This window comes from Mustela nivalis (assembly GCF_964662115.1).
Source record: "Mustela nivalis genome assembly, chromosome: 10".
NCBI classification, from domain to species: domain Eukaryota; kingdom Metazoa; phylum Chordata; class Mammalia; order Carnivora; family Mustelidae; genus Mustela; species Mustela nivalis.
Window position 1 is genome coordinate 69,702,636 of NC_139029.1, and position 288,358 is coordinate 69,990,993.

The 288,358-nt window shown below is 39.4% G+C and overlaps 3 protein-coding genes and 1 long non-coding RNA gene across 4 annotated transcripts in view; 2 read left to right on the top strand and 2 right to left on the bottom strand.

Moving 5' to 3' along the window:
• Positions 1 to 8,571: 8,571 nt before the first annotated feature.
• Positions 8,572 to 208,165, bottom strand: ZNHIT6 (zinc finger HIT-type containing 6). Its single transcript, XM_082688214.1, has 14 exons — positions 207,321 to 208,165; positions 205,846 to 205,911; positions 205,634 to 205,740; positions 205,463 to 205,548; positions 196,206 to 196,309; positions 176,162 to 176,230; positions 175,321 to 175,401; positions 173,813 to 173,890; positions 153,895 to 154,019; positions 147,739 to 149,907; positions 137,787 to 137,911; positions 13,205 to 13,331; positions 11,650 to 11,799; positions 8,572 to 8,824 (listed from the first exon to the last, which is right to left on the bottom strand). Exons 1-10 carry the CDS (start codon positions 207,980 to 207,982, stop codon positions 149,867 to 149,869), a joined length of 1,419 nt encoding a protein of 472 aa, XP_082544340.1. The 5' UTR covers positions 207,983 to 208,165; the 3' UTR covers positions 8,572 to 8,824; positions 11,650 to 11,799; positions 13,205 to 13,331; positions 137,787 to 137,911; positions 147,739 to 149,866.
• CCN1 (cellular communication network factor 1) lies at positions 92,399 to 95,394 on the top strand. The gene is made up of 5 exons (XM_082688215.1): positions 92,399 to 92,734; positions 93,046 to 93,259; positions 93,610 to 93,966; positions 94,088 to 94,299; positions 94,429 to 95,394. The coding sequence occupies exons 1-5, from the start codon at positions 92,672 to 92,674 to the stop codon at positions 94,729 to 94,731; spliced, it is 1,149 nt and encodes a 382-aa protein (XP_082544341.1). The 5' UTR covers positions 92,399 to 92,671; the 3' UTR covers positions 94,732 to 95,394.
• A 260-nt stretch (positions 208,166 to 208,425) lies between the features above and the next one.
• LOC309843385 lies at positions 208,426 to 210,468 on the top strand. The gene is made up of 2 exons (XR_014300109.1): positions 208,426 to 208,524; positions 210,270 to 210,468. It is a non-coding gene; the product is annotated as an uncharacterized lncRNA (long non-coding RNA).
• Positions 210,469 to 228,978: 18,510 nt separating this feature from the next.
• Positions 228,979 to 288,358, bottom strand: part of COL24A1 (collagen type XXIV alpha 1 chain) — a gene marked incomplete at its 5' end in the record, with an annotated part of 325,357 nt that continues 265,977 nt past the window's right edge. Inside the window, 13 exons of the mRNA XM_082688569.1 lie at positions 228,979 to 229,824; positions 232,886 to 233,101; positions 236,066 to 236,175; positions 245,150 to 245,318; positions 245,938 to 246,003; positions 257,333 to 257,359; positions 257,463 to 257,498; positions 267,775 to 267,810; positions 272,051 to 272,104; positions 276,059 to 276,121; positions 276,691 to 276,744; positions 276,839 to 276,946; positions 278,535 to 278,642. Of these exons, the coding sequence (XP_082544695.1) occupies positions 229,678 to 229,824; positions 232,886 to 233,101; positions 236,066 to 236,175; positions 245,150 to 245,318; positions 245,938 to 246,003; positions 257,333 to 257,359; positions 257,463 to 257,498; positions 267,775 to 267,810; positions 272,051 to 272,104; positions 276,059 to 276,121; positions 276,691 to 276,744; positions 276,839 to 276,946; positions 278,535 to 278,642 (1,194 nt within the window). The 3' untranslated portion in view covers positions 228,979 to 229,677. The remainder of the gene's footprint in view (positions 229,825 to 232,885; positions 233,102 to 236,065; positions 236,176 to 245,149; positions 245,319 to 245,937; positions 246,004 to 257,332; positions 257,360 to 257,462; positions 257,499 to 267,774; positions 267,811 to 272,050; positions 272,105 to 276,058; positions 276,122 to 276,690; positions 276,745 to 276,838; positions 276,947 to 278,534; positions 278,643 to 288,358) is intronic.

The following is a 288,358-nucleotide window of genomic DNA, read 5'->3' on the forward strand; positions in this document are numbered from 1 at the left end:
TATGGATGCCCATTAACCACTTTTGTTCAATATAGTATTAGAAGTCCTAGCCTCAGCAATCAAACAACAAAAAGAAATAAAAAGCATTCAAATTGGCAAAAAAGAAGTCAAACTCTCACTCTTCACACTTTATGTGGTTATAAATACCAAAATACTCCATCCCCAAATTGCTAGAACTCATACAGGAATACAACAATGTGGTAGGGTATAAAATCAACACACAGAAATCAGTTGCATTTCTATACACTAACAAGGAGATGAAAGAGAAATTAAGGAATTGATTGCATTTACGCACAAGAAACTATAAGATACCTAGGAATAAACCTAACCAAAGAGGTAAAGGATCTGTACTCTAAAAACTATAGAACACTTATGAAAGAAATTGAGGAAGACACAAAGAAATGGAAAAATATTCCATGCTCACGGATTAAAAGAATAAATATTGTTAAAATGACTATGCTACCCTGAGCACTCTAAGCATTCAATGAAATCCCTACCAATATACCACTGGCATTCTTCAGAGAGCTGGAACAAATAATCCTAGAATTTGTATGGAACCAGAAAAGACTCTGAATAGCCAGAGGAATGTTGGAAAAGAAAACCAAAGCATCACAATACCAGACCAAAAGCTATATTACAAAGCTGTAATTGTCAAGACAGTATGGTACTGGCACAAAAACAGACACACAGATCAAAGGAACGAATAGAGAATCTAGAAATGGACACTCAACTCTATCGTCAACTACTCTTTGACAAGGCAGGAAAGAATATCCAATGGAGAAAGGACAGTCTCTTCGATGAAAGGTACTGGGAAAATGGGACGGCCCCATGTGGAAGAATGAAACTGGACCATTTTCTTACACTATACACAAAGATAAACTCAAAAGACATGAAAGACCTAAATGTGAGATAGGAATCCATCAAATCCTAGAGAAGAACACAGCTTCAACCTCAGCTGCAGCAACTGCTTGGTAGACATGTCTCCTGAGTCTAGGGAAACAAAAGCAAAAATGAACTATTGGGACTTCATCAAGATAAAAAGCTTTTGCACAGCAAAGGAAACTGTTGACAAAACCAAAAGATAACTGATAGAATGGGAGACGATATTTGCAATGACATATCAGATAAAGGGCTAGTATCCAAAATGTATAAAGAACTTATCAAACTCAACACCCAAAGGACAAATAACCCAATCAAGAAATGGGTAGAAGACATGAGCAGACATTTCTCTAAAGAAGATAGAACAATAGCTAAAAGATACATGAAAAAATGTTCCACATCACTTGGCATCAGGAAAATACTATTAAAAATCACAATGAGACACCACCTTACACCGGTCAGAATGGCTAAAATTAACAAGTCAGGAAATAACATACGTTGATGAGAATGTTGAGAAAGGGGAACCCTCTTACACTGTCAGTGGAAATGCAAGCTGATACAGCTACTCTGGAAAACAGTATGGAGTTTCCTCAAGAAGTTAAAAATTGAGCTACCAGGTATTTACCCCAAAGATACAAATATATTGCTGTGAAGGGGCACCTGCACCCCAGTGTTTATAGCAGGAATGTCCACGATAGCCAAAGTGCAAAAAGAGCTGAGATGTCCATCGATGGATGAATGGATAAAGACGTGATATATATATATATATCTCCATACACAATGGAATATTACTCAGCCATCAGAAAGGATGAATACTTAGCACTTATATTGACATGGATGGAACTGGAGGGTATTATGCTAAGTGGAATAAGTCAATCAGAGAAAGACAATGATCATATGGTTTCACTCCTCCATGGAATATAAGAAACAGTGCAGAGGACTGTAGGGGACAGGAGGGAAAACTGAATGGGAAGTCATCAGGGAGGGAGAAAAACCATGAGAGACTTAACTATAGGAAACAAACAGGGTTGCTGGAGGGAAGGTGAATGGGGTGGTGGGGTAATTGGGTGATGGGCATTAAGGAGGACATGTGATGTGATGTGATAAGCACTGGGTGTTATATGCAACTGATGAATTATTGAGCACTACATCTGAAACTAATGATAAAAAATTTTAAAAAGAAAGCAACATTAATACTTTAAGTATACAAATGGACATGTTTTCACAGACAGCATCAGTAAGACAGTTAAAGTCAATGAACTTTGAAAACAAATTATTATGAGGCCATGTTTATACAAGCATGTCTGAATGGCTGGAGTTCAAGTATTTATTTTTATCTACTTTATTCAGATTAAACTGAATTTATAAAAGATAATGAGCCTCATTCTAATATCTGCCTCACTAGTGTCTTATTGACACAGCTGAAACCCTCCAAAAAGTGGTGAGTTCTTTCAGCTAGAAAATATTAATGATTTGTTTTCTGCAAATTTCACAATATATTAAAAGAATATCTCTGGGAAAGAGGCATGAGAAAGGTAACATCTATAGTGAAGAAATCACACTGCTATCAGTCTTGCTTTCTGGCAAGCCAATGTGGATCTGAGGTTCTGGCCAAAGGCTCACTTACACAGGGTGCCTCCAATAGATAGACAACTTACTTTACTACAAAGCATAAAAAATGTGGCTTTCTGGAGATAAGAATGAAAATCCACTGGATTGAGAGCTGTCATCTATACTTTAAAATATTAGAAATAAAATGTTCTCTCTTTTTTTTAAACATTTATTTATTTGACAGAGAGAGACATGCAAGAAAGGGAACACAAGCAGGGCAAGTAGGAGAGGGAGAAGCAGGCTTCCTGCTGAGCAGGGAGCCCAACACGGGGCTTGGTCCCAGGACCCTGGGATCATAACCTGAGCTGAAGACAGATGCTTTACGACTGAGCCATCCAGGCACCCTAGAAATAAAATGCTCTTAAACCAAGAAGATCCTCAAAGAGATGCTTTAGTATGGGGATGCCCAGTAGAGTTTTCAAAACACACATGAAATATCTACAAAACTGAAAGCTCCCCCCCACCAAATCAAAAGGCTCAAGGAGAATTGTCCCGACAGAATTCAGCTCTTATAAGTCAATCAGGACTTGAATAATACAGTTGCAATGCAGAGAGTTAGAATCCTCCTGTGAAGCATTTTCGCTAAGCATTGGTTAGGATTTTATTATAGGCTACTGTGATATTTTTGTCTTTAAAATTTCAGCCGGAGTGTATATTTATTCACCTATTCAACCAACAAGTGCCTACTGGATGCCAGAATTGGGGATGTAAAATGAATATGCTATGTGGCTCCTGAACTTCCTGAATCTGGCAAGAAGTAAAAAGCACATCAAGTATATCAATGCTGTTCAAAAATTTAGAGCGATGTCAGGAAAGACATTCATCTCCCTTTGGGGGAGCTTCATCAAAAGGAACAAATAGAAAGGCAGTCCAGGCAATAGAAATGACATTTATGAAGGTGTGGGGACAGAAAGAAAGGCACTTTGGGATCATGGAAAAACAACTCAAAATGAGAGGATGGATGGGAGAGGTTGCCTGGCTGATTCCATCGAGATAGCATGTTACTCTTGATATCAGAGTTCAAGTCCCACCTTGAGCATAGAGCTTACTTAAAAAAAAGAAGAGTCGATGGGGATGAAGAGCTAGGTCAGGTGACCAATGGAGAAAGAATCTTTGATGGAAATTAAAAGCAAGGAAATGATCAGAACTAAATTTAAGGACAACACTCCAGGGTAGTATGATATAATGTTCCTAAAACAATTGGACGTTTAATTGACCAAGGTAAGTTTCCAGAGAAGTTACGTCTTTGTCCAAAGAAGACACACTGACCTCTTTCAAATGAATGGCTTGGTCCTTTTCTCAGCAGTTGTTGTCCTTGAAGATAGGACCACCAACTGAGGGAAGGTGAAGAAGTCTTTACTCTCAGAGAGCCCACCTGGACATTACTGAGAGAGTACTTGAGAACCCATGGCCATTATCCTTCAATCAAATGCATGTTACATAGGGTATTTCAAGCTTTACCGTCAGTAATCAATGCAGAGCCCAGGAAAGGGCAGTAGGCAATCGGAACTACATATCTACATATCATAGCAATCATGAAATAACCGACCCAGAAAGCAATTTAATATAACTTTATAATTGTTTATATATTATATATATTAATAAAATTTATATATAATATAAATTTTATAATTTAATAGTCCTTCATCCTCAGATGTCAACTTTTGTCATAATTATTCTCCCAATCAGCAATTTTCTTTCAACATAATCAATATTTTCCTTGTTTCAATATAATCTTGTTTTTCCAAATGGATTTGTTATTTTTTAAATAAATTTCACTTACTTAATTTTTGAAGTGGTGGCACATTCACATAGTCCAAGTATCAAGAAATACAGAAAGATATATATGTATCAATGTCTTCTTTCCACTCCTGCCCTCTATTTGCCAAGTTCCCAAAACAAGTAACCAACATTATTAGTTTCTCATTCAGTCTCAAGAGTTTTAGAAAGTATACACAAGCCAGTACAAGGATAGATACTTTTCAGTTTTTTCCACCCCAATGGTACACTATTTTGACTGGTTTTTACCCCTATCTAAAAGTAAATCTTGGAGATTGTATTAATCAGCTTGAGCTGCCATACCAAAACCCCATAGATTAGATGGTTTAAACAACAGAAATTTATTTTTTCACATTTCTGCAGACTGGAAATCTGAAGTCAGGGTGCCAGCCGTGGTTGGGTTCTGGTGAGAGCTCTCTTCCTGGCTTGCCGAGGGTTCCTTCTCACAGTGTCCTCACTAGGCAGAAAGAGACAGTAGTTCTTCCAGTGTCTCTTATTATAAGAGCAGGGATCCCACCTTCATGACCATATCTAACCCTAGTTAGTCCCCAGATACCATAGCATTGGGGATTAAGTCTTCAACATAAGAAATTGCATTGGGGGACACAAACATTCAGTTTATAACAGAGATCTTTCCATACAAGCATATCTTTCCATATAAGCATATAAAGAACCTCTCTAGTTTATTTTTTTTATAGCTGCACAGTATGCTACTATTACAACATACATCTTTAATATTGCAACTGGGAAAAATAAAGCTGTCCTTAATAATTCTTTATTAATAGGATCTGCAGAAATACAGTAAGATGACATGAGCCCTAGAGACTGGGATGATATTTCTGATGAGTTCACATCTAAACTGGAATTATATGCTGATGACTGTTGGAGATGTATCAAAACTTAAATAATATGCTTAATGCACATTTGTTAGCCCATCAGTAGATCCTCAAAACTTTAGCTTTCAGAACACCTGGGTGGCTCAGTGGGTTAAGCCTCTGCCTTCGGCTCAGGTCGTGATCCCAGAGTCCCGGGATCGAGCCCCACATCGGGCTTTCTGCTCAGCAGGGAGCCTGCTTCCCTTCCTCTTTCTCTGCCTGCCTCTCTGCCTACTTGTGATCTCTGTCTGTCAAATAAATAAATAAAATCTTTTTTTTTTTTTTTTTTTTTTTTTTTTTTTTTAATAAATAAAATCTTAAAAAAAAAAAAAACTTTAGCTTTCTAAATCAAATATGGTTGAAATGTTATCCTCATATGAAGTTATTCACTTGAAGGTGCAAATTACATCAATGAAACACATAGCTATGAAATGTATTTTTTAAGGTCAATGCTTATAGTCAACGCTCAGCTTACATCTGACCGTTACCTAACTATACAGGTTATATAGGCCATTCTAAACATGTTAGTGTATAATTTGGTTTTGAGAAAGGTATTTGTGTAGAAGATTTAGTGATCTTTATGAATAAAGTTCAAGTCATTATTCAGTTCAGAAGAGGGAAAGAATCAAGAATGAGGAAGAGAAAAAACAAAAGTATGGCCACAAAATACTTCTGGACAACCTTACTAAAAGCAGAATAATAGACTGAGTGCTATTCCAGCAGCCTGAACTATCCCAGCCTGAAGAAAGAGAAGGCAGAAGGGAGAGACAGTGAACAGAAGGTAGGTGAACAGAACAACATGTTCTTAAAAGTATAGCTTAAATTGGAATCACGGATAAAAGAGCAAGGAATCAAAGAGGGAACCAAGGTTTCAAGCCTAGGGGAGTGGGTAGAAAAAGTGACACTGTTGGCTGAGATAGAGTAGAAGGTATTTAGGATGGGGTGAGAGCTTATTTTATATACCTTATGTTTGGGGGCTAATGAGATCATTATCAGCAGACATTTAACACATTGAAGGGAAGAGAGAGATTTGGGATTTTTTCAAGAAGGACTTATGAGCGGGGTGCCTGGGTGGCTCAGTGGGTTAAAGTCTCTACCTTTGGCTCAGGTCATGGTCTCAGGGTCCTGGGATCAAGCCCCGCATCGGACTCTCCACACAGCGGGGAACCTGCTTCCCCCTCTCTCACTGCCTGCCTCTCTGTCTACTTGTGATCTCTGTCAAATAAATAAATAAAATCTTAAAAAAAAAAAAAAAAAGAAAAAAGAAGAAGAAGTACTTATGAGAACAAGAGAGAAGGGGTGTAGTGAGAAGGAACCAGGACAGAATGATGGAGACCACTCACATTCAGAGGTAGAAGGAAACAGATGGGCATTAAAAGAGAGAGAAGAGTAGTCAGAGAAACAGAAGGTGAACCAAGGCAGTGAGTTGCAACACCAAAAGAGGAGGGAAAAGTCAAATGTGCCATGTGCTGGACGAAGGGTCAACAAAGATATGGACACCCCTCTCCCCAAATATGTTAGGAGACATCAGATTTTAAGACATTAAGTAATGAGTTGAATAGTGAGAAAGTAAACTAAAAAAATGCATTACATTGATAATCTTTTGAGATGATTGTGAAGATAGGAAAACAATGTTATTTCATATTTTTATTCCACTTTAAAAACATAGAGTACTTCCACATATATTCCCTCTTTTGATGATATCATTAGGGGATAGAACTGTAGGTAGATATGTGGAGAAAGATGCAGTGGAGAGAGGTGATCCAAGATGTAAATAGAAGTTGTAGTATTGTATGGTGTTAGTTTCTTAGGGAGGTGAGAGAGGAAAGAATTTAGTGCTGAAAAGAGTAATGGGTAATGATGTGGGAAACAAAGGCAGAAGGAAATGTAGATCAAATTAAATGTCCATGTAACCTGCAGCCCATTGACAAATACTTGAGGCAGCAGAGTATAATGTCTTAATGTTAATTCTTTGCTAGAGGGAAAAACCATCTTAGTTTGACAATAGTAAGGCCTCCTGCATCCTGTGTCTTCTTTAGCGCATGAAAACCTTTTGGAACTTCCTTTATCTTTGATTCTCCAGCCCCAAAGTATATAATCAGCTGTCCTTCATATGCCTGGGGGCAGTGGGGGAGCAAGGAAGCGGGGGGGGGGGGGGGGGGGGGGCGTGGGGTAGCAGCAGCTCTTTCTGCCCACAGGTCCTGTCCCTGTGCTTTAATGAAACCACCACTGAGCACTGAAGTCATCTCAAGAATTCTTTCGTGGGGCAGCTGGGTGGCTCAGTGGGTTAAAGCCTCTGCCTTTGGCTCAGGTCATGACCCCAGAGTCCTGGGATCGAGCCCCACATTGGGCTCTCTGCTCAGGAGGGAGCCTGCTTCTCTCTCTCTCTCTCTGCCTGCCTCTCTGCCTACTTGTGATCTCTGTCTGTCAAATAAATAAAATTTTTTAAAAAAAGATTTCTTTCTTGGCTGTGGGCTCCAGGCCCCACCAAACCTCACCTGTATATTCCAAAAACTATATCAGGTAAGAGACAACATTAAGTAAAAATAGTTAAGAAAGATTTTTGATTAAAAAGACCTGAAAGTGGGGCCCCTGGGTGGCTCAGTGGGTTGAAGCCACTCTCTGCTCAGTGGGGAGCCTGTTTCCCCCTCTCTCTCTGCCTGCCTCTCTGCCTACTTGTGATCTCTGATTGTCAAACAAATAAATAAAATCTTTAAAAATAAATAAAAATAAAAAGACCAGAAAGTAATCAAGGTAACCTTGAACTGAGGGCCCAGCTGACAAGAGAAATATGAAACAAGTGGGGGAAATGCTGATGTTGGCATAAAAAGTCAAAACACTGGATCTGCACCCAGTCACAAGCTCTCCAGATCTCTAATATAATACCATGTCCTCCCACAAATGTAACAGTGAGAGGACACTGAAGTACTGGGACCAAGAGCAAACAGCTCAATGTCTTTTTTTTTTTTTTTTTTTTTTATTTATTTATTTGAGGAAGACAGGCAGGGGAGGGGTAGAGGGAGAGGAACTTCAAGCAGACCCCACTGAGCATGGAGCCAACATGGGGCTCAGTCCCAGGACCCTGAGATCATGACCTGAGCCAAAATCAAGAGTTAGACGCTTAAATGACTGAGTCATCCAGGCACCCCGACAGTTCAATGTCTTAAGTAACTCCAGCAGAGATTTTAAGAGAAGTTCCTCCACTTCAGAACTCAATTTAGAAGTCTGCTTTAAATTCCCACCCCAGCCCACTCCACAGGAAGCAAAAGCATTAAGCAAGCTGTTAGAGGAGTAAATTCCCCCAGGACTTTCTCATGCAACAGGATGTCGTTCTGCGTCAGCCTCCAGTCACCCTTTTTAGAGAGTTCTGCTTTTTGTAAGACAGTACCCAAGTGTTTACAAGTCTCTCTATTAAAAGGCACGCATGTTAAGAAATAAATTTAAGTTTTTACTCTATAGCTAATACATTGGGATATTACCCCATCTTCCTGGCTTGGTGTCTGGTTGGGGAAGGAGTATGCAACCTCTGCTGATCCAGTGTAAGTCATTCTTGAGACTGTTTATAGGATGGAGCCAAAGGGGAAGAAATCTTCTTTCTTTGATGGTAGAAGGGCTGCTAGGATGAGATGAGAGACCAAAGCAACTAGAAGCCATGCTCCCCATGGCATGGAGAAAACTATCTGCAAAGAGAACCAGAAACACGGGTCAGAAATAGAGAGTATAAGCCTGAAAAGTGTTCCTGATGCTGACTTCATCATCTCCAGCCCCAGTTCCCTACACTTGGGTTTGGGTTACACCAGCCCATAAATTCTCCTTTTTGTGTGGGCAAGTTGGGATTTTGCCACTTGCAACCCAAAGTACCCCAACTTGTACACAGAATACTTTATACATCCACGGTGTTCAATACGTAGATATTGATTATCTGATTGCTTCAGTATTCCTGATTTTTCTGTACCTTTTGCATTTTTTGTGTGTCCTACAACTTCATTCTCAGTGAGGCTTGATCAGAGGTAAGGCTGCAGTTTTCCAGTAATAACTGGGAGCCCCAGTTCTCCGAAGTTGACCAAGGCCATTTAATATGTCTGTGTTTCAGTTTCCTAATCTGGAATATATGGCAAATAATAATAGCAGCTCGTTATTTCACACCTACTTTAATCCAAGTACTGGCCTAATGCTTAATATGCATTATCCTAGTTCCTAACAGCAACTTTGTGACATCTGCAGAATGCTCCTCATTTTATAGATGGCGAAGCTGAGATGCCATGAGCTTAAATGAACTGACCAAGGTCATACAGCTTGAGTGACAGAATTCTGACTCATACCCAGGTTTGCCTGAGCCTGTGCTCTTTCCAGTGTCCTGTGATGCCCTACTTATTCAAAAAGCTTTTGTGTGTATAGTAAGATAATGCAGGTACAATTGCTCTAAAAATAAAAAGAGATCAAAAATCATTCTCCAGTTGACAATAAAAAATGTGGAAGTGAGCCCAAGTATTAAGGAGGAAGATTTAGGTTTAGAACATTCTGACTACCCCAATTATGGCATTAAAACAGTAACTGAAAAATAAATGATGGATCTCATATAAACAAAAAATTTTTATGAAAAGAGAAAGTACAGCCAAGATTCTGTTCCATTTCTGAAGCCTCAATAAAATTCCAAAAGACATAAGTAAGTAAGCATTGCTAAGCTAGAGAGAGACCTTTCTAATTTTTTTAATTGAACCATTGATATGGAGGCCCTGGCATTTCCTCTGTGGCCCTGTTAACGAAGTTTCTTATAAAATATTAACATTTTCACATACAGACCTGGATGGCGCTATTAGTGGCATTTAAAATGAACAAACCTATAGTCATGCTGTCTACATACCATTGAAGTACACGCAAACCCTATTTTTAGTAGAAGTTTACCTGGAAAAAGGTTAAGACCAAGCCTATGTGTTAAATGATGTTTCATAGCAAAACATTTGTGTTCCTCAAGCCATAACTATTTTTTAAAAATTTTTAAATATTTTTATTTATTTATTTGACGGAGAGAGACAGCGAGAGGGGAAACACAAGCAGGGGGAGTGGGAGAGGGAGAAGCAGGCTTCCCACTGAGGAGGGAGCCCGATGTGGGACCAACCCCAGGACCCTGGGATCAGGACCTGAGCCACCCAGGCGCCCCTTAAAGCTTCTATTTTGTAGTAATTTTCAGTTTAGAACATTTTCATAAAGCAACTAATTAATAAAAATATCAAAATGTACTAATACTCATTTACTCTGAAGCCAACTATTGAAATGTACTACTGTAAACAAAATGAAAAACCCGAAGCAGTGTAGAAGCCCAACAAAGTAGCAAGATAACTATTTTAAATTTTAAATAATTAATATGTTTAATTTAAATTTTAAGTAATTAATATTAAATAAATAATAAATTTATTATTTTAAAATAATATCAGACATTGTTATAATTTTGAACAAATGTAGCACAGCTCTTCAATAATGAAATTTAAGTATTTTCTTTTTAAAACTCTAACATTCCAAGAACATCAGCTCATTAGGTAGACACTTTAAAAAAGTGGATTTATACTTCGAACTCCATGATTTATTGACTATAACAATTGAGTTAAACACCTGCCCCAAATGCCAGACCTGATGCTGCCTTCTGCAACATCCCTTTTGGAACTCGACATCTCTCCACTGTTGTTTTCAGAGACATCTTTTTAAAATGGGAAATTGATTGATGAAATCTTAGCCATGAATAAGTGCTAATGCATACGATAAATTAAAATGCTGTCATTTTGTAGAAAGGTTTACTGGCTAACTGTGTTATTTCTCCTAGTAACTCAAAGTCTTGTGTTTAATTTACAGAATGAAATGCAGAAATCAGTTATTCAGCTCTGAGTATGACAAAACCGCTTCTCAAAGTTACACTTTGGGAGGCAACCAGACGGAATTATTCACTGACTTAAAACACAGAGTGTCATAACCAAGAGTTTTTCCACTTCAAAATGTATCAAGCAATGTTCAAACTATGAGGAAGCATTTTTGTATTGTCTGGTCAGTGCCGTGTGCAAATTAATATCTGCATAACAATTCAGACTCACCCTTCCAAAAAGGATTTCATACATATAAAGGAGTGCTAGTATTTATGGGATGGACGTTTACCAGAATTGCTCTTAAAGGCTACATAATAAAAGTGCATTAACGTTGTCCAAATTAATTAACCATAGATACTGAAATGGATTCAGCTAATGGATTCTGCCTCTCCAGAGAGTGCCTCTTTTAATCATAAAACAAAAGTGAAAAACATGCTTTTCCTCCCTTTTTTCATAACATGTAGCCATCTGACCAAGAGCGGGAGGGGGGTTGGGACTGCTCGCACCATCCCTGAGCCAGCACGCGGGAGCGGTCATCTAGTGATCAGACACTCTGGCTTCTCCTCTCCAAGCGCAAACAGACTGGCTCAGCATCTGTCACGTCCTGCTCCCCTTTGAAACAGGAAACCAGTCTAGAGTTTCACGCTTACCTTCTGCCTTGCATTACCAAACCGGCAGTCTTGCCAGATCCTTGAAAATGCCCGTTATATATGAAGGTCATGAAGGTTTTGAGGGATTGGTAAACAGGACGGGATTTATGTTTGGGACAGGGCATCCGCGATCTGGTGTCTATTGGAAGGCTGTAAGAGAGAGATGAAAGAAGCACATAAGAGTGGAAGACACACAAAGTCATGTGGCCCATCTCATGCCAGTGGGCGGAATCACATCCCCAAGCACAGCTGAACCACTAAGCGGTCTTGTAACGAGATAACTAGTTACCCAAAGGCAAATAACGGGGAGCTTCAAAGATCTAGGATGTGGACTCACAAATGACAGTGGTTCAACTTGCTTTTCAATCAGACAAGCCCCCATTTTCCCAATGTTTCCCACACCATGTCCTGCTTTGGCCCTCATTAGCAGTTCCAGCAGAGGGCAGGCCGGGGAAAGGAGAAGAGACATAAGTCAGAGCAAATGATCTAGAGTCTTCTAAACATGTTAAGGTAAATTTTCTCAATTACTAAGAGCAACAACGGTCCTTTTGTGGTTGTTTTTGTCTTTGCTGCTATCTGTCTGTCTATGTAAGGTATGATCAGTTTCCGGATCTCCTCTCTCAAGGAATTTATGGTCTGGTTTGGGAAGGCAAAATGAAGACACATGACATAGTGAGAAAGCCATGCTCTAAAAGCCGCCCCAAGCTAACTCAAGTAAAGTCATGATTTCAAGAGAAGGAAGATCTTTGTGTGCTGAAGCTGGTGATAACATACACAGATTGAAGGTATAAACCAAAGTAAACCATTAGTGCAGAGAAGTGAGAATCAATGTCTGCGCAGATGCAATTGTTGAAAATTCCCTGAACAGGCTTGGGTGACAGCCCCATAGAGAGGACTTGTAGGCATCCTGTTTGGTTTGTGTGGGACAGGTCTCCTCGGAGCTCAGCACCAGGCTTTCTGCAGTGATTGGCCAAAGTGAGGGGACTGGTTGGCATGTAGGATGGGTTGGCATTCCTGGAGGAAAAATATTCAGTATCTTTCCATATCATTCATTAAGGTCTGTGTGACAGTACCATGAGCAACTCGCTGTGGGGAGGTCTCCATCAGATAAACAGGGCTGCAAAATTCATAGCCAAAGAATGTGGACTGGAGAGGCACTCCCAGCTCCAGCTGCTACCTGAACACCCAGGACTGGCTGGGAACCAAGGAGACATGCTGAAACCAGGAGCCTCGGCGACGAATGGCCATGTTACAGCCTCTTAATCCTGAAATGAAAAGTAATTGCTCCTGGCTTAAAGAATAAAGGAAAAACAAGATCAGCCTTGGCTGAACGACATTTTTTCCCCCAAAAAACAACCATGCTGTAGACCAGGTTCTAAAACCTGACTGGTATTTAAAAATGTGAAGAAATGGATGTTTTCTGTCAATATAATTTAAATCCATCTAGAAGTACTGATATATAAGAACACTTGAATGCAAATACATTTTGATTAACATGATTAAATCAAATGTGTTTACTTTCAGCTCTAAGGGATGACATCTAAAATTAACTTACCTAAATATAATTTTAGAAAGTCAGTCTTCAAAATAGCTGCTTCTTTCTTTCTTTTTTCTTTTTTGAAGGATTTTCTACTGAAAAGTCTCAGCAGAAGCTACCAGGGCTCCTTTATGTACAGCTGAAGCTGCAAATGGAGAAATATGGAAGGAGGGGGAGGGGAAAGGCATTTCAATACTTGTAGTACATTCCCGGGATGAAATTATCTTCTCTATAGAAAAAAGAATTCATAAAAATTCATAAAGGAACTGCTGCAAGTCTAAATTATTGTTAGAAGGATCTAAAGATGACTTTAACTCATGACTGAGTAAGTAATATTCTTATTTTTTACTTGTTTACCTCTCAAGGGGCTACAAAATGACAAATGTCAGATTTTCTGTATATAGAATTTTCATTTCCTTGAGAGCATGAAGGCAACAAGAAAGAGTAAAACCACAGCAAGCATGAGAACACATGAATTTTGCCTTTCAAGTTTCAATTTCTAAATATATGTATTAATTTAAAACATTTGTGGCAGACTCACAATGATATAGAGAAAACTAATTAAAATATTTCTTGCTTCCTAGAGCCATATAAAATTGCCTACATAAAAAGCCATTTCATATGGTTTCACCTAATATCATAAGCCCTCGCAGGAGGATCATCAACCAATAATAACCAGTAAGGAAGGAAACCCAGTATGTCTCCCTGAAATCATTCTATGCAAATACTAATATTAAAAAACGAATATGACACATGTTATCTTCCTGCCGGTGCTAACACTGAGGACATTCCTCACAGAAAAACCACGGCTGCTCACAGTCATTATTCACAGCATGCGTTTCTGCCTCATTAATTCAAAACAAAACAAAACAAAATAATCCTTCTACCAGATGTTTTTTTGGATACCACCGGTTTTTAAATTTCATTTAACCTGCATCACAACACTGACAACTGTGTCCACTTACACGTGAGCTCTAGCCGGTGGACATCTGCAAGGCCAGTCACAGACCCAATAACTTGACACACCGTCCTCACAAGCATGAGAGCATTTTTTAAAATGAAAGGTGTCACACAGCTCATGAGGTAAAACAGCCGTGAACAACACCGAGAATGCCAAGAATATCCACAGTCGATGAATTGTGCTCTCTATGAGAATATGACACACAGCCAGTGACCCTGAAAGCCACAATATTTCCAGAGATGAAGGACTATGGTATTTGGGAACACTTTGGATAAAAAAATAAAAAAATTTTTTTTTTTTCAAAAAGGCAGTCCTTTTTATATCAGTACTCTGTCATTCTATGCCAGGAAAGGGTACCAAGTATGAAGATGGCCCCAATTTGCTTTTTATGCTCAGCGTGATTCAGATATGAGCAGGGTTTCTAGCCCCATCATAAAGAAACCTCCGACAAGCTTTCTATTCTTACAAAACAGGAGAATGCCCAAAGAAAATATGAATTTAAAGTCCAATGCAAACATATATGTTAAAGGGGATACATAGTCGTTGCAAATGTTGAGGGGATTAGGAAGTGTATGGAATGTTGTTCACAGCAGTTTTAACCCTGATATGTCACCAGTAGATTCAAGGCAGTTTCGGTTTTCTATGTAAAAAAATTAAAATTACAAAAGTGTAATCTCTCATGTCAAATATTATTAAATCATCAATGACACATTTTCTTTAAACCCCCTTACTCTGATATCAGACGACCTTGGGAGGAAGCAAAGGTCTTTCTTTGCCTAGAGATTTCAATTACAGACTCACTTGTTAGTATTTGCATTTTGCTTTCTGGAATTACTGACAATTCAAATATAATTTTAAAATCCCCCCTGGGTGAACTAAGCCCCCCCAAGTGCCTGACAACTTGCTTTCTGAAAAAGAAATCTATCTCTTCAAATTATACCTCATAAGACGTGAAGCTTAATGAGATTTTAAAATACAGACTTAAAGCGGGTTTATCCTCCTCATGCCCTGGCTAGTATTCATCCTCCCCTTGAAACATCCTGCTCTCCGGATTTCCTAGTGTGAATTTTGAAGAAATTCCAAGGAATAGCCACTAGGACAGCAAAGGTGACTTTCCTGAAGGATTGCATCACCCAACCCAGCAGGTAGGAGCTGAAAAGGACTCCACATACTTCCCAGGTGATTCATGGGATACACGCGAAATCTGAGAGGCAATGAGGAGATAGCCCTTGTGAGGTGTTTGGCAGTGATAAAAGGAAACGTTTATTGAATGCTTACCAAAAACAGAAAAATATCAAGTATTAGAATTCTACTTGGCCCATGATCTAACCAAGGTAAGAGATTAAAGGCATTTATTTAAGGTCCTAGAAATGGACCAGGCCTCAGATTTCCTGATTCCCAGAAAACTGCAAAGTTTCCTGAGAACTTAGCTCTATAATTAAGAGTGACACTCATTCAATAACAAGCAAGGAAAAACAAATTTCTATTGATCCACAGATCTACCATTTCCAGTACTCCTCATTTTTCATGTTGATCTGAGTTTCCATCTGGTATCACTTCCTTCACCCTGAAGACTTTTTTTTTTAAGGATTTTATTTATTTATTTGACAGACAGAGATCACAGGTAGGCAGAGAGGCAGGCAGAGAGAGAGGGGGAAGCAGGCTCCCTGCTGAACAGAGAGCCTGACGTGGGACTCGATCCCAGGACCCTGAGATCATGACCTGAGCCAAAGGTAGAGGCTTTAACCCACTGAGCCACCCAGACACCCCTTAAAGTCTTTTTTTTTTTTTGAAATTTTATTTTTTATTTTTTTATAAACATATAATGTATTTTTATTACCCCTTAAAGTCTTAATGTCTTCAAGTACATGTGTACTATTGACAAATTCTCTCAGCTTTTGTTTATGTGGCAGTTTTTCTTTTTCATTCTTTCTGTCTTTCTTCCTCTCTCCCTTCTTTCGTCTTTGCCCTTGCTCTCATTATTCTTATTCCCTTCATCTTTGAAGGATCCTTTCACTGGGTTTCTAATTCCAGGTTAACAGGTTTTCTTTCTTTCCGCACTTTAAAGATGTTTATTGCATTGTCTTTTGGCTTGCGGAGAAGTCAATTGATAGCTTCCCTAAGGTCTTGTGCAGAATGAGCTTTTTCCCCTCTGGCTGCTAGTAAGATGCTTCTCTTGGGTCCCTGGTTTTCAGATATTTGACTACGATGCTCGTAAAAGTGGTTTTTGTCCTTCTTGTCTTGCTTATAGTTTCCTGAGCTTATGAAACTCATGGGTTAATATTTTTCATCAAATTTGGATTTTTTCCCAGCTATTTTTCCTGAAATATATATATATATATATATATATATATATATGAATAAATGAATATATATATATTCATTTATTTATCCCAGTCACGTTCTCCTCTTCTTCTGGGACTCCAGTTCACAAATGTCAGGCCACCTCATACTACCCTCCAAGTCAATGAGACTTCATTTTTTTCTAGCCTTTCTTCTCTGTGCATGCTTCAGTTTGCATAGTTTCCATGAGCCTTTGTGTTACAAGTTGTTTTCTTCTGTAGAATGCAATTTACTGTTAAGTAAATTGTGACCTTTATTTTTCATTTCAGATATTTTATTTTTCAATTCTAGACTTTCTAGGAGGGTTTCTTTCATTGTTTCCAGTTCTTGACTGAGAACTTTCCTTTTCTCATCCAAATCCTTATTTTCTTGTAAATCTTCAAACACATTTGTAAGAACTGTGTTAAAGTTCTTGCTTGTTAATTCCAATATCTCTGTCATCTCTGGATATGTGTAGTCCCTGAAGATGATACTGAAAGAGGGCGCCTGGGTGGCTCAGTGGGTTAAGCCGCTGCCTTCGGCTCAGGTCATGATCTCAGGGTCCTGGGATCGAGTCCCACATCGGGCTCTCTGCTCAGCAGGGAGCCTGCTTCCCTCTCTCTCTCTCTCTCTCTGCCAGCCTCTCTACCTACCTGTGATCTCTCTCTGTCAAATAAATAAATAAAATCTTAAAAAAAAAAAAAAAAAGATGATACTGAAAGATACATAAGACCCAAGTGACAGCAAAACCACTACTTCTGTCTGAGACCCCACATGCCCAACTGCGGGAATTCCGAATCCCTTCCTGTCCCCTGAGAGAGTGAGGAGTCAAATGTCCTCTTCACTGCTGCTTGCTTGTCCCTGCACTTGTTCGCTGCCTCCTTCCAGATCCCTCATGGCTTAGTCCCAGGGGGAGGCAGTTTTACACATCAGGACCTCTCTGAGATGTTGTTCTCTGGATACCACCATTGCTCCTACCACCCCCACTGCCATCTTGTCTTCAGTGCTGCAGCTGCTGGCCCAGGGCTGTTCCAGGCCAGGCAGCTTTCCATCACTGCTCAGGCTGGCATGAAAGAGCCTGTCTTGCTGCTTCTCCTCTGCGTGTTCCAAATGATGGTCCTGCCTCTCCTGCTTCCTCTTGCCTCTCTCTGCCGAGCTCTGGGGAAGCCCCGGAGGAGCTGGCTCCCGCCTGCCCTTGTTCCCTGTTTGGTCTGTTTCTCCTCCAGCCAGATTTTCTCATCATCTGCAGCTACTGGTCAGAGGATGGATTTCCCCCTGGTGGTGGCTCTTGTGGAACAAAGATTTGCTAAATTGCTAAGCATTTACTAAGAACTTGTTTTGTGTATAGAATTCTATGGCTTATCAAGAGAAGTGAAAAGAACTAAACAAAGACACAAATTAATAATTTAAAGCCAAATATTGTGTTTTGATGAGAGTCTTCTGTTTTAAAAAGTGGAAATCCACTGAACGCTATAGATGTTCTTTAGTCTGTCTGTAAGTTTCATCAATTGATTTGACAAATATGTACTGAGAACATGAAATACACCAGGTTCTAGTCCCAGTACCAAGAATATAAGATAGACTAGATACCTGATCTCCAGAGTTTAGAATAAACAAATAATACCAGTTACTAGTAAGTACAATATCAGATAGTGCTAAGTAATCTGGAGAAAATAAAGCAGGATAATGGGATAGAAACTAATGAGAGGAAAAATATTGGATAGGGAGTTGAAGGACGGTCTCTGAGAAAGTGACATCTGGGTTGAATGACGTAAAGTTCTAGGGAAAAAGGACAGCCAGGTAGGGGACAGCAAATTTATAGGAATGTAATGACCTATGTAGCGAATGACAGGATATGAGTTTAGACAGACTAAACAGCCCAAGTCAGGTAGTGCTTTCAAAGCTATGGTTAGGAGTTTGGATTTTATTCCAAATAAAGTGGGAAAGACTAAGAAATTTCAACAGGGAACGACATTCTGTGATCACATTGTGAAAATATCAATTTGATGCTGTGTGGGGACTGATTGGAAGGTTACAGGAGTAGAAGACCCAAGAAACACTAAAAGTTAGTGTAACCTAAGTAAAAAATGATAGTTCTATAATTCCATGAAATAAATGTGTACTCTATTAGATATCACTATCTAATAGCCCATGATGAGCTGATAGCCCATCATGCAAGATATTGGATCTACTATGTGACAAAAGTAGATGACAAGGTCAATGGCCTCGAAGACCTTTCTATAATTTAATGGAGCTATCAGGTACAATTAAAGAGAACAAAGAATGATACCTTGTTGGGGCAATAAAAAATTGGCAGAGGTTAGCAGACTCTTGACAACAGTCTCTGGCTAGAGTCAAACCTCTGGGTCATCCTACCCTAAATCATCACAGTGTTACAGAAGAACCAAAGAAACCACCATCCAAACCTCGAATCATACTTACACGACCAAGCAAATTATAAGCAAATATAACCATAACTGTCAACATTTACTGAGTGCTTAGAATGTTCCAGGCATGGTGCTAATGTCTACATGAGTCATTTGATTCCACCAGAATAGGATTATAATAGTAATTAGAATCCCCATTTGCTGGATTTTAAAAAACATGGCTGTTGGACATGGTAACTTGCCTAATGTTACAACAGAGCTACAAGATTTAGAGCCCTGCCTAAAATCCTAATCAGTCTGACCCCAAATCAAGCTTATAAAAATGAGGCCACTGTTTCCCAAAGTTGCCTGATATTAGGAACTAGCTGTGGCTGTTGTTAGAGAGACCTATACCCATCCCCCACTTCATGTCAGTCCACCAAATCAGAATCTCCAGGAAGGAGTCTGGGAAGCTGTCATTTTTAACAATGGCCTTCAAATGACTCTTAATATCTTATGGTTCTTATTCTAATTTTCCAATTATATAGCCTACATTGGAATAGGCCGTACCCAACATAATGAATAAATGAACTACATAAAACAAAGGAAGAATCAAAACCGGTGGCATGTATCAGAGACTCCTTGGGAGAAGTAAGTTTTCGGCAAGATTTTGAAAGGAATGCTAAATAAAAGAAAGAAAGCATTGCAAGGAAGAAGGGCATAAGACAGACAAAAAGGAGAGAATTGGGTGTGTGGTACACTGATAAGAATTGATGTCCCAGGAAGAGGGGGTGACTTGATTCAGCACACACCTTGTCACTCATTTCTGTTTTCGAGAATTCAAGCAGGCTTAGAGTATCTGTAGGTTGCCAAAGCTGCCTAGATCAACGGCCTGACCTTGGCCAATGTTGTCCTAGAAAGGCAATCCTTGAATCAAAGCCCCATTATCATTCTGCTGGGTTAAAAGGTCAGAAAGAATCCTGTTTTTCAGAATTATTTTTTTAAAAACTAAGCATACTTGGGGCGCCTGGGTGGCTCAGTGGGTTGAAAGCCTCTGCCTTCGGCTCGGGTCATGACCTCAGGGTCCTGGGATCGAGCCCCACGTCGGGCTCTCTGCTCAGCGGGGAGCCTTCCTCCTCTTCTCTCTCTCTGCCTGCCTCTCTGCCTACTTGTGATCTCTGTCAAATAAATAAATTAAAAAAAAAAAAAACTAAGCATACTTACTTGACTTCCTACAATAGACAAATGATCCCAGAAGACAACCTTATTTGGAATATAGTAATAATTCTTCTCTTATTGATTCACAGTTTTTTGGTTTTTTTTTTTTTAAGACTTCATTTATTTGACAGAGAGAGAGCAGAAGCTGAGGGGAGGGGCAGAGGGAGAGGGACAAGCGGACGCTCCACTGAGCAGGAAGTCCGATATGAGACTCGATCCCAGGAGCCTGGGTTCATAACTGAGCTGAGGGCAGATGCTTGACTGACTGAGCCACCCAGGCGTACCAATTCAGAGACATTAAGTACAATTCCAGCTAGGTGCCATAGACAAGATGTCCTAAATTCTCCTACAGCATTACTTTTAACAGGCTGCAACTCAATCAACGGATGCTCATCAAATGCTGAAATACACTGGACTCCATGAGCAGCAATGGGGAGAACAATAAGTAAAATGTGGCTCTTAATCACGAGAGTTGAGAGCCCAGCGGGAGAAGACAGATGACCAAATATGTAATTCCATTACAAGGCCTACAAGGGAGGTTTGTACAAATGGTCAGGCACTCCACAGAAGGAGCACTGGTGCTGACTGGGGTGGGGGGGGGTGGTGAGGGAAGGTGAAGGGCCTTGCTTGCTGGGTTTTGGAGGATTCACAGGGTTTTGAAAGAAAAAGATGGAGAAAGTTCTGGAGTACTGGAAGAAGGACACAGAGGTCAGTATGAAAGGGTAAACATGCAGTCATGGAGGAGTTATACACTGCAACCCACAATTTTTTTTTTAGTCTGCAGAGTATTTTCTTTTTTAAAATTACTTGTCAGTATTTAAAATGGGAAGCATTTGTATACAAACCTTTATTTTTGACTTATTGAAAATGCAAAGATATAGGGGCATGTGAGTGGCTCAGTTGGTTAAGGGTCTGCCTTCGGCTCAGATCATGATCTCAGGGTCCTGGGATTGAGTCCCACACTGGGCTTCCTGCCCAGTGTGGAGTCTGCCTCTTTCTGCTTCTCTGCTACTCTTTCCACTCATTCTCTCTCTCAAAAAAAAAAAAAAAAAAAGAAGAAGAAGAAGAGAAAAGAAAAGAAATGCAAAGATTTAGCAACACTGGGCCCACGTTCAATTGCTCCTGAGGGATAGTTACACCCTTTGGAGGGAGACCCTTCTCCCCAGCCCATCCCAGACCCCAATCCCTCTATTCTTTTATTTCCAGCCCTGCCCATGGGCATTTGTGGTTGTGACCCCTGGCAGAGAACAGGCTATGAGGTGGCAGGAGAAAACTTTGAATGAAAATGTGGTGTGACAAGTTTGGAGCCTTGCTTGCCAAGTGTTTTCAGACTTTACCATGTGGGTGAGGGAGAGGGTGAAGCAGGGCAGGAATATGGTTAAGAGCTGATTTTTAGGAGATGGTCCTTGGCAGATGGTTTAGAGGGCCTTTAGACTGAATATGGAAACTACTTAGGAAACCACCACAATCCTTCAGGAAAGAGGTGATAAAGACTTACAGTAGGAGAGTGGTGATGGGGACGGAGGCAAGGGGCAGAGGCATAAAAGGAGCAGAGATGTAAAAAGTTCCCAAATTGGTTTTGCTGTTTTTTGGGGGGCATGGGAGAGAGAGAGAAAGAGAGAGCTTACACAAATTGGGGGGTGGGGTGAGGAGGGGCAGAGGGAGAGGGAGAGAGAGAAAATCCTAAGCAGGTTCCATGCACATTGTGAAGTCTGACAGCCAGCTTGATCTCAACACACTGAGATCGTGACCTGAGCTGAAACCAAGAGTCAGATGTTTAACTGACTAAGCCACCCAGGCAATCCTCAAATTGTTTAAATAAAAATACTTGGGGCGCCTGGGTGGCTCAGTGGGTTAAGGCCTCTGCTTTCAGCTCGGGTCATGATCCCAGGGTCCTGGGATCGAGCCCCACATGGGGCTTTCTGCTCAGCAGGGAGCCTGCTTCCTCCTCTCTCTCTCTGCCTCTCTGCCTACTTGTGATCTCTGTCTGTCAAATAAATAAATAAATCTTTAAAAAAAAATGCTTAAACATCTACAAAAGTTGAAAGATTAGTACAATAAATACCAACCTCTACCCAGATTCAACCTCAACTTAACAACAGTTACCATTTTGACATATTTGCGTTATTTTTATACACACACACACACATGCAGGTGTGTGTATTTTGAAAGAAAGTTTTGGATATTATGACACTTTATACCTAAATATTCACACTCAAATATACATTTCCTAAAAATAAGAGTAAGAATTTTCTTATATACCACCACAATGCCATTATCACATCTAAGAAAACATTAGTTTCTTAATACAACATACTATGTCCTTTAGCATATAGCTCATATGGAAATTTTCTCCAATTGTCCCCAAGATGTTTAGCTGTTTTTATCAAGCCAAGGGTCAATCAAGGTTCATATATTGAATTTGGTCGTTGTGTCTCCTTAGTCTCTTATTTATTTATTTTTTAAACAACTTTTTTTTTTTTTTTTTTTTTTTTTTACATATGACAGAGATCACAAGTAGGCAGAGAGGCAGGCGAAGAGAGGAAGGGAAGCAGGCTCCCTGCTGAGCAGAGAGCCTGATGCAGGGCTCGATCTCAGGAGCCCGGGATCATGACCTGAGCCGAAGGCAGAGGGTTTAACCCACTGAGCCACCCAAGCGCCACACCTTGGTCTCTTAATCTAGAATAGCTCTTCCTATTCTTTTCCCCCCATGATAATGACTTTTGGAAGAACACAAAAAAGTTGTCTGATAAAATATCTCACATTAGGGATTCCTCTGCAGGTTTCCTTATAATTTGGTTGTTCTGTGATTCCCTGTAATTCCTATATATTTGAAGTTAGGTCTAAAGGTTTAAATAGATTCAATTTAACACTTTTGGCAAGAAGAGTTCATAAATGATTTTGTAAATTTCACCTGCATCATGTCAGAAGGAACATAACTCAAGGTTATCCCATATAATTGCTATAGTCAAACTAGTGACTCCCAGATTTCTCCTTTGCCACCAGTAAGTCGCCGCGTGATGACACTTTGTCACTGTGAATATCCTGTTCTGCAGTACTCTTTCACCGGTGATGGTTCTTGCTTGAATCAATTATTTCACTGGGAGTTACAAAATAATGACTTTCAAATATTATCATTCCTTCTTCAGCAGTGTTTTCTAAAACCAAGTTTTCCCTTATCAACTAGGATGGTATACAATTCCTCCTAAAAAGGCAAGGTAAATATTTAGTTCTTTCCCTTTTACTATCAATTTCACAGTAAGGATTTGTTACTTCTAATGATGCAAATGATTCTTTTTCTTCTTCCCACTTTTTTTGGGGGGGTATCGCTGTAGATTCATGGATTTTTAAATATTCAGTGTTTTGCAATCTATTTGTTTCAAATTGTCCAAATCTGTCTATCGGAAACCCTTTAAAACTAGCTCTTGGGTCCTTTTAACATGCCCTCATAAATCACTGAGCACGTCCTTGGTTTTAGGCGTAACAAGATATCCTAAGCTCCACCTTGTAGTTTCCCTGATCAACTACTAGAATCAGCTATTTCTCCAAAGATCATTATTCTCCTTAGTAGGTAATGATGAGTAGAAACCAAAATGTGGATTTTAGATGTGTTTTTGCCCAAAGGATACCTTTGCTTCTATATTCATATAGTAGACAGAGCTAGGATGGATAGGTACATACACACACCTATATATTTTTTAATTCATAAGTCCATATTGATATTTTAAATTAAAATTTTAAATTCAAATAATAAACTATAATATTACAAGTGTTTTCCTATTTGATGTTTTAAAGTACAAATGAACAGAAGTGAATAAGGGGCTGGATGTCTGAGGCAAGAGAAAGAAAGGACAAGAAGGACTCTCTAAGTTCTTAGACTGAGAATCTGTGTCTGGATGGCTGGCACAGCGCTGTCATATTACTAAGATAGGAAGTTAAGAAAAAAATAGAAGAATTCCTGGGGTATGGGTGAGGGATGAGAAATCAGTTATATATAGTTCAGTGTTTTATTATAGTAGTCATAGAATTAAATAATCTATTTAGGGACTGACACACACAGGTAGGTCAGTAACAAGGATTTTACATAGGTGTAGAAATGTAAGCTATACTCAAAGTATTGGACAAGGGGCACCTGGGTGGCTCAGTCAGTTAAGTGTTGAGCATCTGCTCTTGGTTTTGGGTCATGATCTCATGGGTCATGGGACCAAGCCCTGCGTTGGGATCCATGTTCAATGCAGAATCTGGAATCTGGAAGAGTCTAAGAGAATCTGCTTGGGATCCTCTCTCTCCTCTCCCTCCGCCCCTCCCCCACTTGAGTGTACCCTCTGTTGTGCCCAAATTCCAAGACCCCCCAAAGACGACCACCAGAGTCCAGAGTCAAAGCCAAACAGCAAGGGTGGTTTATTACGAGTTCGAACCCGGACCTCTGCGCACTCATTGCCGGTGATGCTAAGAGGTCCTGAGCTCAGGATCACAGCACTTTTTATACACTATTTTTGGGGAGGCAGGGACTTAGCATACATCATAGTATCTTGTAACAAATCCCTACATACTGCGGGAAAATCAAACAGCAACTCTATAATATGACTGGCGCGCTATAGAGCGGGAAAAGGCTGGGAACAGATTGTTGGTTAGGTCAAAGGGCTAGGGTATGTGTCACCTCAGGATTGGCCGGGGTCTCCCTATCAAGCCGCGGGGTGCCAGATGGTTATTATCTCCTGTACCCAAGGCTGGGTGGGGGGTCCGGGAGCAGTCACTTTGTCACATCCAATTCTGGGTGGGGGTTTCTCTGGCGCCAGATGGCTGTTATCTCTCGGCCCAGAGCCGGGTGGGGGTCCGGGAGCGGCCACTCTGCTAGGTTCGATTCTGGGCGGGGGTTGTGTGGTTACAGAGTGCCTATAGAAAGTTTGCTGGTAATTTTCCCTCTCCTCATGGGTTAGCAAGCGAAGGTACAGAAGCAGAAATAGCGGTTATGGTTATAATTTAGGCATCTCATCTCTCTCCCAAATAGATAAATATGTCTTTATAAAAAACCCAAAACACAAAGTATTACTCAATATTAATCTAATATTAGGTATTCTTCAAACATCTGTGAAATCTCTGCACCTCAGGACATGGATGAAGTTTGATACCCAAGTATGACTTTTTAGGGCAAGCTCAAGCAGAGGAGGAAAGAAATAAAAACATAAAGGTAAAGAAATTCTCAGAAAAAAGGAGAAATACTTAAAACAACCCTAGATTTAAAATATCTTGCTGATGGCCACTTTCTCCCTGTACCCTCACACGGTTGTTCATTCTTTCATCTGTGATTGTGTGTCCTAATCTCTTCTTATAAGAACACTGGTCACATTGGAGTAGAGCCTACATGACCTCATTTTACCTTGGTTTAAAGGCCCTACCTCCCAATATAGTCACATTATGAAGTACTGGGGATTTGGACATCAAAATATTAATTTTAAGAGGACACAATCCAGCCCAGAACACATAGGACAGAAAAAGCTGTGTGCTAGAATAAAGATTCAAGCTTGAGAAAGTTAGTGATTCTTCTCTAAGGCTAGGTCTCATTTCCGACTGGCCAAAGACAGTTTGGTAGCATGATTACTCCACAACAGTGTGAGCAAGTTTGAGATGATGATTACATGATGAACCACACATTCATCCACACTTCTATGGTCAATGATGAATATACAGAGAAAATTGGAGACAGAAGAATATATCCACCCTGTTTCCACCACGATTTTCTAGGCTTCGAACTTGAGTCATAATTATGCTTAGCTTTGCTCTCTGCTGGGGGGGGTGGGGTGGCATTTAATCATTGCTTTTTCCTCTCTTTCAGGACAAGAAGCTCCGTGCCAGCTGACTCATCCAATACCAGCCTTAACTGTCACAAATGATATGGGAGCGGCAGATTTCATCTATCTTAGAATAGGGAAAATTAAAGAGGAAGTCAAGGTTTGTTTTGTGTGTGTGTGTGTGTGTTGTGTGTGTGTGTGTGTGTGTGTGTGTGTGTTGTTTTGTTTTAGATTGTATTTATGTATTTGAGAGAGAGAGAGTGAGAAAGCACAAGAAGGGGGAGGGAGGGTCAGAAGGAACGCGGGCTCCCTGCGGGACTCCATCCTGGGACTCCAGGATCCTGACCTGAGCCAAAGGAAGTGGCTTAACCAACTGAGCCACCCAGGCACCCTATTTATTTGTTTTTCAAGGATGCTGTAAGAATGGCACTTTTACAGATGGAAAAAACAAAGGCAAAAGGAGGAGCTGGTGAATGACTTGATGACTTGCTCAGAGACTTGCTCAACTAGTAAGGACATAGCCTTTTGACTCCTACCCCAGTGATCTCTCTACTTCACCACAAAGTAAGTAGCTCTTTAGCTCTGGTTTAATTTTTTCTGTTTTAAAACATTCTTGGAAGTATTGCTTATGAATGATTTGAAATGCCGAAGAACATTCTGGATAGTTGTTAAGAATGCAGACTGGTCAAACAAGCCTGTGTTTGACTCTCAGCTTTATCATTCACTACTCTATAGCCTTGAGCAGGTTGTCTAGCTTCTTAAAGCTTCAATTTCCTCGTGGAATGGGGATAATAATAGCACCTACCTCGCAGAATGGCCCTGAGGACTTGAACCCATTTACCAAAATAACAGTAGTGTTAGGCACATGGTAAGTGTTAATAAGAGATGCTATTATTCATTAGAATTCCCTAACATCTATCAGAATTCAAAATTTCCATTCTTGTTTCCTAGGCAAAAAAGAAAGAAAAAAATAAATAAGTAAACAAACGAATATCGTTGTTACATGTTTCCATTTCACAGCCAAGAGGATGTTTACTACCATGCCTTGGAATCAAGCAGTTGAGCACCAGGGCAAAAAAAAAAAACAAGCATCAACATTTGAGTCCAGTTTCACAACTTTGGAGATAAAAAATCACAGCCTAAGGAGAAAACCAAGAAACTCCAAGGCAGCAGAGTAAGAGACAAGGAAGTTCTGAGACAGAAGAGCGAGCCTGGGGGAAAAAACAAAGGGTGCTATCACGTCTACAAGCTCAAAGAAAGCACTGGTACAAGCCAAGAGTGACAGAGACCACTTTCCAGATCAAAGAATGGAATTAAGATGCCTAGAAAGTAAAAGTCATCTTCAGCAAGAAAGACTTGTTGTTTTTCAGAGCCCAGGATCTCTTAATGTGAACAGTGTGAAGAGCTTTCTTCTCATGAAGAGTCACATGGGGAACTGACCTTTAAAACTCAATAGGACCCTCAGTGGTGACTCCCATAAATCACAGCTAGTCCCAGAGCCCACACACTTGAACAGATTGCTATGTTAATTTTCTTTAATCTGTAATTTTTTCCCCAAAAGTTGGGTTCCAGGGCTCTGCTGGGAAGTCTGTCAGTCAAAAATTAATGCAGTGCTACTACTATTTTCAAGTATCTGTGCACTAGGGAAAAATCTAGTCTCAAAGTAATAGAGCATTTTAAAAATAGATCAGTAGCCCAAGAGATACCTACTAAAAAGGCTATTTATTTTTGTCAGTCTTTATTGCCTCAAAGGCCAAAGCAAGACCCAGAAATAAAAGCACAAAATGGATTTATCTACAATGCACATAAAGAAGAAAGAGCCAGAGGAACTCTTTTGGAACAGATGTCTACAGTTTCTCTGCTTAAAATGAAGGAGAGAGGCACTTTCATTCATGTGGTCACTAACATAGCAACCTGTTCTTGGCTTTGCTGAAATAGTCACTGATGAGCTAGATCCATTTGTACTTTTTGTTCACTCTTTTCAGTTCTTGTTTAAGAGCTAATTTCAGTTCTTGTTTAAGAGCTGCACTGGGAACATTCAACAAGGCAATTTGGTAGTATTATAAAAAAATATTTAATATGATTATCTTTGACCCAATAATTTCACATTTAGGAAATTTTCCTATAGAAATTATAACTAAAATGTTTGAAACTATAGATATGAGAGAATTGGGGCATCCAGCTGGCTCAGTCGGTAGAACATTTGACTCTTGATCTCAAGATCATGAGTTCAAGTCCTACATTAGGAGTAGAGCTTACTTAGATATGAGGAAATCTACTATCCCATTGTCTAACATACTGTGAACTGAAAGCAATCTAAATGCCCTTTAATATGGACTGGCTAAATAAATAATGATTTGGCTCTATGCACATCCTGGAGTCAGACCACTTGAGTTGAGCTTCCATTTCACTACAACTTATTAGTTGTGGTCTTCTTTATTTATCTTCTATTGCTGCCACAATAAATTGACACCATTTTAGAAGTGTAAAACAACACAAATTTATCCTCTTACAGTTGGATAGGTCAGAGTTCTGGTATGGGTCTCACTGGGCTAAAACCAATGTGTTGGCAGTGCTGGTGTCCTTCTTGTAGAGACTAGGAGGGAATCCCTTTCCTTGTTCATGCAGGTATTGGCAAAATTCAGTCCCACCCATGTCGTTGCAGTACTGAGGTCTCTGTTTCCTTGCTTGCTGTTAGCTGAGGCCTGCCCTTAGCTCCAAGAGTCTTCTCACCAGTCTTTGTACATATATGCCTACATCTTAAAAACAGCAACAGAATTTGGTATCTTCATGCTGCCATCTCTCCAACCCCACTCCTCTGTCATCACATCTCTCTCTAACTCAACCAAGAAAGGTTTCACTTTTAGGGACTCAAGTGATTTAACTGGGCCCACCAGACCATCCAGATGAACCTCCCCATCTAAAGATCTTATCCTTAACCCCATCTGCAAAGTCCATTTTTCCATGGAAAGCAACACATTCCAGGTTCCAGGGATTTAGACATAGACATCTTTGAGGGCCATTATTTTACCTATCACACTTCGTTAAGCCTTAGATTCCTCATCTCCAAAATGAAGTCTCTTCTATCTGTGGTTCTTGTAAATACAGAGGAGACAGACTCTTGGCACACAGTAATCTCTCAGCAAATGTTAGCTATCACCACCACAGCTATGTAGCCATTAAAAAGAGAGAGAGAGAGAGACTGACACAGAAAGATGCTCAAAAGATATACTTGAAAATAGTCAGCAATAGAAAAGTGTGTATAATGTAACCACCCTTTTAAAGAACAAAAAAAGGAAAAAAGATAAGCACTTGTTAGTCGTACTTGTATAAGGAGGAAAAATGGATGGATACCAAAAGAAGTTTACAAAAGGGATACCAACTATGTCTGCAATACTTTCTTTCCAACAAAAATAGAACATCTGAGACATATAGGACAGGATATTTGCCTTTTTTTTTTTTTTTTTTAAAGTAATCTCTATGCCCAGCATGGGGCTTGAACTTACAACCTCAAGATCAAGAGTTGCATGTTCCACTGACTGAGCCAGCTAGGCACCCTAGGATATTTATTTGCCTTTTAGGTTCTGGCTTGTTACAGTCTGTACATTTCAGTGTATGTAAAATGCTTAAAAGTTTTTTTAAAGAACTGCGTGGAGAAGTCAGAAAATAGTGATGCTGTCCTGACAGTACATGCATTTTGGGTTCTAGAAAAAAAATCTAAGTAAACATAAAATTAGGACAGACAGAAGAGAATGTATTTCCAATTTCTGTCCATCAGTTCAGGTTAATGCCTATTAAATACTCATAATAGGTTATGGGTGATATGGTTTGAAAATGCCCAAAATATGTATGAAAGTATTTAAGAAGACTTAAGCAAAAACATGTATATAAGTTTAATACAGTTCATTAATGTTGTCAAGAAACAAAGAATTGGGATAGTGAGAAATTTAATCTTTGTAGAGTAATTTAATCTTGAGACAGATTCTAAAGGAGAGGCTCAGAAATTTCTTTCTTTTCTTTCTTTCTTTTTTTTCTTTTGAGAGAACATGTACATGTGCACAAGAGTGGAGTGGGAGAGGGGCAAAGGGAGAAGGAGAGAGAGAATCTTAAGCAGTCTCTATGCCCAGGATGGTCCAGCATGGGGCTCGATCTCATGACCTTGAGATCATGACCTGAGCCAAAACAAGAGTCAGACACTTAACCACCTGAGCCACCCAGGTGCCCCCAGAACTTTTTCTAAGAAGGAACAATTCAAATAGGAAACTGGACTATGACGAGTCACCAAGAAGTGGCCTTGTCAGCAGACTGTGGGGAGGAGGAGTAGATTAAGGTGACTAGAGCAGAATTTCCTTCTCCAAATTCTGAAGAGTTATGAAAACAGAAACTGGTATTTACATGAACACATGCACAGAAAAAGGTCAACAGACCATTAAATAGAAGATGTAGGCTACCAGCAAAACGGATTTGACATCACAGATTTACATCGACTGTGACAATCATCTTCCCTACATTTGCTGGCTCCATGAAGCCATGGTAAAAATATAAAGTGTGAAGCTGATATTTGTGAACTGCTTTGAAAAAGGAAAGGGAAATGCTGATGGAGATCATGAGTTAGCCTCCCTTCATTCTCTGTTGGAAGTGTTAGAATTATCTCTCTAGGGCTAGATATAATTCTTGAATAGATTAACATGGACAAACATCCTCCCCTCCCCAAAAGGACAATCTATTTTGAAAATGTCCTATTTAATGTTATCAAAGTATTCTAATGTTGGGCTAATTTCACCTTTCTTCCTTCAAATGGAGTTAAAGGCTCAACCTAATTTCTGTTGGGGGTAGTTGGTCCAGATTCATGGCTTCCGGCACAGAAGGCGCCCTATCTGGTCAACCGCCAGGTCCTGCTGCCCCTGCCTCCTCATCACTGCTCACATCCTGATTCCCACTGCTGTTGTTCCAGATGTGGCTTCATCTCTGTTGGCCCAAATACTGGGGCAACTTCCCCAGAGTGAATACTCTCTCTCTCTTTCTTTCCCTCTCTCTGACAACCTGAACAGATTCTTGCCATGCTTGAAGTTGGTCTCACAGTGTGTTGCCTCACACTGATGCCTCCGTGAGCTGTGAGTTGGGTCACAAGCCACGTATTACTGATAGTAAAACCCCAAAGTTTCCAATGACGCAGTTGTCTTAGCCTTGTGTCCAGAATGCCTTCCTCATCGCTCAGTCGCTAGCTCAATTGCCTGGCAGACTCCTGTCCCTGCAGGTCTCAGCTCAGATGTGTTCTCCTGAGTGACTCCATAGTCTTGACTTCCCCAGCTGGCTCACATCCTTCTCCTAAAGCCTTGCTGGGCTTTGTGTAGACTTCCGTAGACTTCCATGGACTTCCACATAGGACTTACCATGTTGATTGCAATTACTTATCAAGCTCCTTGAGGACAGGGACTACGTCTTGGTCCCTGTGTCTGTGCTTAGTCCCTAGTTTTTTTACTTGTTTGTTTTAAGATTTATTTATTTACTTGAGAGAGCACAAGAGTGCAAGTGGGGGGAGGGGCAGAGAGAGAGGGAGAGAAAGAATCTCAAGCAGACTCCCCACTGAGCACAGAGCCTGACTCAGGGCTCCATCTCACCACCCTGAGATCATGACCCGAGCTGAAATCAAGAGTCGGAGGCTCAACCAGCTGAGCCACCTAAGTGCCCCTAGTTTTTTGTGTTTTTTGTTTGTTTGTTTGCTTGTTTTTTTAACATAGTCAGTGAATAGCAGCTTCTAGTACATTTTAGGCACACAGTGAACATTAATGGATGTTGAATGAAAAAATTAGTACTACTACTGATATGAGGTAAAGAGTTTCCCCCAGTTAATTAGATCAGGACTCCCCCCTCCCTCATTCCTGCTATACGTGGCAGCAGAGAAAAACCTTTCTCCCTAATTATGTCAAAAGCCCTGTACCATGATTCTTTGCATTTTGAGAGTAAAGGCTGAAAGAAATTTTTATCCTTTATAACATTAAAGGCCTTGATTATTGGCAAAGAGAAGACACTAGATTCATTAGAAGCAATTCTTTCTCTGTTCCTGTAACTAATTACAGATGAGTAATTTAAAAAAATTAGTATCCATAAAGATCAGCCGCAAACCAATAAGGATGATGAGTTGAATCATAAGAATTCCATGCTATTTTTATTTCCCCACACATACTCAGTACATTTATTCTAAGTGGAAAAGTACAAATATTGGGATAAAAACATTTAAACTACAGAAACAAATTCCAAATGCTAATCCTGCCTAAAGGGCAGAATTTAATTCTGTGCTAAGCTACTGTATGTAGGATTAAGAGGCGTGGTTAACCAAACATTTGAGAACAAGCAATTACCGCTGAATCTCTCTATCACATATTTGTTTCACACATAATTTATACAGTAAGCCCACAGTCAGGAAAAATAAAATGCTGTTTGCAACATTTTTTCCAGCCACAAATTTTTCGGGCATCTTGTCCAGCACCCCCAACCCCACCAATCAGAGATTATTTACTCCTATGGCCTTAGGTTGCATGTCAGCGGGATATTTTTCTCTCTGATATGTAGACAAAGAAATACCATCTCTAACTTGTTATTCTTGACTGTGCCCCTCCAGCCCAGCTTGGGCATCTGAATGCAAAGAGGCATGGTGCCTGTAGCAGGTTTATGGAATACTTGAGATTGGAACGGACATGCAAGGGAACACTTTTACTGACTCATTTATTTGTTCATGCAACAAACATTTATGTGACAACCTGTGTACCCAGAATCGTGCTGAGCTCTCGGCATACAAGTGAACAAGACAGAATCCCCACCCTTGATGAACTCACAGTGTCACAGCAGACAATTAACCCAACAATTACAACGGGGGGGTGGGGTGGGGGGGTGGTACTCAGTGTTACAGGGGCTCTGACTGGGATGGACAGGGAGGGCTGGAAGTGGCATCTAAGCTGCATCTCAAAGGACCTAAAGGGCCCAGACAGCTGAAGGAGGGCAGGGAAGTGGAAGATTCACAACCTGGGGAAGAGCTGGGACAAGATTCCTAGGGAACGTGGAAGAAAATGAGGCAGGATGATATTCATTGATGGGAGGGCAGATATTGGCAAGGATATGGGGTCTGAGACTCAGCTACAAATGTTCTATGCTGACAACACAAGCAGCTGTTTCTGGGGCCCTCATGCCCCTCCCCACCTAGGGCACTCACCAGATAGAGGACAGCGGAGAGTTCAAATACATTTGAGAGAAACATTAGATCTCTGTGCAGCGGTATCCTGGCTGAACTGACTCTGGTGTTCACACTTACTTTAGCATTTTGCACAAAGTGGGGCGACAGGTGCCATGGCACCGTAACTTTGTAACTCTGGCCCCAGCTCTGGTTGTCAGTCCATATTTGGCAAGAGCATGACCCAGGGCAAGGGATTTCACCTCATTGTGCCTCGGTGACCCGTCTTTACAAAAACTTGCAGCAGGACCTGAGTGAGTGTATGTTCCGTGGAGCTCGGTACAAAACAAATGCCCGGTAAGTATTAGCTATAATTATTCTACTCCACACCTGGGAAATGCCAAGGAAGCACGTTCGTCAGTTATTGTAATAAGCAGCTTGTCATTTACAGGACTGGGCTCAGAAGCGACGCTGCTGTTGGTTAATGTCTTTGGCACTAAAGGAGATTAGAAAAGTTAACCCTGGGAACACAAGGACTCACCTTTGGCTGCCTTTCAAAAGTTGCTGGAATTTTTTGTTTATCACCATTCATTGAACATTCATTATCCCCCACACTTACTGAATGTCCACTGAATGTCAGGCCTGGGCCTGCGAGGATACCTGAGTGGGCCTGAAAATCTACTATTCATTCAATACATGCTTAGCAAGTGTCCTGAAAGTGCAGATCACTGGTGACTAGGATAAAACGATGACCTGGGCTCTCCCGCATCAGGAAGAAGCAGATGTCATAATAAAGAAGCCTCGCTTCCATGCGTTACCCCCGAGTGTCTGGGAGGTGAGAGGATGCAATCGTGGTTCTGAGCTGGAGGGCCCAGGGAAAACTTCATGGAGGTGGAAGCACTAGAACAGGATCTTGGAAAGTATTTCTGGACTGTTATACTTAACCCTTGTTTTAAAATGGAAGAGGTCCCACGGCTGTTTCTAAAGACGCTTCTTGGTGGAAAGGCTATTTTATCTTATTGACTTAGTAAAGATTTCATTTATTTATTTAATTGACACAGAGAGAGAGAGAGAGAGCGCAAGAGAAGAAACCCAAGCAGGGGGAGGGGGAGAGGGAGAGGGAGACGCGAGAAGCAGGCTTCCCGCCACGCAGGGAGCCTGATGCAGGGCTCGAAGCCAGGACCCTGGGATCATGACCCAAGCCTAAGGCAGATACTTAGCCATTGAGCCACCCAGGCGCCCCTTGAAAGGCTCTTTTTAAAGGAAATAGCCAACACAAGGGGATAGTTTCTACTAAAAACTTCCATCTGGCTGTAAGATAAAACTACTACCAAGCTGAGCAAGGGTACAGCTGTTGCTTCAAAAATTAACCACCTCCCGGGGTGCCTGGGTGGCTCAGTGGGTTAAAGCTGCTGCCTTCAGCTCAGGTCCTGATCCCAGAGTCCTGGGATCGAGCCCCGAATGGGGCTCTCTGCTCCGCAGGGAGCCTGCTTCCCTTCCTCTCTCTCTGCCTGCCTCTCTGCCTGCTTGTGATCTCTGTCTGCCAAATAAATAAATAATCTTAAAAAAAAAAAATTAACCACTTCCCATGACATTATCGAGCCCCAATGTCTTCTTGCCTGCAGCGCAGTTTCAATTCCATTTCTCCCTGGATGCTCCTTCTTTCCCACAAGCCGCTGGGACTCATGTTTGCAGGACATTCTGAAATCCTGTTCCCAATTATTGGTTGTGTAATTTATTGATAAAGTAAAGCCAAATATGAGTAAGAAGGAAAGCCTAATTAGAAATGAAGCACTCAATGTCCCCAAAAGGAAAATTCCAGGGCTTCAAAAATAGAAAATCAGTGATGCATAGTTTGAGGGCTTTGTCACCAAAGAAATAATCCCAGTACTTAATAAACCAAAAAAATGGATTAAACAGATGGGGCAAAGTTATCAGTGGCAGTGAATTGGCACCTACAGAGAAACAGAGTGATTTAGAACCAAAATGACTCTGGCATACATGAAAGAATATCTATTTGGGTCCTGAAATGAACATTATAAAAAGTCTGTATGAAAAGGAATATAAAATCAGCCATGAAGAGAGAACATAACAGGGTATGGGCTCATACAGAAATGCTAATGCTGGAGCTACTTTTTTACAAGATTGATTAGCCAATTGAGTTAAAGAGTTGATTTGTATGACTTTCTTTTTTATTTATTCTTTATTTTTTGATTGAACTGACTTCTTGAGTGGATCAACCAAAACAGTAACTTTTAGTAGAGTGTGGGTGCAGCTTTATTCTAATGAATTTGCCCTTAAACAGAAAACCTATTCTCACGACAGAAAAACCACCATAACAGCATGTGTCTGCTTATTTTCTGCCTACACCTACCTGAATGTGTCTCTGCTTTTTCTTTTTTAAAGAATTTTTATTTATTAATTTGAACCAGAGAGAGAGAGAGCACAAGCAGGTGGAGGGAAAAAGAGAAGCAGGCTTCCCACTGAGCAGGGAGCCGGATGCGGGGCTCGATCCCCGGATCCTGGGATCATGACCCGAGCCGAAGGCAGATGCTCATGCCACTGAGCCACCCAGGCGCCCCTTGAACATGTTTCTAATCAGCTGAGTACCTACACTACTCACAGGGCCTGTATTTTTCCTTGTAGGAGAAATGGCAAAGCCTCAGTATATTTCAAAGTCTTTGAAAATTATAGGACGAAAATTATAGACACTCAGTGTTTAGTGTCTGTGAATTTTTGGATGGTCCTTACCAGATCACTTAGCCTCCATGTTTTTTTTTTTTTTTTCTTTTCTTTTCTTTTCTCTTTTCTTTTTCTTTCCTTCCTTCCTTCCTTCTTAGATTTGTTTATTTATTTATTTGAGAGTACAAGCAAACAGGGAGGGGAGAAACAGAGCCAGGGCTGGGAGGAGCAGAGTGAGAGGGAGAAGCAGATCCCCATTGAGCAGAGAGCCCAATGTGGGGCTGGATCCCAGGACCCCGGGATCATGACCTGAGCCGAAAGCAGATGCTTAACATACTGAGCCACACAGGCGCTCCAGCCTCCAAATTTTCTAATTATTGTATTACACAACTAAAAGAATGATTCTCTCTCTCTCTCTTTTCTCATACACACACACCCTATAGCCTTGAGCGCAGAGACAATAGGCAGATCAGGGGGCTCTTAAATCAATCAGCAGAGAGAACAGAGAACTGGAGGCATGTGGAACACACAGCTTCTGAGAGGTGGCGAAACAAGGTGCTATTAATGCCCCATCTTCCAACCACTGATGTGAATGAGGGGCCTTTCCCAGCCAGAGAATAATTTTAGGAAATGAGCTTCCTGGTGAGCTCACAGCTTAATACTGCTTGTATCACCATCTTGAGTCAGCAGTTGATAATACTGTGCAGAATAAACTAATTTTAGTCATCTGTGGGATCCTTGTAAGCGCTCCATAGTGACTTTAGAAAGTCAGTGTGAACTTGGCTATCTCTGCTTCATTTCCTGCTCTCAATAACCCACTAAGGGGTATTTTTAGATGACAATATCTTACAGGATTTGTCTAGATGTGTTTCTCTGCTGGAGAGCTGGCAGTTGAAAGTTCTGCCACAGGGGTACCTGGGTGGCTCAGTGGGTTGAGTGTTTGCCTTTGGCTCAGGTGGTCCTGGGATTGAGCTCCACATCAGGCTCCTTGCTCCTCGGGGAGCCTGTGTCTCCCTCTCCTCTGCCCCCCACACTGCCTGCTTGGGCTCTCTATCTTTCTGCCCAATAAATAAATAAAATCTTAAAAAAAGAAAGTTGCCACAGATTCCGAAGTCAAGAGGCCTTCTGGGTAAATGACCCAGGAAAATGATTAGCAAATATGGCAACGAAGGACATGGAAATCTCAGAGTCTTCTACATGCTGGAGCGAAAAGAACTGCCTTCCTTACTCTCATCTTAGCAACATTTTCCGGGAGCCTCAGCCCACAGCCGCATGGAGAGAAGAGATGAAGAGAGAAAAATGCTTAGCCCGAGGCTAATACGATTTCCTTCACTATCATACTATACATTCGGAATGTGAAATGATCCCTCAGCTTCTTAATCATCCTGGTCTGTGCCGCACCTCTGGGCTCTGAGTCACTTCTCATTGGCAGTCAATCGCATGCTGAATATAGAACACCTCTAATGCGTTCCGCATCTCATGGGTCACTGAGAAAGAATAGAGCCTGAGGACAAACTCCATGCAGATCACCCAGATCCAGGTGTGTGAGCCTAGCCTGTAACACTCAAGAACTCATTCTTCAGGGAGAATTGTAAGAGGTTGCACGAGGGTTTTGTATTTCTGAGAAAGATGCCGGTTTGGCTGTAGTTATGAAGGAATGTGGAAAGCCAGAGGAGGGGCCGAGTTGGAACAAAGGGGGTAAGGAGAATTGAAGGCAAACGGGACCCCTGATGTTGGTTGTAAATAGCCTGCCAGCCAGAAAGAATGTGAAGGGACCCCGCGAATGTGAAGGTGGAAGCTGCTTTTTGATTTTTGCTTTTTTATTCTTTTTTTTTTTTTTTAATTTGACAGACAGAGATCACAAGTAGACAGAGAGGCAGGCAGAGAGAGGAGGAGGGGAAGCAGGCTCCCTGCTGAGCAGAGAGCCCAATGTGGGGCTCCATCCCAGGACCCTGGGATCATGACCCGAGTCGAAGGCAGCGGCTTTAACCCACTGAGCCACCCAGGCGCCCCATGGTTTTTGCTTTTGATTCTTGAAAACACCTTCATCCCTGGAACATCTGATATCAAGTTGTCCTGGTTTAAAAAGAGAATCAGTCAGCTTCCAACGAAGTGTAGGAGAAGCCTAAGGAGGAGAGGGGGAAGGAGGGCAGAGAGAGAGGCAGAGTTGGAAATTATTAATAGGGAAAAAGAGGAAAACGGTGTGTCCTGTAATTATTTGTGTAAGAAAGGCAGCTAATAAGAGCTCCAGTGTAGAATTTCTGGTTCTTGAATTCATTAAAAGTGACTCTGAGGCTCTTGGATTTGGGGGGGCCAAGACTTTGCTATAGGAAACTTCATTTAAACTCCCCTTTCCAAAGAAAACACACATCATCCCAAGATATACAATCTATGTGTCGCTTCGTTGTGCTGCTGGAAACTCAGCCCCACTGAATGATCCTTCTTTCCCGAGAATCCCAGTGTCCTCATTTACCCCTCGAAAGGCTAGTCTGATGGACTCCAGTTAGCAAAGCAAGTCTTTCAGAGCAGAGAGGCAGCTGCTGCGGGCTGGCCCACCTGCTCCCGAGGGCTGTGCAGCCGTCTCTGCAAAGGAGGCACGCAGGCAGAGCTTCCCACAGGATCCTAAGAAACCAGCCTTTTGAGGAACGTTGTGTTAAGGAATGTCTGGAATGTTTCTGGTCCTGAGAGTTCCTATACGGTCCATGCTGAAGAACGGGCAGAGAGGTATTAACCATGTTCAGCAAGACCAATTCAGATCAGAGACAGATCAGTGGTGGGGGCGGGGGTGGAAACATTAAGAGGAAGGATCAGACTCTGTCTTCTCAACCGTTACATGCAGTTTCAGAATTTCTTTCCGGATTCCAGCTGTATCATACGACCACCTACTATCCTCCCAGGCGAATGAGAGGGTAGGTGCTAAATAGGCTATCAATTTTCAGCAAGAAAAGTAGCAACTGTCTGCAATTTTTTCATACCCCTTTAGCTTAGTATATGAATGAATGAACTTGTTAAAATCTAAGTGTAACTGCACCTTTGATTTTATGTTATGAACAACAGTTATTCATGGAATCGGGAAGTTTTCTTTCTAAATATATTTTAAAGGCTTTAAATACATTTAAAGGTTTAAAGATTCCATTTATAGGTAGGTGTCTGTATGAATGTACACACAGATGCATATATATGAAAATACATTTTGCCTGAATGCCTTTTTTGTTTCTTAGGACTGTAAACTTGCTAAGGCTGAAGGCATTGCTTTAATAAAGATATTTAGCATTTAAAATCATATTTAGTGTCTAGGGCACCACGGTCATTTATTTTTTCACTTTTTATTTTGAGTATTCTCCACCACAGGATTTCTCCCAAGCTTTTTGTCTGCATGGCACAGTAAGAAATACATTTAAACTTTGATTCAGTACATTCACGTGTATATGTCTATATGCTATTTATATACACATGTGAGTATGCAAAAATGCTTATATATACGTGTGTCTATGTTTGTGTGTGTGTGTGTGTATACGTACATATATACATATACACACACACACCCCCCACACCAAAATTTCATGAAATATAACCTGCCCTTACAAAGTATGATATATTTCTGCTATCTTCTGTTTCTTCATTTTTATAAAATATCAGTCATGACTCATTTTATTAATTTCTCTACCCGCTAATGGGTCCTAACCTGGAATCTGAGAAACATTGTTCTACCTGGCCCCTCAAATAATTTCATAATTCTATTAAAGAAAATACAGTGTTACAGCGCAATAATATGGGCATCTATTTGAAATGATTTAAGGAAACAAGTAAGTGCTCATAAAAGGACTGTATCTTTGACTTAAGGTAATTATGATCATTATTACATTATCACATTCTGGATAATATTACCTTTTTAAAAATGAGAATAGTCACATAATCCCTTTCTTCTTTTTGAATAAGATTTTTTACGAACTTGCACACTTAGAGATTAAACTATCTCTTTTCTTTAGGATTCCCACCCCTCGCCACTCCCCCACCTTTTTCTTAAAGAAAAGATAGTGATATTTAAGATAATACAAAATTAAGAGTAAAAGTCTAGCTTTTACCATAGCAGACTTCTATGAGCTCATTTTAGAATTATATATATATTTAAATATTTTTGTAGATATATATATTTAAATATTTTCTTTCTTTGGAAGAGAGAGAGAGAGCATGAGCGGGGTGGAGGGAAGAAGAGTAGAGGGAGAGGGAGAAGCTGACTCCCCACTGAGCAGGGATCAGGGACACCGTGTGGGGCTTGATCCCAGGACCCTGAGACCATGACCTGAGCCAAAGGCAAACACTTAACCGACTGAGCCACCCAGATGCCCTCATTATAGAATAATAAAAAGACCCTATGCAGCATGAGGATAAATACAGACTCTGGTTCTGGGCCCTTTATAATTCCTTAGAATTAAACTGTAAATTCAACTTTCGAACATTAAATCAGACATTAATTACCAGAAAAGGATAATTCTTAAAGAAACTTTGTGGTGACTCTACCCATGAATATGGAGATGCACTCTCAAGTGTGAGTAATGATCTTCTACTTGTCAATAAAATTGTCATTAAAATTTGAAAGAGGCTACATATTCCCCTTTGACATATCAGGGTTGTACACTGGGATTTTTGTATTAGGTGAGTTAAAATGGATCCTCCTTATACTTCTTCTTGTTGATGCCTCTAGAGTTCACAAATGGGTGTTGAGAGAGAGGTATGTTAAAACCCCAAATACCACGGTGTGATTCCCTGGGCATTAAGACAGGCAGACTCTTTGGATAAGAGTCACCCTTGGAGAATTGCTGGAAACAATTCTCCACCCTTGGAGAATTGGTGGAAACACTATACAAACTTCTTCCCTGCCCAGAGCAGAGAATTTTGACTACAGAACTCTCCACGTGACCTCCCGGCCCCCACCCTCCGCCTGGCTTTTTTCAAAGGCCTCCCCTGGCTCACCCACCACACCAACCCTAAATGTCTATTGACTTCTGCCTCCTTCTAGACTCATGGGCGGAAGGCAGACAGGGGTGTCATCCTAGCCACTGCTGCATCTCCAAACTAGCACAATGAACTGATCCATGGGGCACTCCATAACAGTGGAGTGAGGTAAAAAAGAGAGGAATAACTGCATTTTGAATTAATCACCCACTTTACCCTACAGCCCCTTTCCAGAGTCAGCCTTCTCTATACACCCAGCCTCCTGTGAAGCAAGTGACAAGCACTCTTCAGGGGAGCCCCATCTCCAAATCCAGCAGGCAGCTCACTTCCAGGGGGCGTCCTGACCCCTCCAGCTAAAATAAGGAGGAAGTTACTATTTTATAGAGAAGTTGCTAGGGATGGTACTGTCTGAGGCATATACAGTTGACCCTTGAACCACATAGAGATAAGGGGCACTGACCATCCTCATGGTTGAAAATCCACATATAATGTTTGATTCCCCACATCCCTTAACTACTGACAATCTCCTGCTGATTGTGGCCTTACTGATAACATAGATGAACACATTTTGTATATTATATGTTTTACATACTGTATTCTTACAATAAAGTAAGCTAGAGAAAAGAAAATGTTAAGAAAATCTTAAGAGGGGGCACCTGGGTGGCTCAGTGGGTTAAGCCTCTGCCTTCAGCTCAGGTCATGGTCTCAGGGTCCTGGGATGGAGCCCCGAGTCGGGCTCTCTGCTCAGCAGGGAGTCTGCTTCCCCCTCTCTCTCCGCCTGCCTCTCTGCCTCCTTGTGATCTCTGTCTGTCAAATAAACAAATAAAATCTTTTAGAAAAAATTGTAAGAGAGAATACATTTATAGTCATACATTGTATCTATCAAAAAAAATCTGTGTGTATAAGTGAACCTGCACATTTCAAACCTGTGTTGTTCAAAGGTCAACTGTAAAAGGCTTTCCATGAGGATTTATTCAATGAAGGATCCAGTTCCAAGACACGAATTACCCTCCTTTTGATACAGTTAGGAAGGGTTCCTGAACCAGGTGAACACAAGTGGTATTCACAGTCACTCTCCTATGAGTCTGCACCATAGGAAACTGTCATTTTGGTAGGTCAAAGACAAGCAAATATCATCATCCTATAGTTCGACCTATTACAGGTCCCCTCATTGCTAGAAACAAGTCAAGGCTGAATCCTGCTGATAAGAAGGAAGCCTGAATGGCATACCAGGGCCTCAGCAGACTTTGGGGACAGCTAAGGGCAGAAGTGGACATGAATCCCCAGGACTTCCCAGGTCAGTCCTTCCCAAGTATATTCTAAGGCTCTTTAGCCCCACAAGACTCTTTGTGGGGCAAGAAGAAAAGGACTGATTTAGGAAATGTTACAAATGGTATTCCTTTCCTCACATTTCCAAATTTGTGTAAAACTATCAGAGTAGCATAGCAAAATATTGGAATGATTCCACGATACAGTGATTTACCCATGTTTCATCCAGGACATTCCAAATTTATTTGACTAGCAAAACGTTACTTGAATGGAACGCCTAATATCCATGCTAACCGTGTGTGATTAGCAGGACTATTTCTGCTCCATAATCCCGGTACCTCAAGCCTTCCCCAACTCTGTCTCCTTTAAGGCCTGAATGCCCTACAGAGTCCACATGGACAGAGATCCATTTCAGCTTCTCGCATTTCTGAACAACGGGGAAAAGGCAGAGGCTCAGGATACCCCACTTGGTAAAACATAAATTGCTTTCTCCTGATTTATGCCGGTCTCCAATGCCATCAACCCAACGTTTACGTATTTTAGCGACTGATGTTAACAGAGACTTGGAGAATAATAATGCCTTCCATTTGTCATATAGCTACCATGTATCTTTTGCACTGTATGTACTTCACATTTTCAATATCTTTTGTATGTACAGTTACCCTGCTTGTGACAAGCTGACGAAGTAGGTATTTTTGCTCCTTCATTTTACAGACAATCCATAATGCCTCAAAGATGTTAAATTGTGCTGCCTGGGATTTAATGACACCAAGTCCTATGCTCCCTCCACCACATTAATAAGTCTCGACATTTCTATAGAGCCTACTATGAGCCAGGCACCAAGTTTTAACTCATTTCACTCATAATAAGCCAGGGAAGGTGCTGTTGAGGTCGCGGTTTTATACCTGAGCAAACAGGATGAAGGAGTTAACCAGCCTGCCTGGGTCACACAGGAAGCAAGAGGCGGGCCTGGGATTCAGACCAAGGCTGATTATTGATTGGTTCTGCGGTTAAAAAAAAAAAAAAAAAGCCATTTAACCACATTTAACCCAGGACTTTCCAAACTTGCTTGACCAGGGAATCCTTTGTAAGTCCTACCTGTTCTGACTGTTGACAATTTGGGGAAACACGGTTTGGGAATCACAGGTCTGCCTTCTTCCAGCTGACCCAGGCCCTCTCGCCTCTCCCAATCCAGAGTCCACGCCCTTCACCACTGTGCTCTACCGGCTTCTTAAAGACACCAGGGTCTCGGTCGGCACACCTCACTAACCAAATCTCCTGGCCGTAGAGGCTAGATGTCAAAAACTGTCCCTCTGCACTCTTGAGTCTCTCAAAAAGCCTTGTAATGTGACCAAAGCAATACAGCTACATTTGTAAAGGTTAATGTGAAATTAATTATTTTAGAATGGAAAGTGAATTTTACCTCCAATGTCCATACAGGGAAAAAACAGTCTTTTCTGCTTTGAGCAACTAAAAGTTGTTGTCTCTAGGGATGTGAAGTTAAAATAACATGAATATCAAGTAATTGATATTCAAATGTGAATATCAAATAATTCTATGAAGGTTGTGTAAGAGCTGAGTTCGTTGCATCACCTTCAATTTCACCACTGTTGGGATGAAGAAAATATAATGTTTATTGGGTATTTATTTGGGGCCAGGCATTCTGCCATGTGCTTTCCATAGATTATCTTATTTTGCAACAACTTTAGGAGATAAGTACCAACATTATTCTCATCCTACAGAAGCAAAACCCAAGGCACAGGGAGTTTAAGCACGTAGGCCAAGATCACACAAGTATCTAGCAAGTGGCAGAGCCAGGATATGAAATAGAGAACCTAGTGTTTAAATGTCCCTAGCCATTTTAGACATTAACTTGGGGGTGCACAGGGCAGAGCCAAGTAGGAACCCCCAGGTTCTAACAAAGTGATCATTTGCTTTTCGCAAGGCCTACATTAAAAGGTACATAACATCTACTAAAACCCTGGGAAAACTTCAAAATCTGTCGACTGGAAATAGGATTCCAGTGGGGGGAACCCTAAAACCTTTCATTGCTCCAAGATGATATGTTGGTTTGGCAGATCTGGCTCATCTTAAAAGGAAGTTTTTTTGGAAGGTATAACTGAGTAATATGGCATTAAAGAAACATGACTCGAGTTCTCATGCTTATAAAATCATAGTTGTTGTCTCTAGGTTTGCTGAAGACTGTCTTGTAATCCCTTTCTAAGTTGGAGGAAACCAATACTGTACAGATGTAGATACATTCTGCACTTTTCTTCCCTTTTGCAAAGAAACTCACAGGGGGTTAAGTATATTTAGTTACTCAGAGCACTCAAAACGAGGATTGCTTTTCTCTATAAGGACATAAGAGGAAAAAGTCATTTTCTATTCTAAAATCATTTATTTTATATTAACCTTGACAAACATGCCCCCTTGATTTGGTTATTTGATAATGCTTTTAGAGAGAATTGAGACTGCTTTAAGTGTTGAAAATCTAAAATAACTAGGGACTCACGCAGTTTATTGTTTTTTAAAAACAACTGTAGAGGGATTTTCAAGATGTAAAGAGACGAAAACGGAAGGTAGAAATGGTCATTCAGTGAGGCACAGAGGCAGCCTTGAGAATGTGCACTTAAGGAAAAATCCCTAAATCAAAAAATCGCAGAATAAATAAGCTTGGGAGTCAGTACCGCAGAGGGTTAAGAAAAAGGCTCAGATTCCAACAGCCTAGGGTTCACTCATTAAGTATGCGACCTGTGCAAGGCATCTCTCCTCCCTGTATTTAGTTCTTTCCTATTTAAATGAGGTTGTTAACAAGACCTATCTCATAAGGTTGTTTGCTGTGAAAATTAAGTTAGATAATTTATAAAATGTCCCCAGGGCAATGTCTGGTAATTGCTCAAGAACTGTTAGCTATTAAAAGCAGAAAATGTCATTATTATTACTGCACCCACGAATGGGCATGAAGAAGGTAAGAAGTTAAAACAAAACAAGGATAATCATAGGTCTACCACAGCAAACCTAAATGACAGAATTGATGTATTGTAGGTGGTCACTAAAAACTGAACCAACGAATCAATCAGTGAATGTATCAACGAATAGCGTCACAGGAAGCGAAGCTTAACTTTTAGAAAAGTGAAATTCTTTGCCTTCTGCAGGCCCGTTGCTCTGCTCTCCTCTATCCATCAGAGAAGCTATCCACATAATTCAGAATAGCCTTCCTATTCCCATGCAGCATTTCCGTTTCAGTGCAGTAAATTTTCCACTTTCTCCGAAACTAGAGTAAAATATACACTGGGGACACAGTGAACTTATAAACAAATCCTTGAAGCGACCTCAACCTCATGACAGGAGAAAAGATGGCCAAAGATGAAGTTATATTTAACACACCTTTCGTTTGTCTCAATAGTCCGATCTGAAACAGATGAAGGTCGTGTGAAGATATATATATTTTAATTGTTGTTGTGTTTTGCAAAAGGAGAGCTATGAAAGAAAAGGGGGTGTGCTGAGCGAGGGAGTGGGAAGGGAAGACCAGGGTTTGGGTTATTTTCCTGTCACTAGGGGAGGTATCATTATCCTGTTTTCCCTCAATTCAGTTATGTACCTTTAGAAATTACTACCGGCTTCTCTCCAATTCTGAACCAGGAGCAAAATCACAAACACATTCGACAACAATATGTTCCTCTTGCGTAAATGTCTCTTCTAAGCCACATACATAATTAAAATCCTGTTGACTCAGGAATAACATCTCAGAACTGAATGTCCAAACTCTGTAGCTTGCTTCCTTTTCTAACCAGACAGCACAGCTGCCAATAGCTTCTGGGCCCTCTGCCTCTTTTCTCCATGTATAATTATCATACATTATATAGCATATACTTGATTTGTCAAAGCCTGCCAGAAAAGGTTCCTGGGACTACTCATCTGAACTCTGTTGTGTATACATGTGACTGAAAACACAGTGTACCAAAGAAAAAGGAAAAAAAGGAGGTGGGATGACAGTGGACATGCAATGTTTTTTCTCCCATGGAAAGGAGACGAAAGGAATTTTATATTTTATAAAGATATATCTATATGGCTGTAAAGCAAAATTAACTTAAAGTGGAAGAACATTTTAAAAATTAATGATGCCAGGGCACCTGGGTGGCTCGGTGGGTTAAGCATCTGCCTTGGGCTCAGGTCATGATCTCAGGGTCTTGGAACTGAGTTCTGTGTCAGGCTCCTTGCTCATGGGGGAGCTTGCTTCTCCCTCTCTCTCTGCCACTGTCTCTCCCTGGACTCATGCTCTCTCTCTCTCTCAAAATAAATAAAAATCTTCAAAAAAAAAATCAGTGATGCCATATCATATCAAAATCCTTAGTTTCCAATATTTGAAATGTGGAAATAGACTTTAAAAGGTCTTCAAAATATATATGAGGCATAAAATAAAGCACTTTGGCTTTCCTTCACCTTTGGGCAACACCAGATTTAAACCAGACATGAAAATCTATCCTATTTTTAAAAACCTCTAGAGGAAGAGGTTGCACAATGTTTCTTAGTAAGTTGTTCCAATATTCCTCCCAGTCGTAAAACTTACATTCTAACCTAAATCCCTCACGTTCTGGTTTCAGTCCACTTCCTTTTGGTCTGCCTAAGTTGGGTTGAAGAACAGTCGCTCACTTACCAAACCAACATTATGAGAACATTCCCAGTGCTGTGTAATTTTTTCAGCAATGGAAATTAAACACACAGCCCACAGTTGGCTGGATCTCTTCTATTCCTTCAAAAATATTTAGATATGATATTGGCTCTTTTTCAGTTTTCTGAAAGTTCTCTGTTCTTCACAAATTTTCAGAAAAGCCTGTCCCTCTTTTATAGGCTTTATGCAATTATTCTTAACGCATATCTATATTATATTTATATAAGTTCTAAGTAATTGCAGATTTTAGTATATCTAGCTAATTAAATTTTTTTTTTGTACTACATAGATCCCTACTTGTGCTCAGTACTCTGTAATTTATTTTAGAACTTATTTTAGAAAAACAGTGATCATCAAACTTCAGTACGCTTTAGAAAACTAGGGAAGGTTCTTAAAGATAAGATGCCCCAGTCTTGGCCCAGACTCAGTAAATTATAATCTTTAGGGCCTAACATCTTTCAGTTGCTCGCATTTAAAAGTTTTAATTTGGTTTAGTCAACAAGAGAATTTTTTTTTAAGTTATCAAGCCCATTATTAAAATAGGAAAAAACAAACAAAACAAAAACCACAAAAAATAACTGTGTTCTCTTTCCTTTTGATAAAGCCAGTTTTGCTTTTGCACTTAAAACTGAAACAGTCAAATATTTGGTGCTGCACTGAACGTTGATATCACACTCCCCATTAGCTGGAAAATCAAAACCAAACCCAATTTATGCCTACAAGTTTCCAACACTGGAACTAAATGCACTAGCAAAAGGCTATTGATGTATATAATACTTTATCATTTGAAAATGTGGCAGTTATGTCTAATACAGACTACCACTGTCTACAAGTATATAATGTATTCAGCGTAAAAGGGAATAACTCTCTCAAAATTTGAGCTGGGTTCTGTGGAGATGTGCTTATAGAAGGTATCCTGAACAGCCAGGTAAAGAAAGAACTGATTACTGTATATAAAACAACATGGAAATAGAATTATCAGCATAACAGGGAGAACTAAATAGGAGTTGGCAGGTTCTGTGTGACAGGGCAAGTATCTTGTCTGGGAAATTTTTAAGTGAATCAGGGTAGGTCTGTGCTTGGATCCTAAACCATATGGTGGGATTATTATCATTATTATTAGTGTTGGCTTGCCATAAAAGAGGAACACTGGGGGCTTGACTCTGTGATTTGCTCAGGTGGGCTTAGTTTTATTTCTCTGACATTCCTTTTTTTTTTTTTTCCTTTTAAGATTTATTTACTTATTTGAGAGAGAGAGAGACAGCACATGAACACAAGCAGGGACAGGGAGAGGGGCGGGGGAGGGGTAGGCAGAGGGAGATGCCAGCTCCCCTCCCAGCAGGGAGCCGACCCAGGACTTGGTCATGATCTGAGTAGAAGGCAGCTGCCCAACCGACTGAGTCACCCAGGTGCGCCTCTCTGACATTCTTAAGCATCCGTATTGGATTACCCAGGAGGCTGCCTAAGACAGTTTGTGCTCTGCATTTTCCCATAAGCACATGGGCAAGAGGGGAAAAAATAATAAACCCCTCAAAGCTACTAAAGCAACCACAGAAATGCAGATCAAAAAGAAAAAGGGCTCAGAAATTGAAGCAAAAGGAAAGAAGTGAAAGCGGTAAAAGGATAATGGCCCTATGCCAAGAGATACTCAAAGACAATTCAGGTATTCAAAAGAGGCACCTCGGGGCGCCTGGGTGGCTCAGTGGGTTAAGCCGCTGCCTTCGGCTCAGGTCATGATCTCAGGGTCCTGGGATCGAGTCCCGCATCGGGCTCTCTGCTCAGCGGGGAGCCTGCTTCCTTCTCTCTCTCTCTCTCTGCCTGCCTCTCAGTGTACTTGTGATTTCTCTCTGTCAAATAAATAAATAAAATCTTTAAAAAAAAAAAAACAAAACAAAAGAGGCACCTCTTGCGATGAAAGCTTTTAATATATTTGCTGAGCAACATTCAAATATACAGTATTAATATGGTCACCATGCTGTACATTATATATGCAAATGTCAAATCATTATGTTGTACACCTGGAACAAATGTTATATGTCAACTATATCTCAGCTACAAGGAAAAAGATTTAAAAAGAGGTATGCATTTGTATCGATCTGTCTGGGAATGTATGCTCACGCTTAACCCTGTTTCTCTTTGGATTCAGCATCATGGTCCTGTTCTAGTTCTTTTCCAAATGTTCAAATTCTTCTTTCTCTGGTTCCTGTTTTCTTTTCAATGAATTGTTTATATGTTGGTTTTCTCTAGAGTCTAAGCTCTTTAATTTTCTTCCTTTCCCTCTATAGCCCCTTCGTTTAAAAATCTTATCTGCATGCATGGATTTGACTATCACCTGAATGAACATGACTCTAAAATGACATCTTTCATCCCCTCTCGTTCCTAAAGTGAAATTATGAATGTCTCCATCTGGAGCTGGTTTCAACGGGTCTCAAATCAAACGTGCCAGCTTTATTTCCACGCTTGCGGTGTCTCCTGTAAAATGTTCCAGATCACGATTTCAGCATGTGTGGGGGTGGAGGGTATCCCCCCTGCTGCCAAGCAATTCTTAGGACAGCAGCTGGGCACCTTACCATCTGACTCAAGTGCGAGGCTAACTACCCAGAGACAGCATCAGATTCCACAAGTTAAGTGCTCAGTCCTACGAAACTGGCCTCCCTCCATCCCCCACTTCAGATGTGAGTTGCAAGTCCAGGTTACCTGTGCTTCTGACCAACCAGCTATGGTTTGGAAGTTCCCTTGACCCCCACCTTGGACTTCAGATTACAATTGCAAGTCTGGATTGTTGTCTGTACTTCCGGCCAACTGGCTCTAAATCAGAGGTTCCCACAACCTCCTCCTTGGGTTCCATTAATTTGCTAGCACGGCTTACAGAATGCAGAGAAACATTTCATTTACTAAATTAAAGGTTTACTATAAAAGAATATAGGAACAGCCAGATGGAAGAGATGGGCAAGGTATGAGTAAAGGGTGAGAAGATTCCAGGCCCTCTCCTGGTGTGGACTCTTCTGGATGCCCAAGTGTTCACCAACCCAGAAGCTCTTCAAACCCTCCCCTCTTTGGTTTTTTTGTGGAGGCTTCATTACATATCACAACTGATTCAATCACTGGCCATTGGTGACTTATTCAATCTCTGGGGTTCCCCTTCCCCAGAGGTTAGGGGTAGGACTGAAAGTTCCAAGCTTCTAATCACAAGATTGATTCTCCTCACAACCAGCCCCCGACCTTAGGTGACTCTGAAAAGTCATTTCTTTTTCTATTTTTTTTCTTAAGATTTTATCTGAGAGAGACAGAGACACAGAGCATGTGTGAGAGGGGTGGGGTGGGCTGGGGCTGGGGTGGGGGTGGGGGTTTGGGTGGGGAGGCAGAGAATCTCCAGCCCACTCCCAGCTAAGCACAGGCCTGAATCAGGGCTCAATCTCATGACTCCTGAGTTCATGACCTGAGTGGAGAACAAGAATCAGATGCTTATGACTGAGCCACCCAGGTGCCCCCAAAGTCACTTCATTAACATAACAATAGACCCCTTTGTCTCTCTCAACACAGGAAATCCCAAAGGTCTGGAGAGCTAATAGTCAGGAATCCTGCAAACTTACTATAGGAAGGAAAAAAGAAAAAAATATATATATATGGTTATTTAGATCACCAAATTTAGATTTTCTGACAAAGTATACTATCATTTCCCACATCTCTTATTTCCATTAATAGTACAATCTTCAGTCATGACTACTTCTCAGTCTTGATGCTCTCCACGTGTGAGCAAGTCCTGTTGACAGCATCTCTCAGGTAAGACCTAGGTCACATTAACTCTCACTGGTTCACTCCTAGATTGACCCTTCATTAACTATTGTCTAGACTCTTCTTCGAAAGAGTGAATTTGGTGTCACATTTTGATTCATCCTCTCTCTCTTTCTCTCATCCGTTTTGAAATCCTTATGGACTTCTTCACTGCCTATCAAACTTGGTTCAACTCTACTTCAATAAAAATAGTCAAGTGTACTAGCATAGTGCGGGAGCAGTGCTTTGTGTCATTTTCTTATTTCTCTAGGAAGCTTATAAAGTGAGTCTTTGTTTCTGAAGTAGAATGTTAGTTACAATTATGGAATGCTAAAATATTTCTATCAATTGTGAATATACCATGTGAAATATCACACTACATAGATAGATAGATAGATAGATAGATAGATCGATCAACTATAAGGTTTTCCTTGATTTCAAAAACAGTAAAATGACCAAAATATGTGAACCTTTGAAAAAAAAAAAAAAAAGGAAATATCATTCTAGTTTGTACTTATCCAATGCTCTTTCCAGTATACTGTGGTCCCCTTTTCTTTGGCCTAGGCTTCAACTTTCTAGTCTAACTGCCCACTTTTCTCTTGATGTTCCTTAACGTTTATCCACTCCTGTACCTTGACCTTCATTTCTCATGTACCAAGAACTGCATTCTTCCTTACTTCACATGTCCAAGCAGTCTGGCTCAAAGAGTCTCTCCTTATTAACTCTTTTCTGATCCCCTAAATGAAAATAGCCTCTTATTCTTCTGAACTATCATACATTTTTCACTCTCATATGAAGCTACCCTTTGTACGTTGTGATTGGCTGTCTATACTTTATCTCTCCACTAGAATATATAAATGTCTTTGAGATCCAGATTGTAATTCATGTATCTTTAAACAATTACCCTCAGGGACACCTGGGTGGCTCAATTGGTTCAGCCTACGACTCTTGATTTCAGTTTAGGTCATGATCTCAGGGTCTTGGGATTGAGTCCTGCATTGGGCTCTGTGCTCAGCACAGAGTCTGCTTGTCTCTCTCCTCCCCCCAGACCCCCGCTTGTGCTCTTTTTCTCTAATAAATAAAATCTTTAAAAATAAGTAAGTAAATAAATAAATAAACAGATAAAATAGACAATTACTCTCAAAGTCACCCTCCTGCTCCCCCCTATAAAACCCAGCAACTTCTTGCATATAATAGGTTCTTAGAAAATATTTATCAATTGGATGTCTAATCGGAGCACATTTAGTGATTTTTTTTCCTTTATCATTCATTATGACCAAATGAAGACTGATGGTCCCCAAGCATTTTGACACTGCTTAGCCAAGAATTAAGGTGCAGCACTTCAAGAAAAGTTAATTCTCCTGCCATAATCAAGTCATAACCTGACAGGCCCACACAGCTGCTCTTTTTTTAAGTGATAGCCTTTTTATTTCTCCAAGATTAAAACTTTTTAATTTTTTAAATTTTTATTTTTTTAAGAAGGAGGCTCTTTATAAGTTAGGCTAAACCAACTTTCCCTTTAAAATTAAAATCTTTTGGGACACCTGGATGGCTTAGTCAGTTAAGTGGCTCAGGTCATGATCCCAGGGTGCTGTATTTGAGCCCCATGTAGGGTTCCCCGATCAGCGGGGAATCTGCTTGTCCCTCTGCCTCACCCCCTGCTTGTTTTCTCTCTTTAATAAACAAATAAAACCTTAAAATTATATATATATATATAGTTTTCCAAAGCAAAAAAACAAAACAAAACAAAAACAAACAAACAAAAAAAAAAAAACAGAAGAAATGCCCTGTGTGCTAACGTGTAAATTTTTTGTTATTTTATTCTTGCCTTTGTTTGGAGGGGACATTGTTGTGGGAAGCCTAAATATTTCTTGGTCTTGGCTCTTGCCTTGGCCAGGCCAAGGAAGTGTTACAGGAAAAAAGCAAAAGTAAGGCACATGCATTTGTTTACGTTCCTCATTGTTATAGCCTCAAAAATGGGTAAATGATTGTGCAGAGATGTGTGCTTGTTCATGTTATATGGGTTATAGCAGAATCCTATGACCACCCACTACTCTCTCTCTTAAAACTCCTCATTTCAGTGGTAAAGCTTGCAAAAAAAACTTTAAACACATTTTATTATTTAGCTCCCCAAACAAATACTGGATATAGGCATTTTTAAAATATTTATTTATTTATTTATTTATTTATTTGAGAACGAGCGAGACTGTGCATGTGCCCGTGTGCACATGGACAAGGGGGTAGAGGGAGAGACAGAGACTCTCAAATAGACTCTGTACTGAGTTGGGCTGGAGGCAGGGCTTGACCCCACGACCCATGAGATCACAATCTGAGCCAAAACCAAGAGTCCAATGCCCAACTGAGCCACCCATGTAGGTATTAAGATACACATTATAGGAATGGATCAACTGAGACTCAGAATTTTTAAAGAATGCTTTTGCCCAAGGTCATATAGCCAATAATGGTAGAGGCTGGGCTGAATGCAGATCTCCTCACTCTGGGGCCTGCACATTGTCCATAATTCTACAAAAGAGTTCAAATGAGAAACTAGTGTTTTTGTTTTAAATTTTTTAAGGTATTACTTATTCACTTGACAGAGAGAGAGCATGCAAGCAGGAAGAGCGGCAGGCAGAGGGAGAGGGAGGAGCAGGCTCCCAGGACCCTGGGATCATGACCTGTGCCGAAGGCAGATGTTTCACCAACTGAGCCACCCAACTGAGCCCCAAAACTGGTGTTTTTAAACATGAGACTACTTACAGGAGAGTCTGACAAATTGCTGGTATGTCCTGACCTTTGAAAAGACCCCAAGAATGAATAATCCTAAGAGTCCGTGAGACCTGCAGGAATCTGTGTGATTTTAAAATGTTACCTCCACCCAAATCTGCTTAGATTCTGAGGAAATCAGAATTCTCTACCCTCTCAGATCTTCTAAGTTCTCCTGTTTTCAGCTATCTGGCTTGGAATTTCTGACACAAGTAAACGGGCAGTTTGTGTCACCTTGTAGCTTAATTTCTGAAAATCTTTCAACATCACAAGTCCAGGTAAATGGTGATAAGATGTGAGAATCCAAGCGCACGATCAATGGCTTTCCAGTCTTATAAAGGAAACAGTTCTCCATCTATCCCTACACTCAACCAACATACTGATTTATGAAAAGTCACCCACAAGCAAGGAGAAAATGATGGCACCAATACTCAGGCCCACCTTGTCTAAGGCCAAAGTACACTTGCATGACCCTAGTTGTCTTTCATTCCCCTTTTACCATGATTAGTTCACTTACTAGGCTAATAAATGCAAAAGATGAAATGGGGAAGCACGGGTTTTCAGACTGCACCAAGAAAATCTTTGAAACAAACTGACATTGGTTGACTAACACTGGGTAATTTCACAAAAATGTATGAAATAAGTTAATCTTTGTTAGGACCTTGAGAAATGGGTATACCTTGAAGCTCAGCAACATTAAACAACTCCCCCAAGGTCACACAGCTAGAAAGTGGTGAAGTTGGGATCCAAACTCTCTTTCTCCTTCGGAGTCCATGTTGTTAATGATTCTACTACACTGCTTCTCAGATCTATTTTTATGTGATATTAGGATAGAGATGAAGTCCAATTTAATACTTCACCAGATCATCTTCACAAGGAGCCAGTCAATGTGGTAACAAAAGACATAGAACAATCCAGACCACACTCCCTCCAGTCCCCCATTTCCATTTCCTTCCTCTTCTCTGGAATTACTCCTTTTTTTTTTTTTTTTTTTTTTTTTAAAGATTTTGTTTATTTATTTGAGAGAGAGAGAGAGGAGGCAGAGGGAGAGGAAGAAGCAGGCTCTTCTGAGATCCAGAAGCTGGGGCCAGCATCCCACCCAATGTGGGAATTGATCCAGGACCCAGGGTCATGACCTGGGCTAAAGGTGGCTGCTTAACTGACTAAGCCACCCAGGCGCCCCCTTTTTGGAATTACTCCTAAATTCTTAGTCACAACAGGGACGCCTGGGTGTCTTAGTTGGTTAAATATCTGCCTTCAGCTCAGGTCATGATCTCAGGGTTGTGGAATCGAGTCACGTGTCGGGCTCTCTGCCTAGTGAGGAGCCTTCTCCCTCTGGCCCTGCTCATGCTCTCTCTTTTTCTGACAAATAAATAAATAAATCTTAAAAAAAAAATTCATAGTCACAATGTATACGCATGCCTAACACGTTGAACCTTAACAACAACAAAACAACAACAGCTCAGACATTCTATTATTTTGAAGACAACAACAATATCTGAAGGGTATTCTGAGAGCTAGCTCAGTGACAGGTTTCTCCCAGATTAATGAGGCAGATTTGCTCACCGTGCACACAAGAAACAAGGAACTGCCTCTAAGCCTGTCTTCTATCGATTCCTGTGGCTCTGAGAGATTCACCAACACCAAAAAGTTGATCACTTCAAGAAAACATACCCACAACAGCATGCAATCCCGTTTTCTAGTAATTCCCAGACTGGTTTAGGCAAGTTGAGAGGACACTAAAGAAAGGAGAAGCTTGGTACTTCTTCTGGTCATGGTGAAACCAGATGACAGAGGGTACAGTTGTTCTGTCTGGGCGCTGGAATGCCATCTTAGCCCAAGAGTACTTGTTTAATTATTTGAGCATTTCGATGGGTTGTAACCACATACATCCATAAAAGTGCAGTTGAAAATGGAAAAATAAATACAATACTACTGATGAGAAGGGTAAGTCTCATAAACTTAACGTGATTAAGGTGAAGATGGGAAAACAGTGGCCAAGTCAAAAGCGGAGAAACCCTGGCCTCTGTTGGATAATAGCTGGACCTGAGCCAGTACTCCAGGTGTCCGGTGGTGAAAGGAAGGAATGCAGGAGCACCCACCAAATTCTAGAAAAACACGATGAAAGACTATTTCTAAAAACCAAGATGTATTTAGGGATCTTATAGCATTTTGAGCTCTTTGGTACTGGGATGTTGCTTACAACAGACAAATCTCTTATTTGAGCCTTGCAGATTTGTACCTATTTCCAGAAATGCATTAGGTACAGATGTACACAGAGGACCAACTGTACCTCGTTGTTTTGTCTCCATGCCCATTCATTTAGATGAAACAAACGCACTGGATGTCAGAGTGATGAAGACTGCAGAACACGCAAACAAAACGAAGAGGACCTGAGATCCAGAAGCCGGGGCCAGCATCCAGATTTCCAACCAGGAAGAGCCCCAGGAGAACGCATCTGCAGACCAGCCCCCAGCAGAGGCACGGGCATGCGCAGTACGAACCGTTCGACAGACAAAGCCTTTGGGGTTGCTGCCTGCTTATAGCCCATGTGGAGCAATGAAACTAGACCCATGAATTGCACTGAAGTTCACATTCTAAAGAGCAGCTAAATAAACCACCTCAGAGCACCATGTCCTCGGAGAACCATGTCCTCTGACTGCCCCAGGAATTTCTGGAGCTGGGATGAACAACGCCAGTGTAGGGCCCGTTGTGTCAGCAGTGACAGCTCTTTCCTCAGTCACACGCCCAGCGGCTTTCTGTCACATGCGGTTTTAGCGACCAGCCCTTCCTATCTTCATCAGACTGCCTTCCTCTGCCCTGAATAAACGGAAGAGGACATTTCTCCCACCCACGCATCAGGGCCTACAAGACTCAACTCACATTTTGCCAGCCTCACGATGGAACACGACTTCTTTCAACCACCTGGGCACAGAAGCTGACTATCAGGAAACTGCCTTTGGCCTCCACACATTGCCACACTATTTACACAGCTGATGGAGGTTTGCCCTGTTGAAGAATTTGGCTCTGGAGGATGCCCCTTAGAATTCCTAAAGGGCCCATTCACCCAGGCACACCCGCACAGATGCCTGTGGAGATAGGAACAGTGGGGTTCATTTTCTAACTTCCTCTGTACACACTATAATTCTACACGTTTTTTAAAAGTGGGGGGTCGGAGAAGAGCTAGGGGAGCTACAAAACCCAACATTATATGAAATATTTTCAAAAAATATTTTAAGTAAAGTCAACAACCCCCCTCGCCTGCCACTCAAACATTCCTCTGCTTCATTCAGCAGCCCAGACTCTGTCCTTCACGTTCTCGGGCCTGAAGCAGGACTTCCAACGGAAAAGGAACCCTTTCCAAGGCAGAGAAAGGGAGCTCCAAAAGTGAACCAACTCTCAAGACTGAGAGGAGAGAAGCAGCAAAGGAGAGGCCTTCACATTCTTTTCTTTGAATAATTTAAAATCCTTCTATCAGCAAGGGAAAAGAAAACATCAGACGTGATTTTAGCATGACAATAAGACAAAGCAGATGTGATCAAGCAGAGGGAGTAATTTCCTGGAGCCCTTCTTGCTTTTCTAGAGGTAAGGGTCAATTTTCATTCTGTCGATTAGTAAAATACATTACAAATGACAGTAAGTGATTAATTTCTACAACTCACTACTAACTGTGATCACAGTGGCAGTCGAATCCTGCCAGCCATGGGGCCTGCTTCTCCTAACTGTGAATGACCTCTTTCACTAGGAAAATTGGTCAGGAAACAACTCTGCTTTCGGGAAAGAGGCATGTGTGAGACATAAATGTATATCCAAAATGTTCCCTCTCTTAATTTCCTTCCCTTGCTGCTAATTTTCAATTAGCAATTAGTCTCAATAATGAATATTTCTACAGTGCTCAAGTAAACTTCATCTAAATCAGCTCAACCTAAAGAAGAAGAAAAGGCAACTGATCCACCCACATATGTCCCACGTCTTTCCTTTGGGGGAGACAAAAGTGTAATCTCAAATTGAAGGGCTTACGTTTGGGTGCCAAACTCCGAGGTGGACTCTTGACATGCTCAATGGATACACGACTTAGGACAATTTACTTTCATCTCAGCGTCCTTATTTGTGAAATGGGAATAATTAGTAGTTCCTAACTTCTGGGGTTTGTGTGCAAATCAAATATAATACACCTTGAGCAGTCACTGAAACTAAGTAAGGAGTCCACAGAAATCCAGGATTACCATCCCTGGCTCTCCCACCTCTAAAAGGTCAGGTTCAAGCAAAGACAGAAGGCCAACACCGCTAATTAGAGACCAGAAAAGTCATGGGATTCTCAACTTGTAGTGGAGCAGAAACAGATGGAAGTCAATGTGATGAGGGAGCAGGAGGCTGGCTGAGGACAAAGCAAAAGCTGGCCCTTGCACCCCCTCTTCACCCTTTCCCCTCCATAAGTGTAGCATCCCTCAGGCAGCCCTGACTGCCAAGAACAATAAGCAAATAGTTAACTTGCAGAGCTCACAATTCTGCTAGACAGGAGTCTCCCTTGGCTTACAAATGTCCTAAATCTCACTAACAAAGACTAATGATAGCAGGATTGTGACACCCCACCAAAAAGTCTCCCAACTATCTTAATGTTAATGGCTGGTCTAAAGACAACATTGATCCAGCAGCAAAGGCAAGGCCTCCAGCAGGCCTGGAACATCCTGGCACCTTGTAGGCCCTCTTTAGCATATGAAAACTCCATTGAAACCTCTCTTCCCCTCACCTTCCCCCAGCCTCGGTACATAACCTGCCATCCCTCACAACCCGGGGCAGCAGCTCTTCCTGCCCACGGGTCCTGTCCCCGTGCTTTAATAAACCACCATTTTGCACCAAAGATGTCTCAAGAATTCTTTCTTGGTCATCGGCTCCAGACCTCAGCCCACCAAACCTCACCTAGGTTCTAGAACTTCATCAAATGTAGCCATTCTTTTATTAAAAATCTAAACGTGGGGCGCTTGGGAGGCTCAGTCCATTAAGTGCCCGACTCTTGATTTAGGGTTGGGATGTGAGATCGAGTCCCATGTGAGCCCCTCCTGAGCCTCCTTCGGGCTCCCAGCTCAGTGCAGAGTCTGCCTGAGATCCCCCCGCCCCCGTCCACACGTGCTCTCTCTCTCAAATAAATAATAAATAAATTTATCAAAAGTCTGAACGGGATATTATACTTGTGATTATTTACAGGCTAATGATTTGCAAGAGGTGGAGAGAAAACCTACATGATGGTAGGAAGAGCTTTATTTAAGAAATTAAGAACTTAGACAAAAGCAATTTAAAAATGGTGAATTCACAAAAGAAAAAAAAAGCCTACAGAAGAAAAGCTTAATGAGTAAGCAACAAACTAACTTCATGTTCATCTAATTTCCATAATAATACTGGTGTTTAGGGACAGAAATAACCTCATATTATAGGTTTTCTGGGGGCAGGAAGGAAGTTTGTACTATAAATTGCCAGGTACTCTGGCAACTGAGTTGGCCCCAGAGTGAAACTCAGTCTCTGTCTTCACCCATCTCAAAAGGTCTAGCTTAAACTCTTTCCCATCCCCTCAAAAGAGAAGTTTGGCTTTGTGATTAAGAAAAAAGCAGCCACGGGGTGCCTGGGTGGCTCAGTGGGTTGAGCCTCTGCCTTTGGCTCAGGTCATGATCCCAGGGTCCTGGGATCAAGCCCCACATTGGGCTCTCTGCTCAGCGGGGAGCCTGCTTCCCCCCTCTCTGCCTGCCTCTCTGCCTACTTGTGTTCTTTGTCTGTCAAATAAATAAATAAAATCTTTAAAAAGAAAAGAAAAAAGCATCCCGGGTACTGGAACCGATTAATAGCTAAGCAATTTTAGTTTATGTAACCTTGCTGGGCCTCAGTGTCCTTATCTGCAAAATGGGACTACTGACAGTACCTATCGCAGGGGGTATGTGAACATTCAGTGTGAAAATGTGCTTTGGGGTTAAAGGTCACCCACCATGAAGTAGAGGCAGGCAGAGCCCACTCCAAACGTTCATTTTACAGATAAGAAGATCTAGAGATGTGAGATCTAGCTCTAGGTCACACAGTGAGTTCATTTCAAGGCCTGATTCAATCAGGTGGCTCAGTTGGTTAAGTGTCTGTCTACCTTTGGCTCTGGTCACGATCAGGGAGTCCCAGGATGGAGTCCTGCATTGGGCTCCCTGCTCAGCAGGGAGTCTGCTTCTCCCTGTGCCCTTCACCCCACTTGTGCTCTCTCACTCAGATAAATAAATAAAATCTTAAAACAAACAACAAAAACAAAGCCTGGATTGGAGCCTAAATTCTGGTTCCTAATTCAGGATTTTTACACCAAACACGCTTCTGCCTTCATGGAGTTTTGCAAATATTCTCCCACATTGATTTTGCCTTTTTCTGAACATCAACTGCATTTTCAAGCAGTACTATCAGGATAGCACTTGAATACGCTCAGGTGACAAATCTGTTCCCTCAACCACATCGTAAGTTCTTGGAAGTGACAGCAGAGGTTTCAAATGTCTTCCAGATGTCCAAAGGTGTGTCTGCTCAAGTGCCAGGCACATAATACCATTAGCTGATTGACAGAGTGGTTTCTTTAGAAAGAGGTTTTTCTCAGAGTAAAATGTTACTGTGAGAAAAATGCTGACCACTTGTTAGGTCTGCAGAAGATTAGCTCAGAGGAAATGGGCTTCGAACATGCCCAAAGAGACACATAAAAGATCCACTGCAAGGGAATTTTAACATAGGATAATGGAACAAAGAAGGCAGAGGGTTCTCTCCTCATGTAAATGTTTTAAAAATAGATAGTGTATTTTTAGACAAAAATAGGTTAACACAGGCCATTGGATACTAATGTGTAAACCTCAAATGTTGTAGAGTTACTGCAAAGACTCTTCCGGGGTGTCTGAGTGGCTTCGGAGGTTGAACATCTGACTTTGGCTCAGGTCATCATTTTGGGGTCTTGGGATAGGACTCTGCGCTCAGTGGGAGCCTGCTTGTCCCTCTGTCCTCTGCCTCCCACTGTTTAGAGCGCTCTTTAATAAACAAACAAACAAAAATCTTAAAAAAAAAATCTGCAAATGATTTGGACATCAGATTTTGTAGAGTAAATATAATGTCTTAAACTTCTATATAGTATTTCCCCTCAAAAGCATGTGTAGTCTATTTTGGTTTAATAAAATAAAAATTCTTTTTTTTCTTTAAGATTTTATTTATTTATTTGACAGTCAGAGATCACAAGTTGGCAGAGAGGCAGGCAGAGAGAGAAAGAGGTGGGGAAGGCAGGCTCCCCATTGAGCAGAGAGCCCGATGTGGGGCTTGATCCCAGGACCCCGGGATCATGACCCGACTGAAGGGAGAGGCTTTAACCCACTGACCCACCCTGGTGCCCCTAAAATACAAATTCTTTACAGGTATTGTGGATTTGGTTGCAACTTCTGTCCATTATACATATTTTTAATTAATCAATGAAACAGTGACTAACATTTATTGAACATTTACAGTGTGGCAAGCAGAGTGCTAACCATGTTATAGAAATTATGTTGTTTGCCTCTATAAGCACCCAGAAGGAAGTACAATTGTTATCACTGTTTTATACAAGAAACAGATTTGTAGAGTTTAAGTAACTCACCCTTTGATTTTACTGTAAATAATGGTGCTGGAATTGGACTCCAAAGCTTGTGGTTTTACCCATTGTTAGGCCACTATCTAACTGTTGGGTGTAAAACATTACACTTAACTTCCGTTCATGTAGGAGGTGGGTGTCTATCCATGAAATCTGATGTTTTAAAAAAGATTCTCATATCTGCAAAGGTCGGTAACAGCACAAAATGGAAGTTAAAAGTGGCTCCAGAATATTTAGTTTCTATGAATTTAGGTAAGCCAGGTGCTTAGAATAAAGGGATTCAACCAGTTGATATCTAGAGACAGCTCCAAGCAAGAAATTCCTATCCTTCTATAATTCAACTCAGCATTTCCTAAAATAGATTCTCTATAACTCTGGTGCCAAGGGACACTCCATATAAAAGGTTTTCACAGTCCAACAGTTTGAGAGACACCATAAACTAAAGAACCATCCATACACAAAAGAGAATATCTTTTGGAAACACACAATTACACCTTCACATATTAAAAGCTCTGAGAAGTTCTGCAGAGCACTGGATTACACAAAATTAAATGTGTTCTCTTCTTTTTTTTTTTTTTTTTTTTAATTTATTTGTCAGAGAGAGAGAGAGCATGAACACAGGCAGACAGAATGGCAGGCAGAGGCAGAGGGAGAAGCAGACTCCCTGCTGAGCAAGGAGCCCGATGTGGGACTCGATCCCAGGATGCTGGGATCATGACCTGAGCCGAAGGCAGCTGCTTAACCAACTGAGCCACCCAGGCGTCCCAAATGTGTTCTCTTCTTATAGCACTTCTCAACAAGGAAACCTTTTTCATTCTGTATAACCCAGACTACCCTAAAACATTTGGGCATCAATCTCCTCTGTACATAATGTTAGTTCCAAGACCATTCATAGGTTATAACCTAACTTTGGGAGTTAAAACATTTCTGAATTAATGAGATAGGCTATAATAGGTGACCTTCTGAATCTTCCTCAAACTGTTATTCTGTAGTAGTGTTGGCTCCCAGAAAGCTATTTCCTCTAAGCACCATATGGCTCAGTAATTTTTGTTTGTTTCTCTTCAAGCATGGAGTAAAATTTTTATAATGACACTCTGACAATTATGTTCTTCTGTTCTTCAAAATCTATTCTAGTCTAATGGTTCTCAAATCAACCACCATCAGAATCACCTGGAGAGTGTGTTAAAACAAGGATTGCTGAATCCATCTCAGAGTTTCTCATTCAGTAGATGTGGAATAAAGCTAAAGAATTATAATTGCAGGACTAACAAGTTCCCAGGTGTGACCAGCGTTGCTGCTCTGGGGCCTGTGCTACTCATCTAGACCTCTTCTGTTAGATTTAGACCTTGAAGTAGAACATGAAAGATGTTTGGTCCCTGCTTCCATCATCAAGACCTGTTATTTTTTTCTCTTGCTTCTGTAAGTTGGACTCTCGAATTTAGTCAAGTATCGACGGCATTTTCTTTGTACTTCACATTTTCTACTTGCAAGTTTCCAAAGCTTTAGGAATCAAAGATGAAGAAAGGAGTCAGGAAAACAGAGAAGGCTTTGATTAAGCTTTAATAGAAGAAGATATTAATATATTTAAGAGCTAAATCTCTTATTTCTCATTTAATTACATGGATTAAATTTCAGTAGCGTGAACTTTTTCTGGTCTCCTTGGAGGAAAGCCTAAGTTGTGTTTTGTATAAATATAGACAAGTTTTACATTATAGGCACTTGGGCTGGGCCTCCATTCACTGGCACCTGCAAACCTTTATTTCTAGACCTTTAATTTCTATAATAGAAGTTTTTATGATGCCAAAGAAGCTTTAGAGTCAAGGAGCCCTTTAAAATAATGGTGATTATATATGTAGCTACCGAATCACAAAATTGGCTCTGCCTGGTGTAATAGAGGTTTTAGTCAAAAATTGCAAGTCAAATTACTGTCAGTTGGATCCTATTTACATATTTACATATTCTAATTTTAGATGTGCCCAGCTGACACTGTTTTCTAACTCTTCTGTGTAAGTTTCTGATTCTTTTGCCTCTTCCTGCTCTACTGGCCTGTCAAGGAAGAAAGGACAGACACCAATCTTTACTGCACATCTCCTAAGGTCTACCTCATTTCATCTATTTCAAACCTCTGACGAAGAGTTGATCCCAAGAACAGCTGAGGCACCCCAGAAAGGGACCAGTCACCAGGATAAGTGGCAACATTAGGACACAGGCCAGCGAAACCCAAACAGAGCCCCCTCTCCCTTCACCGCACCTCCCCAACTTCACCAGCTTCAAATCCCTAGTGATCCCTTGATGGACTACAGGAGATCCCTCTTTAAAGGGCAACCATAGAGGAGAATTAGTCGGTGTTGGGATGAATTCTGCATAACCTATATGTCTTAAAATGATCATTTTCACATAGGGATCACCTTAGAGGTGGAAACGCCTGAAAGGGAAATTAAGAGAGAGAGGCTAGGGGGGTGGTGCTAACTAATGAATAAGATGAAATCAAAACGTTGTAGTCAGAAGGATTCAAAATGTTACAGCTTTACAGAATGTCGTTTAATAAGCCCAGAAAATACCCCAAGGGTGTAATAAAAAAGGTAGAATGTAAAAGTTCTACATGAGTATGTTTTCATTAATCTGAGGCTTAAGGAGGCACAGGCAGCATGGCTAGCTAGAGTGCAAACACCACCATCAACAACTCATGAATGCTGCCTTGGTTTATACAAAGCCCTTCATGGCAGGGTTCTTGATGAAAGGGACAACCCATCCACCCTGGCTAGGAAACTACCCAGGCTCTGAAACCCTGTGCAAACAAAATTCTCCGGAGTAAACTGAGCTCTGCCCACGGCACATTCTTTAGGGCTTAGTATACGTGTAAACTGAGTTCCCCTCTATTATCCTCACTATGCCAGGAAGGATTTCATGAATGTATGACCTTAGGTTTTAAAAGGAGACCACAGAAGTTGACAGTGACCTCAACTACCTGTGAATGTCAGCCTTTCAGTGAAAAGAATGTTATTGATGAATCCAGGCAAGGACACAGGACTGCCCCGCAGCTCTGAAACGAATGTTAATAGTTCCTGGAGCGTGAGAGATACCGCAGTTGGGCTGTTCATGAAACCTCTGGGAAACTGTCTGTTAGAAATTAATACGGTTTGTCAATAGAGCTCTAGTACTCTGGGATCTGCTGGCTTTCTGGGGATGATTTTCTAGATTACATCAGTAACCTTATGCCAACAGAAACCTAGCTTCTTATGAGCAAACTTAGACACCACTGTTCTGCATAAACTGGTACCAACTACTTGGTCATTCCGTGTCAGACGTTGAATTTCTAGGTCAGAAACATGGACCAACATTTATGACATTTACATCAACAAGAGTCAAATGACATTCCTACTTTCCTTCTTTCCTTTGTGTAATATTTATTGACTACCTAATCCTATGAAACATGCTACTTGATACAAAGATAAGACACGGTCTGTTCCTTCAAAGGACTCAGTCTAATCTACAAAATACATGTGAAATGCACATGATGATATGTCAAGACAGATGTTATAACAGAAGCCAGAGTATCGTGGAGACCAGAAGGTAGCAGCCTAGTTCATCAAGCTTCACAGAGGTGACATTTCAGTTGGGCATGAACGGATGACTAGGAATTTGCCTAGTGGAGAAAGGGTGATAGAAAATTCTTTAGGCAGAGAGAAAATCACATGCAGAGATATGGCAGTGAGATGGGCCACAGGATGCCAGGGAATGAAAAGAATTTCTATGGGGTTGCAGCCTAGAGTCTGAGGGAATCAGGGGAGAAACAGCAGAAAAGTCGAGACCTTCTTCACTGGGACGAGGATGTGATGTGATCATGGGAAATTGAAGGCAGGTCCGCAGGGCTGCTGATGCACAAATTCACTAGAATGGTGGAGGGTGAGTGGGATAAAATCCCAAGGGAATGACTAGTCCAATGTAGCCAATCCAAACATATCTAGACACGCCTTTGCTGACAGAAGGTCCAAGCATAGTGATGGACTATACCAGTTTAAGCCATGATTTCTCGTGAAAGAGTCACTGTTACTGTTTCTTTCGTGGATCAGGAGAGATAGAAAGCCATCTCCTTTCCTTTTAAAAGGATACTATACACTGTAGGATACTATTCTACACATACTACTAGACCATTTTTCCCCCATGCCCAAATCTCACCTCTTCACACACTACTGCCAGAGTCATCTTCCTAAAACACAACTAAAAACTTGGCTTCTCATGGTTATAGAATCTGAAATTCAAATTCTTTGCAGTCCTAGCTTTTCCTCATACAACATACCTTTCCATACCTTTCCCATCAGAAAAGGGAGCTCATTTCTCTCCCCTTGAATCTGAGATGGCATTTGAAACCAAGAGATTGCTGCAGAGGGAATGGTTCTGAAGTTAGGTCAGGAAAGGCCACACAGCTTCCTCCTGGTTCTGATGAGATGTTTGCTGAACCTCCATAGAAGACGTCCCAACACCCTGAAACTGTGGTTCTGGAAACACCATGTGTACAGGCTCCAGTAGACAGTCCCAAGTCCCAGCTGAGCCTACACTTCCAGCCACTCCCATCAAGGTGCCAGACATAGAATACAGTCTTCTTGGTGACCCTCTCAAGCCGCCTATCTGCCAGGTAAGTACCAATGAGTAAATTCAATCATCTCAGAAGGTGCAGAAAAATCTCCCAGCTAAGTCCTGTCCAAATTCCCAACTCACAGAATCTATGAGATGTAGTTTAATAGATTCTGTTTTTCTGTTTGTTTTTAAGTTTTTATTTAAATTCCAGTTAGTTAACATATGGCGTAATATGAGTTTTAAGTGTAATGGGAACGGTCTTAAGTTACTAAGAGTTAGAGTCATTTGGTACACAGTAGTAAATACCAGAAAAGCCAGGGAATAAATCCTGACCCTTACTTTTATTCTGCAAGCTGATTCGTCTTCTGAAAGAGTAATAATCCTTGGCCAATTCAAGATGAAAGCTTCTAGAGTCTCCTGGAAACACTTAGGATGAGAACCCATGAGTGACTTAGGTCCAAACTGTGAACATAAGGCCAGAAGCCATTGAGGGCCCAGAGGCTACCAGCAAAAGGCTGTGTTGCTGATCTGACCAGTAGAAGGGACTCCACCATAGCTCTACAGAAGCTCACTTCACTTTATTGAAACAAAAATTGAAGGGTGGAGGTAGGAGACGATTCTTTGAGCTCAGCAGGTGGTAGAGACTAGATGATTAATAAATACCCATTGTATGAATTGACTGAATCCAGGTGTTGGCAGCTATACTGGGGGGACTGTTTACCAAGAGGCAATGGGCAGCTGAGGCATCACAGGTCTCCCTACTGACCTGTAATTGGAAATATGATACCAATCTGGGCTCTTTTTTGGAGGCATTTGAGTCAGAGGCTCACAGGATGCAGAGCTGGGGCCAGCCTACTGGATGCTCTGTAAAGGGACAGTCCAAGGATTCTGGCTGGGAGTTGTGTGTCTTGTCCTTATCACGAAACCCTGGCCTCTGTACCTGTCAGGAGCATCTTCACTTGAAGGTTACACTTGTTGCTCACACAGTACTTCTATTTCTCTTCCCACCATACTGTGGAACTCATTAGCTAAGTGTTAACACCCACAGGCCCCCTGTTCATAATACTTTTCAACCATTATTCTGAGCACCAAATGAAACATTCCTCTTTTCTGAGCTTACAATAGCTTCTTTTTCCTAAAGACCGTATTTAAGATCTCTCACACTGATTTAAACCTATTAATGCCTGAAGGAGAGGTCTTCTCCAGACCCATGTATAGGCCCTCATAGTTATCCTGAAAAGGAAATGGTGAGAGTCCTGATCTCTGACGCAGGTTTCTTATACTAGAAGAGATCAGAATCATGTCTTGTATTTTCAGGAGTCCTAGAGTATTATTTAAGGAATACTTTTGAAGTCGTAATTCTGGATGAGAATGTGTTTTAAGCCAGATTTTTTACATAAGTCAGATTTTGGGGTGGTTTTCAGAGAGCTGGAAGTTTTATTAGCCAAATACTTTATTTTCATTAAATCGACAACAAATCACATAATTTTCAAGATCATAACTGCATATTTCCCTTGCACAAGTATGAGAAATCCTAGTCTCTTGGAGAAATCTCAACTTTCCCTTTTTTTTTTTAAGAATAAAGTCAGAGATTTGTTAACTGCAACTGAATGTTAAAAGGACCTTTCACTCATGGATTCAGGCTAAGAAAGCCTTGACTCAAAACGAATGGAGAAATTGGTTTTAGGGCCAGACAGAATCAATTGTTTTGGGTCAATTTTGGCTTGGAGAGCCTAATGAAGACTGATCTCACAACAGGAGCTGGCATTAGTGTACGGTCAGTCATCATTAACCCCTGCAGTAGCCCAAACTGCCTGTCTTAAGTGAAGACACTCTGTTTTCACACGCACTTGTCAGTATTCTCGACTAATGGCATACGCGCTAATTAATCTATTAGCAGACTGATGCATGTTGATTAACATGTATATTACTATTTAAATATTTAAGAGGGATTGCTAAACCACTTTTAAAAATGTGATATTATGCTCAATTATGCAGTCATTTGAAGCTAAATTTTTAAAATCAAGCAGTGTGTTTTTTTAATGTCTTATCTGCCTCCTGTACCCCAAGTTCCCTTGCGGGCAGGCTCTGGGTATGATTCATGTCTGAAAGTGTCTTGGTGCCTGGCACAGTGCCTTCCACACCAGAGTGAAGTAAATAGTTTTGAAATGAATAAAAAGAAGCCTCTTTGAGTAGGAAAGGGTAGATTCCACCTGAACGTACAGACTGATTCCCTGACAGCTATGCAGTTTGAACGGAATATTTGTACAGCACTGTACAGTTCAAAAGAATCTCCACACACTTATATTGTCTTTAAACCAAGTGCCAATAAGCTCATTTTACTGTTGAGGAAATTGACCTTTAGAGAGATTCTAGTACTCATGGCAAGATTTCCGATTCTCTAGTTTATGAAATTAGAAAAGAACTCCGCCCCCATCCCAAATACAATCATCTGTCAAAATTCATTCAAAGATGTCTGTCTCTTTATCCTGTTTTAACCTACCCACCTCATTATTGTCAAATAATGGTATATATATATAGTATTACATATACAAGGAGAGGACGCTGGACAGCATATCTAAAATCAGTTTTCTTCACCTGCAGCCTGATACTCCCATACCCCATTCTCGCGGAACACCCACAGTGGCTGATGGAATCTGATGGGGCTGATCCTACCTACCCCGTGAGTAGAGCATGTGCATAAAATTTGGTGCTTGGCTTCGCAAGTAATTAATCATCAAGTACAAGGTAGGGAGACAATAAAAAAATCTACGTTAGGTTGTAAAATCCAAAGATCTAGTCCAGAAGAAAGCAGAAATGCAGTCCTCTTCATCAGAATGCTTAGACTTTCCTTGCAATATTAAGAATATGACAGTAAAATAAAATTCTCCAAAATGTGACCTATTTTGACATGTTTTAAAGTATTACTTAAATACACTTGTCATCAAGATGATTTAAAGGCAGTCAGCTCCCAGGGGAGAGAAATACACTCTCCACCCCCCACCCCCTGCAGTTCCACAAGTGGGGTGTGAGTGGCAGGTGAAGCAGAAGGCACGAGCAGGCTGGGGAGGGTTGCCTCCTCCTTCTGTGAATCAAAGCCAAAAAAGGTTCCTCACTGCTGCTGGTTCTTTGATCTCTTGCTCCCTATTTTTAGAACTCTTCTGTCCAATATCCTCTGCCCCACTGCCATGACCTTTTATGACACACTTCTCCTTGTGGTTATTTTGGGGATCATATTCCTTTCCCAAAGTATTACTACAGCTAGAATTAATGTATGAGGTAGATCAGCACAAGTCCTTGCTTGAAAAAGCACCCAAAGCACATGTTCCCACAGAAGGGTGAAGAGCTGGTGTACAAAGGACAGATACATCATCCATATTTTTAGTCATCAAAGCATTCTAGAAGGACTGCTTCATGGAGTAGATACCATGACCTCACAAGATAGCATTATCTAGGTACAGAATCTGGGCATATGGGTTTAGAAAGTGTCCAGCACAGCTAATGGGTTATAAATGACTGTGCATGCGTGCATGTGTGTGTGTGTGTGTTTTGTTTAAGGAATAGAGAAAGAGGAGACAGTCATAAAAAATATATATAGGATTTGTCACCACAGGTTTCTTCTTCAGATTTTACAGCTCCTGAAATCTATAAACCATGTATAAGAGTCAACTCCCACAATGAGGCAAGGACAGAAATCAAGCGTGCTCTGACTGCTCAATATCCCTTGGAAAAGTATTTCTACACAGAATTTTTAGAAAGAGAACAAAAGTTGTCTCATTGGAAATAAGGATGACACATAGATCCAGCCCCCCCCCCAGTGAAGACAGAGTGTTTTTTGTGTTCATCACTATATTTCCTGTGTCAAATACGGTGTTAGAGAGCTGTATTAATTAGATAATTTGATACAACGACAGCTAAATTTATTGAGCACTTAGTATATAGCTTTGGGACAAATACTGTTCTTCAAATCTGCGTAAGTTAAATCACTGAATGCTACAATAAACCTATGAGGATGTGCTTGTATTGTCCCCATTTGAGAGATGAGGATACTTAAATGTAAACAGGTTAGATAGCCCATCTCACGCCAAATAGCTCTTAAGTGAAAGAGCCAAATTTAACACCACGCACTTCATGATCTAAAACTAATGTCTGGAGAGCAAAGAAATGGGTTTTCTGCTTCTGCTGCATCCACGAGGGGTTTGAAGAGCTAACTTTATTCAGTTTGGCTGAAATCTGTCCCCTCAAAATTCAAATGCTGATGTCCTAACCTCCAGTACTCATAAAATGACTATATTTAGAAATATAAAGAAGTAATTAAAGAAGTAATTAATGTAAAATGAGGTCATTAGGGTGGGCCACAATCCAGTATGTCTGGTGTCCTTATAAGAAGAAATTTGGACACAGGCATGTACAAAGTAAAGATCATATGAAGGGATAGGGAGATGGCCTCTGCAAGCCAAGGGAAGATGTCTCAGAGGAAACAAACCCTGGCAGCACATTGATCTTGGACTTCAGCCTCCAGGACTGTAAGATAATAAACTTCTGTCGTTTAACCAACTAATCTATGATCTTTCATTATCACAGTCCTAGCAAACTAATACATTCAGTGTTAAAGTGCCAAATGGGAGGCAAAGAAAATGCATTTAGACCAAATTAGTCAAAGCAAATAAAACCAATACAAAACAGAGAGTTGATAATTGATCAATTATGTAACTTTTGTAAATTCAAATGGGGGTGGGAGGTGCTGTCAGGATATTCCTTCTGATAGCCAAGATAGTTCCATTATCAGAGGATTCCTGATGAATACAGAGGCTGAAAGATATGATACCAATTATAGTTTGTTGGCTGCATATGGTTTCTATGTGTATAGACTTTCTTGCTCTCAAGTATTTCTGTGTTCAGAGCAACCCACTTACCAGAAACTTCACATTTTAAAGTTTTTAGTATCAAGGTTATACTAAGAAATTAGAATATATAAATCCCTCATAATCCCATTATCCATAGATAAATGCTATTAACACAAATATATATGATCTTCAATAGTGAGAGCTTGATGCATATAAAATTTTTTATCCTACTTTTGTTCAATTGACATGGGTTTGAGAGTTCTTCCCCCAAGTCATCAAGTAGTTTTCAAAAAACATGATCTTAATGACTGCCTAATATTTCTTCTAAGATATTATACTATGATTTATTAAACATAATACTCAATGCTGGCAAGGAGACTGTGAAGCAAATGTGATAACCACTACCCTATGGAAACACTTGGCAAGGATACTGTGAAGCAGACATTCTCTCAAACTGTTGGTGAAAGTAGAAAACATGACCTGCAAAGCAGTTTGCTATCATATATCAATATTATCAGAATAATTCACACCCACTGCTCCAGCAATGAAAAGCAAAAGAAAAGCATTTATGTGTAAACCATCATTTTCTCAGTGTAGTGATCCTGACCAGCTTCTTTTTCAAAAAATTTTTTTAAAAAATTTATTTATTTGACAGAGAGAGACACACAGCAAGAAATGAACACAAGCAGGGGAGTGGGAGAGGGAGAAGCAAGCTTCCTGCTGAACAGGGAGCCCAATGGGGGCTCAATCCCAGGACCCTGGGATCATGGCCTGAGCTGAAGGCAGTTGCTTAACCAACTGAGCCACCCAGACACCCCTGACCAGGTTCTTTTAAATTGCATCCCTGATTTTTAATTTTGTACTAGTACTAGTAGAGACCTCAGTGATATTCTAGATCATTCAGTACAGACACAGTAGAGTCACATCTTAGTAGAATGGTACTTTATATTTGCCTTAGAAAAGTATAAGGCCTTCCATTGGTCACACTTATCTGCATGTAATTTAACTACTTGCCAAAACAAAGTCCCATTATTGAAAGAAAGACAACAAATAGAGAAACTTAACAACATAACATATATAGTACTCAGCTTCCAAAAGCAAATTACTAGACAAGACAAGAAGCAGGAAAGTGTGATTTAGAATCCAGAGAAAAATTAATCAATAGAAACAGACCTAAAGATGACAGAGATAATGATACCAGAAGATAATAACTATTACAGCTATGTGCAAGTATTTAAAGGAAAACATAAATATAACAAGAAGTAGAAGATGTTTTTTAAAAGAATCAAACAGAACTTCTAGGGTTGAAGAATATACTATCTGAAGTGAAAATTTCACTGATGAGGTTAATAACAAACAAGACACTGCAGAAGACAAAAAGATAGGGAATTTGAGGGCATAGCAATTTAGAATATATCCAAAATTAGGCACAGAGAAAAAAAAGACTACAAAAAGGAAAAAAAAAAAAAAAAGAATAGAAACTTCAGCAACCAGTGTAATAGCTATGAAATTGAAGTCCTAGGAAAGGAGTAGGAGAACAGAAAAATATGTGAAGGCATTATATAGTGAAAAATTTCTTCAATTTGACAAAAACTATCAATCCACAGATCCCAGAAATTTTATGACTCTCAAGCAGGATAAAAACAAACAAACAAAATAAATAGCACCAAGGCACATGATTACCAAATTGTTGAAAACCAATGATAAATAGAAAATATTAAAACAAGCCAGAGGAAAAGACTAATTACCTAGAGGCAACAAAAAAGAATGACAGCTGACTTCTTTTTAGAAACATGCAAACCAAAAGGCAATGGAATAAAAGGTTTAAAGTGCCAAAGGAGAAAGGTGAAGCAAAGTATTTTCCAAAAATTAAGGCAAAATAAAAACTGTCCTAGATAAACAAAATCAGAGATAATTTATCATCATCATACCTGAGCTACAAAATTATGTTCAAGGAAGTTTCTCCAGCAAAAGGAAAATCTTATCAGATGGAAATTTGGATCTACAGAAAGGAAAAATGAGTGTCGGAAATGATAAACATCGGAGAAAATATGAAGCACTTTTCTTTTCATTTTAAAATTTCTTTAAAAGACAGTCAACTGAAGCAAAAAGAATTACCAGGCAATGGGGAGTTTAAAACATATATAGAAGTAAAGTGTGTAATACAGTAGCACAAAAATCAGAAAGGGAAATGGAATTATACTGTTGTAAGGTTCTAAGTTATGCATGAAAGCATGTAATAGTATTTGAAGAAAGACTGTGATAAGTTTAACTGTATATTGCAGACCCTACAGCAATCATTTAAAAAAATGAATAGCACTAGAATGACTTTTACTTCAGAACTATACAGAAAAGGTTAAAAAGGGTAAGTCTTAACTGCCTTGGGGAAACAAAGAATCAATTCTGACTTTTTGAATACTGTTTATAAAAACCCTGTCAAACTACTACCCAAGAAATATCTTTAACTTACTTCTCAATAATTTTAGTTTACAAGCATTATTTTTTCTATTGTTTCTATATCTCTCAATGGAAAAATAAAAAAATAATGAGTATCTTGAACATAAAATCAACTGACATTTTAGAACATGTATGTTCTTTGTACAATAAAATTTGTATTATGCTATTTTGTATTGTTAAGAATTACTTTACTTTTCCTCACAGAACTTTAACAAAAAGATAATGATTCTATTTCAGGGAATGTATGACAATGGTTTATACATAGACTAGTGTGTAACTGCCTGGATTCCAATCTCAGCTTTACCAATTATGAGACATGTGACCTTGAGCATATTACTGAATAACTCTGTATTTTAGTTTCCTGTGATGTAAGGAAAATAGTGCCCATCTTACAGAGTTGTTATAAAGATCAAATGACTTATTTTATTGAAAGCACTTAGAAAAATACCAGAAGACAGTAAGCATGGTAAGAGTGCTATCTATTATTACCCACAAAAATTAGTAGAATGTAGATAAAGAACTAAGATTTAAAGAGATAATTAATTTAGGAGATTTTGTAAAGAAAACTACTTGAGAACTGGGAAAGCAAGTTTTAGTTCTACTCTGTCATTATCTGTGTGCCCACAGACATGATGCTAAACTTCTTTGGCCCTTATTCATGCACCTGTTTAGTCCTTCCTTCCTCATTTCCTGTTGTCATCTCTGGATACAAATATTTACTGAAAACCTAGTACATTATACTGTGTTAAGTAAGTACCAAGGTAGTTATTGTCTCATGGTTTGAAAGTCACATAAACAGACAATTGAAATAGTACAATATAGTAAGTATGATGATGGAGATATCAGAATTCCCTTCCACTTCAGAAAGCTTGTGGATCTGTGGGCGCATGGATGATTCAACACTTATTACCACCCCTAGGAAAGTCCATTTAGAATGTAGACCTTTATGAGTGCTGTTGCAATTTTGGCCATGGTTCTGTCATTGATGATGCTAGCTCATGGAATTAAACTTTATTAGAGATTTGATGAGTATGTAAGTGATTCCTCTCTGGCTTTCCTTTAAAAAGAATTTGTAAATGGAATCAAGGGTCAGCCTATTTGGCAGCATTTCTTCTAATTCCTCTAAATAATGAAGATTTAATTGACTACACGTTTTAATCCTCAGGCAAGAAGCTACTTTTAAGATAACATCAGAGCAGCTGATTCCTACAATTTCCAGTTTGAGTCCTTTTAATCCCTAATAATCCCTTTGGTTCAGAGTAAAACAGAAGGCCAAAATATATATATAATGGCTTTTTTTTTTAAAGCCAATATGAAAAGTTTTAAAGCAATAATTTCATTGTATTAACAAATCATAATTAAAATAAATATGGAACTGATTTAGAAACTATCATAAAATTATAGCTGATTATTCCTTCTATTTTCTGCATCAGCTGCAGTTTGGTTTATATCACTTTCATAATAAAGAAGATCTTATTAAAAAAATAAAACCGATTTCCTTCTTAAAGGGAAAAAAAGAAACTATCATAAATACTGAGGCTGTCTAAAGATAAACTAATGCAGAGTATTTTAACGGTTTCCCCACAAAGATCAGTCACCTCTGTTTTATTTAAAATATACTTTAAATAAGAAGCATAGGGTGGGGGATGGGTGAAACAGATGATAGGGACTAAAGATGATGAGCACTGAACAACGTATAGAATTGCTGAATCACTATATTTGTACACCTGAAATTAATACAACACTGTATGTTAATTATACTGAAGTTAAAATAAAAAACCTAATAAAATGTAAAAAGTCATTTAAAAAACTGAAGAAAGGGATGCCTGCCTGGCTTGGTAAAGAGCATGCAACTCTTGATCTTGGGGTCATGAGTTCACGCCCCACATTGGGTGTACAGCTTACTTCTAAAAAAAGAGAGATATTAGGGGCACCTGGGTGGCTCAGTGGGTTAAAGCCTCTGCTTTTGGCTCAGGTCATGATCCTAGGGTCCTCTCTGCCTATCTCTCTGCCTACTTGTGATCTCTGTCTGTCAAATAAATAAATAGTCTTTATCAAAAACAGAGAGAGAGAGAGAGAGAGAGATTGATTTAAAACAAAACAAAACAAAAAACAAGAAGAAAGCATATTTCTGTTATGTGTTAAACTGTGCCCCCACCCCCAAAGGATATGTTAAAATGCTAACTCCTGGTACCTATGAATGTGACCCCATTTGATGTAGGGTGCTTGCAGATTGCTATGAACTGAATGTTTAAATGTTTATGTCCCTCAACCCCACAAATTCATGTTGAAGCCTAAATTGCCAATGTGTGTAATATAGGGAAATGGGGCTTCTGGGATGTAATTAAGTCATGAGGGTGGAGCCCTTATGAATGGGATAAGTGCTTTTATAAGAAGCGACATGAGAGGGACAAATACCTTTCTGCTCTCTTTGCTGTGTCGAAGACCGTTATCTGTAAACCAGGACTAGTGCTCTCACCAGACACTGGGTCTCTTGGGACCTTGACCTTGGACTTCTAAGCCTCCAGAACTGTGAGAAATAAATGTTTGTTTTTTAAAGCTACCCAGTCTATGATATTCTGGTACAGCACCCCAAACTAAGACACAGATGTAATCAAGTTAAGAAGAGATTATACTGGATTGGGATGGATTAGGGTCCATCAATGGGCTAAAGGCACCACTAATCCAATGACTGATGCCTTTATAAGAAGAAGAAATTTGGACACAGAGGCATAGACAAAGCAGGGAAAAGGCCATGTGAAGATGAAAACAGAAACTGGAGGGAGGCATCTAAAGCCAAGGAATACTAGAAGCAAGGAAGAGTCTGTGGAAGCAGCATGGCATTGCTGACACCTGGAGTTTGGACTCTGAGCCTCCAGAACTCTGAGAGAATACATTTCTGCTATTCTAAGCCATCCAGTTTGTGATACTTTGTTATAGCAGCCAATAAAGTTTCTTCAGCAAAATTCCAGTTGTAGGATTTCCATTTTCTGTTAAAATGGAGAAACAATGACCATAGTTACTTTCCCACCTGCAACAAATAATAAAACCAGACAAAACATAGGAAACATTTTGTAGACATAGAATATCAAACAGTAGTCTAGTGACTGCTTTGAGAGGGAAAATAAAAGAGATGAGACCTGCAATTACCCCAGCTCATGGCTCGAAAAGAATATCCAGGCTGCAGCACAGGCCGGGGGACCCTGTCAGAGGCCAGCAGTCTCCCTGAGCAGATCTGACAGAGGCAGGTGTCTAGAGAAGCCAAAGTATCTAGAGAAAATAGGGCCGAGTACTGGACAGGGAAGAGCTTCCCAGAAAGGATCTGATAAGCACAGCCTTTGTGTCATCGACTAAGTACTGAATGAATGGTGCATTCCGGTGAGGAATTACCCAAGGCTGGGGAAAGAACTGCCTAAAGGGAGTGGAGGGAACAATTCTTGGAACACACATAGGACTGGAAATAGTTTGTGTTTCTACCAGCCAGAGTGAAAAACTTCTGAAGTCAGGGCACAGCAGTTGAAGTCCACTGAAAGGTTTAGCCTCAGTCGTGGGGGCAGCTTAGACTAAATGCTGCTCTGGTCCCTAATAAAGCTTAAAAACAAGAATTTGAATGAATTCAATTGTTTCTAACTAACCCTACCATGTTCCAGAGTAAAACCTAAGAATAATTTTAGGAAATATATTTAGCACCCAAGAAGATAAAATTCACAATGCCTGATATCCCATCAAAAATTTCCAGGCTTTCAAATGAGTAAGGAAATATGATCTGTATTGAGGAGAAAAATCACTCAGTAGAAACAGGCCCAGGAATGACAAATATGATAGAATTCATAGAAAAGGGCATTAAAAGAGTTATTATAACTATATTCCATATACTCGAAAAGTCAGGTCATAAAAAGATTAACTGCTGTGTTAAAGGAGTTATTTTAAAGACCCAAATCAAACTTCCAGATTTGAAAGTAGAAGTCTGAGATGAAAAATACAATAAATGTAAAAAATATATAATAAATTTGATTAACAGCAGATTATATGTCTATCGTAAAAGAAAAGATTAATGAACTTGAGATATAACGTTAAAAATTATCCAGAATAAAACACACAGAGGAAAAAAAAGACTAAAAGTAAAATAAACAGAGACCAGTGAGCTGGTAAAAAGGTCAAGTGACCTAATATGGAGTCTTCTAAATGCAGAGAAGGATTGTGATGTGAGACCAAAAAATATTTGAGGAAATAATGGCTGAAAATTTTTTCCAAATTGGATGAAATTTATAAACCCACAGATACAAGAATCTCAAGCACAAGAAACAAGGAAACTACACAAGGCACATCATAATCTAATTGCTTAAAACTGATGATAAGGAGAAAATTCTTAAAAGCTGCCACTGAAATGATATATTACACAGGGAAGAATAAAGATAAGAATGTCAGAAGACTTCTCATCAGAAACAACACAAGCCAGAGCAGTGAGACATCTTTAACTGGAAGAAAACACTGGCAACATAGAAGTCCAATATCCAGTAAAAATAACTTTCAAATATGAAGGTAAAATACATAAATGAGTACATGAAAGAGCTGGCAAAAACTGAGTAAGGTCAGTCGGCTAGTTAACAGTACTGTACTCGTGTCAATTTCCTGGTTTTATCGTACTACAGTTATACGATGCCACCACTGGGGAAAGTTGAGTAAAAGGTTCACGGGACTGACTCTAATACTTTTTTTTTTTTTTGCAACTTCCTGGAGTCCACATTATATCAAAATAAAAAAGTTTTAAAAAGTAAAATGTAACAAATTCTTAATTAGATACACAAAAGCTGAGAGAATTCATCACCAGCACACTTGCACAAGAAACATTAAAAGAAGTGCTTCAGGGAGAAGTACCTTTGTACTGTTTAAGGTGCTTAAATTGCATGTGAAACAGTATAAAATCACTTGAAGGTAGTCTGTGATAAATTTAAAATGTATATTGTAAAGCCTAAAGCAACCGCTGAAATTAAACAACAAAGAGTTACAGCCCATAAGCCAATAAAAGGAGTAGGATAGAATTATTTTTAAAAAATTCAGTCTGAAAAAGGAAGAAAAATGGCAAAGAGGAATAAAGAATCAATGGGACAAATAGAAAACAGCAAGATGACAGATTAACCCTAACTGTATCAATAATCACATTAAGTGGGAGTGGTTTAAACACCTCAATTTAAAGATAGAGACTGCCACATTGGATAAACAAGCAAAACAAGAAACCCCCTTTAAATGTAAAGACACCCACAGATTAAAAGTAAGAGATGAAAAAATATAACATGCTAAACTAATCAAAAGAAACCTGGAGTTGGAAGTAGATTTCAGAGCAATTCCTACTACTACTAATGTAGTAGGAATAAAGAGAATGTATTAAGAGTTCTCCAGGGAAACCAACAGAACCAATAGGAAATATAAATATAAATATACACACAAACATATATATACACATACATATATATGTGTGTATATATAAAATAGATACATACATATAATACAAACATATATATATACACATATATAATACGTACAGACAGATAAATAATATAAAGAAAAATAGAGAAAGAGAAGTTTAGGGGCTCCTGGGTGGCTCAGTCAGTTAAGCGTTTAACTCTTGATTTTGGCTCAGGTCAGGGTCTTGGGATTGTGAGATGCACTCCAAGCTGGGCGTGGAGCCCGCTTAAGATTTTCTCTGTCCCTCTCCCTTTGCTCCTTCCCCTCTCAAAAAAATTAGTTTAGTATAAGAAATTGGCTCCCAGGAGTATGGAGGCTGACAAGCCCCTCGATTTTCAGCCGGCAAGCTGGAGACCCCCAGGAGAGCTGATGGTATAGTCCCAGGCCCAAGGTCAGCAGGTTCAAGACCCGGGAAGAACAGATGTTCCAGTTCAAGTCCAAAGACAGGAAGAACACTGAGGTTCCCAGCTCAAATGCACTCACGTGGGAGGAATTTCCTCTTACTCAGTTTTTGGTTCTATTTAGACCTTCAGCTAATTGGATGACACCCTGCCCCACCACGGGAAGAGCAATCCACTTTACCCAGTCTACCAATTCAAATGTTAATTTTATCAAAAAACACCTTCACAGACACACCCAGAATAAGGTTGACCAAATATCTGGGTACTTCATGGCATAGTCAAGTGGACACATAAAATTAACTATCATAGAAGGACATTTCATAATTATAGAGGGGCCAATTTATCAAGAGAATTTAGCAAACTTACATATTTATGCACCTAATAACAGATGTTTAAAATATATCAAGCAAAACCTGACAAAATGAAAGGAAAAATAGAAAAAATCTATCACTGCAGTTGGAGGTTTCAATACCCCGCTTTTATTTATCCAAAGATTAGGTAGACAAAAATCAGTGGGAATATAGAACACTTGAACATCATGATCACACAACTTAACCTAACTGACTTTTACGGAACACTCTCCTCAGGTATTCTTTTCAAGGTAGACCATATTCTGGGGCATAAAATAAGTCTCAATGAATGTAAAAGAATTCAAGTCATACACAGTTTCTTTTTCTGACCACAGCTTTTTAAAAAGATTTTATTTATTTTTTTGATGGAGACACAGCAGGAGAGGGAACATAAGCAGGACGAGTGGGAGAGGGAGAAGGAGGCTTCCCAAGGAGCCAGGACCCGGTTGCGGGGCTCGATCCCAGGACCCTGGGATCATGACCTGAGCTGAAGGCAGATGCTGAATGATGAGTCACCCAGGCACCCCTATTTTTTGACCAGAATTAAACGAAACTAGAAATAAAGAACAGAAAGATACTCAAAAACTATCCAAATCATTGGATCCTAGTAACACACTTTTAAATAACTCAAAAGTGAAAAAAAAATTCAAAAAGAAACCCTAGAAACTCCTTTGAACTGAATGAAAATAAAAGCAACATATCAGATGTGGGATGCATATGGAGCCAGAGTTAGAGAGAAATCTATAGCACTAAAAGCTTATAATAGAGAAGAAAAGAAATGTGACCTCAGCCTCCACATTAAGAAACTTGACAAATAAGAGAAAACGAAAGCCAAAGTAAATAGAAGAAAGGAAATAACACAGATGGCACACCACAAACAATGGTGGAATCAAATTAAACAATTCTCTAAAATGCCACCAATGTAATAGAATCCTGGAGTACAGTCCTCTTACTCAATAGGCTCTCCCTTTTTTTCCACTTCCACTGTAGTCAACTGCCTGGGGAAAAAAGCTTCAAATAACTGGGCTCACCTTTAAAACCGTATAACAGCAATCTTAAGATTCACCATGCACCATTTCAGCTAAGGCCAAAAATATAATTCACATATCCCCTACTCATCATTAGAACACCAGAAGATGGAATTTTCCCCCCAAAGTCTCTAAACACCTGGACAGCTTATCAAAGGGAAGTGGAAAGGCATTTGAAAAAAAAATATCCAACCTTATTAATGAGAGGTTGTTAGAGGACTCCCAAGGCTCATGCTGATACTATATCATAAGCAGAGTCAATTAAATTCAAGCAGAGAAAAACAGTGCTTGTTCTTCCAAGTTTGCAGAGGAAGCATTGGAAGTTCCAAGAGCAACACTGTCCAGTGCAATGAGAAAACCTCACCCTTAGTGTGGGTCCATGTTCAGACAGAGATCCAGAAAAGATTGTGCACACTGTACCTTTAGGAGGGGATCTAATACAAAGTATTTACATACACAATATTTACACATGCTCTCAGCGCTCTAGCCTGTGTGCTTCTCAAAGTCAGGGACCCATCTTTGTATCCCCCAAACCGAGCACAGTGCAATCAATTATTAAGTGTCCTTTAAAAAGCAAGCATGAACTCAAGGGTCATAACCCAATGTGATGGCCTAGAGACTTAGAAAAACAAAGCAAGCCTTCAGATCCAAGTTGAAAGCAAAGAACAGAGGCTTTATCATTTCTCTGAGTTCAATTAGATTTTAAAAACATTTAAAAAATGGATTGGTTTCAAGTCTTCAGTGAGTTTGGGTGGGACAGGGTTTTATCTGAACCAGTCTGCCCATCCTTTTCCCACAGTCCTCTGGAAGAAAGCAGAGCGCGATGACTCACCAGTTGGCACAATTCTTAGTTCCTATGTACTGACACCAAACTGTGTTCCAAAAGAGAGGCGTTTACAAAGGATTAAAACCTGGATGCCCGGGCCCTGGAATGCAGTTCACGTTATAAGCTTTCCAACGTGGTGCTAAATTAACTGTGTTTGGTTCCACATAGTTAATGACTCATAAGTGGAGAGGTGACTTCAAGTGGAAATCATCTCGATTCTCAGTTTATGCCACTTCGGAAAGCTTCCCTGAGTTTGCTCCCCTTCCCTCCTCACCCCTACCTCCTCCTATGGCTCCAGCTTTTAGGGTTGTAAGCCCCTGAATAAAGATGGCCCAGCTATCAAAGTGGGCCCTTTCTGGTTCCCTTTCTTGGACTGAGAGTAAAGGATTTCTCTACTCAAAATAATAGAATGATGACCTAGTATGTGGTGAAAATCCAGAGAAAAGAAAGATGAATGAAATCTAGATCAACCGCGGTAACTAGAAAAGAAAATGAATCCATGGGAATGTCATAATTCACGATGGTCCCTTCATCCCAACTCTCCCAACCTTACCTTCTGCACATGGGAGCTCATGAATGTGCATGGGTGTGCGTGCCTCAGTGCACCAGCCCCATACCCTCTTCATATAGTCACCAAGCTTTCTTCTGAGTTTCCACTCTCTTTGTATTTGCTCTTTCTCTGTTATCTTTCATTGATACCACCTCGACTTTATAGACCTACACAGCAGTCTAGTGCGGGCTCTGACTGCCCTGGCTCTTCCCTTCTGTCTTTCAAACACAGAATCCCCAAATAATACTTCTTTCTTTCCTTTTTTTTTTTTTTTAAGATTTTCTTTATTTATTTGAGAGAGAAAAAGTGAGAGAGAGCATGAGCACAGAGAGGGGCAGAGGGGGAGTTAGAAGCAGACTCCCCGCTGAGAAGGGAGCCCTACAAGGAACTCCATCCCAAGACGCTGGGGTCATGATCTGAGCTGAGGGCAGATGTCTAACTGACTGAGCCGCCCAGGTGTCCCTTCCTTCATTATAGCTCATTAAAACTCCACATCCTCTGGAACTTTTCATCTGTCCCCAGATAACAGAAATCACATACATCTAAATCATTCCACATAGTGCCCAGCAAAGAAGCAAATGTAAGTGGAGATGAAAGTCACCACGCCTGCTGATTATAATGATGTGGTGATGATGTCGACAAGATGGTAATGCTCCCATTCACATCAGTGTGTACCTCCTTTTAGAAGCTAGACGCGCCAGTGGCTCAAAGACTTCAAACATCCATGAATCTGAAAGGGCTAAGGAAAAGGGAAAGGCCAGCTCCATGAAAGGGAGGGTAACAACACAATAAAGGAGAAAAAGAGGAAACACTCCTAAAAGCACTGGAAACTCGGGGAGTCAGGACAGTGCAGCAGAAATGTAGAAAGAGAGGCCCCTGGGTGGCTCAGTGGGTTATGGCCTCTGCCTTTGGCTCAGCGGTGATCCCAGAATCCTGGGATTGAGCCCTGCCTCTGGCTCTCTGCTCAGCAGGGAGTCTGCTCCCCCCCCCACCGCCTGCCTCTCTGCCTACTTGTGATCTCTGTCTGTCAAATAAATAAATAAATAAATAAAATCTTTAAAAATTAAAAAAAAAAAAGGAAATGTAGAAAGGTCACAGGCTTTGGAGTCAGACAGGACTGGGTTAGAATCCCTGTTGGGTCACATTCTAACTGCCTGGTGTTCGGCAAGTTGCTTAACTTCTCTGAACCCCACTTTGAAAATGTTAAAATGTTCATCTTAAAGGATTTTCGTGAACATAACATGAGATCACCTTTAAGGCTTTTGGCTCTTGTCAGGTGTCCTGTAAATGTCAGTTCCCTCCCCTCCCCTCTCAGAAAGAAGGATCCATAGTGATAAGAATTTCCACCAGCACCCAAAAGGCTGCTCTGGTATGTCATCAATGTATCTTAAGAGGCTCATCATAAGGTTCTCACGTTTAGGTGTTTTCTATTGTCTCACAAAGATGCACACGTCCTCTGCAACGGCCAACTTCAAAGGGAATGTGTATGCGAGCATCTGTGCATAACTGTGCCTGACCCACTCCCAGCCATCAGAATTTATAAACTCAGCAAGTCCTCACATCTTTAAGGGGTGGGACTCTAAATTAGATGTCCCTTGTCTGTAGTCCCAAAGTAATTTGGTTGCACTACACCTAGAGTGTAGATCTCTATATTGTTTTCTCTGCACCAACGTCTACACCTCCCCCTAGGCTCTGAAAGCCTTGATGGCCAAGTGTAGATATTATTCCTCTTGGTGTTACCACCTAGCACAAAGCCTGGCATATACACCATATTTATAGGATTGACCTGAATTACTAACCTTCTGGATCTGCAATGTTTCATTATATATTCTATACTTTTGTCTTTCCCCAGCAGCCTTTCCCAGAGTCTCAAAAATTCAAGTGTGGAACACTATTATCTTTGTCCGTTAAGAATTGACTGTTTAGGGGATCAAAGAGGCACAAGCTTCCAATTATAAAATAAGTAAATCCTGGGGCTGTCATATACAGCATGGTGACTACAGTTAATAATACTGTATTGTATAGTTCAAAGTTGCTAAGAGAGTAGATCTTAAAAAGTTCACCTCACAAGGGAAAAAATGTAACTATGTGTGGTGACTGGTGTTAAGTAGACATATTGCATGAACATTTCTTACGATATACAAATATTGGACCATATGTTGCACACCTGAAACTAATATGTTATATGTCAATTGTATCTCAATTTTAAAAGAAATAAAAGTAAGAAACAACTACACACACACACAGATTAGCTATTTAAAAACATTTTTTTCCTTTGGAGAGCTAAAACCTACTCAAAGCAGAGGAGGTACAAAATTTAAAAGAAATGCCTGGGACTAGCCTCAAAGTGCTCTTTGCCTTTTACTTATCGTCATCGCCTTGGGCACCCCACCCCCACCCTCACATCCATGGCTAAGAGATGCTTGCGCTTGCTTGCCTAAGTCTCAGAGACACAGGGAGCTCAGGGTGGGTGCCTGGAGGGCTCCTTTGCTTAGTAACCGTTGTGCGGTGACCTGGTTGTGGGAGGTGCCGGCTCTGTCTGCCTCCAGTAACAAAGTTGATGGTGATGACTAAGTTACAGTAGAAGTATCTCTCAATCCCTGAGCTCCTCCTTTGTTCTAACGCATATCTTTACCTTGAGGAAACAGGAGCACTTAGGCAAGGGTCCTTGTGAGGAGGGAACCCTTTTTTACTGCTTAACTAATTCATTACCAGACTCTTGTGAAGACACTGGGGCCTACAATTACTGAAAACCACAGAAGTCCAAGAAACATTAAGAAATATATTAAAGTAAAGTCTACAGTCAGTTCTCAGGGGAGGTCAAGACGTTGAGGGCAAGTTTCTAAACTCTAAGGCAGATTTCATGGAGAGCAATCCTATAGTTTTGTTTTGTTTTTCTAAAAGACTTTATTTGTTAGAGAGAGAGAGCGCAAGTGGGGGAGCAGAAGGCAGAGGAAGAAGCAGGATCCCTGCTGAGCAAGGAAACCTCCCCACCTACACCTACACCCACCCCAACACCCCTCTGCCCCCATATGAGACTTGATCAATGCTAGGACCCTGGGATCCTGATCTGAGCAGAAGGCAGACACTCAACCAACTAAGCCGCCCAGGCATCCCTCCCATGTTCTTCCTTAAAAGAATAACCTTTGGAGACAGACCCTCTGCTCTCCCTCAGCAGCTCTTTGCCCTTGCACCCATTACTGACTCTAGCTAGCTCAGGCTCGGTTTTCTCATCATTTTTTTTTTTTTAAGATTTTATTTATTTATTTGACAGAGAGAAATTACAAGTACACTGAGAGGGAGGCAGAGAGAGAGAGAGAGAGAAGGAAGCAGGCTCCCTGCCGAGCAGAGAGCCCGATGCGGGACTCGATCCCAGGACCCTGAGATCATGACCTGAGCCGAAGGCAGCGGCTTAACCCACAGAGCCACCCAGGCGCCCCTCTCATCATTTTTTTTAATTGGACTTTTTTTTTTAAGATTTTATTTATTTGACAGACAGAGATCACAAGCAGGCAGAGAGGCAGACAGAGGAGGTGGGGGAAGCAGGCTCCCTGCTAAGCAGGGAGCCTGATGTGGGGCTCGATCCCACAACCCTGAGATCATGACCTGAGCCGAAGGCAGAGGCTTAAACCACTGAGCCACCCAGGTGCCCCGGTTTTCTCATCATTTAAATGGAGACAAAATGGAACACTATAACCAACAAGGTTATAAACATTAGATAAAATCACTAACTCATCTCTACATACACTAACTCCCTCGTCTTTGGCAGGTAAAACCTAGGTCCCATTGATAAAACTATCCCCATAGCTTCCGTTTGCTGAGGCCAAGAGTCAGCTGCCAGTACTCCTCAGATACAGTGTTTTATACCTGGCTGGTTCCTGGGGCACTTGAGTGCATGACCCCTGAGCTGGAGCAACCCCACTGTCTTTTATAGATGGGGAAAAGGAGGCAAAATGTCAGAGGGCTCACCACACCCTGTATGCAAATTTGCAATTCCATGACAGGCAGAGCTCAAGTGCTTTCTTAAATGGTCACTGGGACTTTGGTGTAAGCCAGAGAACTGGGCTGCATGGACTTTTTAAATCACTTCCTCCATATACCATTTATCAAATGTTTTTATAACTCGAGTTCATCTAGTCCAAATAATGCAGAAAATTCGCTAGAGGATAAGGCTAGTTCATTCTATGCTAATTGTAATAAAAGTTAAGATAATGATGGGGCTTAGCTGTAGCAGTAATTGGAATTTATTAGGCACTTACTATGACCCAAGCATCTTGCTAAACATTAAATGTGTCTTTATGTCTTATTTCACAAAATCAGCCCAATAGCCGGGATCCTCTTTTGTTCTTAGTCCTCAGATCAGCAAAAACCTGCAAGAATAAATTGCTTCAATTTTTCTGTAGGAACTGTGTGCTCAAGTACTCTGCCCGAATCAAATCTTTTCTAAATTCTGAATGTGGTAAGTGTGGTTTTAAGAAGGCAATTAAGAGACAGATATCTCTGGAAATAAAACACAAGAGGAGAAGGTTAACTCTTAATCGTTTGAATCTGATAGTGACTGATAATTAATACGTATCATATTGCTTAATCATGTTTAGAAGACGGATTGCTGGGTGGAGTGGGAGAAGTGCCTTCTGGTCTGTTCCAATGAAATGTTTTTGTGTTATCACCAAATAATAAGTTCTGTAAGGTGAGGGGGTTAGAAATGCCTCGCTTCCTGTGGACAGATGCCAGGTGGAGGAAATAAACAGATATAGTTCCCATTGGTTACAGATGCCCTAAAAAAAAGTGTTTCCTATCTGCTGCCAAGGCAATGCCAGTTGGTTACAACAAAAACTCAGGGGGGAGAAGAAAGAAGGAGACTCAGTAGTGTCTCGGAGTGAGTGAAGTAGAAAATAAGAAAAAGACTCATTCCAATTCTGTTTATAAAGTATAAACTCCTACAACTGAGTTAAGTGGCAGCACTGATTCTTGAGTAAATGAAAGCCTCCTCAACCTGACAATTAAATGGAGCCTTGGGTGCTAGGACCTGATATTTTGTGAGTGGCTGGGAGTAACAGAATGCTGTCAAATGCAGAATGCTGAATGGAGCAGGACAGGTTCTGGAGTCATTCAGGCCAGAAAGCACAACTGGCAGCCCCAGACACTGCCTATTTTGATTTTCCTAGGAACGACTTAGATGGCTTTTTAACATTGTTTAATTAGTTGCCAATATTTAAAAGAACTTCACAGAAAAATCCAGATCTCTGATATCCTTTAAAAAATGAGAAAATAGACAAACGCCAGACCTACATTTTCACCTGTCAACCTCAGACTCCCACGGTTCGTCCCCACTATCACCATGATTCCCCAATGCTGCAGCCTAGTGTCAGCCACCACAAATCCTTTTGTGGCATTTTGTTACTTGGTTTACCCCTATGAGTCCTTCAGTGCTTGTACCCTGAGCTGGGGCAACCCCATTATCTTATAGATGAGGAAACCAAGGCCAAACTTCACAGGGCTCACAACTGCCAGAGTCCCAGGGTTATGACAGGTCAATTTATTTGCAGACTTGCCAGTTCCCCAAAGGAATCCAACAATCCAAACACGCTAGGTGCACTCTCGTCATGCATGTCAAGTCTCTGTTTCCCTCTGTTTCCAATGTCTTTCCCTGTATCGGATTCTTGCTCATCCTTTCAGACTAAGAGTATTTCCACCCTCATTCTCCAGGCAGAGAAGTGTCTGTAGAGCACTTTGTACCTACTTCTGCAACAGACTGCAGAGTCCTCCAGGGGAAGGTCAATGTTAAGGCCCTCTTTCTGATGTCACCAGTGCCTACCACAGTGCCATGACATACCAGGAGCTCTGAATAAATCTGGGTTCAAAGGGGATAATCAGTTTGTCCTCAGATACACACATAATTAAATATCTAGTGGAAAAAAACAGGTTAATAGCATATTCAACCTGTAAGGCACATTCAGACTGATAAGGTATCAAGTAAATGACCTTGAAAACTTTATCTCTGTGACAAATGCAATTTCTACCGGCTCGAGCCTTACTCCAGACATTAAGACTCCTCGATCAGTGTGGCTTGTGAGGTATCAGAAGGACCCCAAAGGTCCCCACCAGCCTGCAAAGGTGCTTAAAAGCCCACTGCATAAATTTACTTGCATTAAGGCTTTTCCTGTTAAAATGCAACACCCCTTTCCCCCTCCTTCCCAAGAGTCAATACATTAGGCAATTCTGAGGTTAGCCCAGCTTCAGTTAACTTATCAACTATTTTTCTATTTGATGCATTTATCCTGGGATGTCTGGGTAAGCTGTGATAGAGTTAGAAAAAGGTAAAATTCTAGGAGAGGGGGCAGGCCTGAATATCTGAAGAGATGGGGAATAGGCAGTATGCATAATGTTTAAGTAGGAGGCTTGTTGGAACCAAGACACCTGTGTCCAATTCCGCTACCTCCTAACTGTGTGTCTTTTGCTTAACCACCCACCCGTGCCTCCACGTCGTCTTCTTTTTTTTTTTTTTTTTTTTTTTTTTTTAAGATTTCATTTATTTGACAGAGAGAGAGAACAAAAGAGGGAACACAAGCAGGGGGAGTGGGAGAGGGAGCGATCCCAGGATGCTGGGAAAATGACCGGAGCCCAAGGCAGATGCTTAAAGACTGAGCCATCCAGGCGCCCCACCCACGTCTTCATTTAGGTAAAAGATGGTGTTAACAAGAGGATCCGCCTCAATGGGACACTGGAGAATTAAATGAATCAACACACAGCAGGCGTTCAAAACGGAGCCTAACATAGAGTGGTGTTAAGTGTTTGCTTCTCTTATAATAATAAGACAAGGAGAGAATGGCAAGAACTTTAGCCCTGAAAGGGGCTGCTCTAGCTGTACTACTTACTGGTCCCCTTTCCCAATGGACCGGTGAAGGGTACGAGGTCTAGAGAGGATGAACAGCTTACCGAAGGCTGCAGGCTTGTGGACAGCAGAGCTAGGGCTTCCTATCCAGGGGCCCACACCCCCACTCCACCCCCCACCCCAGCCTTGGTACTTACTGATGAGAAAAAGATTAAAGGGTTGTGGGAGACCCAGAAAAGCCGAAATCTAATCTAGTCTCTCTCCCTTCTCGGGATAATAGGACCCAGCCCTTTGGGACTTCTCCCCAGAGTCAATTCCATGTCCCTGCTCTCGGGTGGGCTCCAGGTCGGAGCCAACGCCACCCTCTGCCACACACACCCACACCCCTGCGCCTGGGCGTACCCTCTAAGTCTGGCACAACGCGGCAACTCGCTGCCCCGCTGGGAGGACGAGTCAACAGTGGGGTGGACGGGAAAAGTGACATAATCCGGCCGCGGCACCCTCCGCGCCAGCCTCCCACGCAGCGCGAGATGGGCCCGGGCCCTTGTAGGGGTGCGGGCCGGGGCAGGGGCTGGGCCGCGGCGGTCTCCCGAGAGCGTTGATGCCGCCCGCCCGCAGGGCCTGAGGCCCCGCGGCCCGAGGTCCAGGCGCCGGTACTCGGCGGCAGCCGCGCGGTCTCAGGGCCCGCTCCGGGGGCCGCCGTCGCCGCCGCCGCCGCCGCCGCCCCCCGGAGCTGGATGACGGAATCTTGAAAGACTTTCACCAAATATGGGCCGGGGCTGGAAACGTCCTGCGGGCGCGCGCCGCCGGAAACCTCGAGTCCTGCCCACCGCCGCGACTTCGGGCGCGCGGGCCCGGCGGCCGGCAGGGGGCGGCGGACAGCAAGTGGCCCGGCGCGCGGACGGCTTCAGCCCCGGGTCTCCCCGCGACGCGGACCCCGCACGCTGTCTTCGCAGGGGTCCCCAGGGCAGCGGAGCACTACCCCGCCCCAGCCCTCGCCGCCAGCCTGATTACCTCTGGCTCTCCCTGCCATCACTCCCCAGGGTGGGGGTAGGGAGCCGGAGCCGGGTGGAGAGAAAGGATGCGGGGCGGGGCGGGGGGGGGGGCGCTACCTTAAAGCTGACCTTTTGCCGTCCCCGTAAAAAGTTCTGTTCTTTAAATGGCTGTAAAATGTGTAGTTGTGAGACGGGGTGTGCAGGCGAGGACCTGACTATGGGGGCACATGCACGCGCAGACACACCGCTAGTAGAGGCACTCCTACCGTCCAAGACGGTGTTGCTCAGAGTGGGAGTCCCCGGACCAGCAGCAGCATCACCTCGGGACTTGTTAGAAACGTAGCCAATAAGAAACACTGGGGTTAGGGCCCAGCAATTAGTCTCTTAATCAGCCCTCCGGGTGATTCTGAGACGCGCCAAAGTTTGAGAACCACTGGTCTAGGGCTGGGAAAGCGGAGTCGACAGTTTTAAGGTGATTATTATTCTCAGTTGCCGCCAGACAGTGAACCTTTCTTTTGGTGACCTAAAATTCCCTGGCAGCAGCGGGTGAGAGATGTCCCCATCACTCAGCTCAAAGCTAGGAGCTGCGGAAGACAAGCAGCTCCTTCTCTGTGTCCTGCAGTCCAAGGAAACAACGCGGGCCCGTTATTCCCTCACCAGGTGTCCGTGCAGGGAGGAGGGAGAAAAAAGAGCGAAAGAGCCATGCACAATTAGCATCCGAAGACACTTACCCATAAACAATTGCACATTTCCCCTCTAATCTGTCAACGTGAACTGATCTGCTGCTCTCAGTGGAGGAGGCGAAAAGGCGACAGGACATCTGGGGTTTCTGGACCATCCTTAAGCAGGACATGAGGAGCTGCAGTTCCTCTCCTCTGATGCTGTCGTTTACTAGCAGGCACACCAGGACATAGTATATGGAAAGGCTGTGCACATAGGTTGCTCCAGTCTCTCTCTCCCCCACCTCCCCACCCCCTCCCACAACACACTCCTGGCTTTAAATGGGCAGCTGATGGTAAGGTTCTCTAAGTTTCTCCTCTAGGGCAAACTCATCCTCTGAGATTCCCCAACTGAAGCCCAGAAACAAACCCACACACCCTTGTTAGAAAACTTTAATCTGATTTCTAAAGGAATCTCTGGAATGGCCTGTGTTTCAAAGCTGTGTGGCAGGCTGAATCTCTTTGCATATCTACTGTCCTCCTCAATAAAAGAGCAAGGTATAACAGCGGCCAGTTGGATCATCCACTATAATTTTATTTTAAATCATGATAGACAGGTTGCGTGAAAAACAAGGAATTCCAAAGAATTTCCTGCTCTGGGAACAGAAGTTAAGTCTATATTTAACAACATTTGAAGCTGTCAAGAATGCTTTGTGGTTGGATAACAGAGGCAGAAAAATGTTAAAAACGCAGGCTACTGCTATACCCAAATATGGAAATATTGTTACGTCTGGTGTCTGATTCACCATCTGGAAATACTTACAACCATGAAGTCAAATAGAAAAGACTCCACAACAGAAGCCAGGAACACTCCTCTCCATTCTCTCCCCACGACCTCCTCCCACCCTGTGCTGCGCCTACTCACCCCCATTCCCAATCACTTCATTAAGAGGGAAACAATAATGAAGTTTTAATGCAGGAAAAAAAAAAAACGTTTCCCAAATAATAATGGATGGACTGCCTTGAGTACAAAGTAGGGCCCAGATTTTCCTCTTTTTATTTGCATAGCACCTGACTAGCCATAGTCTTAAAAAGTAAGCCCGGCACCCCAAACCCCCTCCAACAAAGCCTTAGAGATCCTTCTCCAACTAGCAAAAGCCTCTTAGACTTACGAAAGGGCACTTTTGAATGAATGAAACTTAACTCCTTCCTGCCGCAGTTCTCTTTATTGGAGGATGTTTTCACTGCAGTAGCTTCTCATTGTGATTATCAGTCATTCACAGAAAAGTTGGCACTGAAGTACTTCTTAAGCAAGACTGCTAAATTGTGAAGACCGAACAGCCCTACACTTTTAAAAGAACGAAGAGTTCTAGAGCACATATAAAAGAAAGGTTACCATAATTACTTGTGTACGTTTTTATTAAAATTGCACAAGGAGACAGTTTTTTAAATTTCGAGGGATAATTTCTCAGTCCTACTAATGATATTGATGATGTTAAAGCAAACTGCTCTTGGGGGGCTTGTACTGAGTGTGCTAAAGACAGAACTGGATTTTTTTTTAATTCTGTTAATTATATTCTAATCTTTTTCTTTGTACTTAACTAGAAAAGCACTGCAATCCATTTGAAATGGGAGGCTTCTAAGTGGTCCCAAGGAAACATGTTAAAAACCCCACAAAACTTTTAGCTTTAGATCCACTGGGCACAAAGGTCCTGGGATCTGGTTCGGCACTGCAGTATACACAGGTGATGACCTCTGGACAAATCACTGCAAGGTGGTCCCCATAGCTTTTGGCTGGCTGTTTAGTTAGCACTGCCTCCTGCCCACGGAGGGAGGCTGGAAGGGCTTACCCAGTCTCCCGCATCCGTGAGGAAGTAGAAGTCAGTCTCCCAGAGAATTCCCTGCGTTCGTTTCCTCTCGGACTTCCAACCCAGGCAGTGGGCTGGAACTTAAGTGGGAACCTCCAAAAACAAACAAGTACGACATACCAAAAAAGGGAGGGGGGCGGAAGGGGGAAGACCTCTGCCTGGGAATCTGCCAGACAGTGGGGGGAGTTGATTTTTTTTTTTTTTTCCCTCTTCTCATTCATAAATGCCACTGCGGGTATTAATTTGCAACACACTTAGCTTGTCTAATAAACACCACACCAAAGCTTTGGAATTTGATTCGAGCATGCCTCTATGAAATCCACAAATAGACGCACTCCCCCACCCCATTCACCTCTCAATAGATAACTTGACTCTCACCTTCTCTGTAAACAAGCAAACAGTTCGCTGCCTTCCCGGGTGAGAGCTTCCAAGTCTGCCCGGTCAACTCGGCATCACCAGACAAAACCACTTTTGTTCCTCCCTCCCAGGTCCTCCCACCCTCCCAGGGCAGGCAAAGTTCTGAGCTCGCCCCCCTCGCCCATTCCACCACCATCATCAGCACCAAAACGCTAGAAAGAGCCCTCCCCAATAGAGGTAGTTATTTAAAGTGGAAAAAACGGAAGATTGTTTTCTTGACGGGTCCAGGACCAAAAAAAAAAAAAAAAAAAAGGTGCAACGGAGCCAGGGGAGGCGCTTGGCAGCAGCCCGCGCCAACCAGCATTCCTGAGATGTTTGAGAATTCTGGAACTCGCAGACAGAGCCGACGTCACTGCAACACGCGGCGCCGCGGCCGGCCCGTATAAAAGGCGGGCTCTGGGCGCTCGGGCAGACCGCGAGCGAGAGCGCCCCCGAGCAGCACCCGCGCCCTTCGCGCCTCCTCGGGAAGGACCTCACGAGAAGGACGCCTGCCTGTAGCCCGCTCGCCGCTCCGGCCCTCGCCCTCCTGCCGCCCGGCCCGGAGCCCGGCCCGTCTCCTGGATCCACAGACCCGACCCCGGCCGCCGCGCACCAGTGTGTTGGCGTCTTTGCTTCCGCGCTCGCCCGGACTCCTTCTGCGCGCCACAATGAGCTCCCGCACAGCCAGGACGCTCGCCTTCGCCGTCACCCTTCTCCACTTGGCCAGGCTGGTGAGTTCTTTTGCCTCCGCTTCCCCGTGCGTTCTCCCAGGCCCTTCCCCTTTCCCCAGACTGCCCCCGGCCGGGAAAACTAAACTAAAAAGTGTGTGTGGGGGGGGGAGTGCGTTTCAAGTTAGCTCTTTCTTTAGGCCCCCCTGCAAACGCGTCGGGGGCCTCCTGGCAGACGCAGCCACCCCGGAGTGGCCGGGATGGACAGGATCAGACACCCGGTGCAGGGACTCCTCCGCCCCCTTCCCTTCCCTTCCCTGGGCTCCTCGGCGAACGGCGCCGAGTCTCACGCTTGCCTTCTCACCCCCCTCCAGGCGCTCTCCACCTGCCCCGCCGCCTGCCACTGCCCGCAGGAGGCGCCCAAGTGCGCCCCAGGAGTCGGGCTGGTCCGGGACGGCTGCGGCTGCTGTAAAGTCTGCGCCAAGCAGCTCAACGAGGACTGCAGCAAAATGCAGCCCTGCGACCACACCAAGGGACTGGAATGCAATTTCGGTGCCAGTTCCACCGCTCTGAAGGGGATCTGCAGAGGTAAGATGCTTGTGGTTTGGCCCCTTTAAAAAAATAATAGTCCTCGTAGTCCAGAAGTTTAGTAATTTTGAGACCATGTATGGTGATGCTTTGTTGTTGGTAGCTTGGCAGAAAGGCACATGATTTCAGCAGTCTGGAATGCAATTCAGTGTGTCTGGGCCCAACGAAAAGCGCATACGGAAAAGTGATTCCTGACTAACTTATTGTTCTGGTCTGGAGTCCCCGAGGAATTGTAGGGAACTTTACCATAAATTGAATTTAACAGCAGAAAATATGTATGAGTTTCAGGCCACGGTTGGGAATCTTAACTTTCTCCTCTTTTCCTTTTCTCTTTTTGGTGCTCTTTGCAGCTCAGTCAGAGGGCCGACCCTGTGAATACAACTCCAGAATCTACCAGAATGGGGAAAGTTTCCAGCCCAACTGTAAACATCAGTGCACATGTATCGATGGCGCTGTGGGCTGCATTCCTCTGTGTCCCCAAGAACTCTCTCTCCCCAACTTGGGCTGTCCCAACCCCCGGCTGGTCAAAGTCACCGGGCAGTGCTGCGAGGAGTGGGTCTGTGATGAGGACGGTGCCAAGGACCCCATGGACGACAGGGATGGCCTTCTGGGCAAGGGGCTGGCCTTCGATGCCTCGGAGGTGGAGTTAACCAGGAACAATGAATTGATCGCCGTTGGAAAAGGTGGCTCCCTGAAGCGGCTCCCAGGTAAGCTGAGACCTAGCCCGAAAGATGTCACATTCCCAGTTTGAAGCTTCATAGAAATGGGTCCTTGAACGTGCTGGGGTCACTATGCCTCTGAGAAATGTGTCTTCTTCTCTGCCTCTAGTTTTTGGAACGGAACCTCGAATCCTATACAATCCTTCTTTACATGGCCAGAAATGCATTGTCCAGACCACTTCATGGTCCCAGTGTTCGAAGACCTGCGGCACGGGCATCTCCACACGAGTCACCAATGACAACCTTGAGTGCCGCCTGGTGAAGGAGACCCGGATTTGCGAAGTGCGGCCTTGTGGCCAGCCGATGTACAGCAGCCTGAAAGTAAGCTCTCCTGGGGGTGCTGGCAGACGGCTCAGGGGGGGGCAGCCAGGCGAGCGAGGGATGGGCGGTCTTCCAAGAAAGAACGAGAAACCCCCATTCCTAACTTTCCTTCTTGCCTCTTTCTTCCAGAAGGGCAAGAAGTGCAGCAAGACCAAGAAATCCCCCGAACCTGTCACGTTTACTTACGCCGGCTGTTCAAGCGTGAAGAAGTACCGGCCCAAGTACTGCGGCTCGTGCGTGGACGGCCGGTGCTGCACGCCCCAGCAGACCCGCACCGTGAAGATGCGCTTCCGCTGCGAGGACGGGGAGACGTTTTCCAAGAACGTCATGATGATCCAGTCCTGCAAGTGCAACTACAACTGCCCGCATGCCAACGAGGCGGCCTTTCCCTTCTACAGGCTGTTCAACGACATTCACAAATTTAGGGACTAATTGCTACCCGGGTTTCCAGCACCAGGGTGACCAGAACGGGGAGGGGGGAGAAGCGTGCCAGAATCATGGAGCTGTGGGTGGGGGCGGTGGGGCTGAGGGGCTCATTGTAGAAGGGATGCATTGCTCATTCGTGAGTAGTATTAAGGTATTTTTGGAAACTGGTGCTGGTGCAGATGGACACTGATGCAGCCACAATTGGAGAATACTTCGCTTCATAATACTGGAGCACACGTTACTGCTTCATTTTGGAGCTTGTGCTGTTGATGACGTTCTGTTTTCTGTTTGTAAATTATTTGGTAAGCATATTTTTCTCTAGGCTTTTTTATTTTTTCTTTCGGTTCTACAGTTGTTTAAAAAAAAAAAAAAAGATTAGTTGATCAGTTAAAGCCTTCATCTTTTGACAGAAGTAAATGGGAGGGGGTTCCATCCCTTCCTGAAGGTGACACTCCATGAGTGTCCGTGAGAGGCAGCTAACTGCACTCTAAAGGCAAACAGAAATCAGGTGTTTTAAGACTGAATGTTTTTATTTATCAAAAATGTAGCTTTTGGGGAGGGAAGGGAAATGTAATACTGGAATAATTTGTAAATGATTTTAATTTTATATTCAGTGAAAAGAATTTATTTATGGAATTAATCATTTAATAAAGAAATATTTACCTAATACCTGCGTGTGTGGCATTGGGTATTTTTAGAGACTGCCTGTAGTCTTTGGGAACAGCCTAGCTTATTATGCATTCTTTCAGTCATTCAAACAGAACTACTTGAGTGCCTACTTTGTGCCAGGAACTGTTCTAGGAGCTTAGGATAAGAGCAGGGAACTAACCTACAAAAATAGGACAATGATTGCTTTTATCCTCAGTTGAGAAAAATCTTTGCATTTAAAGTACTCTGTTTTTAAAACATGTACTGAACACTAGACATTGTAGAGAGCACAAGGAATTGAAAGCTAAATTTGTGATTTAAATAATAATGCTTTATTTTCATAAGAATTCAAAGCCAAAGGGTCTCCATCACCCTATCACTGTGTAGTGGGTATAGTAGAGTCATTTATCATTTTAATCACTAGGTTATTGGGCTTGTCACCTCGATGGAGGAGAGAAACATTAATGAAAACAGCCCATAACCCAGGCTGCCCTATCTAAATCCACAGGCAAAACTAAGTATGGTTGGATAATGTGTTACAAAAGGTCACTTGTTTATAACCTTATATCTCCCCAATATTGCTCCGAAAGTGTAGGTGAACTACTTAGAAATCCACCCTTAGTTGGGATCAGAGAAAAAAAAATCTTGGGAGTCTATAGGAATCAGTTTGTTTTCACTGAATGAGCTTGAAGCAATGACTTGTGTTAATCCTAATAAGCCAGTGATTAGGTAAACATGCTGTTAAATGCAAAGGAATGCAAGGAATTTCAAGTACTTTTCCAATAGCGTGAGGACCTAGCCACCCCATCCCCCCTTTCCTTTTTATAATATATGTTATACTGATGGAGGAGGGAGCAGTTAGATGGAGTTGGCTATCCAGAAGGTCAAAGGCTAGATGCAGAGCATTCCTAAAAGAAAAGACCTCAAACTCAGGTCTAGGAGAGGTTGAGAAGGCTGCGTCAATGTTTGTGAAAATGTTGGTAGCCTGTTTTAGAAGAATCTACCTCTTTAGAAAGCACTGACAATAAACCTTTTATAGAGGAGTTTTCTTTCATCAACCCTCTTGGCTCTTGTTCAAATCCATAGTGAAATATTTCAGTCTACTTGGTTAAGAGAGTACTTGAATCTTTAGGCATTGAGAAAGTCCTTTAAAAGAGGAGGGGGATGCTCGCAGTGATTTTTCAAAATAGTTTAATATTTGCTTTAATGAAGACCTACAGCAAAGCACTGCCTAAGCATCTATGTCAAAGACTTTCTGAAATGCAGAAAGGGTAATGGAAACGTGATGGTAAAACCTATGCGCAAAGGCTCTTCTGATTTTGGCAATGTCTTGCCTGAAATATTACAACTTGTGGCTCCTAAGCTTTCAGTTTTTCTTGCCCGAGGCATTCAAATCTGAAAGTATTTGGGAACTGAAACACTACCTCGTGCAGCCTTGGATGCAGTTAAACTTGTCAGTGCGATGTTAACATGTGAAACAATGAAAGTGTGAGGTTTTTGGGGTGCAGTCCCGTTGAACGGACATCTAAATTCACAGGAAAGACTTTCACATTCCCAGGCAGCAATCCTGAGGTCTTTCCCTCAGGACACTGAAGCCCAGCAAATTGCTTCTTACATAGAGATCAAAGCGTAGAATGTTACAGATACTTTAAGTGTGTAGGGAGGTAATATGTATGCACGGAAGCTCAATGTGAAACAAAACCAGACATGGGAAAATACTGGATCTCTGGGTCATTAATTGTACTGTAGTGTATACAGTAAGAGAGAGGCATAAATGCTGATTCCATTTAAGTAAGAGTACTCAATTAATAAAAATGAACAGATGTGAATTATGTCCATTTCCTTTGGTTATAAAAGTGAAGAAATTCAGAGCAGTTGAGAACAAAATTATACAAATTAGAACATATAACTTTTGTCTAGCTGTGGCATGGAGCTCTGCCTACTTCCAGTACTGCGAAAACAAAATCAAACACCATGCACCTGCATATAAGAAACAGAAGTTACCTATATAAGCACTCATCATAATATAGATGTACCTCTCCACGCACAGCAAAGATTTGTGTTGTTCTCGCTTTCCAAACCCAAAGACCCTGGTCGTCTTGAGCTGTTTTCTGTTTTTGCTTTGGGTGACCTCAGAATCTTAGGAATTTAGTGAATTTTAAGAAATATTCTATGGGACATGTAGCAGCACAGTGAGTGTTCTCACTGTGATGATTCTTAAATCATCTTAAACGCATGTGTTGCCCACTATGCAAAGAGAAGCAACTGAGTCAGAATTAGCAAAGTGTATTGTAGCACAGAGGCTAGACTTGCTTTGTTCAAGGCTTCTTCTGCCCTTTGGATACTATTTGTAAGTCAGATGAGCAACAGCAAGGGACCAGTAGGACCACAGTTCAGAACTAAGTCCTGTCCCGGGCAGGTGGTAAGTGTTGCAGGGGAAAGAACCCCAGACTGGAATTGGGAGGCGCGTCTTTTAGCACCAGCTCTGCCATTAATTACCTGGGTGACTCTGGGCAAGTCTCTGGATGGTTCTCTCCTGTTTTAAAATGGCACAATAGCTTCCAGCTATATTTGTCACCACAAACACTCTTTTTCATATGCTCTCTTTGATGCATTGACTTCCAGACCTGAACAACTTTGTCTCTCAAGCAACTGAAAACATGAGGTGAGCACCACTCAGGGCTCTGGGTGGGCAAATGCACTCAGCCCTACGAAGCCTCCAGAAAGGTAATATTGTTAGGTCCCCTTTCCTCTCTAAAGTGCTCTTGGCAATCCCCGGGTCTCAGTCTGTAGGTTCATGCTTTCATCTCCCTCTATAATCCCAATATTTGGGCCTCATTAAGTCCCTGCCCTAAAGAACTCATCCTTCAAAACAAAGCACATTGTGAAGCATGACAATGATGTATGTGTCCTATGGATAGAACAGGCTTATTTGTGACTTACTTTATTGGTGGTGGGCAATACTCGTCCATATAATCTTATAAAGTGCAATTTAATTAAACAAGTACTCAGATTCATTGGTTAGTGCTTTACAATTCTCATATACTCTGCTAACATATGCTGAATCTACCCCTTTCACATGTCAAGTGCAACCACCCAAATCTAAGCCATCATCAGTAATTGCCTGAATTACTGAAATGGCCTCACTTGTGACAAACTGTCTTCTCCAAAGGTGGCTGCAGTAGTATTTTCCACCCCACATGATATCTTTGTCCCTTCTGCAGTGTGACCCTGTGGCATAGATGGGGTTTATTTTTCCACCCTCTTGGACCCAGGTGGGCTCTTTGACTGCTTTAACCAATGAATACCCAGGGAGCAATGCACTGTGGTGCCAGTTCCAACTGTGGCAATGGCTAAAGGTCCTACTTTTTTTCTCTTGGAAACTTCCATGTAAGAAGCTTCCATATAAGAAGTAGAATTACCCGAGACCAGCAGGCTGTGAGAAGCCCATGCCACACTGACGGGCCCTAGATAATACGATGCCATGTGGAGAAAGAGAAAGGCCAGGGTGTACCTTCATGGGAACCACATGTGTGGGAGGGAACCATCTTGGAAGTAGATTGTCCAATCTGAAGTCTTGTGAATCAGAGATGAAATACCACTTGAGTCCTTCTCAGAGTTCCTGACCCATAAAATTCTGAGCTAAGTTTTGGGTTTTGTTTGTTACACAGGAATACATAAACCCAAACATTACTGGTTTCCTGAAAGGATCCATTTTCCTTATGGGAACCAGAGTGATTCTTTAAAAATGTGAAGCAGAGCATGTGAACTCTTGGCTCAAAGGCTCCATGGCTGCCCCTTACTCTTAGAATAACATTCATCTCCTTACTTGTCATATAAGTCCTGGACCCTGCCTACTTCTTCCCACTCACCCTCACCATAATCCCACCTGCCTTTTCCTCTTTGAAGTAAGCCACATTAAGGTCTACCTCAGGGCCTTTGCACTAGCTGTTCCTCTGTCTCAAATGCCTCTCTTGCCTCAATGCCCCTTAATCTATGCTTCTTCTTGTCATGCAGGTCTAGGCATAAATGTTAACATTCTCAGACCTTTCCTTGCCACCTGGTCTAAAGCAGTTCATTATATCAAGCAATTTTGTTTTCATCTCTACCTGATATTTTCTTGTTTATATATTATGCCTCCCACTTCTAGAATAGCCTCTATGAGAGGAAAGATTTTTATCTTTTTTGCAACTGTCAAAGAACCACTTGATACTGTGCCTGCCATACAGTAGGTGCTCATTAATTTAGATTAATGTGGTCTTAAACTGAGGCTGAATTAGAAGGCACCCCTTCTCTAGCACAATGGGTTCCTCCTACTTCACCTTGGGATTCCCCTAGGCCGTTAGTCATTCATCTGTCCTTCCATTCATACATCCAGTCAATAGACACTTGTCTGGCTTAACTATCTTCTAGGCACAATGCTATACAGCAGCTGACCAAGAAGCAAGGTTCCTTTACATTTTGGTAGAAGAGATATGCACATAAGCAAAAAGGAGTTAAGGTTAGATTCAGCTGCAGGTAACAGAAAACTAAATAAAAATCACTTGAGTAACACTGAGGTTTATTTCCCTCTCATGTGAAAATCCAGGTAGGCAGTACAGGGCTGATGTGATGCCCCAAGGTTTCAGGAACCCAAGCTTCTGCTATCTTGTTCACCATGTGTGGACTCCATTCCTTAAATCACCTCACCTATCTGCAAGAAAGGTTGGGAAATGTAGTTCATATGCTGGGCTACCATGTCACCAGCTAAAAATTAGAGAACCTGTTACTATAGAGGAGAGAACTAGTAGTCTATTCCACATAGCCCAAAATATGTTGTAATAAGTATAATAAGGCACAGAGGATGGTTGAGGAGAAAGGTATCAACTCTGTGAAGCTGGGATGAAAGAGGGCTTCTAGGAGGATTTGCCACCTCAGTAGTGTTTTCAAAGATAAATAGATTGGAAACTATTCAAAGGCCTTGATGCTTGAGTAGGAAATTTCTTAAATAAATGATGACAGCTTCCTCATCTCAGCCACTAAGAGAAGTCAAAGATACCTCCACGACCTGGTTTGGAGTCTTATAGACCTTTAGTATTTGAAGCTGCTCGTATTTTTACTTTGGTTTCAGAAAGTATCATGAAGACAGTACCCATATTAGGGTTCTCTAGAGAAACAGAACCAATAGGATATATGTATATATATATACATGCACACACACATGCACACACACACACACACACACACACCAAGAGAAAGAGAAAGATTTAAGAAATTGGCTCATGGGATTATAGGGGCGGGCAAGCTCAGAATCCTTCGGGGAAGCCAACAGGTAAATTCAGGTGAAAGTTAGATCCATAGATCAGGCTAGGCAAGCTGGAAAAAAGGGAGGGTTTCTGTTGTGCAGTCTTGAGGCCAGACTGCTTCTTCTTTGGGAAACCTCAGTCTTTTCTCTTAAGGCCTTCAACTTATTAGATGAGGCCCACCTACATAACAGAATAATCTGTTTTACTCAAAGTCAATCACATCTTTAAAATACCATCACAGCAACAGCTAGACTTGTATTTGACCAAACAAATGTCCATCATAATCTAGTCAAGAGGACACATAAAATTAGCCATCATAGTACCTATGTAGTAGAATCTTCGGGGGCAAAAAACTCATGTCTACTCTCTAAAAACGCAATGAATTTGAGCACAGCCAGCAAAAGCAAAAGCAAAAGCTTTTCTAGTTATACCCAAGATGCCCCCAGGCCTGTCATTGTCCTTGTGCATGTGTGCCAAAGTTTATTTTTGCATTGACCAGATTCGTGGGCATCTCAAAATGCTCCTGGCACATGACCCAAGCTCCTTACAGAACTGGCAGGATCTACTTTAGCTAAGATGGCTGCAGGGCAGGAGAGTGGAGAGAGAGCCTTGAAAGAGCTCTAGAGAAAGGCTTTCTCTAAATCTACATGGACACAGGACAGAATCCATCACTTGCACACACCCCGAGACAGACAAATAGTACTTGTTCCTCTCGCCCTTCACACAGACCCTCACAATAGCACCAACACCACTATACTGTGACTAGATGTTTCATTGTTCCCCTGAGATTTTAAACTCCTTGAAGAATTTTGTCAATGAGTGAGTACCAACTAAGAATACGTTGAGAGGGAACATGTGAACTATCTTCCAGCATCTCCAGATCTTCATGGAAAAGAGAAAGCAAGTTTGTTCTACATTGTCCCAGGGAAGCGTTCCCAGGTTGGTGGCTTGGGCAGGACTGGGCTAAAATATACATGTTTTGTTCAATTGGCACAGGGTTTATAGAAACTGAAATCTGTTACCAAGATTTGAAGGCTGAGCAGTTTTTTGAAAAGTCCAAATTTCTGGCTTCGTTTGAACATTTCATGGATCTGGCAGAGGTGGACTACGGTTTCTATGTGGTGGGAACTGAGTTCTAGCTTCCTCAGAGCGTGTGCTCTGCCATTCGCTGACACAGACTGAGGAAGAAGAGATGTGTGTGTGTGTGTGTGTGTATGTTTAGAGATGATCTCTAAAAATTCAGGTCCTTTCTTAAAATGGCACAGCCTAGAGCACCACTTTTACTATGACAGTGCTTAGAAAAATAACTTTTGGGGGTGCCTGAGTGGCTCAGTGGGTTAAGCCGCTGCCTTCGGCTCAGGTCATGATCTCAGGGTCCTGGGATCGAGTCCCACATCAGGCTCTCTGCTCAGCAGGGAGCCTGCTTCCTCCTCTCTCCCTGTCTGCCTCTCTGCCTACTTGTGATCTCTCTCTGTCAAATAAATAAATAAAATCTTTAAAAAAAAAAATAACTTTTGGCATGGAAACACTGTGTCATAAGCCCAGGAAAGAATAGAGACTGCTTCATTCGTTTCAAATGGCGTGGGACTGTAAACACGACCTCGCTTTCCAGCTTCCTTATACAATAACAGTCTGTGTATTTTTGAGTAGAGGTATACCTATTCCATTTATAATATCATGTCACATTTTCCAACAGACACTGGATAAACACTGATCAAAGATAAACACTGCATCCTGAACTCTCACTGAATCTAACCATCTATTTTTGTGGTAATCGAAGAGCCTTCCAAGGGTAATCACAACAGATAGCCGTGAGTTCGCTCTAGAATTTTTTTTTTTTAATTTTCTTATATAGAATTTTGTTTTTTAGACAACATGAAGTCCTTCCTTCAAGGGATGTCCCATAAATCTCATTTTTCAGAGACATTCAATAAACTCCAGGGAGTCTGAGAACTTGTCTAAGTAGTTATAGTTAGACATCCAGTGGAAGAGTGGAAGGTAGACCTCAGAGGATTTATTCTCCCCGCTTATCCTTGACTGACGCATTTGGACACAGGGAAGCACTTGGGCTACGCGGAGGTTTGGCTGGTTCTTGGTGTCAACGTGGCTTCTGGGAAGACTTCTGCCAATGGATTTTTCTATAGGCGAGTCAGCATTGTCAGCATCCCACAGCAAGGAGGACGCCCTTCTCCAGCAAACAGAGAGTGATTCAACGTGGTAAAAATTTTGATCTTCCATAAAGGAGATTTGCTAGCTTAAAAAAAAAAAAAGTTGCTCATTCACGGAGGGACTTTAAATTCTGGGCTCATGAGCAAAACTTTCAGAAAGTTTCTTCCTATATCCGAATCAGTTTGTTCTTAGAAAGGAGCCCACGTCTTTTAATTGACTTCTTGCATTCAGAATGATACTTAGCTATTTACAGTGTTCTCTTTAACGTCTGGGGGTTTTTCTTAACAAAAGGAAGGCATACTTATATGAGAACAATATAAAAAATACAGAATGTCAAAAAATGAAGGTCCCTAGTAAACATTCCCCTTTAGTAAATGCATGTGCCTATACTCACACACTCACACACATGGCTACTTTTTTTTTTTTATTTGTTTGACAGAGATCACAAGTAGGCAGAGAGGCAGGCAGAGAGAGAGGAAGGGAAGCAGGCTCCCTGCTGAGCAGCGAGCCCAATGCGGGGCTTGATCCCAGGACTCTGGGATCATGACCTGAGCCGAAAGGAGAGGCTTAGCCCTCTGAGCCACCCAGGTGCCCCCACATGGCTACTTTTAAGGGCATAGTGTGTATTACTCATAGATTTTGGGGATACTTAACTTGCATTCCTTTTTTTTTTAAAATTTATTTATTTTGACAGAGAAAGACTGCAAGTAGGCAGAGAGTCAGACAGAGAGAGAGAAGGAGAAGCAGGCTCCCCGCTGAGCAGAGAGCCGGACCCGGGGCCTGATCCCAGGACCCTGAGACCACGACCCAAGCCAAAGGCAGAGGCCCCAACCCACTGAGCCACCCAGGCACCCCTCCTAACTTGCATTTCTTAAAAATATATTAGACTATACATAGACTTTTACATTTACTACATCTTGGAAGTCAGTTAAGGTTGATCTATGCCTTTCTCCTTTAGTCACTGTAATCATTTTATAGACTTTCCTTATATTATTGATGTGCCATAATTTATTTAAATACTTGGTGTGACACACACTTCTGGATGCCCATCCAACAGCCACTCCCCTATTTCCTTCACTACCAGAGTCCCAATTCTGGTCAGGCGTTCTCCCTCCCATCTGACAAAGGAAATCCTGTCTCCACTCTAACATCAGGGTTTGCCTCAGGCCTGGCTTTAGCCAGCTTGAGGCTCCTTCCCTTATCAGAGAGAGGTCCTGATCAGTGATTCTCAAGGAGAAATCTTGTGGGGGAGGGAAGGGTTCTGAGAAAGGGGCCCTTGATAACAACAAGAGACTGGAAGAGGAAATGCCTTTCCTCTTTGCTGGACATCACTCCTCTTGAGCCCAGAACGGAGGTGTCATTGACATTGACAATGGTGAAGCAGAAAAGTGAAAAGCCCCTGTGTCTCTGAGGAGATCACTAAGCTGCTCAATAACCCAACCCCGGCCTCACCTGACAGCCAGACCTCCTGTTTGGTGTATTGATAAATCTCCTATTGTTCAAGCTATTTTTGTTAGGCCAAATGTCACTTATAGCTCAAATCATCCCAACTGATGATTTAACCCTTGGCCCTTTCTGATGTCTATGGGCTTTATAAATAGCATAGCAATAACCGTTTCCAAATGAGAAGAAAGTACTTTAGATATGAGTGAATAAACCAACAAACAGATATTTGGCAGGAATGAAACTTCCAGTTATTTACTTAACACTAGTAAGTATATAGCCCTTGATAGGCCATGGGCCAGCCAGACATGGAGTGACAAATAAGGAAATAAAGAGACCTGGTCTCTGGCCTTAAGGATGTCACATCTAGCAGAGATATCAATATATACAAATAATTCTGGTACACTGCAACCATGCCAGAAAACCTAGGAATATGAGAATATACAAGGTAGCCAGAGAAAGCTTCACAGAGGACAAAATATCTGAACAGAGTTCTGAGGGATGAATAGGAGTTTGCTACTTGGATTAACATCCCAAATTGAAAAACACCAAAGTATTCAAAGCCTAGGAATACTATCAAAATCAGCAAACTTAGAGCCTCCGACAAGACCCGAATTGTAAAAGCCATTCTGCATATTCACTTTTGCACTACGGCTGATAAGAGGAAAAGCAGCCCTCAGCAGGGGCCTGCAGGAGACAGGCCCTGGTGATGGGGACAGGCCTGTTCCTTCTATGGGAGTTACCTCTGGAAATCCCCCACTGCCACAGTGATCAGAGCTGCTGGCCTGCAGAGGGTGAATTAGCACTGATATCACCCGATATGAGCTGGAAATGGGGGAATGCAGCCACCTCACCATCCCAGCAGGAGATTAATGCTGTCTGCTTCTCCCACATGACAGGATCAGCTCAGGCTGACAGGACCCAGCTGAGGCTTGACCTACTGGTGGGTCACCCAAGGCAACCCTAGGGACGACTTGGATCCAGTGGCAAAGGCAAAAAGCCCAGAGAGAGAGAAGTAGCCCGGGAAACTTGGTTACTGCCACCTGATGCTCCCGTGTTTGTGCCACAGGTCAGATTCTTGTAGGAGGGCAGCCCTTAATAGCTTCCGGTTCCTCTCAGAGTAATGCTCATACTCCCCGTTAGCTGTGCACAGCTTTCTTGTCCAGGAGTTGAAAGCTGGAAGGTAGTAATGTGACATGGAAATAAAAGGCCACAGGGACAGCTCTATGCCGGCTCCATAACCCCATCTTTTCCTCCAGACTCAAATGAACTATGAGGATTGCCCTCACAATCAAAGTGAAGGTCAAGAAAAGGCATTGGGGCACCTGGGTGACTCAGTGGGTTAAAGCCTCTGACTTCAGCTCAGGTCATGATCCCAGGGTCCTGGGATTGGGCCCCATATCGGGCTCTCTGTTCAGCAGGGAGCCTGCTTCCCTTCCTGTCTCTCTCTGCCTGCCTCTCTGCCTACTTGTGATCTCTGTCAAATAAATCAATAAAATCTTAAAAAAAAAAAAGGCATTAACTAAATAGCCAAGAGTCTTTACGTTCGATATGGGTGAGTATTAATAAGTAACTCAGTCTTTATATGCTACATCAATATTTAATGAATTAGAGGATTTGGGTGATTTCATTATATCCATGGATTTGGCTTACACCATTCTGGGTATCTGCATATGCTCCTAAGGACATCTTTAACTGCCACGGTCACCCTCACATGGTCACCTGCCTAGAAGCTGTACATTCTCTTTATGCTCCCAGATGCCAGAGACCAGATCTCTTGGCATGCTGTGGGAACCTAGCCATTGAAATAAATGGAACATGGCAATCCTTCAGCACCGGCAACAGGAGCCACTGCTTTTTTGGGTGAGGAATGGTGAAGCCAAAAAAAGAAAGGGAAGAAATCCCCTGTAACATTAGACAGACTCTAAGAAGTTGTTCTGAATTGGGGCCCAAAAGTCAAGATTAGCAGTCACATCGAACTTTTTTTGTAATGAATTTTTGGCCCAAGTAACAGACATTCATTCATTGACATATATCTGCACATACATTTATATCTATCTATTGTACATACACACACACAGAGTTGCTGTTTATAATTACTATTTGTTATAAGCCAGGCACATTGCTGAACCATAGGGGATATAGCTCAGTAAGGACTTGCCATCTAGGTGTCACAGAATCAAAAACCAAGGTCCTCATTCCTCAAGGGCTGCTACCCACAGTTGTTCCCACTACATTGCTCATCTGGTTTTCCCATGATCTGCATGGAAGAGAATCAGGACTACACAACTACATATTCCTCCCTCCCAGAATGAAGGAAGGGCAAGACCAGTCTAGCCCAGCTTCCCTGGATAACTATGGAAAAACGACATTATTTTAAACTTATGATATACATTCTCTGAAAAGGGAATTCCATGAAGTTTACTCATAAAGGGGCCCAATTTTATCCTTCAGATATCAAATCCCACCTGGAGTCCTATGGCATTAAACCATTACTTAGCACTTTCTTATACCCTATATCATCTAAGACTTTGATGATTCTTAAGATATACCACCATTTTCCACACCACTAAGAAAAATCCATCCAATTATGGCCAACTACATCATACCACTAACAGTAAAATGCATCTTGATTTCAGAGATGTTAAAGGATAAAAATACAGCCTTTCTAGAACCAATGATATCCAAGGGCTCATCTTATTAGACTGAGATTTGAGAGAACAGGAACACATCTTATAGTTTGTCTTCTCTACTTTGGCGTGTCTAGCATGGTGTCATGCACGTAGAAAGTACATCGTAAACATTCTTGAATAAATGAGTGAGTAGCTGCTATAAATTCTATGTCCCCTTTATAGGAAAGTTTGCTGAGCATTACATCAGGACATGCAGATAGAGATAAGAAAGTCCAGATGGGGTCTGCTTCTTCCTATGGCATGTACCATTGGAAACAGGTGGACTCCATGAGCAGACATGGAGGGAGCTCCTCTAGCAGGCACAGCAGCTCAAGGCCTGCTCACCTCAAGGCCTGGTCAAGGAGCTGTTGGCCAGACTCACTGCAACGCCAGGCTCCTCAGGGACCTATTTATGTTTCTCCTGAAAACCGGTGTGTAATATCAAACTTCTGAAAATAAAATCACAGTTTAAGTGGACTGTGGGAGCTGGCTATTTAGAGGAACCTGCTGGCGAGCTCTCTTGTAAAGTCAATAACCATCCCAGGTTTATCTACTTTATGACTTTGTATTTTGTATATCGCGTTCCCGTAGAGCAAGGCACACACCCTTATATTGAGTTTCCCCACAGTACAGTCTTTGTGCTGGGTCAGCGGCTTGAGCGCTTTTGCTACCACCGGCCCCTCTCCCTGGAGGGTTCCTGGTCCGCTCAGGTGGTCGGGTCAGACCAATCTCCTCCCACAGGTGCCAGGGCTTGCCTGTCCTGGATGGGGCAAATGGAAACCGCATTTTCCTTTGTTTCGTTTACTTCAGGATGAGGTTACTTCTGATCAGAAAGTCGCATTCAAACTGGAGAGAGATGGGCCATAGCGATAATGCAAGCACGTAGGCCGCACAGAATGGAGCACACGTGAACGCGCACATGACCCCACATAGAAGAGAGCACACCTGAACGCGCACATGACGCAGGCCCGTACCCCACATAGAAGAGAGCACACGTCAACGTGCGCATGACGCAGGCACGTACCCCACACAGAACAGAGCACACGTGAACGCGCGCATGCTGCAGGCACGTACCTTGCACAGAACAGAGCACACGTGAGCGCATGACGCAGGCATGATGCAGGCATGTGCCTGACACAGAACAGAGCACACGTGAGCGCAGGCATGACGCAGGCATGTGCCCGGCCCAGAACAAAGCACAGGTGGGCGTGCACATGACACAGGCACGTGCCTGGCACAGAACGGAGCACACGTGAACGTACCCATGACGCAGGCACGTACCCCACACAGAACAGAGCACACGTGAACGCGCGCATGAAGCAGGCACGTACCTTGCACAGAACAGAGCACACGTGAGTGCATGACGCAGGCATGATGCAGGCATGTGCCTGACGCAGAACAGAGCACACGTGAGCACAGGCATGACGCAGGCACGTGCCCGGCCCAGAACAAAGCACAGGTGGGCGTGCACATGACACAGGCACGTGCCTGGCACAGAACGGAGCACACGTGAACGTACCCATGACACAGGCACGTACCCCGCACAGAACACTTGTGAGCATGCCACCCGTGTGGGGAGGGAAAAGGGATTCATACCTTTGACCCATGTGTACTGAGCATCTGAGACACTCTGGGTTCTGTGCCACTTCTTTGGAGGAATAATGAGATGAACAAGACTCAGCCTCTGGCCTCACAGTCTAGTTACAGTAAGGTGTGCTGAATAGTACAATGAAGGTGTGAGGCTGCCTCAGCCTGAGAGAGTTGGAGAAGGTTTTACATGGGGTGCAGTCTGGAAGTCAGGCCTTGGTAGAAAAGGGGAAGAGAGAAAGGGCAAGGCGGGTAGTGACAACAGCACATACAAAGGCAGGTATGCAAAAGCATGGAGAACCTGGAAATTGTTGGTCAGCGGGCACTCTGCAACTATCTCCCTTCCCACTCACAGCCAGTGACAGTAAGTGAAAGACAACCTTAGACAGGACCCATCGTCGCAAGCCTCCAGGGAATCCTAAACTTGACCTCCCAAATCTGTTTCCCACAGACCTAGGAACCTGAAGTTCTAGTCCTGGTGCTGTTGGTGCCACAGGACCTACCCACAGGAAATGGGACCCACATTCTGCAAAGATCTCCTCCCCTATAGTTTGGCAGTCAAAAGGGTGAGAGGAGCAAGAGAGAGCCAGTAGGGTTCTTTGGTGATGGTTCTGGCATAAGGCTGTAATACCCAATCAGAAATGCCAGATGGCTTCCTTACACTTGCTTAGTTCTCTTCCCTCCTTCATCCTAAACTGTCACGCTTGCGAAATCCACAGGCTTCTATTTATTTGCCTGACCTCCTCCTCTGAGTCTGCCCCCAGGGTGTGATAAATAATCCCCGGAAAACTCAAGTTCTCATGATCCCTTCAAAGTGGTGAGAGACATCAGAGGCAGCGGCTATGAGTTTCTGAGGCTTGAATTCTCATGTTCCTAATCTCTGGGCTCAGTTTCCTGTCATCATTGATGGACAGTTCTCCCACTCACTGTTGGTGGGCAGGTGTCATCTGTTTTACTTCTTAATATGATTCAGTCAGAATAAAAATGATAGAACCTCAGAGGTGAACTGGGGGACCCTACACGTGGGAGAGACTTAGAGGTTCCTGGCTCTACCTACCCCTGGAGCCCCTTCCTCACATGTTTGGCAAAGAGTGACCCGAGCCTTTCTCACCCATAAGAGATGGTGTCTGCTCTGCCTCTTTCTGTAGTTCATGCTTCAAACGTGTTAGCTGTTCTGAATATTAACTTGAAATCCATCTCCCTATAATTTTTAGTAACTGTTAATTGTTCTCCTCCTGGCAGTCCTGAGAATGAATTTAATCCTCTTCCACATGTCATATTTAAGTCCTCTGAATTACATGCTTCATCCCCATGTGCACTCCCAGCCTTTCTTTTCTTCTTTTTCTGTTTTTTTTTTTTTCACCCCTGGGTAAACACTTATAGTAGGTACAATTATTCCTCACATGGTCTAGTCTTCAGGCCTTCGTTCCCGGGTTGCTTGCTTCCAGATACACCTTTGCCAAGGTCCCTCTAAAAACAGGATATTGGTGAGTTCACAGAGCCCTCTAGATCTTCCTGGAGTGCCAGTGCCAGGAAGCCTATCAACTTCCTTAGGGAATCTAAGCCCACTTTTATTTACAAATCCACCTTCCCTACTAAACGATGAGCACTTACTCTCTTATCTTCCCAGCTTCCAACACAAGTACAGACTTAAATTTCAGAATCCAAGAGACAATATGGTCCAGTAGAATTGGGTCTGTCTCAGTACCTTCAGACACCAGCACTAAGCCTGCTCACCACTGGCACTTAATAACCGTGTGGTTAGTTAACCAATACATTCATTTAATGAAAGCAGGTTCAGCTTGCATTTAATTACTTAGCAGTATGTCAATACTTATTAATATAATAACTATTAACTGAAATCTCGTGGTCTACTTCATATGACCTCTATAAGGATAACCCACCACTTCCACTTGTGTTATTGACTTCCTTAATGTAAATTTAGGATTTGGCATTTGTGTAACAAACTCTTCCAAAATTTGGTGGCTTAAAACAAAGTCCAAAGACTTCACAGAGAGGACTTATTATTTGTCATGATTTTGTTTGTCGACCGGGTGCAGCTGGGTGGTTATTCAGGCCATGATTCACTGAGCCAGGAGCTTGGGCTGGGGCTGAAACGTCCAAGATGGCCTCTCATCTCCCAGGTCTCTCTTCTTGCAGCGTCTCATCATTCAGTAGTTTAGCCTGAGCTTCTTTAGAGACCAACAGCTGGCTACTAAAAGGGGATGTTCCAAGAGGACAGTCCCAGTATGCAAGCACCTAGTAAGCCTCTGAGGGCTTCACAGTGACTTGGCCCAGACAAGTCACAGGGTCAAACCCGGAGTCAATGCAGGAGGGAACTGCACAAGTTCTTGAGTATCAGGATGTGTGATTCACTGGGGACCTCCAGTCTTACAGTCTGCTCTATTTATCCTTATTAAATTTCACTGTTACATGTTTAAAAGGGAGTATTTTTTCTCATGACTTCACAGAGAAGAATCCAATTTTCTCTGGATATAGGCAAGCCTGATGAGGAGGAGGAAGAGGAGGATAAATCATTTATTGTCTACTGTGTGGCAGGTGATTCTTTTCATATTTATGACTCATGAAAAATATCCCAAGGACAGAATTATTACTTTCATTTTAGAGATAAGGAAAGTGAGGTTCAGAGAATCTCAATAAGTTCCTCGAGATCTCACACATAGTTGAAGGTAAGATTTCAACCTAGGTTTCTCATTCCAAAGTATGTGTTTTTTTTTAGCACTGTACCATGCTGTCTCTCAAAGTCTGTACTTTTGACTCAGTGAAATATATAATTCCCTGCAAAAAAAAAAAAAAAAAGTTTCTCAAATTCTAATAAAGAACCCACGATGTCAGAAAATGTAAAATAACTTTTCTTGCTCTAGAGTTCCTTAAATGTTTAAGTCTTGTTTTGTCCCAGGGTATTTTGGTGTTGGGTTTTTGATGGTTTGTTTGCTGGTTTGTTTGTTTGTTTTTTAATATATATAGCTAATTCTCCTGAGAAGTGAAGAAAGCCTAAAGTACTGCTCATCCAGGAGGGCTGGGGAGTTTAAGTATGTGAATGGGGGTTCTGATAAGACTTTATGTGCATAGTTGTAAGGCAGGATTCCTACAGAAAAAAGCTGGGTTTGAACTTGAAGTCCATCTTAACTCCATCCATACTGTCTGAATTGCCAGCCTAATCGGCCTCCAAGTAGAGAAGTATGCTTTTTTCTTTATCTACTCTGGTAAATTATTAAAGAGCTCTTCTGCCCAAGGGGAGATCATTAACTTCCTGGAAGGTTGCAGAAGGCATCTGGCAGGTGCAGCAAGGTGAACCAGGGCAGCTCAGTTAGGATGGCAGAAGTTGGCTTCCTCAGGCAGCTTCCACTGGTCAGCCAGAATGAAGAAAAGACCACCACTGGGCAAGGGAGATAGGGATGGGCCATCAGACCAGAATGGAGGCAAGAATGGGATGGGATGGGATGGGGGCACCTGAGTAGCTCAGTCAGTTAAATGTCCAACTCTTGATTTCAGCTCAGGTCATGGTCTCAGGGTTGTGGGATGAACCCCTGTGTCAGACTCCGCACTGGGCATGGAGTCTACTTGAAATTCTCTCTCCCTCTGCCCCTTCCCACTGTGCTCTGTATCGCTGAAATAAATCAATCTTAAAAAAGGAAAAAGAGGGGCGCCTGGGTGGCTCAGCGGGTTAAGCCGCTGCCTTCGGCTTGGGTCATGATCCCAGGGTCCTGGGATCGAGCCCCGTGTCGGGCTCTCTGCTCAGCAGGGAGCCTGCTTCCTCCTCTCTCTCTCTCTGCCTGCCTCTCTGCCTACTTGTGATCTCTCTTTGCCAAATAAATAAATAAAATCTTTAAAAAAAAAAAAAAAAAGGAAAAAGAAAGAAGGGATGAACCCTGTGTCAGACTCCGCACTGGGCATGGAGTCTACTTGAAAGTCTCTCTCGCTCCGCCCCTTCCCACTCTGCGCTCTATCGCTGAAATAAATCAATCTTAAAAAAGGAAAAAGAAAAAAAGAAGGGGATGGAGGAAGAGGGCTTCCCCTGTCTAGCCTGCAAATGGATTTTAAACCCATTAGGTAATAAAAATCAATTTGCCTGATCGAATATGTGCCATATGTACCTGCGTTTACCCACACCTTGTGGAACTCTGAGGTGACAGCCTTGTTACATGTAGAAGTAGAGGCTGGGGCGAGTGCCAGATTGGTCACTGGAGAAACATTTATGTAGGTGACACGGAAGAGCAGGAGAGTCCTAGAACCTCAGTTTACTTCGTTACCAGTCCACCCTCCTCATGCCACAGATGAGGTGACATGGGAGGTTATATGACATGGCCAAGGCCACTGACTTTGTCAGTGCCAGAGATGGGACTAGAAACCATACCTCCCAACACTAGGGCAGGACTTTTCCCTTGGTGTTGGTGCTGTTGCCAGTCTTAATAGGTTTAACAAGTGTTTGGGGAGAACAATTGAAAGCACTTTCCCCAAGAAGTTGGGGGACCAGAGCATCCAAATCATGGCCTTTAGGCCCAAATTCACAGCCTGCTTAGCTGCATGCTCTCATTCCATCCTTCAGTGATTGCTCCTTTTGGAAAGTGGTGTAACTATTAAGAGAATTCTCATGGAACAGGCTCCACGTACAACCTTTTGCTTCTTCCTTGGTCTAAGATCTTGGGAGACTTTCTGAGGTACCACATGGTTCATCTTGAGTCATTTTCCACGATTCACCTGTGTGGTGTCAGAACTGGGCCTCATGCAGCTTTGGGTTGTTCTGTCCCCAAAATGTGCAAACACAAAAAATCACCCACGTTTGGTTTAGTGGATGATACTTCCCTTTGTGAATGGTTTGTACACCATGCCAGCTAGGAGGTTAAACTTGGTAAGGAGAGGGATGGATGATAGTATAAGCTGAAGAGAAAAATCTGTCTGTGATTACTGGAATATACTTAATAGAACATGTGCCTATGTCTCAGTGAGAATAGTACCAGGGATTAAAGGGCCCTGTACTTTAGGAGGTCACTGTCTGTGGGAACGGAAGATCAAAACAAATCATTTTAAATCATGAGGAATGGAAGTTGTGGGAGGTTACATTGCATGGCCAAGGCCAGAAATGGAACTAGAACCCACATCTCCCACCACCCAGGACAGGACATTCCCCCCTCCCCCCAGCCTGGGAGCTGTCACCAAGCTCAGCAGGTATAACAGGGCAGACATGTGGAAAGTCATTTTCTCTAGGGGCCAGGTGTTTGGGGGCTGAGAGAGGCATGCACAAAGACCTGGGGAGCCAGACTGCAGAGCCTCTGCTTCTGCCTGGAGAGAAGGCAACACATCAGTCAAGCCTTGGAGGGTAAGCTGACAAGGGAACAGCCTGGGCAAAAGCAAGGAGGTACTCTGGACAGTCCTGGGCTGCTCTGGCTCATGATGTTCAGCCCCACACAGTGCACACGGGAACCCGGTGCAGAGTGTCTGTCCCCATGTTCTTCCATGTGGGGGGCCTCCCAAGGATGTCCAGAGAGCTTGGCCTCAGGTTCTTATTGTCTGAGGTCACTGAGCCTCCTGAAAGTATTTCAGGAATGTGGAGGCCTGACTCACTCTCTTCCTTGAGTTCACAGTCTGAAGTTCATAAAATCGCTTTCTCCTTTAGTCATTCTTATTCAAACATCGGCCCACATGCTTCACAGATGGAGCTGGCAGGAGGAATCCGGGGACACATTTTTTTGCTCAGGATGTGAGAGGAGATCCAGGGAGATTATTCAGCAGGGGCCACCACATACACAGGGAAAGGCTGGCAGGGAGCAGAGAGCCGGGGCAGAAGGGAAGCTGGGCAAGCTTCTGTCTCTGTGCCTTGCCCTTCTCATCTGTGAACAGGGACAGTAACCACACCAGGTTCAGAGAGTCGTGATGAAGGTTCAGTGAGTCAATGAGTCAATCCACGTGAAGTATTCAGAACAATGCCTGACAAAGAATAAGCACTTGAGAAATACTAGTGTATGACTGATATTATTGCTCATAGTTGGCAAAGAGTGAGTTTTCTAAACACAAAGTGATGGGGGACAGAGGAAGTGTTCTTGGAACAGGACTGTGGGAGTTCAACCTACATGGAAGACATCCCCTTCAGTGTGCAGAGCTGTCTGGACGAGGACGACTTGGGCCACGGCATACCCACAGCGGGGATGGCAGTGCCAAGACTGGGATGAGAAGAAACTCAAGTGCCACATCTGGCCAGATGCCAAAGACAACGTTTCAACTGCAGACTTCTTCCAGGATGGAAAGAGGTATCAAAATGAGCAGAGAATAAGCACAGGGGACCGGGAAGAGACAGTGGGAGCACGGGCTGGGCTTTCAAACAGCCCCGTGTAGAGTTCCCATTGGTTAGTCACTTATTTCCCCTGTGGCCAGGTAGGCAATGAAGTTATCAGCAAGGCAGGCCAAGCACAGATCAGATGCCTCTGTTCCTCCTTGCTGATTCCAGGTCAGTTTAAAGGACTGAAAATGCCGGGAGACTTCCAGATCAAAACCACCACCCACACTGCCTCGGAGCTGGTTTTGAGATCTCTCCTAGAACACATCATCAGTTGTCTTGACTTGAAGAGTTGAGTCCAAGCGGTCTTTCCATTGTTGGAATTCTGTTTGGACAAGGTGAACCTCTCTCTACCTTTCAGAACACTCCTCAGGGAAACTCTCAGTCCTGCCCAACTTAGACAAAGCACCGGGCACAGAGTGAGCCCCACAGAAGGAAAGCACCCAGCCCCAAGGGGCCTTGGGAACGTCTGGCTGGCACAGTGCTTGATTTCTTCCTTCTGTGTCAGCCCCTTAGTCCCCATTGCCTCTCCTCTTCTCCTCAGTTGGAAAGGGCAGACACGTGTCTCCTTGTGCTTCTGTCACAGTAGTGCCTATAGGGTAAGAATCCCATATGAATTTGAAAGCCCCCCCCCTTTTTTTTTTACAAAAAGTAAAAATAATCCTAATGGAAGAGAGGATTCAAGGATTTCACTGAAAGGCACTGAAAAACAGTATTACCGGCTCAAAGAAAAAGATGGCTGAATAGATAGGAGACAAAGCCTACATTGGCCCTATTTTCAGACCAGTGAGCAGATATAAATTACATTACTCTTTTGTTTCATGAAAACAGACTGGAGAGTTGAGACCAGCTGATTCTTGAAAGAAGAAAAGGTTATTAGATTTCTTACTATTAAAATTTCTTAATTTCTATTAACTTGCTTTTTAAAAAATAATACAGTACATGCTTATAACAAGTAACTCAGGATAGAAGGAAATGAGGTGAAAAGTAAAATTCCTTTCCTCCACTCTACACCCTCCTCCTCGCACCTTCCTGAGTCCCAATCCTCAGCAGAAAAAACTCCTCATAGTTTCTTCCCCATTTTTCTAGAACTTTCTATATACATTCCAATCTCCTCTGACACTACTCTCCTCCTCATTCACCTACAAGAAGCCTTCCAACTTGGGATCTCATAATATTCTACTTCCTTTGTCAGAAAAGCTCTTCTAATTTTTGCAAGGCTGGATCCTTCCTTATTCTGCTAATATCTACTCAGAATCGTCACCTACCAGAGATGTTCTGTGACCTCTCTATTTAAACAGGAATCCTATCAACCCCACCATTCTCTACCCCGACAGTCCATGCAGGCAGTGTGCAACCACCACCACCATCCAACTCCAGAACTTTTCTCATCTTCCCTACTGAAACGTCGCATGCATTAAACAAAAAATCCCATCCCCTCCTCCCACCAGCCCCTGGCAGCCGCCATTTTATTTTCTATGAACTGACTAAAGTTCCTCATATAAATGAAATCATACAGTATTTGTCTTTCTGTGTCCTTCTGCAGCTTATTTCACTTAGCATAATATCTTCTTTCATTAATGTTTTAATGAGTAATGTTATTAATAATTTGAACATCCTACTCATACATACGATACAAAATTCAAAAGGCACAAAAAGACATGGGGTAAAAAGCAAGCTCTCCTCCTACCTCTGTCTCCGAGCACCACAGGGCAACCAGTCTTCTCAGTAGCCTTCCATATACAATCACATACCTACACAAATATTTTCTACACAATGAAGAGCATATTCTACATATTGCTCTGTTAAGAGCATTTCCCTTTTAACCAAATACCTTAGAGATAGTTCCACATCATTGTACATAAACCTGCCTCTTAGTTAATTATTTGTATTCAAATATCATGTACATACAGCAAAGCGCATATACTGTAAGTATGTTTACAGCTGGATCAGTCTTCATAAGCTGAACACACCTGTATTAACCAGCAATCTGATCAAGAAACAGAACATCACCAGTTTCCCGGGAGTCCCTCTCCGGCAACTTTCCAGACACGACCCATCCCCTCACCAAGGGTAACCCCTCTTCTGACTCCTGAACAGACTAGATTAGGTTCGTCTGTTTATGTAGGTTTTATGGAAAGTATCCTACGACCCACACTCTCGTGTCTTGCTCCTTTCATTCACCATGATGCTGGGGAGATGCACCCACGTTACCGCATTTCAGTGGATATGTAACAATATCCTTGGGTCAGTGAAAGCCCTGTCCGCGCCAGTTGGAGGTCTTGTATGTGGTATGCAGTCTCTCCACCTTGCCCTCAAGAACCTGGAATTCCTCTCGGCGGCTCTGTAAATGCCTTAAAGAGTCCACAGCTGGCGAAAATGCACCTCCAGCTGAAGGAGTGATGAAAACCAGCAGCCCTGGGTTGAGGTCTGGGCAAAAAGTCACACCGGAGTGAGGAGAGGGGAGAAAGGCACAGCAGCCCTGCGTCGGATCAGCATCTCTGTGGCCACAGCTCAGGGCCACATGCTGCTCGAGGCCTCCTTCAGTCCTCCAACAACTCAAATCAGAATTCCCTGAACATGAGGAATCATGACAGAGCACTGGTTTGCATTCCCTTTGCAAATGTGACTTTTAAAGTGGAGTCAAAACTACTTCCAAGTAAAGAGCTAAGCAGCTTTAACTAATATCAGCAGACGGCCTACAAAAAGAGATGGAGTTAATGTATTCCATCTGTTTGTTTGCTCTCTTCTGCCCTGAGACTTGGGGCAAAATACCCGTTTGGGAAAGGAACCGTCACACACAGGGCAGGAACAACGTACCAACAGGGCAGAGTTGGACACGGTGTCCAGCTTGGGCTGCCCACTTATGACTCTGAAATCCCTAACTGTCAAATCAGTCCCCAACCTCACCCCCATCCCTAGTCTGGCAATGACACAAGTATCTATTTCCAGATATGAGCTGCTAAGTGGCAGAACCAATCGGCACATTCGTGTGGGGCCAATCATCACTGCCCTGAGTGGCTCAGGAGGCAACACGCAGGACTGCATTCTTGTGGTTTGCCCTTCCAGAAAGGCCTTTCTCAAGCACCACATGCTGCCAGCACTGGGTCCAGCAGAAGGGGAAGGGCAGAGCATGTGTCCTATGGCAGACTCTGCTTTACTAGAATAATACCTTGCTTCTTGCTTTGGCCGGTCGCATTCCTACTCTCCACTGAGGCCCTCTCCTGGAAGGCTTCACTGCATGGGCCCCCCAGAAGAACGCCTTCCTATGTGACAACCTGTAACAAATACATTTAGTGGCTCCGGGGTCTCCTGATCTCATTTGGGTAATTAAGCAGCAAAATTTTACTGAAAACTCAAGATAATCCAGAAATCACCCCCTGGCTTTCCACTTAGCATGTGGAAGGAGAGAAAAGAAATGAAGAATAAAAGCATAGGAGCAGAAGAATAAAGAGCTTACAGGAGAAGCTGAAAACAAACCTGATCCCAAGTCCTGAAAGAATATTCCATTTAAATGCTTTATAAAGATTTTCTCTGATGAGTTGCAGAGTCCTCTCTAAGGTGTGCTATCTTACAGTGACTTCTCAGTCTGGTACTTACTGAAAGATGTTATATACCCACTGTAGGCAAAAGGAAAAGATACAGGGGGAGGACCACATATTCCCAAGGCTAGTTAAGGACAGAGGTGAGTCTGCCAAGGCCAGAGCCGATTTTTAGTCTATATCAGCAAGGGCTGCTGGTTCTCGGGCCCAGGAGCCTGTGGAGGCCATTCTGATAACCATCCACCACCCTGTTTGGCTGTATTCCATATTCCTTCCTGGAAATTTCTCTAAAAAAGAGAATTGAGATGAAAAATGCCCATTGGGGAAGTTTTCATAAAGGCCCACGAGCTCAACTGGCTGGAATCTGAAGAGGGCAAAAAATGGAATGTTCACCCCGAATGACTGAATAGAAGATAAGCAAACATCAGGTGACAGAGCAAACAGAGAAGAAACATGATCTACCCACCCCAGGAAGGACTACCGTTCTTGGATTCGTCTTTAACGGGGAGGAGTTTCTTATTGACTCTCGGGTTTTGAATCCAAGTCTGAGCAAAAGCTGCCCTCGTGATTCTAGAAAGGACAATATAGGGCACAAGGGCCAAGGATTTGTAGAGTTGGTAGAGGCTGGAATCAGCCTCATGAGAAGAGAAGTTCCAAGAGTCAACAGCAGCTGGCAGCAAAGCTCTCCAGGCTGGAGGATGGCAGGATCCTGACTGTCCCTGCCAGAAGGTACCTTAGAGATGGCCCAAGACAGGGGGTCCTTTGTTTTTCAGGGGAGGAACCCCAGGTCCAGAAAGTGTAAAGGCTTGTCCAAAGTCACACAGTCGGTGTGTGACACACGGTTGAGTGCAGAGCCGGCAGGCTGGCTTTCATTCCTCTGCCTTGGCCAGTGTGTGACCCAGGACCATGATAGTTATGGGGCAGAAAGAAGGCGAATAGTTAGGAGCTTTGAGAGTCATTAGTAATCCTATCCTTAGACACACAGTTAACATCATTAGCCAGCAAAACGTGCTAATGTGTTAACGTGAGAGGCAATATTTATTGCACTAATGAGGTGACTGGTGCCAGTAGCCATTTGTGGCAGACATTTTTTTTTTTTCAAGTTTACCATTGTAGCAATAATGCATACATAAAAAGAGATTTACACATTTCCCATCTAAACACACACGCTGACCGTTCTATTATGAGACTGACTGAGTGAATATATGTCCCTTAATTTTGTCAGGAAAAAAACTTCAACTGAATTATAGACAGAATGAAGACAAAGTTATATGGCATAGAGTTTAAAGACAAAATTGGTTAGGCCCCCCCCTCCCCTTTTCTACTGTTTCTTTGTTTTAGAAAGTGACTTCAGTCCTAATGAAGGTACTAAGAAAGCAGACGCAAAGACAAAAAGTTCATTCAATCACTGCTACGCATGCGCCGGCAGCATGAGGAACAATTTGCCCAACTGTCCAACTGTGAAGTCCCCAGGTTGGGGCAAGGCCTCATGCCCATGAAAAGCATGGGTGAGTCAGTATATTTTAGATGCTTTTTTTTTTTTTTTTAAAGGCCCTTCAAGGAGCTAAGAGAAACTAGAACATTCAGGTTGAGGGAGGATACAGACTTTTTTCTGCATTGTTTCCTAATGTAGGTTAAAACATCAACAGTCTAGAATGCTGAAAGAGATCTCTTGTACTCTATTCAAGGTAGATGAATGGTATACTGTCATAACCACGTAGGTCTAGAAGGACTTCAGAAATCACCTAATCCAACATCTTCATTTTCCAGATCAGAAAACAGAGGCCCAGTTAGATCCAGTAACTTGATAAAGGTTAGCACAACCTCTCCGTGTGCTCTGCCAACCACCAGTGTGTGTACTGGAGAAAAGGGGGTTGGGTAAGGTAGGGCAGACAGCCTTTCAACAGGTCTGTGAATCTTTCAAAACGCAAGCCATACAAAAAATGTATACGGAGCAGTTTCCTGGAAGATTTCGATCTACATGAATTAAACTTGCAGATATAAATGAAGATTTTAAAACATTACAATTATAATAATGATCCAGCCCTCCAAAGTGTTCCTTCCGAGTAGGAAGCAGGTGTGAGCACTTCAAAGATGGGCCTTCTGTCCTCTTGGAGGTACTCAGGCCTATGCGGACCACTGCTGGCAACATCGAGTGGGGAGATCAGAGCCAAACACTGAGAGGGACACACTGTTGCTCCTGACGGTGTTTTCATTAACTTGCTGAGACTCAGCATCCTTATTGCTTTCAGGGGGTGACCTCTGAGAGCTGGAGTACAGACTTTTCAGCAATTGTCCAGTCTGACGACAACTGTACACAAAACCAAGTATGGCCAGCACCGAACACCTTGGTTTCCCCAAAGCACTCCAAACCTCAAAGCCCAAAAGATAGTTTGATGAACGAGCCCATAGCCTTGGAGCACAAACAGGATGCTGTTACCATTCCAGAATGATGGCTCATTTAATGAATACTTATTATGTATGGTGTTTATGGCCTGTTATCTTGTTTTTTTCTCAATAAGAGTGATGAGCAGGTAACTGCTCTCTGCTTCAGAGATAGGAAAAAAAGGTCAGCCATGGCCTGTAACTTGGCCAAAGACACCTGGCCAGTTAGCGGCAGATCCGATTAAACTCCACTGTCTGACTCCCTGCCTCCTGGGTTAGGACCTGGGCAGGAGGAGCTGCACTCACACACCAGCATTCCAGATTTTAAGTTATTGTCAAAAGCACCTCCCCGCCACCCCCAGCACACTTAATTCCAGTATTTGTTTGGATGCCTGTTTTCTGAAACTTCGCGTTTGTTTGCCATGCATGCATAGGACTTCCTTTAAATTCCCTGCAAATTTCCACCAAATAAAACCATATGCACTTCCATAGCAACACTTCAATACAAACATGGTGTAATCTTTGTCTACTGCAGTACACAGCTCAGAAGGTTTAAAAAAAAAGAAAGAAAACCCCAACCACCCCCCCCCCCCCAAACAGAAAAACGACATTGTATACAGTTGAACCTAATCCCATGGTAACAAATACAAACATACACTTGATTCTTTTCTTTAAATTTTTTCTTCCCTTTCCTCTCTAATAGTTTTAGAACAAACTGGGTTGGAACACTTGTGACTAAGCAGAGCCCGCATCCAGGGACCCATGAGCCTTCCGGCTGGCGCGGGGCTCCTGCAGGACTAAGGCTACTGCTCTCCACGCCAGCGCCCGTCCCTGCCGGGGAGCTCCCGCCGGGGGCGCTGGAGACCCCGGGGCCGCGCTCCCGGCCTTGTGCCACATAGAGCGGCTAAGGCGACCGCGCCGGGGCGGGTCCCCGCGGGAGGTCTTGTCGCGGCCAGCTCCGCAGGACCGGAGGACCGCGCGTGGCTGTGGAGGAAGGGGGGCTCCTGGCCCCTCCCGGCCCGCCTGCTACCGCGCGAGACTCGGGGCTGCGGGGTCCGCGCGCCCCTGCCGTCCCCGCGCGCTCCCTCCGCACGTCCAGGCGCCGTGCCCGCCGCGGCCCCTCTCATCCTCGGCGCCGGCCTAGCGGAGGGATTAGCCCCATTTTACCAATGAAGGCCTCCACCCTCCCGGAAGACAGCCTCGAGCCCAAGTGACACGGCTGGAAAGGAAGAGTGGAGGGACTTGAATCCAGGACTGGTGTTTCTCCTACTCTCCTTCGCGTGGCCCCTGGCTGCTAGGTTGCTGGGGAACCTATCTGTGGCCCCGTGCGACCTGTGCGGTGACTCCTTCTCCCGGGTGTGCCTCCAGGGAACCGGCTGGGTTTGGAGGCATGGGCTGCCACGCTGCAGGTAAAGGTGGGTTGGTCTGTCTGAGGTCCCTCTTTCCCTTCTGCTCCTCTCTCCTCCCCGGAGCCCAGGCTTTTTAAGGGCTTCCTCTGTCCTGACACAGGCAGATGCCTCAGAAACAAAGACATCTCAATTAACTAGTAAGCTGGGGTTGTGCAGTGATTGATTGGCTCCTGTTCCTATAGGAAAGTCCAGCACTCACTAGTTGAAGGGGGAAGGAATTCACCGGGTAAAACGCCATTCTCAATGGACTTCTGCTGAGCTACCGGATGATCTACTGAGGTGGCAGCTAGGAGGCTGCGGGCTAGCCCAAGTGGTGATAACAAGAAAACCTGCCACTTCTGGAATACTTTGTAGGTGGCCAGGTGCTCTGAGGAGCTCTTTCTAAGATTTCATACTCACAAATCCCGGGAGGCAGTATGATTATTCTGCTTTAAGCCAAGACAGATCCAAGGCTTTCAGAGGCATCTGTCCTGCCCAAGATTGTGCAGTGGACAGAGCGGGGTTCTGCCGAGGCTGCAGCCTCCAGGGCCTGTGACTTCCCCATAGAAGGGGCTGGGGACCACTCACTGGACACACGCAAATAAGAAGGCCAAGGGAGACCACATTATTCCTCAGACTCTCAGGAGACCTTGAACCAGCTTTAGGATATTGCAGAGTGGGAACTTCCCTGCTTCTTGCCCAGGTCCAAAGAGCGGATCCAAGGTTTCAGTCAGGAAGGTGTTTTTTTTTTTTTTAATCAATTGTTTTTTGTTTTCAGAACTAAGGTGGAAATGACCCTGTGAGGAAGGAAAAAGAGCATGGCTGCCATGGCCACACAAATAGAACATATATGCTGGCCAAAGGTACATCAGTTCCCCACCCCTCCCTTCAGTGAGAGAAAGGCCCTTTCTGAACCAGAGGCCTATTAAAGCATTCCACTGGGGAATTCTCTGACCCTTCTGAAGGGACACTGTGAGAACCTTGTTCCTTAGAATGCAGTCACACAAAGGGTTTTGTGCAAATACCAAGCCGTGATTCTATAAATGCAAAGGAGCATTAGGGATGGTATGTGAACAAAAGCTGGACAGAGGATGCACGCCCAGATGCTGTCTTGGCCAGGTTGCAATTTGAATGATCTAATGTTTTCTGGCTCCTTCTTGCTTTGCTTTTCCAATTTGGTTCGAATATTTGCATTACTGTATTATTTTCCCTGTACAATTGCTGTTGTCTGTACACAATTAGGTCATTTTCATAGTTGGGTGAGGAGACGCTTCAGACATGAGATGAGCTACGGCTGAGCTGGTTCTCTCATGGGATGTGTGGTCAGACCCCCATCTTGCTGATCGCAAAGGCTCTACCTGCACCCAGGATCCGAAAGTTTTAATGTAGGTCATTCAACCAAGTGGAAAGAACCACAGCATCCCTGCGTAATGGTGGGTAAGCACATCTTGTTTCTATAACTTTTGGGTTGATTTGCTGATCTAATCATGCTGTTCCTTGGACCAAATCTAACCCTGGATCATAATGCTCCAGACAAAAGAAAGGGCTGTTTCCTGGCAGCCTGTGGCTTCTCTGGTCTGTGGAAGGTCTGCTGAAGTAGACCCTGAGCAAGGCAGAAGGAAAGGGAAGTACCAGGGTGAGAGGAAGGGCAAGCTGCCCCCAGAGGCAAACCCAGAAAAGCATGTGGATGTTCAAGCCAGTACAAGAGGCTGAACTTTGACCAAGAACTTTGAAGAGAGAGAGAAAGGGGATCCCAAAAGAATGGAGGCTTATTTTGCAGATGAAAGCTGACTTGGGCCGTGTTCACAAAGGGCTCTGCAATCCCTCACCGGGTGAAATCTCACAGATACACATGCCACTAATCCAGCTTTCTCAGCTCTCCGGAATTTGTGGCCCTTTGGGCAAAGCCAGTGCTACATTTTATGTGTGTGCTGCCTTTAAAATCAGGTGGGGCCAAATAAATGGAAAGGACAGGCTGTGATTAAAGTCATGGGGGAAGCCCCCTGACTCTTAAAGTGCTTTGTAATCAGACATGACCACACCTGGCTCATCGAGTGGTGCTCTCTGGCGGGCCCATCTCTCTGGCTCAACCTTCTCATGGCTCCTGCTTGCTTCCTCTATCCCTTAGATCGGAATCTACGACACCAACCTTGTTTCTCCTCTCTTCTTTCCTTTTTATCCAAATAATTCATTCATCATTTGTTTACTTGATATTTGATCACCTTCTGTGTCACATATGTTGTAGAGGCTGGAGTTACAAGTGACTAAGTGACTAAGGAGTCATTGCTCTCACAGAGCTCAGTCTAAAGAGGAACGCTGACCACAAAGTGTGACGGGCTACGTTAAGGGAAGCCCACTTCAGGCATTTAGCAGTGGCTGAATCTGGAGGCAGCTAAGACTCAAAGAGATGGCTCTCATATAGATGGCTGACGACAAGACTGGAACTAGAGAGACCATTCAGGACTTGAAGCCTGGCCTCCTGCCACCACTTCTTTCCTGAGGCTATCTAGAGCCCCACAGTGGGTCTTTTTCATCCAGTTGCACAGAGTTCACACTTACCCTTCTCCCAAGACAACGCCATTCCCACCTCACTAAAACTCACATTTGTCACTATAGCCAGATATGTGCCCTACCTCCGAGAGCTGATGTGCTGATAAATTGAGCAGACAGATACAAAAGGGCTTCGAGAAATGTCCTGCAATACAATTCTAAGTGCTAAAGCTACTATCAAAATAGCATTCAGTTCCACTGACAAATCAGCCAAGGGATTAGCCACTAGTCAATACCAGCTTCTGTGGGAGTGAAGCTATTGAAGCTATCTTCAGGGATATAGTATGGCTCCCTCCCTAAAGGAATTTATGACAAGCTGGTGATACAAAGGCAAAGAGAAAATAAAGTAGGTATTTATGGAGTACTTGTCATGTGGTTTTCCTTATACTATTTCAAATAATCCTCACTGTCTAGGATATCGGCATTATTTTCTTCCTGGACAGAACGCCCTCCCCCAACCCCTGTCTGTTCAAGCACTATATAGCATAGTAGCTGAAAGCCCTGCATCAGGACTCAAACTGCTTGAATTCATATCCAGGCAGAGCCAATTGCTTTCTGTATGATGGGGAACATTACTCAAATTCTCAATGTTTCAGTTGTAAAATTGAGATGCTAAGAAGAGTACCTATTTTATGCTTTCTTGGAAGGAGAATGTGACCATACATGTTAATACCTGCCACAGTGCTTGGTCCAGAGGAAGCACAAGATAAAAGTTAGATATTATTATTATTATCCAGCTCCAACACCTTTTTATCTACAAAGCCTTCCCAGACCCCCCGTTAGGATCGGTCTCTTTTACACCTACATCCTTGCATCAGTGTGGGCATGCCTCTCAGCATATTTTTATGTGTACCTGGTTATTAGTGTGTGATACAGAAAAACCAATAAAAATGTTGATGGTTGGATGAATGGATGTTAATGTCTCCCAGAACTATATCACATATTCACAGAAGGCAGAATATTGTGTTTCTAGCTATATATACAGAACATCTGGATATCCTAGATAAGATATAACAAATATACTTTTAAATGCATAACCAAACTCTCATGCAAATTAGGGAAATCCTCTTCACATACATGCATGTATGTGCACGGACTGGATTCAAAATGGTAGACGGCCACTGGAGCGCTACTGCTTTGGAAAGTCTATCTAACCCCCCAGTGACTTTGAGCTTGGTTTTAGGGGCATTATAGGAGACAAGAGACTAGGCTTAGTGCCCTCAAAAGATGGAGAGTTGGAATAGAGAATTCTGCATAAAAGTGAGACTCACAAAATGATACTTACTAAAGGAAAGAATAGACTAGGTAGGAAAAAAGCCTGCCTATCTGTAATGAAGAGAAATGAAAAACTTTGTCTATTTTAGCCTGGCTTCATAAGAAGTTAAAACATAGTCTTTCTCTCATACAAGTGTAGGATTTGAAATTTATACTGTCTACACGGCCTGGGAAACTTCAGCTGTAAATTAGTTTAAATTGACCGCAGGTTGGTAGCACATGAGGGTACCTGGCAGAAGCAGATCTTTTGTGGAAGGGCATTCCACAGCTTTATAGGAATCTAACAGATAAAGTACTACTGAACATAAGATCACAATTAAAGTTATAGCCATGCTAAGAAACACACAAGCTACCCTGAGTAAAAGCCAGCAGAAACCACAATGAACAGAATTAGGCATTATACAACTGTTTTTGTATACAAAATATCAACTGTTTAAAATGTCTAAAGCAATAGAAAGGTGGGGGGGGGGCGGTAAAACCACACATGAAAAAAGAATAAACAGAATGTAAAAAGACCAGGCAGAATTGAGAAAAAAGCCAACTACTACTTCTGAAACTAAAAAGTATAATCATTAAAAGTAGAAACAGGAAGTGGATACAAGTAGAATAGATACAGATAAAGAGAGAATTAGAGAACTGAAAGATAAATCTGAAGACATTACTCAAGACACAGCAAAAAAGGGGAAGGCAAAAAATGGGAAACGAGATGTTAAAGAGGCCCCGAAGAAAAAAATAGATATGTGATAAAGGCAGTATTTAGAGAAAAGGGCTAAAATATTTCCAGAATTAAGGGAAAGAAGTAGGCTTATTTAATCTTTGAATCTAAAGCATCTGGTAAGTGCCTGGTACGTAGTAAATGCCTAATAAATGTTTGTTAAGTTGAACTGACACAGTGTTATAGTATTTGCTCAATTACTTCATATACCTATTTATTTAAAAAATTCACCAGAGACACAGTTGTGAACAAAATAGACAAAATCCCTGTCTTTACTGACCTTGTGTTCTGTATGAAGAAGGCAAATAATAAGCAAATGAACAAACTAATACTCAAGATCTTTTTGATTATAAGAAGTGATATGAAGGAGTCAAAGGGTTATTTAGTAGATATATTCCAACAAGGATTTCATCAAATAAGTGAGACCTCAATGATAGGAAGTCAAGTGAAAGAACACGTCCTAAGCCAAGTATATAGCAGGTGCAAGGGCACTGAATGAGAAATAATGTGTTATTTTCAAGGAAGATAAAGAAGCCAGTGTGTCCAGAGTTCCATGAGTGACATGGAGAGTGATATGAAAGTGATCTGAGAGATGGGCAGGAGAAATGAGATTTTTTTCTTTTTCCCTGAGAGCAGCAGGAAGTCACTGAAAGGTTTTAAGTGTAGGAAGAAGTGTGTTCTGTCACCTTGGCCACTGTGTGGTGTGGGAATGGATTATAGTGGGGACAAGAATGGAAGCAAGGAGCCTCACTGGTGATTTCAGTTGTCAAATCATAAGACAACAGAAACTTAGAAAGGATGATGGCTGTGCTTATGGAGAAAAATGTTTGGATTTAACTTTTTTTTTTTTTCTCCATGTAAAAGGTGAAGGAAAAAAAAGGAGTAATTGAGCATGATTCCTGTTTTTGGACTGAGCAACTAGGTGAAGGGTGGTGCCATTTTCCAAGATGGAGAAGAGCAGATGAATAACATTTGAGTGGGGGTCAGGTAGGAACATGAAACAGGAGTTCTGTTTTGGGCATGTTAAACTTGAGAAGCTTATCACACATCTAAGTAGACAGCTGTATATAAGAATATGGAGGATCTTAGGGAAATGAGCCCCAAGTGAAGGAAAGGTCCTATTTTGAGATGTAGGTTTCCTTTAAGATCTTCTTCGTGTAAGCTTGGATAGGAGTACACATAGGAGACTGACCACTTCCAGCTCCAGACCCTGTGGGAATAGTTAGTATAGCTCCAGAGTTTGGAGACTCTGCCTGTGCTGTGCCCAACCCTGCAGTGGAGCCTTGAGTCTTCCAGCTCCATCTAAGCTCACTGCTTTTGGTAGTGGCTGTAGTTTTAAGCCAGTTTGCATTCTGAAAGATGCCAAAAGACTGAGTGCAAAAACAGCATGGTGACAAACCTAAGCAGCTCTTGTGTGAGGAAGGGTGGAGAAGTCATCCTATAATCTGGCTCCCACCCACTCCCACCCACCAGCTCAGAGCATTGTATCTCAGAGATCCAAGGGAGTCAAGTCAAGAATATGACGCATCAGGAGGTACAAAGAAAAAGGAGATCCCAGCATGAGGTAATGACTGTAAAATGCCATAACCCATTACATAAGCGAAAGTGAAACCTCTGAGGAACAAATAAACAAAGGGTATCATATTGATATAAAAATACAAGAAGCTCACTCTGTGGTTGCTGACACACATCCCTGTGGAAACAAAACCATGTCCAAAGTGGCTATGGTTAAACTTGGAACCACATGACAGGAGCTTTAGGAAGTTCCAAAATAATCAAGAATAATTTGAACAAAGTAGCATTCTTCCCCAGGCTTACGATTTTGAGAGAAGGGACAAGCATTCCTTTGGAGAGGAGGGACAACAATTCAAGGTGTTAAAGTGACTCAAGGTTCATTTGAAAGAAGGAAACTACTGCAGCCTTGGAAAAGGGCCATCAGTTGACTGACATTAGTCAGGATTCACTCTCAAGGCCACGAGACTATAGTAGAATACATTCCTTCTCAGCAACCCACCCCCCCATATATGTGCATGTATGTATATGTATATATCCATCCTCACTGAGAAATCTTTTTTTATTGCTCAGGAAAACAATGACTATCACTTTAATTCTGTACCTGATCATGTCTACTTTACCTTGGCCACTAGGAAACTCAGAACCAGATTAAGTACATAACACTGTAGGTAAGCATGTAGCCTGTGTGGCAACTTCACTGTTGGCTTCATCTTGCTTTTATACCCTTATTTTTCTTTCATTCAGCATTTTCTGATTTAAAAACAAAAACAGTGTATTTGACCTACAATGTGTTTTGGAATAAAGTAGAATACAAATAAATAAACTTTCTGCCCAAACAAGGCAGCACAAAAAGCAGGCACCTGGTGGTATTATGCCATCTCCATGAGCCAAAGACGTTCTAATTACTGTCTGTTAGACACTCACGTCAGAATCATTAACTTCATTAGATAGACAGGAATCTTCTTCAGCCATAAACAAGATGACAAATTAATGTTCATGAACAAAAGAAGGAGGTATTCAAGGTAAGAAGGGTCAGAGCCAATAAAAACAATCAAAAGTGCAATTCTAATTCCTGTAGGGGGTGATTTCCACCCGGTCCAGGGTAAAGCTTCCAGGAGGAGCTCCTCGGGCCTGGCTGGGTGGTTCTCTTACAGAAACTTGGCTGTGTCCTGGGTATAGCTTGTCCCTCGGCTTCCACCTACTGGGCTCGACTACACTCTTGTCTAGACAAGTGGGTCAAAACCACTGGAAAAGTTACTTTGGTTTCTGATGATTTCTTTGCATTTTATGTTTTTATTCATTTTTTTGTTCTTTTTTAAGTTGACAAAGTTATTCAGCTTTTTTAAATTATAAAAGTAACACAAAGGCAATAAAAAATCAAGTAATACCAAAGATATAAAATATAAAACCAAACTTGCTCTTTTTTACCTCCCATTCCATTGCTTCTCCCCATTCATCAAGAGTCAGTAACTGTTCAGTTGGACACTTCTCAATCTTTTCTATGCATACTGAGACATATATACATACATACATATATACATATACTCACAAAGTTTATGTATAGCTTTGTGTTTTTCAAATAATTTTTTTTTTAAGATTTTATTTATTTGTTTGTCAGAGAGAGAGCGAGCACAGGCAGACAGAATGGCAGGCAGAGGCAGAGGGAGAAGCAGGCTCCCTGCTGAGCAAGGAGCCCTATGAGGGACTCGGTCCCAGGACGCTGGGATCATGACCCGAGCCGAAGGCAGCTGCTTAGCCAACTGAGCCACCTAGGTGTCCCTCAAAGAATTTTTATTCACTTTTTTGTAACTTGTTTTTTGCACTTACTAAAATATTATGGATTCTATTTCTATTACCTACATACAACCACATTTTTTATAATGGCTCCTGAAAGAATCATGAGTTAGCAGAACTATACCGTAATACATTCAGCCTATTAAGGAACATTTAAGTTGTTTCTAATATTTTGATAGTACAAATTAATGTCACAATGAACATTCTTATACTTGTATATCCTTTTGCTGTTTTTCTTTCTAAAAAGAACTGCTGGATCAAGGGTATGTATGGGTTAAATTTTGATAGGCCCTGCCAAATTGCCTTCCAGGAAGATTGACCAATTTGCATTTCTACCAACTATGAAAGAGTGTACCCTTTGTTCACTTTCTCATCAATAATGGAGAGTGCCAGTTTTTTAAAATTTTGGCAGAACTGACTGACAACAGCATGGTACTTATTTTAATTTGTCTCTGTCTGGCCAGTAGTAAGGCTGACTGATCATCATTTTTAGTCCTTCCTTTTACTATGGCTACAATGAAAGACAAAATGGAAGGTGGGGTTTTGGTTTATTTCTTTTTCATAGAGATGACCATCAAAACAGTGATGTTTTGAGCTACTGACCCTTATAAAGATGCACATGTGAATGTTACACATTTCCATGTTAGGAAAGTCAGTCATAATTGAACTCCTAAGGTCAAATAGTACGTGGTGTTTATTCTTGGATTCACTTAATGGCTTTGGTCCAAAGCATTAAAAGATGTCAGAACTGTATTCTGATAATGTTCCCTTGTACCACCATTATTATACTAACAGTTGTATGTAACAGAAACAACTCTGACCAAATTATGAAAAAAGAAACTTACCAGATAATTACCGGGAGCCCACTATTGACTTAATTAATGGATGACTGGGCCCCCAGGAACAGCATGGTGGTCTCACAGCAGGCATGGTATGGCTGGAAGGTCACTTCCACATAGCAAATTTTTTTTTAAGTTTCTTGATCTCTATGCTTAAAAGCTAATTTTCTCTCTCTCTCTCTCTTTTTTTTCCTGAGAGATAGAGAGAGCACATGTGAGCAGGGGAAGGGGCAGAGGGAGAGAATCTCAAGCAGGCCTCCATGCTCAGCATGAAGCCTGACAGGGGGCTTGATCTTATGACCCCAAGATCATGACCTGAGCAGACACCAAGAAGAGTCAGATGCTTAATCAACTGAGGCACTCAGGAACCCCCAAGAGTCTAATTCTAGGGATAAAGCATTTTATTGGCTTAACGTGGGCCTCAAGGGAGAGCAGGTTCTTAATTACAAACCTAACTGAATCCAACAGGAAAGAGATCCTTCTTCAAAAGGAAACTGAAGTCCAGTTAGGAAGTGAAATGGATGCTCATTAGCTAAAAATCAAATAAACAAAACCATCCCCTACACTCAACTTTTCAATCATCATTTCTTCCCTTCACCTTGTAAACCTGCCCAGTCCCCACAGTCATACAGATAATCTTGACAGACAGCATGCTCCTCACATCCAAAAGGGGAGCCTATGGGGGAGAAAAATGGAGACCATCCTATTCGTTACATTTTGCACGATGCTTGTTCAAGAACTTTCCACTTTCCCAGGTCTGGGATTAAAATATTTGAGTCTTAGAATAAGAATAATAATCCTGGGACTTTTTTTTTCTTTCAGATTTTATTTGTCCGAAAGAGCAAGCGAATGAGCGAGGACAAGCAGGGCGAGCAGCAGGCAGAGGAAGAAGCAGGCTCCCCACCAAGCTATGCAGAACTCAATCCCAGGACCCTGGGATCATGACCTCAGCCGAAGGCAGACACCTAACTGACTGAGCCACCCAGGCATCCCCCGAGAGGTTTTAATATTGGTCTTCACTTTCTTCCTTCTCCTTGGTTATCCTTAAATGCACAGGAATTCTCTTTATTCATTTATTCATCCATACAATGACTATTTATAGAGAGCAAACTTCTGCTAGACCTTGTTCTAGGTGCTGAGGGAGCAGCAATGAAATGGAAAGACAAGGTCTCTATCCTGGTACAGATGAGGCTGCAAAGAGTAAGCAAGGTTGGAATTTAGATTTTGGACTTTATCTGAAAAGCAACAGAAAGTTACTCAAAGGTTTTGGGCAAGCAAGAAATATGATCAGATTATACTTTAGGTATTTAGGTATGCTGTGTAGACAAAGTGGATTCCAAGGGTCAAGGACAGAAGCCAAGACACCAGACAGAGGACCAATGAGGTAGTTAGAAAAGACAAGACAGTAGCCTAAACTGGTTTGGTGGTCACAGAGATACAGAGATACGCACAGAATAAACAGATATTTAGGAGGTAGAATGAAGAGGATTAGGTGATTAAAGTATTATAGGGAAGAGACAAAGATAACTCTGTTTCTGGTATGAGCAACTGGATGACTAGAGGTGACAGTGGGTGGCCCAGGAGGAGCTGGTTAGAGGCAGGTGGAGAAAAGGATAAATTAGCTGTGGGTCACACTGAGTACATGTGTGATTCTCATCTCAGGTTAGGTGTCTGGTCTCAAGTTCAGTAGAGAGATTCAGAATATGGAGTTACCAGTGGGCATGAAGCCGAGTAGTTAGAAGACGCTGCCCAAGGAGAAGGTGTAAATTGAACGGAGCGGGTCACCAACACTAAACTCATCGTTTAAATAAGAGACCCTGGAATATTCTACCTCAAGAACTGTAACTTCTGTATCCGGTGGAGCCCCACATCAAGTCTTCTCTGCCGTAGTTCATTCTATAGACTGTAACAATGGCCAGCTCCTTCATTTGAGAAGATTAATAAATGAGGCAACGGTCCTGGTAGATCCACCATTTGCTTCAGCTTATAGAAAGATTCTCCATTAGTTCTGCTTCGTCCATCTTGTTTGGAGAAAGAGGTGTTCCTCAGTCATGCCCATATTCTCACACAAATTGTCCAGGTAGGTGCCCCACCTTAGTTCAAGGGCTTACAGATTTCCAGGGCCATTGGACCCCAGGCTATACAGGCTATGGACTGGTGGTGGTGGGAAGGTGGGGTTAACCCTTGAGGAGAGCACAGCCCTGACTGAGCCCCTGCCTTCTACTCTTTTCTTTGTCCTCATGGCGGATTTGAGGATGGCATTCCCTCCACACAGTGTGGTCCCAGTCGCTCCTCTCCTAACTCTCTCCTTCACTTCGGTGCAAGGTTATCCGGTCACTGGATATGAAAAACTGCGCTTGCCGCATCCTTTGGGTCTTTGTTTCTATCTGAGGTACCAGAAAGAGAGAAAGAGAGAAGAAAAATACACAGGAAGCACATTAGCAAGCTGGGCTAGGATTGTGTGCTCTTTCAGATGATGGTTCACCTACAGCTGATGCAGGGATCAAGCTGGAGTTCTCAATATTGCCGGAAGAGACCCAGAAGGCTGGGAATATGGGCGGAAGATGAGACACCTAAGCTGCTGAAAGCCACACAGAGGCTTGGTAAATACATGCACAATTTAAAAAATGTTTCAGCGAAAATATAGGTGTCTCCAGTTTAGCCCTCCCTGTTAATCTAAGGAATCGCTTGAGCCTTGCAGCCTAGTGCATGATCCCTGCTCTGACCGCGGCTGCCCACGAAGGCCTCAGTGAATTCCTCTTGGAGCCTCCAGACCTCCTTGGCTGGCAACTTGTTCCTCTTGGGACAGTTTCGCCTGAGTTGAGCAGCCTGGCCCCCAGCTGTGTGCCGGCCCTCTCTCCGGTAAGAGGAAACGCTTTCAGTTTAGTCCATTAACACAAACATTCAAAAGCAAACATTCAAAAGCCACAGATCATGTTCACATAAATAAAACAGGATTGAGGAAAGCTTCACCCCAAGAAACCAAAGGGGTATTTAAAAAACTGTCCTTGCCTTCCAAGTAGGCAGGCAGGCAGCAAAAGCCACAGTAATTCCAAAGACTTGTGTGCCTGGTAGAGCTGGGTGGCGGAGGCCACAGACCTTTGAAGAGGAAATGCCATCCCCGGGACAGGCAGGCAGCCAGGCCCTGAGTCCTGAAAGTACCAGAGAGAAGCAGAAAGCAGTGAAGAGGGGGAGCGCAGTGAGGCAGTGCAAAAGGGGAGGAGGAAACAGAGCAAATAAATGGGGAGATTCTTCCCAACTAGGGTCCCCACACCCAGACCAAAGAGTCACTAGACAGAGCAATTCACTGTGCCCCTGAGATGAAGCCTGGGCATGGAGAGTCCTGGGCGGCGGGCACAACCCAGGGTGACTAAGGCTTTGAGGAGGGGAGTGTGTCGTCGCTGAGGGGTGGAGAGGGGTGGTGGTGTCTGGGCTGAGAGATGCCTTTGCTTTGAATGCTTCAGAGGAAATTAACTTTACAAGGTGCCTCCCTGTCTCCCAGAGTTATTAAAAGAAAGGAGGGAGCATAGAAGAAATGGAAAAACGGTAATATCTCAGGAAGGGCTATGTGAGCCTAACAGAAGGAAATGAGAGGAAGGTTAAGTGATGAATGTGAAACCCCCCCTCAGGGAGGAAAGACTCTGAATGTGACCTTGAGCAAATGGAAAAGAAACCTGACCACCAACGTGGCAAAGGGCACAATGCACCTGTGCACATGCACATACACACATGCACACCCCAGCTTTGAATGACTAGAGATGAATGACTAATTAAATACCATAAAACCTTCAAGAGTCTGTTCCTACTCCTGTCACAAGAAGGGAACGCTGAATCTTCAAGGAATGGCAGTCGGGGGAGGTGGTGTAAATCATGGGGTTACCAGAAGGGATACATCTGGAAGGCTCTGCGAGTCTTAAGAGTGGGGCCAGTAGACGGATAGCGAGGCACTGATTACTCTTTTGTTGATGAAGAAGAAAACTTACTACATCGAAAAACTCTGAAAAAACCCTGAAACAGGGATGCCTGTGTGGCTCAGTGGGTTCAGGCCTCTGACTTTGGCTTGGGTCATGATCCCAGGGTCCTGGGATCGAGCCCCGCATCGGACTCTCTGCTCAGCGGGGCGCCTGCTTCCTCCTCCTCTCTCTCTCTGCCTGCCTCTCTGCCTATTTGTGATCTCTGTCAAATAAATAAATAAAATCTTAAAAAACAAAAACAAAAACAAAAAACCTGAAACAAGAAGGAAGCCAACTGAAGCCATCTATTTCATGGGGTAGGAAGCCAGGTGTTTTCCTGCATGGGAAAAAACTGGGACTTAAATTTTTAAACCCCTCCTGCCTGACAGTAATCCTCAGATCAGATGAGGCTACCTTTGCCCAACTCTGGTAAGCCCTGCCAGTGTTTGAAAGCACAATCCTTAGAAGCCTGTGCCTGCCCAGACACATGCATCCAGTAACTTCTTAGATTTAAAACTGTATTCAGGTAGAATGGCAAATCCCAGGTTGACAAAAAAAAACAGTACATTGGGAGAGAAACAACCCATCTACTGCTACTTTTCTGTCTCTGCACTAAGTCTTTTAGTCCCTTAAAGCCACTAGGATGGCAAGTCTAGAAGGACTTTGATGCCTCTAGAGGTGACACTCAGGGTCAATGGCCTCCTTATGACAGAGACACCCCATGGCTTCCAAAGAGTGTTTAGCCCACTGGTGAAGGAAACAGCTCTAGATGGTTTTTGCTGGCTCCTTCATCCGAGCTGATCCCTGAACCCTCAAAGCGCCACTCCTTCCAACATGGAAGCGTAAGAGGGTTAGGAATTTTCTTCACCAAATTAACAGAGTATCCCGACTGCCATTCTTCAGGACAGAAACTGACCAAAGTATACAAGGTCATGATGGGTAGCTCCATTCTTCATGGGCTAATTTTTATTTTCAATTTTTCTTATTATTTTATGTATCAATAGTTTTAGGAACAATCATAGCCACAGTATACTGAAAGTCTGTCATGTGCCAGATGCTACATATGTATCTTATATAATTCTTACAACCCTGAAATGGATACCATAATGTTTCCTTGGTTAATTGAGGCTCAAAGAGGCCCTATAGCTTGTAAGAGACTATATAACTAGTAAATCATAGAGTCATGGTTTGAACTCAGTTCTGTTTAACTCTCAAACCAGTTCCTTTTATCAGTATACTAGATAGGCTTCAGGGGCAAAGATAGTTTTGTTTCTGTAGCAGGCAGAAACTAGTAAGAAATTCCATCTTGAAACCTTTGACTAGTGTAACTCAATGTTCTGCCTCTCATATTGACCAGCAGGGACATTAGGTAGACAAGGCTAGGACACTGTATTAAGAAAGTCAAATAATTAAAAAAAAAAAAAAAAGAGAGAGAGAAAGTCAAATAATCTTCTAAATACCTTTTATTTTTTTAAGAATTTTTTTTTTTTTAATTTGACAGAGAGAGAGAGAGAGAGAGAGTGCAAGTAGGCAGAGAAGACAGGCAGAGAGAGAGAAGGGGAAGCAGGTTCCCCAACAAGCAGAGAGCCCGATGCAGGGCTTGATCCCAGGACCCTGAAACCATGACCTGAGCTGAAGGCAGAGGCTTAATCCACTGAGCCACCCAGGCGCTCCTCCTAAATACCTTTTTATCATTCATTAATCTATGTTAAATCCATTAATATTTTCAGTCTACATAAATCTCTTGGATCCTAGGTTCTCTAAGTTTATCATTTTATTCATTTACTACATTTATATGTCTCCTGAACATTTATATGTCTCCCAGATTTATTTATTTTAAATATTTTGTTTATTTGAGAGACAGAGGGAATGAGTGGGGGAAGGAGCAGAGAGAGAGAGAGCATGAGCAGGGGTGAGGAGCAAAGGGGGAGAAAGAAGCAGACTCCCTGCTGAGCAGGGAGTCGAACATGGGACTCGATCAAGACCTGAGCCGAAGGCAGACACTTAACCAAAGCCACCCAGGCACCCTAGTATTCCCAGATTTAATAAAATTGCTGATAGAATCAAGATTAAAAAAAAAAAATCTCAACAGACCAGAATGAAAAGGAGTAGGAATAGATTACAAATCACTGAGGTTCCACCAGTCAGGCTATTGATTAAGGAATGATGGTTAAAAAAGAAGATGGACACTGTCATTCAGTGGTCTGCCATGGGCTGTGGTAATCTCAGGCAGCCTGAAGAGAGACATGAAGTCCAGGACAAAGGGTGGGAGAACTCTGGTTTAGTCTTTGCTGAGTAAGGAATGCTCTAGACACACAGGTGTAATAACAATAAAGATGTTTGAGTATTAAATTAAAAAAGAATGAGAAAATGACAGCGTGATTCAAAACCACATTCCATGCATGAAATTTAAGTGCATGTGTGCGCATGTGTATGTGTTGAGGGAGAACTGGAGCGGGGCAGAGTAACTGACTCGAACATTCAAAGGTGGGGAGTGGATTCAGATGGAAGAATTGGAGCCAAATGGAAAGAAACTGCAAGGGGCTGATTTTGTGCAGTGTAAGGGAGAGTTTTCTTAAGGGAGAATTTTCTAATTCTCAGAACTGCCAAAATGGAATGTGCTACCTCAAATGGAGATAAGCTTCCCATCTGTGGGGGTAATCAGAGACTGAATGACCCTTTGTGAGAGATGCTGTGGAGGGAATTCTGACATTGGAGGTGGGTGAGGGTGTGGAAGTGGCTCCATGATCTTCAGGATCCCTCCCAGATATCAGATTCCACACTTAATTTCTCTTCTCACCCTTCCTTCACCGTCTGAGCAATCCCTACATAAGCCATTAATCTCTCAAAGCTTCAATTTCCCCTTCAGTAAAAGCATTACATAAAATCTGTGAAATCACAGTTTGATGTGAAAGTACTGGTTATACTTTACTAGGATTCATCATAATAATTATATTTATGAAAATAAAAAATATTCATGAATCACCTAAAAATCACTTTGCTTACCTCCTCAGGCACCTTGGGAGGCCCTGGACTAGCTGATCTCTATGATCCTTTTAGGTGTCGGATGCCACGATTCTATGGTTCTGCAGACTTGAACCACACATGTTGGAGGTAACCGAAGAGAAAAGCTGTTTGGAAAAGATGACAAAACCACTAACAGGAGGTGCTCATTTGAACTTCCTCACATTCTATCACTTGGGAAATTGTTACTGCTGCAGTTGGAATGAGGAAAGTTAAGCATGCCAGAAGGACTGCAGAATGATAGGAAAATGTTACTAGGATCATCTCTCCTCTCCACTTCCAGTTTGATTCTCGGGCTGCCTTCTCCTGTGGCACCATATATGGGGACGTATTCCCATGTAAGTTAGCCCAGTGAGGAAGAGAGATGGAGTTCTAGCATTCCTAGTGAAAAGCCAGAGGCCCACCCTCGAATGGACTGACATGCCCATTCCTGAACCAATTACTTTGGCTGAGAGGGTGGAATGGGGAAAGGGGTATCAATCCCAGCCAAACCATACAGCTCAGAATGAGGACAAGTAGCTCTCAAAGGAAATGTGGAGTATTAGATACAAGGACTAAGCAATGTTGGATTGTCCAAACTCTGGCCACCTAACATCATCCCACAGCTTCCAAACATCCAGGCCACATTCCTTTCCCAAAGGGAGATAATATAAGAGCTCATCCAGTTACTAAAGCTAGATCCAAGTCCAATATTTATGTCAATGTGCAAATCATGTCAAGTAACTCTTCATGGTTCAGTGATCTGTGGGCAAAGAGTGAGCTTAACCACACCCTATATATAATAGGAGAGAGAAAACAGAACTGCAATAAAAATTCCAAATTGCAGAGGGGAGAATGTGAAACATCCAGTGGCCATCAGTCCTCACACATATTACAATCTTTTTGGACAGAAATGGCAAAGACTCCCTCTCTTGCAGGGAAGTGAAGGTCTGGGGTTGTCTCAATTTCACTCTCCAAGTGGATCTCCCTTGTCCAACCTCTTTAGAGGACCATACAGCTTTAGAAGCCACTGCTGGTTGCTGTCACACTAGAACTTATGGCTGGTGGGGGACGGGGCTCTGAGGACTGGTTTAGGGGTTGGGGAACCATTTTTTTTTTTTTAAAAAGAGACTTTTATTTTAGTTTGTTTTGAAGATTTTATTTATTTGACAGACAGCGATCACAAGTAGGCAGAGAGGCAGGCAGAGAGAGAGGAGGAATCAGGCTCCTCACAGAGCAGAGAACCATATGTGGGGCTCGATCCCAGGACCCTGGGATCATGATCTGAGCCAAAGGCAGAGGCTTTTACCCACTAAGCCACCCAGGTGCCCCTGGGTAACCGTTTTTGTCACTGAGGATTTCTCTGCGATATGAATCTCTCGTGACTTTTTTTTTTTTAAGATTTTATTTGAGAGAGAGAATGAGTAGGGGAAGGAGCAGAGGGAAAAGTAGACTTCCTATAGGGTAGGAAGCCTGATATGGGACTTGATCCCAGGATCCTGGGATTGTGACCTGAGCTGAAAGCAGATGCTTAACCTACTGAGCCATCCAGATGCCGCCCTCATGACTTTAGTTGGCTCCCATCTGTGTGTTTTGGTTGACATGTTTAATTTTATGTGTTAACTTGACTGGGCCCGGTAGTGTTCAGATATTTGGGCAAACATACTAGATGTTTCTGTGAGGGTATTTTGGATGAGAGTAACATTTAAATTAGAAGACTGAGTAAAGCAGATTGCTCTCCCAACGTAGGTGGGTGACAGCCAATTAACTGAAGGCCTAAAAAGAACAAAAAGGCTGACTCTCCCCAGAGTAAGAATTTGTCTTCCTTGACCACCTTTGAACTAGGACATTCCTTCAGACTTGAACTGAAACATCACTCCCCTGGGTTTCTAGCTTGCTCTCTCACCTTGCATGCACATCTAGAATTGTCAGACTCCATAATCACATGAGCCAATTCCATATAATAAATCTATTTTGAACTGGAGGGTATTATGCGGAGTGAAATAAGTTAATCAGAGAAAGACAATTATCAGATGGTTTTACTCATACATGGAATATAAGAAACAGGGCAGAGGACTGTACGGAAGGGAGGGGAAAACAGAATGGGAAGTGCTCAGAGAGGGAGAAAAACCATGAGAGGCTCTTAACTATGAAAACTGAGGGTTGCTGGAGGGGAGGTGGGTGGGGTAATTGTGTGATGGGCATAAAGGACAGTATATGATGTGATGACCACTGGGCGTTATATGCAACTGATAAATTACTGAACACCACACCTGAAACTAAGAATGTGCTATAAGTTGGCTAATGGAATTTAAATAAAAATATTTTTTAAAAGACAAGAAAAAAACAAATCTATTTCTCTTTTTATATGTACACCCTTTTAGTTCTGTTTAGAGAACCCTGATTAATACATTGGTCAATTCCATGGGTTAGTAGTAGAGATCTAGCTAATTACAATAGCTTTTCATTTACAGTACAGGTTTGGGATGGTTATAATTAAGGATTTCTCCTTCCATATTGGCCTCTGTCTGCGGGGGAATACAAAACAATGACCCACAGAGGAGAGGAACAGCTACCATGCCAGAGGACTGCACACCAGCTGCATCTTTTTGAAAGGCAAGGATGTCCCTTCGGATAGATTGGGAGGGTATAATAAGAAGATTCTAGAAGAGGCTTGGGAGATCACACTTATTCCAGGTCCTAATCTTTCCCATGTTCCTTATTTTGCTTGAACTAACTTAGCTGTAGGAAGAAATGTGGCTTTTCCATTCAGTCGAGGATCCCGACTACTGCCCTCAGTCTGCTTGGAACTATACAAGCAGAAAGCATTTCCATTTTATGTTTGCTTAGTTTTTAGAGGTGTTAGTTCCAAAGTAAATCTCTCCTTCTGGTGACTTACAAAGGCTTCAACTTATAATCAATCCATCCTACAGCCTGAATTTTTTGTCCAAATCCTTAAATTTTGCAGCCCAGGGAGACATGAACTACAGGTCCCAATCTACACTAGACAATGCAAAAACCAACTATTCCAGTATCACAAAGCAGAAACTGCTAATGGTCAACTATAGTAAAGACTCTACCTTGTCCTCCAATACCCATTTAATTCTCCTCCTTAGAGGAGAGCCACAACTTTTGGTCAATTGCATTGCCACCCAGCATCAAGACTTTCTTTGATTTCCTTCTAAGTAGGTGCGGCCATGTGGCCAAGTTCTATAAATGGAACGTCATAAAAGAGCTGTGTGCAACCGCCATAAAATGCCCTTATAGGGAAAGTTAAGATTATTTTTCCTTTAGGGACGAATGTCATCCCTACGATCACTCTAGTCCAGGACATAGGCTCTCCTCACGATCCTGATTCAGCCAATTCCATAATCAAGGGTCTACAATTTGCCACACTTCACTTCCTGGCTTCAAATTCTGATATAGTTGACAGAAAATCCAACTTACAAATACTTGAATAAGGAAAAAGAAAAGGAATGTATTGGCTAGTATAACTGAACACTCCACAGGGGTGGATGGCTTGGCTTCAGGCTGGCTCTCCTTACAGTAGCAAAACAGGCTAGCCCACTTCCAGCCTTACATTTTTATAGCACGGGAGAGTCCATGCCCTGCCTGTTTTGTAGCTCCCTCGGATTGCACCAGCTCTGGCCACCTGCACAGTTGGAACCAAACATGTGGTCACAGGAATGGGATACTCTGATCTATTTAGGCTGCTGAAAACTCACCCAGGAGCTAGGGTTGGGCTTAATCCCATCCAAACCAGATGGCTGAGAACAAAGGCGAGCTGGCAGTTTCCCAGAGGAACTCAAGGTATGGTTACCAGAAAGAAGGGGGATGCATGCCAGGGAGCAAACAACAGATTTTTACTATACCTTTTACTATAACCCACACTTGCACCATCACTTGGCCTCAGCTTTCTATTTCTAGACTCCTTACTACTCTCTGGAGAAAGACAAAATGGGACTGTAGGAGATTAAAGATGATAATGAAGTACTTCTGGGTGGGCTACATTATGGAATTTCAAGTCAAGTACTTTTTGATATGTGATACACACTGAAATATATGCTTGTCCTCTCACTCCAAAGGGGCACCCAAGTTAGGGAGGAAAAAGAAATCTGATTGCTCAGAAAGAAAACCAAGTCAAGCTTCACAACTGCTCCCCTTGCCACTTAGGAAAGTCTGAGAAAAGAACTTCTGGATTGTGTTCTTCCTTTGGCTGTCCACACATAGGTCAGCCATGAACAGTGGCTTTCTTCTTATAGAGTCCCATGAATTCAGTCCCGGGGAGACCGGATGCCCACTCTCAGTTGGCAATCTTCACCTCAAGTTTTCCATTTCCAATGCTTAGAAGTTTTGTTTGTGAGGGTCCAAATGCGGCAGAAACTATTTACAGGCTTCTAAGCTGCTCTAGCTGCAGAGGCCAAAGACATTGGCTGAACAACTGACCAACCTTTCCAGGGAGAGATCTGAAGCAGAGAATGTGAAAAAACAAAACAACAACAAAAAACAAACCCCACACAAAATACCTTCCAATTTGTCAGGAACATGGAAAAAGCTGCTGTATATTCTGTGTTGGTGGGGGCCTGAAAGCACAGCATCCTGGCAACTGGTTAACCAGCCACCGAAAACTTCAAAACACAGAGGCTGGACCCTACTGTTTTTCTTTAGGAACACAGGGCAGCAGTCAAGAGTAGGACCACAGGGCTCTAGGAAAACTAAGAAGTTATTGGGCTTTTGGGACTGTCTTCGCACCACAGACTTCTACCATATGGACTTAAACTAGAATCAACTGTTCAAGGAGCCAAAAGAAATCACGATACCAAGATGTGGTTGTGTGACAGTTTCTTGTCAAAGTAAAAATAATTTTGAGTGTTTAGCAGAAACCTGGGACAAGGGAAGTCTTTCTGAAGTTAAAAGCTAAACCACCATTTGATAGTCCCTGCATGACCCACCCCAGGGAGATAGAAAATTCCCCCTTTAAAAATCAAGTGGTTTAGGGCGCCTCGGTGGCTCAGTGGGTTAAGCCTCTGCCTTCGGCTCAGTCATGATCTCAGGATCCTGGGATTGAGTTCCGCATGGGGCTCTCTGCCTGCCTACTTGTGATCTCTCTCTGTCAAATAAATAAATAAAATCTTAAAAAAAAAAAATCAAGTGGTTTAGTGCATTTCTGTCCTTGGTTATATAGTTTAGAGCATGAGAAATGGCTTTAGTTCTATGGAATTAAGAATGAAAACATTTCACATTTCCCTGTTTATAAGGCCTTTCATTTGTCTGCTCTGGTCTTTTCATGGGTTTCCTCCCAGCATCCCATTTCCGCTTCTGAAGCCATACCCGACTTGCAGTAGGTCCTGAAATGGTACCTCCTCCCATGGGGTTGTCCAACTCCCCCCAGCCCGACCCCCCAAGCCTGTCTTGTCCAGAGGCAATGCTCAATAGCTCTCAGCTGGAGTCACCAGCATGTCCAGCACATGTCCCTCCTGCAACGTAACAATCACTAATAGTTGTCTTTGCGCCCTTATGTCATTTCCCAGTGGGTCCCTTCCCCAGGGAATCCTGGAGAGCCAGGTGGCTGGAGATCTGCTGCAAGTGCTTCAAGCAGCGCTCAGATAGGCAATACACAATCAATAATGACCAGTAAAACAGACCTGAGGCTAATACCCTGGATCCACTGAAAGAAACTGGCATTAGCATTAACAGCTGCTTTCAAACAAATTGCAGTGATTGAAGTTTTTATGCCCAAACCAGTGAAATATGTGAGGACCATGGATGAAATACCAGAGAGGAACAAAACATACCAGGAGAAACCCAGCCTGCTGTCATCATCGAAGAGAAAAAGCTCCAAGCAAAGCAGTTTCACGAACTATAAAGAAGCTGGCCTTGTCCAAAAATTGTTCAAGTTGCTGGATGACCCAGACCAAGCTCACTTGGGAGGTTATATAGCCTAAAGGTTAAGAATGTGACTTCTGAATCCCCCAATGGCCTGGGTCTGATTCCAGGCTCACCTCTTTACTTTGCATGTGACTGGCCTGTGGCTCAGTTTCTCTGCCCATATCCTACAAAAAGGCGATAATGGTACTGTACTCAAGGGACTTCCGGGCCCACATGTTAACATCTCTGGGATCTTTAGTTGTGAAATAGCCTTTGGCCAGCCACAGCCATAATATAGTTGTCACTCCCTGTGCATATGTGGACTTGGTGGCTGTTCCTGGTGGCATGAGCGGACAACTGCAGCCTTTCAGTGTTTGGATCTATAGATCACTGTCCTGATAGCAAGGAAGCTTTCAGAATGCCTTACCCAGTAATTCCACTTAGGTTTTTCTTTTTGTATGAGCACAGAGGGCTATAAAAACTTGTCTCAATCTCTATTATATCAAACTCCATGCTATTATTTCATATTTACCATCTCAAGTCAGGATGTGTCACGCGATGAAGCTGTTTTTCATTCCTGGTGGTATACAAAATGGTGTGTCTTACAAATTGACGGAGTGTTAGATTTGTTGAAATAAAATGACTAAAAGAGTTCTCTCTCTAGAAGTATAAACAGTCTAAACTGAGTTTTTGAAAAGCATTATGTCATTAATTTAACTGGCAGCAATTTTTTCTTTCTTAGTGTTACACAAAAGGCACATCTTACCATTAATGGCGTTTTAGGTTCAAAGAAACACGGGAGTACCTAGCTCACAGGAGTGTGAGGATTCAATGACTGATAGTTTTACTTACAGTGGTACCCAGATCAGGCTAAGTTCTAGGTTGTTAATATTATCCTATCAGTCAGGGGTTTTGCTGTAGATCCAAAGAAATAATCTGTAAAAGTTAAAATTTTTTTATAAAGTCTTTCAACCTAGAGATTTCCTACTCGTCCCACCTCATCTTAATGCCCAATCTTTGATGGCTTACTTCAGGCCAGTAACTGTGCTTCTGCTCTCATGCAAGTGCCAACCACAGATTTGGCCTTCAAGACTAGAAGAATTTCACCAATGATTATTAGACAGGAAGAAAGATAATGCCAGGTACAGAGAAGAATCAAGAGAAGGAAAATATTCAAGCTCCAACATTTAGCATTTAGCAATTTGACCCAAGAATAAGCTTTAGCCTCTAGGCTTAGCTTTTTCATGATTTAAGGTAAATCCTGACAGTAAAGCTGCCAACACGATCATTTCCATTCCCCATCTAGCCCCTGTCGGCAAGTGGCAGGTGAGCTCAAATTCTTAACTCTTGAAGGTGAGGAATAGGAGAGGGGAAGTGAAGCTGGGGAAAGAAACACAGGCTGTCTCAGGAAGTGGGGAGGCGGGGGTGGGTTGGTTCCTCTCAGATAAGGAAGATGAAACAGGCATCAACTACCTAGGAGATTGCTGGACTTGCTCTGTTAGCCTAGAAGTACGAGTCGGATGTAGGACTGACTCAGAACTGTCCCATCGACATTTCAGCCTGGGTGGCCATCTGCCACCATGTGGTGCCAAAATACAGAATGGACTTGGGACTCTACAGTTAGATGCTAGGAATTCCTGGGCAGTTAGTTGCACCAACTCAGCCTGTCCTATCTTTCAGCCTGCAACAATGCAAACCCGTTTCACGTTACTGAATTTTTTGTTTTGTACCCCAGTTACTGCCAGGCTTTACTGTCATGTCTACTTCACTGGACCACTGTGAGAAATCTTAACTGTTGCTCCAAGTACATAAAGTGCTTGGAATAGTGCTTGGTATTTTATAAGCTATTACTATATATTAGCTATTTACTCTTATTATTAGTATGACAGTAAACATATTTAATAACCAATACGGCATTAGCATTAGACAATCAGGAGACACAGCCAGTGTGAATGTAACTACGACTTCTACATGCAGGGATCACAACTACTACTACTCAAGCCAAGTCTCAGAGAATAGGTAGGGTACATTCATGGAGAGAGTGAATGAGAAGAAAGGCACAGAACGGGGAAGCAGCCTGGAATGTCCCTGTAATAACCTTTATGTTGTTTCAGGACTGAGGCAAAGGGTGAAAAAGGAAGAAAGGAGAGGAAGGTGGGGGTGGGGGGTGGGGAATGGGGAGAGGGAAGGGAGAGCAAGACACAGAGAGAGACACAGGGAGGGAGGTGGCCAAGTCATAATGGATAAGGGTTTCAGTACTTTATTCAGCAAGAAAGAAAACCGGCAATAGATTTGTGTGGTAGCTCATCAAAGGCTAAAGGATGCACTCGGTTATGGAGTTCAAGATGAGCGCAGTTGGCCATACTCTAGTGTGGGAAACGATTACATTACAGTTCATTTTAAAGAACATACGCACCCATGATTTAGATAGCTTTCACTGACCAAAGTTGAAAGAAAACACTTTGTAGCAAAGTAAGATCCATCCAAATTTATTTAAGGGCCAACTTTTATTTAAGCAGTGCTCATTTTTGGGGAAAGATTTTAGTAATTCATTTGCCAAAGAGAGAAAGAGAGACAGACAGACGGACAGCACGCACAAGCAGGGAAGAGGTAGAGGGAGGGGGAGAAGCAGGCTCCCCACTGAGCAGGGAGTCCGATGTGGGGCTCAAACCCAGGACCCCAGGATCACAATGACTGAGGCACCTAGGTCCCCAATAGTGTTTGATTTTTTAAAGTATTTTCCTCTAATACATATCTCATTTCAATATCAAAATTTCCAAAGTATTGATGAAAGTAGAAGTTTCCAAATCTGTGATGGCAATGGACTGGTGCTATGCACATACGACGAAACCAGGAGCGACAAAATGTCAAACACAATGGAAAAGTATTTTTTAAAAAAAAGTCTATAATGGCAACTCAAATCAGCAATGGCATCAAGTAGGAATTAAAGTTTCTAGTTAAAGCCAATGAGGATTTATAGGTTAGTTTTGAATTTTACTCCTTATTTTAAATCAGAAAAATCTTACTACTCAACTCAAAGAGGGTGCAATGAACATCTGTTAGTTTTGTATTCTCAGTCACATCTTGCCTCTCCTGTTCCCTACCCTCTTCCTTTTTCTGATCATTTCCCCTTCCTCTGGGGTAACCCCTCTCCAGATCAGCTCAGGGACGGAATGTGATCGAATGTGGGCAAAATCAAGGTTCTTTCCCAAATTTTACATAACTTGCTGCCCTGCTTTGGTTATGATGACATAAGCTGACACTGTCAATGGCTGCCACCCACCATTCTCTCCTCACTGACTCCTTCCCCAAAGAGAAAGTTGGCCGGAAAGAGAAAACCAACAAAGGGAAAACACTGATCAGAGCTAAGTATGAGAGATGGAAAGATGGCTTCCTAGGGTGTTTGGACCAAGTCATGCCCGGACTTCCCTGTATAGGAGCCTGAGTTGAGTTTCTGTTACTTGCAATCAAAGAACAACTGGTTAATGATAAAAAATGTACAATATCGGGGCGCCTGGGTGGCTCAGTGGGTTTAGCCGCTGCCTTCAGCTCAGGTCATGGTCTCGGGGTCCTGGGATCGAGTCCCGCATCGGGCTCTCTGCTCAGCGGAGAGCCTGCTTCCCTCTCTCTCTCTGCCTGCCTCTCCCTCTACTTGTGATTTCTCTCTGTCAAATAAATAAATAAAATCTTTAAAAAAAAAAAATGTACAATATCTATTTGAAAATAAATTTTAACCCAATAGTATAAATTAAATAAAAGCAAACTAGGTATCTTTACTTAAAACTTAATGACTAATATGAAATCAGGTATAACACACTGTATGTCAACCATTTTAAACCAAATGTATAAAAGAAAATTGTTGGCATTAGAGTTATGTGTTTAACATTTCATTATACACTGTGAAACCTTAATCGCACTACTTGCTACAGGGAAACAAATTGGCTCAACTAAACTTTGGAATCTTAAATATCTATTATACTAACTCTCTTTAACTCCTATTTATAATATGAACAGGTGCAACCTTTGTTTACTGTAATTTATGGCTATTAATCCCATATATAATAATTAGCAATTATGAAAGGCCTACCTTGCCTTTGAAATCATTGTTTGAAAAATAAAGAAGGCCAGGTGAAGCTTTCCTCCTTTTAAAATATGATTCGTGAACAAAATGCAGTATGTTGAACTTAACATGGGTCAGGGAGCTTGTTTATTCATCCGAATTTGTCAAGAATCCAAATGGAGAGGGGCCTCAAAAAAAAGAAATTAAGTCTTACTACTACAGACTTCTAGGGCTCAGTGAATTATTCCAACTTCACCCCCTCCAAGCCGTTGTCATAGTTATTTACTAAAAACATGTTTATTATAAATCCCATGGGAATAAATATGTATATTAATCAGTTGAGCTGATAGTTATATTTAAGAGAACTATGCTAATTTTCTTTCCTAAGAACAGTCCATAATTGAAAAATCTAATGGAATTCTAGACTACAGGGATGGCAAAGATGCACTGCATCACGCAGATGTCCTCCCCCTTTTGTTTTCCTCCTGGGCAGGGAGGGAAGCACAGGATAAATCCTTTGGTTGTCCAGTTTTCAATTTAAATGCTAGAAGACATGGAACTCAATACTTTTCTTGGAAATGAGACTATGTCATAACACATTTCACTACCAGGAAATTGCTCTCCATCCTGATATCCAGATCATATGCTCCTGGCGTGTACTTTATCCCACTTTCCCACTAACAATTCTGTGACACATTTGATTCGATTCATTCGATTTTTTGCCTGTTTCAAGAAAACAAATTTTACTTTTAGATTAAAGAGGAATCCTTTGAAATCCCATTTAGTTGTCTCTTCAGAAATACTGAAAAACCTAATTCTACACAAACCTTTCACTGTATGAGGAAGATTCCTGAAGTTGTTTTGGAAGTATAACTATTCCTCAAATTGCAAGACCTCGTTTTCTATGAATCACAGTTCCACTATTACTTTTATACTAAGGGTCTTTGTGGCATTATTGTCTTTGGATTTGCTTCTCCAGTTTTGACCCTCAAGTTACACGTATTTGTGCTCTACAAGTTTCTCCTATACTCATCCTCTTATTATTAATTCATATTTCTATTTTTTCCCAAGCCTCTTTAATTAATTCCTCTGGCTTCCTTTTGGTCTAAAACTTATTCCAATTTAAACTAAAAATGAATTCACCAATGTCCCATTTTATCATTGTTTTCTTAACCATTAAGTACACAGATGCAACACAGATGTAATAATCTTTTACTCTTTTATAGCCATATTGCAATTTCATAACTGTATAAATTCCAATAAAACTAGGAAACTTTAATTTCAGTATGTGAGATCATAATGTATACAGAGCGCCCATAAGGTATAAATTAGGCCATGTATATATATAAATGCACATTCCAGTAACACTTTGAAGAGTTCCAATTGTTTCTTTCTTTAGTTATTGCTGGATGTTTCAAAACAGCATAAAACTGCTCATCACAACACTCCTGTGTGGTAATGAGGAGAGTGAAATGGGAATGGGATGAAAGGCACAGAATTCATAATAAGACACAGCTCATTGTGCAAACAAGGAGAGTCAAATTTGTGAGCACCGAGGGTTTAAACAATGAGAAGCCACTGATTTTGTGAACTGAATATAAGAATTAGCAGTTAATAGTATTTATTTATCCTTTACATGTGACACTATACTAGATGCTACCCAAGTTAAAAAGACCCACTCAGTCTCTCAAGAGGGTGAGTTACAAGTAAATCCCAAAGACAAGAATTGGCAACGATGGGCCAGTCCTCCTGTGGCTACATGGTAGGTCACATGGCTTCTATGTTTAGTGAGGTTCTACCAACGAGACTGCCAACTTTGTGGCTGACACAGGTGATCCTTGGGTTTGGTCTTGCATCAAACTAACATACAAAAGAAGTTTTCAGCCTATGGACTCAAACATATTAAAACCCTGGGCCAAACTAAAATAAGCACTATGCTGGTCAGGTGCTAGGAATAAGGGCCTTACAAGTCAATCCACCAGGCTAGAATATATACCTTTTTTGAAAAAATTTTTAGATTGTTTAATTACTCTCAGAGAAAAAAAAATGTCAACCACCCACTGACAGTATCCCAGCCATCCGACAGCTAGTCAATGCATAGTCAGTCCTCTGCAACGGTCTGGGAATTTTCGCCTTCTTCCTCCAGAAGAAGTGCTCAATTTTGATTGCCAATGTTCTTGGTAGATTCACTTTTCACTGAAAAAAATAAGTAAACATACAGTCAAGTGTTTATACTGTTTCTGTTTAGCTTGTTCTGTTTTTCCTTCTTCTCTCCTCCCTTCCGATGCATACCAACAGCACTGCTCATGGGGACAGACAAACCATGTCATGTTCCAGGCAGCCGGAATATACAGATCTGGCCACAATAAAGAAAGGATGTCTGAGAGTAGCAATTATATTTTGTGAGGCAACATCCTTCCTGACTCTGTGGAAGACTTGGGAATGGTCACTTCACAGTGTGGTTATGATCCCATAATCGTACCATTGAAAAGATCACTATCATCACATGGGCTGGCCAAGTGTGCTTGGAATTAATTTTTCCATTATTTCTTTTTAAACTTAAAATTGAGGGTCAGTGTATGTTGAGTGAATGTGGGCTGAGAGAGGACTAGCTAAACGCCATCTTCCTTTCACAGGAAAGATAACTTAGAGCAGAAATGGAGCTCCTTTAAAGGAGCAGTCCTGATTGGAGCAAGCAAGACTACGATTCACTTACTAAACTGAGAGCTCCTTAAGAAGAGAGACTAGATTTTTCCTCCTTTTATCTAACTTCCCAGTGTAGCCTGCTTACTGAATCAACATGAATGCAAGTCAACCAGAGTAACAGCTCTATCTCATTCCACAGAGCAGCTAAAAGGAAATAATATATTAAAACACTGAAAATTAAGGTTAAAATACAGATTATTTTGCTACAGGCTTATAGCCATTTATTTCCATTTTGTAGATGAGGGGAACAAAGCTCTGAGGCAGAGAAAATGTTCAAGGGGCCACAGCTTAGTAAGAGCTGATGCTAGAATCATAAACCTAGATCTTGCCTCATATTCAACTGCCAAGTTCCTTGGGGGTTGTCCGATGGTACCTAGATTTAAGATCATCCCAGCAACTGAAATGTTTACTAAATCTCTTTTTATGAGCAAACCACTGAAACAGATTCAATCCAAGATATAGTCCTGATCCTTGTGAAATGTCAAACTCTAGTACAATCCTTCAAGTATCTCCATGATAATACAAGTCAGTTGTTTCTCCTCTGGCTTTCTTTGCAATTAATACACATTTTATTAGAGCACCTACTGCACTGTAAAGTTTACATGTGTGTTCTTGTGCCTGAGATCCATCCCCATCTCCCCACCCCAATATGCCACACACACTGAAAGAGAGGAAAACAAAGAGGGTAAGGAAGAATGAGGGGAGGAGAGAGGGGGAGACAGAATGGATGAAAGGATACACTGGCCCACCAAGAGATTGATGAGTAGCTCCTACTTTATGTATTTTCACTAACTGAAGTCCTCACTTTGGGGCTGGGTTCCTTGTCAAAAGGCAGAGACATTTTCTATTCGAGTTATTTTAGAACAAGAGAGATATACATTTTGCTGATATTTTTAAATCAGTGGAACTTCGTACTACTGCAGTTTGGGGAAAACACTTCTCTTTCTTTCCTTCCTGAAGTGGCCCGTTTTCTTCTTTTATTGTATTCCATTCTTTGTTTCTTAAGACTAAAAAAGCAGCATGCTCTTATTTATTTATTTTTTTAAAAGATTTTATTCATTATTTGACAGAGAGAGCACAAGTAGGGAGAGCAGCAGGCAGAGGGAGAAGAAGGCTCCCTGCTCAGGGAGCCAGATGTGGGGCTTGATCCCAGCACCCCGGGATCATGACCTGAGCTGAAGGCAGCCACTTAACGGACTAAGCCACCCAGGTGCCCCCAGCAGGCTCTTATTAAATCATTTAAAGCTCCTAGCTAACTTTGGCAAACAGGAACTATGAAGCAGGTAACACCATTCTAAGCACTTCCCACTGGACTAACAGAAGATGGGTGGTTAGCACTCCACATTTCTAAACTAGTGGGCTACCTTAACTGCTCAGTCTTTTATAGTCAACCTTTTACATTCCTTAAAAAGCAAAGAAACAACACCTGCCTATTGCCCATCAATACCAGCAGACTTTTGAAAAGAAATTATGGCACTCTACAACCATACCAAACATTATAACAATGATCAAGTGTGAAAACTACTGAATGCTGGCCCAGAAACACATTTTTCCCAAACGAGAAGAGAGACACCTTGTGCTATGAACTCAAGATCAAAATCCCAACATTTTTGCCTCCAGAGAGAGAAGGAATTTCAAGGCTTTCCAAAGAAAATGCCTTGTTCTTATATAAGCCTCCTCCTGCATTAAGGGACCATCCTGCAGGATATCCAAAGTTATGAAAATGTTCAAAGAAACAGATAACTTGAAGTGCATTTCACACAAAGAAATGCACAGACAAAATTGTGTGCATTTCACATAAAGAAAGGCATGTACAAAAAACCCGGCATTATTTTTAAAGTGCGTGTATTTATGATGTAACAACACTGGTATTGTCCTTAAGATCCTGTCAGACTCGCTAAATTTTTGCCACAGCAGCTCTAAATGATCCTCTATCCTGAAAGAACTAGTCACTTGTCTTCCTGTAAATAAGTCAAATATCATATACCCACCAAAAAATAGCAAATTTTACTTAATCAGGTTCCAAGTACACTACAAAAGTAGCCTTTTCATTCTGCTTCGTTACAGGAAGCCTTCCTTCAGTGTGCATTCCTAAACAAGGTGAAAGAGTTGCTGTGTGTGCTCTGTTTATTTACACAGACATGTTTGCCCTGGCTAGTAATCCACATTACTAAACAACTTTCCCTGAAACCAACATTTAGAGAGCTATGTGAATTATATGAAGGAAAAAGTAAGGTTTTACACAGCTTAAGAAAAAAAAGTGAAATTGGTCATTTATAACACATTTGTAATTTGAGAAAAAATCAGATATTCTCAAATTGTGAAAAATGTAAAGTCAAGAATTAATCTAAGGATTAAGAGGTCCATAACTGATTATTAGAAACTTCAACATTTGCTATCTAAAATTCTAGTTTCGAATTGTGATGCTGACAAAATTTTGGCTGCTTTGAAAAAAAAATTCTCCTATTCACATCTGCCGAGAAAAAACCCCATTATACACATGTGTAAAAGAAAACCTTAAAACAAAGGTTACTGCCTATTTCAGCCTATACTGCTGGTATAACAATAAAACCTAAACTGTATGTTTCAAGTAATATCATTTAAAAAATAGATTCAAGCCAATCCAAGGATTCACTGGTCATCTGGAGACCGTTACAATGAAACTTGGCCTGTAACTATTATTCTTAGCTGAATAGTGGTATCTAATGGTTTTGAGTGAGTCACCTCTCTGTCTTTTAAAAAGTAATTTCTAGATTTTGCATTTAGAAACACAAGTAGCTCATTCTAACCAGCGGTGGCAAAGATGGATAAGTCATTTTAGATACTAAGCTTTTACACATTTCCAGTTTTATACTTCCAATTTCATTACTCGCCAAAGAGGGACAAGTATCTACTTTTAAAGAATCACTAAAATGACAAGAAATATAGCCAAAGAAACAAACATCAAGGAAAATAAAACCACTGCGTTTAAAAAAAGAAAATAAAGGTCAAGTCAATGGCACTAGCTTATTCTAAACATAGTTCTAACTTTAAACCTGATGTTTTTTCAAACATTATCTCTTTCTATAAGGTAAAATACTAAAAATGTTTTATAATCCCTCATTTTAGGAATCTTTAAAGAAAGAGTTTTAACTAGAGAGTAAATTTATGTGATATTGGACAGACTGTTACTTAAAGGCTATTAGCTTTAAAAAAAGACAAAAGCCTGTAGTACCCTAATAAGGCAAAGAATGTCATTTTAGAGACAAACTTATTCATTTTAAACTGATATTATAAGCTACGTGCTCCCATCATGACAGAATCAGTAGCTCATTCATTTGGTTCTTTACATTAACTATAGCTAGCTATAGAGCAAATTCAGGTAAGTGTGTAAATACAGGGGGAAAACATATATATATAAAGAAATAAAGACAGTCATGTAAGTGCTCAGGTTCACTAGAGTTACTTTAAGCATTATAGGAACAAATTTACATTTACCTTGGTGAAGAACTTCCAAGTCATGACTGGATTCTTTTAATACCACATGTAATGTTGGATATTCAATAATCACTTTGTTCCTCAAATTGTCACGGAGACTTTTGTAAGGATCCAGTTCATAATACCTTACAATAAAAAAAGCAAAACAAAAATAAAAAACATCCTTAATACTCAAAGTTACTAATAAAGACGATAGAGTCGTAATGTAAAGAGTCCCTTACATTAAAAAAATTTTAAATGTTGGGGCCCCCGGGTGGCTCAGTGGGTTAAAGCCTCTGCCTTCAGCTCAGGTCATGATCCCAGGGTCCTGGGATCGAGCCCCACATCAGGCTCTCTGCTCAGCAGGGAGCCTGCTTCCTTCTCTCTCTTTCTGCGTGCCTCTCTGCCTACTTGTGATCTCTGTCTGTCAAATAATAAAATCTTTAAAAAATATTTTTAATGTTAACAACATTAATTCAATTGTTATTTCCTTATAATATAGTAAGTTTAATCCCTCTAAAAAAATCAGATGCTATTACTATACAGGTTCTAAAGCTAAATCAAGAGCACATCAAATAACTGAATATTAGAAAAGCTTGAAAACAAGTCATTTTCAGATCAAGGAATAAAGGCTAACTTTTATACAGTATCTATGGTTTAATGTGTCATGAATTCTTCTTGGATCAGGGAATGACTAGTTCAAAATCCAAATTCCTCAAATATATTTAGTTTGAGCCTTTAAAGAAAAACAAAAAAACTATCTCATGATAATTTCCAGGAACATATGGTATTAAAATAACTGGCTAGGAATACTTTTGGAAAAAGTTCATTCTAATTATAAATAAGAAACTTACATTGCCATATGATTAATTAGGTCTTCCTTTAGTTTGAAATTAAAAAAAATAAAACAGGTTTAAGTTTCTAGATGAGGCTAAAGCACAAAATTTAAGGAATATGAAGTTTACCACTCAAAGTATCATGACATAGCCGTCAAATGTGTCACAGGTAATTAGATGCTAATGTTCCTTAAGGTATAAAACTCTCAAGTCACACCTTTAAAAAAAAAAAAAAGAACTTTTTTTGGATTGATTAAAAATGCATTCCTCTAACATTCTCCTCCTTGGTTGCTTTTCTGGGGCAGCAGAGAAAGGGGTAGAATTTCACTCACTCGGAGTTTCACTCACTAGGAATTTCACTCACTAGCTCACTAGGAGTTGCACGTAGGAATATGTTGGCATATGAATATCATGTCACATTAAAGAGGAAAAAGTTGAGAACATTTCACCAATGTAGTCATAATTTTCCAACTTTTTTCTTCCATCTCCACCAATGACAGATGATATTCATATGCAAAACACAAATCCTAAGGGATACCCACCCTGACAGCTGTAATTCCATCCTTTTCCCTCCTGCTCAAGAAAGCATACTGGATACAAGTGATCAAGAATGAAGTTATCACTGGAATACATTTGAATCTGCTGTAATTTTGTTAAGAGTAAATCATTTACAAACTTTGGTACTTCCTAATGAGTAATAGATTATTTGCACCATAACTTGCAGCTGACTGAGACATGCAATGCACTTATGAAGAACTCCTGTGTAGATGTATAGATATGTAAGTTTGTTCCATGGAATACTTTTCAAATAAGGGAGGTGGTGGGGGGGGGTGGGAAGTGTTTAACAAAATGCAAAGACAAAACCCGCTATGGAAACTGATTTTTTTTGAGAAGCAGAAGTAGGTGAAAAGAGAGGGAACTGTACTTGACTTATGTTTGCCTGACTAAATTCCCTACCCCTGGAATTCAATTCTTCATTTTAGAATCACAGAAAAATTTTTATGTTGAAAGAAACATGAAATGCAAAATACTCAGTTTTCCTAAACCAGCCACCCTAGTGCCCATAGGCCATGGAATGCATACATTTTTCTCCCTGTGTAATGTAACACAGATGTGCTTACAATACTTTAAAAGTGGTTCCAGCATTCAAGGATTAAATGCTTCACATCTTTTAAACATTATTCCCCTTTGAAATAAGCAGGGTCTTTTTTTAAAGTTAGCAGCAATTATACATAAGAGAAAATGAGACTGAATTAGATATCAAAGTTTAAGATTAACTTTTAAAGCAGAATATAAAATGGATATAACAAAATTTTTCTTAAGAGAAAATAAGACTTGAATTCTCAGATAGGAAATTTTTAAGTAGTATATCTTACAAACGCAGCAACTTATCGTCTGTGAATTTAAACTGAATCACAAGACTTCTATTAAGAAACATTTCACAAATAAGGGGATGTTTTCCACTTATTTCAGTTTTTGGTAATTTTCAGTGTAGACTTAACATTTTAGGCATTTCTTTTCATAATATTCAAACTTCATTAGGTTTCTCTGTATTTCCAAAGCTGCATTAAAAAAAAAAAAATTCTTCAAATGCCACATAACTGGAAGCCTAGTATTCTTGCTGATACAGTATAAAATATGTTCCCAGCAGAGAAACATCTAGAGATACAAGTAACATGTAGTAAGTTATACATCACTTCAACCTCAAAGCTACAAGGATTACTTATTTAGTTATAAAAATTTTGGTTCCTGTTTTATGTGTGTAGCAGGTCCTTTTACTTTTCTTTCTACTTTAACAAAGCACTTAGGATGCAAACATTTATAAGAACTTACAATGAATTATTTTTAAAATACTTTATTCAAATACAATGAAAATCTGGTATGTTGTATGGTTTTCATTAGAACTGCTGAATTTTATTTAGTGTTTCCCCTAAAACGTTGCAAACTTCTAATCACAATAATATTGGTATTGTCAGTAAGCTTCTAGACTTCGGCTTTCAAGTCTGTTAAAGAGGTCTGACTTCACTAGATAATCTTTTAGTTGAAATCCTGAATTTCTTTACCTTTCTACTACTAGTGGTATCTCAGTCTACCATTAAAATTTGCCCATAAATTTAAAAAGAAAATTATGTAAACTGTTTATGAAGAAAAGTTATCAAACACATAAGGGTAACATTTTGTGACCTGTAGTTAAATAAAGCATCAACTTTTAGTGGCTGCTTGGGTTTGGGGCCTAATACCATGAGTTAAAGTCCTGGTGCCATTACTCATTGGTCTGTGATTCTGGACAAGTTACTTTACTTCTTTGATCCCTAGTTTCCACACATGAAACTGGAAAGAATGACAGTATCACTTCAGAGTTATTGCGGGGATTAAATGATAAAACAGAGAAACTGTTAACTCATTTACTTAAGCCATAAACAAAGTTTTACATTTGTATTTACCTAAAACAAAATACATTCGGATAGAAACTTTAGTTCAGGTCATTGGACTTCTTCAGCGTAACAAAGAATGATACTTACTATGTAAGCACGGAAACACACATTTGCTTTTTTATGCATTTTACATTTTAAATATAGAATTAAAACTTTCAAACTATTGTTTTAGATCACTCTTACTTCTAGGAAGCTAAAAGAACTTTCAATGTTTCTATTTCTATTATCTTTAGGCAAGCTGTAGAGTCCAGCTTGGCAGTGCCTAAAACATTTATAGGCCTTAGCTCTTTTTCAAGCCATTAAGTTACTGAATCCTAAGGGACAGCTTTATCTGTTTGAAATTTTCTCAACTCTGGAGTTCCCATTAGTAGAATGGCTCTGCTACCATAAGACAAACTACTTAGGTTTGGAAGAATTAAGACACCAACATCTGTCTTTTTTTTTTTTTTTTTTTTTACCCTAGGGATCCTCTCAGACATTTCCTTTTGTTATTTCACTTGTTCACCCTCACAGGCTGACTAGTTGACCTGCTCTAGGCAGCTTTACAGGGGCATTAGAAGGGCAGCATGGCTCAGTAGGCTAAACAGGTGTTACAGTGATTGACATTACATAAATAAAAGTTGTCTTGATATTCAAGGGTATGTTTTTAATCTTGGCTCTGTTACTAACTTTCAAAGAAACTGCCCAAGTTCTCAACTTCTTCCTCTACTTTATTTGCAAATTAGGATTTTAAAAAAGTTTCTCCTAATTCAAAAGAAGACTGAATTTTAAAAGTCACAAACTACTTTATTTCCCATTACTGACACTCCTTAGATGATCTCCCTCTCCCCTCCTATAAAATATTGAAACTAAATATAAATATTCTCCAAATTTAATAATCTAATGGTAGTCCCTAGGCCACAGAACTTTTTCCACTAAAAAAGAAGGTCACCGGATGAGGTGATCTCCAAATTGACTCCAGGTTTAAAATTCTACAAGTTTTGATATATTTTTTAAAGATTTTATTTATTTGACTGAGAGAGAGAGAGAGAGGGAGAGCGCACATGTGTGCACAAGCAGGAGAATGGCAGGCAGAGGGAGAGGGAGAAACAGGCTCCCCGCTTAGTGGGGGTTGATCCGGGGACTCCAGGATCATGACATGAGCTGAAGGCACACAATTAACTGACTGAGCCACCCAGGCACCCACCCTTATAAGTTTTGATATTTATGTGATGTTCATAGCACTTAACTTACATCCTTAATCGCTGCATTTATTTCTCAATCTAGATTTCTGAGTTAAAAGTGCAACTAACTGATTCCAAATGTACAAGGTTGAATCTTTGGCTATTAAAAAAATTAAAATCTTTCTATCCATATGTATGTGTGTATGTATATAAGCAAGCTCTATGCCCAGCACGGGAGTTGAACTCACAAACCCAAGATCAAGAGTCACATGTTCTACTGACTGAGCCAGCCAGGAGCTCTAAATTAACCTTAATATAAATCAGTTATTTGATAGTTAACTGTTTTTAAGGTATGGCTCCTCCAGGCCATACCAGTGAATTATGGTTTTTGAATCAACTGCAAACTCTTTTAGATCCACATTTATCAAATTCCTTGAAAATAATACAAACTTTGGGGGCGCCTAGGTGGCTCAGTGGGTTAAAGCCTCTGCCCTCGGCTCAGGTCATGATCCCAGGGTCCTGGAATCGAGCCCCACATCGGGGCTTCCCCCCTGCTTCCCCCTCTCTCTCTGCCTGCCTCTATGCCTACTTGTGATCTGTCAAATAAATAAATAAAATCTTTTAAAAATAATAATAATACAAACTTTAAAGTAATAAACTTATTTTAATAGGGCAGAAAGTATACGGATTAAGGAAACAAATTGGTTTTCAAAATCCAAATGAAAAGGAAGAAAGAAACCAGATTGTTAAAAAGACCCAGAATAGGAGAAGATACATAAATTAAAAGTCCAGGGGTCAGAGAGTTTTAATTCTTCTGTTTAAAAGAAAAAGGTTTTACTTAAAATTTCTCCAAATAATACTCCTATGTCACAACTTTTGCAATTCATACAGTCCATGTCATATAGAAATGGATCTTGCCAAAGTTGAATTTTTTTACCTAATTTCTCTTAGTTTTCATACATTTTTAAAAAATATTTTATTTATTTTTTCAACAGAGAGAGATCACAAGTAGGCAGAGAGGCAGGCAGAGAGAGAGAGGAGGAAGCAGGCTCCCACCAAGGAGAGAGCCCGATGTGGGGCTTGATCCCAGGACCCTGGGATCATGACCTGAGCCGAAGGCAGAGGCTTTAACCCCCTGAGCCATCCAGCGGCCCTTTAGTTTTCATATTAAAAAAAAAAAAAAAAAAGCCAACAGTGGTTGAATTAGTAATTTGCTGCACTTTGTTTTGGGACTTCAATATATCTATGTAAATGAGGACTATAAGTGTTTGATATGGGGCACTAGTCACGAGCTGGGTAGTGCAGACACCTGTCTCCTCTTTCAGAAGACTCAACAGTTCATACTGCGGCAACAAATGATTCTAGTCTATCCATCGTATGAAAGCTATGGAATGGGGTAAAATAGTGGCCAAGTACTTATTTTAAAACATTAAAGAGGGACTTACAAAGCTCTTACTTGTTCTAGATGCCATTTGTTCAGTCTTTCCTGATCCTTACTTGAAGCTTAAATACTTTTAAATCCAGAGACTTGGGCTCCAATCTTAAGATCCTTAGACTTTAAGGTCCTCTGTGACTCCTCAACCTTTGTTATTCCACTTTCTTCATTGGTATAATGATGGAAAAGTTATCTATTCAACAGCTAGCTTATAAAGATAACATAAGAGAATTTAACAGATGAAATGTTTCTAAAGCAGAAGTTGTCCAACTAGTATCAGTAGTAAGATTCTATACTCTGAAGATTTTTTTTTATAATAAAGTACCTCTAGCAGGGAAATGACATACTAGAAAGGAATTATGTTCATGATCTATGACAAGATTAGTTAGTAGAAAAAGCATGATCTTATAGACAGACCTAAATCCAAAACCTGACTTTGTAACTGTAAATTGGTTTCTTCTGGGTAGGTCAATTCTCAGATCTTATCCTTCCTATCTTGTGGAGATATAGTACATACTTCATTACACTTAATGCATGTGGAAATGTAAACACTTATTCATTGATTAATTCCTCAAATATTTATTTAGTATCTACCACATAGAGGTGGTCTACTAGGTAACAAGTTCAGAGAAATAAATCCCACAGTTTACTGATGGTACTAGTCAAAGAAATAATTAACAAATTTCATTGGGACAATTGTCATGATAGAAATTCTAAAGCTAAGCAGACATTCAAAATATATTCTCTTGTTCCTTACCAACCTGCACATATTCTTTCAGGCTGTGCTAAAAAAAGGGGAGGTAGGTAGAGTTAGCAAATGAAGTACCTAGATAACTAGTACCTACTAACCCAGCTGTGCCAACTGGCTGAGCTTCAGCTTCTCTGCAGCTAAATTTATAGTTCTTATCATAAAACTGCTGTAAGCAGAATGCCATGCATAAAACCCACTGGATATGTCCCTCTCTGATAAAAATATTTGGTACCTCACTCTACGTATTTTCTTTATATGTATGGACACTCTTCAGATTGATTCTACATTTTCTAGTCTTCAAGTGTTCTCTTGCTTCCTTTGTTCTAAGGTCTAGATCCAAAATATGGCCATAGTTTAACAGCATTTTGAGCACGTACTCATCTTGACCATGGCTCTCTGAAAAACAATCAACAATCCCCAAAAGAGATAACTAAGAACTGGGGTTGGGTTTCACATAATCAAAGAACATGCATTATGTCCATTTGAGAACACATACCAGTGTACTGGGAGACAGGCAGGATTAGGTTTGGATCTAGGTACCACCATGTGGTGGTTACGAACCTACAGGTAAGGCTCTCTATCACTTACAATGTGTAAAACTTATAACGCCTGTATAATGTAACATAATCATAATGGATCTAAAAAATGCACCTAATGCACCTAAAAAACAGTGGAGGCACTCAATATGAGATTGTTATTAATATTTATTATGTTGCATAAAGATACCATTTGCCTCTCGATTTAACCTTGATCTTAATTCACCCTTGCAGCAAACATTTTTTGGTGTGTTTGAGAAAACTTATTCAGGATCTTCATACTTTTTTGGTTATATATAACTTAAAATAGTTTTGGAAAACAATGATACTTTTGCATATATATATTTTAAAGATTTTATTTATTTATTTGAGAGAGAGAGAGTGCACATGCCAGTGAAGGCAGGAGGAGAGGAGGAAGGGGAGGGAGAGGAAAAGAATCTCAAGCAGACAATAGATGAAAAGAACACAATTTATTGTGGAGTGTAAATACTAATGATTTAAAATGAAAATGTTAACTCACTCTTAAATTTACTCAAATCTAAATACCATAGTAATTCAATACCGTATCATCCATTTAAAAGACAGATGGGAAAATTGGACAGCTATGTATAGAAGAATGAAACTCGACCATTCTCTTACACCATACACAAAGATAAACTCAAAATGGATAAAAGACCTCAATGAGAGCCAGGAGCCTATCAAAATCCTAGAGGAGAACATAGGCAGTAATCTCCTTGACATTGGCTATAGCAACTTCAAGACAGGTCTCCAAAGGCAAAGGAAACAAAAGCAAAAATAAACTTCTGGGGCTTCATCAAGATCAAAAGCTTCTGCAGAGCAAAGGAAACAGTCAACAAAACAAAGGGGCAACCCAGGGAATGGGAGAAAATATTCGCAAATGACACTACAAAGGGCCGATATCCGAGATCTATAAAGAACTCCTCAAACTCAACACACACAAAACAGATAGTCACGTCAAAAAATGGACAGAAGACATGAACAGACACTTCTCCAAAGAAGATATACAAATGGCTAACAGACACATGAAAAAATGTTCATCATCATAAGCCATCAGGAGATTCGAATCAAAACCACATTGAGATACCACCTTATACCAGTTAGAATGGCCAAAATCAACAAGACAGTAAACAACAAATGTTGGAGAGGATGTTGAGAAAGGGGAACCCTCTTACACTGATGGGGGGATTGCAAGTTGGTACAGCCACTTTGGAAAACAGTGTGGAGATTCCTCAAAAAATTAAAAATAGAGCTACTCTATGACCCTGCAATTGCACTACTGGGTAGTGAAAAGAAGGGCCATCTGTACCTGTGTTCACAGCAGCAATGGCCACAGTCACCAAACTGTGAAAAGAACCAAGACGCCCTTCAACGGATGAATGGATAAAGAAGATATGGTCCATATATACAATGGAGTATTATGTCTCCATCAGAAAGGATGAATACCCAACTTTTGCATCAACATGGGTGGGACTGGAAGAGTGAATAAGTCACTGAGTGAAATAGGTCAAGCAGAGAGAGTCAATTATCATATGGTTTCACTTACTTGTGGCATAAGGAATAACGCGGAGGATATGGGGAGATGCAGAGGAGAAGTGAGTTGGGGGAAATCGGAGGGGGAGACAAACCACGAGAGACTGTGGACTCTTGAGAAACAAGCTGAGGGTTTTGGAGGGGAGGAGGGTGGCCGGTTGGGTGAGCCTGGTGGTGGGTATTATGGAGGGCATGTATTGCATAGAGCACTGGGTGTGGTGCATAAACAAAGAATTTTGGAACACTGGAAAAAATAAAATAAAATTAAAAAAAAAAAAAAAAAAAAAAGATGAACATGCTCTTCTCTTTTTTCCCCCCAAGCTCTTCCTTAATAGTTAGAAAGCTTATATGGTTCCCTCTTCTCCTTGAACTTGTATTTCCACGCTAATTCCCCACAAAGAAATTTTACCCTGAATAATGTATTTATGTTTGAAAATCTTTTAACTGATTACCCATTTATACTTTTCTGTAACAAAAATGTGTATGTAAACTACAAATTTAATTTTATTACCTATGACCTTAATACTTTAAATGTTAAAAATACTTCTGAATTGAATAATTTTAGTAATTATTAGTGTAAAATTGATTAAAACTCAAGCATACTACATTTTAAGTAATATTTTTACTGGAAATTATTTTATAGATGGGCAATTTTGGATGATGGCATCTTCTATTACTTACAAGTTTGCTTACTATTGTAAGTACTCATTTATAGAATCAATTTCCAAAAAGAAAATAAGGAAATTAAGTAACCCCACCTAGAGAGCATACTGCTGTCTTTACTAACCCTTCCTTTAGCACATTTACTTTCAAGGGATCTAACTAAAAGGCAACAACGGAGTCTGCAATTTTCTTAAGGCAAGACATCTGAAAGTAATTAACACTATCCTTAGACATTCTGGAATCCCCTTAATGTTCTCTGATAATATATTTTATTCTGTACCAATATTCTCAAAATAATGTTAACTTCCAACACCCTCTTTTCTAATGGCAGGAAGTTTTTAAAAATCCTAACTTTTAACTGCATACTAAAAGTTTCTTTCTTTCTTCTTTTTTTTAATGCAGTGGGGCAATCTGATTTTTTTTAATTTTTAAATTTTTTAATAAACATATAATGCATTTTTAGCCCCAGGTACAGGTCTGTGAATCGCCAGGTTTACACACTTCACAGCACTTACCACAGCACACACACCCCCACAATGTCCATAACCCTACCACCCTCTCCTGATCCCCTTCCCCCCAGCAATCCTCAGTTTGTTCTGAGAGATTAAGAGTCTCTTATGGTGGGACACCTGGGTGGCTCAGTCAGTTAAGCTGCCGCCTTCAGCTCAGGATATGATCCCAGGGTCCTGGGATCGAGTCCCGCATCGGGGTCCTTCCTCAGTAGGGAGCCTGCTTCTCTCTCTGCCTCTGCCTGCTTGTGCGTGTGCGCTCACTCTCTTTCTCTCTCTGACAAATAAATACAATCTTTTCTTATGGTTTGTTTCCCTCCTGATCCCATCTTGTTCCATTTATTCTTTTCCTGCCCCCCAAACCCCCCACGTTGCATCTCCACTTCATATGATATTTGTCTTTCTCTGATTGACTTATTTTGCTCAGCACAATACCCTCTAGTTCCATCCACGTCATCGCAAATGGCAAGATTTCATTTCTTTTGATGGCTGCAGAGTGTATACTATAAATTTCTTACTTAGAATATCTTCAAAATATGTTTTTCAGTTATTTTCTGTAAGCCTGAAATAAGATAATTTTATAGTTCCAATTGAATTAGGTAAAGCTTACAGATTAATATCTTTAAAGACGTAAAAATCTGATTTAAAAAAATCCACCTTAATATCAAACTACATATTTCTTTTCACATCTTCAAAAATTCAACTGTATAAACATCTGCCAAATACTTATACAGAAAACATGTCAGACACTGTATGGGAATCAAATGTCCTCAAGGAGTTTAGCACCCCGGCCAGTGTTTCTCCAAGTTTGATCACACGGATAACTTAGAAAGCAGAGACTGTAAAAAATGCACTTTTCTGGGTCCTACGTGAAAATGATAAAATAGAGCCTCTCTAAGGGTAGGCTGGAAATCTGTATTTCCAACAACCGTCCAAAATGATTATGATGGACACTGAAATCTGAGAAGCACTTTGTGAGAAAAGAATACAGGTTAAATGTTCAGTTGTGGAGATGTTTATGGTCAGGAGGAATAATTGGCCAGTGGGGTATGGGTTAGGTAAAAAGCAAGGAGGGATATGGCAGGGCTATGTGGAAAGGCAGGCGAGAGACCAGCTCTTAGAATTAACTGAGGCTGGGCGGTAGTATCTTGCAGGTAGAGCCGAGAGTCAGGGAAATCAGAATCTGAACAAGTTATATGAACTGGAGGTCAGCTCTGCTCTAAGGTAGAAAAGGTCTTTGCTTGCTGGGCAGGGGATGGGAGTGTTAGTGAAAACCAAAAGGAGGTCAGGTGGATCTCACTTGAGGCCTTTTCATAGACAAAATCAATTTCTTTAAAACAACATAGGAAAAAGCATCTTCTTTAATTTCACTGTAAATGATTTTTAAAATATTTCATGCTACAGATCCAAAGAAAGTAAAGTAACCTTAGTTTTTATTTAAAAAACATCCTCTCGGGCGCCTGGGTGGCTCAGTGGGTTAAGCCGCTGCCTTCAGCTCAGGTCATGATCTCAGGGTCCTGGGATCGAGTCCTGCATCGGGCTCTCTGCTCAGCAGGGAGCCTGCTTCCTCCTCTCTCTCTCTCTCTCTCTGCCTACTTGTGATCACACTCTGTCAAATAAATAAATAAAATCTTTAAAAAAAAAAAAAAAAATCCTCTCAGCATGGAAATAAAATCATCCAAGAGAAGGAGCTCATACTTTTGCTGGCTGATCCCCCACTCCAAGAAAGTTTTCCAAAAATTATTAACTGCAACCAGAACAGTAAGAAACAGCTAATAAAATCTGTGCAACTACAACATGGTAGTATCCCCAAGAAGAGTAATAATCTTCTGTGTTGCTCATTAAGTCAAAGCCTATTAAATAATATTTTAATTTGGCTTGGGTTTAAAGTCCAAACACTTGACTTTATATGCCAAACTTTGCAAGCAGAGTGAAGGCAACTGGTGTGCACGTCCATCAAAAAATGACAAGTCTGGAAGATCTATGCGAAATGCCCATGCCTTCCCTTGGGCACTTATTATGCCTTAAATATAAAATACATAGCTATTGTGGCATTTATCATATATTTGCCTTCTCTCCTAGACTGTGAGCTCCTTGAGGGCTGGTCTTTTAGATGCCTGTGTAGGGCTTAACACTGAGCTGACATATGGAAGGGGCTCACTGATACTTTAGGTCATGTTAATTTATTAGAAAGCCCGTCTTTGAGCAGGAACTGCTTTTTCTGAAGTAACTTTAAATTATACTGGGCAGTTGTTGTAATCTCTTTCTTTTTTTCTCTCTCATTTTCCATATTGAGAATTGAAGCCCTTCACTGATTAAATGATATAGTCAAATAACCAATTAAAAAATGCTTTAGGGGTGCCTGGGTGTCTCAGCTGGTTAAGCATTCAATTCTTGATTTCTGCTCAGGTCTTGATCTCAGGGTTGTGAGTTCAACCCCATGCTGGGTGTAGAGCCTACTTAAAAAAATCCTTTAGAGCAGAGATTGGCAAACTACAATCAGCAGGCCAAATTCAACCCACTGTCTGTCCGTTTTGTAAATAAAGTTGTAGTGGAATGTCGTAAGTCATACCCATTCATTTATGTATTATCTATACTTGCATATGCGCTGTAATAGCAGAGTTGACAATTTTGACTATATGGCCCACCATTCCAAAGACATTTACTCTCTGGCCATTGTAGAAAAAGTTGTCCCAATCCTGCTTTTGGGTATTAAAGTGGTATCAACATCTAGCAAATAGCAAGCATACATACATTTAAGTGAATCAGTATACTATTTGTTAAGAAATTCCTACTATGGGGAAGTCACTGGCTTAGTACTACAGGAAATGTAATAATGAAGATGCCTAATATAGTCACTGTTTTTCAAAAGGAAGTTTATTATCGAATAGCATAAATCTTATTGGGAGGAAAAATAAGACAAGATTGCAGGAAACTATGAGAAGTACAACATATTTTTTATGGCACAAATGATAAGGAAATCACATGCAGTTGGTGAGAAGGGACAGGCTCCACTGCAAATACTGATAAACAATAGCCTACTCAGAAAAATGGAGAGGGAAGCAACCATGTAAGCCAGAGTAGTAAGGGAAAAGTGAAACATGGCTCTAAGGTCTTACGTCTCACTACAAGAATGACAGTGCTAATAATAAGGAATAAGTATCAATATTTGCTGACTGCTTACTAGATGCCAGGAACATAATCAACCCATTTATTCTATATTTAAAACAAAACACACACACACCAGGAAAAAACAGATGTGGTGTGATAAGCTCTAAATGGTTTAAGATCTAATGAGATGTGTTAATAAGACAGCTACAAACCAGGATTTGGAGTTTGGGGAAAAGGTTGAAAATACATCTGAGACACTGTACAGAAATAATACTTGATAACACCTTAAATACACAAACTCCTCAAATCTTATATTCTCCCAATATCCAATTTATATCAAAAGAAATTGAAACAAACATGATTGGGTATCTGCCCCCATGTGGTTAATGGCAAACATATTGAGAGTATAGCTAATATTGAACTTAGGGTACTTCTCACAAGTATAAGAAAGACAAAATTGCTGAAACAAGTTGTTATTTTTTAAAAAGTAATGTATAATATAGTCCACTGCTGACTACACAGAATTTTTTGTTTGAAACCGATTTCCTCCTTTTCGTAAGGAAGTAATCTTCAGGATTAAAACAATAATAAAAACCCTTATATTGAGTCAATTCTGCAAGATGTTGTCTGAATATTGCAACTCTTATTTTTAATAATTTTTTAAGTAAGATTTTATTTATTTGAGAAAGAGAGAGTGAGCACAAGAAGTTCCCTAATGAGCAGAGAGCCCAAAATGGGGCTGGATCCCAGGACCCTAAGATCATGACCTGAGCCAAAGGCAGACGCTTAAAAAAACTGAGCTACCCAGGTGCCCCTATCACAACTCTTAATACATGAGTAATACGTATTTACTAAGAGCGATTTGCTATGTCCCAAGCATTGTACTAGCAGCTAACATCACAAAGTATTCTTCACAACAAGGCACTATTGCTTCTGTTTTGATCTCTTCTGTTTTGTTTCCTGTGGGGAAACAGGCTTAGTAACTTTCCAAGGTTTGTACCAAATTTATAACATTATTTTGACTTTACAGAAAATCTACTTTGATGTAGGCTTTTGCATAAAGACAAAAAGGTTATTTTGGAACATCCCATAATGTGGGCTAGGTTTGAGAAGCAGTGATCTAATAAGCTTAGTATTTACAATGGTGAGGCTTTTGGTCTACAAAGTCTAGTCTGGAACCTCTCAAAGTAAAATCAGGTCTACTTCTATTCCGAAAGTATAGTATTAGTATTTTTTTACTAGAATATGATATCATCTCACTCTGAAGGGATCCTATTAACAAATGAGTAGTATAAAAAGGCCATTGCTTTTAAAAATAATGTTCCAGAAAATGATGCCTCTTCTACTTAAACCTCAAATGTGCCCGAAGACTCTCCAGGCTCACCAGCATCTCTCAAAAAACAAATCCATGCCAGGAACCTCAGTCAGTCATTACTGCTTCAGGTCTGTATAGGAGAACTATACCCCATTCATTCTTGAATAAACCCCAGTTTTTATTTATATGCCACAAAGATAAAAGTGCTTAATTAATGGTTTTTGAGTAAATTTGGAAAGAACTATCCCATAATAGTTTAACCCATATCTATATCAAAACTATGCCCTTACAGGGCACCTGCGTGATGCAGTCAGTTAAGTGACCAACTCTTGGTTTCGGCTCAGGTCTTGGATCTTGGGGTTATGAGATCAAGCTCCACTCTGGACTCTGCACTCAGAGTGAAGTCTGTTTGGAATTCTCTCTCCCTCTGTCCCTCTCTCCCGTTCTTTCTCTCAAATAAATCTTTAAAAAAATAAAAATAAAAAGGACCTTACATAAACATCAAAGCAGCAAAGTAAACATGACAAAAAAATGTATCTCAACTTCTTTATGGGAAATAAATGGTTCCATTAAAATACAGAAAACAGATTTTGAAAATTACAACTGAATGAACAGTATCAAACTTTGGAGTATTCTAAATTCTTCAGTCAGTAACAACTTAAGGGAGCAGCAACACAATGACTATCTCTTACAGGACCTGGCATTACCAACATAGGTTTTTCTGTTTCAAAACCACTCATTTACTATCTGAGAAGAGAGAGCTGGTTAAGAAATGCTGTGGCAAAAGATAAAGGGTGGCCTGCAAACGAAAGCACCTCTCATGAATTCTCCTCCACTGAGAATGTAAGCTCTACAGAGGCAGGAATGGTTCTCCTTACTGCCATTACCCTAATGTCCAGAATGATAACCTGAATCAAAGTGCGTATCACTGTTTGCAAGTGAATGAATGCATGAATTTATTTAGAAGCCATATTAGCTTTTATAAGAAAAAAGCAAATTCAAAGCCAGTGTATTCTGGAAAGAAAACTCCCAAACAGATCAGCAGCAAATACCTTAGGGTTAGACATGCACTCTATAATCCCCTAAGTCTAAAAATAAAAGTCATGTATGGCAAAGCTAAAAAGTGGGAAACATTTAAGACCGCTCTAGCGGATCAGGTACATCATGAGACAACTGTCATAAACCCTCCAAGAATGGAAAACACAACCAGTGGAAACTGGCAACATTAAAATATTTGGTAAAAAGACTTTACTCCGGAGTCATTGGAATGCTGTAAATCGTAGGATACATTTAAAATCATCAGCCACAAGGAAACTACATGTTTCTGCCTTGTAAGTACATTTTAGGAAATAATAAAATCCTTCCATTTTAGCATGCTTATCTTATATTACAAGCCTAACATTTTAAAACCTATAATAATATTACTTATATGTTCTCTGAATGTTTAATGATACATGTAATCAAGTTACAATCAAATATAAGTGCTCATTCTTATCCTATCTATGAATGCATTATCTGAAAAACACTGTGATTTAAAAATCTTTAATTAAAAAAATCATTTAAAAATCATTTAAAAAAATCAAATGAAAATCTATTTCTAAAAGGATTCTCAGGTATCTAATTTCATTATTCAATGATTAAAAAATACTTGAAAACAGGAAGTTTTATAGCAATTAGGATCATGGTATCATGAAGTGGACTTAACAATTCAAAAATAAATGATGCACCTTATCCCAACTTAGAACAAAAACTCCTTCACTGGATTTTCTTTGCCTTCTTCCTAATGACTTCCAATAGACTACTGAGTTCAAATAAACAACTCAAATGGGGAAATTTGGATAACAAGTTTTTGATATAGATAAGAGAAAGTCAAAATACTTTTCATGTTATTCAGATTGGCTCAGGTTTAGTATCAGAACAGCCTATTCTAGGTATTGCTTGAACAACATCACCTTTTGCTTTATTAATCTATCATGCCTTTCCCGTTGGGGATTAAGGTTAGGTCCCTTTTGGGTTCCTAAAGAAGGTATAAAAGAGAAAACAAAGGATCTTAATGGAAAACGAAGCACAGAGAAACTGAATGCCTACAATTAGGTCACTGGACCTTCAATTCAGTGCACTTTTTGACCTGGTTTCAGGTTCAGGTTTACACTCTGTTAAAAGAAACCTTTCTGATCTGACTGGTATCTTCCTGTGCTCTGGTCTCTCTGTATCCTAATTTCTAATGCAGTTGCATGAAATGATTTTCCCAACTGCTTCCCTCTGGATCATGTCATGCTGTAGGCATTTCTGCCAGCCACTCTCCTGGAAAACCCTTGTCTGCTAGGAAATGCTGAAATCTCCATCTCAAAATCTCTAACCTCTCTGCCTCTTCAAGCATTTATAGCACACATTTCCAAGTTAAAAGTGAAGGCTATCTGAGCCCAAACAGCCTGTCCTGTATTATAAACTTTAAAATACTAAGCATCCACCTTTTAACATGTATAGTTTTGGTTTCCTTGAACTTTGGAAAAAGAGGATACCATGTCAAAGAGTCAAGTTTAGCTGTCTCAGTGAGTAGCAGATTTCTTCCCTGGCAAAGCCCCAGTTTGCCTTGACTTAAAATGAAGATATAGCAAACTTTCTCTTTCTGGTAATGGAGGAAATAAAAACGGTAACAACAAAGAAAATTAAAAAAAAAAAAAAACTGTAATTAACTAAAACAAAACAAAAAAAGGAAAAAAGAAAAAAAAAACCCAAACCTCTTGTTATTACCAGTTGTACCAAAATGATAATGGGCTGTTTTCCTTAGTTTTGGTAAAGAAATTTAATTATTTGCCTAACAGATTAGGAAAACAGGGTGACCGTAGTCAAGATGATGCCCAACCTCATCAAAATATTTTTATTAAGTCTAGAAAAGCATGGACCTTAGGGAGGGCATGTGCTATGGTGAGTGCTATGAATTGTGTAAGACTGATGAATCACAGACCTATACTCCTGAAACAAATAATATATATATGTTAATAATAAAAAAGCAATATATTTCAAACACATACTTATTAATTAAGAAAACCACTGCATTCAAGCAGCATTAAAATAGTAGCCAATGTCTGCTATCTGTAATTATATACAACAAAGGAAATGATGAAGCTAATCAGTTGCATGGGTAGCACTTTTACTGTCTCCCTTCCAACCATTCCGGAGCCATTTACCTATTATCCCCCACGCTGGCAGTCTAGGACAAGGAGCTGGCAAACTCTCAGAGTGGTGCAAAAGTGTTAGAAGGTTGGACACATCAGCAGGCTGTCAGGAGAAGACTTGGGAGAAGATGAGATGAGACAACTATCCGAAAGTGATTTCATTTTTCATAAAAACTCACAGGTGTTCTCTTAACAGGCTTATGAGACTGAAGCCACAATATACTCATCAAGAGCGTATGACATAAATGCGAGTAACATTTACAAGAATTAACTAAATAAAATATAGCAAATGTTAAGAAAGGAACCGAATTTGAATGAGATAACAGATAATAAAAGAAGGAAAACTTATTTAATGATTGATAGGAAGTAAATTCCAAGGGAATGATGCAAATTGTTTTGTTTAAACATAAATTGTATGAAATTTATTTTAAGATTTTGCTAGGCAAAACTGAAAAAATGCACCTTTTACATCAGTATTTCTCACTAATTACATAAATCTTTGATTGCCAATTCAGAAATACTGATTTTGGTTAACATGGATATTATAAGTGGATAAACTATCTTTGCAGAACCCACAAAATTTTCCACCCCTCACTTGAGACCCCAAATATTTTGGGGGAAGGAGTAGAGTTAAAGCATGAATTGTATATAAATATACTGAATTAACAAGTCTAGGGAAAAAACTATGTGATAGAAAACTTGAATTTTTTTTATCACTGAACCATGATCAATGATATGAAGTTGAGAGTGTCTGAGATATATTGGTAAAAGTTGGTTAAGACTTGGTGTTTAAATCTGTTCTTAACTACAGGTCTTATCTCATGTGTAAACATTTTGTAAGAATCCATTTATCTGTAGTAGTAGTAATAAAAGCATGCACTTACTGTGTGCTGAATGAAATACCTTAATCTCTCATGACAATCTTTTTTTTTTAAGCCTTTATTTATCTGAGAGAGAAAGAGAGGGAACGAAGGAGTGCACAGGCAGGGGGAATGGCAGAGGGAGAAGGAGAAGCAGGCTCCTGGCTGAGAAAGGAGTAGGACTAGGGGCTCCCTCCTAGGACCCTGGGACCATGACCTGAGCCAAAGGCAGACGCTAATCAAATGAGCACCCAGGCTCCTCATGACAATCTTTTTTTTTTAAAGATTTTATTTATTTATTTGACACAGAGAGAGAGATCACAAGTAGGCAGAGAAGCAGGCAGAGAGAGAGGGGGAAGCAGGCTCCCCAATGAGCAGAGAACCTGATGCGGTGATCGATTCCAGGACCCCGAGATCATGACCTGCGCTAAAGGCAGAGGCAACCCAGGCAACCCTCCTCAGGACAATCTTATAATAATTATCATCCCCATTTTAAAGGTGAGGAAACTAAGGTAAGCGAGATCGTAAAATTTACTCAAGTTAACATAACTGGAGAAATCCCAGTTTTGCTTTCACAGCTTGGACTCTAAAACCTCTAAACTAACAAATCAAGTCATAGGTGAGACTGACCAGATACAGCCTGAACTGATTCTAGTAGTTTTGTTAAATGAACAATGAAAGAGCATCAAAGGTCATAAAAGATCAGTGTTTTGTAAGTCAGTACAATGACAATGTTCCTGGCACTTAAGAAGACTTTGCAGAGACTCCCAGAGATCTTTGGTGTAGTCTATTTCACCACAGCATTAATGCAGGAACAGCCCAGTCAAGTTAAGAAGTTTCTCAAGTAATAGAGTTTGTTAGATCCCAGCTCTCTTTACATTTCTCGGCAGAGAATGCAAAGTACGCTATGCTCAGCTGATCATGTGAAGTTTTGTATTTCCAAAGGCAACAACATGAACTCTGTTGTAGAGAGTATTTCTTGAAGTAAGTTAAAATGGGTTTTAGGAATCTTTTACTTGTACATAATGCTATTTAAAAAAGGGGGGGGGGCGCCTGGGTGGCTCAATGGCTCAAAGCCTCTGCCTTCAGCTCATGATCCCAGGGTTCTGGGATTGAGCCCCACATCGGGCTCTCTGCTCAGCAGGGAGCCTGCTTTCCTTCCTCTCTCTCTGCCTGCCTCTCTGCCTACTGTCTGTCAAATAAATAAATAAAATCTTAAAAAAAAAAAAAGACTTTATTTATTTATTTGACAGAAAGACAGCGAGAGGGAGTGCAAGCAGGGGGAATGGGTAAGGGAGAAGCAGGCTTCCTGCTGAGCAGTGAGCCCAGTGGGGCTTGATCCCAGGACCATGACCTGAGCCAAAGGCAGACGCTTAACAACTGAGCCACCCAGGTGCCCTGTGCATAATGCTATTTTAAGATATTTTAACCAGAGTAATTTTTCAGTTGAATTTATCCTATAAGTGTGATTATTTTAAAATTTTAATTTGAAAATCATAGTAGTAAAATAACCAGCTACTTAAGCTAATCAAGCTACTTAATTATATTACAGAATTCGAAAATATTTAAAGAAACGGGGAGGGAAGCAGTTTTACCTTACTAAATTTTGCTGTGTATATTCAACCTTCATTAAAATTTGGACCCCGGTTTGAGAGCGAATGTAGGCTTTCAACCTGAAACAAAAATGTCATATTGAAGTAAACAAAACTGATTTTTAATATATTTCAAGATATTATCTATGGAAGACCAAACATTTAATTAAGAGTAGCTAATAATACTTAAAATTCAACTATCCAACACAGAAAAAAAGGTTAAAAATATTTTCTAACCAAGGATTTGAATTTTTAAAAAATTACCTTTCTTCTCTCTTAAATTAAAAAATATTTATTTCAGTAAATTAAGTTAAACTTGGTATTTATTTTTAAAAAATGCATCCAATTTAATGACAGGTACTTTGTCTTACTGCCAAACACATGACCAATGATTACAGTTGGATTATCAGTATTAAGAAGAAAAGAAATTCAATCACTATACGTGTACCAAAGACACTACTTGATATGGGGCGTGGATTTGGTTCAGTCTGAGCACAACCTTTTATTAGAAGTAGAAGATGAGATTTAATTAGAATTGGATCAGACATTTTAGAATCCACCCAATCTAAAGGTTAAATACCAGGTTACTCTGGAACCAAACCAAGCATTCATATCCTAAGCAGGTACCATCTGGAGAAAAAAAAGTTAAATGAGTTTCCGCTCAGGAAAACTAATTCACACTCTAATAATAGATTTGCTTTTTGAGTGTTGCCTACTGTGTGCTAGGCCCTGTACCAGAAACTTTATAATTCTGGGTTTTTTTTAAGCTTCAAATAACCTTATCTAGTGAATATTATCATTCTCATTTACTGATGAAAAAATTAAGTAAGTTAAGTAACTTACTCCTTGATCACATAGTAAAAAAGAGAGCGAGCTACTGTAGACCAGATATATAATTGCATCTTTCTACTGTTCTATGTTAACCATTTTTATCCATGCTATATTTCTGGACAGGAGGCAGAGTGCATCTTAATTAGTTTTACGAAGACTTGGTTGAAACAGAACTCCCTGGTCTTTAACAATTATTCAGAAACTCTTAATTTGCCAAGTTTCTGATTCAGCTTTAAAGAAGTCTGATTCGAGAGTTAACAGTGCAGACTCTGATTCCAGAACATCTGGGTTTAAATCCCAGCTTCCCTGTTTACTTGCTATATGAAGTCATTTAACCACTTTAAGACTTAGTTTCCACCTGCAAAATGGGTATAAGTAGTAATCTACCTTAAAGGGTTACTGTGAGGATTAAATTACTTAGTACATATTAATTATCTCCTTCAATGAGTATCTGGAAAACAGTAAATACTAAGTATTATGTACTGTTTTTATTGCTATCCAAAAACATCATCCATGACTGACAAAGCCTTGAGTAAACACCAAGGAAATGGCACAGAAAGTAAACTGTACTGACATATCACATTCTAATAAAGTCATAGCTCTACATAATAAATGTGTACATAATCAGTACCTCAGCATTTTTAATAATTTCAGAAAATTACAAGACTTTTGAAGCATACCTTTGACGAATTACAGGATCAGATTTTTCAGGATCAATGTAAGGTCTTAGGATTTCATTAATAGTTTTATCATCTGGTACTCTTCCCAACAAAAAAACAAGAAAAAGAAAACATATTATTATGTATAAGTTTCTACTAATGGTGTTAACTTGGAATCACTAAATCTTGTGATGTTTTGTTTAAATGACTAAACACAGATCTTTATTTTACTCTTGGCAAAATATAACATCCTTTTAAGCAAAAACTGCTTAGGAAAAAGGCTTAAAAAAAATTCTTGGACACACTTAAAAAGTCCTAAAAAGCAATTATTTTGAGAAGCTCCCTATAAATCAATTATAAAAATATGAAGCCTCTTTTAACACACACCTGTGCTCACAGACGAGAAGAAAGAACTGAGGATGAAATATATTTGAAAGATGTAGAAATATAAAATCCGAAAAAAGGTTGCAAATTTCAGTGCATGTTCAAGTTTATTCATTCTAAATCATAAGACCAGGGTAAAAAATTGATATTACTTTTTCTGGAAACAAAGTATTTCAAGTTTTTCAACTTTCCAGTAAATATGCACATTGTTTAGAATTATAAATCTGTAGAAACAAAATTAAGACACTGCTCTGAATGAGTAACTTTTTCCTCAATTATACATATTCATATATACTACTGTGCTATAAATAGCTCCATCCATAATATTTAAGTCCTTTCACTGACTTTAGTCTGGTATAAACTTCAAAGGTAACAACTTAGTTATCCATTTTACTCCTGATACACATTTAAGTTAACAGTTTATTGTAAATACAAAACCACAATAAGAACAAAGTTCTTAATAGTTGTAATACTATACCTTTTTTCTATGTACACAGCTTGACTCTGAGGAAACTGGAGCTTCACATGCCAACAAAACTGCTGTTTTCTAAATTAGAAGATAATCTTATGAGGATCAAGGTAGACAATAAATTTTCTTTTTCAGATAGTAATTCAAAAAGTATTCCTAACACTTAATGTATCTTTCAACTATTTTCTAAGGTTTTAGAAGCTGTTTTTCAAACAATATACCTGTAAGGATTCTGAAGAGGAAAACAAAATGAAGTGCAGCAGTTTTGAATTACAAGGACTTTACACTCCTGAATTAGAAGGCAATTTCACACAGATCAGGGGCTTTTGAGATCAGTGTGTTACTACTTGAAGTTTACAAATAAATTCCTCCTGACTAAAAACAAGGGGCTGATGTCTTTGCCTAACTAGTTTGGAAATTAAGTGAATGAAGTGTTGTCTGGTTGCAACCAGCTGGTTGCAGATACACTTCCAAGCCATGAGTACGTGCATTTTGTAGCAAAACAGTGGACAACAAGTTGGTTGCTAAGCAAAATACACTCTCAGCTAGAGTCCTTTTGCTTTCAGGTCTAAACTTTGGTTTGATACACGATCAACAGTAATAATTCACCAAATGACTAATTTTAGCATAATGACCATATGTTCTATTTAACACCCCTAAATTTGGTGACACTAAATACTATTCCTTCTTCAAAAAATTTAATGCTGCAAATATTCAATCCAACAGAGAAATTTAAATGTTTTCACCATATGATGGTTTTACATGTTTTCCTTACTTAGAGAAAATTTCTAACAACCCACTGGCAAGTTAATGGCCAACAGCGTTTCCAAGCAAATGACCAGCATCACTATAAATCTGTCCCTTAGCAGGATGGTTCCAAAATCTCAAATAGTTTTCTTTTAATACAATCTAGTAGAGTATGTCTCACTAAACATTTACATGATTTAGTCAAATTTTTATCAGATACAATAAGAATAAAAGCAAGTAAAAAGCCTTCTTTTAGGGTAAGTCTATCACAGATCTGCTTATGGAAGTTTTTGTTATTAAAAAGACAGTTTTTAGCATGAGCTAGAAAAAAAAATATGCTTGATTATACTTCTGTTGAAAGTGCCATTTCTCATGTAAGAAATAATCATGTTAAGTTTAGCATTTCTCTTTTTTCTGATAGAACAGAGCCATAAAGTACCCTTTATTAACTTAAAGACCAGATGTCTAAAATCTCAGAGGAAAAACTTCTAAAAGAAATCTGAATGCAAATATAACAGTTCCTGGTTTTAAATAAACAATTCTTCCAAAACAAAATACCCTGCAATGTTCGTTATCTGTGAAACAGGCATTGCATCATATCACCATCAAAAGGCTCTGAGATGCCACATTTCCTTTCTCCCCATATTTATTTATTCATCTGAGAGAGAGCGCACACATGTGGGGTGGGGGACCAGAGAAGTAGGGAAGAAGAAAGAACCTCAAGCAGATTCTGTGCTTAATGAAGTATGGAGCCCAACATAGGGTTCAATCTCACAACCCTGAGATCATGACCTGAGCCCAAACCAAGAGTCAGATACTCAACTGAGTCACCTAGGGCCCAATTTCACATTTCTTAGTAAGATATAAACCAATTTTTAATCTAAATGTATAATATGGCTTCTTGCTAAATATATTTGTTTTTCCCATGTTATAGAGGAGAAAATAAGATTATGAATTCATCATCTTATGGGACTGTAAATCATATTTAATTACTCCAATCATTGCTTGAGCAATTTCAAGAACCATTCCTCTTTCTTAACACTCAGTAGACACTAAATACCTTCAGAAAGTACTTAGCATTCCAAAAACAATGGAAGAAAAGCCCCCGGAAATCATTTTATTTGCTATAGTTAACTAGTTGTGATTGTAAAGAAGTCATTCACTACTATTTTATTATATATACATTGCTAAATTATGACTATTATAAAAATATTTCTATATATGGTCTCAGTTCAAACATGAACAAATATGAGAAGTATGTATACTTTTAACAAATGTGACCTTGCAATTTTTCATAAACAAGGAAGAAGAATATAAAGAACACTCAATGCACCCATACTCAAGATTAATCCAACTTGCATGTTGCCATATTTGTTTGAAATATTTTTTTCTTCTAAGGAATAAAAAGTTAACTGAACTGTTCCTTGATCAAATTCCCTTCCCATCCAGAGGTAGCTAATTTCCTGAGGTTGGGTGTATATTCTTGCCATTCATGGTTCTGTACTTTATGTATGTATCTATACACATATGAATAAACAATATAGATTTTGTGTAACATTAACATTTACTTCAAAGTTATCATACTCTAAATATCCTATGCCTTGCTTTTCATTTACATTATCCTTTAGATTTTATTTTAATACATACAGATTAGTTCATTAACTTAAACTGTTCCATAGTATTTCATTTTGTGAAAAATGCCAAAATCTATTTATCCATTCTCTACTGATAGATATTATGATTGCTTCCACTTTTTTATCATTTGTTTTACCATATTAAATTACAGTAAAGAAAAAAAAAAAAGATTTTCCCTAGGGATGCGCCTATCATTACCTCTTCTGATACACAAAATTAAATGTTAGCTTCATTGAAAAACTGCCTGTATTTTTTAACTCTATGGTAGTGTAAAAATCATTTGCAAACAGTAGTTCAGAATACAAAATTTAAGGAAAAGAATGGACACAAGAGGTTGAAGGGTACTGTATAAAGATTCCTGAAATGGCTGAGTTAATTTATTTCTGAAGTAGTTGCCAGTTCTTTAGTGTTCCTGAAACTGATGTAGTTCTGCCATGGGCAATGAAATCTAAATCTCAAAAGAGTTAGGGTTTTTTTAAGTTCAATTTTTAATTTTAATTCTAGTGTGGTTAACATACAGTGTTCTATCAGTGCTCATCATGATAAGCACTATCATCTGTTTCACCCTCCCCCACCTCCCCTCTGATGAGCATCAGTTTGTTCTTCAAAGAATTAAGTTCATTTCCCACTTTTCATAATTACATATAGTGATACATGTCCCAATTATAAAAATACATATACACCAAAATCACATTATTTTTGAGGGGGATTGTGAGTAATTTTATGTTTTATGTTTGCATCAGTAAATTTTCTAGAACACTGTAAAGGAAAATGGAACACTTTAGTGAGTATCTTTATGCATGCACACACACACACACATACATTTTTGTATTTTGGACTATTCTGTAAAGACGGATTCCAAGGAGCAGAATCACTGGACTAGAACAGGGTTTCTTAACCTAGGCAGTGCTGACATTTTGGACCCCATATCCCTTTGTTATGGTGGTGGTGGTGGTGGAGGTGGGAAGACAGGGGAAACAATTCCCCCAGCAGGATGTTTGCAGCATCCCCCAAGATGCCACTAGCAACACCCACTCCTCCAGTATGACAACCAAAGATGCCTCCAATTATTGCAGATGTCCTTTGGGAGGCAGAATCACCACTTGCTGAGAACCACTGGGATAGGGCTTAAAACATTCACTATTACTCCTACTATATCAAGACTACTATCCCCTAATTTCAACAAAATGCCTTCAACTATAATCATGTCACAGTGTCCTTGCCATAATTACCAAATTCTCATGAATGGAAATACTGTAAATAAATATTCTAGGTAACTTATGTACCTCAAGGCACTATGTCTAGTTTGATAAAAGACTAATGAAGAACAGTGGCAATTGTTAAACCTAATGTCCCCTTCTGGACCACCTGACAAGTAAGAGAACAGTGACCTCTCTTTGAGTCCATTAAACTAAAAAAATACTCATGCCCAGCAAAGCTTTTTCTCCTGCCTCCTCAATCATGCATTCTTAATGAGGGCAGCATCACCAAAGGGGGGTAAAGTTTGTTCTTGGGAGTGCTAAAAAAAAAAGTCTCAAATATTACCATGGCGTGTGGGCTTCCAAAGGGTCACCGTACATAAACAAGATTAATAAGTACATCCTATATCTATGGTATCAAATATCATGGAGGGGCAATTAGATGGAAATGTCTAAAAGGGCTCCTTGGGAGGCAATAATAATAATAATAAAAAAGGTTGAGAAACATTTATAAGTATTAAAAGAGGAAAATAAATATTATACTTGATTTTAATAAGGTAATACAGGGCACTTATTTAAGAGCTAATGCTTACTAGAAAATGTTAAGGCTCATTCTCTCCCACAGTTTAAAGAAAACAGTATGTGCATGATGACACAAATTTACAGGGGATGCAAATTCTATACCCATGCCTGTAATTATTCTTCTGACTCCATGACTTAAAATTGCTAATTTTCATATCTGGAGCGCTACCACAATTCCAAGGGAGAAGGGCAGAAAACAAAGGCACCAGATCCTTTTAAATGGCACTGATTTCTTAATACAGTAAGATTTTCAAGTTCATTTATAACCAAAGAAATGTAAATGGAAATGAAATAGTTTTACCTGTCAGATTTACAAAGATGTCGTTAAAATCAGAAATACTAGGGACGAGTGGTGAAATGGACATTTTTCATTGTTGAGAGAAATATAAATTGGTATAAGCTTCTGGCAGTTTAGTTTCATAAAAGCTATAAATAAATATTCATAATAAAAAAAATACATATTTTTGCCTCAACAGTTTTATTCCCAGGAATTTATTCCAAGGAAATAATTGGACAAGTAATGACATATGTTCATGTCTGCTGTTTCACTCTAGAAAAAAAAAAAACCTAAATGGGTATCATCAGAGAACTGATTAAATAAATTATAGCAGATCTACATAATGAATGAAAAGATGAGGCAGAACTATATGCATTGAGGTAGAAAAATGTATGTGTTGAATGAGGGCATATATGCTTAAAATACATATCCATAAATGTGTTTACAAGTATGAATGACATGCCCCAAACTTTTAACTACGGTTATTTCATAATGAAAGGACTTAATTCTTACTTTATACATCTCTATTAAATCTCTGACATAATGATTTGCTAATTTTTATAATCAGCAAAATAAAATGTTTCCATGGGAAAGTAGAGGATCATAGTCCTAGAAAGGACAGGACTAATTTGACCATTCTTTTTAAACCTAAAAATATTCCTTAGTGGAAGTGTTCTTTTAAGAGGTTTCCTTTTTATCTCAGAGATTATTGCCCTACCAGAACTAGGGTTACCCATCTAATCATTTTGACAGCTTCAAAGCTATCTTCCTCAAGAAATATTCCACAGCTAAGAGTTACATATGAAGGCTGAATTCTTAGTACTAAGATTTCTAATATAAAATTTAAACGAGCTTGAATATTTTTGTTCTTTAAAAAAAAAAAAATTAACAATTTTCATTCTACTCTCTCACTGACTAACCAGTATTGACTCAAAGAACACTCCAAAGGGCTCCCTAAGCATTAAGCATGCGAACAAAGGGGACGAGGCCATGGAAAGCTTCTGTTTAGGGCTTAAATCAACCACTAATCCTGGGCACTATGTTTCCCTTCCATATGGCTATGAGAGAAACACAGAGTTTCCATATGAAAGCACCTTGTTCTTCATGGCTGCTACACAGAGGAAGAATACTCAACATACTGTATGGACCAGAGGTAGGAGAAGGCAAAGGTTAAGTGGACTCTGGGCTTAAGTCCTACTCTTAACAATTTGTAACTTGATGTGATCTTGAGCAAGAGATAAATCTCTGTGACTCAGGTTTCTCAGAGTAAAGTGGGGAATAACAATAGTATTTATATCATAGGATTAAATGAGTAAATATATGTTGAGAGCTCAGAATATATCAAAAATGTGTTACTGTTTTTACCATTGTTGTAATTCTACATTCAATCTAGTGTTCTGAGTTACAAAGCTTAGCACAGAAATATTCACAGGTCCTTTAACTGAGAATATTTTGCCACGAGTTCCTGACCAAATTCCACTTACCGTGTGGCTGGAGATGAAACTGACCATTTGGATTCATATTAGATTGCTAAAAGTCCTGAATGTTCTGCTAAACCCTATGGATTTTATTTTGTGGTTAATGCACCAACAACAAAGCTTTTAAAAAAATGAAATGAAGGACTTGGAGGGAGAATCATCATCCTACTACTTAACTTTCCTAGTAAATATTTCTATAGTATATTCTACAGTATATTCAAGATATTAACTTTTCAGCCCTTATTTGTAATTATTAAGGGAAATGTTTCTCACTACTTTTGAGAAGCACAATAATAGGTCATGTCAGTTCAAATATGTCTAAAATTTTTACTTCTGATTTTTAAATACAGGTAACTCCATGGGAGCAAACTAAAGCTAGAATTTCCACATTTCTAATCTTCAGAATACTATATCACTAATTAAGTTAGTAAAGTCCATAGCTGATCAACCTACCAGCAGAACCTTTTACCAGAGTACTAGCAAGGAGCAACAGTAATAACAATAGTTTATTAAGTGCTTCTTTTTTTGCTTTCTTTTTTTTTTTTTAAAGATTATTTATTTGACAGATCACAAGTAGGCAGAGAGGCAGGCAGAGAGAGAGGAGGAAGCAGGCTCCCTGCCGAGCAGAGAGCTCAATGCGGGACTCGATCCCAGGACCCTAGGATCATGACCTGCCAAAGGCAGAGGCTTTAACCCACTAAGCCACCCAGGCGCCCCTAGTTTATTAAGTGCTTTTAATATGTCCGACATTGTTCTAAAGGTTTTACCTGTATTACTTCTTTTTACTTCTTTTAACTCTGAGATGAATGCCATTATTTCATTTTACAGATGAGAACCCTAAGACAGAGAAAAGTCTCTCAAGGTCATTATTAAGTTGGAAAGTTGCAGAGGAGGGATTTGAACCCAGACAGTACAATAACTCCAGAGTCTATGCTCTAATCAACTCTACCATTATGAACTTATCAGAACTGCAAGTTCAATAACAAACCATGTACCTTTACGTACTGTTAATTTAAATGCAGTTCAGTTATATTTTATATATTTGCCTTCATATTTTGAAATCATTTATAACAGTTATAGTTTAACTGCCTCCTTGGCAGTCTCTTAACCACTACCCTCGTTCCTAATCTATAACCATGCTTTGAGGAATGGAACCCATTCCCTACCTCTAGGGATATGCACTTAATTGGTTGGCTTAAGAAAATCACTACCCTAGATTTTCCTTGACACAATGGATCAGGACTGGGCAGATGACCTAGGTGGTCTTATTGTGGTGAATTTCAGGCTTCCTGTTCAATAATGCTGGGAGAGAAGCACTCCTGGATTTTAACTGCAACTCAAACTGTTACCAGGGCACCCTATGAGCATGAGGATTGAGCTTACACCACGGAAGATACAATGGAGAACCAGCAAAAAACTGAGTTATTGATGATGTAATTGAGTTATTTTATCTATTAACTCTGAAGTCATTCTACCTCTGGACATTCAGTTATGATGGCCAATAATATACCCTTTTAAAACTCAAACTGGTTTGAGTTGGGTATTTTATTTCAAGCAACATCAAGCATCCTGATATAAGGAATTGAAGTTTTCTTCTTTCTAGGTTTCATCTTTCATTTTTCATTCTGAAGCAGTAGAAAAGGAAGATAGACTAAACTGTAAATTGTCAACTCTTATGAAATTTGGAAGCAGCACATTCTACCTGAAGGAATTTCAGGAAAAAACCATTTTGTTCCGCCATCAGTTATAAAACTATACCTGAATTTAAAGCAGAAAGAAAATCTACCAAATTTTGAAACCCTTCGAGGGAAAAACAAATGTGTAAAATACCTACACAATCCTTCACTCACAGACATTTTATCTTTTAGAATACATTTCAAGAACAAATTTTAAAGTCTCAAGAATAAATATAACTATTCCTCATAAAAATAATCCATCTATTTTATTAGGATTGGTACCATAATAAGTGTTTTTGGAAGAGTGAATACAAAGGATCTGTGTAGTTACTTAGCATGGATTAAAATTACTGGAATTGGGGAGAATAAAAACCATAATTTTATATGTCTCACATCATTATGAAAATACTTTGAAAAGTTCCAGTTATATATTACATTTTGCTCTTTTAAAAATTAGTTTCACCACTACACAATAATAATAGGAAACAGGTTAAGTATGTGGTACTGGCTTTAGTAGACAGTATATTAAGAAAATGGATATAGCAGGTGAATACTGAAATGAAAAAGTACATCTTGCTTCAAATAACTGATAAATACTTGAGCATTTAATAAACTAGTTCTCAACTGGGAGTTGTACCAACCTGGGCGGTGGGGACATTTGGAAATGGCTGGGCAGTTCTGACTGTTCCAAGACTAGGAAGCACTTCAGGCATTTTAGTGGGGAGAGAACAGAAATGCTAATCTTCCTGTAATGCATGGGAAAGTCCCACACAACAAAAAACCAGTCCTGTTCAAAATGCCAATAGAGCCCTTCCTAAGAAACACTAGAATGCAGAAAGGAGAACACATGTATATGCATACCAAAAACTGAATGCCAGCACTAAATGCAGCATGTGTTTCGTATTAACTGTGGAGAAAATATGTACTATAGGAACTGCAGCAAAAAGAAGTAACAGAAAAGATGAGCTATTGTGTCTTCACAGATGGTTAGAAAATAATGGATGAGGAAAACATTCTAGGATTAAGCATGGTGACCAGCCTGGGTATACTTGCTTGACTGTATTAGGAAATCAGGTGGGGACAGACCATTCAGTAGGGATCCCTCATACCAAAAGGAACATTTTCTGCTCGAAGTATGACTATCTCAACTCCCTGACATGGCATATAAAGTCCTGCAAAGCCCAGCCCAAGTGGGGCTCTCTCCAACCTCATCACCTACCACTTACCAACTCCCAACCTAGTTTCTAGACACACCAAGCCACACACAGTGTCTTACCTTTACTACTTTATCCTGTTGCATCTGATAGTCTCCCACAAGACCAGCCTCAAACCTAGACTTAACTTCTTGATTTTGAGCAAGTGACTGTCTTGATAAAAAAACATTTTATAAAGATGTGTCAAGTGAATGAAGTAAGGAGACACTGAGGTAGGGTGGGCACTCAGAAGCTCTTCAATAATCCAGGGTGAGACAAGGTGGGCCCGCATGGGAGAATACAGCTGATAAATGCTATGGTGAAGGGGAAAGAACAGATGCTAGAGGCATATCATGAAGTAGTACACCTGGGGACTGCAGAAGGACTTCCTTAACTGAACCTAGGCAGGGACTCCAAGAAGACCAAGGGTGTTTTCCATTTTCATGAATGCTGGCTAATTGCTGCTATGGAAAAGTACCACCTTTGTGATGCTATGTCACAGAAACTTCCTTACCACTGCCTACACGGCCCTGGTAAGGAAATGCCTGTTTGGGGAATTATTAAGTTTCTACTTTTTCATACCGTTTTTTCTAAATCCCTGCTGTTGCTCTGAAATCTTTCCACCAAACTAGATCACTGCAAAATCCACTTGTCCCTCTATTACCACAACTGTTAAACCCATCATTTCCTTTTCCTTTGCTCTTTTCTAAAGTCAATTTGCAGTAAAGTATACTATTTATAGGTCATCATGCAAGTAAAATACTGTGTTTTATGAAGGGTATCACCACATAACTGGTCAAGGAAAAAATGCTACTGACATTAATAAAGAGGTAGATGGGTATATTACTGCAATATAATTAGAATGCTGTAATTTTATCTGAAGGAAACAAAGTAATTTTGTGAATCTGTAAATAAAAGGTTACTTCTTTACAAGAGAGACATCTAGTGGCTAGCTTCTAACACAGGACAGGCGCTCAATTATTAATTCAAAGTGTTGTTAAATAACGGACACACATCTACCATCTTCTCAGACTTAAGACTCTCTTAGACATTCCGTATTAGTACATTCAGACCTGTTCCATTCTTTTTCCATTGTAAAAACATGCCATAATTTATGCTGTCCACTCCTAACAAATTATTTAGATTCATACTACTCTTTTGCTATTACAAACAACACTGCACTCAATATCCTTGTACATATTCCATTTAAATGGTTGTATCTATCAAATAAATTTCTAGAAGTGAAATTGCTAAGTGAACAAGTAATTATCATGTCTTCCTGATCCATCTCTTTTCCCCTACTGCCTTATCTTTGTACTGGGGCCACTGTTTATTTTAAACAAGACATTTTAGAAGAGATAATCTGAAAACCTTCTCAATAGCATACATTAAGAAATCCTGGAGAAATAAACAGACTGAGCTCATAGGCAGGTAAGAGATATCTTTCGGAACCAAAAGGAAGCAGGAACTAAAGACCCTGGGGGAATGCTGAAACTACACCTGCTCTGGAAACCTTTGCCAATTTTGGGATGACAGGAGACATGATCTTGGACCCACATATTTTGGAGACCTCAAACTGGGATCACACCATAAAGCCAGTGAAAATGTAAACCAGAAAAATCCTGACCACTAGCAAAGGAAACAACTAGGAAATATGTGGGCCTTCGCTCGGGCTCTAGGAGAAAGGTAGAAACAGTAGAGGGAAAGACCTCAATTGAAAATGTGGAACTGTAGCTTCCTCAAATTGGCTGGGATTCAAATTATCCCTACTAATATAGTCTAAGAAATTTAAGACTAAGAAATTAAAAAGGATCCTGAATTGGAGCCATAGAGTATCTTGGCATAAGCAAACGCATGCCACCTTCTATGTCAACTTGTGTTCACAGCTCTTTTTTAGAAGGAAAAAAACAAGAAAACCAGCCACCATAACCAAAAGTCAGCAGAAACAGCACACAGCAGTAACAGACTTCTAATACTGGAATTATTTAAACAGATAATAAATGTTCTAAATTATTAAACAAAGGGAAACTTAAACATGAGAAAAGAATACAGTTCGATCTAAAAGAGCAGAGATTTGGGAAAGACACAAAACTTCTAGAAATGAAAAACAAAACTAAAACAAAAAACACTACATGAGCTAAAGATAAGATTAATTAGACACAGCTGAAGAGATAGTGACTTGAATGATGTAACTGAATAAATTACCCTGAAAGTAGCAAAAACAAACAAATGAGATATTAAAATAATGCCTTAGAATTCCCAGAACTGCAATATGCAGAAAGCACAAATGCCAAGGAAGATAAATAAAATTTTTCAAAAAATCACATGAAGACCCATATCATACTGAAGCTGCAGAACTCCAAAGACAAAAGTGAAGATCTGAAAAGCAACTGCAAGGGACAAAAAAGAGAGTGTTCTTACGAGTGGCAAAAAAAAGAAAGAAGGGAATAAGTAACTGAATGGAAGTATCAAAATAAAATATCAAGATATTTAATATTCAGCTAAACTCTCATTCAAAAGTAAGGGTAAGCTATATGATCTCATATATGGAATTTTAAATCAGGCAAAACTCAACACCAGGACATCACAGGATGTCCCTGGTGAGGAGAGGAACTAACAAGGAAAGACCTTTCCAGGGTGAAGGTAATATTCTATATATACAGTGTTACATAGATATAGGCATACCTTGGAGATAATCATGGGTTCAGTTTCAGACCACTGTAACGAAAGTAAATACTGCAACAAAGCCAGTGAAATGAATTTTTTGGTTTCCCAGTGCATAGTTATTTTTACATCATACTGCAGTCTGTTAAGTGTACAGTATTATGTCTAAAAAAAAAACAAAGTACATATCTCAAATTAAAAAAATACCTTATTGCTAAAAAATAAAAAATGCAAACCATCATCTGAGATTTCAGGGAGTCGTCATCTTTTTGCTGGGGGAGGGCCTTGTCTCAGTATTGATGGCTGCTGAATGATCAGGGTGGCAATTTTAAAAAACAAGACAACAATCAAGTTTGCTGCATTGACTGACTCTTCCTTCGTAAATGATTTCTCCATAGCAGATGATGCTTGGAGTTCTTTACCCACAGAACTTTCAATACTGAGGTCAGTCCTCTCAAACTCTACCACTGTTTTATCAATTAAGTCTAACATTCTAAATCCTCTGTTGTCATTTCAACAATCTTCAGAGCACCTTCACCAGCAGTAGATTCTATCTCAAGATACCACTTTCTCCATTCATAAGAAATATCTCCTTACGTGTGAAAGTTGTATTGAGATCACAGCCATTCAGCCACCTCTTTAGGCTCCACTTCTACTTCTATCTAGTGCTCTTGCTGCTTCTACCACATCTGTAGTTACTGCCTCCATGGATGTCTTAAACCCATCAACGTCCTCCATGAGGGTTGGAATTACTTCTTCTAAACATACCTGCCATGCTGATATATGGACCTTTTCCCATGAATCACACAAGTTCTTCATAGCAACTAGAATGGTGGGTCCCCTTCTGGAAAGTTTTCAATGGATTCTGCCTGGGTCCATCAGAGGAACCACTATCTATGGAGGCTATAGACTTATGAACTGCATTTCTTAAACAGTGAGACTTGAAGGCCTAAGTGACCCCTGACCCATGAATTGCAGAATGGATGCTGTGTTAGCAGAAATGAAAACAAGATTCATCTTACTGTCTAGCTCCATCAGAGCTCTTGGATGACCAGATGTATTGTCAATGAGCAGCAATATTTAGAAAGGAATCTTTTTGTCTGAATAGTAGTTCTCAACAGTAGGCTTAATTCAGTAAATGATGTTATGAACAGATGTGCTGTTATCCAGGTTTTGTTGTTCCATTTATAGAGCCTAAGCAGAGCAGATTTAGCATGCTAGGATTTCTGGAATGGTAAAGGAGCCTTGAAACTCACTGGCTGCATTAGTCTCTAGTAAGATAGTCAGCCTCTCCCCGAAGCTTTGAAGCCAGGCATTGACCTCCTTCCTAGCTAGGAAAAGTCTAGACAGCATTTTCTTCCAATATAAGCCTATTTTGTCTACACTGAAAATGTGTTGTGTAGTGTAATCACCTCTAATTATATTGGCTAGATCATCTGGGTAACTTGCTGCAGCTTCTACATCAGCACTTGCTACTTTACTTTGCACTTTTATGTTACGGGGAGGACCTCCTTCCTTAAACCTCACACACCAATCTCTGCTAGCTTCAGACTTTTCTTCTGCAGCATCCTCACCTCTCTCAGCCTTCATAGAACTGAAAAGATTCAGAGCCTTGATCTGAATTAGACTTTGGTTTACAGAAAGGTTGTCACTGGTCTATCTTCTATCCAGACCACTTAAACCTTCTTCGTATTAGCAACAGGCTGTTTTGCTTTCTTATCATTCCTGTGTTCACTGGAGTAGACTTCTAATTTCCTTTAAGAACTTCTCCTTTGCATTCAGAACTTCGCTAAGTGTTTGGTACAATAGGCCTAGTTTTAGGCCTACCTTGGCTTTGACGTGCCTTCCTCACTAAGCTTAATCATTTCTAGCTTTTGTTTTATAGTGAGAGACATGAGAATTCTTTCTTACACTTGAACACTTAGGAGGTCACTATAGCATTATTAATTGGCCTAATTTCAATATTGTTGTACTTGGAATAAGAGGCACGAAGAGAGGGAGAAAGATGGGGAATGGCCAGTTGGTGGAACAGTCAGAATCCACACATTTATCAATTAAGTTTACTGTCTCAAATGGGTGCACTTCATGGCACCCTAAAACAATTACAATAGTGACATCAAAGATCACTGATCACAGATCACCATGATAAATAATAACAAAAAAGTTTGAAACACTCTGACAATTACCAAAATGTGACAGAGACATGAAGCAAGCAAAATGTTGGAAAAATGGCACCAAAAGACTTGCTTGACGGGACTGTCATAAACCTTAAACTTATAAAAAACATAGTATCTGCAAAGCACAATAAAGTGAAGTGCAACAAAAAAAGGTATGCCTGTATATGAATTTGTCAAAACTCAACAAGGGTACTCTTAAGATTTGTGTATTTCACTGCATGCAAATTTTACATCAATAGGAAAAGTGAGCTTCCTATCTTTCAGATAAATGTTTAAAAACTGTTTTTTCTTTCATTGAACATATGATGTCATTTGACGACAATTCTTCCACATCTAGTTTGTCTCTGGGTACCTAGAATTCCACCTTGGGAAGATACAATCAATTTAACTCAGTCCCACAGTACTGAACACTTGAGTTGTTGCATTTTTAATAAACAATGCCAGCATAGATATGTGTAATTCTGTAAAGTGTATGAATACATCTGTAGGCTAAATTATTTAAGTATGTGTATATAACATTTTGAAAAATATTACTAAACTGCCTCTAAAATGATCACTAATGTATATTCTCAACAGTCGAAGAGCAAATTGGCCTGGCTAACCCATACCTTCATTAGATATTATCAACATATACCTACAGGCCATGTATTTATATGTACATATCTTTCTATGATGTGTCAGGACCATCTATTCACTGAGATTTAAGAGATTCACAGTCATGCTGGTCAAAAACTCCTGCCATAAAGGATGCCTGATTTACAATAAACCTCATGCTTCTAAGGTATGTATTGCACCTGCTATGTAACTATACTGATAGTTCTACAGAGGTAACCCAGACACAATGGAGCAGAGTCACACTTCACATGTATTTATGTGTGGTAATACCCACAAAGAATTCCTCACTCTATTCAAAAATTATCACTGGAATGTTTAATTTTAAACAAGTTCGATTTGAGTTTTTGACTATATTGTAACTCAAGCTGCTTAAACAAGCAATAACCAATTTAATATTTAGAGAGTTACAGCAATCATCTTCGTACACAGGACCAAAATCTCATGTGAACAGTAACAGTAAAATCCCCAAATATCAGAAATTGCAAGTTTTCTCAGTAACTTTTTTGCCAGCAAAACCTGCCTGACTGAGCCAGTTCACAATCATTATTTACCCATTATAATGTAAACATTTACAGGTTTCACTGTAGACATAGTATCCTTTGATTATGTAATGCTGCTTCAGACATCTTAGAGGTCAACTTAATATAGTAAATTTACCATATCTCCAAGGATTTCAGATAAGAAAAGCAGACCTTGAATTGTCATTGTATATCATTTACTAAGTGCCAAGTATTACTTTAGGTGTAACTTCATTTAATCCTCTCAACACAGTAAATTCAATCTTGCCGAACGAAGGTCACCTAGTATGTACTTAATGGTAGAGGCAATATTCAAATTCATGTTTATCTGAGTAAAAGCATTAATTGCTTCTGAAAGTTGAAAAAAAGTACTGAAAACGAACCTCTTAAAAACAGAATACTGGGGCATGGGAAGTGAAAATAATCCTTTAAAAAGATTTAGTATCCCCCTCTTCTCCCTTTCTAGCAATCATCTTAAATAACACATCATCTAATAACACTAAATCATAAAATAACACTTATATCATTAAAACCTAGTCATTTTCATATGAATGGCTAAGAAAACAAAGGTATCCTAAAGAAGATACTTCTAAATTTTTAAAGATTTTATTTATTTGAAAGACTGAGATCATAAGTAGGCAGAGAGAGGAGGAAGCAGGCTCCCTGCTGAGCAGAGAGCCCTATGTGGGGCTCAATCCCAGAACCCTGAGATCCTGACCTGAGGCAAAGGCAGAGGCTTAACGCACTGAGCCACCCAGGTGCCCCAATACTTCTAAATTTTTTAAAATTTTGTTCCATTTTTTCCCCTATGAGTGAAGACAGGATCTTACATATTTATCTTGCTACTTATACACCACCTTTGAGCAACAGAAATTTTTTGCAATCCTGATTCTACTATACATTAAGTTCAAGAAGTACATCTTTTGTATTAATCTAAATCACTTGAATCTCAAGTAGGAGTGATTCTGTCTCTCCCCTCTGCCCCCACCTCCAGGAAACATCTGGTAATCTCTAGAGACATTTCCTGTTGCCACAAGAGAGGTGGCTGGGTAGATGGGTGTGTGTGTGTGTGTGTGTGTGTGTTACCAACATCTATTGGGCAGAGGACAAGAATGCTACTAAACACCCTAAAATGCACAAAATAGCCCCTCAAAACAAAGAATTCTCTGGGTCAAAAGGTCAGGAGGGCCAAGATGAGAAATCATGACCTAAATCACTAATGAAAATGCTGAACAAGAATGAACAAAATATTGGGACACACTAAGGAGATTTCCAAGCTGATTATCAATTAACTAACCAGCAATATTCTCAATATTCAGTATGGCTTTCACCCAACTGGGACCTCACCTTAATGTTTTATTCATCTAACATCTAAATGCAGACATTTTAAATTCAGTTAATAGCAAAACCATTTTATTTAAAAATAATAATGGGCAATTTCACAACAAACTAATGGAAAATTTAGTTACATAGATTTTGAATTATTTTTATTATTATTTTTTTTTTCACTGAACTGACCCCCAAAATGGTCCTACGAATGAAAGATCATCTTACCATAATGGACTGGATTAAGTCAAACTTTATACTCTGAAACATGTATTCAAATATTCCATATCACAGTAACAATTAATAAAAAGCAAAAAAAAAAAAAAATGTCATTGCAACCTTCCAATTTAGCAACATTTTTTTAAAGAGAAAACTCAGTGCTATTGAGACATTTAAATGGATATTCTCATACACTACAAATGGAAATGAAAACCAGTTTAGTCCAGTTTATTACTATAAATCACAGTTTACAGATGAGGAAACTGAGGCAAAAAGAAGTTAGTGGTTTAGCTTAGTATCACGTAGCTAGGAGGAGGCTGATTACAAATTTGAATATAAGTAGTCTGGCTCCAGTTTCTGCTCTTAACTATTCCATCTTACTATCTCTAGGTTGTAGAGATATTTACAACTATTTAAAATGCATCACAAATGAATATAAGACCAAATTAAAGGATAAAGAGACTAGTAAAAATATTCCCTATGTATGGAACAGAGTAACATGAGCTATAAACAGGCACATCTTAAAAAAATATTCAAGTAAAATGAGCTATAAGCAGGTACATCTTAAAAAAATATTCAAGAGCTCACCCTTTCCAATAACCAGATGTAGTCTCTATTGTCTCTGATCCAGTTAAGTCTACTTTCTAAGGATGGTACAGAAAAAGCCATGTAAACACACAAAACAGTTCTTCAAGGAAGAATAATTTAATGTAATGTTTATCGTGGCATTATTGCTAACAATTAGAAACTAGAAAAAAGCTAAATGTTCATGAATATGGAAATAATTAAATAAATTTAAACATAGTAGCCATTGCTGGAATACACTATTTAGAAATAAGGCAGATCTGCATTAACAAGAAAAGAGCCTCTAGTTGTAGAAAAAAGTAATTCTTTTTTTTTTTTTTTTAAAGATTTTATTTATTTATTTATTTGACAGAGAGAAATCACAAGTAGATGGAGAGGCAGGTAGAGAGAGAGAGGGAAGCAGGCTCTCTGCTGAGCAGAGAGCCCGATGTGGGACTCGATCCCAGGACTCCGAGATCATGACCCGAGCCGAAGGCAGCGGCTTAACCCACTGAGCCACCCAGGTGCCCCAAAAGTAATTCTTTTAGTCATAAAAAATTAGCAATGTCTAACTTGAAAAGTCATGTAACTTTTTATATTCTTATGCATTTAATACCATGTTTTATTTTATTAATGGAAAAGTAGAAGAAAACAGGGTTAGAAGGAAACATCAAGTGGTTATCAGTGGTCATCTCTACATAATGGAATTATAGGTGCTCTTTTTCCTTTAAACTTTTTTTTTTAAAGATTTTATTTATTTATTTGACAGATAGAGATCACAAGTAGACAGAGAGGCAGGCAGAGAGAGGAGGAAGCAGGCTCCCCGCTGAGCAGAGATCCTACTCGGGGCTTGATCCCAGGACCCTGGGATCATGACCTGAGCTGACGGCAGAGGCCTTAATCCACTGAGCCACCCAGGCACCTCCTTTAAACTTTTGAATGATGAGTGTGTGTGTGTGTGTGTGTGTGTGTGTGTGTATATATATATATATACTTAATACACTTAATATTTATATATATATATATATATTTTTTTTTTTTTTTTTAAGAATTTATTTATTTGACAGAGAAAGATCACAAGTAGGCAGAGAGGCAGGCAGAAAGAGAGAGAGGAGGAAGCAGGCTCTCTGCCAAGCAGAGAGCCCGATGTGGGACTCGATCCCAGGACCCTGAGATCATGACCTAAGTCGAAGGCAGTGGCTTAACCCACTAAGCCACCCAGGTGCCCAATGATGGGTATATATTATTTTTACAGTTGCTACATACACTGATTCCTTCCTACATTCCAGTTAGTGGTTAGGTAAATTTTTACAATAAAGGTTACAACTTGGGGCGCTTGGGTGGCTCAGTCAGTTAACCATCTGCCTCTGGCTCAGGTCATGATCCCCTGGTCCTGGGATTGAGCCCCACATTGGGCTCCCTGCTCAGTGGGGAGTCTGCTTTTCTTTTCTCCCATTGCCCCTCCTCCTGCTTGTGTACTTTCTCGCTCTATCTCAAATACATAGTCTTAAAAAAAGTCACAACTCTATATAATAGCTATCATCATCTCCATTTTACAGATGTGAAAAAAGCAAAGAAACTGACTCTAAATCCTATTTTGAATTATGTTGCTAATCCCCTCATGTGAAAACACTAAAAAATTTTAAGAATACCAATTCCAAATAACTATAAATTCATGAGCAAAAGAGTCCCATTTGCTACTTCAGAGATCTGAAAATAACCAACTATAAATTTGGGTTCTAAACCCAAGAAATACACTTAATATTTATTTTTGAAAAAAAACAAAAACAAAAACTTCCCACATACATTCATGTTTCTAGAGACCCCATAATTTTACATTTGAGGGTATATGGTTTTAAGTACTAAGAACTAAGCTCTAATGACAATCTGAATGGCTTCCTTCATAAGAACACATTTTGTATTTGAGAAGACGTGATCCAGTTACCTTAAATTTCAAATACAGTATGTCAATTTCTAAATATGTTGGTTTGAAAATGCACACTGGAATTACCTCATATTTGATAAATGAAAAACATTACTTTATTTCTGGAAGCTACCCAGAAAAAAGGAAAATCACTTTTACAAATATTTGTCTTGAAACATATAAAATAAATGGATCTACAACTTCTAACGTAACTTCTTTTGAAAAGGTGGAAAGCTTATCAGAATAATGGTAATTCTGATGGTTTTGCCTTTTCAGTTTATGAAGCATTACAACTGGGAGGGAATCTTAGTTTACCTACTACAACCCCCACATCATACAGATGAGGCCCAGAGAAAGTAATCTGCTCAAGACCTTGCAGTTACTTAGAGGTTGAAGAAGGTAGAACCCACTCAGGATCTTTTACTTCTGAACCCACTCAGGATCTTTTACTTCTAAGTCCAGAATGCTGACATTTCAAAGTATTACCTAGGGGCGCCTGGGTGGCTCAGTGGGTTAAACCTCTGCCTTGATCTCAGAGTCTTTGGATTGAGCCCCGCCTCGGACTCTGCTCTGTGGGGAGCCTGCTTCCCCTTCTCTCTCTGCCTGCCTCTCTGCCTACTGGTGATGTCAAATAAATTAAAAAAAAAAAAAAATTAAAAAAAAAAAAGAAAGTCTTACCTAATAATTCAGCAGGCTACTTACAGTATTTTGGGAATCCTGTCTCCTCTGTACTAATGGGACCTTTTAGATCCAGCACTTACAGAAAGCAGCAGGCTAATCTCTTTTGTATTTATCTGTACTCACAGATTTACTATAGAGTAAATGTTTTCAAAATCCCTCTTTTCCAACATTGGCTTTCAAATAAATCTTACTGGAATCCCAAAAGAGTTTGATAGAAAACAATAAAAAAAACTAAACTCCTCCAGTCAAAATTGTACAGGGGTCCTGCCTTATTATTTTGTCCTTGTAACCTCTAAAATACTTCCATGGTACTTAGGTCTCAGATATGTACACATACAGTTACACATATATACACACACACCACAGGCCCAAAATTTTTATTAGTCACATGACATAAAATTGGTGTAAGTTTTTAAATGCTTATTTTCAATTTGTGCAATTACCTTGGCATAGACCAATAACAAAAAGCTTACAGACTACATGTTAGGTAACAATGCTCTATAGCAAACCAAACTTTAAAAGATGTTCCTGATCAAATCAGAATACTCAATATACTAAGAATGAAATTAGAAACTTACTTCTTATCAAAAAATGTTGAATTTTCTTTTCTCTTGGTGAATCCATTGGGTAGAAGCTTTAAGTTAATACCTTGTCTTCTGGCACGATTTTTCATAAAGTACATCTAATAACAAAAAATAAATAAATGGACAAATTAATTTTAAAATGCCTTAAATTTCAGAAGTGAGTAAAACAATGTTCAAAATGTAATAGTTAAGATTCATTGGGTACGTATGTTTCACAAACTGTACTAAACAGCAATAACTCATTTAATCCTCACAATATTATCAGACAGGTACTATTACTACCCCCAATCTAGGAATGAAAATTAATGAGATGTCAACATTACATAGCTATTCCTGAGAGAGACAGCCTGTATTCAAACTCAGGTATATCTAATTCTAGAGCCTGTGTTTTCAACCATACATTCTATGAGCCAGAAGAAGGATTTAATGGGATTTTTAAAATATATAGGTCATTTGGCAATTCATAGGGGCTACCTATACAGTTCCTTTACTTTTACTGAAGGGTTTATACCATCCATACTTGGCTTTATACATGCCTGCTTTGATTACCAGACAGGCAGTTTACTCAGGGGAGGAACCATGGCATTGCTAGTACAAAGCCAAACTTAAAGTAGCCACCACTGTAAACCATACAAAATGGGGTATGTGAATAATCTGGCTCTGAAATGTGTTACTCCACTGACTGTCTGGGTTGGTTAAGCTGAACTAGTCAACTCCAGAGAGTAGTGAAGGAAATAATATCATCAAGACTTCTTCCTTGACACTCCAAAGGCAAATATAAATGCAAGTTTTTGGTTAAGTGAATGGCAATCTAGATTTTGCAATGCAAAGAGACAATTAAATCATAAGCCCAGGTTAAAGAAGAGTCAGTTATCATTTGTTAAGAAGAGAAATAATTTAAGAAATTACATCCAATTTTATAACTCATGTGACTTTGGTATCAGTAGTGGCAATGATTATAAGGATCAACCCTGCCACTGAAAACATGGAATAATTACAGACAATGGGGGAAATAAATACATGTAATAAGATACATTTAAAAATCACCTTAGAAGCACCGAAAAGCTGTAAAAAAAGACAAAACAAAACAGAAAAATACAAATATACACAACAATATTTATTGAGAAGTGAAAGCTCAGAGAAGTAAGCAAAGCAATGAAGCCACCTTTTTAAAAAATTAATTATTTTTATTAACATATAATGTATTATTTGCCCCAGGGGTATACTTTGTGGATTATCAGGCTTACACAATTCACAGCACTCACCATATCACATATCCTCCCCAATGTCCATAACCCAACCATCCTCTCCACACACACCCCTCCCCCCAGCAACCCTCAATTTGTTTTGTAAGATTAAGAGTCTCTTATGGTTTGTCTCCCTCCCAATCCCATCTTGTTTTTTTTTCCTTCCCTACCCCCAAATCCCCACTCTGCCTCTCAACTTCCTCATATCAGGGAGATCATATGATAACTGTCTTTCTCTGATTGACTACTTCGCTCAGCATAATACCCTCTAGTTCCATTCATGTCATTGCAAATGGCAAGATTTCATTTTTTGATGGCTGCATAGTATTCCATTGTGTATGTGTGTGACACCCCCCCCCACATCTTCGTTATCCATTCATTTGTTGATGAACATCTAGGTTGTTTCCATAGTTTGGCTACTGTGGACATTGCTGCTATAAACATCTGGGTGCACGTGCCCCTTTGAATCACTACTTTGTAATAATGGTAAATACCCAGTAGTGCAACTGCCGGGTCGTAGGGTAGTTCCATTTTCAACTTTTTGAAGAACCTTCATGCTGTTTTCCAGAGTGGCTGCACCAGCTTGCATTCCCACCAACCTTGTAGGAGCATTTCCCTTTCTCCACATCCTCTCCAACATCTTTCATTTCCTGACTTAATTTTAGCTCTAAAGAACTTATCAAACTCAACACCCAAAGACATTCAATCAAGAAATGGGCAGAGGACATGAAAAGACATTTCTGCAAAGAAGTCATCCAGATGGCCAACAGACACATGAAAAAGTGCTCCACATCACTCAGTATCAGGAAAATACAAATCCAAACCACAATGAGATACCACCTCACACCAGTCAGAATGGTAATGAAGCCACTTTTGCAAATTCTAGCAAATATAGGCTTTCCCTTTCAACAGCCTTCTCCCCAAAAAGGTCAGAGTTAAGACCCTGTAATCTTCAACCCTCCTCAAATGAATCTCAGTAACAGAACATGCCTAATAATATTAAGTTAAGGGCGAACCAGAAATAAACCCTATCCCCAGAGCATGCGAGGAAACTTATATTGGAATGACTGGAATAAAGGGGAAAAAGGAAAGCAATTTATTAGAAGCTGTGGCCATGGGCCAGTTCTTGCTAACATTTGAAATGATTGGCCTTGCTTATGTAGTCAAGGGAATCTTAAACTTTCAACTTGGTTTAAGACAGATGCAGATTTGCAATATTCCCAGGTACCTGGCAGAATACAAGAAGGCCTGCACTCTACTCTTCAAAAAGTTCTCACAATTTAAGAAAAAAAAAGCAGTACTGAATAAATAAAAAATAAAGAAGCATGAATAATGCAAAGGTCAGTGAGCAAGAACCAAAAGAGAAAAGAGGTAGCTGATAATTCCCCATATATTCAGATACTAACAGGATCATACACAGACGGTAGAGTATCTCTACAAAATTTAAAAACATCAGCAGTTTAAAATATGCACAGTGAAGAGAAACTATAAAAATGGACTCAGCGATTTTTCAAAGAACCAAATAAAACTAGAATGTTTGCAGAATACATTACAGAGACAAAAAAGATTTAAAAAATCAAAGACCTTAAAAGGTAAGTAAGATATGGGGAGAGGACTTAAGTCACATTTAATGGTAGTTATAGAAAAGATAAGGAATAAGGTAGACGTAATCTTTTAATAGAAATGTGCTAAAAATTTCCCAGAACTGACGGAAGATATGCCACAGATTCAAGAAATCTAACAATTATCAAGTTAAGATGAAAAGAAATTTGCATTTTTTGTTTTATAGCACAAATACACAATACCAAAGACAAAAAAATGAGCCAGATTAAAAGATTTCAAAGGCAGTTAAAAACTCTAAGTGACTGCAATAATAACAGAAGTCGTAAGACACTGGAACACTAATCCTAAACCAGAATTGCAGAGAAAAATCATTTCAAAGTGAAGAAAGGCAAATAAATAGAAAATTAAACAAACAAACAAAAAACAAAAATCCGACAAAGGAACCCAAGAAGTGGAAAACCCTCTAATTTTCTTCTCTACAGGAAATCCTAAAGGTGTACTTGAAGCAGGAAAAAAGTTGTCTCTCAGATGTAAGATCTAAGATGATGAGAGAAGGAATAAAGAGCAAAGAAAGTGGGATATATAAACTCAAGGGGCGCCCGGGTGGCCCAGTGCGATAAGTGTCTAACTCTGGCTCAGGTCATGATCTTGGGGTCCTGGGATGGAGCCCAGTGTCGGCTCTACACTCAACAGGGAGTCAGCTTCTTCCTCTCTCTCTGCTCATCCCCCTGCTTGTGCTCTCTCTCTCAAACAAGGTCAAGAGGAATTTAAGGTAATTGCTAGTAAAATCTGCCTGCTACTTATCTTCACAGATAAATTTTGTTGGGATGTCACTCCAACCATTCGTTTATATACTGCTTGTGACGGCTTTCTCGATACAACAGCAGAGCTAAAGTAACAGAAACGAAATGGCCTGGAAAAAATATTGACTATTTGACCCTTTACAGAAAAGTTTGCCAACTCCTATTATAAGGTCTTCTGCGTTGTTTAGGCACAGGGTTCAGGTACTACTTAACTTCAGATACTGGCAAATTAAGCATGCACGTTGTAGAGTCCAGCTTAACTAATGAAAGGATAGGAAAAGGGCCCATAAGTTCTAAACTGATAAAGAGAAAAATTTAAATGACTGAAAACAACAACAACAGTCCAAAAGATAAGAAGAAGAAAAAAAACTGATACAAATAGCAAAAATAATGTGACACATTTAAAGTCAATTATACAGGTGATTTATTAAAATGTAAATGAACTTAATGATTTAGTTAAAAGTTACAGACTATCAAATGGAAGAAGAACTGGAAACCAACCACAACCAGAACATAAGGACACAGAAAGGCCTTAAGGAAAAAACAGACCATACAAATACCAAGCAAAGAACTTTATAAGTATTAGACAAAGTACACAAAAATCTAGAAACAAAGAGGGTTTATAATTATAATTATAATTGTTATAATTATAAACAATTTGAACAACATAATTAATAAACCTGAGCTATAAGGGGTATATAGAGTACTATATTCAGCAACTGCAGAATATTCTTTCAAGCAAAAAAGAACTTACTTAACCATAAACTGGGCCACAAACACAAGCACTAAGGTATTTTAAAGGAATGACCTTGAAGAGTATGCTCTCTTAAAAAAAAGAAAAAAAAAAAAAAAGAGTATGTTCTCTGACCACAGTGTAAGTAAGCTAAACATAAAAAAGATATAACAAAAGTCAAGAGGACACATTAGCAAAATAGAAAAAACATATAACAGCGACTGATCTAAGGAAAAAAAAGACACAAATAACCAATATCACAAATGAAATTACTACAACTCCTACAGAACTGTAAAGGATAGGTTTATGAAGAACTTTATGCCAATGAAGGTGAAAACTTGGGTCAAATGGACAAATTCTTAGAAAAATGTAATAGCTAGTAACACTAAATCAAGACACAGTAAACCCACAGAATCCCACAAATAGTAAAAACTATACCTCAGTGGCCCAAACCAACCCTAAGTCTATACTGGTTCCTTAATAATTTTACCAAAGTCCCAAGAAGGAAGTAATTCCAACCTTAGTGAATGCGTCCAAGAATAAAATGGGAACACTGCCAAATAATTTTATGTTCTAATTTGAATCATTTTGATATGGAAATCTGAGAACACTAAAAAGGAAATATCACTCATGAAGAGAAATACAAAAATGAGAGCACGGATAAGGTGAACGCACACATATAATTCAAAGGAATTCTGCAGAGTATAAAAAGCATATGATATGATAATAGCACACCATGCAAGTTTAGCTTAAAATAGAAAACTGATTAAGATTACTCATATACGGCGCCTGTGTGGCTCAGTGGGTTAAGGCTCTGCCTTTGGATTGGGTCAGGATCTGAGGGTCCTGGGATCAAGGCCTGCATCAGGCACTCTGGTCAGCAGGTAGCCTGCTTCCCTCCTCCTCTCTCTGCCTACCTGTGATCTCTCTCTGTCAAATAAATAATTTTTTTTTTTAAAGATTACTCATACAGATTATAGATTAAGAGAACAAAAATAAAATGATCAAATACAGAAGAAGCATTTGATGAAATACAACCATCATTCATGTTAAAATCTGATAGCAAACTAGGACTAAAACCTCCATAATCTAGATGTCAAATTACACCTAGAAAAAATTTAAGAGCAAACATCATGATGCAATCTTGGAAGCTTTCCTTCTATAATTAGGAGTTATAAAACAAAGATGTACAGAGGCATTAAGATAGCAGGCCTGAGGGGTGCCTGGGTAGCTCAGTGGGTTAAAGCCTCTGCCTTTGCCTTAGGTCATGATCCCAGGGTCCTGGGATTGAGCCCCGCATCAGGCTCTCTGCTCGGCAGGGGGCCTGCTTCCTTTTCTCTCTCTCTCTCTACCTGCCTCTCTATTTGTGATCTCTGTCAAATAAGTAAATAAATAAATAAATAAATAAAAATTGAAGAAAATTTGAATGATTGGTAAGTGGTTCCCTATACTAACTTTTTGTAAAACAGTAAGTGTGGTTCACTGTGCCTGAATTGTTTATATAAACAACATGGTTTTACTTGCGTTCCTTCTGGGAGTCTGGAATTTGGCACCTGCTAGGCAGAGGGAAGGTGCTTCTGTGACCAGCCCCCCTTGTGCAGTGAGTTTCTAATAAGCTCGCCTAGCAGACTATACTTCACAACTTTTATCACAACTCACTGACAAAGGAATTAACTGCATACTGTGTGACTCCAAACGGAGAGGATTCTTGGAAGCTTACAACTGGATTCCTTCAGACTTCAGACTCTGTTCCTTTTCTTTTCTCTAACTTTTCTCTACATTCTTTCACTGTAATTAGTTTTAGCCATGAGTACAACTGTATATTGAATCATGTGAATCCATCAAGAAAATCAAATCCAGGGAAGGACTTGGGACTTACAACATCAATATTTACTATCATCATTAGTATCTGACAATAAATGGGAAGTCCTAGCTATTCTAATAAGAAAAAGAGAACAGGACAGAAAGATAAAAACAAATTGGGACAAATTGTTTATAGAGAAAATCTCAAGGAATCTATAGAAAAGGCACAGTATAGATTTTAATTCTATAAACTGCGAATTATAATCCCATAAAATAACAAAAATATCATTCCTAAACACCAGCAAAGAGATTAAAAATAGAAAATACTTCTTTAAAAAGCATGAAAAAATAAAGTGTCTAGTAACAAATCTTTTTTTTTTAAATTTATCTATTAAATTTATTTATTTGAGAGAGACAAGGAAAAGACAGCAGAGGGAGAAGGAAAAGCAGATTCCCTGCTGAGCACAGAGCCTGATGTGGGGCTAAATCCCAGGACCCCGAGATCATGACCTATGTCAAAATCAAGAGTCACTTAACCGACTGAGCCACCCAGGTGCCTCTAAAATGCCTAGGAATAAATCTAACAAAAAACGTATAAAAGCTCTACAGAGAAAATTAGAGAGATATTAAATATATTAAATAAATGCAGAGATTTCAAGATTTAATGCTGTAAAGAAGTCCAATTACTCAAGTTACTCTGTAAAATAAATGTAACCCCAATTAAAATTCTCAGGTGGGGAAAGGAATGTAGAATCAATAGGTGATTCATCATATCTGTATAGAATTACAAAGAATCATACCCATAGCTAGAGTATAGCAATACTCCAGAAAATGAACAAAGTCAGAGGAACTATTCTGTGAGATAGTGAGTTGCAGTAAAAAACTACAGTTGAGAGTGTAGTATTGGCATGGACAGACAAGTAGGCCAACAGAATAGAAAAGATAGGCCAAATACTGACCCAACCATAAATGGATAGCTGCCCTGCAGAGCAGTAGGAAAGGATGAACTTCTCAATAAATGGTACTAAGAAACTGGATCATCCATACAGAAAATTAAATGGGATCTCCACTTCACATGATGCACAAAAGTGGATTCCAGGTACTTTACAGACATAAATCTGGATGCAACACGATAAAACTTTTAGAAAATAACTATGGGAGAACAGCTTCATAACTTCAAAGTGGGAAAGGGTTTCTTCATAAACATATAAAACTACTAACTATAAAGGGAACATGATAAATTTGACTATATTAAGGTTAAGAATATCTGTTCATCAAAGATATTATAGAGTGAAAAACAAGCCACAGAATGGAAGAAGGTATCTATAACACATACAACCAATTGCCGACAGGCATTCAAGAAATTACTTACAAACCAGTAAGAAAAAGAAAGCTGACCAATAAAAAACGATCAAGAGATTTGACCAGGCATTCTACAAAATGAAATCCAAATGGCCAATAATATATTTGAAAGATGCTCAATCTCATTAGAAATTAGAGAACTGCAAATTAAAAACCCTGATAAAATTACAAAGCCATCAAATTGACAAAAACTTTAAAACTCTGCTCAAATCAAGTATTGGAGAGGACATGACAGCAGGTACACACAATATTGTAAGTCTAAACTGGCATAACCACTTCAGAAAATGTTTTGGTTACATCTAGTAAAACTGAAGATGTGTATACCCCACAACAGAGTAATTCCACTCCCAGGTATAAACCCTAGGAAAAAATGTGTACATACACAAATCACAATTCATAAACAGAAGTGCTCATTGCAATACCTTTAAGGCTTTTGTTGTTGTCGTTATTACAGAATACCTGGAGTCCATCAACAGAATGGATAAATTAATGATGATATAGTCCTAAACTAGAAAACTATTCAGAAGACTGAATTAAGGAACAGCATAAGTCAGTGGCAAATAATTTTTGAGAAGTTGGTAATGTTCTAATTCTGGGTGGTAGTTACATGATGTTCACTTTATAATTACTCAATAAGAGTATATTTGTATTTTATGCTTTTTAAATATGTATGCAATTCTTTATGATAAAAACAAAAAAATTTAAAAATTTATCTTTTAAGCAGAATTTTAATTATGCTTAATTAAACTTGAGAAAACCATGCTGATGCACGATAATTTTTCTTTTAGATACGTGAAATGTCAAGTCTGTATCAGTAACAACAATAAGGTGTTTTAAAAGTGCTAAAATGCTGCAACTCCAAAATTAAAATGGTCTTTGAAAAAAGAACATAATTCTATGGCATGATTTAATAACACTATTAAAGAATTTCTAGAATAGCAGTTGCAAAGTATTTCAAATACATAAGCTTTAATTTGCATACTTAGCTTAAGGAATGCAAAAGGGATGAAAGAGTATGAAAATGAGGTGTGTTAGAAGAGCAAGCCCTGTTAGTTCTTCCTTCAAAATCAGAATCTAAACACTCTCTTGCCCAATGAAGCTCATTTTTCAGACAGCAGCAAGAGTGACCTTTCAAAAGGCAAGCGTGCTCAAAAGCTTCCCATGGCTTCTATTTTCACTTAGGATATATTAGGAGCCCTCAACAGTTTTTCTAACCCCATGTTCAACCTTCTCCTCCTTACTCACCTATGTTTCAGTCACCCTGTCCCCATTTTTAATCCTCAAACACACCAACCTCATTCCTAACTCAGTCTTACTTATGCTTTTGTCACTATCTGGAACAATCGTCCTCCAAAGGTTCATATGGCTGCCTCTTTCTCATCATTCAGATGACTGCTTAAATATCATCTCTCAGAAAAGCTTCTCTGAACTACAGTATTGAAAATACTCATGACCTCCTCCAATAAACACCATTTTCATATTCTTTTATCTCCTGTGCTTTATTTTCTACATGCAATTAACTCTATCTGAAATTATATTTATTCCTCTACTCATCTCCTGTCTCTCCCCACACAATACAAGCTCCATGAGGGTAAGAACTTTGTTTTGGCCAGTGATGTAGTATCCCTAGTAACTGGAATAGCTCTGGATCACAACGCCACTTAACTACATTCATTAGGTGAAAAAAACAAAATCTGATTAAAAGAATTCTAACTGGAAGAGATGAAAAGAAATACTTACATGCTTATTGCTTATTGGTCTTTTTAAGAAAGCATCTCTAGAAATGTGGTCTGCTGTTCTTGCCACATCTTCCAAAAACCGATAATCTATAAATTTTAAAACAGGAAAATAAACAAATGACATATGCCAATGGCCAGGAAAAATCAATCTGCTATGCATAAGATGACTTACCGCTTAGGAGATTCATTTCAGTAAACTGTTGTATGGAAACATATGCAGTCTTATCTCGAACTCCATTACAGGTCAGTTCTGCTTTGTGTTTCTTTACACATGGCAAACTGAAGAGAAAATGAGGTGGTACTATTATACTCTGAGGTGGGAAGGGTACAAACAAAGGTACAAACAAACTACAAAGGTAGTAAGACAGGAAATTACACATATACCTGCAGGAATATCGCATACAACGTGGACACTTGTACTTTGCTTCTTCGGTACCACAAGTTTCACACCTACAAGAGTCCACAAGAAATTTAGTAAGTTATCAAATATTAATACTACTTATTGATTTATAAATTTTTAATGCTAATTCAATTACTCATCACAATTTACAGACATGCAGTCAGTGAATGAAATATATGCAAGTTACTCTGATAAAAGTACTCGATAGCTGTCAAACACCCTTGGAACATTCTCCTCTTAGGAAACTGTCTCCTCCAAACGACCACTACATTTACAATGTTGTTAGTACTACATAATTCAAGAAAACATGTATTAAATTAAAAAAAAAAAACCTCACTTTTGACTTCTTTGTTCTACTATGTTCAGAGAATGGGATTATTCATTAATATTTTAATTTGTAATTCCTGGCAGTCTGCTAAAGATTATGTGTGTGTGTGAGTGTGTGTGCACACATGTATATAGTCCAATCCATGAATTTACATATCCTTAAACGCACACATACCACAAAAAGAATAGGAGACCAAGTAAAATTTACAAAGTATCAGCTGTACCTTTTTTTAAAGATTTTATTTATTTATTTATTTGACAGGGAGAGAAAGACAGGGAGAGAGGGAAAGAGGGAAACACAAGCCAGGGAGTGAGTGAGGGAGGGGCCCCTGGGTGGCTCAGTGTGTTAAGCCTCTGCCTTCCGCTCAGGTCATGATCCCATGGTCCTGGGATCAAGCCCTGCATTGGGCTCTCTGCTCAGCGGGGAGCCTGCTTCCCACCCCCACCTCCCGCCTGCCTTCCTGCCTTTTATTATTTATTATTAAAAATAATAATAATCTAGAAATGCAATTACCCATCATCTTTCTTCAATTACTCTTCTAGGATCTTGGGATACTGACAGGCAAACTACAGTCATTTTTATTTGGCCCACTGTGTCTAGTCAGTAATAGTCCCAAGAATCTGACCACTTTTATTTCCTATGCTGTCACATGGTCATACACTATAAGGAAATTATAAAGCAATAAATATTCATATTCCTAACTATCCATTGAGAAAGTGGACAGTTGGGTGAGTTCAAGTGCATTTTTCTTCCTAATTTTAACTTAATCCATGTTGTCACTGTTAGTTTTTCCTATGTTTATCCTTTTTTAAAGAATATTGAGTCAAGACCATATTAAGTCAAACCAGAATCTGGTCCAAGGGTTTTCTGGTCCCCAGAATTTACACTTTCTTACTTGGCCATTGCCCACTGACCACTAACAGCCTGACATATTTTTACTGAATCTGCTGTTCTTTGACAAACCCCTTTCTTCCCAACTACCCCCTCCCTGCACTACCAACACGCAGGCTCCAGGTACCCATGTTTGCATTTATTTTTCATTATTCCACACCTGCCTCCTAGATTTCCTTCCATCCAGACAACAGAGGACTCCATAGCTTTATTCCCCCAATGAATTTCTCCCTGTCCTACCTTGACATGGACAGTTTCCGTTTTAAACCCACTGGGGGATTTATCTGAGGCTCTTCTTTCACCTTTGTATCATCCATCCCTTCTTCCTTTGGGAAATACTTCTCTTCTTTTACACAAACTTCATCCATCATTTCCTCCTTTTTAATGTTCTGAGCAACAAACACCTCTTCTTTTATCTCCAAGTTATCTTTCTTCTCTTCCTTCACATCTAGCCAGTCCATAACCTCCTCCTTCACCTTCACTTTCTCTTCTTTTACCTCTGCTTCATCCACTTTCTCTTCTTTTACCATAAAACTACTATCCATCTCCTGCTTCACCTCCGAAGTGCCTGGTTTCTCCTCTTTCACCTCAGGCCCATCCTCCAGCTCCTGCTTTACCCACCGGCCATCCGGCATCCCGTCTTCCATTTCCGACCAGTCCATAACTTCTTGTTTCACAACCGTTAGGTCCACACGCATCTCCTCTGCTTTTTGTCCACTTCCTTCTCTACCCTCGGTCTTCTCCATTCCCGCCAGTCCATTCCTCGCTTCTACACTGCCAGCGTCCGCCCCTGCTGTGCCCTCGACTCTCTCCCTACCGGACTCGAGACTTAGCCGCGCCCCCTCAGCACCACTAGGCAGACCTCCACCCAATGTCCCTTCATTTGCAACAGCAATATCCATCAGCTCACGACCAGTGGCCTCCGCTCGCACTGTCCTTCAGTGTGGCTTATCCACGCCAAAAGGAACGAATTCTACGCCGGTCCACCGATATAGTCTCCCACGTGGGCGGCCGAAAATCGCAAGCAGCAAACGCCGGCCTGCAGCTTTCCTCCAAATCGTCGTAAAGCGACACTTCCGCCCCTCGCCACTTTACGACTGGTAGAGCCCTTTACGGCTTCGCGGCAATCCCGCCTGGAGACTCCGAGAGAACCGGCGTGAAGCCGCGCCCATTTGAGCCCACTTCCGGGGCGGGGATTCGTGGAAGCCTTTCCCCGGGGCAGGCATCTTCCACCGGCTTTCCCCGCCCTCCACCCGTGTCCTGCACGTTCTTCTGTAGAATTGGGGTGCAGGACGAAGTAAAGAAGCAAATCTCTGACAGTTTGGGAACGGTTGAGACCCACCTGTGTTAACGATCAATCCTGTATGAAAATGGAAGAAACCCTTGATGCCATGCTTCTGCAAACTTTCTTTTCACCCATGCACTAGAGCCGATGGTGTTCCGTGTTACTGTGAAGATTAAACGGAGTCATGCATGGAAATGAGCCAGTAGTTACTGAAATAAACTCAATATATGGTGGCTATTATAGGGAATCCTGAGAGTTTTCAGATAAGAAAGAAGGAATTAACTTTTATTGTAAGGACCTATTTTACTGTCCCTGCTCCCCTCCCCCAGGGGACTTAAAAACAAGTCCCAGAAACCAGTTCCAGGTGTGAAGGCCAAGAAAAACAAGGCTGTACCCACCTCCAGTCTAGCCCTGACATAAGTACAGCCATCTTGGCAAAGCAAAAGCTGGCACCTTGCACTGTAAGAGTGGGTTAGTATAAGAATGGTCATCCTAAAGGCGGGGAAGCCATTTTACTGAGTGTCCCTAACCAGTCCACAGGGCGCACGTAACTTGAGATAAAAAAAAGTAGCTAAAACCTGAAAAAGCAACTTAATCATATACCACCAGGGCAGTTAGGTGGTGGTGCCACAGGGACCAGATGTTAAAGAAAAACAAATAATTAACTTGCAGAGATCACAATCCTGCAAGACAGAAATCTCCCTTGGTTTGCAAATATCCTGGTGATTTACAACAAAAAGGGCTATCTCTTCAAATGGCCCAATTTCCAGAGACAAAGGGCTCAGTTCCTCAAGGCCTAAGATCGCACCATAACCCGGAAAGAGGCTGAGGCAGAAGGAAGTGCAAATAAAGTTAAATTTCTTCTAAACCTAAATCTCACTTAACCGCCAGGATGACACCAGGGTGACACCGGTGTGGCAAAAGGTTAAACAAAATTAAACTGTCAAAGGGGTGCATGATATGTATGTAGCTATGAAAAAGTGCCTTGAAAATGCTATATGAACCCTTGGCTTTGAGTGCTCGGGGTCCTTGTTGAAAACCGCTAAGCTGGGCGGATACTTGGACCCCAGCTAGCTGGAAATAAACCTCGCTGTATGACTTGCATTATCGAGAGTGTTCTCTGTCTAATTGAGGGATGGTGGACTCTGTACCCTAACATTTGGAGGTTCCACCGAGACTTAAGACCCTCCTCAGAGAGACAGACAACTCCCCGATACCGAGGTTTAACTAAAGGAACCGCGGAAGGAGAATTGGCCATCTCCGTCTGGAGAACTTAAAAGTTCTTGCCTGGAGAGACTAAAGGTTCCTGTCTGGATCTGATAGAGAATATAAGTCCAAACAGGGCTAGTTTGAATCTTAGTACAACTTTTCCCGTGGCTGACGACCCTGCTGACAGCCCTAGCGGGACCCTTGGTTATAATTCTGTTTGCCTTAACCATAGGACCCTATATTATTAATAGGTTAGTTCCTTTTGTTAAGGAGAGGATCAACACAGTACAGCTCATGGTTCTTAGAGCTCAGTATCAGCCTATTGATCCAAAGGTAGCAGAATCAGGCGTGTGAAGTCAAGATTGACTATAACATGTCCAACTGAAAGGGGGGAATGAGATGCCTAAATTATAACCATTACCGCTATTTCTGCTTCTGTACCTTCGCTTGCTAACCCATGAGGAGATGGAAAATTACCAGCGGACTTTCTATAGACACTCTGTACCACACATCCCCCTCCCAGAATTGAACCTGACAGAATGGCTGCCCCCGGGCCCCTCCCCCGGCTCTGGGTCGAGAGATAACAACCAGCAGTTTGAAGAATGACCCTTATGACCCTTTGTTTGAAGAGCCCTTTGCCCTAACCAATAATCCGTTCCCAGCCTTTTCCCGCTCTGTAGCGCGCCATATTATAGAGTACCTTTTTGATTTTCCCGCGGTATGTGGCGATTTGTTACAAGATACTATGATGTATGCTAAGTCCCTGCCTTCCCAAAAATAGTGTATAAAAAGTGTTGTGATCCTGAGCTCGGGACCTCTTAGCGTCACCGGCAACGAGTGCGCGGAGGTCCGGGTTCGAACTCGTAATAAACGACCCTTGCTGTTTGGCTGTGACTCTGGACTCTGATTATCGTCTTTGGGGGGGGGTCTCGAAATTTGGGCACAACATTATTCTTTCAGTTCTGTCAGTAATAGCCTACAATAGCCAGTTTCCCATTCCTAGCATCCTACAGGATTCTCTTAAGAGAATATGTGTTTGTGTGTGTATCCCTAAAGACTGGGGCAAAAGTTCAATCCCCAGGAATAGAAGATCTAAAAAAAAAAAAAAAAAAAAAAGCAAAAAACAAAACAAAGACCACACTTTTATCTATTTCAGTCACTTTTCAAAATTATCATTATTATTACATACTGGGCATTAGGCCCTTTCACCTAATCTTCACATAATGTCTGCAAGGTATTTTTCTCACTGTTTAAGGAGAATTCATAGGAGATATATTTTTCTTGCTGCATAAAGGAGACTTCAAAGAAACGGTATCTCAGCCGTGTGCTGCTTTGTATTATCTCCTCAGTGCAGGGCATTTAACTATTATCTCTTATTTGCAAGTTGGTCAAGGAATGGGAGTTTTCAATGGATGAGCAGAGTGAGGAAGGAAGAAAATTTTGAAACCTAATTGGGGCACCAAGGATTAAGCGGAAGGAGCACTGAAGTAAATTGGCAAAGTTTAGTACAATCTTCTTGTGGAATGTGAGAAAGAAGCTTTCAGGGGAATCACATGGATAGTCTCTTTTGGAGATACTTAGACGTGCTAGCTGCCCATGGAGTCAAAGAAAGCCTGATTGAATATTCAGGCCAGATCACTTATTTACAAGGAATAAGTGGAATGGGCTAAATGATAGAAAGAATTCATGTGGTTTTTGCTAAAGACAAGATTTGTGAGATGGGAGCAAGAAGAAGGAGTGTTGATCCTCAAGAGAGTAAGGCCATCTGGATTTCCATTTAAGAAAGGGAAAAGTTCTGGAAATACAGATCAGACACCAGAAGCATAAAGACTCTGTAAGATTTTAAAACTTTTGTCAATTCCCTCCGTTTGTTCTTGTAATCTGTGTGTGGGGTTTTTTGTTTGTTTGTTTGTTTTGTTTTGTTTTTGTTTTTTAAACAGTCACTGGAGGAAAAATTGTTAAACCACTAAGGCTCCTTGATGGCATCACAGCTAATCATTTACTTAAGTTAAACAATCCATCTGTGTGACTGTAGTTTTAATGGAGATACTAAAGGTTGTGGTGATATTGTTGAATGGTAGCTTTGAATTTAAAAGGAAGGCTCAGGTGGTTCTGAAGGAGGGAACTTTGGGTTGTTGGCATATAGAGCACAGCACTGTATGCAAGGATGGAGATAGGACAAGGACAATGAAAGGATGGCAGAAGTTCTGTGGAGCTGTCACTGAATTCCTATCCAGTTCCTCAAACTCCTTTCCTCCCCTTTTCCTCATCAGTGGAGGAGAGGGACAACCCCAGCTCCTTCACTATAGGATTGTGCCTATCATTTCTGTCTCCTGCCTCTGCATCAGGCATCACCTTGCCACTCTCCTAACCACTTTGGGAACTGGCCCTTTGCCAAAATCATAGTTGAGTTCATTTTATAGCCAGAAGCCTAGGAGTACTTTCTAGGAAAGCATTTTAGCTGTGACTGAAATGCCATGAAAAAGTATATCTTGTGGGGGGGGGGCGCCTGGGTGGCTCAGTGGGTTAAGCCGCTGCCTTCGGCTCAGGTCATGATCTCAGAGTCCTGGGATCCAGTCCCACGTCGCGCTCTCTGCTCAGCAGGGTGCCTGCTTCCTCCTCTCTCTCTGCCTGCCTCTCTGCCTACTTGTGATCTCTCTCTGTCAAATAAATAAATAAAATCTTTTCAAAAAAAGTATATCTTGGGGATGGTTAAATCATTTCAGCAGCTCAGCAGGTACTTTGTGTAGTCAATTGTTTGCTTGACTAGAGAATGAGGGTCAGACGGGCCTTTCCTGACCCTCCATTAGACAGGTAAGAAAACAAAGACCCAGAGAAAGAAAATGATTTGCTCAAGATTCAGTGGCTCTTCAGTGGCAGCACTGAAAGAGAAATTTAACATTCTGATCAAAGCCCTTTGTTTGCACTTAAGCTAGCTTAAGATAAAGGTCAGGATGTGGAATTTCAGCTGTGTCCGCAAAAGAGGCAGCAGCTAGGAACCAGAAAGCCTGGAAGTCTGAGTCTTATTGTATATGGCTATGTGCTGTGATGTGTTGCAGGTTTGGACTATTCAGAAACAGGTGCTGATAGGAGTTGTTAGGGATCAATACCTGTGAAGAGAAAGGGGAGGAAGCAGGATTGGCCAGAGAAAGCATTTAAATTGCGATGCAGGTCTGACAAACTTTGGCCAAGCAGACAAGTGACTTAGAGAAAGCATTTGTCTTTAGAGAGTCTCACTTCAGGCAGAACTGCCTCATACTTTTTATCTGGCCCCGCTGGGTCATCTGATACAGAAAGGGCATGATCTTGGGCAAGAGAGCCTCTCTGTGGCTGGAGCTAAAAGATGAACTGTGCTCTTTGAGGCTAGCTAGCAAGTCCTTCTTTGAAGATCTGGGTGGCACATCTCTGTGGCGACCACGGTGTAAATGTGGTCTCTGTACCCACATGGCCTCTTGTCACTAAATTGACTTCATTCTACTTTCTCTGTAGGCAAGCTGTCTCTTTTCTCCAATGTACTTTGTTAAAAAAAAATACTGCCATTCCACAACTCTGAGTTTTCTGTATCCTCAGTGCTTATATAATCATGGAGACTCACTATTGTCTATTTCCAAATGTCTGGAGAAAATAATCTGATTGAATCAGCCAAGTAAGAGAGGTAGGGAAAAGCGCTGGGTTTAAATCTCCTTTGCCTGTAGCTAGGTGACCACTTTGAGTCTCAGTGAATTTATCTGTAAAATGGAGGTAGTTATACCTATTTCACAGAGCTATTTTGATAATTAAATGAGAAAATGTATGTGAAAGAGTTTTGTAAACAGTAAAGCATTCCACAAATATAAGTATTATTTTCCTTATCCTACCAGTAATTTTGAGACTCCTGCTGATGACATCTTGCCCAATTGTTTTCTCTTTCGGATCATGGAAGACAAAGTTGAGATAATCACATTTCTCAGTTCTTGGAACATTCTTCTCATGTGTGACAACCTTCTCCTTAATATTTTTGCTATTTGTACATCTCATGTGTGACAACCTTCTCCTTAATATTTTTGCTATTTGTACATCTCAACTATCATTACCCTCTCCCTTACTCTTATACGTGTAATATGCTTCCCTTAAAAATATGGGGGTGCCTGGATGGCTCAGTGGGTTAAAGCCTCTGCCTTGGCTCAGGTCATGATCCCAGGGTCCTTGGAGTGAGCCCTGCATTGGGATCTCTGCTCAGCGGGAAGCCTGCTTCCTCCTCTCTCTCTGCCTGCTTGTGATCTCTCTGTCAAATAAATAAATAAAATCTTTAAAAGAAGTAATATGTTTTTAATGAATAAAATCTTTAAAAGAAGTAATATGTTTCACAGAAACATATATATATGTGAAATATGTAGAATTTTTATTGTGTGCATCATTTAACAGCTTCATTGAGGTATACTTCACATAAAATATACCTATAATAAACATGCAATTCAATAATTTAAATTCAAAATTTTATACAGTTGTGCAGCCATCACCAAAATCCAGTTTTAGAACATTTCCATCTACCCCCACCCGATACCCTTGTTCCCATTCACAGTTAATCCTTGTTCCTAACCCTAGTCCCAGGCAACCACTGATCTACTTTCCATTCTTATACATTTGCACTTCTTGGAAATTTCATATGAAATAATACAGTATTTGGTCTTTTGAGTCTGGCTTTTTCGGTCAGCATAGTTCTTGAGGTTCATTCATATTGTAGCATGTTTCAGTAGTTTATTCCTTTTTACTGGTGAATAATAATTCGTTGTATGGATATATTGCATTTTGGTCATTCGTGAGTTGATGGGCATTTGGATTGTTTCCGGGTTTGGTATTATGCAAAATTCTGCTTCCACATTCCCATACAAGTCTTTGTGTGTGTGCATATATAGACATATATATATGTATATATATATACACAAGAGAACTGAGAATATATATATAAATATAATATATATAAAAATATAAATATAAATTATATATATAAATATATATATAAAAATTAAACGTAAACTTACCTTGTGAATATATATATATTCTCATTTCTCATATAAATATATATTCTCATTTTTCATGTATATATTCTCATTTCTCATATATATATTCTCATTTCTCATATATATATATTCTCATTTCTCTTGTGTAGATACCTACGAGTGGAATTTCTAGATCACAAGGTAAGTTTACGTTTAATTTTTAAGAAACAGTCAAACTGTTTTCCAAAGTAGCTAAACAATTTTACATGCTCACTGGCCATGTATGAGGATTCCAATTTTTCTACGTCCTTGCCAACAGTTGGTATTTATTGTCAGTCTTTTTGATTATGGGTAGGTAGTGGTATCTCACTATAAATTTAATTTGCATTTTTTTAAAAGGTTTTATTTATTTATTTGACAGAGAGAGATCACAAGTAGACAGAGAGGCAGGCAGAGAGAGAGAGGGAAGCAGACTCTCCACTGAGCAGAGAGCCCGATGTGGGACTCGATCCCAGGACCCTGAAATCATGACCCAAGCTGAAGGCAGCGGCTTAACCCACTGAGCCACCCAGGTGCCCCAATTTGCATTTCTTTAATGACTAACCATGTTGAACATTTTTTCATGTGCTACTAGCCAGTTCTCTATCTGGGTTAGTGAAATATTCAAGTCTTTTGCTTACTTTTAATTGAGTTGTTTTTTTATTATTACATTGTAGTTCTTCATATACTATGGATAGAAATCTTTTGTAGATAGACATCAGGAGGTTCCTCAATGATCCCCACCTCCTGTTATTCATGCCAGTGTATAAAACTTCCCCAAATTATCCAGGATTGGCCTGTGTTACTCATAGGGTACAGTAAAAGTATACTATGTTGCTCCTGAGATTAGGTTAGAAAAATGGCTGTGGTTTCTGTTTCAGGCAATTGCTCTCTTACTCTCTCCCAGATTACTTACTCTGAGGGAAGGAAGCTGCCATGTTTGAGTTGCCCTCCTGGGAGGGCTCATGTAACAGGGAGCTGAACTATTATAAGGCTGAACTGTGTTCCTCCAGAATTCATATGTTGAAACCCTAATTCCTGGTACCTCAAAATGTGGCTGTATTTGGAAATAGGGCCTTTAAAAGGTGATTAAGTTAAAATGGGCCATTCAGGGGCGCCTGGGTGGCTCAGTGGGTTAAGCCGCTGCCTTCGGCTCAGGTCATGATCTCAGGTCCTGGGATCGAGTCCCGCATTGGGCTCTCTGCTCAGCGGGGAGCCTGCTTCCCTCTCTCTCTCTCTGCCTGCCTCTCCATCTACTTATGATTTCTCTCTGTCAAATAAATAAATAAAATCTTTCAAAAAAAATGGGCCATTCAGGTGGACCCTAATTCTGTCTGTCCAGTGTACCTCTAGAAGGGGAAATTTGGACACAAACAGAGATCGGGGATGTGTGCGCACAGAAAAAAGACCATCTGAAGACACAACGAGAAGGAGGTCATCTGCAAGTCAGAGAGAGAGGCCTCAGAAGAAACCAAACCTGCTAACACTTGATTTTGGACTTCTGGCCTGCAGAACTGTCAGAAAATAAGTTTCTGTTATTCAAGCCACACATTTAACCTATTTTCTTATAGCAGCCCTAGCAAACTAATACACTGGGCAACAACCAGCAAGGAACTGAGGTCTGTCAACAGCCATGTGAGTGACCCTGGAAGCAGATTCTCTAGTTCTAGTCAAGTCTTGACATGGCTGCAGCACTGTCCAACAATTGCACTCAAATTCCTCATATTCAAAAATTGGGTAATATAAGAAATATTTATTGTATTAAACTGCTAAGTTTCAGGGCAGTTGTTACACAGCAATAGACAATTAATACCAAGTCCTTGTATGGTTTGCATATACATTCTCCCATTATGTGCTTGTTTTTAATTTTCCTAATTATGTCTTTTAAAGAGAAAAAGTTTTATATTTTAGTGAAGTCCAGTTCATGAATTTTTAAAATGAATTCTGCTTTTTTGTGTCACACTAATACATTTTTGGCTAGCCCAATGTCCCAAAGATTTTCTACTATATTTTCTAGAAGTTTTATAATTTTAGCTCTTACATTTAGATCTATGATCCATGTTGAGTGTTTTTTAATTAATTAATTTATTTGACACAGAGAGAGAGATCACAACTAGTCAGAGAGGCAGGCAGAGAGAGAGGGAGAAGCGGGCTCCCTGCTGAGCAGAGAGGCCCATGTGGGGCTTGATCCCAGGAGACCATGAGACCTGAAACCATGACCTGAGACCATGACCTGAGCTGAAGGCAGAGGCTTAACCCACTGAACCACCCAGGCACCCCCATGTTGAGTTTTTTCATAGTGCAAATTGATGATTTATTTTTCACATATGGATCTCTTCTTATCAAGCACCATTGGTGGAAAAGATCATCCTTTCCCCTTGAATTGCCTTGATATGTTGTAAAAAATGAGGGGATCACAAATATAAGGCTTTATTTCTGGACTTTTCTGTTTCATTGATTTGTATATCTGGCTTTGCACCAATACCACACCTTCTCGATGACTCTAATTTTATGGTAAGTTCTCAAACTGGGTAATTAAGTCTTCCTCCTTTTTCAAAATTGTGTTGGTCATCATAGCATAACAGACAGAGATGTTGAATCACTATGTTGTAGACATGAATCAAATGTAACATTGTGTGTCAACTATAATGAAAATTCTTTTTTGAAAAATTGTGTTGGCTGTTCTAGGTCTTTTGCATGTCCATATAAATTTTAGATTTAGTTTATCAATTTCTACATAAGAGCTTGTTGAGATTTCGACAGGGATAGCATGGTATATATAGATCAGCTGAAGAGAATTATCATCTTAATAATACTGTATCTTAGAATCCATGAAAATGGAGTGTCACTCATTTATTTAGATTGTCTTTAATTTCACTTAACAATGCTGTGTAGTTTTCAGTGTACGCGTTTTGCATGTCTTTTGCCTAATGACTTCCTAGGTATTTTATTCTTTTTTTATTTAGTTAAGTAAGCTCTACACCCAATGTTGGGCTTGAACTCATGACCCCAAGATTGAAAGTCCAATGCTCTACTGGGTGTGGTGCAAAATCAATGAATACTGTTACGCTGAAAAGAAATTAAAAAAAAAAAATAAAATCTTAAAAAAAATAAAATAATAAAAGAAAAGAAAAGAAATGAAAAATAAAAAAGAGTCCTATGCTCTACTGCCTGAGCTAGCCAAACACTCGAGTGTTTTATTCTTTCTGATGTGATTTTGAAAAGAATTATTTAACTTAATTTTTGGATTTTCCATCACTAGCCTATAACAATGCAATTGATTTTTAAAATTGATTTTGTATCTTTCAACATTACTAAATTCATTTTTTATTATATATGTTATATATAGCTGGATTCAAATAGCTCATATTTTGTTTAGTAGATTTTATGTATGTTTATGAAGGATGCTTGTCTACAGCTCTCTTTTTTCTTGTAATGTCATCAGGTTTTGTTATTAGGGTTCTTTATGCCTTTTAGAGGAGTTCCCTAACTAGTTTCTACTTTGCTTATTTGTTATTTGATAGTATCAAATGTTAGTCAACTCATCTACTAAGTTCATTTCAATCACTATATTTTCCATAATCAGCTTCCCCAGCTTCTTTTTGTTTCATATTGCTAATATTCTCCCTTATCTCTTCGGAGATATTTCTTTACTCATTTAACATTTCTCGCTTAAAAAAAAATCCATTAATTTTCCCACTAGTACAAATTGTCCAGTTTTCTAAGAAAGTTCTTTTAAAGAATTACACTTTTCAGATTCTGTAATTTTTTCCCCTGTGATCTCATATTCACTTGGGAGTATCAGCAACTTCAGCTACGATTCATACTTGAAAGGGAGGATCAAAGGCCTGAGACTTGGTTTGTGATTCTTCTGATGTTTTTTCCAAGGTGGCTGATAAGGAAGAGAGTGGATGAGTCTTAGGGTAGAAAGCTTCTGATGTTCTAGTCGGGGCTCCACTAGAACCACTTGGACTTTTCATGAGGAGAATATGCCCCCTCTTGCACTTGCCATTCCTTTCAATAATTACTATATTCTGTGTTATTACCCAGACCTCAGGGTAGAAGCAAGAGAAGAGAACTGTTACAAGCCAACCTGTATGTACAGTTATCAGCTTCCCTGATGTTATTCCACCTACATGGGCAGGGGTTGGGCTAGCTCTGCTGTTGGCCCTTGAGTTGGGGTAGGCTGTGATCCACCCAGGGTAATATGGGTAGACAAGGAGACAACTAGAGATACTATTCCTCCATTTTACCCCTTATTTCCATCAGGGTCCATCTACGACTCTAGGTCTTTCATTTCCCCACCACAATGGGCCCCAACTCCCTTTCATCTTCTATAGTCTTCTCCGAATTTCTGAGGAGGCTCTAAGATCCATTAGCACCCTTTCATTTATATGACATCATCAAGATTAGACTTGGAGACATTAGGAAGTACTAGTGTTATTCATTGGCTATCTTTTTCAGGAATTGGATTCTCCAGATTTATTTTAAAAATATGGATGATAGTAACTTTCTGAAATAATTTCAGAGGTGTCCTTAACATCCTTCCTACTAGGCTTCCCATGCTATAGCTCAAATTTTTCCAGCATGCAAGGTGTTTTATTATATCTGCAAAGGTTTCATTATATTTGCAACTTTGAGGCAATATATGCAACAATTGCCATATACTTGTCCATGGACTATTGTATCAGCATCACCTGGTGTGCTCAATAAGATATCTGGGTCTTTCTGTAGAGGTACTTAATCAAAGTAGAGAAAGCTACTGGAACATCTTTTAACAAGCACCTCTATGTGTACTTAAGATGTAAATGCAGGTTCACTGGGTGAAGGCATTACAGTTACACAGACCTAGATGGTAGCCATGATGGCTACGGAGCCCTTGGAATGTGGTTATCCAAATTGAGATGTGCTGTAAATATAAAATATACACTGACGGGGCACCTGGGTGGCTCAGTGGATTAAGCCGCTGCCTTCGGCTCAGGTCATGATCTCAGTGTCCTGGGATCGAGCCCCGCATAGGGCTCTTTGCTCAGCGGGAGCCTGCTTCTCTCTCTCTCTGCCTGACTCTCCGCCTACTTGTGATTTCTCTCTCTGTCAAATAAATAAATAAAATCTTTAAAAAATATATATATACACTGACTTTCAAAGATTCAGTATTTAAAAAAAGAATAAAGTATCTCATTAATAACATTTTTATATTGATCACATGATGAAATGAAAATATTGTAGGTATATAAGGTTATGTATAATACAGTATTAAAATTAATTTCACCTGTTTTGTTTTATTTCTTTAAATGTGGCTACTGGAATATATATTTATATATATATAAAGATATATATATAAAGATATATAAATATATATATTTTTTTATATTGAGCAGTGCTGCCCTATGAGATTATTAGAATTCAAATGTCAATTGCTGAGATTTAGATAAAAGAAATATTCAAGAATCAGCTAAGTGTGGTAGTTCATTTATTAATTTGATCAATAAATACCTGTCTCCTCATTCTTCAATTTGTAGCCTGAGCATCTTTGCAAATCACAAGTCTGATAATGTCAACCAACTCCTTAAAACCCTTCAATGTCTAATTGTTGCTCTTAGGATAAAGAACTAAATAAATCCTTATCATAGCCTTGCAAAGATCCCTCATAATGGCCCATATCTTCTCTTCAGCCGCATGTCTAATTACTCATCCTTCAGAAAGAAGTAGGCCCTACTTTCCTACAGAAGCATTCCTTAGGCACTTCTCCTCCCCTCTACTCCAGCCTCGGTCAGAGTTCATGTATATGAGCGTATTTTTTAAAGAGCACTGGTTTCAAGTTGTAATGATAAATTCACGAATACTATCATTTGATTAACATCAGTTTCTCTCCTAGATAGAAAGCTCATTGAGCACAGGGACCTTGCCTTTTTTGTTCAATTTGAGTTGCCAACTCACAGCACAGTCTCTAGTCCACAATATGCAATAAAACATGAAGACATGGAGGCCCTGAGCACCTATTTGCATCATACACTGTGCCATTCTGTGTAATTATAAGCATTAAAATCCATACTTTGAGAGACTATGGACTCTGAAAAACAATCTGAGGGGTTTGAAGTGGCGAGGGTGTGGGAGGTTGGGGTACCAGGGGGTGGGTATTATAGAGGGCGCGGATTGCATGGAGCACTGGGTGTGGTGAAAAAATAATGAATACTGTTTTTCTGAAAATAAATAAATTGAAAAAATTTAAAAAAAATCCATACTTTGCCTCTAGGGAGGTCACAGTGAGTGAAGGGAAACAGGCATGTGAAGGATAATAACAACCTACTGAAGCAAGTGTAGAAGACAGAATGTGGGGGTGCCTGGGGGGCTCAGTCGTTGGGCATCTGCCTTCAGCTCAGGTCACGATCCCAGCGTCCTGGAGAAAGAGCCCCATGTTGGGCTCCCTGCTTGGCGGGAAGCCTGGTTCTCCCTCTCCCGCTCCTTCTGCTTTTGTTCCCTCTCTCGCTGTGTCTCTATCAAATAAACAAATAAAATTTTTTTTTTTTTTTTGGACAGACAGAGATCACAAGTAGGCAGAGAGGCAGGTAGAGAGAGAGGGAGCCTGTAGTGGGGCTCCATCCCAGGACCCTGGGATCATGACCGGAGCTGAAGGCAGAGGCTTTAACCCACTGAGCCACCCAGGTGCCCCAACAAATAAAATCTTTAAGAAAAAGAAAAGAAAAAAGAAAAACAACAGAATATGCCCCAAAGAGGAAGCAGCATGCATTCCTTTGTGGGAAAAGTTAAGAAAGTTTTCCTAAGGATCTAACTTGAAGAAAGAGTAGGAGCTGGCCAGGAGAACAAGACAGGAGAACTTTCCAGGCAAAGGAATGAAAACATACAGCATGTTCAGAGAACATGAGCTAAGATAGGTATGTCTGGAGTATATGGACTCAGATGAGAAAAGGAGGGGAGCACGTTGACAAGGAATCAGAGGCCCGGCCACCAAGGCCTTATAGGCTTCACAGAAAAACTTGCATTTCTTTATCCTATAGGTGATCAGGAACCAGCTTCATTTCCTCAACTTGGTTCTGAGGTTGGGATACAGAGAAGAAACCCCAGATTGGTTCTGGGTGTGATAATTCTTTACCACAGGAGCATGACATACTGTGATTTGGATGGGCCTATTATTACAACACAAGTAACTTGTTTCCAAAGAATGGGCTGGATCTATTATTGGCAAAAGCATTATTTGGATCAAACAAACAAATCATGATTCAGGAGGTTCAGTCATAATTAATGAGCCTTTAGAAGGATCCAACAATTGGGTCATTACTATTAGAGGAATCCAGGACCTAATACAGAAGGCCTAACTATTTGCAGCAGGGAGGTATAAGAAATACATTTCTGAAAAGATTTTAGAAGAAAAATTTCTGAAAACTATTCTAAAATATTTATTATCTTTTAACATCTGAACCCTGAAGTCAGCAATAATATTGGTTATAAACTCAAACTAAATAAAGTCTGATTGTTTTAATTTCTCTCTTCCAACTATTAAACTAAAAACTTATTGGTATCTAGTAATTAATTTTTGTCCCAAGTTTTTAATTTTTTCATCATATGAAGACTTGGAAAAAGATATATAGTATTTTTCTATGATATACTGAATTATGTAGGAAATATTTAGAAACAACTAAAAATTATTTTAACTGAATGTTTTATATAGTATCTTGGCATTTGTTTTGGTACTTAAATGGCTTAACCCCTTTTACAAATTGAAATATTCAAGTGAGAAAAATTGAATGTAAAATCAATAAAGTTCAAATAAAGTTTTTATATTCTAACAGCTGAGGGAAATCTTTATCCCTTCATGAAGAATGTCCATTTCACGAAACTGGATTTCCAGTGTTTCCTTCAAGCAATGAGAAGTTTTCTTGAATTTCAGCTCTAAATTTGTTCTGAACTAGATACCTTGTGAAATTAAATTATTTTTAATGGACTGTTACTGAGATTACTTTGTCCTTATGTAAAGTCCTGAAATTCCACTGCTAGCTAGGCACAGCCAAGATGATAGCTCGATACCCCACTGGTTGCCCTTCTCTACAAAGGTGCCATTTTTCTAAATTAGCTTTGAGTTATACCAGGACTCTGAATCCAAAGCACACAGATTGCATAATTGTGTACCTGGGCTGAGGTGATAACGACTTAATCATGCCTTCAGAGACAATTACTATGTAGGTCATGGTAGAAAAGTTGTGTTTGAATAGGGCAGAGCACATTACATTGAAGGCTTAGCTTACACTTATTTCTGAAACTATAAAAGCTGCTAGTCTTGGATGGGAGAACCAAACTTAGCATTTTGGACAGAAAATGAGGTCTGTCACAGTGCTTACTGCTGAACCCCATGTTTCTACTGCACTGGTCATTCCTGTGCCACTAGCAACAGTCCCTCTTTTTGTTTACTATAGTCATCTGTTGTTTCCTACAGAAAGAATGACATTTATATTTCATCCAGGTAAAGGGCAGGGATAAACTTAGATTTCATGAAGCCCGATGCTCGTACAAGTTAGGGTCCTCTTTATGGAAAATAACTAAAAATTACTGTACTTTTGCAAACTCTACAAACATAAATGCCCCCGTGAAGACATTTTGAAGGCCACTTCAGGGCCCTAAAGCTTAAATTTATTATCTTCAGTGGTAACTCTGCCTCTGTATAAAACCTATGTCATCTCTTCTTGCTTCTTTCAAGTCCACCTAAAATATGAAGGATGGAAGGAAGGAAAGAAAAGTATAGGAAAGTATAAATAGGTAGATAAAACCAAATAAATATTGCCAGTTTAAAATAATAGCAAATAGTAATATCCCGTAGGAGTCTAAATATGTGCTGAATTAAAATACTTGACAATAACATTCCAAAATGTCAGAGAAAGATGAGTGGGGTTGAAGTTTTGTAATATCCTTGAGTTGTCTGGAAGGTAGAAAAGTACTAATTTATATGACCTCTACAAAGTCAAGGATACATATTATTGACTTTAAAGTAGCCACTAAAAGAAAATAAAAATAATGTTTAACAAGCTAAAAGAGGGAAAATGGAATAAAAAGTATTTTACCAATCCAAAGGAAGAAAAAAGAAAAAGAAAGGAGACAAATACAAAATGATAGTAAAATATCAGGTTTAAATGCAACTATAACAGTAACTACATTAACTAAACAGACTACATATTCTGAGTCTAAAATTGTCAAAATAGATTAAAAATATACACATCTACAAGCATATGCCGAGTATAATAAATATGCCTAAACAGAAGGATGTAGAAAGGTCAAAAATAAAAAGACGAACAAAGATGTACTATCTTGATGCTAACAAGTTACAGCACAAAATTGGTATGGTCCAAGTGTTTATGCCATGAAAACTGGCTAATGCTACAAGTAGTGATTGTTTCTCTTTTTACCCTGGAGCACTAGTTATTAAACATGTAGTGCGATACCTCTGAAAAAAGCTGTGGTAAATTTGAATGCAACTGATTACAAGTATAAAGCAAAAATGGGAGATGTAAAAGAAACGGGAATGTCCATAATCACAGTTTGAGATTTTTTAACACACCTACCTCATATAAGTATAAGAAGCAGACCAAAAAAACAAAAAATTTTGCCCAGTATAGATAAGGAAACAGAGAATTAGTGACTTAACCAAGTACCCCAAACCGATGAGTGAGAAGGGAACTTAGTTCAAGTTTTACGCATATATTTTAAAAAAAATATCATCCATCCATCCATCCATCCATCCATCCACTCATTTGAGAGAAAGAGAGCACAAGCAGGGGGAATAGCAGAGGCAGAGGGAGAAGCAGGCTCCCTGCTGAGCAGGGAGCCAGATTTGAGACTCCTTCCCAGGACCCCAAGATCATGATCCAGCCGAAGGCAGACGTTTAACCAACTGAGTCACACAGATGTCCCAAGTTTTATGTATCTAAATCCAATATTCCTTCTGCAATGGTTTTATATTACAAAAAAACCTGGTGATATTTACTTTTAATGACAACTATAATTCCCACATTAATAAAAAAAATGGGGAGAAGAGGGAGGCACATTATCTAATTATATACTGTTACAGTTGTACCTTATTTCTAGAAAGCCTTTATATTTAATCTATGTTCCTAAAATATAAAATCTATTGTTACAAAACAAATTATGGGACTGGCATGGCTATAAAACAGATGAGTAATTTTATTAAGGGATTTGCTACCACCTCCTTGGTGATAACTAGCATGGAGCTTATCTATTAAATATTCAATGATGTTGTTACTTCAACAAGAGCAGCAGGGAATGCTTACAGAGTGATTGATGGCTTTGTGCCAGGCAGTTTTGTACTTCTCCAGGGGAATTTATTGAACCCATTCAACCACCAAGTGAGATATGTGATAGTTAATTTTATGTGTCAATTTGACCGGCCATAGGTGTCAACATTAAAAATTATTTCTGGGTGTTTCTGTAATAGAATTTCTGGAGATTAGTCTTTGAACCAGTGGACTCAGTAAAGTAAATCGTCCGTCTCCCACAATGTACATGGGCATCACCCAATCCACTGAGGGCCTGAATCAAACAAAAGGCAAAGTAAGGAAAAATGTGCCTTTTTTGCTCTGTCTGCTTGCTTGAGTTGGGACCTCCCATCTTCACCGGCCCAGAGACTGGATTTTAATCTATTGGCTCCACTGCTTCTCAGGCCTTTGGACTTAACTTACATCACTGGCCTTTCTGGGTCTCTAGTTTACAGGTGGCAAATTGTGGCTATTCTCGGCTTCCATAATTGTGCAAGCCAATTCATCATAATGCTTCCATATAAAAACATAAAATAAAAAATGTATTTATATATCATAACAATATTATATGTGTATTATATTTAAAATCTGTGTTTCTACTTCTATCTATCTATATCTCCTACTGGTTTTGTTTCTCTAAGAAGCCTAACTCATAAAGATTTTTACTTTTATTATCCTCATTTTGCAGTGAAGAAACTGAGGCAGTGAAGAATAATATACCCAAAGTCACACAGCTAGGCTCCAGTGTACTCTTAATCACTATATATGCTATATTATCTATGATTATGTTGATTAAACTGTGCTTTAAATTTAATATTTCAAAAAAAGCATAAAGTGAGATATTTCTATTATATATATACATATATATATATATATATGTATATATATATTTAGTTCTTAAATGATACCTAGAAAAACCATTTATTTCTCTGAAATAAATTATTTTTGGGGGGGAGAAACAAAAGGTATGGCACATTCTGCTCCTTTAAAAAAGCATTCCATGGTTCTCAAGCAGGAAATCAGACATATTTGTCATCACCCCATTAAAAAAAATTGTGGTAAAATGTACAACATAACATTGGTCATTTAAATCATTTTAAGTGTTAGTTCAGTTGTACTGAGTGCATTCATGTGTCGTGCAACCATTATTACCATCCATCTCCAGAACAATGTCATCATCCCAAACAGAAACTCTGCACTCATTACAAAATTGTTCCCCATTCCCATCTCTCCCAGCCTCTGATAACCTCTGTTCTATTTCCTGTATTTGAATTTGTCTATTCTTGATACTTCAGATAAGTGGTAGGTATTTCAGATAACTCGCCCTTTTTCATCTGCCTTATTTCACATAGTGTAATGTTTTCAAGGTGATCAGTGTTGTTAGCACATATCAGAATTTCATTCCTTTTTATGACCCAATAATTTTCCATTGTAGGTACATACCACATTTTGTTAATCAATTCATCTGTGGATGCACATTTGGGTTGTTTCCAGTTTGGGGTTATTCTGAATAATATCTCCATGAACACTTGTGTACAAACATCTCTTTGAGTCCCTTCTTTCAATTCTTTTGGGCATATACACAAGTTAGAATTACTGGGTCATATGGTAATTCTGTGTTTAACTTTTGAGAAACTGACAAACTATTTTCCTCAATGACTACACCATTTTACATTCCCACCAGCAACACACAAAGGTTTCACTTTATCCACATCCTAACCAATGCCTGTTACTTTCATTTTTTTTGGTTTTGTTTTTCTTTTGGATAATAGTCATCACAGTGAATGTCAAGTGGTATCTACCTATGGCACTGATTTGCATTTTCCAAATAACTAGAGATGTTGAGCATCTTTTCTTTTGTTGGCTATTTGTATATCTTCTTTGGAGAAATATCTCTTAAGTCCTTTGCCCATTTTTCAGTTGGATTGCTTTTTATTTTTATTTTTATTTTTTTTAATTTTTATTTTTTATAAACATATATTTTTATCCCCAGGGGTACAGGTCTGTGAATCACCAGGTTTACACACTTCACAGCACTCACCCAAGCACATATCCTTCCCAATGTCCATAATCCCACCCCCTTCTCCCAAACCCCCTCCCCCCAGCAACCCTCAGTTTGTTTTGTGAGATTAAGAGTCACTTATGGTTTGTCTCCCTCCCAATCCAATCTTGTTTCATTGATTCTTCTCCTACCCACTTAAGCCCCCATGTTGCATCACCACTTCCTCATATCAGGGAGATCATATGATAGTTGTCTTTCTCTGCTTGACTTATTTCGCTAAGCATGATACGCTCTAGTTCCATCCATGTTGTCGCAAATGGCAAGATTTCATTTCTTTTGATGGCTGCATAGTCTTCCATTGTGTATATATACCACATCTTCTTGATCCATTCATCTGTTGATGGACATCTAGGTTCTTTCCATAGTTTGGCTATTGTGGACATTGCTGCTATAAACATTCGGGTGCATGTGCCCCTTTGGATCACTACATTTGTATCTTTAGGGTAAATATCCAATAGTGCAATTGCTGGGTCATAGGGCAGTTCTATTTTCAACATTTTGAGGAATCTCCATGTTGTTTTCCAGAGTGGCTGCACCAGCTTGCATTCCCACCAACAGTGTAGGAGGGTTCCCCTTTCTCCGCATCCTCGCCAGCATCTGTCATTTCCTGACTTGTTGATTTTAGCCATTCTGACTGGTGTGAGGAATTTCTACAACTCAAAATAAAAGGATTGCTTTTTATTTTGAGTTGTAGAAATTTAATTAATTAATTGATTCATTAAATTATGGTGCAAAATGGTGGTTTCTTAAAGCATGGGGACAGGATCTGTGGGCAGAGGGAGCTGTGGAGGTGTAGGAGTTTAAAAAAATACATCCTGGGGTATTAATTCTTTATCAGATATATGATTTGCAAATTTTTCCTCCCATTCTGTGGGATGTCTTTTCACTTTCTTGATAGTGTCCTTTGATGTACAGAAGTTCTTAATTTTAAAGCAGTCCAATTTATTTTTTTCTTTTTTTGAACATGCTTTTAGTGTCATCTTCAAGAAATTACTGCTAAATCCAATGTCATGGAGACTTTCCTCTATGTTTTCTTCTAAGAGTTTTATAAGCTTAGCTCTTATATTTAGCACTTTGATCCATTTTGAGTTAAGTTGTATATGTGATACCAGATAAAGGTACAACTTCATTATTTTGCTTGTGGATATCCATTTTTCCCAGCACCTTTTGCTGAAAAAACTGTCCATTTCCTATTAAATGATATTGGCACATTTTTTGAAAGTCAATTGACCATATATGAGAATTTATTCTGACCTCATTTTGCACAAGTAGAAAATAGACCCTATAATCCTCTTATAGGTGTGTAACAGATACTTTGTAATAATGTATATGTACAGAGGACAGAAGGACTATGCCAGAGAACTACCATTGGTAATACAAGGATATGATAACAAAAGAAGAAAAATGAATACCACCAAAAAAGGTTTCAAGCATATTTTTATTATGGATAGGTAAGTGTGGTTTGCTGTGGCTAAAGATATGTTTATAATGGATGTACAAGCTTTTCTATATACCAAAAGGTATAATATTTTTCTTTTAATACTGAATAACATTTCTCTGACAAGGGAATTCTGAGTGGGCTGAGCCTATTTTAAATGGCTAAAGACTTTTTTCTTCCTGAATGTTGCTTTTAAGACTGGTAAATTGAAGTCTTTTAGGTCCAAACACAATAAATTTAAGAATAGTGAGATAAAATCAATGAATACTATAAAAACATGTAATTCCTATGAAGAAGAAATAATGGTTTTTATAATTTAAAACAGCAGCAATTTCAAAAGATTTGCTGAATTAAAACTTTACAAAATATATATATACATAGTATCATTCCAGATGATCATGGATTTTTTAAAAATAGTATATCACAATCCCAAACTCTATCCCAAACCTACTACAGGAAGTAGCTGGCCTGTAATATTTTTTACAACACTTTAAAAAATAAAAACAAAAGAAACCTCCTAATTCTCTTGTGCATAAGCACAGGTTACTGTGTGCTGGCTTTGATTCCATATCACAAAGAGAATTTTAAAATAGAACAAGGACTTCACATAAATAATGTTTTACTTGTTATTAAGCATGTAACCAAACAAATTAAAATAAAGTACTAACAACCAAAACATATCTTGATGTAACCAGTACATACACTCTTAAAGAATGACAAAAACGAAAAAAGAAATAAAACAGTCTATGAAAGCCACAAGCACCTTGTTTTAGGAAGAGCACCAAGCAACATAAAAAGGCAACACGTAAGAGGTAGTGTACCACCGGCTAAGATGTATATGCCCATTGGGGATCTGAATACAGCTTAGTGTTTGGGAAAATAAGACATGTTGGACTGTGGCTTGTGATTTTTAGACAGAAGCATCACACATGTGGAAGCATTAGCCAGTATTGCTCCATAGTGCTCTGCATCTCCAGCTGTCTAATGGGTACTTTGCTCTCAGTCAAAAAATAGAGGCTACCCTGAAGAATTCCATGTTTATAAATTTTCAGTTCTAGGGAATTCTCTAAGAAAGCTCAGATCAATATAATTTTTTAAAGAATTAAATACTTTATCAATTATAGTCCTTTAAAAATGCCTTTTCTCCTTCTTTGGAGGAAATCTTTTCTTCCTGAGATTCTTTAAGATTTAGCCAATGCTTTATTCCATGCATTTCACAATGATAGTATCTCTCTGTCTGTATTTTTCCCTCTGCAACAATTACCTGGCCAACAGCACGAATTCTGAACTAATTCAGAAACCTTAGAGAAAGCATACAGAACTGCTTTCAATGTAGTACTTCCTTTTGGTTTTGAGATGAGGAAGTTTTTGTACTTCAATGACTGGAAGCTGATTAGGGTCCTGGGTGTGAAAAAGGAATTTTGCCTTATGCCAGCTGCCATCTTGAATCTGTAAAACAAGAACAAAATGCTTTGATATGTAATCATGTCATCAGAAGTTGTTCTCAGCAGACAATGCCCTTCACTCTCAATGAAGATTTAGTTTAAGAATTAGAGATAATGAATAGGAAGTCCCTAAAACAAAGTAAATGCTGGCATAGAGTAAGTGTGCAATGCTAACACTCACTATGACTAATTGAAAATATGGGTTCATTCTTTTCTCCAAATGGCAATGTGTATTCTGATTTTTCAGTCCCAGGGACTAAGGCTAGGCTTCTGCTTCTGTTGTCTGTAGATCACTGGACCAGGTATGAATTAAAAGGCTGTACTATTCCTAATATGAGTAACACATCTGTTCTCTGTTCCTTTATTTGAGACTGATTCTTTAGGATGGGCATTCTTGGAGGAAAAGCAATGAGCTGTCTCAACCTCTCTGTAATTTAGGCAAGAAATAACCAAAATTGCTTCATTAGGAAATAAACTATAATTCTGTTGAATCACCTTTAAGGTTTCTTTTTTTCCAGTCTGTGGTTACTGTTTATATAGTTTCTTTCCTCTCTTCTTTCTAGGTCTTTCTGTTTTTCTTATCACTCTATGTTCTTTTGTTTCAGACAAATTCTACTATGGAACAAACACATATCATAAAATCTCTTATGATTAAGATTCAACAAGATAACATAGAGAAACACAATTTGCTAGTTTTGTGAAGCTTTTTATTAAAAAGTTGATTCACTTGTTTATAGAATTATGATATAAATTTTAAAATGTGAAGAAACCTCAGTGATTATTTAAGCTTTAAATTTCATTCACTAGTCATCAGCTTGGTGTGTGTGTGTGTGTGTGTAAGACACTATTAGATTAACTCGTTAAGTCTTTTAAGCAATATTTATTGGATACTAAGTACAAGTGGCACAGCTGAGTAAGATGTAATCCTCTATTTTGTAACAGTCCTTGGGAAATATGAAGCTGAATAAATCAGCTCTGGATTTTGAAGACTAGCAGCTTATAAATCTAGTTGGAGAGGGGAAACATGAACGTAGACATAACACAAGACAACATATGGTGAGTACAGTATAAATAATGTAGACAGTGAGCACTAAATTCCTCATTTCCAACTGAAGTACTCAGGGAAAGGTTCATGAATTCAGACTTCAGAATTTAAAATGGGCCTTCAAGTATGCCTAGTACTTCTACTTGGTTAGAGAGGTAGAGAAGGCATTTCAGAGAAAGATAATGACATGAGTAAAAACAAACATACAAAAAACTGTTGGAAAAGTAGATGATTGCTAAAGTAAGTCTACATGGGGATGAAGAGCAGATTTTGATAGAAATCCAGGTACCACCATTCTCTTTATATATAAAATTTGAAAAATAAACACTTACCTCACACAGTTGTAAGGATTAAATGAGATTTCAGTTAAGCAGTATAGTGTGGCATAGACTTTGGAGTTATACCCACCTAGGGTTTATTTCTTGCTCTCCACTAATTAGCTACATGACCTTGAGCAAGTTATTTAGCCTTTCTGTTTCTTCATTTTCTTACCTATAAAATGAAACTTCTTTATAAAGCTCTTATAATTAAATAAAATAATGTATGTAATACAGGGTAACTGCTATATAATAAGGTCCCAGTGACTAATAGTAGAGATTATTGTTGATATTATTATTGTTATTATTATTAATAGATCAGTTTCACCATACTTTAGGGCGAACAGCCACCGAAAGCCCAAGCTAGAAAGGTTGGGGCCGGACTATTTTAAGCGCTAAACAAAGAGCGGATAAGTTTAGATTGTATCTCAGAGATAGTAGTGAGTCATTGAAAGTTTCTGGAAAAAATTATAAAATTCAAATGAGTTTGTTGATAATATTGATCTCTTTGCTTTTAAAGAATGAGCCATATATCTCTGTTTGCCTCTCATTTTTCAAATTCTCAAGCACTATTTGTCTGAAAATAAAATGTGAAAAAGTAGAATTCCCTGGAAATGGTAAGAGATGTTAAATCACGGGCTTTATGGTGCACAAGAGCAAGAAACCAAGCTACTTGAAATCATTAATGAAATGTATGTGATGTGGATGCTCTTTCTAACAGTGTTGGGAAACTCTTCTGTAAAGTGCTAGATAATAAATGTCTTAGGTTTTGTGAGCCACAGTCTCACATTTATTTAACTCTGTCATCCCTGTGTGACAACAGCCATAGATACTGAGTAAACAAATGAGTGTGGCTATGTGCTAATAAAATTTATTAACAAAAACAAGTGGCGGGCGGGGCACCTGGGTGGCTCTGTTGGTTAAAGCCTCTCCCTTCTGCTCAGGTCATGATCCCCAGTGTCCTGCGATGGAGCCCCACATCCAACTCTCTGCTCAGCAGGGAGTCTGCTTCCCCACCCCTCTCTCTAACTGCCTCTCTGCCTCCTTGTCATCTCTGTCAAATAAATAAATAAAATCTTAAAAAAAAAAAGTGGTGGGGTGGATTTGGTCTGTGAAATGTAGTTAGCCGACACCTGCTTTATACCAAAACATTTTAAAATTATAGATTTTTTATAATATTAGTTGTTTAATTGTAAAACAAAAATGGGCTATTTTTCAAATATCAATTGGTAGGGCGAGTCAATATGCAATTTTGCTCGTATTTGGTTTCAGGTATAGGGACTGACAAAATGAAATACAACAGACTTGCCTCTATAACCTGTCTTCCATATATAATGAGATGTAGAATTACAGTAGTGAAATATAAGAAATAAATCTATTTATTTATATGCTCTTTCTATCAATGCAGGGGCAATATAGATATTTCATACGAGCAATAAGAATTAGATTTATGTATTAACATCTGTTCTGCATATAAAAATCTATGGATGACCAGTGGGTGTTACAGAAGTTGACAAGATACGATACAAGCAAACGATTGATTCTGAAAAATGTAATGTTATTACAAATAGGGCACCTTAAAACTTATTAGCCTCTGGATCTTCAGTTTGCAATTAGAGTCTTATCCCCATTATTTTAATTTTATGTCCTTTTCAGTTTTATGTTAGCTATATTGAACAATTCTAAAAGTTGCCATCCCTTACCTTGCAGTCATCTGAAAGCACCTTAGGTTCAAGTAGAGTGTTTTCTTCAAAAATCTGACCATTCCATCCCTTGAAGCCAACAGACAATCCTGAGCCATTTGGCTGAGCACTTGTCCACACTGGGGTGTTTAGACAGTGAATGGTGATGATATGGGTGGCTTCTGAGCTCAGTAAGTGAAGGAAGTTCATCTGGACTTTTCCAACTCCAAACTCCAACTAATGTCATAGAAATAATATCCAAGTTATAAGATGTGGCAACTGAATAGCTTATAATTTGGGGGAACCTGAGGAAAGTCCTTGAAATGAAGACCTGAGAAAGCCCCTTTCCTTGGCATTTAAGTGCCAGTCAACAGTATGCTGATAAATGCTTAACCACTGGCTCTTGCTAGGTGGAGTGGGGTGGGGGCGGTAATCGCTGATTTAGAGCATTTTCCAGTTTCTATGGTGTAACCACTCCTACCATGGCTGACTTCAGGCAATCATGGTGGTATCACTGAACACGGAGCTGGAAAGGGGTGTTAACAATAGGGTCTCCTGAGTCTGTATGAGCTGGCCTCAGCATACCACGAGGATACTAGACATGACCAAAAAAAGCGAGGTAATTTTCACGTTATCTAAAATGCATTAGTTATTTGTTGTTGATTAATTCTTTAATAATTTCTTCCACAAAAATCTGAAATTATCTATAATTTACTTTGAAGATCTTTTTTTGAGTTTCTGAAGATAAGTTACAAGTTGTAATAATACCTTGTTGAGAAGTTTTAATTATAAAAGCTTTTAAAGACAAGGATAGAATCTTATTTTTTGTGTTGCCAGCCCCTAATGTCGTTCCAGCCATAGAATGGAGTCATGAATATATGTTTATTGAAATGAATGAAGGCATGAACAAGTACTGATAATAAAGTCAACAGTGCAGGGCAAAATTGGAGCAAGGAGGTCTGACTGAAGATTTCCTAGGCTTGGAAAAGGAAGTAGATTTTTCTATAGCTTTTGACATTTTTATTATTTTATTTATTCTTTAAGCAGGCGTATGGTCATAACATAAGTGAATGAAAGTGATTTCAACAAGGAATTTATATTGATTTCCAAACATAAAATTAGAAAAATATCAGTTATGAGGTATCAGAGGGGGAAAAAAAAAGACAGGCACCAAAAAAGTAAAAGGAAAAGAGAAGAAAGGCAAAGGAAGGTCAATAAAGATGAAAACATGGAAGGATCATCATAAGGAACATTAGAATTTAAGTAGTTCAGGTTCCTTTATTTTACAGTTGAGAATCACAAACTTGTAAATTAATCTTTCTGAGCCTTAGTGTCTTTGTTGGTGAAGTGGAATATGACACTGACATGGCAGGATTGTTGTAAGGGTTTAAGGGGCCAAATGTCACTTAACCAACACAGTGCCTGGCACAGAGTAGGATATTTGGTGGCTCAGAGCATCATTTGCCAGATTAGTAGAGGGGTAGAGACTAGAACCCAGGTCCCTAATTCCAAGTCTACCATTCTTTCCACTACCTGCCCAGTCTCTCTCAGGTTGAGTTTATGGATAGGACAGATGGGAGAGTTGATTCAGTGAAGGAAGGAATTGGAGTGCAACGACTTCAGTGTTCCTATTTCCTTTGTACACACCTCCTGGTCTTCATCTGTCTTTTATGATAATGCAAATAAAAATCCTGGACCAAATCCAGGGGAATGAGGATGATCATACAGATATTTTGGAAGTAAGACTATCATGCTGATCTTCATGAGAGGAACATGCATTCCCTAGGGATGGAAGACTCTTTCCTGGTTTGAGAATAATAATGGTGAATGCTACTGTGATTAACTCGTGAAACACCCTTAATGAAGGGGGATATTTTATAAAAGGCCAGTGAAACAATGAGCAGCTAGAGAGATTAATAGACTGCACATTTTAGCTGCGCTTCTTTGTGATGGACCAAATATATAAGGGGCAGGTGTATCAATTCTTTGTTGATGAGAAGTAAGTCCTTAGTAATAATACCAAACTGGTTTAGCCAGAAAAAGAAAGAAATGCACTTTTGATTTCTTCAGGATATTATAGGTAGAGCTAAGCTATAGGTTTCATAAATGCTTGTTATAATTCCAGTATCATGCCAAACTAACTTTCATTCATGTTATTATACTTGAAAGGAGTTTTAAAAAATATTCAATGGATGTTTAAACATCCATTGAAGGGATGTTCTTTGTGCCAAATCATCAAAAATAGCAAGCTTTGTGGCAAAATTCCTCTTCTAATGATGTGATTTTCAGAAAACCTTTAGGTAACTGGTTACTAATTACAAATATTGTAGCTGTTTGGGGGATTTTTCCAAGGTATGTGTATGCATAAAAACATATGTTGCACATTTTTTGTTTTAGAGAGAGCATGAATTGGGAGGGGCTGGGGGGCAGGGAGGGGTAGAGGGAGAGAGAATCTCACGCAGACTCCTTGATATCACAACCTGAGCTCAAACCAAGAGTCAGCTGCTCAACTGACTGAGCCACCCAGGCGTGCCCTCCCACAACATTTTAAAAAGGAGATTAAAAAAGCATAATCAGTAGACTAAGCCATGACATGCCAATCATAAAATACAACCAAAATATCAAGATTCTCTTGGAATTATTATTATTTTTTTTTTTGTTTCCCCCAGCTTCTTTTTTTTTTAATTAATTTTTTATTTTTTATAAACATATATTTTTATCCCCAGGGGTACAGGTCTGTGAATCACCAGGTTTACACACTTCACAGCACTCACCAAAGCACATACCCTCCCCAATGTCCATAATCCTGGAATTATTTTTAATTTTTATTTCATTTTAATTTTTTTAAAGATTTATTTATTTATTTAACAGAGAGCGAGAAAGAGAGAGTTATCACAAGTAGGCAGAGAGGAGGAAGCAGGCTCCCCGCTGAGCAGAGAGCCCAATGTGGGGCTCGATCCCAGGACCCTGGGATCATGACCTGAGTCGAAGGCAGAGGCTTTAACCCACTGAGCCACTCGGGTGCCCCTCTTAGAATTTTTTTTTAAAAACAACAAAAGAAATTTTCTTTCTTATATATGGCAGAAAAAGATATCTTACTTCCATTCATAAAAATCATAATTATTTAAAGTAACATTTTAAAAAATCATGCTCTTTGATACTGGGCAAGTATAGGCATATATTCTATAATTCAATACATACCTTTGCTACAGAAACAGGAGATAAACATGTCTGACCACCAGCACTGAAATTGCAGAAAACCTCAATGGCATCTGAAGGGCATCCGAGATTTGGATCAATCCAGTATTTTCCTATTAATTTATTATAAAACATAAAAATATTTAAATTACATACTAAAACATATTTGAACCATCATTACAAATTATCATACTTTAAACATATATCTTTACAGTTTTAACTGTGAAAAAACTTAGAAGATTATAAAGATATTTATATTCAGTCCATGAATGAAAGGAGTAAATGTTATGTAACATTGATACCAAAAATAGTATATTTTTCACATACCTATCAATTTAAGGGCATTTCAACAACAAAAAAGATATAATGGTTGAATTTATTGCTTCTTTCCACAGATGAACTCATCATCTTAAAGGGAACTGTCTAAAGTTACATAGTTAATAGAAAAGTTGCAGTTGATGTGGTATACTTGTCCACTTCCGTTCTATGTCATTATAGATTTTAAAAATAAATATACAGAAACAACATCAATCTCCTGAGGTAAAATAATATCTTCACGATAATTGGAATAAAAATAATAAAACATCCTTTGTTTCCATAGAAAGAAAATGTACAATTCAATGGTTATCACTTTGGGGCTTTCTTCATCAGATTTCTAAGCAAGAAAAACTGAAATCCCTGCAGCCAGTGTAAGCCTGCCAACCATTCTCTTCACCGAATGCCCAGCAGAATCAAATGGAGTCTTAGTCAGTCTACAGGAAATACTCAGGCTGAAAGAGTGTTGATCTAGTATCTTAATTCTGGAATAACAGGCCCAGAATATTGAAGTAGCACCTTATATTAAAAGCAAAGGCAAAGAATTTTTTAATGAGATAGTGCTGCTTTTTTGCATTAAAAAGGCAAGATAGTCAAACAGTATTTGGCAAATGTCATTTCTATCCTTGTCCATTCCATCCTTCCCCTATTAGAAAGATTCTTCTACATCATGCTGGGCTTCCTCTCTGGCCCATTATTTTAGACTTCCAAAACATCCTCAACTCTTCTTTCTTCTACTATTCTACTAATCCTTCAAAACGAATACTTGCTGAGTTGGTGGCTCCAAAAGTAGGGACTGTCCTTTCCTGCAGTGTTTTCAAACTTTGGTGGCATTAGAACCATCTGTTAAAACACAGATAGCTGGGCCCCATCCCCAGAGTTGCTGATTCATTAAGTTGGGGCTTGGAATCTGTATTTCAACAGAATCTCATTCTGGTCCAGGGACACTTGAAGAACCACTGATCTCTTGTGATATGGAAGAAAGGGGCAAAAGAAATCCGATCCTCTGGTCCCTTTTTGTTCCCTTCCCTTAGAATTTTGGACATTTTGTAAAGTTTATAGAAATGAGTGCCAGATTTTTTACCAGGATCTAATGTAGGCTTCCAATATTATCCAGTGGGTGTAAAAACATTATCTTCACTACTACCTCTTTTCTTCCAAGAAACGGTTTCCCCTTCTATTATAATAAATAATAAATTTATTTTATTAATAAAATAAGCTAATAAATTCCTTATAAAAAGTTTTCCATCAAGCACACTCCCGTTGTTTTATAGGGTATAATTCTTTGAATTCAAGCATTATGTTGTACAATGGTAACCTGGTAGGGACTTTCTAATTGTTCTCAGGATATACCGAGCTATTAATAATGCACTATACCATAATATATCTTTTGCAGGCCTAAATGTTCTAACCTAAAACTAGGTCTCCCATGAGGACAGTGCTTCTTTTGCAGTCCTTTCAAGCTCTGCCACAGCCTTTATTAGCATCGTACTTGTAGTACAGAAAGTGTCTTTCTTGCTCTTCATTGTCACCTCCATTCTCTATTTTTTCCCTAAAACAACTCTTTGGTAAAATTAGTGTCATTACGCTATGTCCTCCATTACCTCTTCCCATTGCAGTCATCCACTTTCTTCTTCTTCTTCTTCTTCTTTTTTTTTTTTTTTTAAGATTTTTATTTATTTATTTGACAGAGAGAGAGAGAGAGAGAGAGATCACAGTAGGCAGAGAGGCAGGCAGAGGGAGAGGGGGAAGCAGACTCCCTGAGCAGAGAGCCTGATGTGGGGCTCGATCCCAGGACCCTGAGACTATGACCTGAGCCAAAGGCAGAGGCTTAACCTACTGAGCCACCCAGGTGCCCCAAGTCATCCACTTTCTTTGAAGATTTTAGTATTGGATGCCTATGACTTTCAGAAAATCTATGTATTAGCCAATTCTTGATGATTTTAAATTCTCATGGCTAGCACTTCCCATACCCTGGCCTCTCAGTTCCCTGAACTCTTCTGCCAAAATTCTCATATCCTTCTCCTGCTCTCCTGACTGCCCCATTCACTTCCCAGGCCATATCCTGGCCTTTTTTATTTATCACCTACAACTAGAGTTATGTCATAATCTCTCTCTTCTCTTTTAAGCTCATTCACTCTGGTGTCCTGAGTCTATCTAAAAAACTCTTCCTTCCCATCAGGACCTAATATCCATTGATACTACCACATTTTTCATCATCCCTCATCATATGTGGATCATATGTTCAATTCCCTTCCTACCCAAGTAAAAACCCTGAGTCCTTTACTTCTTCGAAGACTTCCTTAATATCCCTGCCCTGCCTCACTTCAATGTACTTGTCTTATAAAGTCCTAACCTTATAGAAGTCCAATTTTGTGCCTGATCTATGCCTGAATTTATACAGCTAAAAGTAGCTGAAGGAAAACACAACTATGCTGAACTGGACTCACTTTATTTTTATTTATTTATTTATTTATTTTTAAAGATTTTATTTATTTATTTGACAGAGAGAGAGAGAGATCACAAGTCGGCAGAGAGTCAGGCAGAGAGAGAGAGAGAGAGAAGCAGGCTCCCGCTGAGCAAAGAGCCCGATGCGGGGCTCGATCCCAGGACACTGAGATCATGACCTGAGCCGAAGGCAGCGGCTTAATCCACTGAGCCACCCAGGCGCCCCTGGACTCACTTTAAATTCAAATGTTTGTAAGGCTTCCAGAAAATGACACTATGTTTCCCTCTGTCACTCTCCCAGCTGATTATTTAAAACCTTTTCTTCTTCTCTCAACTTTATTATACCTGTTCCTTCATTTTATTCTTGACTGATAACCTTTCAATTTTACTGAGACATCCAAAGCCATCTGAAAGGAACGTCTATAACTTCCCACTATTACATCTATTTACCTATTTGAACTTGCACCCATATATTCTGCCATCTTTGTTACTATTGTGAATATGCTGTGCTCCTATATAGGGCTTACTTTGTCTATTATACCTTCAGTTTCAAATTCTTCCTCTTGTTTTTCTTTTAAGTCTAATTCTGTTTGCTGTTTCTGTCAGTTCTCATTTGTGGTGTTTTATCAACCAGTATGCCTCATTACCATTGATTGTGTGCTGGGCACTGTGTTTGAGAAATGATTTGTAGAAGTAATTTGAGCCCTAGGATGATGGTATATTTTGTAGAAGACTTTTGTTTCTATCAGAATGGGGTGGGGGTTCTATCCATCTGGAACCATCTTAGTCCAATTTCAAAGCTTTAGATTCTGAGCTATCTTCATGATGTGAAGCGAGGCTACAATCTATATGAATGTCTCTTTTCTTCCAGTTTATGTTTTTCTCTTAGAATCAAGCCCTTTGAAAGCCTAAATCCCCACACTCGGTGGACCACAGATGCTAACTTTCGACTCTTAGCCCCATAAAGCCACCAAAAGCCGTATTTAGTTTGTGATCACATGTAGGGCAAGAGCAGCTCTAACTGTGTTCATCTCTCCATTGTCTTCTTTTTTCTCCACCATTCTTCTTTTTTATTTTTAAGATTTTATTTATTTATTTGGCAGACAGATCATAAGTAGGCAGAGAGGCAGGCGGGGGGCGGGGGTGGGGGGGGTAGCAGGCTCCCTGCTGAGCAGAGAGCCAAATGCAGGACTCCATCCCAGGACTTAGGATCATGACCTGAGCTGAAGACAGAGGCTCTAGCCCACTGAGCCACCCAGGTGTCCCCATTACTATTTTCCTAAACTGCTCTTGTGAAGGTCATCATAAAACTTAATGCTACTAAATCCAGTAGCTTCTCTAAGTCTTAACTTTATCCAACAAGGACCCCATAGAACCCTTCCTCCTCAGGCAAATATTTTCTTCACTCCACATGCATCTAGTTTTCTTCCTATCAGGTATGGTTTCTTCTTAGCTTTCTTTGCTAGTTCCTCCTCATTTCCTTGATCTCTAAACACTGAAGAGCCCTAAGACATGATGTTTAGACTTCTTCACTTTTCTTTCTCCACCTACTCTTTAGGAAGTCTTAAGCAGTCATAAGGCATTGGATGCTATTTATATGCAAGTGAATTCATAATTCTTACCCCTACCCAGGATCTCTCTCTTTAACAGCCTCCTACCTCCTGGACATTCTTACTTGATACTTAACAGACATCTCAAATGAATTGTATCTGAAATTGAACTCCTGATCTTTTCTCTAAAATTTGCTTCTCCATCTCTATACAGGAACTCACACTTCCATCTGTTAGTCAAAATCCTTGTTAAAGTCATAATCTATCCATCTATTTCTCTCTTAACCTATATCCGATTACCATAAAAAACTGCTGGCTCTTTGCAGTATAAACATTTTAACAGTGTTTCTTCTTCCAATTCATGAGCACAAAATGGTCTTCCATCTTTTTGTTTCTTCTTCATTTTCTTTCATGAGTGTTCTGTAGTTCCTCGAGTACAGATCCTTTACCTCTTTGGTTAGGTTTATTCCCAGGTATCATATGGTTCTTGGTGCTATAGTAAATGGAATCGATTCTCTAATTTCCCTTTCTGTGTTTTCATTGTTAGTGTATAAGAAAGCAACTGATTTTTGTACATTGATTTTGTCTCCTGCCACATTACTGAATTGCTGTATGAGTTCTACTAGTTTGGGGGTAGAGTCTTTTGGGTTTTCCATATAAAGTATCATGTCATCTGCGAAGAGAGAGAGTTTGACTTTTTCATTGCCAATTTGGATACTTTTATTTCTCTTTGTTGTCTGATTGCTGTTGCTAGGACTTCTAATACTATGTTGAACAAGAATGGTGAGAGTGGGTATCCTTGTCATGTTCCTGATCTCAACGGGAAGGCTGTGAGCTTTTTCCCATTGAGGATGATATTTGCTGTGGGTTTTTCATAGATAGATTTTATGAAGTTCAAGAATGTTCCCTCTATCCCTACACTTTGAAGCGCTTTAATCAGGAATGGATATTGGATTTTTTCAAATGCTTTTTCTGCATCAGTTGAGAGGACCATGTGGTTCTTCTCTCTTCTCTTACTGATTTGTTCTATCACATTGATTTGCGAATGTTGAACCATCCTTGAAACCCAGGGATGAATCCCACCTGGTCATGGTGGATAATCTTTTTAATGAGCTGTTAGATCCTATTTGCTAGGATCTTGTTGAGAAACTTAGCAACCATATTCATCAGGGATATTGTTCTGAAATTCTCATTTTTGGTGGGGTCTTTGTCTGGTTTGGGAATCAGGGTAATGCTGGCTTCATAAAGAGTCTGGAAATTTTCCTTCTGCTTCAATTTTTTGAAACAGCTTCAGGAGAATAGGTACTTTAAAATATAGCCAAAGACTTGCTCATTTCTTATCACTTTCTCTGCTACCAACTCTAGTTCAACCCATCATCATCTCTTACCTGGATTTTTTCAATGGCCTTCTCAGTGGCTTCTTTTACTCTTGCCTCCATTATTATTTGTAATATATTAGCCAGAGCAGTATCTTAAAAATCTAAGTCAAATCATATCATTTCTTTGCCTGAAAAACTTCTAGTGGCTTCCCACCTTATTCAGAACAAAAGCTGGAGTCTTCTGTGTAGTTCAGAAGATCCTATATAATCTGTGTTTTGGGTATCTTTCTGGCTTCATTTTCTACCACTTTGTGCTTATGCACCCTCTTCTAGTCACACTGGCCTTCTTGCAACTCCTAGAACACACTAAAGACACTCACTCCCAGGGCATTCGTTGGTGTTTTTTCTGCCCTGAAAGCTCTTTCCTGTTTGCTTCTCCTCTTCCCCCTTTTGACATTTCTCAAATGCCATGTTCTCAGATATGCCTTATCTAACTGCTATATTTAAAATTACCCTCACTCTACTCTCTATTGTATCCCCCTTCCCTGCTGTTTTGTGTTTTTCTATAACATTTCCCATCTCCTAGTGATGAAAATACGTTTGGACATTAAAGCCTTTCTGATACCTTGCAATCCATACCACATAGCTATTTTTCTTACAAGGAAGGCAGACCTTGAATTAGATTTCAGTCATTTTTATGTCTTAAAATGTCTTTGTTTCTTTCAATTCTATAGAATCACAGTTTTATGCCTTCAAATATGGGAAAGAATCAAACAGAATTACTATAGCCAACTGTAACTATAAATATTAGTTTAGATTTTGTGGTAATCTAGAGCAAGAAATATCTATAGAAGATAAGCATTTTATTAATATAAATATTTTCTTTGCACTTCTAGTAGAAGTATGTGTTCTTGGGCAAGAATGTATGAGAGTTTGTGTGTGTGTGTGTGTGTGTGTGTGTGTTATGTGGTAAATATGTATGTAAGTTAAAGAAAATACGTACTACTATTCACCCTACAGAAGGATATAACATGATTTTTTTCCCCCAAATCAGCATATATGTTACTCTGTTGGGAATAGAATTTTTAGCAAAAAACAGTAACTACTAATATTGAATGTGCAGCTAACCTCAGACCCAATAGAAATTAAAATTAAATGATGTATTGTAGCAGACAGGGTTCCTTTACTTATCATTAGATAATTATAGCTGTTCTACTTGCTTTAAAACTTTTCCTTGATCCTTCTACTCTAAATTCATTTTTGCACCTCTGGTTAAGGATTTTGGGCTATCTGTGTAGGGACAAAAAAACTCCAAGAATACCAAACCATCTTCCTACTCAGTGACTCTACAATGATGTATTTAATTTCCATTTTGTGTAAAAACCATAAATTCAGGAGGTGTGGTGGCAGGGGTTCTACCATATTTTTTTTTTCATGTTACCACTTCTGGTAGACCTGACATGTACTCCAGTTTACCCCAAAGGTCAGTCCTTCCTATTTTAATTTTTAAGATGAGTATGATATGTTCCAAGCACAAAGGGTAAGCAAATAATATAGTTATTGTGGAGTAGGAAACACTGGGGATCAATAAGGCTGTGTATAGATGGCCCTTCTTTTCACGACATCTGTATCTTTGGGGTAAATACCCAGGAGTGCAATTGCAGGGTCATAGGGAAGTTCTATTTTTAATTTCTTGAGGAATCTCCACACTGTTCTCCAAAGAGGCTGCACCAACTTGCATTCCTACCAACAGTGTAAGAGGGTTCCCCTTTCTCCACATCGCAATGGCCACGATCGCCAAACTATGGAAAGAACTAAGATGCCCTTCAGTGGACGAATGGATAAGGAAGATGTGGTCCATATACACTATGGAGTATTATGCCTCCATCAGAAAGGATGAATACCCAACTTTTGTAGCAACATGGACGGGACTGGAAGAGATTATGCTGAGTGAAATAAGTCAAGCAGAGAGAGTCAATTATCATATGGTTTCACTTATTTGTGGAGCATAACAAATATCATGGAGGACAAGGGGTGTTAGAGAGGAGAAGAGAGTTGGGGGAAATTGGAAGGGTAGGTGAATCATGAGAGACTATGGACTCTGAAAAACAATCTGAGGGGTTTGAAGTGGCGGGGGTGTGGGAGGTTGGGGTACCAGGTGGTGGGTATTATAGAGGGCACGGATTGCATGGAGCACTGGGTGTGGTGAAGAAAAAAATAATGAATACTGTTTTTCTGAAAATAAATAAATTGAAAAAAAAAAAAAAAAAGAAAAAAGAAAAAAAGAGCAAAGACTGACCTCCCCTGAGCAAGAGGGAATTCTGGCAGCAGACTTTGGACTCGGTCTGCAACTCCCCCATGGGTTTGTAGCCTGCTGGCCTATTTTGGATTTATCATGCCCCCATAATTATATAAGCAAACTTCTTAAAATAAATCTTTCTCTAAAACCAAACAAACGAAAATCTTTGTGGAAAACTGCACAAGAAAAAGTGAAAAACTATTAACAACAGGGTCTTTGGAAGAAGAAGATTAATATCCCACTCTTTTTGGAGTCTGCAAATTCATCTCAATGAAATACAAAGAAGAGCCCGTGTGAAACACAGCTAACCAGCTTTCACTGCCTCGTTGTGAATAAGTGCACACTGTCACATCCAACAATAGCAACAGCAGTAAACCAGGGTCACCTCTCTTGCTCTACCCCAATAAATAAATAAATAAATAAATAAATAAATAAAATAAGTCCACTTACACTAAATTACTGGCTTCCCGATGAAACCAACTTTCTTTGTGGCTTTTATAATATTGACAGGTCACTACCTTTACTGATAGAACGGTCATGTGAGGGAACAGTTCTATCATGAAAAGACGAACTCTTACAGATTTGATAATATTGGGGCACCTGGGTGGCTCAGTGGGTTAAGCCTCTGCCTTCTGCTCAGGTCATGATCTCAGGGTCTTGGGATCGAGCCCTGCATCAGGCTCTCTGCTCATTGGGAAGCCTTCTCCTCCCCACCCCCCCACCGCATGCCTCTCTGCCTACTTGTGATCTCTGTCTAATAAATAAACAAAATCTTTAAAAAAAAGATTTGATAATGTTATCAATTTTCCCCTTTAAATGCCTGTTTATTGATTTAAATATGGTCAGCTAGTTTTTCTAAGGCTCAAACTCACTGTAAAATTTTTGCAAGTAAACTTACTTTCTTTTCTAAAAAAAAAAAAAAAAAAAATAAGGCTGTGTAGAAGACATTGTTAATGAGCCCTCAGAAAAGGATACTCTGACTTCAGAATTATGTCCCTCTAAGAGTATTTGTTTTTTGAAAACACTAAAATGCCTTCTACAAGGGTTTTATCAAAATGATTATGATTCTAAATGAATACACTCTAAATCTCAAATGCATTGAAATGATGAAATCGGACATCAGAGTTAGAAAAAAAAAAAAAAGCCAAGAACTTACCATCTGATACTTTGTGTTCACAGTTAAGCAAATCTTTACAGATTCGTGCTGGGTTATCTCGTGTGCCAAGAGGGTTCTTGATGCTGTGCAGTAAATTGCTAAGGTAGTTCAGGGTTTTGAATATCTCTGCACTGTAGTCAATTAAAGTCACTTCGGTATTCTGGTAGCTCTGCCAATTCATCAAAGGAATCAAACAGCAAAAAAGCATAGGGAAGCCATCACCAGTATGTAACCCTTATGATCAACATGGACCAAGGCAGAAGAAAAATATATCCTTGTTGTATGCAATGAGTTGGAAGAGAGGTGTAAAGAACAGTTTATATGTAAATACAGGCCTATGTGTATATTTTATTAATCTTGACCCTAAATAAGAGATTAAATTTATTCTAATGGCCTAGTTTGCAAGCTAACATAAAGCTAAACAATTACTATGCCTGGTATAGTATAATGTTTTAAAGAAAATTATACACTGAATAGAGTTTAAATGAGAAAAATGAGTAACAATGATAGATCCTATTTTAAGAGGCGGCTATGCTTCATTTAACTATTTTATCCTACAGTATCTAATTCCTTATTAAAAAATTCCTTAAATGTATTACATTTTTGTTTTAAATGGTTTCCTTAAAAAACATCCCATGCATACATTTCTGTTTATTAAAAAATGTCTACTTTGTTCAATCTGTTTTAAGTACAATCTCTGAGATAAAGCCACATTTTGGACTCAGAAAAAACTTTCTGTTTAATTTGTATATTGAGAGTGCCAATGTAAATAAAGCCAGATATATTACCTCCATCTGTAGAGCAGTATGTGATTCAATCAAGGCTTGAATAGCAGCATTGATATCCATTTGTTTCTGTGTAAAACAAAACCATTTGAGATTAGCAGTAACATCAACACTGAGTACTCTACAGTAAGGGCTGTAAATTCTGAAAGCAGTGCTATTAAAGTATACTAGACTTATTATCTGAAGGTGGTTTGTAACTCTTACGGTTAGACAGATCTTGCAAATTTTGCCTGGATAGCTGAAAGGACAATATGCTGCCTTCATCCAAATCTCAAAAGTCTCCTAATTAAAACAGGACCAAAGTCTAGAGCCCTCAAATGAAAAACTATTTGTCACTGCTACATAAAAACACACACAAAAGTTACTCAAATGGCAGAAGAATGAAATATGACCCCCTCAGTTAATAAATTGTAAAGTGAAGAATAAATAACTGTAGTAATTTATAACAGTTACATTCTTGGAAGGAAAATATAATAAAATACTACTGTCCTGAGGTAGTCACCACATTCGTTTAATCTGATACTTTTGCGGTCTTAAAAACAATTTCTGAAGTTGGAAAATGCACCATTAGTCCCAAAAGAAATAATACAGCATGAATCCAATCTTCTCCTGTATTTAATAAAAGATATTTTTAGAGAAAGCCTCACCAGAACCATTAGTAAAGGTCTTTTTTGTATTTTATTTTTTAAAAAGCTTGGAAACTAAGAAGCATGAATTGGGAGAAAGTTCTGTGAAATAGCATCTGTGTCAACAAATCAAGCAATCTAATTTCTTTCAGAATAATTGTGTTGCTAAGATATCTTTTTACTTGGAGGGCCATACAATAAAAACTGTTTTCAACAGATCTTTCCTACCTCATGACTTGTAATTTGAAAAACTATTTAAAATGATGGGACAATCAGTAAAATGCACTCTTCCTTGCTTCAACATGTGGTTTTCATATTGGAAAATAATTGAATCATTCTGTATATATATACTGCCAAACACTGTGATACATATTGAGGACAAAACAGTAAGCTCAAAGAAAACTGCCCTTGTGAAGCTGAAGTTTAAGGGAGACAAAGGCACTAACCAAATCCTAAAACTACATAATTAACAAATTGTGATATGTGTTAATGAAAGAAAAAATGTGCTTGGACTCATTAAAGAGACTAGGGGGTTTTAGTGAAATCTGGAGAAGAGTTTTGGAAGCAATAGGTCAGGGAAGTTTTTTCTGAGATAGTGACATTTGATTTGAGATCTGAAGACTAAATAAGAATTGTGAAGAGTGGGTGCGAGAGCTTTCCAGGCAGAGTAATAGCCTTGCACAAAAGCTATCAGATGGAGAAGTGTGGTCTATTCACAAAACAGAAAGGATCAGCCTTTCTGGTTCCCTGCAGAATAATTCCAACCATCATGCCTGCGTGGATGAGCAGATTGGGGCATGGGTCACATAAAAGACACTAAACATGGGCAACTGAATTAAATACTGAATAGTAGCCACCTTTATATTTTCCAGTTGGTTTGTGATTAAGACTTTGATCTTAGAAAAACTACCGTAAACAATTCTCAAACTTTTCAGTTCAAGACCTTTTTGCCCTTTTAAATATTATTAAGGGCCTTAAAGAACTTTTATTCAGGTGAGTTATAACTTTTGGTTTTTATCACAGTAGAAATTCAAACACAAATTTTATTTTATTTTTGAAGATTTTATTTATTTATTTGGCACAGAGAGAGATCACAAGTAGGCAGAGAGGCAGACATAGAGAGAGGAGGAAGCAGGCTCCCCACTGAGGGGAGAGCCAATGCAGGGCTCCATCCCAGGACCTTGGGATCATGACCTGAGCCGAAGGCAGAGGCTTTAACCCACTGAGCCACCCAGGTGCCCTGAAACACAAATTTTAAAACTATTTGTGCTAACTGCTTTAAAATAGACCATATGTTAATATAAATATCTTAATGAAAAATAACTGTATTTTCCAAAAACAAAAAAGTGTGAGAAGAATGGCACTGTTTTACACATTTATATGTATCTTTAATGTCTGGATTGATAGAAGATAGCTAAACTGTTGTATTTCTTTCAGTATTCAGTCTGTTATGATATGTTATTTTAGTTGAAATGTGTGAAGAAAATCTGGCCTTAAAGAGATACACAGTTGGAAATAGAATTATTTTATTTTATTTTTTGAAAAGATTTTATTTTTTATTATTTGAGAGAGAGCATGCCCTGGCGAATAGCGGGAGGGGTAGAAGACGAGGGAGAGGAACTAGCAGATATGCAAGGTGGCACATTCCACCACCCTGAGAAGAAATAGGATTCTTTTAGTAGCCTTTTCAGATATTTGTGGATATTCTTCTTTCATAGCAAAACTTGATAAATGATAGTTTCTTCAGGGTTAGTTGAAATGTGAAATGTGAAATCAAATCTATGATCTTTTTGTGCTTTTTATATTAAAATCTATTGGTCTATCTTAAACTGTGGAAGTATCTTCTATGCATCCATGGCTTTGTTAAAAACATGCATTGCTTATCTAAAAAATATTGAGTTATGCAGCTCTTCTAAATATGGGCACATTTCATTATTAATATCATACAATTATATTTGTTAACATCATCGCCAATCATATGAGAAAAATATAAGTACTGCACAGCTATCAAAGAGAGTTGTAGATACAAGTTTTCCCAAATTTTTATTTTTGCTTGAAAGTTTAAGACTTATCATTGGGATCAACTTCTGTCAGTAATTTTGTTGACATGACAGGTTCATTTAATTCATGTTTAAGGAAATATCTGCCAAATACTCATGTCTGTATAACACTGTTAGTCTGTCACATAAATATGGTGTTCTATGAAAAGAGAAGCTACTTCAGTTTCTAACTGAAACAATTGCACAAACGCTTTTATTTGAGGCAAACACTATACTTCAGTATGCAGCAGAATTGTTCTTCTATATCATCACACAGATTATTAAAAAGCTATATACTCAACACTGGAGTATTTAGGAGACAGAAAAAACAGTGGAGTAATGACCTCCCAGAATTTTCTCTCCTATAAAAGCAATAAGAAAACTGGAAAAAATGTCAGGATGAAGTTTTTCAGGATTATGGAAATTAACAAAATTCTTGCAGCAATGTGAGGAACATTTATTTAAGAAAAATAGCTGAATCTTGGGAAGGGCAGTGAGCTTCATGTAATTTAGTTTGCCCTACTTCCATGTCTTCCTTTCTTTCTTCCTTTTTTCCCCATGTCCTCTTTTTCAGTTCTGTAGTAGCTAAAAAGCAACAGCACATAATTACAGGAAAAATAAGAAGTTACAGCCACAGGGGGAACAGAATGGAGTTGGAGTTGCTTCAGAGTCATTTCCAGTGAATTATCATTACCTGACTTGTCTGGTGGTTCCCTGGAAGACACCACTTGCAAAGCTGTCTTTATTTTATCTGACTCACAGCTCATCCAATAAAAAACACCTTTTCCCTGGGAGCATTTTTCAAAAACATTTAGAGGGAATTAACTTTGTAGCTGTCTGGAACACTGGAAAACAGTTGGGCAAATAATAAGCTAACAAAAAACTTACAAGAAAAAGGTAGGGAATAAGATGTCCACAGAGACTCTGAAAAGCTTTGACATATTTCTGGAAATCTAGAAGTCCATGTGCATATGTAGGGTTCAACACATGCTTAGAATATACGTAGACAGCCCTAAGTTCTCTCCTCTGGTTTTCAGTCTCTGAAATCAGGAAGTTCAAGCTAAGTTATAGTGTTCAATTGGCTGAGCAATGAAGGGGTGCTCCAACATACACAGAGACATTTGGGAAAAACTGGGAGATTTACTCACTCTGCCATTTAAGGAAATCTCATTCCAATTGTTAGTTGGCCATTAAGGTAGTTGAGTAGACTTTAATGGTCACACATGTTGAAGAATACAGACTTTATAATATTCAGAAAAGTAACTAAACAAATAGCAACAAAAATAAACCTATTTTATTTCTAGAAAACCACATTACATTATTTACAATGTACAATTTTCAACCACCACAACAAAGACATGCAAATAAGCATTCAAGTATGGACCATAAGCAAGCAAAAATGCAGTCAATAGACAGAAATTGCTCCTGAGGGAGCCCAAATGTTGTATTTAGTAGACAAAGATGTTTATTAGTTATTTTAGATATGTTCAAAAAACTAAAGGAAACTACTTCTATAGAACTAAAGAAAAATATGAAAAAAGACCTCTCACAAATAAAGAATATCAATTGAAAAAAAAATAGAAATTACCGAAAAGAACCAAATAGAAATTCTGCAGTTGGAAGGTACAAACAATGAAATGAAAATTTACTAGAGAGGCTCAACAGTAGATTTCAGTAATAGAAGAATCAATGAACCTGAAGACAGATATATTGAGATTTTCAAGTCAGAAGAGTATAATGTTAAAAGATGAAAAAAATGAACAGAGGCTCTGAAACTTAAGGAACACCAACAAGAATACTAACACACACATAATGAGAATCTCAGAAATGGAGAAGAGAGAAAAGGGGGCAGAAAGAACATTTCAAGAAATAATGGCTGTAAGACAGTGATGAAAGAAACTAAACAAGAAGATACAAATAAAAGGAAAGACATTCCATGCTTGGATTAAAAGAATTAATATTGTTAAAATGTCCATACTACTCAACATAATCAACAGAGTCATGCAATCCCTTATCAAAATTCTAATGGCACTTTTCACAGAAATTGAACAAACAATTCTAAAATTTTCATGGAATCACAAAAGACCTTGGCTAGCCGAAGCAATCTTGAGAAAGAAGAGGTGGAGGTATCAGGCTCCCTAATTTCAAACTTACTAAAATCCATAGTAATCAAAACAGTATGGTATTGGCATTAAAGCTGCACAAAGACCAATGGAACAGAATAGAGAATCCAAAAATAAATCCATGCATATGTGACCAATTGATTTACAACACAGGAGCCAAAAATATACAATGCGGAAGGGACAGTCTCTTCAATAAATGGTATTGGGAAAACAGGACAGCTGCATGCAATAGGATGAAACTGGACCACTACCTTACCCATACGCAAACATTAACTCAAAATGGATAAAGACTTGAAGAAAACACAGGTGGTAAGCTTCTCGATATCAGTTTTCGTGATAATTTCTTTTTGTATTTGACAATAAAAGCAAAGGTAATGAAGGCCAATATAAACAAGTGAGACTACATCAAACTGAGAAGTTCTGCACAGCAAAAGAAACAATCAGCAAAATGAAAAGGCAACCTACTGAATGGGAGAAAATATTTGCAAATCATATAATCTGGAAAGGGGTTAATATCCAAAATATATAGAGAATTCACACAACTCAATGGCAAAAACAAAAAATAAAACAAAACAATTAAAAATTGGGCAGAAGATCTGAATTGACATTTTTTCCAAAGAAGACATAAAAATGGCCAACAGGTTTATGAAAAGGTGCTTAACATCACTACTCATCAGGGAAATGCAAATCAAAACCACAATGAGCTATTACTTCACAACTGTTAGAATGGCTATTATCAAAAGAAGAAATAACAAGTGTTGGAGAAGATGTAGAGAAAAGGATGCTCTTGTACAGTGTTGTTGGAAATGTAAATTGGTAAAGCCATTGTGAAAAACAACATAGAGATTCCTCAAGAAATTAATAGAATTACTAAATGACCCAGCTAATCCAATTCTGGGTATGTATCTGAAGAATACAAAAATGCTAATTTGAAGACATATATGATTCCTATATTCCCTGCAGCATTACTTACAATAGACAAGAAATGGAAAGAACTTAAACCACCTGAAACTAATACAATGTTATCAATTATACCTCAATTAAAAAAAAAGGAATAGCTGAACATTTGATGAGAAACATTAACCTACAAATCCAAGAAGCTCAGTGAACTCCCCAGACACATCATAATCAAACTGTTGAAAGCAAAGGAAAACAGAGAATCTTGAGAGCAGAAAGAGAGAAGACTCATTAGACCCAAGAGATCTTCAATGAGATTGACAGCTAAATTTCCACAAAAAATCATAAAGGTAAGAAGGCAGCAGGATGACACAGAGTGCTGAAAGTAAAAGACTGTCAACCAAGAATTCTACATCCAACAAAGCTATCATTTGAAAATGAAGGAAAAATTAAGACATTCCTAGATGAACAAAAACTAAGAGAATTTATCATTAGCAAACCTTCCCTAGAAAGATAAAAAAGGGAATCCTGGCTCTTTCCACAGTTTGGCTATTGTGGCCTTGGCTGCTATGAACACTGAGGTACATAAGAGCCAAGATGCCTTACATAGATGAATGGATTAAGAAGATATGGTCCATATATACAATGGAATATTACACCTTCATCAGAAAGGATGAATACCCAACTTCTGTATCAACATGGATGGGACTGGAGGAGATTATGCTGAGTGAAATAAGTCAAGCAGAGAAAGTCAATTATCATATGGTTTCACTTACTTGTGGAGCATAAGGAGTACCATGGAGGACATTAGGAGAAGGAAAGGAAAAGTGAATTGGGGAAAATTGGAGGGGGAGACAAAGCATGAGAAAATGTGGACTCTGAGAAATGAACTGAGAGTTTTGGAGGGGAAGGGAGTTGGGGGATGGGTGAGCCTGGTGGTGGATATTAAGGAGGGCACGTACTGCATGGAGCACTGTGTGGGGGGCATTAACAATGAATCCTGGAACACTGAAAAAATAAAATTAAATTAAAAAAAAAGAAAGATAATAAAGGGAATCCTTTAAACTGAAATTAAAGTCTATTAGGTAGAAACTCAGGTCATGATCTCAGGGTCCTGGGATATAGCCCCACATCGGGCTCTCTGCTCTGCGAGGATCCTCCTTCCTCCTCTCTCTCTGCCTGCCTCTCTGCCTACTTCTGATATTTGTCTGTCCAATAAATAAATAAAATCTTAAATAAAAAGAAAAAAAAGATCACTGGATAGGGTAAACTTTATGGGATAAGAACTGATTTCAGGTCATGCCCCACTCCACAGTGGAAGTAACTTCTTGTCCTAGGGAACCAGGCCATCCCAGCAGCTGCAGCCTCTGTATTCACCAATCCAGGTTTCACAGCTGACCCACTAACTGGAGGAAATCAGTTGAATACTCCTTATCTCATTTAATTATTTTTAATGATTACTGTTTCTACCCCCCACACCAACACACATATTCCTGTTCTTCCCTCCTCCCCACCAATCGTTTTTGGTTAACTTTAGCATCCTGTTGAAGATTTGTTAGTTTCTAAATATTCTACCATGTGCACTGAAGTCTGGCCATTGCTGTGATAATAACCTCAAACTCAAAAACACCATCAATATATATTCCTTTTCCTGAAATACTTTTGAGCTATTCTTCTTTAGAAAATTGGGTACATCTTTACTTCTATAGGTCTTTAAAAAAAAGGGAGTTAAACTGGATTTGAGGTTTTTAAACTTATCTTGACCCATAGCAAGAAATATATTTTTACTTCATGATAAGATTCACACAACAATACATACATGGAACTGAATAGTATAAAACCATATTTACTCTTACTAGGACTGATATATGAATTTTGTTTAAAATTTTTTGCCCTTTTTATTGAGATAAAACTCACATAACATAAAATCTACCATTTTAACCATTTTTAAAGCATACAATTCAGTTGCTTTTTGTAATTCACTATGTTGTGTAGCCATTACCACTACTTAATGTTGGAACATTTCCATCACCTCTAAAAGAAACCTTGTACCCATCAAGCAGTCACTTCCCATATTTTTTCTATTCTATTTCATTTCATTTCATTTCAAAAGAATTCTGAATAAGACTCACGAAACTGTTCCAATCCATGAGTACAGAATATTTTTCCATCTCTTTGTCTCTTCCTCAATTCCTTTCATAAGTATTCTTTAATTTCTAGAGCATAGATCCTTTACTTCTTTGACTAGGTTTATTCCTATGTATCGTATGGCTTTTGGAGCTGTTGTAAATGGAACTGATTCCTTAATTTCTCTTTGTTTAGTTACATTGTTCATGTATAGAAATGCAGCTGATTTCTGTGCATTGATTTCATATCCTGCCAACTTGCTGAATTGCTGTATGAATTCTACTAACTTGGGGGTGGAATCTTTTGGGTTTTCCACATGAAGTATCATGTCATCTCTGAAGAGAAAGAGTTTGACTTCTTCTTTGCCGGTTTGAATGTCTTTTATTTCTCTTTGTTTTCTGACTGCTGAGGCTAGGACTTCTAGCACTATGTTGAACAATAATGGTGAGGGTGGGCATCCTTGTTGTGTTCCTGACCTTAAGGGAAAAGCTCTGTTTTTCCCCATTAAGAATAATATTTGCTGTGGGCTTTACATAGATGGCTTTTATGATATTGAGATATGTTCCCTCAATCCCTATAGTTTGGAGAGTTTTAATCAGGAAAAGATGCTGTATTTTGTCAAATGCTTTTTTTTTTTTTTTTAAACTCAATAAACTGGTCTAAGGAATCACTAACTAACAAGTCACAAGTCAGGGACGCCTGGGTGGCTCAGTTGGTTAAGTGGCTGCCTTTGGCTCGGGTCATGATCCCAGCGTTCTGGGATTGAGTCCTGCATCGGGCTCCTTGCTTGGCAGGGAGCCTGCTTCTCCCTCTGCCTCTGCCTGCCACTCTGTCTGCCTGTGCTTGCTCTCTCGCCCTCTCTCTCTGATAAATAAATAAAATCTAAAAAAAAAAAAAAAAACAAGTCACAAGCCAGTCTCAAATAATTGCTAAATAAATTACTAAAAGAATGTATTTCTCTAATTCTATGATCCTATGATCCTATTCCATTCTAGACATTATTTCCCTCCAAGTGAAATATTTTATCTTGGAAGATTCCCAATGAAATTTTCCAAGAGATGCAAGTTGCTTTTTGGACTCATTTACTCATTCACTCAACAGACACTTACTAATGGCTTAAATAGAAGAGAAATTAAAAAAAAATAGTTTCCACCTTTATAGAGTTTATAATCGCATAATAGAAAGATACTGGCATGAAAATAATTACCAATATGAAGGAGAAGTGATCAGTTCTACCTTGTGGTGTGATGAGAAGGAATTAAGAAGAATTTCAAAGAAGGTATAACCATAAGTTGACCTTAGGAAAAACATATAGATATTTTTTCACTGACTTTTAGACTTCTGCTCTAGAAGTCTTTTTCTCAGGGTTACATTGCCACTTCCTACAATAGACTGTGCAAATCCCAGAAAGATATTATAAGGAACCGGCTTTTATACTGACCAAGAAAGAAGACAAAAGAAAAGAAGGAAATAAAGAAACTAAAATTTATTAAATTTATCTACAATGTGACAAGCACATATATTTTCTTATTTAATCCTCCTAATAATACCTCAAAGTATATATTCTTTTTTTTTATTTAAAGATTTTATTCATTAATTTGACACACAGAGAGAGATCACAAGTAGGTAGAGCAGCAGGCAGAGAGCGTGAGGGAAGCAGGCTCCCTGCTGAGCAGATAGCCCAATGTGGGGCTCCATCCCAGGACCCCGAGATCATGACCCGAGCTGAAGGTAGAGGCTTATCCCACTGAGTCACTCAGGCGCCCCAGAATATATTCTTATCCATATTTTGTTCAGGGCAAAACTCTCTCACGCTACTTCATTTTGGCTGTATAGGAACACATACAAATATTTTCCAAGTGAGACAGGGCTATGGTGCCACAAAGTTTGGTATTTCAATGTGAAAAATTTCACTAAACATCTCTAATTTGTCAGTGGTCTTTTAGGACTTACATCAAAGTCATTATAAAATGAGAAGAAAACTGATGAAGGTACTTGTAATCCATGCTTTGTGGAGAGTCAGGGGTGGTGAGGAAGACCACAGTAGAGAATAATTTAAGATTAAAGAAAGGCATTACTGGGGCACCTGGGTGGTTCAGTGGGTTAAAGCCTCTGCCTTCAGCTCAGGTCATGATCATGATCCCAGGGTCCTGGGACAAGCCCTGCATCGGGCTCTCTGCTTAGCCCTGTCTGTCAAATAAATAAATAAAATCTGAGGGTTTTGAAGGGGCAGGTTGGGGGAACCAGGTGGTGGGTATTGGAGAGGGCATGGATTGCATGGAGCACTGGGTGTGGTGCAAAAACAATGAACTGTTACGCTGAAAATAAATTTTAAAAATTAAAAAAAAAATTAAAAAAAAGAAAAAAAAGAAAGACATTCCTATTGATGTTCATGCCAGGGAAGGTTTCAGTCCCCCAGTCAGATGGCCAGAAATGGGGAGTAATTTTTAAAAATCATGGAGAATGAATCTCCTATCTCCAAGGAGATAATCTTACTATAGCATCTTGCTTGAAAGTTATTCTTTGCCCTGATGAAAAGCTGAGAGAAATGAAGAGTTCCTGGCCTGTTCAGAATAGACCACAGTGATCCGCCAACTAGAACTGTCAAAAGATCCAAACAACATCAGAGCAGCATGTGGAAATAAGTAAGGCTAGAAAGCACAGGACTAGGCATTGTTTGGGATAACGTAGGTGGACCTTTTTTAGCAGGAAATCTGAACAAGGATCACTGTATTTGACCAGGTTGCCATAGGAGTGGGCATCGGTGAAGGTTGGAGATGGAGGAGACCTCTTGGAGGAAGCAGGAAGACAAATAGATTACTGAGTAGTAGAGTAAAGGCACAGCATGTGGGAAACCAAACTTGGAACTTTAGAGTCCAGGAGATAACAGTTGATAATGAGGCAACAGAAGCATTGCTTCAAAGATAGGGGTAGAGAGCTCAGGGTTGTCATAGATAACAAGCAAGTACAGAAGTCTGAGGGCTTCTATAGCCACCAGTAACTGAGAAGAATTCATATAAAGCCCAAGAAGTAGATTACTGGTCGGTAGAAAAAGAACATTTTAAAAAGGAGAGCCAGAACTTGAAGTAGGGAAAAATGGAAGGAGTTAGTATTTTATTGAGCACTTATGCCAGGCACTGTGCTGTGTGCTTTACATCTTACATAAAACTCATGGGACACCTGGGTCCTCAGTCAGTTACGCATCCAACTCTTGATTTTAGCTCAGGTCATGATCCCATGATCATGGAACTGAGCTCCGGGTCAGGCTCTGTGCTCAATGGGGAGTCAGCTTGGGATTCTCATTTTTCCTCTGCTCCCATACCCACTCTTCCTCTCAAATAAATAAATCTTAAAAAAAAAAAACAAAACTTAAATTCACCCAAGAAAGTAAGAGATCATCCCTATTTTGTAAACAACAAATCTAGGGTTTAGATTTTGTTTTTATAGTTGGGAAGACTCTATATCAGATTAGCAAAAAGACCAGAGGTAGGGAGGAGAAACACTTTTTAACAGGGAGTTAGAAGAAGCTTTAAAAAGCTTTAATATATTATACTAAGATAAAATAAACAAAACCAAGAAAACTTACCCTTGGGCCTGGTGCTCCAGGTGGACCCTATAACATGACAAATTAAAAAAGGATTTTTCAGTAGAGATCTCAAACCAGGCAAGGCATATAAGCATCAACAGTAAACAGATATAAATGTAAATACACTCACTGGAGGTCCTGGTTGACCTCGTGGCCCTTGGGGACCCTAGAAGAAATGGAGACAAAGCACAATACATGTATCTTATGCTTTTGGTTTGATATAAACAAGACAACTAAGATTCAACCTCTATCATTGCCTTTCATGTGAGGCAGGTCATAAGATTCAAAGTTGTTTTACTGTTTTGAAGTCATACCCTTTTTGTATTCAACTATCATACACATTCATGAACAAGCTGGATATTTACTTTCATGTTTTATTGATATTACTAGAAACTGAATTTATTCGTTTTAACAAACAATTGGAAATACAACATTTAAAAATGTTAATACTGTCTAAGTATGTTTTTCTCGTTATTCCTACCCTCCACCTTATCAGCAAAGATGAAACTTTAGTGTTCTTAGACACCTCCTTTTCCTTCAACATCCACCTATAATTTGGTTACCCAACACTGTTGAATTGACCTCCAAATCTCTCCAAAATACTACTTCTCCATCTTCACAGTGACTTAGTTTAATGTTAATTATGTGCTATAGACTGAATGTTTGTGTCATCCCCATTAATATATTAAAGCCCCAATCTCCAATGTGATGGCATTTGGAGGTAGGGTCTTTGGGAGGTAAACAGATCATGTGGAGCCCTTATGAATGGTAATGACCTAGAGAAATGTTCTCTTTACCATATTAGGATACAACAAGAAGGCAGCTATCTGCAAACCAGGAAGAAGACCCTCACTTGACATTGAACCTATCAACATCTTGATATTAGACTTCAGAGCCTCTAGAACTAAGAGAAATAATATTTGTTGTTTAAGCCACCAGTCTATGGCAATTTGTTGTAGCAGCCCTAGCTAAGGCATCACATGTTGCTTGTACTCCTAATCTGAGGTCCTGACTTTATTCTCTCTACTATGTTAATTATATTTATAAAATGGAACTCTAATCAGGTCATTATTTAGTTAAGATTATGCCATGGCTCTTTATTGTCTAGAAATTATAAACTTCCTAACAGTAATAGCTACTATTTACTGAGAACTGACTACATGCTTAGTTGTGTGCTCATTTTCTGAGAACTATATGCTAAGTTGTGTGCTATATTTCAGTTAAGAGAATGGCAACCAGCAAATACAGGTCAGAGCTAGGATAAAACTGGTCAACTGGATAAAAAAGTATATGTTCTTAATCAATGTACATCCCTGCCTCCTCTTCAAGATCTGGGCCTCACCTCTGCTTATTCACCCAAACACACCTATACTCCATATATAACCAACTACTTGTGGATCTCTGAATCTTCAAAGTTCATCACACATGCTTTCTCTTGCATGTGCTATTTCCTTGACCAGGAATGTTCTTCTTTACCTTCCCTATCTGTTTAACTCTAATCCCTCTTTTAGAGTTAAAACTCTATACCCACCTTGCTCACCCCTCCCCCACCATCTCTCTCCTGCTCAACGGAACCACTTCTGCATTCCCTAGTACATAACATGGTGGAAAATCCTTAGGAACCCTTAAGAGTGTCTTAGTCACCTTCGCACTTTCTGGAACAAGAATAGTGACTACTTTGTAGCAGGTGTGTGAAAATTGTATTGAATGAATGCATAATATTAAAATTAACTTGTATTAATTTAGAAATTAGAACAATTAAAATGTATATAATAAAATGTGAAGAGTTATGTTGACATTTTTCAAAATGAAACAACAGTAATCACTATTAAGAGAGGGTATTATGCTAAGAAAATAAGTCAATCAGAGAAATACAACTATCATATGATCTCACTGATATGAGGAATTTGAGAAACAAGACAGAGGATCATAGGGGAAGGGAGGGAAAAATGAAACAAGATGAAACCAGAGAGGAAGCCAAACCATAACAGACTCCTAATCTCAGGAAACAAACTGAGGGTTGCTGGAGGGGAGGGTGTCAGGAGGGATGGGATAACTGGGTGATGGACATTGGGGAGGGTATGTACTATGGTGAGCACTGTGAATTGTGTAAGACTGATGAATCACAGACCTGTACCCCTGAAACCAATAATACATTATATGTTAATAAAAAAAATAATAAAGTGGCTTGTGAAAAAAAAAAAAAAGAGAGAGAGAGAGAGAGAGAGAGAGAGAGAAAGAATGTCTGCTAAAGGGATACCTGGGTGGCTCACTCAGTTAAGCATCTGACTTTGGCTCAGGTCATGATCTCAGGGTCCCAGGATTGAGCCCCCCATCCAGGTCCCTGCTGAGCATGGAGTCTGCTCGTCTTTCTCCCTCTGCCCCTCCTCCTGCTTGTGCCCTCTCTCTCTTTCTCTCAAATAAATAAATAAAAATCTTAAAAAAAGAATGCTCGAAATTTCATTTATTTGATGATCAACTGAATGGTAAGACGACATTGAGTCAAATTCAGATTATGGTTAAAAGATGACAAAACACAATTTATGTTCAGATGACAAAACACAATTATTTAGATTTGAATAAAGTTGATGTTATACTTGATTTATATTAAGTATTGCTTGGAGCTATTGATTCTAAATATCCTGTGACAACTAGAGCAAACAACAGTAACTTAAAAATGATAGAGAACTCCAGTACCATGCCTGCTGGACATTTCTTGGTTTGCATGATTTATGATTACAATTTACAATAAAGAATGTATGAAACTTGTACCTCAGAAGCTGCATGATAAATTACGGAAATGTTATATTGGAGATAACCTTTAAATATATACAGGCTCAGAATGAATTTGGCTGTGTAAGTATCTCCATTCTGGAGCAACATTATAAAAAAACAGTTGACATTTCACCCCACTTAGCATATTTTGATATTTTGCAAAATATCACTGGTGGTTCAGGACAAAACATATATCTTTGACTTTGAAAGAGGAATTTATCATAAAAGGAAGAAGCTACTTCTATGCTGACTTTATTGATTTCTTTTTAGTTTGTTAACCAAAACAAGTCCAGTCATTGTAAATGTGACCAAATGAAATACTTGCAACCAAACAAGACAGGGCAAAACAACTTTAAGAAAACAACTACATTGGGGCGCCTGGGTGGCTCAGTGGGTTAAAGCCTCTGCTTTCGGCTCAGGTCATGATCCCAGGGTCCTGGGATCGAGCCCTGCATCGGGCTCTCTGCTCAGCCAGGGAGCCTGCTTCCTCCTCTCTCTCTGCCTGCCTCTCTGCCTACTTGTGATCTTTGTCTGTCAAATAAATAAAAATAAAATCTTAAAAAAAAAAAAAAAGAAAACAACTACATAGAATGATGCAATTAGCCAAGTAAAACAAAATATTATAACAATATAACATTTATTAGTTCTTTTCTATTCCTTTAGCTCACCAATAAGAAAAAGTAACTTTCTCTAGATACTATAGAAAAAAGTATTTAAAGCAGTTTATAATAGAAGCAGTTTATAATAAAACTATGATTGTCTGTGTTACTTTCCTAAAGGGAAACAAAATTAATATGAATGCTTCTAATGATAATTTGGCCATAGTCAAAGCACTACTATTGGAAATAGACACTCTTTCCATTTAATCCCAGAATTTACATTTGATCCTCCAAAGGTAACATATTTTTTCTTATTCTTTAAAAATACTGATATGTGCACATTCTTGAACTTGAATATGTTAGACTTTGCTGTAATATAAATGCAATCTTGACTTAGTTTCATAATCTTCACTTTAGGCAGGCTTAGGTATACAGAGTTTCCTTATTCTCATTTATAGATTGAGAAGCTTGCACTATAGGATGTTTAGCAGCATCCCTAGTCTCTACTTGCTAGATGCAACTAGCAACTCTCCCTTTTCCACAGTTGTGACAACTAAATATGTCTCTACATATTGCCAAATGTCTCCTGTGGTATATGTGTGGTTTGGGGCAGGGGATGGCTCCTCGTTGAGAACCACTGATTTAGAGGGTTTAATTGGGAATTTAGTAATATTAAATAAGATTTATTAGAAGTAATATGCTTATAAGGAATCAGTGAATAATAAGGCACAGAGGATAACTACAAATTAAGAACCTACTCATGTGGAATCTGCCATATAAATGGCTGAGCTACTCTTAATGTAGGTGAGAGGCATCTATCTGTCTGTCTATACCATCTTCTTATCAAGTTGCTCCTAAAGCTTATTTTCTGAGAAGCACTATAATTAATAGAAAAGTGCAATAGTTACAGGAATTGGGAGACCTGGACTGTGATCTTTTCTCTGTACCTCATTAGCTGCCTGTCCTTGAGTGAGTTGCACATTTGGATCTCAGCTATATCAACTGTAAGAAGGTTTGGTGAAGATAAATATCCTTAAGACTCACTTTAAAATTGTGATTTTTCAAACATTTTATCAATTTTCTCCTTCATATGTTGTATTTGAAGAAAGAAGGTAGTCACATGCATACAAATTGGGAATTTTATAAACATATATTTTTATCCCCAGGGGTACAGGTCTGTGAATCGCCAGGTTTACACACTTCACAGCACTCACCAAAGCACATACCCTCCCCAATGTCCATAACCCCACCCCCCTTCTCCCAACCCCCTCCCCCCAGCAACCCTCAGTTTGTTTTGTGAGATTAAAAGTCACTTATGGTTTGTCTCCCTCCCAATCCCTTCTTGTTTCATTGATTCTTCTCCTACCCACTTAAGCCCCCATGTTGCATCACCAACTTCCTCATATCAGAGAGATCATATGATAGTTGTCTTTCTCTGCTTGACTTATCGAAACAAGTTGGGAATTTTAAATTTGAAGTTTGTATGAATGTAAGGAAGTATGTCCTTGAATTAAAAGAGTTTGATAATATTTGAATGAATTATGCTATCTATGGATTTTAAAAATCATATACATATATACTTTAAGTTCTTAATTTGATAATATTTAAGAAATATTTTCCCATAACTTAGCTTTTCCTTATAAGGCATCTTCCTCACTTTCAAACTGGAGGCAAATAAGATAATTCTGCTAATCAAGAACTGTGAAGACACATGAACTTAGAGGTAGTATGTGAGAAAATGTCAATTGTATTCTTTAACATTTTATTGATTTTCATTAAATAATATGCTACAAAATGAGACAACTAATCTAAAAATTTAAATGCTGAGATTATTCTCTATTTTTTTCTACTTCTGTGGCTTTAAGCTATATGTTTCAAGTTGTGACATTTTGTTAAAACCCTTTTCAGATGATTGACACTAGGATATTATTTTTGTTATGAGTTAAAATTCTATTTTTTTTTTTACTAATTATTATTTCTGGTGATTTTTTTTTTTGCATTACTTACTTCATAAATTAATCATGTTCTGAAAGTGTTTGGTGTCTCATGGAAACCAGAAAATTTTTATAACTTTTAAAGATTAATTTGCATTAACATGATAGTTTTGAAGCAGGGGAAGAGGAGAGATTTCTACATGCTATATGCTAGGAAGCCTTCCTAGGATGTCATAAAACTCTGGCTCAGTTTAGAATATATATACCAAAGGCAGGCAGATATGGAGCACATATAAAATAGAAAGAAAAAAGTCACTCTTTAATATACAGCAATACAGAAACAACTTTCTCAGCAGTGGAGAGGACCTATTTGGGACCAATACTGGAGTTTGTAACTTTAAATTGTAGAACATAAAAGCTTCCTAGCCAGGAAACCCAAATTTATCCTAAAAGATATATATATTTCATATACTGTATAATGAGCTGTAACTTTTTTTTTTTAAGGCATTGAATAATGATTTGGTCTTAGTATAAAATGGCATAGCTTTATAAATTCTTATGCCAGCTTCATGGAAGATTTAAAAATAAGATTTATAAAGCCTGCTTGATATATTCTTATATTTCTTATTTTTTATGAAGAGTGATATATCATGTTTGTCTCAATATAATAGATCTTGGCTAATAAAAATTCATTCCAAAAATGTCCCATTTTGGGCATATGGGAGGCCCCATATTACTTGAGGTTGACCCCCTTGAGGATATATTTGGAAACATAATAATTAACTAAAAGTCTTTAGGTAGTCGGGTAGTTAAACCATTCCCTTAAAGAAAACAAACCTGCAGAAAATACTGAAAAAAATCCTAATGAGAATATCAGAAATGTTATTAAGCTTTTCCATAGGATGAAAGCAGAGTATGGTTTAAATTGTACATTCTATAAAGTTGATGCTGATGATTTCTAGGAATTAAAAGATTACTTTTTTAAAGTTCCTTAAGCCATAGTGGGATCAAAGAGAAAGAAGTGATAAAAAGATACTTAGTACTAGTTAATCAACAATAAACCCCAGGATAAACCAGTAAATTCTAATGTGCCAGTTAATCCTTTTTTCAACAGCTAATTTTATTGCCTATACTAAATACCACTCGGCTCCTCCCCCAACCTTGTGTACTAGGAGTTTTCACTTTATTTATGAAAGGAACTATGGTGATCTACAGAGCAAAAGACTAATAAGTAGTTGTCAGTAAATGCTACTTTACCAGGCATAACAGAAAATAGTTGTTGACTTTTAATTTTACAGAATAGTATTCATTTAGTTATTAATTCTTTTCTCAAATATTACCTATACATGGTAGATTCTTTTCTGGATACTGATAACCAGTGTATTAGACAAAGTTCCCTGATCTCATGTAGTTTATATTCTAGCAGAGGAGACAGAAAAATAATTTTTAATACTGCTAACTACTAGAAAGAAAACAAAACAGGATATTGTGAAAGAGAATGACCAGGAATAATGAGACTAAATGATGATGCAAGGCTTCTCGGAGATAGTATTTTAGCATAGACCTGAAGAATGAGATAAGAACCAGCCATGTGGAGAGCAGATGAAAGAATTCTCTAAGTAAAATGAAGGCAGTTCCAAAGAATAAAGAGAAGTGTGGTAGGAAGGGGAAAGGAGTTACATCATGAGTCTGGAGAGAAAAACTGGGGCTAATTCTTGTAGGGTATGGTAGATTAAAGTAAGGAATTGAGACTTTATTCTCAATGCAAGAAGGAGTCATAGGAAGAATTTAAAGAGGAGGGTGATATACTCTGGTTTACGATTTAATGGTATCACTTTAGTTGCTACAGAGAAGGAACTGTAGTAGGGAAAAGTGGAAGGAACACAAAGAAATCAGGAGACCAAGGGAGACATCAGGGCGATCTGGACAACACTGCCAGTGATGAAGAGTGGGAGACTTACATGGATTCAGAATAAGAATCAGACTTGACACGATCTCGCCTCTACTTTAAAAAACTCTTCTTTATATTCTGTACCTTTCTTTGTTCTTTTATGGGATGTCTACTTACTTTTCTTTTATTAGAATCATAAACTCTTAGAGCTGCAAGGGGCTTTAGATGTATAATTTCTAGTTCCCTACTCAGTAGAGGACTACCAGTCCAGTAACTCAGAAGGGGCTTAAGAAGGATAGTCATTAGGCTTCTACTGACAGGCATTCACTATCTTGGCAAAACTATCTTGTTTTAAAATAGTCCCCTTATTGGGGACCCTGGATGGCACCATCAGTTGAGTGGCAGATTCTTTGTTTCAGTTCAGGTTGTGATATCAGGGTCCTGAGATCGAGCCCCGCTTGGAACGCTGCTCAGAGAGCTCTGCATGGAGCTCCATGTTTCACACTCAGCATGAAGTCCGCTTGAGATTCTCCCTCTCCCACTGCCCCTCCTGTTTATGCTCTCTACCCCTCTCTCTAAAATAAGTAAATAAACCTTAAAAAAATAAAGCTGTTCCTTATTATATTAGCTTATTATTATATTGAGCTGAAATCAGCCTTAATGTTCCATCCATTTAGTTAATGGTATCTATTCTGTATAAATTATGTGCTAAGTTGTGTGACAGGCTGGAAATTAGGTTGTATTAAATATACTTCATACTCTTATGGAGCTCACTGTCTCTCAGGGAGCTAAGCACAGAAATGGAAATAAGCAATTTAAAATATATCCTGGAGAGTCACTCATATTCTACAGATTCTTCCTCTTCCTTTCAAATGTTTAAAGACAACTATCATGTCCCAACCCCTCAAATGTTTTCTAATTCATTCACTAGTAATTTCCTTTCCCGTCTCCACTCCTCCTGGGGCATATGACTTCACTGTGTGCAGTCATCCTTGCTTTCTGCTAGAGTAAGTCCCCAGAGAAAATATGAAGGGCATGCTTCTGCAAATTAAAAACATCTGTTTCGGGGTGGGCACTTGGCTGGCTCAGTCAGTAGAGCATGTATCTCTTGATCACGGGGTTGGGAGTTCAAGCCTCATGTTGGGTGTAGAGAGAACTTAAAGATAAAATCTTTTATTTTTTTTAAGATTTTATTTATTTATTTGACAGAGAGAGATCACAAGTAGGCAGAGAGGCAGGCAGAGAGAGAGAGGAGGAAGCAGGCTCCCTGCTGAGCAGAGAGCCCGATGCGGGGCTCGATCCCAGGATCCTGAGATCATGACCTGAGCCGAAGGCAGCGGCTTAACCCACTGAGCCACCCAGGCGCCCCTTAAAATTAAATACAAATTAAAACCACAATGCGATATCACCTCACACCAGTCAGAATGGCTAAAATCAACAAGTCAGGAAATGACAGATGCTGGCGAGGATGTGGAGAAAGGGGAACCCTCCTACACTGTTGGTGGGAATGCAAACTGGTGCAGCCACTCTGGAAAACAACATGGAGGTTCCTCAAAATGTTGAAAATAGAACTGCCCTATGACCCAACAATTGCACTATTGGGTATTTACCCTAAAGATACAAACGTAGTGATCCAAAGAGGCACGTGCACCCAAATGTTTATAGCAGCAATGTCCACAATAGCCAAACTATGGAAAGAACCTAGATGTCCATCAACAGATGAATGGATCAAGAAGATGTGGTATATATACACAATGCAATACTATGCAGCCATCAAAAGAAATGAAACCTTGCCATTTGTGACAACATGGATGGAACTAGAGAGTATCATGCTTAGCGAAATAAGTCAAGCAGAGAAAGACAAATATCATATGATCTCCCTGATATGAGGAAGTGGTGATGCAACATGGGGGCTTAAGTGGGTACGAGAAGAATAAATGAAAGAATCTGGGATTGGGAGGGAGACAAACCATAAGTGACTCTTAATCTCACAAAACAAACTGAGGGTTGCTGGGGGAAGGGGGTTTGGGAGAAGGGGGTGGGATTATGGACATTGGGGAGGGTATGTGCTTTGGTGAGTGCTGTGAAGTGTGTAAACCTGGTGATTCACAGACCTGTACCCCTGGGGATAAAAATATATGTTTATAAAAAATTAAAAATTATATTAAAAAAAATTAAAATCTTAAAAAAAAAATCTATTTTGATCCCTCTGGGATTCTTAGACTATCTAAAATCACTCAATTTCCCTTCTTCAGCTAATTAACATAACTGTAACTTATTTATCCTGAGCCCCAAGAATACCCTTTAGTGAAAAGAGAAAATGTCAGCTGTCAATATAATTTCATTACTTATTAAGCAATATTTTTCTGCGACCTTCAATTTTATTCTTTTTTTTTTTTTTTTTAAGATTTTATTTTATTTATTTGACAGACAGAGATTACAAGTAGGCAGAGAGGCAGGCAGAGAGAGGAGGAAGCAGGCTCCCTGCTGAGCAGAGAGCCCAATGTGGGGCTCGATCCCAGGACCCTGGGATCATGACCTGAGCCAAAAGCAGAGGCTTTAACCCACTGAGCCACCCAGGCACCCTTCAAGTTTATTCTTATTTGCCTTCTGTACTTGGTTTCACTCCATGCCTGCGCTCTGTTTAAGCTGGTACTTTAGTAAGTTCAGCAGAATCTCTGCTGGAAAAGTGGCCCCTTTACAAAATATCTTCTTTAACTGGGGGAAATGGCATCCCAGAAAAGTAGGACATAGTGCCAGCATAAGCCATATAGAGCCAGAACGTGCTATGTACCTTTTGTCCACCCTCCCACAATTGTTTCCAATTGGCTGCAAAGCTAACGATTTGCTTCTGCTTGGCACCTCTTGGGCACTGACTGGACGTAGTGGGTAAAACCCCCTACTCCCCCGCCAAGGCAACTTGGTGGTGCTCTCACTCCAGGACTGTTGTAGAAGGCTCACAAAGCAAATGCCTGATGCTCGACAAGGCAAATATGCCATTTCACACAGAGCCTGGGAAGAATTTGATTGGCAGGCTCTTAAACATGTTTGGGGGGGGCGGTACTCAGGTCCCATGACAATGTACCACTTAGATTAATTCTACTTCCTGAAAACTCTAATTTTATTTTTATTCCACAAGTATTAGAGACATAATCATGAAAAAACCCCAAACAAGGTCCTTGCTTTTATGAAGCCTAGATAACCTAGTGACAAGTGATAACATAACCAGAAATTTAAACTTACAGTTTCACCTCTAATGCCTTTTTCACCTCTGGGTCCCTACAAGAAAACCAAAAATGTTGTTTTAGTGCTACTGACAGTTATTTACCAAATGCGGTTGAGGCTATATATAGAAACACGGTAACCTCTGTTTTTGTTTTTTCTATCTAGCTAGCCTTCTTTAGCAAATTTATATAAATTCTAGTTTCCTTTCCCTAAGGTAAGCAAAGCAAAACACAAACAAAAACAAGGTATTGATTTATCACCTTGTGCACAAAGTGAGACAGGGACAACAAGCACTCAGTGAAGCTGAAACAGCAGATCTGATAATCAGATACAGAGCTATTTAGAAGGGAATTTACCAGCTTAAATTCTTCTAATATTTGTTTACCTCAGCCTTTGAAAACCTTGTTTCTAGGGTGATGTCCTCCTTTTCTTTCATTTTCTCTATTCCTCCTTCTGGGCTACATCCCACAAACTTTGGTATATTGTACACAAGAACATTCAGTTTTAATTATTTTCTAACTTTCCTTGAGATTTCCTCTTTGATCCATGGATTATTAAGAAGTACATGGTTAAATCTGCAAGTGTTTGGAGATTTTCTTATTATCTCTCCAGTTTACCAGTTTTTACTTTAATTCCATTATGGCCAGAGAACATACCTTGTGTGACTTCAGTTCTTTTAGATTTAGTAAACAATTTTTTTATGATTCAAAATATGGTCTATTTCAGTGATTTTCCATGTACACTTGAAGAGAAAGTATAGTCTGTTACTAGATGGACCTATTGTTCAAAAAATCTCTGTTAGTATTTTTGTTTTCATCCTTGTGGAAATTACATATGTATTTTTTATTTTAAAAACAAGATAGTACTACTTGTCTTTTCAGAAACCTGAATTTACACTTTCACAATATGTTATGAGTGTTTTCCACATCAATCCACATTCTTTCATACAATTATAATGTTTATTTAGTGCTTAATAAACAATAATCTTTTTACTGAATTTCCTATTAGATTATTTCTAATTTTGGTCATGCTAACATTGCAACAAATATCCTTGTACTCTATAAAAACTGTCCTCCAGAAAGTTTATTTGAGTAAGCATGCATGTCTGCACAATATGGGGGTTTATGACTTCTGACACACACCATGTACTATCATTCTTTGTTAATCTTGCAGGCTAAAATGACGATCTCATAATTTCACTATTGATCAGTTCTTCTGTGTTTCCTGATTGTTCTTAACTCCTTTTAAACTGGGATATTAACTTTCAGAAACGAATTGTTAAGATACCTTTATAGAACTTGTTTTTAATGCCCTATTCCACCTCTAGCCCGGTATTAACAATTTGGTATGTACGTTTTTTTCATACCTCTTTTCCTAAGCAAATATTGACAAATATATTTATGTATGTATGGGGTGACTGGTTATATTTTATAAAACTGATATATACTCTTCTATGCATCATATTTTTCACACTTAACAATACATCGTGAGCAGCCACAAGGCAGCTGAACTAGATATAACTGGTTGTTTTCAATAGTAGCATAGTATTCTATGAAATGGCTAGGCCACGGTTTACACACCCATTCTTCTACAAATGAACATGGGATTTCAAGTTTTGCTAATATATCCAGTACTGTGAAAAAAATTTTTGTAAACTTTGCTTAGTGTATACTGAGTGCTTAATTTCTATTGCACAAATTTCTCTAAGTGGAACTGATTGGTCAAAAGGTATATGCACTTATATTTTAACAAATATCTTTTTCCATGAGGGCTATAATTCACATTTCTACTACTTCTGTTCTCCCTATTCCCCTTCTGAGAGGTTAGATGTAATATCTTGTTATTACTTTAATTTGCATTTCTGTTACTCTAAGGAGAGCATCTTTCCAAAAAATTATTGGATTTGTTTTTCAATTTTCTATTGAGTTTTCTATCTTTTTCACACCAAATTGTAAGAGCTCTTTACACATGAAGTCTTTGTATATTTTTGCAATTGCTTTTCCCCAACCTATATTAATTTTGTTTATGGAATCTTTTCCCATTCAAAATTTAAAACATTTTAAATGAACACATATTCTGTTCTATTATATAGTTTTAGGATTTCCTTTCTTATATAAAAGGTATTCTCAACCTTAAAGCTACACTTTAGCTTTCTAAGTTTTTTAAAATAATTTAAAGTCTTAAAAAAAGGTTAAAAAAAAAGTTGGGTGAAATATGGTTCCAATTTCTTACAGCAACAGTGGGACTAAAATAATTCCATCTCCCCTGTCAGTGGTATACGAATGGGCATGTGGCTGATCAATGGACATGAGGAAAAATGCAATGGGAGACTTCTGGAAAAAAGCTTTATTTTTTTCTCAAGATAGGGCTGTAGATCAGTTTTCACTTTGGATAATTATATCTGGATTTAATTGCTGAGAAATTACAGTTATAGAAACTTCATTATGAAGCTAACACTCTGGATGACAGAGTAGAGACATGGAAAGAACCTGGTCTTGGATAACATGATTGAGTCACTAAATTAACCAAATCTGAAGCCCTTCCTAAATTAACCAAATCTGAACCCCTCTGGGCTTCCCATAATGTGATATAAATTTCCTTATTAAAACCAGTTTGATTCAGGGTTCCTATTAACTTAACAGCCACAATCATCCTGATATATCATTTTTGTTATAATTAAATTCCTATATATTCTGAGATCTAATTCTGGGCTCTAGCCTATTTACACTCATCTATTTGTTTATTCCTTTGTGCTACCATATAGTTTCATTTACAATGACTTAAAGGTAATGTTTCCTCATTCGGAAAAGCAGGAAAAGCATATCTTTCATCCCCCACCAATATTTTTTATCTCTCACAAAGTATCTGCCATTCTCAAATGCTTATTCTTTCATAGTAGACTTTTCTTAGAAGATTCTTCTTAGAATGGAAAAAATGGAACTTGGAAAATATTTGATGGGCCTGGTGAATATCATAAGGATCTTTAAGAACTAGCTATACATAAAAGTGATTTTAATTGAGCCATTTCTTTATTATCATTACCTTGACTAATTAATATTTCACATTTTTTGATAGAGGAGAATTATTCAGTAATCACAAGTATGTGTTTCTTAGCTTGCTGAAGAACCACCTACCAAAATCAGAGAATTCTCTCACTTACAATCTCCCACTTAGACTATATAGCTCTGAGTGGTAAGTGCTGAAAATCTAGAGAAATGTTGAGTTACACTTTTCATTTGCAAAATCAAAAAGTCAACAGTTTTGGTGGGAAATTTTTCCCTAATTTATCAAAGAGAACATTGTTTATACACAAAGTTCCATTTTATATATTAAGACTCCGCGTCTCTCCCTATAATGCTTTCAAAGGATTAAAAAAATATTGATTCCATGCAGGGAATACCATTTTCCTCTCCAAATCTCAATTTGTCCCTACCTACTGGGTTCTTTCTCTTGTATGTTTACACTACTATTAGTATTGTAAAACTTTCCCCTGACCACTCTGCCAACCATTATCTTATTTTTCTGTTTTATTTCATATTCAGATTTCTGAAGGTACTGGCCTCTACTAACTGTCTCAGTGTCCTCTCCAGACACAGCTTGGATGGGGGCAGAAAGAGCTGTGTAATTCACTAGCTGTACCACCTTGAATTAACTAGGTGAATCTTTGTAAATCTAATCTGTTTCCCCATGTCTTAAATAGAAATGATAATACCTATTTTAAAAGTCTGTATAGGAATTTGAGAAAAGTTATTAAATATTTATATTTACTACCTTCCTTATTGCAGTTTGTGCTTTATCTTCTACTATAATTTATTTTCTTAAAGATCACTGTTAACCACTCCTTACTTGAAACTCATCTAGCTGAACCTTGTGCTTTTCTGTTTTTCCTGGTATTCCCACAAACTATCTCTTTTCTTTATAGTGTGTGGGCACTTCCAAAGATTCGGATCTTGACTGTCTGCACTTTTTTTGTTACAATTTCTCCTTCAGAAACGGATTCTTTTTATTGCTTTAGGGATCACCTCTATACTCATGGTGCTCAGCCCCTTCTCCCCTGCTCCAGGTCTACTTTCCTTTCTCAATTCCAGTTTTCGTGTTTATCTCACTATACACACCTTCTTCAGTACACGTATAGTCTCTAAGCTCTCAGGAATCACCTTCTAGATGAAAATTTTGCCCTTGGCTTCTCAAATACCCAGAGTAATCCTTTTTGGATTGCTCTAGAAATAGGATTAAAGAGGGAAAAACGAGAATATGAAAAAGAAAAGGAAGACCTATATTGTAACAAACTTACAGTTCTACCTGTTGGACCTATTATACCTTCTTTGCCAGAGGGGCCAGTGTTTCCCTGTTGAGGTAAAAGAAAATCAGTCAGTGCAGAAATGCAGAAAAATTCTAGAAAATTTCTTGTGTAACAGTAAAATAGTCCATGTCCACATAATTCCAGTTTTTAGTAGAAAATCTAATAATATCAAAAGAAATCATAGTACTTTTGATTTGCCGTATGTGACACAATTCTATATATTATTACAGATTCCTGTCAGAAGAGTTACATCTGTGTAATTTCTAACAAACTGCTAAATCAGCAATACAATTTTTGCGTGGTGATAACCTTACCGATGCCATTTTACATGTGGGTTATTAGATAAAAAATGCAAGTACTTTACATAAAAAAGAATACATAGAATGATGAGCAAAATTTTGAATAACTTTCTTTACGGAGATTGAAGGAGATGTCTGAGTGACTTGCAGCATGGAATTGAGAGAAGGTATGGGAAAGAAACAAAGAGCATCATATATAACTAACTTCAGTTTCTCCATCTGTTAAATATGATTGTCTGTATCATAGAGCCATTTTGAGACTTAAATGTGAAAAATGATTTTGAAACTGTAAGTTGTTATTATGAAGATAACCTTGAATAAGCTCAGTCTGGTAATTCTTCCCAAACTATGTATGGAAGCTATCTTTTTTTTTAATTGAAGTGTAACTCACATACAATATCTTACTAGTTTCCGGTGTATATCACAGTGACTCAAAATTTTTATATATTATAAAATTATCCCCACATTAAGTCTAGTTACTATCTGACAGCATACAACGCTATTACAATATGACTGACTACACTTCCTATCGTACTGATTACATCCTCAGGACTTACTTATTTTATAACTGAAAGTTTGTACCTCTTAATTCTCCTCACCCATTTTTCCTTCCCCCCAACCCCTCCCCTCCTCTAGGAACCAACAGTTTGTTTCCTTATGTCTATGTATCTGCTTCAGTTTTTTTTGGCTTGTTTTATTTTTTAGATTCTACACGTAAATAAGATCATGCTGTATCTTCCTTTCTCTGTCTGACTCACTATGTCTTTATGAATACAAAATACCTTTTGTAGTTATTTTCCCTCAACCTCTACTCCCACTCCCATTTGCAGCAAATTTCAGTCTTTCTGGCTTATGCTTAACCTGAATTCTTAAATGTAGGTATCTGATAGGCTTTCTCTTTATCCGACTCCTGCCATGGTACAGAAAATACTAGCAATTGAGCTCATTATGTCATAAAGTCTATTCACAGATAGCTTATAATGAGAGAAATTAGCTGGTACTATAAAAGTAAATCTAATGGAATCACTTTTAAAAACAAAGACTGACTTTAAGTGGTAATTTGTAAATATGGTCCCCAAATCTCAAAGATCTACAACCAAATCAAGACATAGAATACTACATCAAAAACTAATGATGTACTGTATGGTGACGAACATAACACGATAAAAAAAAAAGAGAGTTGATTCATAAACTAATCAAATTTAAGCCCTAGATTGGTTTATCACTGAAAAAAAAGTCAACAAAGCTTTAATTTAATGAACTGGCCCATGATCTGACTCTAAAATAGTGATTTGTTAAAAGAACGGAGAGGTATACATGAACTCTAGAAAATGGTAGACCAAACAGCAAAAAACAGTGTCTATGCTTATCTAAATGTGTCTGAAAGACAAGGTGTTATGATTTTATTTATTTTATACTTATATATTTTTATATATTTTATATTTATATATATTTATATATTTTATATTTTTAGAGAGGGAGAGAGAGACAGTGGAGAAGGGGCAGAGGAGGGCGAGGGATAATCTTAAGCCAGCTCCATGCCCAGCATGGAGCATGAGGCAGGGCTCCATCTCACAATGCTAACAACATGACCTAAGCTGAAACCAAGAGTCAGACACTTAATTGACTAAGTCACCCAGGTGACCCTGATGATTTTAATGGTTGGTTCAGTTAACTACACAACAACATCTTTGAAATGAAGAAAAATTAATCCAGATTTCCTACTTCAATTAATTTATTTAATCATCTAGTATTTATTGATTTATTGATTGTTGAGCAAGAACTAGTTACTAGACCACTTAATATCCATTCTATATTCTAATTATATACCTCATAATGTATTATTTGGCCAGTCAGCTGTGGATTCAGATTTTGGCTCTTTCTACTTACTAGCCAGGTATGGCCTTGAGCAAATTACCTTTCAGAGACTTAGTTTCCCCATCTGAAAAATGGGGATGATGGCATCTCTCACAGGATTTTTATCAGGATTAAATGAGAGAAGGGACACAGACTGAACACTGGTAATAATAGTTTTTTTTGCTAAGTTATTAGCCTATCATGACTTTTCACTTGAATTTATAATGACTCAGTAAAAGATATTGCAATTATAAATTAATATTCATGAGCAGTTACCAGAACTTTATTATTGGTGAACTGATAAAATTTCTGGAGCTGCAAAGCAGGATAGCACTCAGACCCTGGCCTACAGAAGAAACCCAGCGCCTAGTAAGATTCTGCTTAGGACAGATGTTAGGCAGGCAGCCAAATATCAAGAAAGGACTAATTAATTGAGAAAGCTTAATAAAACTACAATGAAGGGATTTAATTAGTAGGGAACTTAATATATGTAAGAACTTAAAAGCAGTATTTATTAGAGAGGAGGTGTTCCACATATAACTCACCTGCGCATAATCAAGAATTGGGGCTCATATAAAAGCACCAACTTTCCACGGTTCTTCAGAAATCATAAAAATAACTAATAAATTTGCACCTGAAGAAATGTTGAGGTGGGTCTTTAAACATATCTCAGGGTAACATTGCCCTTTGTGTTACTGAAAATAATTTATTGTAAGAGTTGGAGAAGAAGTGTAGGATTTCAAAAATTTGACTGTTCATTTAATATTTTGCACAAGACACTGATTTTCAGCTGTAAAGTTCTTCGAGATTCTTTTCTCCTGCTTCTGGACCACTTTCCTTTTTCTCTTTGCTGTCTCCACCTTTGTCCCTGTAGTCGCTATTACTCAAGGGGGTGCAACTGCTACAGTCAAACCACTGTTCGACATTTTATCGCTTTTTTTTTCTCCCAGTTTTACAGATCATCTCATCAATCAGGAGACTGGTTAATGAAAGCAAAAACAAAACAAAAAGCAAAATAAAACAAAACAAAAAACCAAAAACCAGTAACTGCTGATGGCTTATCTATCCCTACTTATTATATTTGCTACACTTTGCAATTCTAAGTACTAAATAGCTAATGGAATTCTTCAGACACCAACCTTTGTAACTCTTTAAGCAGTTCCTCATCACTCTCCAGGGATAGCTACCCCTGAGTTGGGAAAACATAGCTATTGGGAAATATTTTTCAAAGTGTGGTGTGAGGAGTTCTGGTCCTAGACAAGCCTCCTCCAAGTGGTGCATGGGGGTGGTCTCTGGTCTCTGGTTGCATTAATGCATATAACACGAAACTGCTTTATGTTTTTGTTCCTAATGTGAGTCAATAAATACATTATTCAGTATCAACATTAATTCTGATATGTATTTTCTAAACTAAGAACAGGGAAGATGGGTGGTCTCTAGGGTCTTTTGCTCAAATTAATATATGAAGTGAAAAAGGCTAAGAACATTTGCATGGGATCTACTGAATTTCTATCTTTTTTTTTTTTTTTAAGATTTTATTTATTTATTTGACAGACAGAGATCACAAGTAGGCAGAGAGGCAGGCAGAAATGGGGGGGGCAGGATCCCTGCTGAGCAGAGAGCCTGATGCGGGGCTCTATCCCAGAACCCTGGGATCACGACCTGAGCCGAAGGCAGAGGCTTTAACCCACTGACCCACACAGGCGCCCTTGAGTTTCTATCTTTAAAGTAATTTTATTAAGTTCTTAATTTGGAGTATATTAATTTTAGAATTCTTAACGCTAATTCCTAAAATAAGCAAAGAATCACAATCTCCCGGCAAGTAGAATGACTTTACACTTACTCTCTGTCCAATAGGACCTTTAGGACCTGATATTCCAACAATGCCAGCATCTCCCTCAGGACCCTAAAAATAGAATAAAAATAAAAAGTCAAAATCTTTCGTTCTATATGAACATTTTACAAGTGAAGTAATCTTATAATAATCTATTGAGTTGATTCTTAAAAAATGGAACGTTAATTAAACGGCTAGTTAATGATGTTCATGCTGAAGTACTATGGAGGAATTGTTCTGAACTATGCAAGTTACTTTGAAGTGTGCCAAAATGAATTCAGAGAGGGAGAGGGGGTTAGATAAGAGTCACAATAAAGCAAGTCAAGTAAAAAGTTATGGTGGAACCTAGGTAAGAGGTATATGGATTTTTACTCATTCTCTCAACTTTGCTGTATTTTCAAAATAAAATGCTTGTGAAAATGGAATGTGAGGGGACAGAGGTGAGTTACTCTTAAAATTGGTAGGAAAATATATACCTATGTAAAATTTTATATTAATATTCAATTTCAAAATTCAAATATGTAACTCTACGAACGGAAATTTTGCAGATTAGGAAATAGGTTGTCAAAGACTCAAGTCAGAGACTAAATACTGGTATTTCGACATCTTTCTGATGAATAGCAGAAAATGTGTAAACATACTCTGGGGCCTGGGAATCCTTGGAAACCTGTCAAACCTTGAACACCATGTTCTCCCTGCAATGTGAATGGATAGGATAATCATTATTATGCAATGGTGGCCTGGCCTGTAAAATAATAATACTTAGTGAATTTCTGAGTTGGCACATACAGGCTGCCCTTTCAGACCAGGATCTCCACATGGTCCTTGATCACCTTGTGCTCCTCGGTGACCTCTTTTACCTTGAATTCCAGGTTGACCAGGTAGCCCTTGTTCACCCTATGGACAAAAAAAAAAAGGTGATTTTGACTTTAGAATCTATAAGCATACTGTGTTTTAAATGAAACCCCTATACAGGTCCATCCTTAGACAAAAGTACAAGGCACTGGGGAAATCAAATTCTGCTTGGTCATTCTCCCTACCAATATTTTTCACACAAGTAATGTTTGATTATAATAAGCAAGAGGCGTAACAGTGGGGAAAGGAAATTTCAGAGATGTGGTCGTAAGTGTGGAAAAAAGAGGGAAAGGGGAAGGACAGTTGGGCTAAAGAGAGAATGGTGAGAGGTGGTGTGGGTGTGGGGGGTGTTTATATATCATGGAATTTGTATTTTATTTGAATCAGTATTACTTTGTTGTGTTTTCCTCACCATACAGAGATGATTCAGCTGATACCAGAAATTGAGCAGGGTCTCCTGAAGTGTGCGAACCTTGGCTTTTACCATGGTTATCTTTTCAATCCTATCATTAAGAAATTTCTAGTACTTGTTTCCCAAGGTTCCCTTTCATATATATTCCTTTCATCTCCTCAAATGTCACTTTAAAAATATATTTAAGCACTGCTGTTTTGTTTGTAAAAGTTAAGGGTTTTCTAAATTCATTTTTATTTTATTTTTTGAAATGAAAGTTGTAATATCTTTCACACCACTTCTAAAAATAATCATCAGGAGGAGTTTAGAGTTAGGTTAATAAAAAATGAAGGTTGGTTGATTTTGATCAAAGATTATTTAAGATTATCATATTATCCTTCACTGTCTGGAAACAAAGACACAGCTTTGGGACTTGACAAATACAGATCCTTCTTATTGTCAGGTCATACTTAAGAGATAGGAATTTTATTTCACTTTCTGGTTTTAGCACTGGGTCAACTATATTGAATTTTGGTGGAAAGGAATGAGTCATTTCCAGTTTACCCGTATGGGTCAGAATACCTGAACATTCTGTAGAACTGAAACTATGAAAATCAAATTAAGAGGTGATAACGATGAGGGTGCCAACATCTTAATCCCTGGCTTTTATAAAATTGCTTTAGACACTGGAGTCATCTTTTGGTTGTAGGGGTTAATTCTGCATTGAGATAGCTCTAAAACAGGTTTTGCTTAGAAAGCCTTATTGAATGTACAATACTCCATTCAATGAGTGTTAATGCAAGATTTAAAGATGATCACTTTGACTCTAAGAAATAAGCTCTACTCCTAATCAGATTTATGAACTGTTGGGTAGATTCAGATTCAGAGGAATATGAAGTATTTCTAAGAAAGTATGTATCTGGAAGTAATAAGATTTCTCTTTTTAGGAGGAGACAGAGGATGACAGGAAAGAAGAAACAGAATGAGTCAAAGAGCATCTTTTAAAGCATTGCCAATACTGAATTAATGAGTTGTTCTGGCAATTATACGCACTGTGTTTATCACAGGAGAGGAGAATGTCCAGGCCACACACTTTCTTTTTCTTCCTAATGTGTTTTTACTATTGGTCAAATTTATTAAAACCATTAATCTTACCATCCTGTGACCTAGCCAATGAACTCAGGGACAAGATGTTTGTCAATGGTGCTGCTCATCTATCAGAAGAAAACTTTAAAATACCTTTGGGCCTGGGACGCCTGGGCTTCCTGGGAGGCCTGATGACCCCTTGGCTCCTCGAGGACCTGGAGACCCAACCAGTCCTGTTCTTCCTGGGCTGCCTCTGGTGCCCTAAGAAATAAGAAATGAAAATTGGGGTATTTCCTAAAAATCCATCCAGAGGCTCAGTATATTTAGGAGGGGATGGTGTTCCGAAAGGCTGCTGTTGCCACACTACCCGGGTTTGAGACCTATCCTGGGCTTCTTTCCCAAATAAGTGAAATATTTAAGTAATATTTTGACTCACCTAAAGTCTCTAATTACAGTTAATGTAATGGTCTGAGGTATTTAAAATGAAAGTACTGAGGCAGTATAGTCTGTCAGTACCTTCTGACTTAAATAGCCGAGGTGCAAAGTATGTGTGTTATATTCTAACTTTCTGTATTATATTCTGGGTATGCATGACAACTCTAATAACTGATTAATGTTTCCTTAAGAAAAATATTCTATGGCTATTAACTAGACCTACTGTGGTGATCATTTTTCAATATGCACATATATTGATTCATTATGCTTTATACCTGAAACTAATGTAATATTTTATGTCCCTTATATATGTTTCAATTTAAAAAAAGATTAAGAATTTAAAAAAAGTTTGAGTGGTTTATTTGTTAGCCCAGCATGGAAAATCACTTAGTGATATGACTTACATCATGTCCTCAAAGTAAACTTGCTTAAGATTATTACCTTTTGGCAAGAACAATGGCCTGAAATGGTAAAGACATTGGAGCAGCTTCAATAGCCATTTAAAAAACAAGGCAAATGCTTTTCATTGGTTTTCCTTGCCTCTTGATGAATCAACAGATGTTACCAATACTACTCAGTTGTTGATTTGGGGATCCAACGCTGTGTTGAAGTGACTGAAGAGCTAACCTACATGAACAGTTTGCAGATTGACTATAGGTGAGAATATTTTCGAAAAAAAATTAAAACACTGAATCAGTACAACCTCAAGTGGAATCTGCTAAAATGTAATAAAAACTAATAGCAATGCATTGGGAAAATATTTATTGAACAAATTTACAAAAGTTGTGAAAATGTAGTGTATTTAAAGCTATGGATGTTCACTGTATTATCCACCATCAGGTCCACTGAGGAAAACACTCATCTAGCATGTGTTATTGAACCAGTAGTGCCAATAGTGAATTCCACTGACTCTGGCAACCATCATCCATTTTGTGATATTTTTTGTGAAAACAGAAACCAAATATCCTAATTTTCTCTATCACACAGCAGTCTGATGGCTCGGCAGGGATAAAGTTTTATTGAGATATTCTGAGAATGAGATTGAAATGCCCACCCTCAACCTCTATTATTAAATGATGAACGGGTTTAGGAATTGGATTTTGCTGCAATGCCTATACATGAAGCATATACTTTGGTAGTTGTTTCTTTTTCTTTTTCCTTCTTTTTTTTTTTTTTTTTTTTTTTAAGGGTGAGGGCAGAGGCAGAGGGAGAGTGAAAATCTTAAGCATGTTCCATGTTCAGCACAGAGCCCAACACAGAGCTTGGTCTTACAACCCTGAGATCATGGCCTAAGCCAAAATCAAGAGTTGGATGATTAACTGACTTGACTCACCCAGGTGACCCAAGTCTTTTCTTTTTTTTTCTTTCAAGTAATCTCTATACCCAACACGGAGCTTGAACTTAAAACCCCAAGATCAATAGTCACATGCTATACCAACTGAGCCAGTCAGGCACCCCATGTGCCAGAGTCATTTTGATGACAACTAATGTTTTAATCACAAGTAACATCAAGCGACTTTATACATTTCCTGTGATGTCAAAAATTAAAACAATAAGTCAGATCTTCATTTCTCATACAAATTTGCAGTGGGTAGATTTTCTGAGCTCAACTCCTTTCAGTAGCATTTTTTAGCACTAGAGGCAAGACATTTCTATACCTCAAAATCCATTTAACTGTGCAGTGGAGGAGTTCCCACCTAACATCAACTGGAAATGCTAATATACAACGTAACGACATGCTAGAAGGCAAATAATCAAGAGAAGAATCTAACAGAATTTTACAAATTCCTTCCAAGCAACAAATATGCACAATTAAAATCATATGTTCATGAATTTGGCAGCACTTGTATGTATGAAAAGAATTTTCAAAGATAAAATTTGGAAAATGTGTAAAATCTCATTATAAGTCAGCATTAACAAATAAAAAGAAAATTTTGATGATAGGGAACTGTAATAAGCTATCTTTCCTCCCACAAATAATTCTATTTTTTCTCATAAGTTGGCTTGTATTACAAAAAATTGTACTAAATTATTATATTTTCAATTTCATAAAGAAAAATTTTGTGAAAATCTATTTTTTCTCATTATATAAGTTCTTAAATAGTACCTCAATTTTGCCTACTGCCCTGCAAAGCCCAAAATACAATATTTACAGAAACCATTTGTCAACCCCTATTTTAGGAGATGACTGCTACTTTTTGAGTTGATTCCTGGGATACTAAACTGGGTTGTGCAATCTTTCTTCTAGGCATTCAGCAAATATTAGATTATAATATAGAACATCACTATGTGAAAGCAAGGTCATGGGAAGCCCTATGAGCAATACAGAAATAAATAAAATAAGGCTTTTATTTTCAAGAAGCTTAAAATTAAGTTAAAAATTATAAAATGTTGGGGCGCCTGGGTGGCTCAGTGGGTTAAGCCGCTGCCTTCGGCTCAGGTCATGATCTCGGGATCCTGGGATCGAGTCCCGCATCGGGCTCTCTGCTCAGCAGGGAGCCTGCTTCCTTCTCTCTCTCTCTGCCTGCCTCTCAGTGTACTTGTGATTTCTCTCTGTCAAATAAATAAATAAAAAAAATCTTTAAAAACATTATAAAATGTAATATATAAATAGTTATAATAAAAACAAATATTTTAAAGATTTTCTGATGAAAAGAGAGATACAAAGCAAATACTTACAGGGGTCCTGAATAGGGGAAATTTTCTTTGGTGTTAATCAAAAAGGCATTACTGAGAAAGTAGGTTAGAACAAGATCACAAGATAAAGATATTGTTGGGGCACCTAAATGGCTCAGTCAGTTAAGAGTGCGATTCTTGATTTCGGCTCAGGTAATGATCTCATGGTTGTGAGATCCGGCCCTGCATTAGAATCCCGTGTCCAGCTCTGTGCTGAGCATGGAGCCTACTTGAAATCCTCTTTCCCTGTCCTCTTTCCCTCCCCCCCACTCACATATGCTTTCTCTCAAAAAAATAAAAGATAAAGATATTGCCCTTAAAGATAAAGATATTGCCCTATCACAAATGTGATAGGAAAGGTGATTCGTCAAAAATAGAGTCTCTTAAAAAAAAAAAAAATGGGGCACCTGGGTGGCTCAGTGGGTTAAAGCCTCTGCCTTCAGCTCAGGTCATGATCCTAGGGTCGTGGATACAGCCCCACATTGGGCTCTCTGCTCAGCAGGGAGCCTGCTTCCCCCTGTCCCCCATCCCCGCTTGCCTCTCTGCCTACTTGTGATCTCTATCTGTCAAATAAATAAATAAAATATTAAAAATAAAATAGAGTCATTTCTGTAGAACGCCTGGTTTGGAGAATAAGATCTAAAGATAAAGCTGATTTTGAATATAATACTGAAATATTATTCCTTTTTTCCCCAAGTTATTTCTTCCAAATTATATCATCACATACCTTTTCATTCTTTTACTTATGGTAAATAATTCAACATAGTTAAAGATTTACCTTTTCCAGGTAGATTTTCTTCATGATCACAAAGCTGACTAAAATAATGAATGAAAATGTATTTTTATATTCCTAGGTGCCATGTACTATGCTGGGCACTCACAGGAAGACCCCTACAGGATACCTACAGGATATAGGTTCATATTTCTTAATTGATCTCTAAACATTTTTTTTTTGTCCCAATCTACATTGACTTTTTTTTATCTCTTACCATTTCTCTATGTTAATGGCTCTCAATATACATTAAGGAACAATTATGAGGACAAAATCCTCACTGGGAAAAGGTGAAAGGAAGGGGAGAAATAAAGACAGAAGTACAGTAGGGGAAAGAGCAAGAAGGGGGAAAGGTAGGGAGAGAGAGAGAGAGAGACAGAATGAGAAGGAGGAAGCAGGGTTGGGCAAATAGAAAAGAGAAAGAGAGCCGCACTGTGGACTTAAGATTCAGGTGGTATGGTTCTTCCATGTTGCTTGCATCATTAATCCAAGTGCACTAATCTCTACTTCCTTCCCCTTGCCACATGAACTTGAGAACCCCGAATTCATGTAATTTATCCTATTTCTTTCCTCTTGCCACACAAATCCTGGATTCGTGACATGGTGTCATTTTAGAACTCATCAATGCAAATGAAAGCAAATCCAGTCATAGTCATCTGAGACTCTGGGATATAAAATTTCAAAAATGTTCAGTGAAGACAGCTGTTATACCAATGGCCAGGTCTCTAAAAAGAATATGACTTTACAGAAAAGGCAAGTCTCAAAAATTGAATTCTGATAAACACTGTCCTCCCCATTAAAAACAAAAACAGGTGGGGCACCTGGGTGGCTCAGTGGGTTAAGCCTCTGCCTTCTGCTCAAGTCATGATCTCAGGGTCCTGGGACCGAGCCCCGCATCAGGCTCTCTGCTCAACAGGGAACCTGCTTCCCCCTCTCTCTCTGCCTCTCTGCCTACTTGTGATCTCTGTCTGTCAAATAAATAAATTAAAAATATCTTTAAAAACAAAAACAAAAAAACAGGTGAGAAATCCAAAGAAACCAATGACTTGAAGAAAAGGAAGGTATGTAAGCAAGGGAAAACAAAACAAAACATACATACTCAGATCAATATATAGACTTAGTTCCAGAGATAAACTAGGTAGAAAGCAGATCAGTGTAAGGATTTAAAAAAAAAAAAAAGAAAGAAAGAAAGGTGGATTGTCTTGCAAGGCTGTGAATATCCTACCTTTGAATGTATTACAGAGGTAATAGATGCCACAGGGAGAGGATAACACATGACAGATTACCTGAGACAATTTTAGGATACCTCAACATTCCAGAATTCTAATAGAGTAGCACTTCACTTATAATTTTAGGCAATTTTTTAAAGACCTTTATTCACCAACAGGAAAAAAATATATATCTTTCCAGTGATGCATGGACAATGGACATTCAGATCTTGTTGAATGCTCCAGAAATTCAATAGGTATTTTTAGCTGAGAATAAAAGAACCCTAAGACTAGTCCTCAAGGTTAACTGAAAACTAGAAACTTTACTCGCAGTGCTATCACACATTTAACAGGGCACACTGGATATGTTCCAAGTCACTTACTGTTCATGTTGGTTTCTTAGAGAGAAATTTGAGGATAGTAGCAGAGTGTTCTGCACAAAGTTCCAAACAATGTCTCATACAAGTAGAGAACAAATATTTCTTATTGTGAACACAAAGATGGATGAGTAATTTTACTTTCAAGAGAAACAGATGCTAATGCCTAAGCATTCTTTCCAGTGTCTTCTAAATGATTTATTTAAAACCAATCAGCAAAGAGTAAGTCATTCTGGGAAAATTTTTAAAAGAAATAAAATCGTATTTAATTTGTTCAGAGATGCTAAAACAATGAACAGTTTACCTGAGTTAAAAAAAAAAAAAAGTTGATAGTATGATAAGAGTACATGATGTCTCATGGCTAGAAACTTCCACTATCCTCAGATGGAGGTTAGATTCCCTGCTGAATAAGTTTTTTTTTTTAAATTAACATTAACTGACATAAAGTATTATGTAATTTAAAAGCCTACTTAGTGATATTTTGGTACATTTGTGTTTATTTATTACAATATGATTATTGCAGTAATGTTGGCTAATACCTTTATTATATCACATGTTTATAATTTCTTTTTTGTGCTGAGAACAGTTAAGATTCAGTCTGCTAGCAACCTTGAAATTTACAATATGATATCATTGACTATAATCACTATGTTGTGCATTAGATCTCCAAAATTTATTTATCTAGTAGTTTTAAGTCTGTACTCTTAAATTGGTTTTCAACTCTGCAGGAAGTATCAATTTTGTCTAAACTGAAGTTTATGACTGCTTGGGTCAGTCAGTAATCAACAATATCAGCCACAACAAGAGTTATTTTTACTGAGTGTCTTTTGTGTATCAGAAACCATAATGGTTGAAAAAGAAGAAAGAAAGAAAGAAAGAAAGAAAGAAAGGAAAAAAGAAAAAGAGAAAGAAAGAGAAAGAAAGAAAGAAACTATATGGTAATATGGTTGTATTGTTTTATTTAAACTGATGTCAGTGAAGGAAATAAGACTTTGACTTCCCTGTGGGGGAGGGAAAGAAGGATACATAAGCATGTACATGTTTTTCTGGAATTGAATGGGAAGATCTGGAACGGAAAATGGAGTTATCTGTATACATTCAGAGGACAGAAAGAGAAAGATTTTGGAACAATGATGACTAGTTTATATATAATAGTGAAACATAAAGTGAATGTCACTCTGTTACTTCCTAGGCCCCTTAATTTAGACGTTGTAATTTCATTAGAATTGAAACAAATATATTAAGGAATAAATAACAAATACACATTTTTAAGTACAGGCAAAAATAGAAATCCACATTTTAAAGTAGATTAACAAAGGAAAACCATCTTTAAAATATGTTGAATGAAAAGACAAATATTTTTAATATTAATTTTATAGATGTCTCAACAGCAGAGTGATAAGTTTAAAATGACACTAAACTTCAAATTAATTGTTTTTCTTTAAAGTAGCACCTTGAAAATCGCTAGAAAGATTTTTCCTTTCCCTACTTCCAAGCATCCTCTGTGCTCATACCATTATGTTTATATAGTTATAAACTATATAAATAGTTCTCCCATATTTCTCCCATATTTATGGGAGAAAATAGCAATTAAAATTACTTTACTTACTGTAGTACAAAAAAACAAGTATGATGCCGTAATTTTTTTTTTTTTTGCATTATTAGGCAACATAAGTACTGCATTTTTTGTTAAGCCAGCAAACCAATGAGTTATAAAAGTAATGCTTTGCTTCCTTTACTCCAAGCAACTAAAACCACTTCTGTTTAAGTAAGAATTTCTCATTTTATTTGGTTTACTAAATATATCCCCCCAGGAAAGAATTGGCTGTTAAAAAATGTGGGATAATAATTATTAGGTGATTATATGCAAGGCTATATTATATAAAAATAATGTAGCATTCATAACATTTTCTTTCAGTGTCAGTCAAAAGTAATGTGGCCAAACGTTGGAAATAAAATTTATGAATGAGCTGTACACTAAAGGCAGGAGGGGACTTTAGTTTTGAATCTCTAAACATACTAAGGCTTATGGAACTTGGAGCAGGGTTGAGACAAGTCACAGGGCAGCGGAGACAAGTCAGGTCTGCTTGACTTATGTCTATTCCCGAGAGTGTACAAAACTAAGTTTGTTCAGCCTTAATGAATACAGGCATTTCAACATTGTATTACCTCACAGAAATTATTTATACATTTCCATTAGAACAACTGTGGTCTTACAAAATGGACAGTGCAAATGTCACTCTAATATTGGGCAAAATTCATGTGCCTTATGAAATCTCCTTTACTCAGAACTTCACCTATAATCATAGGACTGACAGGGACTAAAAAAAGGATTATTTCATTATACTTTGGATCTTAGACATGTCCAGGCTCACGCTACTATGAAGAAATAAATGTCCCTCTTTCATTTCAAAAATAACAAATCTATACCCGTACTCTCTTACTTGATCCTCGGATAATCCTGTGAACATGCCAGTTCTTTCCTAACTGCAGGTTTTTCCATTTTGGTTCCTTCACAGAGTGTGTTTGCTCCTCATTCTTCATAGACCTGGCTCAGTGTCACCTTCTCAAGGGAGATACAGTCTCACTATACCCAAGTGCGACCTCCTCCACGAGGCCTGCACTGTCTATTCCATCTGTAATCTATCTCCCACATGCTCTATCTCACAACCGTATTTCTTTCTTCCACAAGCTGGAATTTCCAGATTTCTTTATATACGGACTACTAATCAATTACTGGGCTGATTCATAGTACATTATGAATTCTTTTTATTTTTATTTTTTTTTAGGTCAAAAATAGTCAAATGTTGGGATGCCTGGGTGGCTCGTTTGGTTAAGCATCTGCCTGCAGCTCAGGTCATGATCCCAGGGGTCCTGGGATCGAGCTCTGCATTGGGTTCCCTGCTCAGGGGAAGAGCCTGTTTCTCCCTCTGCCTGATGCTTCCCCTGCATGTGCTCTCTCTCTCGCTGCCAAATAAGTAAAGAAAATATTTTTTAAAAAATGGGCAAATGTCAGACATTTCTTGCAGACATTTCAATGCAGACATTTATGTTTCATGGAGGCAGTTCTTTGTCTATCTTGTCTAGTGCTATATTTTCCAACTCTTAGCTCATAATAAGCACTGAACAAATATATGTTGAATGAATGCACGTTAGCTTAACCATGAGTATCTATTATTATGGGAAGATGATTAAGAGCAATAAGGGCATGTAGTCAGCTAAACACGTCACATACGAACCATATGAGGTAGGTGTTATTACATTCCTGTTAGAGATGAGAAGCTTAAGATGTTAAGTAGCTGACACATCTTAATTTTATTCAGGACTCCAAAGTCACAGTTTTTATGCAAAGACCATTCACTCTTCAAATATTTATTGAGCTTCTTCTTCTTTTTCAGATTTTATTTATTTATTTGAGAGTGAAAGAGTGAGAGAGAGAGCATGAGTTGGGGGGAGGGAGAGGGATAAGCAGACTCCCCACTGAGCAAGGAGCCCAATGCAGGGCTTGATCCTAGGAGCCCAATATGGGGCTTGATCCTAGGACCCCGGAATCATGACCCTGGAATCATGACCCCAGCCAAAGGCAGACGCTTAAGCTAAGCCATCCAGGCACCCCTATTGAGCTTCTTCTATTGCCTGAGGCTGCTGAGTGCTAGAGCTCCAAAGATGAATAAAACACAACCCCGAATCTATATGAGTTTGCCATCTTTTGTCGCAGGAAGACATTAAAATATGTAATCAGCAGCCATATGATTGTGCTCTGACGGAAGCAGTGTATACAAGTTCAGAGCAGGGTTGCTTAACTCTGACTGGAGAGTTCAAGGAAGAGTGTCTGAAGGAGGTAACAGTTCAATTACGTCCTGAAAGCGCAAGAAATTATTCATCCTAAACTTAGAGAGAAAGATGAAAGAACTTTCCAAGCAGAAGGCATAAATGACATGTACAAAGACAGGAAAGTAAGAAAAAAATACAGAATTTGGGGGGACTATCTAAGTAATTAAGCATAGCTGAATGGGTATAGCATAGTGATTAAGAACACAGGTTCTGAATCTAGATTGGCTGATTTTGAATTCTGGCTCTATTGTTTGTTGTCTATATGACCTCAGGCAAGTTGCTTAGTCTCTCCAAGTCTCACCTTCATTTTCTGTACCCTAGAGATAATAGCTATACCTACTTTACGTTTTTTTTTTTTTAATTGTTGTTGTTGTTTTTTTGTGGGATTAAATAGCTTCATACATATTCAGCACTTTGAATAATTTCTGGCACATAGTAAGCATTTAATAATTGTTAGCTGTCATTATGACTGAAATGCATAGGAAATGTGAGGATAAAGGCAGAATAGAAGATTAGAAATGTAAAGAGAGGTCAGACCATGAAGATCAACATTACACAAGGAGTATGAACTTCATTGGATGGGGAGTCACCGAAGATTTAACTAGGAAAGTTACATCCTTCAGCAAATCTTTCATTTTGTTGCTAATAAGCAGCCAAACTGGCTGTGTTTTGTCT

Excerpts from the sequence above, each read along its gene's own strand:
- CCN1 (XM_082688215.1), top strand. The coding sequence starts at position 92,672 with ATGAGCTCCCGCACAGCCAGGACGCTCGCCTTCGCCGTCACCCTTCTC. Across the intron at positions 92,735-93,045 it reads TTCTCCACTTGGCCAGGCTG|GCGCTCTCCACCTGCCCCGC; the intron begins GTGAGTTCTTTT and ends ACCCCCCTCCAG. Across the intron at positions 93,260-93,609 it reads TCTGAAGGGGATCTGCAGAG|CTCAGTCAGAGGGCCGACCC; the intron begins GTAAGATGCTTG and ends TGCTCTTTGCAG.
- ZNHIT6 (XM_082688214.1), bottom strand. The coding sequence starts at position 207,982 with ATGGATATTGCTGTTGCAAATGAAGGGACATTGGGTGGAGGTCTGCCT. Across the intron at positions 196,310-205,462 it reads GACCAATAAGCAATAAGCAT|ATGTACTTTATGAAAAATCG; the intron begins GTAAGTATTTCT and ends TTTTGTTATTAG. Across the intron at positions 175,402-176,161 it reads GCTGTGTACATAGAAAAAAG|AGTACCAGATGATAAAACTA; the intron begins GTATAGTATTAC and ends TTTGTTGGGAAG.